The 288358-nt window shown below is 39.6% G+C and overlaps 8 protein-coding genes and 3 long non-coding RNA genes across 19 annotated transcripts; 6 read left to right on the forward strand and 5 right to left on the reverse strand.

The window, feature by feature from the left end:
- Positions 1-7082: 7082 nt before the first annotated feature.
- Positions 7083-10463, reverse strand: LOC120725255. The gene is made up of 2 exons (XR_005694069.1): positions 7539-10463; positions 7083-7450 (listed from the first exon to the last, which is right to left on the reverse strand). It is a non-coding gene; the product is annotated as an uncharacterized LOC120725255 (long non-coding RNA).
- Positions 10464-17516: 7053 nt separating this feature from the next.
- On the forward strand, positions 17517-68633 carry LOC120725146 (macrophage mannose receptor 1-like). Of its 4 annotated transcripts, none has more exons than XM_040017879.1 (31): positions 17517-17648; positions 17949-18305; positions 18544-18714; positions 18856-19011; positions 19228-19350; positions 19815-19952; positions 20045-20227; positions 21648-21802; positions 22010-22123; positions 22550-22665; positions 22751-22899; positions 22986-23185; positions 24055-24179; positions 24447-24519; positions 24679-24832; positions 24966-25004; positions 26229-26392; positions 26511-26572; positions 27048-27148; positions 28119-28264; positions 28372-28477; positions 29586-29710; positions 31958-31984; positions 32088-32190; positions 32460-32692; positions 34122-34287; positions 34557-34724; positions 34803-34922; positions 35073-35243; positions 35489-35518; positions 35619-36056. In XM_040017879.1, exons 1-31 carry the CDS (start codon positions 17570-17572, stop codon positions 35867-35869), a joined length of 4305 nt encoding a protein of 1434 aa, XP_039873813.1. In that variant the 5' UTR covers positions 17517-17569; the 3' UTR covers positions 35870-36056. The 4 variants fall into 4 exon arrangements, with proteins under 4 accessions (XP_039873813.1, XP_039873805.1, XP_039873788.1 ...); XM_040017871.1 differs by lacking the exons at positions 34557-34724; positions 34803-34922; positions 35073-35243; positions 35489-35518; positions 35619-36056 and adding exons at positions 65128-65295; positions 65374-65493; positions 65587-65757; positions 66046-66075; positions 66168-68633 and having other exon boundaries at positions 17518-17648; XM_040017854.1 differs by lacking the exons at positions 17517-17648; positions 17949-18305; positions 18544-18714; ... (26 more) ...; positions 35489-35518; positions 35619-36056 and adding exons at positions 49997-50132; positions 50324-50680; positions 50916-51086; ... (26 more) ...; positions 66046-66075; positions 66168-68633.
- A 1050-nt stretch (positions 68634-69683) lies between these two features.
- On the forward strand, positions 69684-91463 carry LOC120725161 (macrophage mannose receptor 1-like). Its single transcript, XM_040017890.1, has 32 exons — positions 69684-70448; positions 70671-71027; positions 71190-71360; positions 71941-72096; positions 75274-75384; positions 75599-75736; positions 75834-76010; positions 76286-76440; positions 77355-77468; positions 77886-78001; positions 78137-78285; positions 78374-78573; positions 79428-79546; positions 79708-79780; positions 79862-80015; positions 80340-80378; positions 80624-80787; positions 80905-80969; positions 82467-82567; positions 82703-82845; positions 82990-83095; positions 85600-85724; positions 85890-85937; positions 86128-86163; positions 87489-87591; positions 88143-88375; positions 88575-88740; positions 88919-89086; positions 89174-89290; positions 90091-90252; positions 90676-90699; positions 90776-91463. The coding sequence occupies exons 1-32, from the start codon at positions 70385-70387 to the stop codon at positions 90988-90990; spliced, it is 4269 nt and encodes a 1422-aa protein (XP_039873824.1). The 5' UTR covers positions 69684-70384; the 3' UTR covers positions 90991-91463.
- Positions 91464-95737: 4274 nt separating this feature from the next.
- Positions 95738-134239, reverse strand: LOC120725180 (voltage-dependent L-type calcium channel subunit beta-3-like). 3 transcript variants are annotated; one of them, XM_040017926.1, is made up of 14 exons: positions 132784-134238; positions 107201-107266; positions 105349-105471; positions 104766-104905; positions 103829-103890; positions 103705-103730; positions 102401-102481; positions 102255-102313; positions 102013-102122; positions 101087-101095; positions 100104-100255; positions 99828-99923; positions 99407-99580; positions 95738-98099 (listed from the first exon to the last, which is right to left on the reverse strand). In XM_040017926.1, the coding sequence occupies exons 1-14, from the start codon at positions 132829-132831 to the stop codon at positions 97314-97316; spliced, it is 1932 nt and encodes a 643-aa protein (XP_039873860.1). In that variant the 5' UTR covers positions 132832-134238; the 3' UTR covers positions 95738-97313. The 3 variants fall into 3 exon arrangements, with proteins under 3 accessions (XP_039873860.1, XP_039873876.1, XP_039873870.1); XM_040017942.1 differs by lacking the exon at positions 132784-134238 and adding an exon at positions 122116-132777; XM_040017936.1 differs by lacking the exon at positions 101087-101095 and having other exon boundaries at positions 132784-134239.
- A 7407-nt stretch (positions 134240-141646) lies between these two features.
- Positions 141647-148903, reverse strand: tmem236 (transmembrane protein 236). Its single transcript, XM_040018034.1, has 4 exons — positions 146421-148903; positions 145769-145841; positions 144804-144927; positions 141647-142536 (listed from the first exon to the last, which is right to left on the reverse strand). The coding sequence occupies exons 1-4, from the start codon at positions 146672-146674 to the stop codon at positions 141908-141910; spliced, it is 1080 nt and encodes a 359-aa protein (XP_039873968.1). The 5' UTR covers positions 146675-148903; the 3' UTR covers positions 141647-141907.
- A 227-nt stretch (positions 148904-149130) lies between these two features.
- On the reverse strand, positions 149131-196061 carry colec12 (collectin sub-family member 12). 2 transcript variants are annotated; one of them, XM_040017911.1, is made up of 23 exons: positions 195608-196061; positions 192270-192320; positions 170437-170559; positions 167880-167966; positions 166696-167739; positions 165671-166231; positions 164733-164875; positions 164495-164604; positions 164294-164409; positions 160856-160897; positions 158017-158101; positions 157777-157852; positions 157490-157585; positions 157218-157364; positions 156454-156544; positions 155982-156177; positions 155559-155653; positions 154740-154828; positions 154478-154565; positions 154268-154322; positions 153990-154143; positions 153629-153750; positions 149131-153141 (listed from the first exon to the last, which is right to left on the reverse strand). In XM_040017911.1, the coding sequence occupies exons 1-23, from the start codon at positions 195612-195614 to the stop codon at positions 152910-152912; spliced, it is 3810 nt and encodes a 1269-aa protein (XP_039873845.1). In that variant the 5' UTR covers positions 195615-196061; the 3' UTR covers positions 149131-152909. The 2 variants fall into 2 exon arrangements, with proteins under 2 accessions (XP_039873845.1, XP_039873836.1); XM_040017902.1 differs by lacking the exons at positions 149131-153141; positions 153629-153750; positions 153990-154143; ... (9 more) ...; positions 158017-158101; positions 160856-160897 and adding an exon at positions 162664-163624 and having other exon boundaries at positions 164267-164409; positions 195608-196054.
- A 2720-nt stretch (positions 196062-198781) lies between these two features.
- On the forward strand, positions 198782-206588 carry clul1 (clusterin-like 1 (retinal)). Of its 2 annotated transcripts, XM_040017963.1 has the most exons (9): positions 198785-199134; positions 201273-201408; positions 201591-201739; positions 201830-202000; positions 202493-202928; positions 203260-203382; positions 203466-203680; positions 204321-204499; positions 204700-206588. In XM_040017963.1, exons 2-9 carry the CDS (start codon positions 201306-201308, stop codon positions 204713-204715), a joined length of 1392 nt encoding a protein of 463 aa, XP_039873897.1. In that variant the 5' UTR covers positions 198785-199134; positions 201273-201305; the 3' UTR covers positions 204716-206588. The 2 variants fall into 2 exon arrangements, with proteins under 2 accessions (XP_039873906.1, XP_039873897.1); XM_040017972.1 differs by lacking the exon at positions 204700-206588 and having other exon boundaries at positions 198782-199134; positions 204321-204503.
- yes1 (YES proto-oncogene 1, Src family tyrosine kinase) lies at positions 204979-240128 on the reverse strand. Its single transcript, XM_040017951.1, has 12 exons — positions 239732-240128; positions 226319-226609; positions 225262-225361; positions 218915-219013; positions 217035-217138; positions 216272-216421; positions 214835-214990; positions 212466-212645; positions 210696-210772; positions 209733-209886; positions 209117-209248; positions 204979-206894 (listed from the first exon to the last, which is right to left on the reverse strand). Exons 2-12 carry the CDS (start codon positions 226599-226601, stop codon positions 206686-206688), a joined length of 1644 nt encoding a protein of 547 aa, XP_039873885.1. The 5' UTR covers positions 226602-226609; positions 239732-240128; the 3' UTR covers positions 204979-206685.
- A 6178-nt stretch (positions 240129-246306) lies between these two features.
- Positions 246307-250999, forward strand: adcyap1b (adenylate cyclase activating polypeptide 1b). Of its 2 annotated transcripts, XM_040017991.1 has the most exons (5): positions 246307-246456; positions 246697-246801; positions 247767-247901; positions 248339-248443; positions 249070-250999. In XM_040017991.1, exons 1-5 carry the CDS (start codon positions 246452-246454, stop codon positions 249251-249253), a joined length of 534 nt encoding a protein of 177 aa, XP_039873925.1. In that variant the 5' UTR covers positions 246307-246451; the 3' UTR covers positions 249254-250999. The 2 variants fall into 2 exon arrangements, with proteins under 2 accessions (XP_039873925.1, XP_039873932.1); XM_040017998.1 differs by lacking the exon at positions 248339-248443 and having other exon boundaries at positions 246313-246456.
- Positions 251000-259364: 8365 nt separating this feature from the next.
- On the forward strand, positions 259365-261120 carry LOC120722671. The gene is made up of 3 exons (XR_005693561.1): positions 259365-259504; positions 259647-259755; positions 260377-261120. It is a non-coding gene; the product is annotated as an uncharacterized LOC120722671 (long non-coding RNA).
- A 16032-nt stretch (positions 261121-277152) lies between these two features.
- LOC120722701 lies at positions 277153-277675 on the forward strand. The gene is made up of 2 exons (XR_005693571.1): positions 277153-277363; positions 277445-277675. It is a non-coding gene; the product is annotated as an uncharacterized LOC120722701 (long non-coding RNA).
- The last annotated feature ends 10683 nt before the right edge of the window (positions 277676-288358 follow it).

The raw sequence follows: 288358 nt of genomic DNA on the forward strand, positions 1-288358 counted from the left end.
GGATGCAGCCCATGAATTTGAACACGACAACTGTATTTATACGGTTGCACCAAAGAAGAAGAAGAAAAATGAGGAGATGCTCTAACTGATAATGAATATAACTACAAGGCTTGGAGGTCCAAACAGTCAGCTATAAAGAACACATTTTGTGTAATTATAACAATATGTAATCTATGACCGGGTTACGTTAAGGTGCACTGTCGTTTTTTGAGAATACTAAAGTGTGCCTTATAGTCCAGAAAATACGGTAGTTTCTAAATGCCGAAACCCTGTTTGTGCTGTTAAAACCATTGCTTAATCTGGGTATTTGAGAAAGGGAATAGATGCTAGAAAAGAGATACATGAAAAGATGTTTTCATGAACTCTGATATATTTGAGATTTGAAAAACTGCAGTGATTGTTCCAATAATATATATCTCAGGGGTTTTCTTACTGTGGTAGCAAAGCTTCATATATTATCACAATGTTGTGCTAGAAAGATTGATAGCAAAACAGGAACTGAAAATGCTATGACAGACGTTTGGGAAGAATTTAAGAGCAAACATCTGAGTGTTTGCATCCCTAAACAGGATACTGTGTTGCTTCATTCAAGATGGACACAGTGTTCTAACTTGCCACAGCATTCTTTTCTCTCAATCTCACAAGAGATCTTTGCCTACTTCTGTTTATGACAGTGTTACTAGTTTAATGCATTTGTTTATTTTATTTATTTTTAATATGTCTTTGCCATGCCATGTCATGTCACAGATGGCTTAGTTTTTGATCAATTCTATTTATAATATAATATAATATAATATAATATAATATAATATAATAGGCCTAATCATTTGATTCAGGTGTGTTGACCCAGGGTGAGATCTAAAGGCCCTCGAGGCCTGGAGTTGCCCACCCCTGCTCTAGGCTCTCATGCTTCTGCCAACCTGGTTTCCACTTCTCATTTATCGTTGGATTTTGTTAGTCTTTGTCTGTCAGTATACCTTAAAGGAAATAGTTACAGTCACTGTACAAAACTGAACAAAACATTTCACCACCAAGTGACAGTGTTTCATGAGAAAGCATTAGTGTAGCTGCCCTTTAGTTAAAAAAAAAAAAAAAACAAGAATACATGCTCCTCATGAATTCTCCCTCTTTTTTTCACATATGCGCTTTGTGTATTCTTTACAGAGCGAACAAAGGCTCAGGTTCTATTGTGTAAGCCTTCCTACCCGCCATGGGTACAAGTCCTACTATTTCTCATTGTTTCTCAAGTCACCATGCAGGATTTACCAAGGAGATGCTTTGTCCACCACTCTGAGACTGTACGCCAAGCCGGAGGAAGGAGCATACATTCATTGTTATTGCATGCATTGTGTTTTAATCCTGCAGCTTATCACACATTTGATTTCCATGTATGAAAACTGCAAGTGTCCAGAGTCAGGACAGACTCAGAAACACAGTGCTGCAGATCATCTGTGATCACCTCTGACGGAGAGCTGATGGGACGGAGGCTGTCCACCCCTGATAATACACCAGGACAAACTCAGCAGTGTGTAAGGAAGAGGAGGTCATGGTCCGTGGGAGCAATCATGCGGGGAGTGTTTCGGGATCGCTCTTTGGCTACGCCCTGGGCCAGGGCCACCAGCGTCACACCTGAATTCCATCGACAGGCAATCACAGGAGGAATACTTCAGGCAGCATGGTCTGCTGCTCAACGCCAGTCCGTTCAGTCACTCTTAGTGGTAACTAATAGGGGTGCAACGATATTCGTATCGATATTGAACCGTTCGATACAGTGCTTTCGGTTCGGTACGCATATGTATCGAACAATACAACATTTGTAATTTATTTTATCAATTTTCCTTCTGACGATGCTGTCTGTGTTGAGCGCTCAGTGAATCTGTGTTCGACTACTCCGCCTAGGCTGCACTGTCGAGCGCAGATCCACTGAGCGCTCAACACAGACAGCATAGTCAGAAGGAAGAGCGCAGGGCAAGCTAGCGAGACAGAAGTTAAGCTCTACTTGCAACATTCAGATCTGGCGTTTGGAATTATTTTGGTTTTCATGTGACGTATGACCCTGAAGGTAAGCGAGTCATGGACTAAAGTAAAACAGTATGTTGGATGTGCCATGCAATGCTCAATTACATTGGTGTGAACTAGTGTGTTAGCGCAGTTAGCTCGTTAATGTGTTTGCCGTCTAGCCCCATGCACGGAGCGATCGGCGGTAGCTCGTTAACGGAGATTTGCCGTGTTGTGGCGTTAAGGTCATTTCAACGAGATTAACCTGAAAGCACTAGTGGGAACACAACGAATATGACTGCACATTTACGCCGACATCATCCTAGTGCAAAGACAAGTGGAAGCAGACAAAAAAAAGCAAGCATGCTACTAACTTTAGCCGAGTCATTTAGACAGCTGTTAGCACATGATTCTCCTTATGCTGCTGAGAATATAGCCCAGAAGAAGCGGATAGTATAGCTTTTATTTTGGAAAGAGCCATTTCTCTGTAATAAACTCTCTTTTCCAAAGATGAGTGATTCCTCAATCAGATACAGGGCTTGCAATATCGCTAGCCCGACGTCCCGGAGCTAGCGATTTTTTCAGTCGGGCTACCAAAATCTATCTCTTCCCTGCCCGTCGGGCTATTGTAGGAAAAATATATGTCAATGCTTTTGCATTCTTTCAGAAATGTAGCTGGGTAATTATGTCATTGGCATCGGTGAGCCACTGTCAATATGTGACATATTGAAGTCGCGTTTGAATTTGCGCTTGTTTTTTTGCTTTCACTTTGCAATCGTGCGAACTGTGTATAGAGAGCGACAGCACTGATCTGTGAGTGATGATAATTTGTGCACCAATTCCTCTGACATCGTCTTATTAATCGTTAGCTTACTATGCAAACATGACAAGTGAAATCTCCCGCAGCAAGCTTAAACATGTGAGAGGTTGATCGCGCAGAGAATCGCTGAGCTTATGTGAGTGAGCGTGTAAAAGCATTTCAGTTCTGCTGAGCCAAATAAGACAGGTCAGGGTGAAGAAGTGACAGCCAAAGAAAAGCTTACCACAAAACGGAGAAGTTATGACAAATCAGACTATAAGGCAAAAAGAAAGTGCAGCTTTATGGTTTCATGGACAAAAGAATTTCTGTGGCTGCAATATGATGAGCTAAATAACCAGGGCTGCACATAAGTGGTCCGCAGGTGCGCATTCGCTGTCAAAATAAAAAACACGCACAAGGGTTAGGGTTAAATTTAAAAACTGTACTTTTGAGTTAAAATATATATTTATAATTTTAATAAATGACAAATTAAAAATGCATGAACATTTTTTTGTATCGAAAAAATATCGAACCGTGACACCAAAGTATCGAACCGAACCGAACCGTGAATTTTGTGTATCGTTGCACCCCTAGTAACTAACTGCTCTGTACCCATTTTGGTTTTTTGCTCGGGTTTAATTCTGCTCCCTTGTGCTCAGGTCTCCGTCCTGCTCGCTGGAAATACTACCTGCCTGTTCACCTGCCTGTCCTCATGCCTGCTGTTGAAATCTCCCAATTCTTTTAATCTTTGGGCTGAAGGAAGGACAATACTCGGTGTATATATGCTCAATCAACAATCATTTATTTCCATACAATTCAACACAAAGACCATTAAAACGTCCGGACGGGAGAGATGCTGCCAGAGGGTTAGCCGCATGTCTCAACATGGTGGAGGGTTACTCAAGCTTTTATAGCCTTCAGTGGCCCCCACCTAGTCATAAAAGCCTAAACATTCACATTCTTTCTCTGTTACGGCGCCTAAGTTATGACCTCGGCTCCCTGTCTTTCTGCTCTCTGTAAAGGTGGGGGTATGGAATGTGGTCTGTCTCTTCTATTATCGGCACAAGGTCCTCTGCACACAAAATTCTCTTCATGATTCAGCAGTATGAAATGTCAAGAAACAATGTAACACATTCAACAGTGTCAAATAATACAGGTCAATCCAATAGATCTAATGATTTTCACACTCTTTTAAGTCAGAACATAATTCAACTACTTTAACTACAGATATAAGATAACATATGATAACAGAATAATCTCACAATTCCCCCTTTTGATCTCTTAAAAAGAGATCACTTATAACATACACTCCAGCATTGCAAGGTCCAGTTCTTCTTGGTCCTGAGGCCCTCTGTCCCCCTTTAACGGGTGGACCATATGTGGGATGACCTCTGTGTTTACGCAATTCAGATGCAAGAAAAGTTAGATTTACAACCATAACAGCAGTTACAGATGACACTCCCATCACTCCCCAATTCTCCCACAGCTTTATTTTGGTGCTCCAGTTTTCCACCCCCTATTTTGATGCCACCTTATACCTTTCAAATGTACTTAGACTAGAACCTCTGTCTAAGGAGCTTTTAACCTTTATTTTTTATTGCTACAGCTACCAGTATCTTCCAGTTGGGCGATTCTCAGCTTCTTTCTTCGACCTCTGGGGTTAGACCACCCTTTAATCGTTGCACAGATCAGGGGATTATTCTGCCCCAATTTCAAACAAAGATCTGTGTATTTTGGGGTCACCGCCATGTCCCCCTTTTTACCAAGAGCGTCTCGAACCTTGTTGGTCTGGTGTTCCTGGTTTTCGCCAACCCCTTCATGGTTATTGCTGTGTTTATGGGATCCATCTTCTCGAGGAGCCCAAACGCCATGACGCTTGACCCCAGTTGCTGTCTCGGCAGTCCCTACGTCTGTCTCTGCTGTGAAGGATCCTCATATCTCCGTGACCTCGTCTGGTGTCTGTTCCTTTCTCTGCAAAGCAGAAAACCAAAACACCTCTCTGCCTAGCCTTGATAATCTAATGTTGTTATCCATTGTTCCTCTAGTGATTCAAAGTTGGTTTAGAATCTCATGTTCAGGACTCTCTGACCCTGGGACTTATTCTAATCATAATCTATGTGTGTAAGCGTGTTTGCATTTACCCCTCTGCACTCAAAGTCAATACCTACAATATATCAATCCGGACAATAACGCCAAACGAAGCTTACGCCCTTCAAAAGACTGAGTGCCAACCCATTATGAGCACATTTGCAATGTGTGTATATTTAGTAAAAGAAATCCAAAATTAATGAACCATTTCTAAGTCTAACACATTATCAGCTTAAGTTTTACCATACCTAAATTATTAAACACACAAATAAAGTCATAAAATGTTCATAAAACCATTGTTTGATGGTCAGACTCAACTTCCCCCTTTTTGACACACTCCCATGTGTCAATTCATCGGAGCTAGAAAATTAAAAGAGAAGGTTAGTGACATCATATCCCAGAAAGTATCAGAAATTCTTCTCTCGAGTACAGTTGCTCCAGCCTTGTCATCCTGTGTTAGAGAATAAAATCAATTTAATTATCATGTTAGATCTGTTAAACTCCTGGCTCCGACCAGAGCCTGTATCCGCAGAACTACCTAAAAACAAAACCTGTGTGTTAATATGAACTACACATTTGTCACTCCCTTTTTACCCACTGTTTTTCCCTCATTGCCGAATTCATCATCCTAATTCATCACTGAGCCCAACCATCACTCGCATCTGATAGTGTGGCACTGCCTAGTCTTCTCTTAGTGTCACTGTTTTCAATCTGTTAATTGGAATCCTTAAACATGAAGTAGACTGCGTCCACAACAAGTCAACACAACTGTAAATGTGGCCAATTATCAATCAATTAACATTCAATAACAAAATGATTATTTTATGCATGCTTTAGTCAACCACTCACCCTGAGGATCTTCAATCCCAGGAAAATTCCCTTCTCCTCATGTAATAAAGTCTGTCATCCTTCCATGCCCTGGTAACTGGTCCATCCAGAGCTGTAACATTTTGAAATGTACACACAACAAGCTAAACCACACCTTGGCCACACCAACCCTTTTCTGCCCTGAAGATGTCCAACGCCATCTTAGTCTGGACCAGGGTTGTAATAGTTTTGCAATTTTCATTAGTTTTTATTTTTATTTAGCTTCGACTTCAGATTTTCAATTTTATATCAGTTTTAATTAGTTTTTACCAATTATTTGCTAGTTTAGTCTAGTTTTTATTTTATTTTATTTTATTTTATTTTAAATCCTTAGTTTCAGTTTAGTTTAGTTGTGTTTGCAATAATCAAGTGTAACAAAATCCCCGTTCCATCATATCAGTCATGCTCTTCTGCTTATGCATGGGTCTTGAGACTATTAACTCTTGCAGCACCGGGTGTTCGTAATTTTGGTTCAAGTGAATTGATAAACTTTTTGAAGGCAATTGACTCACACAGTTATGTAGATGTCCCCGTCCTGTTGTCTCGGGATGCATCACGCTGCCTTGCCTGGGGTTAGCTTCTGTTTTCTGGGGATGAGGGTTGAGTGTGCTCCCTTACCTTTTCAAGGTAAGCTAGGTTAGCCTTCTTGTGTGAGCTTTTCAAGTGCACTTTAAGGTTTGTGGGATTTTTCCGTTTCATAAATGTCCCTCATAATTTGTCTCTTTCCACTACAAGACACTTGCTTTATCCAAAACACAGTCATATTCAAAGTAATCCCAAATTGGATTCTGGCGCTTTCTCCCGACTTTTCCTGACATGATTCTGCGCGTGGACGTTGCAGCAACACAGACGACTCGACTAACGTACTGGCCACCTGCTGGCATAATGAGACAGCAAGAAAAAAAATCTGGAAACTAAACTTCATTTTCACCCTTGACTATTGTAGGACACGCACACATCAATGAAACTAAACACATTTTGCTATAAATTCAGTTAATTTTAGTTAGTTTTGTGAACACTCATTACAGTTTTAGTTAGTTTTCCTTTTTTGTTTTTATTCTATTTCCATTAACGAAAATGTTTTTCACTTCTAGTTTTCGTTATTTCATTTGTTTTCGTTAATAATAATAACCTTGGTCTGCACACTGGAATAAACATAATCAACATGATCAACATTTTACTGCGTGTTATTTCACCATCTTATTGATTCAAATGCTCCATCCTTATGTGGTTTGCGACATTATGTTTATCCACTCTGTCTCTAAATGTTTGAAGAATCTTCAAGTTTGGGGTCAAATTTTGAGAAGGGGCTTACCTTTCCCAGTGTTGATGATATTCCTCCCTATTCTTTGCAAATACCCCCTGTTGGTGGCGAGAAACTGTTGGTGTGGTCAAGTGGGTGCTGTAAAAACAAAAGCTCAGGACAGAACAGTTATCAGTCATGTACTTCATACAAAATTAGCATATATTGATTTTCATATTGATCCTCTGAGTGTAATGGTACATTTTAATTTGAATTTCTCAAAGCTAAACACAATATTTTTCTTTATTTTGCTCTTGTTCTTGTGCAGCACCACCTCCTATCACATGCCCCTGTCGGTTATATTCTACTTTTAATAATTTACTATTTCAAGCGAGAACCTAAATCATGTGGACCAATGTTTGTTATTGCATATCTCTATTCTGAATGTGGCAAGTCTACCATTCCCCTGTTATTCATAAACAGAGATGGGCAGTAACGCGTTACTTGTAATCCGATTACTTTTTCAAGCAACTTGACCAACACTGTTCATAAATATTGTTAAAGTTTTGGCAATTTTCCTCTATAAACTTTAATTGACTTTTTACAGTGGCCTACTATGGTTAATAGTAACATATTCCAGTCATGCGTGATATCAAAAGTTTTCTCCACTGTAGCATTTGGCATTCCCAATAATATAACATGATACCTTAATCAAAACACAGCTAATATAGCACAGTTTTCTTAATGCAAACATCAGTAACTCAGAATTAGCAACCAAAGTGTTAAGTCTGCAGTTCACACTCATGTGAAGCTACAGTCTCCTCCTCCAGTCCCTCCTGCTCCTGCAAAAACAAAACAAAGCGAAGCATCCACCCTTCTCTTGTCGGCTGGGTGAATTGTTTATTGGCATTTACTAATCCTAAAGTTGGTGCAGTCTTTGTCTCAGTCTCAAGTCAGTTAAAACTTTTAGTCATCAGTCCATCACAGTCCAGTCACATGCCTTCATCCACACACATTCATACCAGATGTTGCTGATAATGGAGTCTCCCGCGCGACCTATTCGAGCCTCCATCACCAGCAAGATGACGTCATCATTTTAAAAGGAAACAATTCTTTGTTCTTTTGTTCTGGATTGACTCGCTGCAATCCTTTTAGACTCAGGACTTCTCATATGATCAGTGTCCCATATAAGTGAATTTCTCCCACGCCCATTATAATCATGGAGAAACACACTTTGCAACTGTTTTCCGTAAGAATATTTCATAGCGCTTTAAATTTCAATCTTTCAGGCCTGGTTTAAAGAGCTGATTGTTAAATCATAGACTCACAAAATATCAACATATCACCACCGGTGGATCACACCTCTCAGATTTTCTTATCTCAGTGCACTGTAACAAAAACGAAAACAGACGCAACCAACAAAATACTACTAAAATAACACATACTAGGGCCCGTTGCAGACATGTCCAAGCATAAAAACCATCTCTCTCTCTTAGAGAAAGAACACAACCCAAAGCTCACTGATAAAATCAAGCTAGCGCTAAGCAAAAACCCAAAAATCAACCAGAAATTCACAGAAAATTTTTGCTTCTCCTGGGACAATATTGCGTGGGAATGAGAACCTCAGGTGCCGTAACACCTTTTGTTCCTCCTTGAATTAAATCTCAATCACAGAAAATGCGGTACTCCGACCTAAAACTTACTCTATTAGTTCATCATTTTCACTCTGTGCCACTGTTCCTCACCAGGGCTGTGTGAAGCACAATAAACAATTCAATCAAGGCCTTGAGCCATAAACAGACACCACGCACAGACATTGTTTTCATAACCACACTGTTTTAGACCTTATTCCTTCAATCTACATAAATGTCCTCTGGGTGACATAAAACACATTCTAAGTAATCAATGGCTCCTCATAAAAATTATATATTGGGATGTTTGTGTGCAGCATTTTGCATATCAGCATAAGCATTTGTTAGCAAAGCATTCTTCATTGCATCAGCGTGTGTGTGCGTGTGTGCGTGTGCATCACTCTTCATTGCACAAGCGTGTGCATGTGTATGTGTGTGCATCACTTCTCAGTGACTCAGCATTTCAATTTAGGTGTGTGTGTGTGTGTCATTTCTCACTCAATCAACGAGTGCCCATGTGTTCATGTGTGTATTTCACTTCATTCTGAATCGGTGTATGTAGATGTGTGTGTTTGTGTGTGTGTGTGTCTGTGTTCATCACTTGCCTGTTCTGGTGTCTTGGGTAAACCATGGCCTGAAGCGTGCCCTGGGGTCCTGCCCTCCTCCTTTTCAGTCTGTTTGCGACCATTGCTGCTGCTGCTGCTCAAAGTTCTGTCCATCCTGGTTCTGACCCCAATTGGGGCGGTCCTTTCTCCAGTGTCCATGCAACCTGCATCTTCTTCTGTGTTTTTGTCCACTCTGAGGTGCCTTCTGACCTCAGTTGCTCCTCCTGTCTCGGTCACGCCCTTTTTGCTGCCCGATCATCCGTGTTGGTCCGTCACTGTCCTGCACAGTGTTAATGCAGAGTTGTTAAGGTCAGCATTCCTTTGCTCGGCCTTACTTTTCATTCGGGCTTGGCGGGGCGTCTCGTCACAGCTCTGTCAGCTGAAGCTGTCTGAGAATTTTCCCCCGTGTAGTGAAACGGGCCTTGGTTTTAACACTCTCCGTCTCTGCTGCATGAGATCGCTTTCCTGCAGCATTGTTGACATTTTCAGGTTGTTGTTGTGGGTCCAGCTGCTGTAGCATTTGGTCAGGGTCACGTCGAAGATGGTAGAGGGGAGAGCAGGAGTCCAGGTCAGCCTCGGCTTCCAGGGCTGGCAAAGCAGCCTGTAATTAAACATAAAGAGAAAGAACAAAAAACAAAACAAAACAAAAACAAACGAACAGGAAAATGATGTTGTGTTGGCTGTGTTACAAAGAGAGGGGAGAAACACCGGGACAGGCCCTGTGTCAGCCTTCTCTCCCCCCTTTTTTTTTTTTTTTTTTCTCTCACGATATAATCAACTCATAACCCACCAAGTTGACAGGACGACATGCACATGTTCAAATTCTTAAGATCATGTTTAAACTCACAAAAAAGAAATTTCTTTCCGTCAGTAATCACTTGTGTTGTTCAATCAGCAGAAAACATCTCACAATTTGACTCTTAACCACTAAATTTGTTGTTTCATCACTGGTTAGTCATACCAGTCTCTTTATTTCTTTGAAGTTAAATTGTTGTCCTGCAACCCGGAGGGTTTATTTGTTAATAATGGATAAACTTCATCATTAAAAAACAATATGTGTATGTTAAATTTCCCTGCTTCAATCTTGCCGGAAAATCTTCACGTGTTCATGAGTGTAAGCTGTTTCTTCATTGCGTGTGTGTGCATTTGTAAGCGGGTTATTTTTAACTTTTTCTCAAACAAGGCATTACCTTAAAAGGAGCCTTTCTCTCACATGTCTCTTGCTTGTGTGTGTTTTTGTTTCACCTTTTGTTGTGATGCTCCGGACGCCTTCCCAACCTCCACAAGTCTGTTGGCCCCAATTTTATGTGTGAAAACTTCTCTTAATTTCTCCTCTAATTCTCTGCTAGCTGCTGTCTTTTCCACAGCTGCTGATTCTTGCTGGGTGTGGTTTCCATTACGATAATTTTGCTTCGGCCGCTGTGCTTGTGGGGGCGGTTGGTCCAGGTCCGTAGCCTCCTGTATTAACACACTAAGAGATTTATTTAATATCATTTTCATCACTGTTAAACAGAGAAGCAGGCAACACGCCCAGCTTTTCAGTGCAGACTGCATGCCAGTCTCCCAACACACTCCTCTCTCTGCTTCTCAATAATTCTCCACTCTCCCTCCATTTCTCCTTTCTCTACGTCAGATTTAAAACCCAACATATTTCACACCACTACTCACCTCTTACTGCTTTGACTCCTCTTTTTCTTTACACCACAGAGTATTACACCCAATTATGCCGGTCTATCTCTATGTGGCTCCAAATTCCCTCTTTATTTAATTTCACACTCGTCAGGGGACAGGCACACAACAATTTCAACCACTGAAGCGAGGAATTCAACCTTTTTATATTTCACCTATGATAGAACTCAACCTTAGATGTGAAAGCATTTTCTTGTTCTATTCCAGAATAAATGTGAACCCGTGATTACACGGCCGTTCCAGTGTTATTCTGTAGCTATGCAGGGGTTCTCACATCCCCAAGTCACCACCTTGGCACCCAGACGCCGCTGGACCGGCCTGTGCGTCCACAGACAGGGGGGTTGCCACACCATGAACAAACTTAATTTCCACAGGTACACTAGGCGTCAACCTTTGATCTTAAAGCATTTTCTTCGCACTAATGTCCTCCTATTCACACATCAACCGTCACTGTCACTGTGTTCACGCTTCACACCCAGAAACACACCCAGAGCGCGCCTCACACAAACAGGCCACACAGAACAACCAGAGCGCGCCTCACACACACAGCGCGTTTCACCAACAGTGAGACCCACAGAGAGCGCTTTTCATCGGCGGAAAGTTACACAGAAACCTCTGAGCTCAACTGTTAGAACTCTTCCGAAGCACAACCATACACCAGGTACCCTTTTCACTGCGCTTATGACCGCCACAACGGGGCAAAATCGCATCGTAAAAGTGATGCACGTCCCCGATGCTCAAAACCGACACCATAAGCCAGCGTCTGCTTTACTTTTATTTCATACCAAGTAAAAATTTTTACTTATTAATTTCATGACCGCAGCCCTCGATGCACAAACCGACACCATAAACCACCGTCAAACCTCTATTCAATGTGCTGAACTCAGCAACCCCTCACTACTGCACTTATGGCTGCATCACCAGAACACGGCCGTATCATAAACCAAAACCTACGGACGTGTTGCGCATTACGCGTTACCAGCGCTTAACCGCACCGTAAGCCAGCATCTGCTTTTCCTTAATTCTATACTTATTTTATGACCGCATCAACGAAGACTCAACCGACGCCATAAACCAACTTCAAAACCTCTATTCAATGTACTGGACTTATGGCCGCGTCTCCAAAAGAGATTCTAATGTATTATTGCTTACAGAAGCCAGTCTTAGACAAAGTTAAATGTGGAAGGTAAAGTGGGCTGCAACTAGCTCAACGTAGTATATTATTAGTATTCTTGGTAGAAGCAGTTCAACTGCAACTAGCTCAACGTAGTGTATTATTAGTTTCTCGGTAGAAGCAGTTTATCTAACACACTGGAATTCAGCCTCAGCTTATGTTGTTAGTATCTTGCGCCAAAAACCAGACACCGACAAATTTAACGTGAAAATACGTGTAACTCAGCGAACAGATTAATTTGGAAAGCCCAATATGCACATTTGGTATTTATAATACAACAGGCTGTGCTTACCTTTTTATATTTGGACCGGTCCTCTGTTCGCCTTGCCTCACGATCTCACCTCAGGCCAAATCTGCCCCTCCTCAGCACACCAAAGATCCGGGTCACGGCACCAAGTTGTTGAAATCTCCCAATTCTTTTAATCTTTGGGCTGAAGGAAGGACAATACTCGGTGTATATATGCTCAATCAACAATCATTTATTTCCATACAATTCAACACAAAGACCATTAAAACGTCCGGACGGGAGAGATGCTGCCAGAGGGTTAGCCGCATGTCTCAACATGGTGGAGGGTTACTCAAGCTTTTATAGCCTTTAGTGGCCCCCACCTAGTCATAAAAGCCTAAACATTCACATTCTTTCTCTGTTACGGCGCCTAAGTTATGACCTCGGCTCCCTGTCTTTCTGCTCTCTGTAAAGGTGGGGGTATGGAATGTGGTCTGTCTCTTCTATTATCGACACAAGGTCCTCTGCACACAACATTCTCTTCATGATTCAGCAGTATGAAATGTCAAGAAACAGTGTAACACATTCAACAGCGTCAAATAATACAGGTCAATCCAATAGATCTAATGATTTTCACACTCTTTTAAGTCAGAACATAATTCAACTACTTTAACTACAGATATAAGATAACATATGATAACAGAATAATCTCACACTGCCCTGCATGCTGGCCCTCACGTCATACTTTAAAAAACTTACGTTCATCACCCTAGGGACCGTTTTCTGCCACGCCCGAAAAATGCTATAAAAAGATCATATATTCATATTTTTTTCCACTTTAAATTAGCCAGTCTTTTAAAACTACTTCTCCCTGAACTATCCATGTAAAGTTTTAATTATATTTCGGGGGTTTTAACCCTTTTAATCGCAGTTTAATTACATGAGCGCACCGTTTTTTTTAGCCCCCCGAAACAAAACGAAATATTTAAAAAAAAAAAAACATTTGAAGTAATATTTGATTGTTATTATAATTAGGCCTTTAGATGGACTAAAGATTGGCACCAACCTTCATTTCGATCGCCTTTTTTTTTTTTTTTTCCGGACCAAAAAATGGTCTCCAGGCGGCAAATGCTCCTCCTCTAGGCCGGAATCAGTGCATCCTCCCGGGTTAACTCCCGACGATGACCGGGGCATGTTGCGTCGGACCCCTTTTTCCAACACACACGTCCGGTACCACGTCACAACAAATACGTCATTTCCTGTTGATTAAAAAAAAAAATGCACCCTTAAACGGTCCTAGGGGCCGAAAATGGTCCCGCCCGATCAGCGGGCGAAGCCGCTGCTGCACGCCGGAAATGAGGCTTCGTTTCCCGCAGGTCTGTTTAAGAGGCCCGCTGTTTTCCAGCCCGGGGTCAAATGTGGAGCAAGGGCGCCACCCGGTGGACAAATAAAAAAATTACAACTCTAAGGCCAGTACTGCAAACGGAAACGGAAGCATTACCGATCACGATCGATTTGACCGTAATTTTTTTACCGTGAAAAATAGCGTTTATAATGGGTTTCAATGGGGCACAAAACGGTCCCTAGGGTGTTGAGTGTGAGTATTTTTGCTGCTAAGCCATGTTAGGCTGATGTAAGAAAATCAGACTGAAAATTTGAAGATTTTACAAAAACGAAACCGGCTGGCAAGTTTGGCTATGTTACACCCAACACAGCGGAAATGGCGTTCATACGAATGAAAAAAGTGGCACAAAAAGAGCCCAGTATGACGTGAGGGCTGGATAACACTCTCTGTCAGTTCATCCCTCTAGATTCTCCCACAGTTAAGTAATTGTTTCCTCTTCTGTTGCAGTTTTCCCACAGTCCCAATCATGGCTTCTCTCGGCACTGACCTCCATATTTGCTCCGTTTCCTCTGGCCTGAATTTAAATTTCACTTTCATAGTTTGCTATTGTTTTCTCATACAAGAAACACCAGGTCTCTGTGGCTTTTAAACCCCATAACATGCTGCGCCAAAAATTGGTCCACCCCAAGGATCGGGTCCCCGACACAAACAGAGTAACATAGTGTACGCTGTTAAGTGCCAGGAGGATTGCCAGGATTTATACATTGGGGAAACCAAACAACCTCTGGCGAAGCAGATGGCACAACACAGAAGAGCTACCTCGTCAGGCCAGGACTCTGCAGTCTATTTACACCTACAGGCCAGTGGACACTCTTTCATCTTTCAACGATGAGGATGTACACATCCTGGACAGGGAGGAACGCTGGTTTGAGCGCGGAGTCAAGGAGGCCATTTACGTGGAAAGGGAAAGACCATCTCTGAATCGAGGAGGGGGCCTAAGGGTACATCTTTCGCCATCTTACAATGCTGTGATTGCAGCCATTCCCCAACTCTCTGTGAATGGTACTCATGGCCATTGATCAGTGGTCTTTGATCAGTGGGTTTTGGTCAGTGGTTGTTGATCAATGGTCATGAGAATTTGCATAATTATGATTAAGGAACTGACCTCCCAGTCCATTGTTCCTTCAGTGGGCTGGTTTCAGTCATTATGCAAATGTACTGTTTATAAGATTGGGGAAACCTGCAGTCAGCTGAGACTGAAGAAGTCACTTGGATGAGTGACGAAACGTTTCTCCCACAAAACGTTACGTCCAGATGAACAGAATCAACTTTTGGAGACATACATGAACTAAACTTTGTATGTAGTTTGCTGCTTAATTTGTTTTGAGTCTGTTTCTGGGTCCAGTAACTGTGAGAACCTCGGCTCATGACACAGTATCAGTCAGAAATAAGAGCTTCCTCTTTTTGAAGAACAATTAATCAGTGCAGCAAGTCATTCTATTTACAGTCAACTCTGACATGATCAAATGCATAGTACGTCACTTCTGATCATAATAGAGTAGGGTTGCTAAACAGGAAAAAAAGTAAAAGAACTGTGCACTGTAAAAGAAAATCCTAATATAAAAGTATTTTACTGTGTATTTTACAGTTTTGTACTGTTCTTCTAGAATATCATTAAATTTACATCCATAGACTGTGATTTCACATTTCAAATGTAAATTAACGTAAAATCACTGTAATGTAATAAAACATAATTTTCTTGTTTTTTAAATGTATTTGTCTGTACATATGCATATTTAGATTGTTAAAATACATTCACAAATGTATCATAATTTCACAAATATTTGTCCATTATTTGAAAGGTTGAACTGTTAAATTCAAATGTAATGCTATGGAAAAATATATAAAATGAGTCTTATAAACTTTTTTTACATCAAATAATTATTATTATTATTGCTATTTAGGGCGATCCTGGCTCAAGAGTTGGCAGTTTGCCTTGTAATCAGCAGGTTGCCAGTTCGAGCCCCGGCTCGGACACTCTCGGTCGTTGTGTCCTTGGGCAAGGCACTTCACCTACCACCTACAGGTGATGGCCAGAGGGGAATTATAAAGTGGAATTGTAAAGCGCTTTGAGGGTCTCAAAAAGTGCAATATGAATGCAATCCATTATTATTTAAACCAACTGTTAACTGTATATTTCTGTACATTTAAGTATTATTATTCATATTGCCGCATTCATTGACCTTGTTTATAGGTAATTTCAGTGTTTAATCACATTAAATTGTTCCTAATTTAATGTTTAAAAGCACTTGAAAAAGGCAAAATCCCATGTAAAATTAGGGCAACAAATTGTATTTTCATTACTGGAAATAACCGTATTTTTATGAGTTATTTTCTGTTATTTTACGGTATTATTTTGGCGCCCCAGCTGCTGGAATATTACTGTTTTTTTAAGATGTTTTTTCTAACAGTGTGAGCAGAGGATTTTCTAACAATTTCACAGTGTTTTTACATACAGTAGTTCACCCATTTAAACTTATCGTTATACGGGTGCCTTATAAGGCATAGGAGAAAAAGACCTAATTGAAAGTCTAAATCCAGGCAGTTTCACATCCTTACATGACAAACTATTTGCAGATGAAGAGATTCATATATCATATATTTTTTTGTACGTGTGTTTTATTATCATGCTCATTCAAGCCATTTTGATTTTTTTTTATTGCATTATGGGTCATGCATCATTATGCATCATTAGTCTTGACATTACATACAGTTGTGGTTATTACAACAGAGCTGTTTTGAAACTTCCTACATGTGTCATCCTTTGTTGGCCTCTATACTTCTTATGCATGTAGATTCAGGGAAACGTAGTAGGACTATATAAAAAAAAAAATTTGGTAGCTCAAAGGGTTTTCTATTATCAGACATTTTAAATGTTGAAACAGTTTTATTAAGCAGGTATTTTGATAACTGCATTAAACATATAAGCCTTAACATCACCAATGCAGAGCTTGGTGATCAGAGCTTGTGGCGAATTCGGTGAAAAAACTAAGTACAAACACAAATTCTAGATTAAACAAACAAACAAACAAACATAATTTAGAGTGATATTTAAAAAAAAATAATTTCATAATTTTCCACTTTAACAAATTCGGACCGTCAGAATAATGAAAGCTTAATTTTTGCAATTATTACCCTACGCTTGGAGTTACCAATCATAGCAGCTGTGGATCATGTTTTGCTGTGCTTAAATCACAATTTGAATCCCTGTATCCTTCTAACACAATTGGTAAATCACAATGTTGAATTAAATCAAAGCGCTAAATCAAGGTCCTGAAGAGTCAGCTGAATGGGGAAAAACAAGATCTGAGGATAAGCACAACTGGATCATAAGATGCACTTATGAGTGGAAATCTTCTTGATTCCTTACTCTAGCATGGCAAAAATTAGCAGAGAAAAAAACAAAAAATACAAAACCAAAGGTTCACAGTCTGAGCAGTGGCTCATTCCGCTGGCACTAAATATGATCCCTTTTAATCCAGCTATATATGAATACTGTATTTTACTCCCCCCCCCCTTAAAACTCTGTTTGCCAACAACAATTAACTTAAATCAACTTCTTTTTACTAAATCATACATTTTTTTGAGTTAAATCTCCCTCCGTCCCACTTCTCTTGACTACAGGGAAAATGTCTACATTTTTGCTTCTTTGGATAAGCTAGAAAATCAGTATAGAAGTCAGTGAGGCAAAATTCACAGTAACCCTCCCCTCCTTTTTCTTGTAAAACATCACTCATCATGACGAGGCAAGACAGGATGATATAAAGAGTCATGGTTGACAATCATTCACACCCTGTGTTTTGCTCCTGTGCAACTAGCTTATATGAAAATATAAGACACAGGAATGGGAATACTAACAATGAGGATAACTTCTACAGTCTTTGTGCTTCTCATCCAAACATTTCTCTGTTTGGCTTCAGATGGTAATCAACTATTTCTTGTATTTTTTGCTAAGGCTTTTACAGACTATCGTGCGTCCTGCCTGTCTGTACTAAATGTAAGATTGTTGTGTCCTCCATCGTTTCCTGTATTTATGTTTTGTTTTTTTTTACAATTCTACAATGAGTTATTCGTGATTTTATCATAAAAACTGTTCTTTAAGTAAACTTTCTGCAATTATAAATATAAAAATCAGTTGAAGCAAGTATGATAAATGGATGAAGATTTTCTTTGTTTGTTTACATCTCCAACAGTACTGTTTTTCAATATTTTTTTCTCTACAGATTCCCAATTTCAACTAATTAACAGGGCCACTGATTTTTGTTTGGTAAAATTAAATAACCACTGCAAGGACATTCGCTGGACATCTGGGGATCGACTTTTGGTTCAGTATAAGAACAAGTGCCTGGGTGTTCAGGGAAAAACTGTGGGCAGTGAAGTAAACCTGTATGATTGTGATGAAACCAGTGAGCTCCAAAAATGGGAATGCAAGAATGAAACTGTGATCGTTCTCAAAGGCCAAGAACTTTACATTGACCTCACTGCCGATAACACAGCCGTGCTCTCAAATAAAGTTGTACCCAGTAGCCACCTTACAATTTCTGGGACTTCCAGCGGTGCTTGCACAAGAACATATACAGGTAAGTGAAAACAAAAAAACAAAAACATTGTAAAGTAATTCATGATAACTTTTATGGAAATAATATTAGTGGCATAATAAATTTGTAGATTTTCATATTTAGTTCCAAAACAGTTGTAATGCAAAGATAGTGTGTCAAATGATTACAAGATGTTCAACATTTACATTTATAGTTGCTTAAACTATTCAAGCTATTCTTTGTTCTTTTCTTATATGTTTTCCTTATTTTGGTCCTTCAGAACTTTACACCATTGAAGGAAATGCAGCTGGGAGGCCGTGCATGTTTCCTTTCTTTTACAAAAGCATTTGGTATTCGGAGTGCAGTGCAATTGACTCTCCAGGGAACCGTAAATGGTGTGCGGTTGAAACAAAATATGATCATGAACTCTGGGGTTACTGCCCAACTAACTGTAAGTACACAACAAATTCTAATACAGGTTTTCAGAGTAATAAGCAGAACCTGGACATCCAAATTTAAATGTTGAGGAACGCCACCTTGAGGTACAAGGTCAGTGTAACACTATAATACTTTGACTGTGTTTGTGTCACAGCCAAAGAAACTTGGAACAAAGACCCTACAACAGGAGCATCTTATCAGCTCAACACACAGTCAGCGCTGACCTGGGATCAGGCTGACGCCAGCTGCAAACAGCAGAGTGCCTCCCTGCTCAGTATCAGCAATCCTCATGAGCAGGCTTATATTTCAGGTAAGGAGACAAGGCTCCACACTACACTGAATATATTGAAAACAAAACAATTCATTTAAGCTGAGAGAGTTTTACAAATAGCTAAAACTTGAAACATTAAAGTTGTTGTGGTCTGTAGACTGTAGACACTGCTCCAGCTGATGATTATGTTTTGAGTATTACACTTGGTAACTTTTGTTTTCTCTGTCTCTTTTGTCTGTTAAACTCTACTGACAGCACTATTGAGGGCAAATTGGGGACAGGAGTACAAGCTCTGGGTTGGACTGATCTTCCAGGATTTAGATTATGTGTGGAAGTGGTCTAATGGGAATCCTTATGCATATCTGAATTGGGACTCAGGTAAGTTTTCTTTCAAGTTTCAGGAGCTTGTGTTACCATTCTGATGATAATTTACATTACTGTTGTTAAAATATTTCAGCAAGTCATCTTGATCATGTTTGTCATCTTTTTTTATTGATATAAGAAATGTTATCTGTCAGCAAGTCAATATTTTTTTCCCTATTTTTTATAAAATGTCTTCCACGCAGGCGTGCCAGTCACACTGCAGATATAGCAATAATCAGAGAACCTCTTATTGTTCAGCAATTTCAACAACCGCTAAATTATTGTGGTGGTGGTGTGTGTCACATAACCTTATCACTCTTGGGTAGAAATCATAGGCTTCTATTTCATTTCCACGAAAACTAAAATGCTTATACACAATACACACCGTGCTTCTAAATATCTTGAGAATCATGTGAATTGAAAGTTGCCGAGTCTCATCTCATAAGTGACAAGTTTCATTTACCATCACTGTACTGTAGGACATCCAGTTTCTAATCCAGGATATAAGTGTGGAATTATTGATGGCACTGTTCAGTTTTCTTGGCAAAGTTCAAAATGCAACAAGAAACTGGGATACATCTGCTACAGTGAAGGACCTTTGGCTGCACCTACTGAAGGTATAGAAAAAAATCCCTTCTCTACCCTTCTCTTAAAAAACTTGATTGACTCAATTTCTTTGATCTTCTTCTTTTGTTCTTATGGTTCATAGCTCCCGAGAGTGGATTTTGTACAGCACCCTGGATCCCCTACAATGGCCACTGCTTTTACCTTTATCGTAATGAAACAAAAAAATGGTCTGATGCTCAGAAAGCTTGCCGTAAAGAAGGAGGAGACCTAGTAACCATTCGTAATGTAGAGGACCAAAGCTTCATCATCTCTCAACTTGGATATGGTATGGCAATAAAAACTTCTGAGTACCATTTGCATTCCTTTAACATAACCTTCACCCAACACTTTTCATATTTATGCAATTTTTATGCAATTGCTGGTGAGTAACTGAAATATTTTTGAGGCACGATCTAATATGATTGTGTTGGTATGTTCCTGGATCAACAAAAGTAATGTTTGTCCAGTTTCAACATTGCAAGTTATCAATCACATTGCAGTGATGTCATAATGTTGTGATGTGGAAACACCATCACACCACACACCAAACCCTAACCCTACACCCCAAACCTTAACAATGATCACATACCAATGCCGAACGCAAGTTTTTTCCAAGTTGCAAAGTTGTGAAATCATAACAATGTTATTTGTCATATACAGTGTGAATCCTAGACAAACAAACATGTCGATCTAAGAAAAAGACCAACAATTCAGTTTTATGTAATTTATATACCGCAAATCACAGCAACAGTTACCTCTCTGAACCATAGTCGAGGGGCTTGGAAGCTGAATGATGTGCTTCCCTTTCTAAGTTTAACTTTACTGTAGGAGCCACAAGTAAGCCAGCAGGCTGAGAGCGAAGTGCTCTAATAGGGTGATAAGGTCATTAAGACAAGATGGTGCCAGATTATTCAAGACCTGGTACGTAATGAGAAGGATTTTAAATTCAATTCTATTTTCGATTTAACATGATTATATCAGATAGTCCATTTCTGAGAACACGTTTAACCTCATAAAACTAAAGTCACAAGAAGTCAGGTGATTGAATATTGAACAAATTTATGCTCCTTTATACTTCAGCCCTAAATTCACTTCAGTCCATTTAACTGAAAGATGCAAATTCCACATAAATATCAAGTTAACTGTTAAAGTTACAGGAAGTGTTCAGCTTGTAATTAAGTCATTAGAAGTTGTCTCTCCTTAATTGTTAAAATGTCTAATTTGAACATCACACTGAAGAGTTAAAAACACACTCAAACACAGATATTAACGAATATCTTATTTTATAGCTACACACATAATACAATTGTGAGCAATCTATTCTTGGAAATGTACAGCAGTCCACCACCTTCAGAAAATCCAGGGCTCTCACCACAGCTAACAGTCACTTCAGACCTACCATGCAGACTACTTCTTTAGAATAATGACCGTTTATTAGTCGGTCACTTTGGGAATCCTGCTATTTTGGACACAAAACTAGGTTTTTGATTTTGTCACTTCATAAGCATTCAGTCACTTTCTGTTGACTGATCCCTGTATCGCTGCACATCTCACATATGATGAAGTTTGTTTACAAGTCCAGCAATTCTGGCAGACGATTAGCAGCAGTCTAAAACTTAAGTGCAAAAGTAACATCTAAAGAGTAGCAAATGAGCAGAATTTATCAAGAAGATTATACAACAATTAATGTTATTTTCTGTCTGCAGCATCCACTGATGAACTCTGGATTGGACTAAACGATAGGAACAGAGAGAGGCTGTTTGTCTGGAGTGATCATTCTCCTGTGAGTTACACTAGCTGGGACTCTCGGGAACCAACTGTCACCTCTGAACAAGAAGACTGTGTTCTGATCAGAGGGGAGGTAAGGTGCACAGTGTGGGAGTGATTATTGATGATTGTGACATAGTTTTCTGTAAAACTATGCAGTTCTGTTAAAGAACACTGGATGCCAGGAAGGTCCATTAATATCCAGGAAAATTAGGTCTTTGTTTTATGATATGCACCGTAGCCTGTCTATCTCTTGTTAATTTCAGTTTCCACATGAATTTTGTTCTTCTCATTCTTGCAGAATGGAAACTGGGCTGACCGTATGTGTGACGAGAAACATGGCTTTATCTGCATGAAGACAAGTGACTCTGAACCCTCTGGAGATGAAGTGGAGCTGAACGCAGGCTGCAAAACTGTATGTGAACCTTTCATATATTTTCCAAAGAATGTCTGCATCTGGTTGGTCTGAATGCACACATTCTGTTATCTGTTTCTGTTTTGTAAAGGCTGTTGTATATTTCAAATGGCACAATGTCTAAATTTAATTTTGTGCCTGTGGTCCATGAAATATCTAGGAAAGCAGCATAGACATAAGGTATGATGCCTAATGAAACATTGTATTTGGGTGCTGTTTATAGTAAAAAGATTAAGAGAACATCTTATTTAGTCATTGCATTTTTAGGAAAAAAAAAACATTCCTGTAGAGTAAACAAGTAGTCACACTGATGCAGTGTGATTCTGCATTCTGGTGTTTTACTCCTTGCTATCACAAAAAGACAGAAAGACAACATTTAACGACAGGCTTGAATAGTTCTCCAACTGTTGTTTCTCTGCAATGCAGGGTTGGAAAAGACATGGATCCTACTGCTACTTTCTAGGGACTGAGACAAAGACGTTTCATGAAGCCAACGATGACTGCAAGAGCTCAAACTCTTACTTAGCTGATGTTTCAACTGGGTAAAATAGTTTTCATAAAAAAAAAAAAAGTATATGTAATTTTGCATCAGGCAGCCTCTAATGTGACTTGTGTAAATATTTCCAGGGTGGATAATGCTTTCCTTGTAAGCTTGGTGGGGCTGAGGCCAGAGAAACACTTCTGGATAGGTCTCTCAAACCTGAAAAACAGAGAATATTTTATGTGGACCAACAATGCCTATCCAAGATATACTCACTGGAACACTCATATGCCAGGTAATGCAAAATGTGAATCGCTATGTAAACTATAGTTGGGAGATGTCTTCACAAATGACAGCTAACAATTTCTTTTATAACACAAGGTCACGTGCAGGGTTGTGTTGCTATGGCAACTGGGCATTCTGCTGGCCTTTGGGATGTGTTGCCTTGTACCAATAAGGAAAAATACATCTGTAAACACCTGGCAGAGGGGGAAGCTTTAACCCCTGCTCCACCAACCACTGCCACGCCTAACTGCACAGATGGATGGATTAAAATGCAATCCAGAGGCATCTGTTATAAGGTACTGTGGCTGCCACAGTGATACATGACTTAAGTATTCTGCAGTCTCTATTTTTCACAAGCCCTTTACAAACAGTAGAGTTACCAAGAGCAGCAGTATAGTAGCACTATAAACAAGTAAGTTACCCTGAGCTCCTCCTGATTCAAGGCAGTAGCAGAGGACCAATATTAACTGGTTTTGTTAAAAGAATAAACGGGTAAAGACATGTCCGATGTTATTTTACTCCGAAAAATTATTGAAACCAGAATGCGTTGTGCTGCTATAAGCCCCAAAAAACCAAACAAATAAAGAAAAGCCTCACAACCTTGTGATCAGTTTTATGTAGGAAAGATTTCATTCCAACCAAACTACACTTGTCATTTGCATCATTTATGCAAAAGAAAGTATGCATTGACACATGACAAGAGGCTTCTACTTGTGATAACATCCCAGAATGTAAATATAGATGGTATTCCACTTAGCTTAGCTGCAATATCACCGTTTGGATTGCAGAGCTAACTTCAAAACTGGCCAAAAAAAAAACCCCAACCAAAAAACTCTTGCTGAATAAGCAGAGGAAAAACATGTTAATTTTGTTTTGAGTGTGTGTCCCATCAATTTCATAATATCTGTGACAGTTGTGACTTTTTGCCAACAACTTGACTTTCCTTTTTGTTAGTGATTTCTGATCATTTCTGCACATGGGTTTCTGTCACTTCCCTACTCATAATCCTTTCTGTTGTAGAAGGATATGATTATTCTGTTGATCTTATTCATAACAAGGATGACATAAAAACAGAGATGACGGCCCATGTTTAGCATGTAGTTCTGAATGTACAAATATTACCAAAGCTTTAGATCACAATTCAGTTTCTTATATTTTGTTTAAGATCTTTCCAGAGGCTTCAGAAAAGAGAAAGACCTGGTACGAGGCTAGAGATTACTGCAGAGCCATTGGAGGAGACCTAGTCAGCATTCACAGCAGTGCTGATTTACTACCAAGGCAATTTTCATGGTATGGTGTTATCTGGTCTACAATCAGAGCTACATAAGATAAAAATCTTTCGTAAAGTACACCTCCAGCCTAAGTCACACATTAGTGGCAGTCATAGATTCTTATCATTTTCAAGCAATGAGTTGTGTATTAGCATAATCACTGATAGAAAAAAGGAAACATGTTTTTACAAAATATTTACACAAAATAAGTAAATAAAAGGTCTTTGAGCAAGAAAAAGAAATTACACAAGTATAAACATTTAGAACATACATTTGTCCATTATAGGCTTAATCAATACTGGATTGGACTTAGTGCTCCTGACCCAGACACAGGTTATGTATGGAGCGATGGATCCCCGGTGAGTTTACAGTTTTTAACTCTCTACAATGGTTTATGTAGCCTAAATGATGATAACGATCAAGATGATGATTATTAATATTACTGATGTTACAGCTGCTATTACTACTGCTACAAATACTACTACTACTATTCATAATTATCTTATTTTTGTATAAAGGTAAACTTTCAAGAGTGGAGTGATGGAGAGCCAAACAATGAAAATAACGCTGAATCATGTGCTGAAATGAAATCCAATTATTGGGAGAAAACTTTGTTTTGGAGTGATGTGCACTGTGAGAAGTACAATAACTGGATTTGTCAGATCCACACAGGTACAGCATGGTCACAGTTATACAATTCTTTTGTAGCATTTTTTTTTTGGACCAGAAGATTATTGTATGTATTCTCACAATGTCAAGCTGGTCACTAGTAACTCAACACTATTCTGTTTTTATTCCTTCACAGGAGTCACCCCAAAGCCGGCTCCAGACCCTGTCACCCCTGGTAAGTGCACCAGTGCGTTGAGGAATTTGACCACACTGTCATACAGCATCTTTACATGACTGTTGACTTTCTATTGGGATTACCAGGCTGAGACCATTATTCATACTATGCTGACAGGGAAACTGATGTCTCATGGATGCTGATTTTCTGCGTGGCAAATATTTGAAACTAGTATAATATAATAAGTATAATAATAATAGGCTGAATAATATTGTGTTTTGTTTTGTTTTTACCACTAAGCTGTTAAAGGCTGATGGGGTACTGCTGTGACCCCCACTGGGCAGGCAGATGGGATGGATGGGTGTTGTGTTTGTGAATGCGATAACTCGAGAAAACACTTTTGATTTTTGAAATTGATACCATAGCTGTGTCTGCTAGGACACATGTACAATGAATATATGAATGTATGAATGTTTATGAACTCATATGAAATGCGTTTTTTATATAAAGTGCTATACAAATACAGGCCGTTTACCATTCATAATCCAACAACAAATCCAAAATATGTTACAGAACCTAGACTTGCTCTTCTGAAATCTCAAAAGATAATGGAATAATGGTTTCAAAAAACAAAACAAGATAAAAACCTGTGAGAATAGTAATAGTAAATAGAAAATCAGTTCTATGAGTGTGTGAAGCCCATTGAAAGGATTTAATGGCTGACCATCCTTTATTTTTCTCTGTATCTGACGGTGCGAGGATCAGTTGAATTAGATTGAACTGTTTTTTCATAGTTGAACTGTTTATTTGTTTATCAATTCAATTTTATTTATACAGCACCAAATCACAACAATAGTTGCCTCACGGTGCTTTATATTGTAAGGTTGACCCTACAATAATACATACAGAAAAAACCCAGCAATCATATGAGGCCCTATGAGCAAGCACTTTGGCGACAGTGAGAAGGAAAAACTCCCTTTTAACAGGAAGAAACCTCCGGCAGCACCAGGCTCAGGGAGGCGGGGCCATCTGGATTGTGTAGTTTGAGGAAAAGATGGAAAACATGCAGTTGTTGTTCATAATTTTAAAGCCTCACTGTGAACAGCTGGAAAAACATGAGCTTGTCATGAAAAAAGTTATTTTTTTTAAGACTTGCTTATCTAACACATTTACAGCAGTTTCCAAACACGTTTTTATAACGTTTTCTTTGAAATTTTTGAAAAAGAGGGTCATACTATTTGCACATTTACTGAAATATATTGCGCATTTCTTATCTATTCTCAGAATATAACACGACATCTGATGGGTGGCTAGAATGGAATGGGACTCAGTATTACATTAACAAAAAGGCGATGGCCATGGAGGACGCTCGTATGTTCTGCAGACAGAGGCATGGTGACCTGGTATCTATCAACAGTGAAGCAGAAAGGATATTTTTATGGAAACAGGTGAGCAATGGCATTTGTAAAAGATTTACCAAGGCAATGGGTATTTAAGTTATAATTGCAAAAACTAAAACATCCAGACACCGACAGTTTTTTCCTATGTATCCATGTTTTTGTGCAGATTTCAACAGGTTATCGGAATTCTTGGATTGGCCTATCTGTAGATCTTGATGGAACATTTCAGTGAGTATGAATTTAGTGACAAAAATGTAAATACAATTTACAATTAACTTAAATTTATGTAACAGCAAGTTAAAAAGTACTTAGTGCAAGGCAGCATGTCAGATAAGTATACCAGTTTTAATTTCAGTCAGTCATATCTTGAGTGTTTGATTTAAAATCTACTGTTCTGATACACAAAGGGGGAAATTAAATGTGTCTTATTGTCCAAATACTTTAAGCTCTAACTGCAAATGCAGATCTATTTGCATTTCTATTTGCGAAGCTTTGTCCGTATTTGTAAAATTTTTGAGTTTCCTGTTTGTAATCTTTCCCACCAATTTTATTCAGTTATTACAGCTAAAAACAACAAAAGTGTGACCAAAAAGAAGAAGGATAAGAGTATCTTTAATGAACCCAGTATGCCACTGTCTGGTATTATTGTCACAAATCTTTTACAGCTATATTTAAACAAATTTATTTTCTGTGTTCCATTAAGGTGGATGGATGGTTCTCAGTTGTCGTTTCAAAGTTGGCAGGAAAATCAACCTGACTTCAAGAACTTTGATGAGAACTGTGCTTTCATGACATATCACAATGGTGAGTGTACCGAAATACGATTCAGTTTCACTGAAATACATACACAGAACAAGTGGTATCACCCAGAGATAGCACTCAGGCTATCCTGTCACAACTATCCCTTCAGTTTTAATGGCACCCTAGTTTTATCACAGTAATACGTATCCTTTACAGCCCATACACACATATCAAAGAACAGCAAAAGTACAGACATCCTTTACTGAAGCCGAAGTAGAAATACTACTATTAGAAAATATAAGTTGAGTTGAAGTAACCATTCAACTTCGTACTCAAGTAAAAGTTAAAAAAAAGTGAAATGTAGTCACAGTCACACACTGTTTTAGTTTAAATTCATCACAGCAGCTGGACCTTTAGCTTGCAACACACTGTGTAAAAAACTGCACACAAACAGTTTGTGTGTTTGCTGATGTTTGCTGAGCTGATAGAAACATTTGAAATTTGAAATTACCTGCCACTTAAAAAAAAGTCACTCCCATTATGCTCATTCCTCTTTTGGAGCACTAGCTATGATGCTAAAGTACCTAAACCGCAACGTACGGACACCTGCAGTTGTTGTGGTGTTATGACAAAAAAAAAGAAAAACACCATCCCGCCTTTAACACCTGACTTTGGCGCCCACCATCTCTTTTTATGAGTCATCCTCTGGTGATAAACACATGAACAGGATTGACTTCTGCTTCAAATCGGTTTGATGTTTTGAGGCTCGCAGGGACGAGATAATAACTTGACCCTAAAGCGTTAAAGCAATAGTAATGAGTCTGTTTTGAAAATGTAAGAAGTAGAATACAGATATTTGTTTAAGAATGTAGGGAGTAAAAGTAAAAAGTATGTAGAAAAAGAAACTACTCAAGACGACATGCTACAAAAGATAAAATGAGTGTGTGATATCAAAATTGATTGAAGTTGATTTTTTTAATTATTCATTCAAGTCAATAATGTTATTAATTTAATATGCTGACCTGGCCTGCAGGATTCTGGCATGACTCCAGCTGTGGGCTTGAGTATGCGTCCATTTGTAAGCGCAGCAGCTCAACACCTGCAAACACCACCGCCGCAGTGCCTACAGTGCCCCCAAAAGGTGGATGTCCACACCCCTGGAAAAAATTTAACTCAAAGGTCAGATGTCTTTTCATGTCTTTTAATCTTTCTATTATTTACTGTTGAAGCAATATGTTCTTAGTGCTTGGAACACTATATTGATCTTTTTCATCTTTCAATTTTAGTGTTACAGCATCATTGACAATCAGAATTTAACATGGCATGATGCAAGGGAAAAATGCAAACAAAAGGGTGGAAACTTGGTGTCTATTACTTCAAGAGACGTGGAAGGTTTGTTTCATTTTCTTTTCACTCAAATAAGTATTTCGATTTTGTTACCTTCTCCTCTTTTGCGGTCCATTTATGATACTACAGCAACAGCTCACAAAGCCAACAACTCTGTTTTAACCCTTTAGAGCTGATCGGAGCGGGCACGCTCTGTTTTGCGTAACTATTTTTAAATCCCGGTAGCACTGCAACCACGTAAGCTAGCGCAAAAATTTTTTTTGCATATGAAACCGGAGGAATTGTACTTACATCTTATGCCATCAGCTTGTCCTAGGTCACGGTTTCCTTCCACATAAAGCTTTGCAAAAACTGCATAAAAAGCGCTTGCAGGAACAAAAACATAATATTCCAGAAACACGCTTTGCCGATCCGATCAGCTGTTCATAACACTTCCTACGTTGGAATAGACGTCAGCGCGAACTTTTGCATTTCCGCCATTACCTGCCCGAAACCGGAAGTGACGTCATTTTCGCGGAAATGTAGTCTTTTTTACCATCAGGGCCTCAGGGCCTATACTGGTCTTTTTAAAAGTTATCTTTGACTTTATGACTTTCTGTGTCGTTTCTGGGATGCTTAGGACTCATATTGCACTGCTGGAAATAGTTTATTTTTTGCAAATTTGCAGTATAATATTTATTTTCGTTTTTCCTGCAGTGTATAAAAATTGGTGTATTTCAAAAATAAAACTATGAAGACACTCAAAATAAATTTCCTGTGGTAGGAAACTATTTTGTGCAACTTTTTTGTATTTAGTTTTGAGGGATAAGTCTCTTAAATTTCTCTAACTACAAATATATGTTAAAAAAGCAAAAACGGTTTTCAATTTTTTTGTAGTTTATTGCACTTTTTTGCAATTTATGTAACTACTATGCATTTAATGAATACATATTATTAAAATCTGGGCTATAATGGTTGTATTGATGTATAGCAACTTGAAATGCTTGAATATTTTGCCATCCTTCAAAGATTCATCTATTCCCAATACCTAAAGTTACCCCTGAATTTCTTTTGTTGTGCAGTTTTGGCATACCCACAAGTTAGAGCTGATACCACGGTGCACTTTCATTTGCAAGAAAATATCTTAACCATAAATCTTTGTCTACATTTTCAGTGTTTCTACTGTCTCAAATGGCTGATGCGCCTACTACAGACTTGTGGATTGGTTTATTTCAGTCACGGTGGAAAACTTACTGGACTGATGGACAACCAAAGTCATACATCAATTTGGGTAATGATGTAAGTGGGAAAATAATAATCTGTTCTCAGTGAGTAAAAAAAATCATGCTGAAAATCTGTAGCTATATAGACTGGGTAATGTGTCAGGAACGAACAGATGCCACCTGGCTTGACAAAAATGAAAATGGTCAACCTAGAGAGTGGCCGGATTCAAATGGGGTGATACAGTACTATAGGTCATTAACCTAAGATGGGGGCTCATTATTTAAGACCTTGTATGTGATGAGAAAGATTTTAAATTCAATTCTGAATTTAGAAGGGAGCCAGTGAAGAGAACCAAATATAAAAGAAATATGCTTTCTCTTTGTAGTCCCTGTCAGTATTCATGCTTCAGCATTTTGGACCAACTGAATGTTTTTCAGGGAGTTTTTAGGACATCCTGACAATAAAACAACTACAGTAGTCAAGCCTAGGAGTAATAAATGCATGAACTAGTTTTTCAGTGGAGAGTCCCAGAAAGCAGTCTTACATATCTGTTTAATATCCTGGTCAAAACAACTCTTAAGATTCATCACAGTGTCTCTGGAGGCCAAGGTAATGCTATCCAGAGTAAGCATGTGGTTTGATACCATATTTCTAATATTTTTACCAGTATCACACTAAGATCTAGGAGGAAAGAACAGAGATGACTCAGTAGCTTGTATGGCCCCCGTATGTTTGTATACAGGCTTGATGACATTGGGGCATGTTTCTAATGACACGACTGATAGTGTTTCGGGTGTCTCCCACCAGATTTGACACATCAGAACATTAAGTGAGTAAAAAACACCCTAAATGCATTTAGAATATATTTAGAACTACAAATTCAATTCTTTTAGCAATTATTGCTTTTTTTGGTCACAGTTCCAGCCCACCTGCTTTATCTGGGCTTGGAACTGGCAAAAGTGACCTGAAATACGCACTCTGGTGGAGTTATTTTGTGTGTGTGTGTGTGTTTAAGTAGTTTTAAACCTTGTGATCCACAAAAAGTAAAAGTAAAAGAAGAACTGACTGCGTTACAGTCAGGGCTGGAGCAGTGGCTTCGCTCATGCGCGATTCATTGCAGTTTGGACGCGTAGGGGTTAACATCTGCTCTGACACCAGCTGGGGGACACTGCTGTGTGAGGATGATCTGCTGCCTGTGAGCGCTTTGGCACGGGCGAGGTGCCCATGGCAGCACCCGCTGCTTGTTGAGAGTAAGAGCGATACGTGCTTTCACGTCACAAAGTGGTCATAAGTCTTCCTAAAAACACCAGCAAAAGTCGTCAGATTTGTCACTAGTCGCTTTTTAGAAAAGAGGGTCTGAAAACTCGCTAAATATATCACCAAAGTCGCCAAGTTGGCAACACTGGTGCCATTGCCAAACCTGTAAAAGTCTTTGCATCCTGCCATGGATATGCCTCTCCAGACTATCACAGAGCCACAACCAAACTAGTCATGCTGAACGATTTAACATTATGGTATTCTATGGCAAATACCAATCAAATTCAATGAAGTTGGACAGTGAGCACAGGCCACCCTACATGATGTAGTGATCTCAGGGTACTCTTACGAATTCTGCTTCTGATTGTTTGGTCAGAGACATTTACACCAGTGCCCTGCTGGAGATGACTTGCTGGGCTCTGACAGTGCTCATCCTGTTCCTCCTTGAACAAAGGAGCAGATACTGGTCCTGCTGATGAGTTAAGGACCTTCTACAGGCCTGTCTAGCTCTTCCAGAGTAACTTCCGGTCTCCTGGAATCTCTTCTATGCTCTTGAGACTGTGCTGGGAGACACAGCAAACCTTCTGGCAATGGTACACATTAATGTGCCATCCTGGAGGAGTTGGATTACCTGTGCAACATCTGTAGGATCCAGGTATGGCCTCATGCTACCAGCAGTGACACTAACTCTAGCCAAAGGCCAAACTAGTGAAGAAACACTCGGAAAAGAGGAGCAGGGGAAAAATGTCAGTGTCCTCCACCTGTAAAACCATTCCTGTTTTGGAGGTTGTCTCACTTTTGCCCCTCTAGTGCACCTGTTGATAATTTCATTAACCCCAAAGTTGCTGACACTGATTAACAACCTGCTCTGCTATCCCAGAACTTTAGCTGACTCGATGCTATACTTTGGTTAAAAAGTGTTCCATTAATTTTTTGAGCAGTGAACTTGCACCATGTAGATACAGTCTATATTACCTATTGTGGAGGGTCAGACACATTTAAATAATCTATAACTGTATATTTTTGTATTTACAAATAATTAAAATATTTGTGTTTACATTGCAGCATTGGTATTGGTATTATAATCAAAAGGTAAGTAGATTTTAAAGATCCAAGAATGCCCTGTGTTCCTTGACACAGTTCCCTGTATCATCACGTATCATTATTCTCTGTTGACCCAACTCTGTTTCCACAGAAAAACTGTTTTGTGATCAATACCAAGCGTTTAATTGGTATTGGGAAATGGATTCAAAAGTCATGCAATGACACCAATGGATTTATCTGTCATCGAAATCTTGGTGAGTCCATTTCTAACCCCAGGCCTGTTGCCACCCAACTTGAGCTGCAGCTCCATCAGACTCTCTCTAGCTTTTCTAAAACAACAAAAAATTTGCTTTGACTTTTCATTCCTATAATTAATATCTATATATAATATATAATAACAATAATATCTATGATCAAGGGTATGATTCATCACTGGAAATAGCTATAATAACTTTTTAAGAATGATTCAGAGGGTTTTATTATGTAAAAAAAATAAAATAGTTTCTATTCTCATCCTAAACAGACACATCTCAACCAGATTCTCCAGAACCAACAATTTCTACTAACTACATCAAAATACTCAATGACTCCATTAAGGTTGTTCCTCAACAAATGAATTGGGATAAAGCTGCAGAGTACTGTAAAAATGACGATGCCCTCCTAGCTAGCCTGAGGAATGAGTGGACACAAGCTTATGTTGAGCTCCTGGCGCTGAATCTCAAGGCTCCTCTTTGGTTTGGATTACACAAAGCGCAGGTAAACTTTTGAAGACATATAAAAAGTTCATAACTCAATAATAGGGCCAACCACTTTGAAACTTCTGACTGCAAATTCAATCAAAAATCTACTTATGTGCACAAAAAATTATTTCAACAAAGATTTTATCTAACGAAATAATCTGTAATTATGAAAATGAAATCTTCGTTGATGGATAAATATACTGGCCTAGTTATTTATCCAATCATTCGGTTATTTGTGAACTGAGATTAATCATCCATCCATTTCAGTTAAATCTAGCTATTGCTTTTCATAATACGTCTGCCAGCACCACGTAAACACATTTGAAGTTGCTGTGTATTTACATTCTGTACTCTCAATCATGGCTGACATAACTGACTGTTATAAAGCACTTGCTAACTTGACTACAAAGATGCCAATAAAGGTCATATAAAGAAGCAGTTGCACATTATGCTGCATTAAAAATAAACACTTTTAAATGCAACAGTCATTAAATAAGCATTGTGGAAAGTTTCACTGTTTTACTAAAGTGCCTACCTTACCCAGGGCATGATCAGTGCAGCCTCCCTAATCCAGCAGGGAGATGCTCTGTGTGAGGAAGGCATGTTGAGCAGCAGCACCTCTTATGTAAACTCTTAAACCATTACTTTAAACTCCATCATTTTACCCAGCTCCGGCTGTCTTAGCTAAAGGAGCAGATACTGATCCTGCTGATGAGTTAAGGACCTTCTACAGACCTGTCCACCTCTTCCAGAGTAACTGTCTCCTGGAATCTCTTCTATGCTCTTGAGACTCTGCTGGGAGACACAGCAAACCTTCTGGCAATGGTACATTTTGATTTGCCATCCTGGAGGAGCTGGACTACCTGTTTTTTGAGCAGTATAGATTATCATGTTAGTTTGAGTCAACTCCGTTCAACTGTTATATCCTCTGTGCAGCTATGCTTACTAAGGGAAATATTCCTAAAAGCCGAATAAAATCGATAACTGCATGTATGTGAAAGTGTCTTAGTCATCAGGTCACCGTGTTCTAAGAAGCCTGGAAAGAAAAGCGTCTGGACTTCTTTAAGTTACTTAATGACTTTTATTCTCTCATCAGAGAAGATTCTTTCGTTCTAAGAGCAACGGGTGGCGAGTCACAGATTTTTAAGCCCTATTGGGAGGGTTCCTAAGAAGGTCGTGGACCACTATTGATTCTCTGCCTAATCACATGAGCCAAGTGGTGAAAACAGGTGTGGGTCACAATCAGCCAAGGTTTCCGGTGAACCCACTGTTAGATCTTACGCCACCCTATCATTTGAGTTACTCAGATCAAATGACCCAAGATGTGAGAGGGCGTTAAGGCGTGTGGGAAGGGATCTCAAAACTGGATTACAGATGAGAGGGTTCCTATGGTTCTGCCAGTTTTCTTGATTGGTAACTGCTGTCTCATTAATCTTTTCTTTCAGATCAATGGTTCTTTCCGCTATGTTGATGGATGGCATTTAATATTCAGTCGATGGGGTAAAAATGAACCAAGCAAGGACAGAAGTTGTGTATACATGGATGTGGATGGAAAATGGAAAACCGCTCACTGTAACGAGACACTAATGAGTGTTTGCATGAAGTCTACAGGTACGACCAAACACTGGCTAATAGATACCCTATAACCCTGTAATGACTGGCATGTCTGTTTCATTTAAACTTGAATCACTGTTGAGAAGCTTAAATTACAGATCACAGGTACTGATGTCCGTAAAATTTCTCTCTCTCTCTCTCTCGCTCTCTCTCTCTCACACACACACACACACTCACACACACACGTTTGTTGTCAAAACAATACATTTAAGAGTTTTAAAAGATGTAATTCATTGATCTCATTGACATCATTGTCTCATTCACAGATGTGCTGCCAACAGAGTCAACTCTTTTTCCAGGAGTTTGTCCTCTAGACCCAGAGGCAACAATAGAAAACAAGAACTATATCTGGGTACCATTCAGGGGTTATTGTTATATTTTTATTACAAAGCAAAAGCGCTGGCAAGAAGCATCTACCAGCTGTGTAGCACATGGTAGGCGACTTATCTGAAAGATACTTTTATGCAATAAATTGCTGTAGTTTTCATTAACAACTGATTTGTTTTGTTAAGGTGGAATGCTTGCCAGCATTGAAGATTCCTCTGAGCAAAAATTTCTAGAAATTAACCTGAAAACTTTTCAAGATGGCTACACATCTTTCTGGATTGGCCTGTTTAAAAAACAATACAAAGGTGAGTCATTATTTATTTTTATGGTAAATAATAATAATAATAACGATAGTAACATATTTTTTGATAATTTGTTTTTAACCAAATTTTCAGTTCAAAATAAATATTTTTTTTAAATGATGTACACTGTTGTTTTTGTCTATTTGCCTGCAGAGGAATGGCTCTGGTTGGATAAAACAGTCATTAGTTACACTAACTGGGCTGAAGGTCAACCTGTTATTGGCAGCAGATTTTCCCGCAGAGGAGAGATTAGTACATCAGATGGGACATGGACAGATATTGACATGCGGGTTGAAAGACCTTACATCTGCAAGACACAAAAAGGTAAAATAATCTTTATTTATAACAGTGTTTTCTCTTTTTCTTTTCTGTAATGATATGAATCTCTTGTAAGATGTTCACAACAGACATGACACAGTCATATGAATCCAAAAGGAATAACTCTTGTTACCGTGTTACAAATGCAAATACCTGTTTACTCCATAACAATTTACTTTTATTTTTAAATGAAGTAGAGCTACTTTGTGATAAAGTGTCTTATTTGATTGTTCTTTTTTTTCCTTTTGTAGTATTGCTACCAAAGCCATCACCATCATCGAGTAAGAAACACCTCTTTTAACTATTTATTTTACATATCTTATTTCAAATTATTATAAATGTTTTTTAGCTGATTACCATCTACTTTTTCACTCTGTACAGAGACTGGATTACCTCATCATCAGCGTGTCTATATAACCACTGCAGTTGTGTTAGTCATTACTGGAATTGCAGTGGTGGCAGTCACTGCTGTCTTCTTCTTTAAGAAATTTGGTCATCAGTTACCTGCCCCTAACACCTTCGATAACCCGCTCTTCTTCAGTAGTAGGGTGTCACAGCCTGAGCAAGCTGACACCAATATACTGGTAGAGAATGCAGCAGAAGAGAACACTGGAGATTTAATCAGTATGTAATTTAAATATTTTGGGCTCATTTGCATGGCCCATGTGATTCCTAGTATGTTATGAAAATTTGAGCTGAGGTGGCAGTAAATGGCTAAAAGCATATTTGAAACAACACAGGAGAATGTTTAATCAAATATGTATGTTATGACTGTGAAAATTGATTAAATTTGCTTTTGTTACGAAATCAGTTTTACCCCGGTTCTTTTTATTCCTCGAGCATCCAGAGACGGCACCGGACTCAGTAGTCATTTCACAAAACCTTTATTCATCTTTACTCATCTTTTACTCATCTTTACTCATCTTCATTTAAGCATGCATCTTCTAGAAGGGAAGACGAGGCCGGTGTGTCCCTCTCCAAATCTTCACTCCTTTGTCTGTGAAACACAGTTTTGTAGGGGCGACCCTATCATAAAACCCCCCACGGTGTGCTGCAAACTCTGTCTGTGTCTATGTGCACGAGCACATGAATGTTTACATGTGCGCGTTCCCGCGTGTCTATGTGAGTGCTCGTGTGTGACTGTGTACGCATACCTGTGTGTATGTGTGAGTGCACATGAGTGAGTGTGCGTGTGGATGTGTGAGTGCACATGAGTGAGTGTGCGTGACAGTTAAAACACTGTGGGTGTAGGTGACTCCCTAGGTCATAAAACCCATCTCCCTTCCAGACCACAGTTATCCAGTTACAAATGTTGAGACCCCCACCCAAACATCCTCTGGGGAATTTCCACTCAGCATTAACTCCTCTCTGTTTTACTTTCACAGTTCAAGTGGGGGAGGGGTCTCCTACAATCTACTCCTAAGTTCACAACACAATGAGGCCTTTATTATATTAAGTGCAGTGTCAGTGTCTCTACAATAGTTCTACATTCTATGTTAACACATTTCTAAACTCTAAATCAGCTAAACATTCCTACACTTTATTTTCTGAATGTAAATATTTAAAACATTGTATATGGACGGTGGCACAGTTTCCTCACAGTATGAAGGTCCTGAGTTCCATCCTTTCTCCCATAGTCCAAAGACAAGCAGTTAGTGGGGTTAGGTTAATTGGTAAATCTAAATTGCCCATTGGTGTGAACGTGAGTTTGAATGGTTGTCTGTGTGTCTATAGAACCTGTTCTAATCCGGTCTTTAAGTCTGACGTCATTAGCCGTGTCTGCAGTGTTGCCAACTTAGCGACTTTGTCGCTATATTTAGCGAGTTTTCAGACCCCTTAGTGACTTTTCTTCTAAAAAAAAGTCGCTAAAAAAAGACGTGAAAGTGCGTATTGCTTTTACTCTCAACAAGCAGCGGGTGCTGTAACGCAGTCAGTTCTTCTTTTACTCTTATGCTGTTTTGTGGACCACAAGGTTTAAAACTACTTATAAACACACACACAAAGTAACTCCACCAGAGTGCCTATTTCGGGTCACTTTTGCCGGTCCAAGCCCGGGTAAAGGAGCAGGGTTGGAATTGTGACATTAAAAAAAACAGCAATTGCTAAAAGAATTTTAATTTGTAGTTCTAAATAAACTCTAAATGCATTTAGGACATTTTTTACTCACTTTATGTCTCTTCCACGATGTTATTTCGCTCTCCAACAACATAGGTTACAATTAGATAGGGTTGCCAACCGTCCCTTAAAAAACGGAATCGTCCCGTATTTAGAAACAAAAGTACACGTCCCGTATTGAGCTAATAAGGGACGCACTTTGTCCCGTAATACAGTGAGAATCAAAAGTAGTCTATAAATGTTTATGGAATTAACGCTTTGTTTGAAAACATAATTCCCAGCCCCTCTCCTGCTTTGTGACCAATGAGCTGACAGCACACTTATGACAATTTGAGTATGACAATTCAGATTACCGCTCATCTCATTGGTCGAGGAAATACCGGAAGACAACAGATGACCACAACAAGAAGCATGGCCAACAGGGAAACAAACGCCGACACTGCGGTGCCAGTCTCGGACGACAGTACACCTTAAGCTGGACATACACTGTGCGATTTTTTTCAGTCACGTTATTCAGCTCCTGCTCAAACTGCACGATTGACTCGCAGGGGTTAGAAATTCATAGGGCACGATGCAGGGTCTCACACTATACCGCCCGATGCTCTGATGCGACCTGAGTGCTCACACTGTGCCTCCATAAAATGAAGGTTATAACAGAAATTCTGTCGCTCGCTCTCTCTCTCTCTGTCTTTCACTCACACAGACACACCACCACCATCAACTTTGCTAAATTGCTAATGAAAAACACTGATCAGGCAGCTGTGATTGAGCAGCAGTGTAGATCCAACTATTTTCACGGTTGTTGTGGTCGTGATAATTTTGTGATGCCACATCGAAAAGGCTCGGATGAGCTTTCCAAAGTTCTACAAGTTGTGCCTCCATCGCTTGTGTCCAGATCACACGCTGCATAGCCGTCTCGTTACCCCACGTATACTACACGATGCATGATGAAGGCCAAAATTGGGCCGATCACCAAATCGGTCGCACGACTCAAAAATCTGCTCAAAATGGGCCAAAAACCGCACAGTGTAAGCCCAGCATTAGAGCAGCAATGTTTGTTCCCCTCAGAGAAAGAAAAAAAAGGCTGCAAAAGTACAGGGAGGAATGGGAAAAAGAAAACACCTGGCTGGAAAAGTGCATGATAACACCTTTAAAGCGCACTGCACTGTGTGCCGGCGCACTTTTTCCATAGGCATGCTTCTAATGGTGGACACATGAAGAACATGAGGGGCGTGAAAGCTCGGGGAACCCTTAACCAATTTTTTGTCCACCAGGCCACGGCAGAAGCAGATATGGTATGTAAACACTGGTTTGTTTTTTTAAACCCTCTGGTTAAGGTTAATATGGGCATGTGCAGTGAATATCAGCGCTATGTGGCCAGAAGTGTGATAATATAATTTATTTTGTGTAATAAACAACTGCAAGGATAGATGATTACAACAAATAGATCACTAATACGTAAAAGTAATACATAGATGAATAATGATGATGAGTTATGATGCGTAATCATGGGAACAAGTGGGTTTACAAACAGGAGCAGCTGATTAGAATTAGAAAAGCTGAAATAATACCTCAACTGAAGCCAATTGTACTAAATGCACTATATGTGCACAGTTACAAGAATATTTTTCGTTCTATTGCTTTCTATTAATTTATATAATTTTAAGTTAAGCAGGACAGAGTTCTTTTAAAGAAAGATTTACTTATATTCTCAAAAGTTAAGCATGACAGGCTTCTGTTTAAGAAAGAGACCTGTTTTATTGTGTTAATGTTGTCATTTTGACCTAAAAATAAATGGCTAAATGATCATTTGTTTCCCATATGGTCATATCACAAAGAATATGCATCTGCTTAAATCAAATTCAAGTCAAATGGTTAAAAAAATAAGTTCACACACAAAAAAAAAAGAGATACCACACTGGGAAGGGTGAAGACAACTGGGTTGCCCGGCCCTGGCCACGAGGTGTCCCTTATTTATTTTTCAGGGAGTTGGCAACCCTACAATTAGATTAGCATGACCAATTATGCAAATTAGGCGATGACGTCATTTAGCGACTTCTAGCGACTTTTAGGACAACCAATAGCGATTTTCCTTACTGAGGAGTTGGCAACACTGCGTGTCTGGGCCCAAACTCCGCTGCAGGTCCATAAGTCAAGCAATCACTGTGGAAAACTGAGAGTTAAAAACTGTCAAAATCATGCCTATTCAACTACGAAGTTAGTTGGGCCAGATTTTCAAACCGAGGACTTTATCTGGGCCAGATATTTTTTTTGAAGCCAGTAAGCAGCAGATCATGATCAATTTCAAACCCACACAACTGTACTGAAAAACAAGTATTTTTTTTATTCCTTTTCCCCTGTAAATCTGGTGGTGACCTCTCACAAATGCACACCAAAAGGTCCATTTAAAAAAAAGGGAGCTATAACTAAACTATTTTTTGCACATTTGAAATAATAATACTTGTTAGGTGTAGCTGTGTGCAGACAGGAATAGGACCCAAGGTGCAGACTCCGGAGACAGTCATAAACTCAAAATGGCTTTAATGTGATACTCAAAATATAACATAACTGAAAAAACTCAAAACAAACCTAACCTGGAGAAATGACAGAACACACAGCTAGGAAAACGGTAGATCGCGACACGGACACAGAGAAACACAGGGCTTAAATACACAGAGGGAGCAATCAGGGAATGAGTAACAGGAGGGAAACACAGCTGGGGCAAATCAGAACTGACGAGACAAAAGGAAGCGTAAACTGAACACACTGAGAAAAGACAGAGACCTTCAAAGTAAAACAGGAAACACATAACACAGACTGAACAACGACACAGACTCACATGCAGGCACTACAGAGGGAACAGAGACGTGGGACCAGGGCAGACACAAACACTGACTGGACACGGGGATATAGCCACTAAGGATACACATAGACGCGAACTAGACAAGGGGATGCAGGTGATAGGGGAGACAGAGCAACTAAAGAAGACAGAGACATAAACCATAAGACAGAACTCAAAGAAACCAAAAACTAGAAAGTATAAATAATATCATAAACTCAAAAACCCTGGGTCAACGACCCAGGCATCCTAACAATAATAATAACAAAAAACATTTTGATAATTCCCTTTCAAATTAAAATAAATATTTCGCTGACCACTCACTTTTCCTGCCACGGATGGAGCCCCATCGGTATACAGACACGCTTCATATCCAGACCATTTTCCTCAAAAAGAGCTTAAATCTTCTCAAACATCATTTCGCCAGCTGTGTGTCCCTCTAACGGTAGTAAACCGAGCAATTTCCCATCCAAAAAACGGACATATACGCATAACTGTGCATTATCAGTTCTGTCTGTGATCTCCTGCTATAGACATTACATCAGTTTTCTTCAGGTCATCTAACAGCATTTCAAACTCGTCTGACGCCAGAACTTCAATTCTACGAATATTTGAACTGTCCTACAGGGGTACGTTTTTAATAGCAGATGTCACACTCACTTTTCACCGCATCCACCACGGCCAGCATGCAGTATTTCATTGTTTCAGAATCTGTGAAAGGCCTTTTCTTCTTCGCCAAGAAGCAAACACGAAGGGAAGATGCTGCAGCTCTCTCTTGGGCTGTACAGGACCCTCACCATGGTAGTACAACTCCGGTTGTAAGATTATTAAACTCGGTAAAATGAATAAGTATTTGTCAGTCCAGGCAGGGTTAAACCGACAGTTTTCATTGTCAATTTTGCGCTTTTGGAGTGAGAAAGACATGCTGTTGTCGCATCATATATTACAATGATTGTTTAATATGTTTACATCACGGTGCATTGTGGGTTAAATATTGCTAGGCTACTAGGAGTGTTGCATTCACAGTCTACACTACGCTGTAGGAATTTTAATTTTTTTAAAATTAATTAATGAATTAATTTTTTGCGTTTTCTCTGTGTTTCTGCCAGGACCACAGGCAGGGCCACTCGCAGGTTGCTTCTGGGCCGCATTTGGCCCGTGGGCTGCCATTTGAATAGGCTTGGTCTAAATCCTTTCATCTGTAATAAAATGATCAGTGTGGCTGTTCTACCAGGTGTAACAATTAAGTTTAACATCCAGGCATCCATGAAAACGGAATTTTCATGACATTTTGACATTTAATGGAGTTAGAAGTTAGCAGGGAGTTAGCACGGTAGCTTCCATCTAAATACAATATAGCATGTCCTGACTGAGAGATTTCAGAAACTTTTAAAACGTACAGCTATCACTTCCGACATAAATGAAGACAGAAAACTAAACAATAGTGACGTTTGTAGGGTTACTGAAGTTTGGCTAGCTGGTATATAACGATGTTCTTTGTGATCACTAGCGACACAGCTATGTTAGTATATTATAAACAGTGAAGCTGGAGGATGAACGCTAACTTTTTCCCACTCAATAAAAGTTAACGTGTGGATTCTCGGTGGTCAGGGACCAGTGTTGGGACTAACGCCTTATTAAGTAACTCGTTACAGTAACTACGTTATTATTGTGGTAACGAGCACGGTAACTAGTTATTATGCCAAAATCAGGAACGCGTTACTCGTTACTGGGATTTAGATAGGCTCGTTATTCGTTACTCCTTGCGGTGGCTATCGCGGAGCTTCCACAGATTCAATAACATTAGCAAGTGGTGGAGGCCAGCAGGATGAAAGAAAGGGGAGGCAAGAGGAGAGACCCGAAGCGGGCGCTGGTCCGAGAGTGTCAGGTGAACTGAACTTCAGGTAAGAAGTTATGACCTGCAGTCTATCTGGGTCAGATATAAACCAAGTTTAGTTGGAGTTTATTTTCGTTGTGCTGACTTTTTCGTACTGCGTGCTAGCTAGCATGACAGAGTTTCTATACAGCTGGGTGGGTGCTATAATGTTACTGATGTTGAACTTTATTTTGTTCATCAGGTTAATTATTAGAGTTGCCAACCGTCCCGTAAAAAACAGAATCGTCTCTTATTCAGAGAAAATATTACGCGTTTCTTATTGAGGTGAAAAGGAAAACAGTTTGTCCCGGACTTCAGCTACAATGAAAAAGACACAAAGCTGGATTTATTCTGTGTTTACGCTGCACAGCTGCCTCTTATTCTCTCATTCTCTCATTCTCTCCTCTCCTGTTTCTACTTCAATCATAAAACTGATCGGCTTTTCTCTCTTGTCTGTTTATTGCCCACTTTGCGCCAGAAAGAGGAAACCGCGCTAAACAACAGCAGCACATTTAAGCTTGATCAGCTGATGTTAGAATTTATTTAATATTAATTTCTAGTACAGCTGATGTTTGCTGGAGCCACAGCTGTAAAGCTGCTGGTCATGATGTCGGTTTGGTTATCTGGTGAGAGGGAAACATGAAGATGAAACCAGGAGATGTCCTTACTGAATCATCAGAGCTGAACAGGTGATGGAGAAACAGGTTTACCTTTTAGGTGACATGAATGAGTTGAAGGGAAGTTATGAACTGTTTCTGAGAGACAAATAACACCAGGATCCTTTTCTAAGTAGCTGACAGCTGGTAACTGTGCAGGGGCGGATCTAGCAAAGTGTTGCCAGGGGTCCATGTAGGGCATTAACGGGGAAAGGTGGGCACAAGGAAATACTTTTCTTTCTTATTCTCATTTAAAATGTCTAGCTTTTAAAAAAATAATTATCTGAGTCTTACAACAAACAATTGATAGATTGATACATATATACCATCAGAATAGTGAACATCACTGTCACAACAGCGTTTGTTTTCATTCAAAGGCTTTATGATTTTTCCTATAATGGTGGGCCGGTCTCTAGTCATATTCCCCGGGACGATTTTTTTTTGTTCCAGTCCAGCCCTATAAGCAGCTCATCTGCAGTCTGGTGTTACCTACATCTTCCTATTCAGAAGGCAGAATTTCCGAGTTCTGAGTACAATCGAAAGCACCTCGACTGCAGTTTTTGTGTTGGATGTAAAAAGCAGGCTAGAATCATGTGGCGGTCAACGACGGTCCAGGCGTGGGATTTCTCTCGTGGAAATGTGCACATTATTTTTTTCCTTTCTATTGGTAGGTGGCACAATGCACTTGTGGCAAGTAAGCAAGCTAGAAGACTGGCAAACTTGCTGGGTATCCAGTTACGGAAGCAACACATTAACAAGAGAATTCTGAGTAAAACCAAAGTTACTTTCCCTAGTAACTAGTTACTCTGAAAGTAACGAGTAATTTGAAGTAACTGAGTTACTTTTGATAGAAGTAACTAGTAATGTAACTAAGTTACTAATTTAAAGTAACTTACCCAACATTGCTTATCATCTTTGTCCTTTATCTTTGGTTCCTACATTGGCCTCTACATAACTGCATGCATTGGTGAAATGGAAATCTGGAGAATGTGCAAACAAAATGGGGAAGTTATAAAAGGAAAAAGTGAAGTGTAAGGACAGGAAATTCAAAGCAATATGGGTTGAAAATAGGAAAAAACATGAAACATGCTGTTATATATTTGTGCTTGACATTGTAGTTTCAGATTGGATATTACTTTTTATTACTAGGTTATGATTTCATTTTGATCTTTTAGTTATTGAGTTTTTCCTGTCTTCCTATTTTCCGAATGCCTAGTCTCGCAATAGTCCATCTGAGAGATGATAAATTAATGGTTAACAGTTTTTAAGACCTTTAATGATATAATTTGCTTTAATTTAGCAAAGGTTCTTTTTTGGTAAAAACTGACCTTTACAATATTTTGCCATTAAATAAAGTTTTGATGTATGTTCCTAAACAATTAAGTTCTTTGGAGAGGATATTTGTGGAGCTTGGATTCCAAATAATGTAACTTCCATTATGCTATTTGGATAGTACAGATTATTAGTTTGACAGTAGTGTCTTGAAAGTTTTTTTTCCACAGTATCATTTAAAAATAGGAACTTCCCCTTTTTGAATAAGTATTAATCACTGGGCCAAGTCATTCTATTTGATGGTAACTCTGACATGTCTGAGGGCACAAGTACATCACTTGTGATCAGAAGAGGGTAGAGTTGCTATAGAGGGGGGAAAAAGGTAAAATAGCCATTATCTTGCACTCCATAACATTTCAAACAATTCGGAAGTGTTTTTACAAGCAGTAGTTCATCAATTTAAACTTATAATGACACAAGTCACAGAAGACAAAGATCTAATTGAAAGTCTAAATCCAGACAGCTTTCACTTACTTACACATCAAACGCTATTTGTAGATGAAGAGTTTCATATGTCAAGGATCTATTTGTAACATGTTTTATTTTAGTATTCATTAGAACTGTTTTTATCTTTTTTGAGTGCATTATCAGCCATCTTAATAGTCTTGACATGTACAGTGTATACACAATAGTGTTTATTACAACAGAAAACCAGAGATGTTGTTTTGAAACTTGGGAGTAAAAATTACCGCTATTGGAGCTCAATGGGAGATGTTAACTTCAGCCTCACCACCTCTGATGCAGAGATTCGAGGAAACATGCAATGGGTCTACATAGAACATACAACTAGCTCAAAGTCTTCTCTTTATCAGACTGTTAAATGTTCAAAACCGTTTTATTGAGCAAGTATTTGCTAACTTCATTAAACTTACAAGCATCACTGATACAGATTGTTGAGTACAAATCACAGCTTGTGGTTATCTGCACTGTTGTTTGAAATCTGAAACTACAAATTCTAAACCCAATAAGGAAGTAGCAGATATAAATTGAGAAAGTTTGATACTGTTTACAGAGAATTTTACGTCCTTCCCTATTCCTGACAATGTTCTGACTCACAACAGGAAGCTTTTATGCTGGGCTGTGAGACCGCTGTAGAGGACATTGACACTTATATTATTTAGAGTTCTAACTTTTTAAGTAATTGCACAATTTTGCATTACAACAAAATCTGATGGTCAGCAAAATGAAAGCGTAATTTTTGCAGTTGTTACTGTCTGGTAACTCCGTGTTTATGTTTATTAATTTTTTAGAGTTTTGTGGTTTTTTGTTATTTTTCTTCCAGTGTTTAGGTGTTCTCTGTGCTTGTGTTCATTTTACTTTGACGGTCCCTTGTCTCATTTCTGTTTTTGTGTCCAAATTCAGGGGAAGGATGCTCCGAAGGATCCTACCTACGTCATGTAGGTAGGATCCTTCGAAGGCCGGGTATGCAGCTAGAAGCAAAAGGAGCTAGAAAGACTTTATCATCATCGCCGGCATGTTTTGTACCTTAGGCTCATCAGAGACAATCAAACAATTTTCTTTAATCGACACGCATTTAGGAATTACTTAGCTAATTTCATGAATAATTTCAGCGAATGAATTATTGCCGGGGTGTTGTGCCAAAAAGTGTTTGCCTGCCAAAAACTGATTTCCAATGTTTCTGTGTGTATTTTTAAGTGTGATATCTTTATCTATGTTGGTAAATAGACTTCAGTGAACAGGGTTTACAAAGGGGTTATATATATAATTTAAAAATGACCTGTTTTTAATTGCAGACTGGGATTTCTAATCAATTTAAAGGTTTTTAAGCATACCTGAGACCAGAAGTTTTGGTCTAGGCTGACTGATAAATCTGCTTCCCACTTTGCAATAGGAAGGGATATTGATTCATCTATTTTAGAAAGTGTTCTGTATATTTTAGACAATAATTTGGGGGATTTAAGAGTAAGAAAATGTACCGCACTTGGTGGTGTTTGTAATTCAACTTGACCGAGGTTAAATTTCTTTTTTACTATGGATTTAATTTGTTGATATTCTAAAAATCTTTTCTTGTTGATCCCATATTGTGCAACTAGTCTGTCAAACGGAATAAAGTCTTTTCCTTCTAATATTTAATTCCTTTATAACTCCAATCTGGAAAATTAATCATATTATTGTTTTGTAATATGTCAGGGTTATTCCAGATAGGTGTACGTTTGCATGGGATTAATGAAGACTCCGTTATTTTTTAGAAACTCCCACCATGCTGTCAGAGAAGAGCTGATGTTGATGCTTTTAAAGCATTCATGTCTTTTGATGTTTGAGCTGATAAATGGTAGGTCTGAAATCTCTAGATCCTTGCATAGTGCCTGTTCAACATCTAGTCAGGGCTCATCTAAGAAGGTATGTTTTAACCATCCTGAGATGAACTGAAGCCTGTTGGCTAAGAAGTATTGTTGAACGTTAGGCAGATCTAGTCCTCCTTTATCCTTGGTTCTTTGTAGCGGTTTTAAGCTGATACGTGGGGGTTTATCTTTCCAAAGGAATTTAGAAATATACAAATCCAGAGATCTGAACCAATCTTGTGATGGTTTGTTTGGGATCATTGAAAATAAATAATTTCTTTTTGGCAAGATCATCATTTTTATAGTGGCGACCCTTCCCATGAGTGATATGGGTAGAGATTTCCATCTAGTCAGATCGCCTTGTACTTTCTTTAGAAGTGGGATGTGGTTTAATTTAGTTAAGTCTGAAAGCTTAGGAGAGACATTAATACCTAAATATTTAATATTTCCAGATTGTGGTGGGGCAGAAGAAGAATTATGGAAGGAGCAGTTAATGGGAAGAACTGTAGATTTTGACCAATGAATTGAATAATCTGAAACTCTTGAAAACCTGTTTATTAGTGTAATTACCTCAGAAAGGTTGGTTTGTGAGTTTTGGAGAAAAAGCAACACATCATCCGCATAGAGACTGATTTTATGTTCTACGTTCTTACATTTTATGCCCTTAATTGTTGTAGCCTGTCTAAATGCTGCTGCTAGTGGTTTGATAAAAATTGCAAACAGTGAAGGGGAGAGTGGGCATCCCTGTCTGGTGCCCCTCAGGAGACAGAAGCTGGAGGATGTCTGGTCATTTTTTCTGACACAAGCTGTTGGGGAATTGTATAATATTCTTAGCCAGTTTATGAAAGAGTTTCCAAAACCAAATTTGTGTAAAGTTGCAGATAAAAATTTCCAGTTAACTCTGTCAAACGCTTTTTCTGCATCTACAGATAATATTGTGGTTTTAGTGTTTTTACTGCATGAGTAGTCTATTAAATCAAGCAATCTACATATATTTGTTGACGAGTGCCTGCCTTTTATGAAACCAGTCTGGTCAGGATGAATTAAAAGGGGGGGTTATCTTCTCTAATCTTTTTGAGAGAGCTTTGCAGATTATTTTGAGGTCTACATTTATAAGGGATATTGGACGATAGCTTGAGGGAAATAAAGGGTCTTTGCCTGGTTTTAGCAGGAGACTAATGTTGGCAGAATACATATTTGGTGGTAGTCTGCCATTTTTCTTGATTTCCTGCAACATTCTGTGGAATACTGGTGCCAAAATTGTCCAGAATTCTTTGTAGAATTCTGCAGGATAGCCATCAGGACCTGGAGCCTTATTATTGGGCATACTTAGCGCTTCCTGGAGTTCACCTGGTGTCAGTGGCGAATCCAGTGCCATTGCTTGACTGTCTAGTAATTTTGGAAGAGTAGACAAACAGTAGACAGTAGCGAAATAAAAACAACAAAACAACTCTTAGTAATTGCACATTTATTAAAGTGTGTTCTTAAGAATTATCTTCTTGATAACACAAGTTATCCCATGTCTTCTGGCCTGCAAGGCGGTGACTTTCCCCTGCAGGCTCATCTTCTCCAGAATTGTCCTGATCACACACAACAAATAAGAGAAGAGAGGAAACCATGGCAACTATGTTAATCCCTAAATCCAAAAGTTTGCACAGGATAACATAAGACAAATACCGTCTGGACATCACAGGTTCTGTACAGCAGCGGTCCCCAAGTCGTTTGGTATCGGGCCGTGAGAGTTGAGGCTCGGTTGTGAAATTGATGGTTTTCAGGGTTTTTATCGTTAATTCGGTTTCCCTGGGTCTTTTCCCGTGTTGTAGTTGTGTCTCTTATTTCGAAAGAAATATTTACACGTTACCATAGCGACCATAGAGCGTTAAAGGGCAGAGAGGAAGATGTTACTCTCAATGTTGTTCGTGCATTTTCAGGAGGATGCTGCTAATAAAGTTGTGCAATTACACAGTGAATTCACATTTATTGTTATATTTACAAAATACCACAGTTTTTGTCTTGGTCCTATCATTTTATTTTGTTGTATTTTTCCACGACACCTTAAAGGCTGCTCCGTGTCTGACATTAAACCGGTCCATGGCACAAAAATGGTTGGGGACCGCTGCTATACAGCATGAGGGTTAATAAAACCGTACTCATATGAATATGATGTGTAAATTGATTTATTCTTGTACCTCCATGCCACAGTGGCTGAATTCTTCACCCCAGTGAAGAGGTGATCATTTTCTTCTCGTTTTAATAAATTGAGCCCTTTGGTCTTTGTTCCCTAAAACATATCACAAAAAGGTTAAATCGCAAAAATCAAAATTGGCTGTATGGAAGCGGTAATACAGGATAAACTGTGGGACCCACCTTACAAGCTAGTTTACGATTATTTTAATTTAAAAAAAAAACATGTCTATGCAGATGCCCACTGCTTAACAATACAACCACTATAACAATTTAACTTTTGCACCACCAGATGTTTCATTTTAAATCATGCTTTTTATTGGTTTTTGTTTTTTAATGTCTCTGTAAAGCACTTTGAATCACCTTGTTGTTGAATTGTGCTATATAAATAAACTTGCCTTGCCTTGAATTTGGACACAGCCAACATCTCTAGCCTTGTCTCCCGTTAGTCTCGTCAAGTGTGATAAGTCCCAGCTGTGCTCTTCCTCCTGTGTCCCATTCCCTTGTTATCCCTCAGTGTATTTTAGCCCCGTGTTTCTCTCTGTCAGTGTTGTGTCGCCCCCTCATGCTGTGTGTGTGTTTCCCTCTGTGCTCCCAGTCTCTTGTCTCCAGGTTTCTTAGAGTTTAGTTTTAGTTTCTAGTTTTAGCTTGTTTTTTGCAAGTTTATTGTTTTTGGAGTTTTGTCCTATAACTGCAATAAAGCAGCCTCTTAGAGTTTACTCCTCTGTCTGAGTGTCCTGCATTTTGGGTCTTACATCCTGCCTGCCCCACCTGTTTCATGACAATTACCCTATGCTTGTAATTATCAGTAATAGCTGCTCTCCGGAACAGATGTGAATCATGTTTGGCTATGCTTATGTTATGTATGGCCCAAAACGGCTTAAGTACCAGAACATGGTAAGCTCTAATATCGACCAGTAAGGGACCACCACACTCACACTGCAATGGGGTACACAAGATTTATTTTTTCCCTCAGAGTCAAACTACTGGCTGAAGACACAACTCTGGCCGCAACTGTTGCAACACTTAAATCACAATCTGAGTCCCTGTATCTTTCTAACACAACTGATGAATCACTCAGATGATAAAAACCTATCCTAGCTTCATGTCGATATCTACCCAGATGACTACATGACAAACTGTTCTGTATTTTTATTGTTAGTGTTTTTTTAGGGAAAATACTGTACACCACAAATTTATGTTGAGTTTTTGAGTTTGTATCTATCATAGTTAGAGAGTTCACTTACATGTATCTATAAAGTGAAGTTTTAACTTTAATTAATATTTTACTTTTACTATTTCAACCAAAGAGTTTCAAGGTTATTTATCTACACTGTTTGCTCAGTTGTCCTTAGCAAAATTCACAGTAACTTTCCCTCCCTTTTTCTTGTGAAACATTACTGATCATGATGAGGCAAGACAGGATATATAAAGACTCATGGTCGACGATCATTCGCACTCTATGTTTAGGTCCTGTGCAAGGAGCTCATATAAAAATATAAGACATAGGAATGGGAATACTAACAATGAGGATAACTTCTACAGCTTTTGTACTTCTCATCCAAACATTTGTCTGTTTGGCTTCAAATGGTACTGTAATCCAACTATTAATTTTATTTTTTTCCTAAGCCTTTTACAGAGTATCGTGCATAATTAATGTCCTGCCTATCTGTACTATATGTAAGATTGTTATGTCCTCTATTTCTCTATAATCCTCTATAACCTATTCTTTATTTTTTACATCTCCAACAGTACTGTTTTTCAATATTTTGTCTCTACAGATTCCCAATTTCAACTAATTAACAGGGCCACTGGTTTTTGTTTGGTAAAATTAAATAACCACTGCAATGACATTCGCTGGACATCTGGGGATCGACTTTTGGTCCAGTATAAGAACAAGTGCCTGGGTGTTCAGGGAAAAACTGTGGGCAGTGAAGTAAACCTGTATGATTGTGATGAAACCAGTGAGCTCCAAAAGTGGGAATGCAAGAATGAAACTGTGATCGCTCTCAAAGGCCAAGAACTTTACATTGACCTCACTGCCGATAACACAGCCGTGCTCTCAAATAAAGTTGTACCCAGTAGCCACCTTACAATTTCTGGGACTTCCAGCGGTGCTTGCACAAGAACATATACAGGTAAGTGAAATAAATAAAAATACATTGTAAAGTAATTCATAATAACTTTTATGGAAATAATATTAGTGGCATAATAAATTTGTAGATTTTCATATTTAGTTCCAAAACAGTTGTAATGCAAAGATAGTGTGTCAAATGATTACAAGATGTTCAACATTTACATTTATAGTTGCTTAAACTATTCAAGCTATTCTTTGTTCTTTTCTTATATGTTTTCCTTATTTTGGTCCTTCAGAACTTTACACCATTGAAGGAAATGCAGCTGGGAGGCCGTGCATGTTTCCTTTCTTTTACAAAAGCATTTGGTATTCGGAGTGCACTGCAATTGAGTCTCCAGGGAACCGTAAATGGTGTGCGGTTGAAACAAAATATGATCATGAACTCTGGGGTTACTGCCCAACTAACTGTAAGTACACAACAAATTCTAATACAGGTTTTCAGAGTAATAAGCAGAACCTGGACATCCAAATTTAAATGTTGAGGAACGCCATCTTGAGGTACAAGGTCAGTGTAACACTATAATACTTTGACTGTGTTTGTGTCACAGCCAAAGAAACTTGGAACAAAGACCCTACAACAGGAGCATCTTATCAGCTGAACACACAGTCAGCGCTGACCTGGGATCAGGCTGACGCCAGCTGCAAACAGCAGAGTGCCTCCCTGCTCAGTATCAGCAATCCTCATGAGCAGGCTTATATTTCAGGTAAGGAGACAAGTCTCCACACTACACTGAATATATTGAAAACAAAACGTTTCATTTAAGCTGAGGTTTGACAAACAGCTAAAACTTGAAACATTAAAGTTACTGTGGTAGGGCTATGCGATGTGAGCAAAATTTCGTACTCTGATTTAAGACATTTATCATCACAACAACAAAATATATATATATATCACAAATTTTAAATTTTATGTAAATTCTGTGAATCTCGGGACACTCAACTTGCTTGAAGTGTTTTCAGCTGGGCGTCGTGTACCTGGAGTCAAGTGTTAGGGTTTAGATATAAGTTGTAACGGCCACCATTTTCTTTGTGAGTATTTATTACACGGCGTGCTGCTGGGAAAAGCCTGTTCTAACGTTTGAGTCTAAGGTTTATTTTTTAGCACCTAAAAATACACATATTATGCATATTCTGGCGCGCTGGGTTTACCGTCGTTGTTGCTAACCACAACGCGTAAAAACAGTTGCTTGTCCATCCGTAGTGTAGTTATTTTAAATATAAGAGAAAGAGAGAACTTTAAGAAACTAATATAGCCACTACAGTGACCATCAAAAGGATGAAAACATATTGCCGTAAACAGTTTATTTTGCAAAACCATGAAACAAATGATAACGTAATATGTGGTCTGTAGACTGTAGACACTGCTCCAGCTGATGATTATGTTTTGAGTATTACACTTGGTAACTTTTGTTTTCTCTGTCTCTTTTGTCTGTTAAACTCTACTGACAGCACTATTAGGGGCAAATTGGGGACAGGAGTACAAGCTCTGGGTTGGACTGAGCTTCCAGGATTTAGATTATGTGTGGAAGTGGTCTAATGGGAATCCTTATGCATATCTGAATTGGGATTCAGGTAAGTTTACTTTCAAGTTTCAGGAGCTTGTGTTACCATTCTGATGATAATTCATCTTACTATTGTTAAATTATCTCATCAATTCATCTTGATCATGTTTGCCATCTGTTTTATTTATATAAGAAATCTTGTCTGTTAGCAATTAAATATTTTTTTTCCCTATTTCTTATAAATTTCTTCCACATGGGTGTGCTAGCCACACTGTAACCTGTTACTGGTCAGCAATTTCAACCACTGCTAAATTATTGTGGTGGCGTTGTGTATCACATAGCCTTGTCACTCTTGGGTAGAAATCGTAGGCCTTTACTTCTTTTCCACTAAAACTAAAATGCTTATACACAATACACACCGTGCTTCTAAATATCTTGAGAATCATGTGAATGGAAAGTTGCCGAGTCTCATCTCATAAGTGACAAGTTTCATTTACCATCGCTGTACTGTAGGACATCCAGTTTCTAATCCAGGATATAAGTGTGGAATTATTGATGGCACTGTTCAGTTTTCTTGGCAAAGTTCAAAATGTAACAAGAAACTGGGATACATCTGCTACAGTGAAGGACCTTTGGATGCACCTACTGAAGGTATAGAAAAAAAATCCATTCTCTCTTCTCTTTAAAAAACTTGATGATTTTACCAACTCTATTTCTTTGATCTTCTTCTTTTGTTCTTTTGGTTCATAGCTCCCGAGAGTGGATTTTGTACAGCACCCTGGATCCCCTACAATGGCCACTGCTTTTACCTTTATCGTAATGAAACAAAAAAATGGTCTGATGCTCAGAAAGCTTGCCGTAAAGAAGAAGGAGACCTAGTAAGCATTCGTAATGTGGAGGACCAAAGCTTCATCATCTCTCAACTTGGATATGGTATGGCAATAAAAACTTCTGAGCACCATTTGCATTCCTTCAACATAATCTTCACACAAGACTTCATATCCATCTTGTTGGTAATTTCCCCACACGTTTGCCCTTTTAAAATGAAATATTTTTGAGGCACGATCTAATATGATTATGTTGGTATGTTTCTGGATCAACCAAAGTAATGTTTGTCCAGGTTTAACGTTGCTTGTTATCAATCACATTGCAGTGATGTCATAGTGTTGCGATGTGGAAACACCATCACATCACACACCAAACTCTAATCCTAACCCCATTACCCAAACCACGATCACATACTGATGCCCAACTCTAATCCTAACCACTCCCTTTTCTTTTCCAAGTTGAAAAGCTATGACATCATAACAATGTGATTGGTCAGTTGCAATTTCAGTCCTGGACCAATATTATTATGTTGATCCAGAAACAACACCAACATAAGTTATTGCTAAAGTTCCAGGAAGTTTTCAGCTTGTGTTTAAGTCATAAGAAGTTGCCTCTCCTTAATTTTGCAAATGTCTAAGTTGGGTTGAACATCACACTCAAAAGTTAAAGACACACCAAACCCAGATATTAATGAACATCTTATAGCTACACACTTCATAAGAATGTGAGCAATCTTTTCCTAGGAAAGAGGTCTACTGCTGTAGTTTCAATGTACAACTCTCCTCCAACTTAAGAAAATGCAGTTCTCTGACAACAGGTAATAGTCATTTCTCAGCCAACAGGCAGACTTCCTCTTTATAATAATGACCATTTGTCAGTTGTTAGTCTTTGGAATCGACTAATAATTTGGCAGGTCTTTATGTCTATCTCTTCATAAGCATTTAATCACTTCCTGTTGTTTTCTGATCCCTGTATCGCTGCACATCTCACATATGATGAAGTTTGTTTACAAGTCCAGCAATTCTGGCAGACGATTAGCAGCAGTCTAAAACTTAAGTGCAAAAGTAACATCTAAAGAGTAGCAAATGAGCAGAATTTATCAAGAAGATTATACAACAATTAATGTTATTTTCTGTCTGCAGCATCCACTGATGAACTCTGGATTGGACTAAATGACAGGAAGAGAGAGAGGCTGTTTGTCTGGAGTGATCATTCTCCTGTGAGTTACACTAGCTGGGACTCTCGGGAACCAACTGTCACCTCTGAACAAGAAGACTGTGTTCTGATCAGAGGGGAGGTAAGGTGCACAGTGTGGGAGTGATTATTGATGATTATGACACACCAGTGTTTTTCTGTAAAACTATGCAGTTCTGTTAAAGAACACTCTCTCTAAACCTATGCAGCTATGTATCACACCTTACTTCACAACATACAGTATACACATATTAGCCAAAGTAAATTTCAAAACCTTTGCTACACATGTTTAGTCTGGGGCCTGTCTTTAAGTCTCTTCTATGCACATATGTATATAAGCACATATTTCCACTATATTCTAACAGTGTGAGAAATGTATTGTTTCAACATCATAAACATAAAAAAGGAAACGTTCTGCGGAAACTTCTTGTAGGATTGTTAGGAAGGCAATTTAAATCAGTTTCCCAGCAAAAAGATGATTTAGCACTCTCTGGAAGCTGCCCTGCCCTGCCCTGCTAGTAGATGAACCTATGGTATGAATTTGAAAGTCCTACGTTACTTCCTCTTTGAGTTATCGCATTCACATGATTTTTGAAACAAACAAAAGAAATACAATAAAAAAATAAAAATAAAAACCCAGTCATATCAAAGAGTATGAGGCTTTTGTTTTATGATATGCACCGTAGCCTGTCTATCTCTTGTTAATTTCAGTTTCCACATATATTTTGCTCTTTTCATTCTTGCAGAATGGAAACTGGGCTGACCGTGTGTGTGATGAGAAACATGGCTTTATCTGCATGAAGACAAGTGACTCTGAACCCTCTGGAGATGAAGTGGAGCTGAACGCAGGCTGCAAAACTGTATGTGAACCTTTCATATATTTTCCAAAGAATGTCTGCATCTGGTTGGTCTGAATGCACACATTCTGTTATCTGTTTCTGTTTTGTAATGGCTGTTGTATATTTCAAATGGCACAATGTCTAAAGCTACTTTTGTGCCTGTGGTCCAAGAAATAGCTGGGAAACCAGCATACACGTGGGATATGATACCTAATCAAATAAATTGTATTTGGATGTTGTTTATAGGAAAAACAATTAAGAAAAAAAAGCAGGCAGATTCTCTTGATTAAATTAGCACCTTATTTAGTCATTGGACTTTTAGGACAAAACGTGGAGTGAGTGGAGTAAGCTATCTCAGGATAATACAAAGTATTATCAAACTTTAAATTGTACATTTTAAATTTTATCCTAGTCTTAAAGTGTATATTTATTTTCTTACTCTTCTTATATTTATTTTTGTGTTTTGCACTGAATGTAACTGGAGTCGTCTCGTCTCGCTATATACTGTTCTGTATATAGCAGAGATGAAAATAAAGTTTACTTTGACTTTGAAGTAGTCACACTGATGCAGAGTGATTCTGCATGTGGGGTCTTTCTTCTTGCTATCACAAAAAGATATGTACACAAAGACAGCGTTTAACGACAGGCTTGAATAGTTCCTCAACTGTTGTTTCTCTGCAATGCAGGGTTGGAAAAGACATGGATCCTACTGCTACTTTGTAGGGACTGAGACAAAGACGTTTCATGAAGCCAATGATGACTGCAAGAGCTCAAACTCTTATTTAGCTGATGTTTCAACTGGGTAAAAAAAAGTTTTTATGATTCCTAAAATTTTTACCATAAAAAAGGTAATATACAGTGGTGTAAAAAGTGTTTTCCCCCTTCTGATTTCTCTTGTTAAATCACGAATTAACTGTGATTAACCACATTTTTTGTAAAGTTGTGTTCAGTTTCACTAAACACACTCATGCCTGATTACCGGCAGATCTGTTGAATCAAGAAATCACTTAAATAGAACCTGTCTGAGAAAGTGAAGCAGGCTAAAATATCTCAAAAAGCAACACACCATACCACAATCTAAAGAAACACCTGAGAAATAAGTTCACTAACATCTGTCAGTCTGGTAAAGGAAAAGGTTTCAAAGCCATTTCTAATCTAATCCATTTCTGATCTAAAACACACCAAAAGTCCACCTTTTAATGGTTTAAGAAAAACAAATTAAAACTTTTGAGTCATGACCTAAATCCAATTCAGATGCTGTGGGATGATGTTAAAAAGATGGTTCATGCTTGAAAACCCTCCAATGTGGCTGAATTACACCAATTCTGCAAAGGCAAGTGGGTGAAAGTTCCTCTACAGAGCTGTGAAACACTCATTGCCAGTTATCGCAAAAGCTTGATTGCAGTTGTGTCACGGTCCTGGGTCGGTGACCCAGTGTTTTTGGTTTTGTACTTTTACTTTTGAATTTACGAAGTATGACTGTTTGTTTTGGTTTCTGTCCTAGTATTTCAGCTTCCTAGTTTGGCAGTACTTCCTGAGTTCTTGTTTTTAAGTTTTGTTATTTGGCTTCCCAGTGTTTATTCTGTGCTCCCTCTTCTCTGTGTTACTTCTGTCTGTCCATGGTGTTATTTTGTCTGCTCATGAGTCTGCGTCTGTTAAATTCGGTGTCTCGTCTGGATCTCTCTGTCTGTCGTGTACTTCCTGTTTACTTTGTAGGTCTGTGCCTTATGTCTGTGGGTTCAGCTTTGTGCTCTCCCTGTCTCGTCAGTGTAATCAGCGTCAGCTGTGTCTCCCAGCTGTTTCCTCTTAGCTCTGTTCACCTCTTTTATTGAGTGTCTGCGTCTCTCCCTGCTCGTTGTCGTGTTCTACTCTCTCTTTCACTCTGTGTTCTGTTTGCCAGCCTACCAACCTGTTTAGTTTGTTCCGTATTCACAGTTTAGTTAGTTTTTTGTTCAGTTTCTTCCCAGCAATAAAGCTGAGTATTTTGAGTTACTTCTGTCTCTGTGAGTGCTGCATTTTGGGTCCTCTCTTCCTGCCTGCCTGCACAAAGCCATGACAAGTTGTTTCTGCTAAGGGTGGCCCAACTACTTAATAGGGGGCAATCACTTTTTCACACAGTAGGTTTGGATTTTTTCTCCTTAATAATAAACACCTTCATTTTAAACTGTATTTTATGTTCACTTGTGTTGTCTTTGCCAAATATTAAAATTTGTTTGATGATTTGCAACATTTAAGTGTGGGAAAAATATTAAGCAAATCATCAAGGGGATAATCACTTTTTCACACCAATGTATCAAGTTGCAGGCAGTCTGTAATCTAACTTGTGTAAGTATTTCCAGGGTGGATAATAATTTCCTTGTAAGCTTGGTGGGGCTGAGGCCAGAGAAACACTTCTGGATAGGTCTCTCAAACCTGAAAAACAGAGAATATTTTATGTGGACCAACAATGCCTATCCGAGATATACTCACTGGAACACTCATATGCCAGGTAATGAAACAATCTCATGATCTATATGTAAACTATAGTTGGCAGGTGTCTTCACAAATGACAGCTAACATTTTCTTTTATAACACAAGGTCACGTGCAGGGTTGTGTTGCTATGGCAACTGGGCATTCTGCTGGCCTTTGGGATGTGTTGCCCTGTACCAATAAGGAAAAATACATCTGCAAACACCTGGCAGAGGGGGCAGCTTTAACCCCTGCTCCACCAACCACTGCCACACCTAACTGCACAGATGGATGGATTAAGATGCAATCCAGAGGCATCTGTTATAAGGTGCAGCATGTCTCTCTCTCTCTCTCTCTCCCTATATGTGTGTGTATATAATTCTATTGAACTTATTCATAATAGGGATGACATAAAAACAGAGATGGCTGCCCAAGTTTAGTATATAGTTTTAAATGTACAAATATTACCAAAGCTTCAGATCACAATTCAGTTTCTTATATTTTGTTTAAGATCTTTCCAGAGGCTTCAGAAAAGAGAAAGACCTGGTACGAGGCTAGAGATTACTGCAGAGCCATTGGAGGAGACCTAGTCAGCATTCACAGCAGTGCTGATTTACTACGGACATACAATAACATCTACAATCATTGGTATAGTGTTTTCTGGTCTACAGTTAGAGCTACATAAGATGAAAATGTTTTGTATAGATTTTTATCATTACAAAAGATTAAAAATACAGTATTTTTTATATATACAATGTAATTAATTACTGATGTAGAAGCCACCCCCATTTTATCCTCAATGATTGTTCAATGATGGTCATATTTTTGCAGACTAGTGCACCATTCCTCCAGAGAGTGCTAAATCAAGTATTAAACTTTGGAACATACATTTGTCCATTATAGGCCTAATCAATACTGGATTGGACTTAGTGCTCCTGACCCAGACACAGGTTATGTATGGAGTGATAGATCCCCGGTGAGTTTACAGTTTTTAACTCTCTACAATGGTTTATGTAGCCTAAATGATGATAACGATCAAGATGATGATTATTAACATTAATAATGTTACAGCTACTATTACAACTGATACAAATACTACTACTATTAATAATGATCTTGTTTTTGTATAAAGGTAAACTTCCAAGACTGGAAAGATGGAGAACCAAACAATAAAAATAACGCTGAATTGTGTGTTGAAGTAGAACGCGTGTATTGGGATAACATTTTTCTTTGGAGTGATGTGCCCTGTGAGAAGTACAATAACTGGATTTGTCAGATCCACGCAGGTAAAGCATGGTCACAGTTCTAAAATTCCTTTGCAACATATTTTTGAACTAGACATTTATTGTTGTCGGCCTCATGTATTCTTACAATGTCAAGCTGGAGGTGGTCACTAGTAATTCAACACTATTTTGTTTTTATACCTTTACAGGAGTCACCCCAAAGCCGGCTCCAGACCCTGTCACCCCTGGTATGTTGAGGAATTTGACCACATTGGCGGTCAGCATCTTTACATGACTTTTGACTTTCTATTATGATTACCAGGCCATGAGGCATACTATGCTGACACGAAACTAATGGATGCTGATTTACTGCATGGCGAATATCTGTGGCCAAACAGTATTATTAATTTTGTTTTTCTTGTAGAATGCCATGTAGAATTATATATGATAACTCATATAATACATTGTTTAATGTAACCCAACAACAAATCCAAAATATAAATAGGAACCTAAAATTGCTCTTCTGAAGTCTCGTAAGATAATGAGATATTGGTTAAAAAAACAAAAAAACAAAACATCTGTTTACCTGATTGATACAGTATGAGTATAAAACTTACAGTGAAGAAAGTGAACTATGTAGTGTGAGCATAAGATCAAAAACATGCAGATTTTTTTACTTAAAACATTGTTCACTTTAAAATCTGCTCATCAGCTATATTTACAGTGGGGTTTTTTTTTCCTAACATAGTACTAGTTTCCTAAATTCAACCAGAGAACCACACACATGCACATTTCTTATCTATTCTCAGAGTATAACACGACCTCTGATGGGTGGCTAGAATGGAATGGGGCTCAGTATTACATTAACGAAAAGGCGATGGCCATGGAGGACGCTCGTACGTTCTGCAGACAGAGGCATGGTGACCTGGTATCTATCAACAGTGAAGCAGAAAGGATATTTTTATGGAAACAGGTGAGCAATGGCATTTGTAAAAGATTTACCAAGGCAATGGGTAATTAAGGTGTAACTGAACAAACTGAAACTTACACACAGACAGTTTTACTATGCATCCATGCTTTTGTGCAGATTTCAACAGGTCATCAGAATTCTTGGATTGGCCTATCTGTAGATCTTGATGGAACATTTCAGTGAGTATGAATTGATTAAAAAAATTTAAATGCAACAAAATAAACTTAAATTTATGTGACACCATGTTAAAAAATAGAGAGTACTTAGTGCAAGGCAGCATGCCAGATGTACGAGTATACCAGTTTTAATTTCATTTAATCATATCTTGATTGTTTGATATAAAATCTGATGGCTAGTATACAGAGACAAAATTACCTATTAACTACCTAAATACATATTAACTGTAAATTGTGGTTAATTTACATTTCTGTTTGTGATCTTTAACTTACTTTTAATTAATATTTGTAAAATGTATCAGTTACTATTCCAGTTTGCTATCTTTCTTACTAACTTAATTCAGGTACTATAACTAAAACCAAAAAACTGTGACTAAAAGGAAGAAGGCAAAGAGTACTTTTACTTAAACCAGTATGTGACTGTGTTGGTAATATAAGTTTTTACAGACATATTTAAACCATGTGTCTTTTTACATTAAGGTGGATGGATGGTTCTCAAGTGGTGTTTCAAAGGTGGGATGAAAATCAACCTGAATTCAAGAACTTTGATGAAAACTGTGCTGTCATGACACATCATAATGGTGAGTGTACCGAAATAATAGGTATAGCCATAACAAGAAGAGCCCATAGAGAGTTTTTAGAGCACCTCTACAACCATGTATTCTGATCATGATTCTGCTTATTACATAAACTACAAGAACTGATAGCTGGCTTGTGTGATATCAAAACTGATTAAAGATAGAGTTGATTTGATTTTTTAAAATCTATCATTCGAGTTGATTATATGATTAATTTACTATACTCAAATGGCCTGCAGGATTCTGGCATGACTCCAACTGTGGGCTAGAGTATATGTCCTTTTGTAAGCGCAGCAGCTCAACACCCACAAACACCACTGCTGCAGTGCCTACAGTGTCCCCAAAAGGTGGATGTCCACCCCCCTGGAAAAAATTTAACTCTAAGGTCAGATATCTTTCATGTCTTTTAATTTTTCTGTTATTTACTGTTGAAGGGATATGTTCTCAGTGCTTGGAGCACTATATTGATCTTTTTCATGTTTCAATTTTAGTGTTACATAATTTTTAAGAATCAGAATTTAACGTGGCAAGATGCAAGGGAAAAATGCAAACAAAAAGGTGGACAATTGGCATCTATTACTTCAAGACAGGTGGAAGGTTTGTTTCATTTTCATTTTACTCAAATATGTATTTAGATCTTGTGAACTTCTCCTCTTATGTGGTCCATTTACTGTCATTGCAGATATCTGTTCTTAGTAGCTAAAATTACCACTGAATTTCTGTTGTTGTGCAGTTCTGGTATACCTACAAGTTAGAACTGATACCACGGTGCACTTTAGCAAGAAAATACAAACATGAATCAATTTTATTGAAAAGTTCCATTTTGGTCTCATCTGACCAGAGCACCTTCTTCCACATGTTTGCTGTGTCCCCCACATAGCTTGTGACAAACTGCAAACGGGACTTCTTATGGTTTTCTTTAAATAATGGCTTTCTTCTTGCCACTCTTCCATAAAGGCCAACTTTGTGCAGTGCATGACTAATAGTTGTCCTATGGACAGATTCCCCCACCTGAGCTGTAGATCTCTGCGGCTCGTCCAGAGTCACCATGGGCCTCTTGGCTGCATTTCTGATCAGGGCTCTCCTTGTTCGGCCTGTGAGTTTAGGTGTCCTTGTCTTGGTAGGTTTACAGTTGTGCCATACTCCTTCCATTTCTGAGTGATCGCTTGAACAGTGCTCTGTGGGATGTTCAAGGCTTGAGAAATATTTTTGTAGCCTAAGCCTGCTTTAAATTTCTCAATAACTTTATCCCTGACCAGTCTGGTGTGTCCTTTGGATTTCATGGTGTTGTTGCTCCCTATATTCTCTTAGACAACCTCTGAGGCCGTCACAGAGCAGCTGTATTTGTACTGACATTAGATTACACACAGGTGCACTCTATTTAGTCATTAACACTCATCAGGCAATGTCTATGGGCAGCTGACTGCACTCAGACCAAAGGGGGCTGAATAATTACACACACCCCACTTTGCAGTTATTTATTTGTAAAAAATGTTTGGAATCATGTATGATTTTCATTCCACTTCTCACGTGTACACCACTCTGTATTGGTCTTTCACATGGAATTCCCATAAAACTGATTCATGTTTGTGGCTGTAATGTGACAAAATGTGGAAAAGTTCAAGGGGGCCGAATACTTTTGCAAGCCACTGTATCTCAACCATAAATCTTTGTCTACATTTTCAGTGTTTCTACTGTCTCAAATGGTTGATGCACCTACTACAGACTTGTGGATTGGTTTAATTTGGTCACAGTGGAAAACTTACTGGACTGATGGACAACCAAAGTCATATACCAATTTGGGTAATAATGTACGTGGGATAATCTAAATATATACATTAACTAATGAATAATTAAATGAATGAATTATAATAATAAATTATTGTGTTTCTCTTTCTGAGAAAACATTATACTCATTAAAAGTGAACAACCATAACTATATGTGCAACCTCTGTAGGGTCCAGGTATGGCCTCATGCTACCAGTAGTGACACTAACTCTAGTCAATGACAAAACTAGTGAAAAAACAAAGAGAAAGATGAGCAGGGAAAAAATGTGAGGGTAAACCATTCCCGTTTTGGAGGGTGTCTCACTGTTGCCTCACTAGTGCACCTGTTGATAATGTTATTAACAGCAAATCAGCTGAAACCAATTAACAGCCTTCTCTGCTTATTAAATGATCAGTATCCCAGAACTTACACTGACTCGATGCTATACTTTGTTTAAAAAGTGTTTCTTTAACTTTGAGCAGTGTACTTGCACCATGTAGATACAGAATATAATTACCTATTGTGAAGGGTCAGATACTTAGAAATAATCTATAACTGTATATTCTTACATAAATATTTAAAATCTCTGTGTTTACATTGCAGCATTGGTATTGGTACGATCAAATGGTAAGTAGTTTTTAAAACTTATTTGTAAAGTGCAGTGACACTTTATGGCATGACAGTTTACAGTTCTTGTTGTATTTTACAAGTTCTACAGTGACAGAACTACTATTTAATTATTTATCTGTTATTTATATAGCTATATATTATGCAAGGGCACTCAAATGTTTGCATGTTTAAATAAAATAAGAAAGAAAGCTTTCCTAATATAATCTGCTCTGGTGATTAGACAGTAACCAATAAGTATATTGGTATATTGTATATTGTATGTGGAAGTATATGTAAATTCCCTGTGTCACCACATAGCATCATTCTGTTGACCCAACTCTGTTTCCACAGAAAAACTGTTTTGTGATCAATACCAAGCCTTTGGTTGGTATTGGGAAATGGATTCAAAAGTCATGCAATGACACCAATGGATTTATCTGTCATCGAAATCTTGGTGAGTCCATTTCTATCCCCAGGCCTGTTGCCACCCAACTTCAGCTGCAGCTCCATCAGACTCTCTAAAACAACTAAAAATATGTTTTGACTTTTTTAGTCCTATAATTAATATCTATATCTATAAGTGATATATAAAATCTATGATCAAGAGTATGATTCCGCATTGACAAAAGCTGTAATAGGTTTAAGAGTACCGTAGAGGGGTTTGTTATGTAAAAAAAAGTCAATAATTAAAATTGTTTCTATTCTAATCCTCAACAGACACATCTCAACCAGATTCTCCAGAACCAACAATTTCTACTAACTACATCAAAATACTCAATGACTCCATTAAGGTTGTTCCTCAACAAATGAATTGGGATAAAGCTGCAGAGTACTGTAAAAATGACGATGCCCTCCTAGCTAGCCTGAGGAATGAGTGGATGCAAGCTTATGTTGAGCTCATGGCGCTGAATCTCAAGGCTCCTCTTTGGTTTGGATTACACAAAGTGCAGGTAAACTTATAAAAACCTATAAAAAGTACATAGCTCAATAATAGGTCAACCAGTTTGAAACTGACTCTGGTAAAAATTCTAAAACTTACCTATGGGTACAATAAATTGTTCCAACAAAGATTTTATCTAACTAAATAATCTGTGATTATGAGAATGAAATTGTCATTGATGGATAAATATACTGGTCCAGTTATTTATCCACTCATTCAGTTATTTATCCAGCACAATTTTTGCATGATAAATTTGAACTGAGATTGTCATCCATCCTCTTCTTATTATCCAATATAAGGATGTTGGAGGATGGAGCCAGCCTCAGCTGCCATTTCTTATTAAAAGTCTAGAGCTAGCTGATGTTGTGATTCCGTTCTAGCTAGAAATGCACCACACCAATGGGATGGTTTTCAGTTTTTTGGCCGCAATAATAGTCCGTTAATGTAATAGTGACCAGTATTAACCTGTTACCTAATGTCAGCTAAATCTAGCCATCCCTTTTGACAATAAATCTTCCAGCATTAGGCAAACACATTTGAAGTTACTGTGTGTTTACATTCTGTACTCTCAATCATGGTTGGAAATGGCTGACTGTTATAAAGCACTGGCTAACTTGACTACATTTAAGGAAGGTACCAATAAATGTGATGTAAAGAAGCAGTTGCACATAACACCAACAAACTCAAGAACACTCTTAAATTCGGCATTCATTAAATAAGCAGTGTGGCAGTGCAGCATCCCTGCTCCAGCAGGGAGATTCTCTGTGAGAGGAAGGCATGTTGAGCAACAGCACCTCTTAGAGTAACTGCATGTCTCTTTGGATTCTCCTCCGTGCTCTTGAGACTGAGCTGGGAGACACAGCAAACCTTCAGGATGGCACATATTGATGTGCCATCCTGAAGGAGCTGGACTACCTATGCAACCTCTGTAGGATTTTTTTTTAAGCAGTATAGATCACCATGCTAGTTTAATTCAACTGTTTTAACAGAAAGAAATCTCTTTTTATTGACTGTTTTACCCTCCATGCAGTTAAGCTTACTAAGGCAGATATTCCTGAAAACCAGAAAATATCGGTAACTGCTGTCTCATTAATCTTTGCTTTCAGATCAATGGTTCTTTCAGATATGTTGATGGATGGCATTTAATATTCAGTCGATGGGGTACAAATGAACCAAGAAAGGACAGAAGCTGTGTATACATGGATGTGGATGGAAAATGGAAAACCGCTCACTGTAATGAGACACTAATGAGTGTTTGCATGAAGTCTACAGGTACGACCAAACACACACACAGTTTGAAAGATACTGTTTTGACAACAAAGTTTTAAAAGAATGTAATTAATTGATCCCATTGACATTACCTCATTCACAGATGTGCTGCCAACAGAGTCAACCATTTTTCCAGGAGTTTGCCCTCAAGACCCAGAGGCAACAATAGAAAACAAGAACTATATCTGGGTACCATTCAGGGGTTATTGTTATATTTTTATTACAGAGCAAACACACTGGAGAGAAGCATCCACCACCTGTGTAGCACATGGTAGGCAACCTATGTGAAAGACACTTTTATGCAATAAATTGCTGTAGTTTTCATTAACAACTGATTTGTTTTGTTAAGGTGGAATGCTTGCCAGCATTGAAGATTCCTCTGAGCAAAAATTTCTAGAAATTAACCTGAGAACTTTTCAAGATGGCTACACATCTTTCTGGATTGGCCTGTTTAAAAAACAACACAAAGGTGATTTATTATTTTTGCTATGTTCTTTAAAAATATTATTTTGGGAAAAAAAATTACATTTTTACATCTCTTTTTTTGTCTATTTGCCTGCAGAGGAATGGCTCTGGGTGGACAGAACAGCCATGGGTTACACTAACTGGGCTGAAGGTCAACCTTTTAATATGAGTTTTGGATCACGCACAGGAGAGATTAGTACATCAGATGGGACATGGAAGGATATCGGAATATGGGATTACAGACCTTACATCTGCAAGACACCAAAAGGTAAAGTAATCTTTATTTATTGCCGTGTTTTTCTTTTTTTCCTTTTTATAATGCTGATTCAAATCAGTTGTAAGACTTTGACTGCATACATAACACAGTCATATGAATCCAAAAGCTGAAAGAAATACCTCTTGTGGGTCAGAATCTTGAGTGCACAGTCAAAATTAGATCCATTTATAAATGCCTGTTTACTCCACAAGAATCTTGAACAATTTATTTTTACTTTGAAATGAAGTAGAGCTACTTTTTTTATAAAGTATCTTATTTGTTCTTCTTTTTCTTTTGCAGTATTACTACCAACGCCATCACCACCAGCCCGTAAGTAACACCTCTTTTATCTATTTATTTTATGTAAAATTGTTACAAATGTTTTTTTAGCTGATTACCATCTACTTTTTCACTCTGTACAGAAACTGGATTACCTCATCATCAGCGTGTCTATATAACCACTGCAGTTGTGTTAGTCATTACTGGGATTGCAGTGGTGGCAGTCACTGCTGTCTTCATCTTTAAGAAATTTGGTCATCAGTTACCTGCCCCTAACACCTTCGATAACCCGCTCTTCTTCAGTAGTAGGGTGTCACAGCCTGAGCAAGCTGACACCAGTATACTAGTAGAGAATGCAGCAGAAGAGAACACTGGAGATTTAATCAGTATGTAATTTAAATATTTTGGGCTCATTTGCATGGCCCATATGATTTCCTAGTATGTTATAAAAATTTGAGCTGAGGTGGCAGCAAGTAGCAAATAATGGCTTACTGGAAAATAAAAGGTGAGAATCATCTCATATTATCATATTCTGTGAATGTAGGTTACATAAATGCTGGCTTTTGTTATGTCAGTTATGGTTAGGATAAAAGGTAGGGTAAATGGAGTTTAATGCATGTCCTAGTCAACAATCATATATGCATGCAGCAACCTGAAATATCAAGACAAATCAGGAAGGATCCATGGTTTCATGTTGCTGAAATCAGATTCTAACCATACCATCCAAATTTCACAACAAGAGCTCAGACTCACCAGACCAGGCAACATTTTTCTTCTATTGTGCAAGCTGACAGGCTGCTGTAGTCCATCTGCTTCAAGGCTTTACATGTTATACATTCAGAAATTATTTGAGTTACTCTTGCCTTCCTGTCAACTTGTAGTAGCATCATCATTCTCCACTGACCTCTTACATCAATGAGGCATTATCATCCACAGAACTGCAGCTCACTGGATATTTTCTCTTTTTCAGACCATTCTCTATAAATCCTAGAGATGGTTGTGTGGAAAATTCCAGTAGATCACCAGTTCTTAAATATTCAGACTATATACACTACCTGCCAAAAGTTTTAGAATACCCCAATTTTTCAAGTTCTTTATTGCAATTAAATTTGTTCAAGTCCAATATATAGCTTGAAATGGTACAAAGGCAAGTAATGAACTGCCAGAGGTTAGAAAAAAAGGTAAGGTTAACCAAAACTGAAAAATAATAAACATTTCAGAATTATACAAACAGGCTTTTTTCAACGAAGACAAAATGAGTCAACAATTTAAAGCTGTTCTGCAGCAATGGAGGTTGACCCAGCCTTGAAAGCTACTACTAATTCCTACAGGTGTTCCAACTTTTCTGCATTACTTACAACCCTTTCTGTCTCAGTGTTGCAATACACTGTGGTACCTACCAACTGAGCATAGGTTGAACAGTATTGTACTGCAGAAAGTAGTGTGTTGCAAAAAAAAATGGCAAGAAAAAGGCAATTAACAATGGAAGAGAGACAGACCATCATAACACATAAAAATGTAAATTTTCCTACAGAAAATTGCAAAAAAAAGTCAAAATGTCAGTTAGTACAGTTTCCTTCACCATCAAAAGGCACTCAGAAAGGACAGGAAGAGGTCTGGCAGACCCAAAGCCACAACTGAATCAGAGGACAAGCTTCTGAGAGTTAACAGCTCACGTGATAGGTGGCTCACAGGACAACAACTTCAAGCACAGCTTAATAGTGGTCGTAGTAAGCAAGTCTCAGTTTCAACTGTGAAGAGCTGCAGGTTTGACAGGACGAGTTGCAGCAAGAAAGCCACTGCTAAGACGTCAGAATACAACAAAGAGTCTTTCCTGGGCCACGAAACACCTTTGTGTTTCTGGGTCTAGCTGGAAACTGAGTTAAGAGGAGTTAAGAGTTCCAAGAGTAACTCAGATCTATTAACGACTTACTTAGTTAATTAAAGTTGATGATAAAGGTTTTAGTCATTTAATTTGGACTTTAAATTTTCAAACTTTTAAACACTTTAAAGTTTGAGTTACATTTATACTCTGTCAACTATGTCAACAAAAAGCAAAAGACCAAAAAAATGCCAGCCATGTGCTTCTCATGCCTAGGACAAGACAGTAAGATCTCAAAAGCTGCATTTATTGAGTGCATGGAGGCATCTACATGCTAATTTATTGATTAGTATTATCTAGATAACAAATATAAAAGATTTACTTACCCTAACTGGAGCACAGAAATCTTGGATGTGCTGTTTGTACAATTAAGCAAATTTTGTTGATAAGTGCATTAAAAATTCTCCAAAACACCAAAAACAATTAAGTGATTTGAATTACTCTATTCAACAGGTAGTGGCTATCCATCTAACCATTTGCACTTGCTTATCCAGTTTAGGGTTGGGGGTGGTCTAGAGGCAAGGTACAACCTGGGCAGATTAACAGTCTGTCCCACAGTAGTGGCTATAGCTGTCAAAAATGGTATTGAGCATTTTTCTGAGTTTCTGCATCAACTTGTAAATTCTAACCTTGTAACATTTGGGATTTTTGTATGCTTTTGTAGCTTTGTTGTTTGCTGTGGACTTGCTCAACCTGCTGAATTAAAGTTTTGTTCTGTTTAACCTGTCTACCTTCTCTGTCTGTGATTCATGACAATAAGTTGACACAAGTTGTATTCATATCATCATGATTCATGCTTAATAAAACAAGCAAGTAAGACCTATTTAGTTTGAAAAAACGGGCAATAATATTCACATGACGGCACAATTAATGTTTTGATGCTGAAACCTGCAAATTTCTCTTACTGTCACCCTTACCTATAAAAATCTGTGTATGCTTTGATTAAGTCGAAGATCAATTGCTGTCTGTGGTGGTCTTCCCACGCGTGTATTCATTAAAATCAATTGTTTGACCAAGATCTTCTGGACCTGGTTGTTTGTACTCTCCTTCCTCAATTATGTGAACCTTAACATCTACTAAGCAGTTTATAATTTGACGTCTCAGCTGCTAAATTTTTGGATTTCTTCCTCTTCGTTAGGGTTCATTTCTCAGAGTTCCACTACCCACTTCCTCTTAACTAGGGCCTCTAAACAGTGTTTCAATTTTTAATTAGCCACTATGCTGTAGAAGATAAATAACTGTAATTGGCTGTGTCTGTGAAGGTTCTCAGTCATCCAGGTCATCGTAGTCTAAGGAGCTTGGAAAGAAAAGCGTCTGGACTTCTTTGAGTTGCTTGAAGACGTTTCACCTCTCATCCAAGAAGCTTCTTCAGTTCTAAGGGTCAAATGGTGGAGAGTCCCAGATTTAAACCCAGTGGGAGTTTCCCCCCCAAAGAGGGACAAAGGACCCCCTGATGATCCTCTACCTAATCACATGAGCCAAGGTGTGAAAGCAGGTGTGGGTCCCAATCAGCCAGGGTTTCAGGTGAGCTCATTGTGAAACCTGGCCCCACCCTATCATGTGATTTCCTGAGGTCAGATGGCCCAGGATGTGAGTGGGCGTTAAGGCGTCTGGGAAGGGATCTCAAAACTGGATTATAGATGGCAGACAGATGGTGTCGTAAACCACCGCCTCTGTTCAAAGATGGTTGCTCACAGTGGACGTGGGACTCTCCACCATTTGACCCTTAGAACTGAAGAAGCTTCTCGGATGAGAGGTGAAACGTCTTCAAGCAACTCAAAGAAGTCCAGACGCTTTTCTTTCCAAGCTCCTTAGACTGAAATTGGCTGTCATCAGATATGTGTGCTTAAATTACCATTTCAAAAGAAACAATAATCTATTACCTTAATAAAACCACTCTCCAGCCATGCAGACAATTCCTCTACTCTCTTTGCAAGCCAAGGCTTACATTGTGTGTTTTCTCCTCAACGTAACACTGATTCATCAGCTATACTCAATGTTGAGTTTTAATAATAATAAAGCTTTAATTGTATTGCACGTATCAAAACTGTTAATGTAAAGTGTATAAGAAAAACACATGTACATCCATCATATAGGTAGGGGGCAAAGACTAAACAGGATAAATGATAAAAACCGGTGCATCAGTTTAACAGAACCAGTGCATCCATGGAAAGTCCACTGAGTTCTTTCAAGCATTCACAGAAGGATATCATAACTTCCTCAGTGTGGTTGTTGCAACATAATTGTAACTGTAATTCTAGCACTTCCTGTTTCACACACTGATTTGTTCATTACTCAGTTTCAATCACGTAGTAATTTGTGTAATACTGGAAGTCGACAAGGCCCTCCTTGTTCCTCTGAGACAGAACAAATAATACTCTTAGGACTGGTGGTCAACAGTCATTCACACAAGCCTTAAACACTTTGCAAGAAATGCATGTATAAAGTTTTCTAATACAAATTGCAGGAATACTAACAATGAGGATAACTTGTAAAATCTTTGTGATCCTCATCCAAACATTTTATTGTATGGCTTCAGATGGTACAGTAATCCAACTTTTAATTTTAATCTTTTGTCAGATTTTATTGATTTCCTCTGCTCTGTGTTTTTAAAACGAGCATGTTTATCCTGTTAATTTATGTCAGCATATCATTTCACACTTCTTGTCAGCAAGAAGAGTGAAATGATTCAGAGTCAATGAGGCACCAAAAGCAATCCCAGTCATGGAAATGAAGTGAATTTATATCAATTATTTTTCAACAGACTCACCATTTCAGCTAACTAACAGGGGCACTGGCTTTTGTTTGATAAAAACAAATAACCACTGCAATGACATTCGCTGGACAACTGGTGATCGACTACTGGTTCTGCAGAGGAACAAGTGCCTGGGTGTCCAGGGAAAAAGTGTGGGCAGTGAAGTAAACCTCTACGATTGCGATGAAGCCAGTGAGCTCCAAAAGTGGGAATGCAAGAACGAAACAGTGCTCGCTCTCAAAGGCCAGGAGCTTTACATTGAGCTCACTGCAGATAACACAGCCATTCTCTCCAGGACAACAGGACCAAATAACCACCTCACAATTTCTGGAACATCCAGTGGTGCCTGCACAAGAACTTATAGAGGTATTGTGCCATGTGAAAAAGAGTATAATGCAATTTTTCTTAGATAAGAGGGTTGTATTAAATGGATGCACAGGTTTCTACCTAGCTTCATGTCTTAAAACTGTTTGTGATAAATGTGTTTTACAGTCTTTGTTTTGTTCGTTTGTTTATTTGACCTTTTAGAGCTTTTTACCATCGGTGGAAATGCAGCGGGAAGGCCGTGTATGTTTCCCTTTCTATACAAAACTCAGTGGTATTCAGACTGTACTAAATTTGACTCCTCGGAAAAGCGTCTTTGGTGTGCAGTTGAAACAAACTATCAAAGCGAACGCTGGGGGTACTGCCCAACTATGTGTGAGTAATGAAACCAATTGAAGGAAATAATTGAACCATTAGGACCTACAATTATTTTTCAGAGCTCTTACAAGGATTAACTGATTTATTATATACTTTTAACTTAAGTCAACTCCTATAGCTCAACAGAGGCAAAAAATCAACATTAAGTTAGAGAAGTAAAGTATTACCTTTACTATTGCACCAGTGTTGTTGAAGACTGGGGCCAGAATTGGCCTGGGAAAGACTCCAAAACAACCCACTGGAAGACTCTGGAAAATATGAAGAAGTGCATAGACTTTAAACTTTTAACTGTATTTTGATAAGTTCTGCTGCTTTTCTTATATTCCCAGTTTTCCTTGATCATGACTCAATCACTATTTCTATTCATACTACAACAAAGTCGTTAAATTATAGAAAAACAATTAAATGACAGAAAAGCTGTCCCCCCCCCCCCCCCAAAAAAAGATAATTTTTCTATAATATTTGAATTGCATTGAAGGAAAGTTAAGTTTCACTGGTTAGGCCCACTAATGATTAAAGTTACCCATGATCTAAAATGAGTTTGACTTATAAACATATATGCATTTTGTATATACAGCCAAGGAAGACTGGAATATGCACCCAACAACGGGAGCATATTACCAGCTTAACATACAGTCAGCTTTGACTTGGCACCAGGCACAAGTCAGTTGCAAACAGCAGGGAGCTTCCCTTCTCAGCATCGATGATCCTCACGAGCAGGCTTATATCACAGGTAATGTGCCTCGGACACACTGAAAAAGTGATCATGTATTTATGTGCATACTTTAACTCCTGTAAAGTATGTGTATCCAAACATAGTATTTTATTCTATTTTATACAGTATATTGTTCTTTTTATCTTATTCTATTCCATTGTTTTTCTTGACTGTTGCTCCCTGTAACTTTGCACTGTCCACTTTCTGTCGTGACTCAAATTCAAATTCAAATTCAAATTCAAATTCAAATTTTATTTGTCACGTACACAGTCATACACAGTACGATATGTAGTGAAATGCTTGGACAACTGCTCGTGACCTAAAGAAAACAAAAAAGGAAAAGGCTATGAATAAGATAGGAAATAAATATGAAAAATTAAAAAGGGTAAATTTAACTAGGAAGGAATAAAATATAAATTAAGGTTAAAAATGAAATAACTGTACAACACAAATTAGAATGAAGGGTAAATTTAACTGGGAGAATAAGATAAAATATATAAATTAAAGTTGAAAATAAAATAACTGTACAACAAAATACACGATATAGAACTACAGTGGGGCAAAAAAGTATTTAGTCAGCCACCGATTGTGCAAGTTCCCCCACTTAAAATGATGACAGAGGTCAGTAATTTGCACCAGAGGTACACTTCAACTGTGAGAGACAGAATGTGAAAAAAAAATCCATGAATCCACATGGTAGGATTTGTAAAGAATTTATTCGTAAATCAGGGTGGAAAATAAGTATTTGGTCAATAACAAAAATACAACTCAATACTTTGTAACATAACCTTTGTTGGCAATAACAGAGGTCAAACGTTTACTATAGGTCTTTACCAGGTTTGCACACACAGTAGCTGGTATTTTGGCCCATTCCTCCATGCAGATCTTCTCGAGAGCAGTGATGTTTTGGGGCTGTCGCCGAGCAACACGGACTTTCAACTCCCGCCACAGATTTTCTATGGGGTTGAGGTCTGGAGACTGGCTAGGCCACTCCAGGACTTTCAAATGCTTCTTACGGAGCCACTCCTTTGTTGCCCGGGCGGTGTGTTTTGGATCATTGTCATGTTGGAAGACCCAGCCTCGTTTCATCTTCAAAGTTCTCACTGATGGAAGGAGGTTTTGGCTCAAAATCTCACGATACATGGCCCCATTCATTCTGTCCTTAACACGGATCAGTCGTCCTGTCCCCTTGGCAGAAAAACAGCCCCATAGCATGATGTTTCCACCCCCATGCTTCACAGTAGGTATGGTGTTCTTGGGATGCAACTCAGTATTCTTCTTCCTCCAAACACGACGAGTTGAGTTTATACCAAAAAGTTCTACTTTGGTTTCATCTGACCACATGACATTCTCCCAATCCTCTGCTGTATCATCCATGTGCTCTCTGGCAAACTTCAGACGGGCCTGGACATGCACTGGCTTCAGCAGCGGAACACGTCTGGCACTGCGGGATTTGATTGCCTGCCGTTGTAGTGTGTTACTGATGGTGACCTTTGTTACTTTGGTCCCAGCTCTCTGCAGGTCATTCACCAGGTCCCCCCGTGTGGTTCTGGGATCTTTGCTCACCGTTCTCATGATCATTTTGACCCCACGGGATGAGATCTTGCGTGGAGCCCCAGATCGAGGGAGATTATCAGTGGTCTTGTATGTCTTCCATTTTCTGATGATTGCTCCCACAGTTGATTTTTTCACACCGAGCTGCTTGCCTATTGTAGATTCACTCTTCCCAGTCTGGTGCAGGTCTACAATACTTTTCCTGGTGTCCTTCGAAAGCTCTTTGGTCTTGGCCATGGCGGAGTTTGGAGTCTGACTGTTTGAGGCTGTGGACAGGTGTCTTTTATACAGATGATGAGTTCAAACAGGTGCCATTCATACAGGTAACGAGTGGGGGACAGAAAAGCTTCTTACAGAAGACGTTACAGGTCTGTGAGAGCCAGAGATTTTCCTTGTTTGAGGTGACCAAATACTTATTTTCCACCTTGATTTACGAATAAATTCTTTACAAATCCTACCATGTGAATTCATGGATTTTTTTTTCACATTCTGTCTCTCACAGTTGAAGTGTACCTCTGGTGCAAATTACTGACCTCTGTCATCATTTTAAGTGGGGGAACTTGCACAATCGGTGGCTGACTAAATACTTTTTTGTCCCACTGTATATAAGAATGTATGAAGAAATATAAATAAATATATACACAATAACAGCAGCGTGATTTAAGTAGTGAAGTGAAAACAATGTCCAGAATGTCCAGTGTGTGTGTAAGAACTGTATGTGTGGGTCAGTACTGTGTGGTGGTGTGATTGAGAGACCGTATCGCCTGCGGGAAGAAGCTCCTCCTCAGTCTCTCTGTGTTGGTCTTCAGGGAGCAGAATCGCTTTCCTGACCTCAACAGAGAGAACAGTCTGTTGTTGGGATGGCTGAGGTCCTTCACGATCTTCCTGGCCTTGGTCCAGCACCGCCTGCTGTAGATTGAGTGCAGGTCAGGGAGCTCGGAGCGGATGGTGCGCTCAGCTGACCGCACAACCCTCTGTAGAGCTCGTCTGTCCTGCATGGTGCTGTTCCCGAACCAGGTTAAGATGTTTCCCGTCAGACTCAACAAATTTCACACGTGTGACTAATCAGAGTTTATCTTATCTTTTCTTATCTCTTATCTTTGTGTTATGAATTACATGATTTCCCCCCCCATCATTTTAAAAAAAGAACATTAACACTAGTTTTGATTATTGTTAAGATAAGATAAGATAACCTTTATTAGTCCCACGCGTGGGAAATTTGTTTTGTTACAGCAGTGGACAGTGCAAAGTTGCATAGAAAAATTAGAAGAAAAAAACACTGGAATAATATATCCATAAGATAATGTACACAATATACACTATAATACAACGATGCCAGAAAGAGTATTGCACTTAGTGTTATTGCTATTGCACATGTGTGGATGTGTGTGTTTGATCAGTTGAAGTCTTTGTTGTGGAGTCTGACAGCAGTGTGGAGGAAAGACCTGCGAAATCTCTCCGTCCCACATCGTGGGTGCCGCAGACTGCCACTGAAGGAGCTGCTCAGTGCTGTCAGAGTCTCCTGCGTGGGGTGGGAGATGTTGTCCAACAGGGATGATAGAGGTTACAATTAGAGATTTATTTAACGCAAAGTGAAAGACATTTTTTCTTTTTCATTTCTGTACTCAATGGCTCCAACAGCACTGCTATGGAAAGGGGGCAATACACTTTGGATTGGACTGATCCTAGATCCAGAACATGGCTGGAAATGGATAAATGGCAGGCCTTACCGTTACATGAAATGGGACTCAGGTGATATAATATATTCTAGCAGATTACTGGTAAAACAGCTGTTTAAGTTAGCATAAAGACATGAAAGAGGCAGAACAGCCTGACTCTCTATGACGGCAACAATAAAACATATTAATAGAAAATATACAATTTGTTAACTGAAAAAAACTGAAATGCATCTGCACAAAGACTGTTGTAGAGTTAACATGTAAAGTATATCTATCATCATGTTTAGGACATCCACTTCCTAATCCGGGATACAACTGTGCAGTTGTTGATCCTAGTGTACGGTACCTTTGGCAAAGTTTACCTTGTAGCAATAAACTGGGCTACATCTGCTACAGTAAAGAGGCTGAAGAAGCTCCTACACAAGGTAAATAAAAATATCTTTTTTTTTCTTCAGATTTTGGTTACAGCATAACTGAAATATTCCGAAACACTTATTTTATTACTTTGTTATTTATGATCAGCTGGGACAGGTTTTTGTTCAAACCCCTGGATACACTACAATGGCCACTGCTTCCACAGGAATCAGGCTCAGAAAACATGGTCTGAGGCTCAGTTAGCTTGCCACCAGGATGGAGGAGACTTAGTGAGCATCCACAGTGTGGAGGACCAAAGCTTCATAATCTCTCAGCTTGGATATAGTATGTATGGATATTTATTTAAAAAAGGATCATTGTTAAGGAACAAATAATTAAAACAAAAAATCCCTGTAAATCCTCAGGTGCTGGTCTCTATTCCTTGAATCAATATTTTGACATCAGAAAAATATAAAGACCATTGAGGTTATTCAAAAGATTTACAACCATGAATAAAAACAAGCAAACTGTATGGAACATGTTTTCTAACATGCATGCAATCCAATTGTAGATTTGGAAAAATACAAAAATGTCCTTTTGTTTTTAACCAACGTCTGCAGCATCCACTGATCAGCTTTGGATTGGAATGAATGACAGGAAGACAGAGGGGTTATTTGACTGGTCTGACCACTCGACTGTCGCCTTCACCAGCTGGGAGTTTGGGAAACCAGCTGTGTCTTCTGAAATAAAAGACTGTGTTCTCATGCGTGGAGAGGTACGCAGCATCATCGAGTGCATATGGTGCACATATTACTTCAATCTACACTCACTGGCCACTTTATTAGGCAGTTTGGCAGCAACTCAGTGCATTTATAGGGAGCCGTTGAAGTTTAAACAGAGCATCAGAATGGAAAACAAAAATGATGATGACTGTTTTCAGCTTTGTCTACTTTGAGAAGACAACAGTAACTCAAATATTCAATAACCAATAAAATACAACCTGAGGCTGTAGAGCATTTCTGAACACTAGGGATGGAAATAGATAATAATTTTGTGATTCAGATTCCATTATCAATATTACTCATTGATTCGATTACTTGTCGATTCTCTTATCAATTCTTTTCGGGTTCTCATTGGCTCTGCTTTGAGAGTCACCACCATTGCTGAGCAGTATATCAAAAACATTATAGTCATGCAAATTAAGTGCACACTGTGTGGTCAAATGTTTGTGCATGTTGGAGTTATTTCCCTTCTTTGTTCTGATCAGTGTAATCATCTTCTCATTACTTTTGTTACCTGTTGAAGCTCAGAGTCTGCCTGCCGGATTGGGGTCAAAATTCACTCAGCTTTATCGTCGCTCTGGGTTTTCAGCTAGCTTAGTGTTAGGATGCTTTCTGCGCGTTTGTGTTTGCTAAGAGCCATGAGTTGTGTCAGGAGCGTTATACATTTTTTTCTGTCCCGGATGCAGTTTGCACTTTATCAGCGCGCTCTCTTTTGTGCAATAAAAATAACACTCCATAAGCACACTGTAGACTGTACCACTGTCTTTGTCTTCCAACATACTATACTGAACACACAATGCACAGCATATACAATAAATATTTACATTAACATATGACATTAAATTTGTAAAGTTTAAAAAATACCAATACCAGTACTTCCAGATCTACTTATGGTACTTTGTTACAGAATGGAAACTGGGCAGATCGTGTATGCGAGGAGCAACATGGCTTTATTTGTAAGAAGATGAGTGCCTTAAGACCATCTGGAGAGGAAGTGGAGCAAAACACAGGCTGCAAAAATGTGGGTATAATTATGAATTTGTTTAAAAAATAAACCATAAGAATTGTGAAGTTATTAGGTTGGGGTTGAGGTTGCATGAAATAATGATTATTTAATTAAATGAATATTGTTTTCTGCAAAATTTAAAGCTAAAGAATAATTTCGTACAATGAGACAATTAGGTGAAAGTTAGTGGACTGGGTTGCTTGAGCGTGTTGACAGTTATTTTTAACATGACCGATGTTTGACAAATACTGTTGAACCTGTTCACTCATTTCAAGCTCCATATTATTACTCATGGGAGCCCCACACAGCTGCTGGGTCATAATAAGAACTGACCATAACTGAGCTTTAAAAAAAATCTCCTTTTCCTTGTCATTGTTAAAAATCTGAATCATTTACAGTGTTTCTTCATGATCTTCTTTTCCATCAAACCAGGGGTGGAGGAGACACGGCTCATACTGCTACTTTATAGGAATACAGACTAAAACATTTGATGAAGCTAAAGATGACTGTAAAGGTTCCCTTTCTTACTTAGCTGATGTTTCAAATGGGTAAGATTTGTTTTACATGTCTTTATTCCATATGTTTTGAGCGCACAAAACAAAATGTGAACGGAAAACAAACATAAATAATCACATCAACTTTCGAAGCTTTTTAAACGGCTGTACTCTTGAAATTATTTTCAGGGTGGATAATGCATTTCTTGTAAGCTTGGTGGGGATGCGACCAGAGAAATACTTTTGGCTGGGGCTTTCAAACCAGAAAAATACTGAAGAATTTGTATGGACCAACACAGACTCAGTGAGATTCACACACTGGAATGCTGAAATGCCAGGTATGGTGACACATTTAACTCCGTCAGTAAGACATTGCAGAACGTAGTCTCACAACTAAATTTTTTATTATTTCCCTGACAATGAAAGGGAACAGACGGGGTTGTGTTGCGATGAAAACTGGGATTTTTGCTGGCCTCTGGGATGTGGTGCCCTGCACAAATAAGGAGAAATACATCTGTAAGCACCTAGCCGAGGGGGCAGTTTTAACCCCTCCACCACCCACTCTTTTCCCTCCTGAGTGTGCATCTGGCTGGACTCGCCTGGGGTTTAGTAACCGGTGTTTTAAGGTACAATCTCAAGGAAAAACTTAATTTGATCAGGTTGTCCTAACTCATACTAAAGACAAGATCATATACTTATATATGAAGGGTCATCAAAAAGTTCCCAGTATAGATCAATAAAAGTGATTTAAATGTGCTAAATCTTCCTTTTAAACCAGCTTCTATTTTCACATCACTTCATTGCAGTCCTGTGATCTTCCTTTGTGCTTGTAACTCTGCAGTGCATGCTGGGTCTCCTCCAGTTGTGATACTCAACTTAATTTTACATTTTGCGAAGTGGACAATGTTCCAGCGAGGTAAAATTGGGAATGTTTCAAGTTGGCAAGCAAAGATTATGCTGGTACGGCCAAAGTGCCACTGTGTTTTTCAGTGCTTGCTATAGTAGTGTACGCTAGCATGCTAGCATACACCATGTTTCAGGCTACAGTTCAGGTAATTCTGGTCTTGCTCTTCACACGGCAGTCTGTCATTGTGGTTGGAAACTGTTCAGCTAAAACCTGCAGAAAACTGCTCACTCATAGCAGCAGACCCAGCTCCCATCAGCTGTGTTGATCCTTTTGTAAGACATTTGCACCAATTTAAAACAGAAGTTGTTTTTTGCTGTTTGTGCAAGTTTAAGGTCTATGTTGAAACTGCAGAGAGCACAGTGTGTATGATCAGAACAGCACTTCCAGAAAACAATTTAAAAACAGCAGCCTGACAAAAATTTAATTGGGTAATATTTTTTAATGTTTAAGTCCAGTAACCTTTTGATCACCCCACGTGAATACAACATCTTAGCCTTTGTACAGTATATAAAAGTTCTGTGACCTTGACATTACCAAATCACACTGAGCATCTTTATGCCGGTTGGTGTTAAGTTGTTTGATAGGTATTCTACACAAAAGAAGACCTGGTTTGAAGCCAAAGATTACTGCAGGGCTATCGGAGGAGACCTGCTCAGCATCCACAGTTCTGTTGAGCTTCAGTCCGTACCTAGGTACAGTATAAAAGAAAATAGAACTAGTTGTTATAATAATAATAATAATAATAATAATAATAATAATTGCTAGCAAGTTCTTCCACAGATAACTAATGAGTTGGAAAATGTCTAACAATTATTTTTTAAGTTTATATCAATAATGTAAATTTCTATTACAGATTACAAGCAGCTTGGATTGGACTTAGTGCCCCAGATCCTGACACAGGTTATGTATGGAGCGACGGAACTCCAGTAAGTTGTTCATTTTTATGCATTATTCAGAAGATGCAATTAAATAAACAACTTTTTTTCATTGTTTCCTTCTTTTTATAGCTAAATTTCCAACAATGGAAGATTGGAGAGCCAAACAATAAAAATAATGTTGAGTCTTGTGTGGAAATGAAACCAGAGCGCACATTCAGAAGACAATCTTGGAGCGACATACACTGTGAGAAATACAGCGAATGGCTGTGCCAGATCCGTGCAGGTGAAATTGCTAACCAAACATATTTATGCATTTGTTGAAGGTGAACTGAGTGAGAGTAACTTTCACACAATGTCTTCCTAAGATTTACTGTCCTCAGATTTTGGAGTAAACATCAAACTATTGATAAAATCTTTACTTGGGAGCTGATTTTGTGTACAGATTGGTTTGTTCCTATATGCACAATTTCTTGGTTTAGTACCCATGTTCTTGAACACTAGGATGCACAGTCATATTTCTTAACATATTCTCTGCTTAGAGCTGTGTTGCAGAACCTCGAATTCTCTGTCCAGTGCACTGTTTTTAAATGATTTTATAACAATACAGGAATGACCCCAAATCCGCCTCCAGACCCCGTCACTCCAAGTAAGTCTGGCATTTTTTTCATCAAACCTGAAGAAAATCACCTTTATCTCCATTTTTTTTGTTCTTCTAAGCACAATAAAGCTTACAACTGTGGGTTAACTTTTTAAAACCTATAGCTGTTCTGTTGTTCAGTCCACTAAATTTTCAACCACACAACCACTATGTCTTCCTAAAAAAACAGCAAATCAAAAAAACAACAGTTATAGTGAATATAATCTATATTGCATGTTTTGATTTATTTCCAGGCTATAATAAGACATCAGATGGGTGGTTTGAATGGAACAGGAATCAGTATTATATTAACAGAAATCAGATGGGCATGGAAGATGCTCGTCGGTACTGCCAGCAGAGGCATAGTGACTTGGTAACTATCAGCAGTGAAGCTGAAAGGGTCTTTCTATGGAAACTGGTGAGCAGCAACATACTGTACTACACTACTAGCATCCATTTCCACAGAATTTAAGTTCAGGTCATGCTACAAGTTAAATATTTCTGATTCAGCCTCCTTTCTACATATCTGGGCTAGATACAAGACACAGGTCATCGTCCTTACTGGATTGGCCTCATTGTAGATCTTGATGGAACATTTGCGTGAGTATAAAACAAATAATGTTTCTAAGTAAATTCCAAAAAGTTGATTCTGTTCATCTGTACAGAGCGTTTTCAGTGGGAGAAATGTCCAAGTGGCTTCTTCAGTCTCAGCTGACTGCAGGTTTCACCAACCTTATAAACAGTACATTTGCATAATGACTGAAAGCAGCACCACTTAATGAACAATGGGCTAGCCCCACCCAATCATGTAGGGTGAGGCTAGGTTTCACAATGAACTCACCCGAAACCCTGGCTGATTGTGACCTACACCCGTTTTCACACCTCGGCTCATGCGATTAGAGGATCATCAGGGGATCCTTTTGTCCCTCTTTGGTGGGTTACTCCCACAGAGCTTAAATCTGGGACTCTCCACCATTTAACCCTAGAACTGAAAAAGCTTCTCGGCTGAGAGGTGAAATGTCTTCAAGAAACTTAAAGAAGTCCAGACGCTTTTCTTTCCAAGCTCTTTAGACTGCCTTGAACATTAATATGCAAATTCTCATTCTAAGTAAATTACATAAAAATGTAAAAAGAGAAAGAAACTTAACAAAAATAGTTGACATATAGCCGATATTACCTGTTGAACACTGTGTTGTGTTATTTGCAATTTGAAAATTAGGAATGAAGAAACTACTTTTTCAGGTACTTTGTCAGGTACACCTTGCTTGTACCAGTTTGGACCCCTTTTTACTGCCAGAAGTGCCTTAATTCTTAATGGCATAGATTCAACAAGGTGCTGGAAATTAGGGGTGGGTTCGATGATCGATTTTTCAATTAAAATCGATTTTAGCTTGAATAAAGCAATATCGATTTATTAAATCCTGAATCGATTTTTAAATATAAAAGTGTTTTACCAGAAACAGCAGAATCTCAGGTTAAAGCTCACAAAACTATTTCAACAACCAACAAACAGCTGAAACAGCAAATGAGAGCAGGTAAACAGATTTCGCACAAAGACGTACACACAAAGTGTGGACCCAACGCATCAGAATCTGTGAGATGTCGGTCAGGGTTTTGTCACTATCCAACCAAAATTTACTGAACCAGCAGCAAAAGAAGTTCGAAACTACGCTTCACATTTGATAAACATCATCGTTAATTCTCTCTTACTTTTGCTGTTTTTCTTTCCCCATGATAAAATCACACAACCACAACCACATCCCAAAGTGCTCTATTGGACTGAGAGCTGGTGACAGCGGAGGCCATTTGAGTACAGTGAACTCACTTTCAAGTTCGAGAAACCAGCTTGAGATGATTTGAGCTTTGTGACATGGCTCATTATCCTGATGGAGGCAGGCATTACATGATGGGAATACTGATTCATGATGTGGAAACCCTTTTTTACTTTTAGGAGTACACTTAAAACTAAACTAGAAGTTTCCTTTTTTGATAAATCTTATAGTTTAGACTGGTCATCCTAATGAGAAGTGATTTGAGTGTAGAAGGTAGAAAAAAGAAATGCACATTTATGTTTTTGAAAATTTGTGTTTCAAAAAGCTGGATGGATGATTCTCCAGTCGTCTTTCAAGCGTGGAGTGAAAATCAGCCCAACTTCCAGAACAATGACGAGAACTGTGTGGCTATTACTCCCTCTAGGGGTGAGTAAGCTGATACATTTTCACTAGCTTTCATCCAAATATTAACATGAGTATAAAACACCAATGAAGTCCATTATCTACATATTTATTCTTTCAATTACAAAAAAATATTTTATATTTGGAATCGGCTCACAGGGTTCTGGCATGATTATAACTGTGGATTTCAGCTTTCCTTCATTTGTAAACGCAATAGCTCAATGCCCGAGCACATTTCAGTGGTACCAACTGTTCTTCCAAAGGGTGGCTGCCCACAGGACTGGAAAAAATTTAATTCAAAGGTCAGAGTCGCTCCTAAATATTGTCTCCTAAAGAAATGTGATGTAACTCATGAGTGCGTTATAACACTGCATTTTAAAAACTACAGTTATGCATAAGAATGAGCAAATCTGAAGTATCACAAGCTGATCATTTTTCAACTACAGTGTTACAGCATCATTAGCAGGGAGTTAGAGACGTGGGAAGGAGCAAGAACACAATGCAAAAACAAAGGAGGAAATCTGGCCTCTATTCTCTCAAAGCATGTACAAGGTTTGTCCTTTTTATATTATACATTCTCTTTTATAACAAAGGAGTCAAAAGGTCTGAACCCATTCATTATTTGTGTTTTTATGCTCTGTCATACTAATAGAAAGATGTATTTTATGTTACCAGGAAAAATATGTAGTGGACACATGAAAGTGTGTCCATAAAGTGTGGCATCTTTTCCTCTGATCCCCTGTTTTTTGGTTGCTTTTCTTTATCGCATACATTTTCCCTGCAGACATGCTGATGGGTTTCCCAATCATGCTTCATTAAGAAACATAGTTATGCTTTTGTGTGATGTGCATGTAGTAACCTGTGATGTAAACTGTCTAGATGTGTGTAGGACAAGAGACTATTTTATTGCATAAAATAGCGCTGATCACGTCAGCTTATTGCGCTGCTGGATACACTTGGCCAGACAAGGAAAAATAATTTACTGACTCCAGTTTGTTGGTCTGGTGAGCCACCTGTCACCTGACTCACAGAGACTTTCCTCCACCCTGTCCTCATTCATAAAGTGCTTTATAAGTCTGCCTCTCCCCACCGCAGGGAAAAGGGTAACACCACCTGGGTCTGGGTGCAGTTCCCCCCTCCAGGGGCAAGGGTACCTAGACCCGGTTCGTAGAGTACGCTTGGGGAGTGTGACCGTGTGTACAGCGTCTCTTTATGTCTGTCTCCATGTTGGTTGAGTGTGGAGTAAGTGCATATGAGAGCATGAGGGTGGGAATGGATGTTTGTGTCTGTGTGTGCCTGTATGTCTGTGTCTATATGTCAGGTTGGGTATCAGACGTCACCTCTCTGGGGACATCTCAGGCCCTCCAAGGTTTGGAGGCCTATCTCCACCCACCACCACTTCCCCTGCCAGTGGCGGACTCCCTCAGGTGTCGGTGCGTTGGTGGTTCTTTGTGTCTGGGGGTGGGCGTCCGGGTACACACCGGCTCACTCCTTGGCGGCCGCTTATCGGGGCCTGGAGCCTGGGGCTCGCTCGGGCCACTTCAGAGGTGGGGTGCCCCCGGCCTCTCGGCCTGGGGCTCGGTCACTCAGGCACAGCTGGCTGCCGGCGGAGCTCACGGGCGCGTCACTGCAACTCCCCCTGGCTTCTGCTCCGCGGCTGCTGAGTGAGCCCTCATCTGGGACTCTCCTCAGCTCTTACTGGGACAGTGGCGCGGCTGCCCCTCTGTTGGTCTTCCTTGGTCTCTTGTGTTCTGGGGGCCTCTGGATGTCTGGAGTTTTGATCTCCTCCATACCTGCTTCATGCCCTGGAGTACAGGGCTGTGGCTCCCCACACTCCCTAGCAGATCGTTACATGAAGAAACCTTTGGAATGCAAGCATGCTGATCCACACAGGTATGCACACAGGTGTACACACGGGTATTCACAGACGCGGACTACAGCTTTCTTGGCTGCTGCCTCAAAGCACATTGTGCGCTGTCTATCTTGCGTGCTGCACAATATCGTTTATTATTTAGTATCTACTGATATCTACTGCTAGCTAGTTTATTGTGATGGTGCCGTTTTTTTTATTTATTATGTTGCTCTTTGTTGTTTGCTTTCTCTTCTGTTTTTTTTCTCCATACAGGTGACCCAGGAGTTTTGTTCTTTTTTTTTTTTTTTTCTTCCCCCCCTTCTCACCGTCTCTTCTCCCATTTGGTTTTCTTTCTCTCCCTCTCTTTCTTTCATTCTTTCTCCCTGTCCTATCCTCCAGTCATGTCTGTCCCGTTTGTAGCAACTGAAAATAAAATAAATTCATAATTATAATAAAGGTCAATCAAATGGACCAATATGGCAAGGCCATGACGATCCACTTGGTAAAATAAATCCGCTTGGCATCTTTCTTGGCCTTAAGACAACAATTCTGATGGCTATAGATCCAAACGGGACACAAAAAAAAGAGAAAAAATAAAAAATAAAAAAAAATAATAAAGTGCTTTATAAGCCTGAACATTACAGCTAACAGGTGGATTTTCCTGCTTCAGTCCAGCTAGCCAAACAGCATACAGCCTTTCACTGCTAACAAAATAGAGAGTAAAAGTGGACAGTATATCCTCAGTCTCTTAACATAAAACTCCTTGTTGCAGTTGCAGCCAGGGACAGCACAAAAGTGATCCCCTTAAACTGATTTTTAGTTTTATTTTCTCTTGAATTACTGGTTCTGTTACTAGTTAGCTACCATAAACTAATTTAAGTCTATTGACCACAACCAACCAACCAACCAACCAAACTGGTCATGTAACGTTCCGTACTGTCAGAAGATGGCAGTAAACGTGTTTTTAAAGTTTAATTTTAAGCACTTATTTCTTAAATCCAGCTACACAGGCAGTGTTACATCTATGTCAGTTTTTGAGAGCAGGGCTCCATAATGTAAAACCATAAATGTAAATGATGACACACAGTGCTCAACAGTGCCCTGTCCTACCATTTTCTTAATTTAAACTGCTAACATGAAATTCAAAATAAGTATATATTTGTGACAAACACAAAACAATGTCTGTTTTTTATATTATTTCTAGTGTTTTTGACTTCTAAAATGTTGGACGCGCCTACAACAGACCTCTGGATCGGTTTACATTATTTGCTTGGTTATTCATTTTACTGGACCGATGGACAACCAGTGCGGTACACCAACTGGCGTTCTGTGAGTGGTCATCAGTGTACTTGAAGTTTAACCTTGTCAGTTTTGTTATTCCTCCTACTTTACAACAACAAAAAAATATTAGCATTATAGTCATTTGTATGCATCTGAATTGTATACACTGTATTTCTGTGCATTGTTAAGCATGTTTAACGTACCAGTCTTCAGTTGCAGATGACTGGGCACTGGATGTTTTTTACGGATGATGAGGATGAGGTACTTGATTATTTAACTGGAAGGTGCAATAACACTTAATTTGTTACAACTCACAGAAAGGTCTGGTGTAGTTAATGATTCTAGCACATGATACATTGAGCTTTTTATTTAATTGTCATTCATTATATGTAATATACTTTCTCCTTATATTCAAATATCACTCTAGTTCATATCCTAATTTTCATTGCAGAGAGATCATCGTGGTTATTTCTCAAGAGATGCCAAGGTAACTACTCTCCTTATGCCACATTGAAAAAAAACAGTTAATATTATTTACCCTTGCATACTATTTGTATTCTATATCTTGATCCAGACCAAGAATTCCATCATAGTATTGATACAATAATAATTTTGAATAAAGCTCAATTTAGCACGATAAATAGTCTATCTGGAATGGATGAGCAATCCATCACATAACTGGAAGTCTGGGACTTCCAGATACAGACAGGCAAACTGGTGATGGCTAACCAACCAGCCATAGTATTGTGGACAAGCAGTGGAAGACACCCGTAGTGAAGGCAACAGTGGTCCTAGTGGTAACAAGGGCACCCGGGGCAGTGACCCCCAAACTTGGCGAGTATGTGCGTCAGATCCCAGGAACAACATACGAGATCTCAGGTTAGAACAACGCAGTCCTAGGAACAGCAGAGATACTGTGCAGCCTAATCCTTTATTGACCAGAAGGTCCCTTTCTCTCATGTTTAACTTGAGTAGCGAAAGACCGCAGGGGGTTTGAAAACGATGTGCCGGGAGTTCGCTGTTCTCGCCCTGGCTAGCTATCGAGCTGGTGGGTAACAGACGTCTCCAAAAAACGTCGGAGCACTTTTGCAAATATGTGATATCGTGATAAACCGAGCAGATATTTGAAGTTTACACAGCTACATTCAAGCCTGAAAATATGTAAAAAAAAAATTATTTTGTGACCCAGAAAGAGTAAAAAGAGTAATATTAAAAGTAGCTGCCACCATTGTTGGAAACTGGAATTGGCTGGGCTGCGCTATGAATTCTGGGATATGGTAGGCCACGAAGGATACACCCAACCCATCCTTCAAATCTGGGGAAAAGGAGGACGCATTTGGCGGCTGCATTTGGAGGATTCTACGAATTTGGACAGCCTTTGTGACGTCGCTGTGATGTAATCGGCCTACAAATGCGGCCTCAGGAGGATGCAGCCTATGAATTTGACACCCCCATTGACCTGGAACAGCTTCAATGTTCAAAAATTCGTAGCACCTGTACAACATTCAAAACATAATAAATAACCACACCCACCCCCCCAAAAGGAGAAAAAATTAAAGTAGTATTATTTTTGTTTAGTCATCAAATGTCATAATAAAATAATGACATTTAGGACATTTCTCCTGTCAAATGTCAAAACACATCAAATTTGACCTGAAAAGTATATAAGGGTTAATAATGAATTAAAGAAATTGTTCACAGTAGTGTATTGGCAATAAACACAAACCATAAATATGGAAAGTAAGGCCAGCAAAACAGATCCAGATATAACCTTAGTTTCTTTATTTCTATTCTTTCTGTCTGTCTCACCAGAGAGGATGTGCTGTGATGACAACTGATCGTACCACTGGTATTGGGAAATGGGACCAAAGGTCCTGCAGTGACAAAAATGGATATATTTGTCTTCGTAATCTTGGTGAGCCAAGATTTTCAAATGCTTGTTATATATATTTATTTAATTGTATTTTTATACTGTAGTGCATCAGAAAAATGCTGTAGCTCTATGTATGTAGCTCCTCCTGTTCCATCATATCCCTAAGGTGCTCTATTGGGTTGAAATCTGGTGACTGTGGAGGCCAACTGAGTACAATGAGCTAATTACACATGTTCAAGAATGTGTTGTATTGCTGCCACATTAGAACACAGAAGTTAGTATATTGTTTGGAAAAAAATGTTTGACTAACTATCAGTGCATTTTGTGTCATGGTCCTGGGTCTTCAAATCAACGTTTTGAGTTTTTATTTTGAATTTAAGAGATGATTTAAGTTCATGCTCTGTATTATTTGTCTTGAATGTAGTATTTTCTAGTGCTCCTCGGGTTTTTTTTTTTTTAAATTTAGCCTTATTCCAACAGAATAGTGTCACAATTGGGCAAATAAGTAATTTCTTCTAAGAAGCAGAACAATATTCTAGCCTTCAGACATAGATGAAGCAAATTAAAATTTTATTTATTTTTACTGTGCACAGATCCATCTCTCCCAGACTCCCCTGAACCAACAGCTAACAATGGCTATGTGAAAATACTTAATGATTCAATCAAAGTTGTTACTCAGAAAATGAACTGGGATTCAGCCAAAAAGTACTGTGAGCTTGATGGCGCTAACCTGGCTAGCTTGCGAAATGAGTGGTCACAGGTCTATGTTGAGCTGATGGCTTTGGAAATGGAAGGTCCTTTGTGGATTGGACTGAACAAAAAGCAGGTACAGCACACAAATGGTTTCACCTAATCTACTTGTAACTTTACTAATGTAAATGTTTGCGTAATTATTTAGTTTTGCTAATGTACCTGATTTTAATAAATCCCCTATAGGGAATTTACACTCTGCATTTAACCCATTCACCCAGTGAAGCAGTGAAGCATGGAGCATGTTATATATCATCTTCATCTTTTTCCTTCAGACTGGATATTTCAGACCTATTGACGGCTGGGAAATGACCTTTTCCAACTGGGATCGATTTGAACCAGAAATGCAACAATCTTGTGTGTATGTGAATAATGAAAATGGAAAATGGAAGACTGCTGATTGTGCTCACAACATGGCCAGTGTGTGTATGAAGTCTACAGGTAGGGCTCATGTAAAATCTGATAAAGCGATCCTACATTTCTGGTGCTATGAACTATTTTTTTTTATTTCCCTATTTTAGATCTGATATAGTTTGTTTATTGTATATCAGTACCAATTAAAGATACTTGAATGCTCATTGGATTTAAACTATATATCTGGTTACTTTTGAATTCACAGATGTTCCACCAACAGAGTCAACAGAATCAGTCAGTTTTCCAGGAAATTGCCCTGAAGACCCAGCATCAAGAACTGGTTATACCTGGATACCCTTCAAGGGTTATTGTTACCTCTTTGTCAAAGGAAGTTTTGACTGGGGAGATGCATCTGCACTATGTATAAGATATGGTAAGGATATGGGAATGGTGTAATGCAAATTCCCAGTCCATCAGCTGTGTTTGAATTTAACAGTTTGTTTATCTTTTGTTGGTCAAGGTGGAACTCTAACCAGCATTGAAAATCCTGCTGAGCAAAGATTCATTTTTAACAACGTGCTAGTATTTAAAGACAGCCAACCCTTTTTCTGGATTGGCATGTATCAGACTCACAAAGGTACAGTCATTTGTTCCACTCTTTCATGGAAAAATATTAATGTATACTTGAAGATAAATAAAAACAGAACACATAAACTGAAAATTGTAATTGTAACCGTGACATAGAATAGCTGGTTAGTCTGTCTGGTGCTAGTGTATTTATTATCTCATTCTTATTGGCTGTTTATGCCCTGTCCTTATCTTCAATGTCACGCTGCTCTGTTGTATCTTAATTGCCCCTTGGCAATAAATAAAGTCTCTCTGATTCTGATTCGGTCCCATGCTGAAGATTCAAGCTGAGTGTTAATTAACACAATCTTAGTGTTTTAATATAACATGTGATTAGTGACAGGTTGCTGTGATTGAGAAAGTGATTTTCCTGGACTCTCTGCAGTGACTTGTTACTTACAAGGTAGACCAGCCTTTGGACAGATCCCCAGAGATCAAATTTCCCCAAATGATTAATGTTTCATGTTGCATTCAGAAAGACATGAAACAAACAATTGAGACAAACTCAGTGATTACTTCAGACTTCTAGACATCCACACTTCTTTTGGCTACCGATGACTCGTCACCTGTTGACCATTAAGAAGGAGGGGAAAAAAGCAAACTGCCAAACACAACTATGAACATTTGGTAGTGGAGCATTAAGGTGCTAGTGTTGTGTTTTCAGTCACTTCTACTGCTCTGAAGTGGCTAATTAATGTAACTTTTCAAGTTATTCCCCTTCATACATATTTCCTATTGCAAGAGTAAAAATAAAGTACCAGTTTTCTTGCAACTGAACTAGAGCAAAAGAGAAATTCTGTTTGTTTCTAGGCTTGTGGAAATGGTTGGATAAAACAGCCATTGACTTCGTTAACTGGGGTCCAAATGAGCCTGGCGGTATTGGAACCTATGGAGCAATTGCATCTCTAGATGGGAGTTGGACAACAGGCAGGGTGTATAGTAGCAAGGGATTTATTTGTAAAGCACCTAAAGGTAAGTCCAGAAATTTAAAAAAATGGTTTTGTAATAGCACAAATGTGCAACACATACACTTAACAACATGTTTCAATTAGTGCTGTCAGCGTTAATCTCGTTAAAATGACGTTAACACCATAACCGCATTAACGCGGCGGTTCTCCGTTAGCAAGTTAACGCGGATCGCCATGTGGGAGGAGCTGCATGGCGCTAATGCGTTAATAACCTAACCACGCTAACGCGTTGACACCGTGCAGCCCTCACACAGGGCAATCCGCGTTAAATCGCTAACGGAGATTTGCCGCGTTAATGCAGTTATGGCGTTAACAACATTTTAACTAGATTAACACTGACAGCACTAGTTTCAATTGATTTAGCATTACAGTACCAGTCCCTGCAGTGACACAGAAATTTTTTATCTTTTTTAAATCTTCTTTTTAGTATTACAAGCACCAACAACAATTGGTAAGTTGTGTCTTTTTTTATATTTGTCTTACATTTATAATTTAGTTGGACTAATCTATGTGCTCAATCTATACAGCAAGTTCTTCTATAGAGGATCCTAAAGCCAATGGCCACATGGTTTTGGAGGTTTTGCTTGGCATTACTGTGACTGCCATAGGGATAGTCATCATCATCTTCCTGTTGAAAAAGTCTGGTATCTGCCAGTCCATCTCTGAAAACTTAACTACCTTTGATAACCCGATGTTCTTTAACAATGAACAGGTCCAGGCTGGTGTGGTGGGTGAAAATTAATTGGTATCAAATGCATATGATGAGAACTCACAACTAACTGTTTAATGTGTATACCTGCATAATCTAATAGAGCTCTGATTTAGAAAATTTAGTTTTATTTAGTCAGTTAGCAGTAAGTGGCATATTTTTAGATAATCTTATTTGATATTTAATTGTGTGGTTTTTTTTAAATAATAAAAACTCCCAATTAAAAGATAACTGATCAGTAATTTTAATCCATACATTTTTTAATTTTTAATTTTAACTTTTTTACAAATATAAATGTTAGAATAGCTCTACATGGATAGATGTAGATTGATTTTTGTGTGTTAACCAAAGTTGGGATGTGTAGTTGATTGTAAATAATGCAAATACTGTCGCATGTCCTACTGATCCATTTTGTCTTTGAAATCTTGATCACAAGACCTCTATCACAGGAAATGAAACAATTTGATTAAAGTTATTTACAAGAATAAAATATCGGTTTCACTTTTGCCAAAAGATTCATCGGATTTATTCTAGTACTTCCTTTGCTTAGTTTACAATGTCTCAGCATAATGTCTGGTTACACTAGTTAGTGCAGTGCAGCGAGGAATGCCCAGACCTCTACATTGGAGAGACCAAACAGCCACTTCACAAACGTATGGCACAACATAGAAGAGCCACCTCCACAGGACAAGAGTCAGCAGTCCATCTGCATCTAAAGGCTAAAGGACACTCTTTCGAGGATGCCAATGTTCACATTTTGGACAGAGATGGCTTGAAAGAGGAGTGAAAGAAGCCATCTATGTCCACTGTGAGTGACCATCTTTGAACAGAGGCGGTGGTTTACGACACCAACTGTCTGCCATCTATAATCCAGTTTTGAGTTCCCTCACATCCTGGGCCATCTGACCTCAGGAAATCACATGATAAGGTGGTGCCAGGTTTCACAATGAACTCACCCGAAACCCTGGCTGATTGGGACCCACACCCAGTTTCACACCTTTGCTCACACGATTAGAGGATCATCGGGGGGTCCTTTTGTCCCTCTGTGGGGGGTTTCTCCCACTAGGTTTAAATCTGGGACTCTCCACCATTTGACCTTAGAACTGAAGAAGCTTCTCGGATGAGAGGTGAAACGTCTTCAAGCAACTTGAAGAACTCCAGACGCTTTTCTTTGCAAGCTCCTTTGACTACTTAACTAGCAAAAATGCTTTATTTTATACACCCATTACATTTATCTACTGGTTAGGTTAGTATTTCTTCATTGGATATAAATGGAAAATAACATTCATGGAGGCATGTGACACACGACACAGGAGCTCTAGTTTTACACTCCAACTTTATTCACCTCCAAACATGAACTGAGCATATTGCGCCAAAACACAGCAGAATCTTTCCTCCCAGCTTGGGTGTGAGTGGAGCCCTCTAGTGGGTCACCACACATTTTATCTTGAATGTGTGATCATTCTTTTCCAAAAACAAAGCAATAACTTGTAAAAGTGGTTTGGTTTATTCACCGCTAACAGTAATTGAATTCTTCTGATGAAAGGTTTTGTTTCAGAGACCATGATGCTTTAAAATTATACATTGTTGAATTCATAGGAGCGACCGAAAAACATGTTTTAGACCAAAACTAGCAATAATTTATTCAAGTGTTTCTGTTTCTGAAGCAGTGAAAATACTTAATAAAAAGAAAACTCACTTTCTCACAATGGGGAAAATGTACCGAACATGCATTGTAGGGCAATGTAACTGTTCTATTGTTTACTTTATATTAGGTGAACTTTAGCTTGAAACATTAAAGATACCCAAAAAAGAAACAAGACAAATAAAATCAATTGCACCGTAGATCAAGGAACTCTGAAACTATAGATGGGTACAAGAAATCTAATTCACAGAAGATTCACAGTTTGTCCTCTATGATTTTCTTCACATTTACTCTTATTACTTATGAAACATAATTCTATGCAGCTTTCAGTTCTCAGATCTGTCAACAAATCCAATAAAAAATTAGAAATTAGAGCTATGCATGTTGATATGCTTTGTATTTGATTAAATATTTGAGTTTAGGGCTTAGTGGTTTTGATTTTCTTCTTTGTTTATTAACAAACTAGACTGTACTGCATCGTTTTTGTGGTTTATGATTGTGTTCTGTTTACTTACCCCTCATGTGTGATAGTGGTCTGATCAGCCATTATATATACCCTTGTGTCATTCCCTGTTGAGGTCAGTTATGTTTGTTTGGGCAGTCATTTGGTTTGTTAAGTTTGCAGTTGTTTGCCTGAGTTTAGTTTTGTTTCTTTGACCTCTTTTATGAGCTCAACATTTATTACTTTTGCTTCTACTCCACTGTACTTTGGATGTAAGTATTATTCTTTGTACTTCATATTTATTTTAAAACTTTACTCATTATTTTGCAATTTTCAATATTATAAGTTATGCTACACAACAATAGTAAAACAATCAACAGCTACATTGAACTCTCTTGCAGCACCACCGTTATCATATTAAATCTATAATGGAACACGTGAACCTGAAAATTGTGCCCACTGTTTTCTGTGTCATTTTCTACATTGACTTTGTTTCTCTTTAAATACTGTGCATTAAACCATTCGACTATCTTGAGAGAAAATTCTCCAAATACTGTAATGGAAAAATAATTTGCTGACAATATTGCTCAGGATTTTATCAGCAAAACACAAATTATAAGTCGTGCTTTTCTCTTTCTTGGCACCTAGTCTAGTGGTTGTACCATAAGACCCAGGGGAGCTTGCAAAGAAAAGCGTCTGGACTTCTTTAAGTTGCTTGAAGACGTTTCACCTCTCATCCGAGAAGCTTCTTCAGTTCTAAGGTCAAATGGTGGAGAGTCCCAGATATAAACCTAGTGGGAGTAACCCCCCACAGAGGGACAAAAGGACACCCTGATGATCAACTCTCCACCATTTGACCTTAGAACTGAAGAAGCTTCTCGGATGCGAGATGAGAGGTGAAACGTCTTCAAGCAACTTAAAGAAGTCCAGACGCTTTTCTTTGCAAGCTCCTTTGACTACGATGACCTGGATGACTGAGAACCTTCACAGACACATAAGACCCAGGAAAAGTGTAGCGATAGGAATTTATGTTTAGCTTTCTGTTGGTTTATTTGATGTTTTAAATGAAATGAAAAATATATACAGTGGGGCAAAAAAGTATTTAGTCAGCCACCGATTGTGCAAGTTCCCCCACCTAAAATGATGACAGAGGTCAGTAATTTGCACCAGAGGTACACTTCAACTGTGAGAGACAGAATGTGAAAAAAAAATCCATGAATCCACATGGTAGGATTTGTAAAGAATTTATTCGTAAATCAGGGTGGAAAATAAGTATTTGGTCAATAACAAAAATACAACTCAATACTTTCTAACATAACCTTTGTTGGCAATAACAGAGGTCAAACGTTTACTATAGGTCTTTACCAGGTTTGCACACACAGTAGCTGGTATTTTGGCCCATTCCTCCATGCAGATCTTCTCAAGAGCAGTGATGTTTTGGGGCTGTCGCCGAGCAACACGGACTTTCAACTCCCGCCACAGATTTTCTATGGGGTTGAGGTCTGGAGACTGGCTAGGCCACTCCAGGACTTTCAAATGCTTCTTACGGAGCCGCTCCTTTGTTGCCCGGGCGGTGTGTTTTGGATCATTGTCATGTTGGAAGACCCAGCCTCGTTTCATCTTCAAAGTTCTCACTGATGGAAGGAGGTTTTGGCTCAAAATCTCACGATACATGGCCCCATTCATTCTGTCCTTAACACGGATCAGTCGTCCTGTCCCCTTGGCAGAAAAACAGCCCCATAGCATGATGTTTCCACCCCCATGCTTCACAGTAGGTATGGTGTTCTTGGGATGCAACTCAGTATTCTTCTTCCTCCAAACACGACGAGTTGAGTTTATACCAAAAAGTTCTACTTTGGTTTCATCTGACCACATGACATTCTCCCAATCCTCTGCTGTATCATCCATGTGCTCTCTGGCAAACTTCAGACGGGCCTGGACATGCACTGGCTTCAGCAGCGGAACACGTCTGGCACTGCGGGATTTGATTCCCTGCCGTTGTAGTGTGTTACTGATGGTGACCTTTGTTACTTTGGTCCCAGCTCTCTGCAGGTCATTCACCAGGTCCCCCCGTGTGGTTCTGGGATCTTTGCTCACCGTTCTCATGATCATTTTGACCCCACGGGATGAGATCTTGCGTGGAGCCCCAGATCGAGGGAGATTATCAGTGGTCTTATATGTCTTCCATTTTCTGATGATTGCTCCCACAGTTGATTTTTTCACACCAAGCTGCTTGCCTATTGTAGATTCACTCTTCCCAGTCTGGTGCAGGTCTACAATACTTTTCCTGGTGTCCTTCGAAAGCTCTTTGGTCTTGGCCATGGCGGAGTTTGGAGTCTGACTGTTTGCGGCTGTGGACAGGTGTCTTTTATACAGATGATGAGTTCAAACAGGTGCCATTCATACAGGTAACGAGTGGGGGACAGAAAAGCTTCTTACAGAAGACGTTACAGGTCTGTGAGAGCCAGAGATTTTCCTTGTTTGAGGTGACCAAATACTTATTTTCCACCCTAATTTACGAATAAATTCTTTACAAATCCTACCATGTGAATTCATGGATTTTTTTTTCACATTCTGTCTCTCACAGTTGAAGTGTACCTCTGGTGCAAATTACTGACCTCTGTCATCATTTTAAGTGGGGGAACTTGCACAATCGGTGGCTGACTAAATACTTTTTTGCCCCACTGTATGAGCTTGCTTAAATGTTTGTCCATCTTGGTTCCCGTGACCTTAAGTGTTCGGGCAAGTTACCTTGTTTCTCTCTTGCAATACTGCTGGATGATCTTGAGTTCATCTTGAAAAAAACTTTCGCTGATAGATTCAGTGGACAGTAATTATTGAGTGTGGTGTGATTTAACACATTTTACAGTTTAATGATTTTCAATAATAGAATGCATATTTGTCGAAATTAACTTCTGAATGCTGTACAAAACCAACCAACAAACAAACAAAGATAGCCAAAAAAAAAGTCTTAAAAGGAACAGAGTCAATCCCATCTTGTTAAAGTCTGTGGTTCTACCAAAGTCTTACCAAACAGTGCAAGAGGCTCTCTGGTTCTCCTTACATTTACTTAACAAGGCAATTATGAAGTATGTACAAATGCATAGAGATTGTATTCAAGCAATATATTTTATCACAAGAAGATGCATAGAGTATCCAGCATATAGCACAGGTCAGTGTCACCAAAAGATTATTCATGCTTCCAGACACAGCAAACACAAGTCAGTAAATATGCTTGTACACCAGTGTAAAAAGTAGGAAGTAAAGTAGTGACTTCACTCTCAAATCATGTAGAAAAATAGTTTGACTTTTCATAACAGTGTTTAAAATAACTTGTCTTTGGACACACCAATTTAAATGAAGATGTGACACCGAAATGCACAAGTCAGTTGTTCGCCACAGTTGTATGAACATTTGATCAGACAAAAAAATCTCACTGTGCAGATATGTAGAAGAAAATATCCTAAAATACAACATTCATTGTTGTAACTTTTCTTTCACATTTTGTGCATTTAATGAGTTAGTTAATTGTCTGATAAGGGAGATAAACATTAATGGGCTGCAACTAATGATTTCGTTTAATTGATTAACCTGCCACTTTATACATTAGTAAATTTACTCTTTAGTCAATAAAATGTTAAAGATTCAAATTGCAGTTCCCCATAGCTTAAAGTGACATTTCCAAACTGATTGTTTTGTTTGGTTCAAGAACCAAGTTGACACAAAATAATGTTTCACAATATCAAAACAAAGTCACAGTAAAACATTTTAGTCTGATGTCACAGCTACTGTATACTGAATCAAAACATAATACATGTTTTTTGTTGTTGCTGCTATTCTGAATTACTGTAAACTGAGCATCTTTCGATATTGGACTGATGGTCAGACAAATTCATTGGCTGCTGTGATCATGACAAATTAAAAAAGTAACCTTAGTGGATACTGAAATTATATATGAAATTATTATCGTGAACACTAGACTAGAGCGAGTCATGAGTGTTCTGATGCAGTTTAACCTTGACCACTGTTTGTGCCAAAACACGTATGGAGCCGTAAGACTTAGGATAAAACATACAAAAAATTTTATCTTACAAGAGCTAAATTAAGAAAGAACCAGATGTGTGCATGTGGGACAGGGTAAATCTTTAAAAAATGAAATATGAGGAGAAACATTGACTACAAAGAAGACATAACCTGCCCTGCCCATTAGTGCATTATAAGGTGAGAAGCATAATTCCATGCATCAACCTGGAGTAGAAACAACAGTCACTAGTGTATATAGGAATCTCTGTGCCACTGTCGAGCATCTCTGTCTCTATCTCTATCTCTACCTCGATCCCTATCCCTGTCCCTTTCCCTGTCCTTATGTCTTTCTCTATCCCTATCCCTGTCTCTATCTCTGTCTCTATCTCTTTCTCTTTCCCTGTCTCTGTCCCTGTCTCTCTCCCGGTCTCTGCCTGGGTAGTGGTGGTAGCTGTGATGGTTGTGTGCAGTATAGTGATCCGTTGTGTGGTGTGTCCGTGGTGGAATATGCTGGTGATGTCTGTGCTGCCGGTTGCGCTCATTGTGCTCCTGTTCATAGTCCTCCCCAACATATGGCTGGATGTTTCCACGATGATGTTGGTGGTGGTGGTGGTGATGGTGTTGGTGGTTACTGTTGTGATGATGGTGGTTATGAACCCGGAAGTTACAGTAAATCTCCTCCTCGTCCTCCTTTAGGACATCGTCCACCTCGCCACCCCTCTCCTCGGGCATGTACCTTCGAGGAGGCCTTGAGGCGTAATCCCTGCTCGACTGTATTTCCATGCCACCTGAAGTCTGGCTGTGCTGGACGTGGCTGTGGTGCTCCGTCCGCCGGTGGTGGTGGTGATGGTGATGGTGGTGGGTGTGCTGGGGTCTTTTTGGCTCAGTCCTCAGGAGCCGCTCTTCCTCTTCTCTCTGGCCCTCCTCAGCGGTCTGCTCCTGAGCCGGGACTGAAGGGGGCTCATGGTCTAGATGGTTCTCCCGTGAGCCTTTCCTCTTAGGGGCACCTGGCTTCTTGCTTTTCTGCTCATCCTAGGAAAAAAAGAAAGAAAAAACATAGTGTTTTCTGACTAAATATAACCATTATATCACAGATTATACATCTTACAAGGAAAAGCTTATGGACAGATCTTTATGAAAGTTCTTTTTGTATTATAAATTATAGAACTTGAAATGGTAATTGGGGCAAAAAAGTTAAAAATATGACTTTTAGACGAAATATTCTCATGAATTAAAAGATAATTGTGATTACATTAGTATAACTGGATCACTGGTTTAAAATGGTCATTCATGATGGAAACCATTATTTTATCTTAGAATAATATTTATCTTCTTATGTCTAATGATCTGGTCAAAACTGTCGCTGTAATTGACAGATATCTTATTTTTGCATGTAGTGGAGGGTGGAGAGCTTAAATCCTCCATTACGTTACAGGTCACGACTGTTTAATAAGTATTGCAAAGATCTGTGAGACATTTATTTTGATGTTTGACTTTTATTTTCTTTGTCAGTATTTTGTCCTCAAAAAACTATTTTCAGTTTGGTGAATAAAGACAAAGTTTCCACATTTACTGTAAAAACTAAAACTTAGTATATGCACAAAGGTAGAAATGGTGCTGTTTTATTTAAAGCTCAATCGTTGAAACTGTATAGATGTGCACAAGCATGAGCCTGATTTCCATAGTCAACACTCCTTTTTTAAATCATTTACATATTAAACTGTTTGCACCACAAATATTTATTTTAATCAATTAGGACAATGGTAAAAAAGAAATGCAACTTCACCAAATGTTAAGTTAAGAGATTCATCAAAGAAGAGAAGAAAAGTACATGTGTTTTAATTGATAGCCTTAGCTTGGGATAATTAACTTAATTAAATAAAAGTAGGTCAGCCTATCAATCCAACTATTGCTTTTTGTTTGTATCTACTACAGTATTAGTCTATCTTTATATAGTCTGTGTTATTTCTGTTTTCTGTCATTTTCCCAGGAAGTTTCACAGCACTATCAAGTTGTTTCTACATAGATTACACTATAGTCATGATAAACATGGTACTAACTACTCATCTCCACTGCTACACGGGAGTGACAATAGAGTCTGAAAATATCTCACTCACCAGAGGTAAGCCTATCTCATTTCTTCAACTTTCCAGTGAAGTACGATGAGAGGAAATGAAATGAAAGTGTTAGATGAATTCTGATGAGATTATTCACAGTTCAAACATTTATTTTCCACACTCAGCTGTCTTTCTAATACATGAGATGAATGGGATGAGATTAGACTTTACATCTGTTTTTTCTTTGTAGCTTTTCTCTGTACTTGTTTGTGTTTTAAGTACCGGTATTACTGTAGGACTGGCAGGCAGTGTATTCTCAGCCAGCTGGGCCACCACTGCGTTGGCAGGCTCCATCTCTGGCGGATGAGTGGCTCTCCAATAGGACTCCAGGTAATCAGCAATGTGCTCACAGGCATCCGATAGCTGGTTTTCATCTAAGATGACATCAAACATTTCCTATAGGAAATGGAAAAATTCAATTGAAAAGTGTGTAACAGTCAGGAGACAAGGGCAAATCTGTGGTTATTTTTGAGAATCACAAATAAGGTCTAAATGATGTTTCAACGGCACACCAAAATCGTCAGATATGTTGTTGTTGGGCCCTCAGCAGTCCCACTGGAAATAACACATGTAGTATATATTCATACACTAAAGTAGTCACAATTCTGCCAACTTTTCTCATCTGCCACTAGATGGCACTCACTGGTGGACATTGAGCAAGCTTGTCTGCTGCCACAAGCTGAACATTGAGATGTTTGGTCTGAGACTTCCCCCTGGTCTTGATCAGTCTTGTCAACACCTGTTTGTCAGGAATCAAGAGAAGGAGGAGAATAAAAGAGGAAGTGAAAAAAGGGACTTGCATTTTAAAGTTTCTCTTTATTATTAGTTCAAAACATTAAAAGAACTGAAATAGTCCAAAGTTCACGTTTAGAAAAATCATGTCTCATCGGATTCCACAGTCTTTTCCGGTGAAGCTTACTTTTGGTGAGGAGATCTTTACATAGACAAGAATTGGAGCCAGGGAGGTCTTGGACACCTGCATAGGGTGGTTGACGGTGTCTGCGTCTAAAATGACCAACTGCAGACTGCGGGCGAGCTCAAAGATACGCTCCACCTCCCCTTGGATCTGAGCTGCAACACCAGAAAGCAAAAGCAAGACTTTAACATCTAAAATCCAGGAAAGTTACTCTGTACATGATTAAACATTTTAACATGTACAACAATAACGCATCTTAAATATAACTTGTTTTTAGGCTGCGGATGTGTATCAAGACATACCAGTGACTTATCAAGACTGTATCAAGACAGTACTTTTATATATTTTATGGGGAGTCGTTCAGGCTTGATAATGTACAAAAAATAAATGTCAATATTAGTTTTAAGCACATCTCACTGTCACGTGCAAAACCACAGACACTCTAGGATATGTGCTTATTTGTAATTATTGTCATCTTTTCTCTGCTATACCATTTCTAATATAGAAAACAAAAGGTACGCACACTCACTTCACAAAACACATCAGCAGATTAAAAACTGTGTTAATGAAAAACATGCCATGCTTAATAAAACTTCTTTTAAAGGTTATTTGTTTTCATTTTCTTGGTGAGCTAATCCACGCGGTGAGTAAGACTTGTTACGCTCATGGGAGTGTATTTAAAGACTGGCCACGAGAGGGAGCGTGAAGCAGGGCATACAGAAAATGTGGCTGCTTCTGTCCTTAATGAGTTATAGTGTTCACAAATAACAGTGAAGCACATGCATATCTCTCAACCCAGCAAACTGAGAAACTTAATAACAGTCGATTTCAATTTTAATGACAGTGAAGTCCACAAGTCAATGGCTGTATACATACAGAGTGTTAAAAAAGTGGCAGCTGAGACAGATGTGATGAGGTAATGATAGGAGAAGGAAAGTGGAGCATTCAAAAACACAAGGACTACCAGTGCTTTCAGTCATACATACCGGCAGCATCTGGGATGAGACAGCAATGGGAAAGACAAGAGTAGAGAAAACCAAACAAATTTTTATCACGCTTCTGTCTGATACCAAATATTTACTCTTCTAGGAAAAGGCAAGATTTGCACTATCCTAGTGCACAGTGTCACTGGGACAAAGACATCAAATCCACAGTAAGTTTCCAGTCAATATATAACCATAACTGACAGACAACAGACTGCTTTATGCAGATCTGATGTCAGTGTTTTCATCTGAGTCTCTGTCATATTTAACTATTCATTTCAAACTCTTTGTCTTCATGGCAATGGATAAATTATTCTCTCACATTATGAATTTGGAATAATCTTTGGACCATATATAAAAGCAAACTCTGTGAGCATGAGCCACACTGTGTTAATGGGATAAAGCAAGCATCATATCAAACCTGGGTCAGACAGTATTGGTTTCCTATTTTATCCTAATTAGGTTTCCAAAAGTTTTTTGCCACCAGAGACCAAAAAAGTGAGTCCCAGAACGCTTAAACAATTAAAGAAGTGTAGTCAGACCACTGTCGTTTGAAATGATTGATTCATTACAGCAGCAGACAGTTAGAGGTTGATGTCCATGCTCTGAGCTCATAGGGATGCTTCTTTATCACTATGTGTTTCACATTAGAGTGATAAGTTAACATGCCCTGGAGCCTGAAGGTGGATGCTGGGGTGGTGGAGGGGTTGAACTTGCGTGCAGGGAAGCCGTAACACTGACATGTCAGAGGAAGAGATGCTAAATTGGGACATTGTGTTTTCATATATGATGCATTTAGAGTGGCTGTCTTGATTTTCTCCATCTGTTTTTGTAATTGATTTATTTTCTTATTGCTACTACTGCTTCAGTTGTCTTTATGCTGTGAATGTCAACCAGGGAAGCTGTTCTGGAGATGACAGACGGCATACCTAAATTGGAGCGGGTGTTGGAGCGATCCATTAAGGCCTTTTTGCCAGGGTTGTTGAGGATGGATCGTTTTGCCAGTGAGATATCTGCTGTTACCCGCGTAATAGTAATTCTGGAGCAGAGACAAAATAACAATCATGATTACACAGTTATGATTTTTGTTGTTTTATTTTATTTTGGGGTTGTTGTTTTTTTTCAAATAAATTATGTGATAGATTATGTGAAGAATTAAATCAGAACTTACCTGCCTTCAAATCGATGTTTTAAAAAGTCAAATAGTGCTTTTTGCATCATATCTGTTACCTACAAGAGGGAAACAAATAAAGTTACTCCAAATTCAACAAATAATACTAGAGTTTTATATTTCTTCAAAAGTCAAATTAAGCTCACCTCTAAGCCCTTCAGTGATGGTCCCATTAGAACCACAGGGCGCATTGTAGGCACTACATCATACATAGCCACCTGCTCCCCCTGTAGCAAAAAAAAAAAATTAACAAAAATCCCCCAAAGTTAGATTTTTGCTTATGAAACAAGAGCTACATGAGGAACCACTATACCCATCATCTAAAGGCTAAAATTATCTTATTTTTATGAACAAACTCAAAGTTTGATGATGCATGATGATCACAAGCTCAATTTTGGCTGTACTCAAATGCTTAAACATATAAAGAAGAATAACTTATTAACATGTTATTAATACCACTTTGAGCATTAGATTTTGTTCTTACTTTTTAGCTGGTCATAGCAACAGATAGCAACTTAGAAATTCATGAACTATTTTTTTAGCCCGTAATATACCAAGGTGATCTAAATGCAAGTCAAAAGTTCAGTTGGCCAGTGTGACGTTCCTGGATCGGTGACCTAGTGTTTTGAGTTTTGTACTTTTACTTTTGATTTTATTATGGATTATGACTGTTTGTGTTTTGGTTTCTGTCCTAGTATTTCTAGCTCCCTGGTTCTGTAGTACTTCCTGAGTTCTAATTCTTAGTTTTTGTTGTTTGGTTTCCTGGCGTTAACTCTGTGCCCTTCTGTCCTACATTTCAGGTCTCGATGTTCTGCCTCCCCAGTCTCTGTTAAGTTTACGTGTCTAGAGTTCAGTTTTACTTTGAAGGTCTGTGTCTCATGTCAGTGTTTCTAGTTTTGCTTCCCTTTGGTCTCGTCATGTCTCATTTCTCCCAGCTGTGCTCTCCTCCTGTGTCTCATTCCCCTCATTATTCCCCAGTGTATTTAAGCCCTGTGTTTCTCTGCGTCAGTGTCGTGTTGTCCCTCATGCTGTGTGTTTCCTTGTGTGCCTCTTGATGAAGTTTATATTTTCCAGCTTAGTTTAGTCCTGTATTATTTCCGTGTGTCAGCAATAAAGCTGAATTTTGAGTTATTCCCACGTGTTGGGAGTTCTGCATTTTGGGTCCTCTTCCTGCCTGTACACAGCTGAATCATGACAGCCAGTTTTACTGACACTGTCAGTCCAATGGACAACACACATATCCTTGCTTTAGTCTGAAAGTTAGAGCAACATTTGTAAAATGGTACACAAGACAAAACCAAAGCTTCTGCATTCAAGAATTCACTGTATGCAGTGAAAATATGAATAAGATAAAATCAGTTGTTGTGCTTCTAGAAAGCAGTGTTCTTTATAATGAGGATCGATGGGCTGAAACAGATGTAAACAGAGTGTAAACACTTTCGTCACTTACCGGCTTCTTTTTCACCTGCTGATTGGCTGCTTGTGCAGAATGACAAAATCGCACACGTTCCACAGTTATTATGAATAAAAAAGCAAACATATTTATTGTTACTCCCTTGTATGCACATACTGACCTTGTGATGGAGGAGTATATTTCTTCGAGTTCATATCTTGAGCTACCTGAGATGCAGCTTTGCTAAAATGAGAGGAAATCTCTGATTTAGTTTAAGTCTGCAACAACCAAATCGCTGATTTTACCACACTCTGAATTTCAGTGCTTTAGTAATGATAAAAATAGACCACCATGTTTCTATGCAATGAAGGATTTTGGTGCTTAGAGACTGTGTGTCTATTTATAGCATAAGACACAAATATATGAAGCTTAGAGGGCAAATTCCTCAAAGTGGTTCAGCGCAGTTTCCACCAAAGCAACATTTTTAAGATTCTTTAGATGTGTTACAGTCTAACTGTGTCAATCAATGAGCTTTTGCCTTCTGGTGAGGGGGGTGGGGGCGCAACCTTTTGAAGTAACAAAAGGAAAATATAGTCATCTCCGTTATAATTTACTACCACACATGATGACATGAAACAAACTTAAGTTAAACAACATAAAATACATAAAATAACTAATGTCATTCATACATGAACACACTAAATTACTAAAAAGTAAGCTGGGAAAGTGTATGATACAAGTTTTAAGTCAAAATGTTATTTGCATATCACTACAGCAAACTTGTTTACCAGTCTGGTTGATAATTTTTTTAAATTGAGAACTTATTATTCCACACCAGTAAAAAGACTTTAGAATTGTCTTTTTGTTTTTTAAAAAAGGTCCGCTACCGAGCCACCACCCGCAGACAGGCTGATATCACAACCTTTCCTGTTTGTTTTTTTTCGTCTTTGTGCCAAAAGTATCAGTGTATACACATTCGAACCAACACTGTTTCCTCAAAGTCTCTCTGCTCCAGCAATTTTATTTATTTGTGGTCAATTTAAAACACAACTTTTGCATTGAAATTCCTGCATAAAAACCCTCATGAAGGAAATGAAAGAGCATCACGATGTACATACTTGGCTAATGCCTTGGCAGCTTTCCTCGCTTGGACTTCTCTTCGGATAAGAATGGTTTCCAGATTGACTGGACTGGGGACAAAGCCCACCACACCATCCTCCTTCACCGGCCGTCCGATCCACCAGTCATTGTTAAACTTCTGCTCATTCAGAAGAAAAAAAGAAGAGCGGACATTTAAAGATTGATGTTCTCATGTGACATTATTTTTATCTGATGATGTTAATGGTCCAATTTAGCAACTGTAGCTTTGCATTTTATGTTATCTGTATCTAAAGATTAACCCAAATCTTAATTAACAGGTGTCAAGCTTTATCAGCTAAATCACAGCACATTTCAAAATGTGCGAAAGGAAGAAGAATGCACCAAAAGTACGCCACTATCTGGACAATTTGAGATGTTGTGTTGCTTCTCCTCTTTGGATTTCTTTTCCGTCTCTTGGGTTACATTCCATCAGTTTGTTGTCATTTTGCTTCTCATTTTAAAATCCGCCTGGTTCTGCCCTGTCAGTTAGGTCCTTCTAACAACCCCCATTTGTACTGTTTGTAATTTTGCATGATATGTGTATTTGTGTTTGTTTCAAACCTCTTTGATATGTAGGAAGTCCCTGGCCTCAAAAGTGACAGCCTGGCCTGGTACAGGGACGTTGTCATCGTCTGCTGGCGTGTAAGAGAAGTTGCATCGTACAGCAAATGCCACAGGCTTGTACTGGGAATACAAGGCAGGAGTTATGATTACTAATAAATCATATTATATACAATACAATCTACATCAGGGTAAGAGAGTAACCTTGTGTATTCCATTTTACAAAAGCTAAAAGCTAAGCTTTTATAAATATGACATTTAATGAATTAGGTCAGTAATAATAGGTAAGTAAAAAAATAGTAGGTTAAAGTTAAAAATACAACCATTAGTCAAGAAAAGAGAGTTACTGTGATAATACCACAAGCTGTAACGTACGACCAAACAAGTCACTGATCTTTTATCCTTGTATTAATATTCAATCCTATTTTACTGTATGTGAAGTTGCAGATAATTGTGATTCCTCAGTTCAGTAAGGAATAACTAACTATTAGAGAATTTCAGAATGTTGACTTCATTCCAGTGTTTTAACATCATTAGATCATAACATTTATCAATTTTTTTCTCCCTTTTCTACATTTTTTTTAATTAAGGGGTGTGGCTAAACTGCATAACTGTGTCAAGTACAATTGGCTGTGTTGCCAGCATTTTGTGTACATACACAAATATGTGGCCTGATGCACATATAAATTAACATTTTGACAGATGTTAGGAAAACAAGTATAAGTTTAATGTGAAGTGCTATATTTTAGAAATATAGCTTAGACACAAATTCTGGAAGATTCTGCATTTCAGCTGTATAAGATGAAGCTACTGATGATTAAATTCCTGTTGTCTGACTGTCATAGGACACGATAATGTTTTGTTTGATTTTTCTTCCACCAAAGGGATATGTTTAATTTATGCTTAGGAAAAATGACCTGTTGCTGTTTCTTCTTTGTTGCACTGTAACTACTGTATGCTTCCTCCTGACCGAAGGTTGGTGTTGTAATCCTATCAGAATCAAATGTCAGTGGCTTGTCATTCAAGCTGCTAATTACTCCACTTTGGAAAGATTAGAGACTGTGGGAGAGGTTGGAGGGTCAGTAGGTGACAGGTCGGGTGTCTTTGCCGCCTTAATTACAAAGCAACAGTGGGAGCACATTAAATCTGTGGGGGAGGATTTAATTTAATATACAACACATCAGCAGGGTCTGCTTAAAGGGCAAAAGAGAGGAAGTCTGCTATCAACTGGGGCTTTAAAAAATCACATCTCTAATGACCTTAATTGTGATTATGCCCCAAAAGGAAAACCTATATCGCACATTTTGTATGTATGTAAGCCAGACTTAAAAATGATAACCATATGATATTACATTCATAGTATAATACCAGCAGGTTCAATCGTTTTACCTCATCTTGACTATCTATTGTGTTTAATATATACACACTGCAGAAAAATGTTGTTCCACTGTTGTTCTGACGGCAAAGTAATTAATCACATATCAAATTTCTTTACAATTTAAATGTTGTTGCATTACAATATAGTTTGTGTCAGTTAAATTGGTTATTTTGCTATCTTGCTAGAAAGCATATGGCTAAAGATGAAAGTATTGTAATTTATTTGAAGCAATAATCAATATCCTTGGTCATCATCCTTCTCCTGGCAGTGAGCACATAAAGGAATGACAAGGATGAAGACTGTGATGACTCATTTCAGTAGAAGAATATTGCTTCGCTAATCCAATGTCCAGATGTGTGTGTTTCATGTCTGTGATGTAATCATGTCCTTGAGAGCAGCCTCTCTCAAAAATGAGTCTGTAAGAGCCACAGTGGGTCAGATCAGGTGATACATGATGCAACAGAGCAAAAGTACCTTTGCTTTCTCCAGCTGCACCTGGGCGTTTCTTTCCTCAACGACATCTGTGTCCTTATGCTCTCCCTGCAAGAGATACAAAGGAAGAGCAATTAGTTTGATTAATTCACTGTAAATAAGACAAGAGAGGAATGCTGCAGAAGGAGGACAAGAAATTACATATTTTCCGCTGCAGTCATTTCAAGGGTGGTTACATAGTGGAGGACATATGAGACATTTAAAATGTATTTAAATCAATGCAGCAGCAGCAGCAGCAGCAGAGTTACAGTCCAAGCATGGTTCAAACTCCAAAAACACTGGATTCAAAATAAAGACCTTAGAACAATAGAGAGGAAAGCCCACCAATCAGATATGAGCAAACATGTTGCAGCAGTGGAAAAGAAAACATTCATATTTTAAAATTCTATCCAGTAATGCAACTCAGCAGCGTCATTAGTTAGCCATACTCTTTCTGACGAACAAACAGCATAATTTACATGTCGCACTTTATTTTTTAAAGTTTCTCTGTCCTAGTCAAAGTCGAATCTATTCAAGTCATGTAGGGTGTCCCAAAAAAAACGAGAGCTGCAGTTGTTCAGCAAACGAGAGCCAAAAAGGAATCGTTAAACAGCAGAGTTTTAGCAAGAGAAAAAACTAATGTCATAATGAAACTAACAGGAAAACCCTTATGGAATTTAACCAAACAAAAGAAAACTAAATAAAATATTGCCTCACAATAAGCTGTCCCTTCCTATACTTTTGCCTTCTCAACTGCATGGACTCTATCAGTTACACGGGTAAACAACATAACATAAACGACATAATATGTTATATATTATTTTTACAGAATTTCAGCAACAGAAAAACATTCTCTTATTCTACCTTACTTGTCTTGTGTCCCAGTTGCTCTTGGGTCAGTCCTATCAATGCAAATATGGATTTATTACTAACGACTAACAGCTGATTCCCAGGAAACACAGATGCAAAAGAGAAACTGATCATGTGATCAATAATTGCAATAATTAAACAACTTATCAATTAGCTTTCAAGAAACTTTGCATGTAATTCTGCAAAAATGTAGCAGCAAACTCCCCCAGGGACACTCCAGGTTTATGCACCATGTGTCCCTAAGATTAGATTGTCCTCTCAAAGACATGGTAATTAACGCTCTCAGTGTCATAGCCAGGAGGTGGCAAAGCCCATCGCGTCAATCTGGCACTCATGATACGCACTCGCATCCCAGAGTCGCAAATCAGGTCTGTTGTTGAAGACAGTCTGCTCCGCCTGATGCATTTAGATCATGCGCCCTTGGTGGGTCAAAGTCAATATTCTCAAATCTAATCTGAAATTGTTGGTGCACAAAGTGATTTTTGTATTAGGTCCCTACCAATGATATAAAACATTAAAATTAGTTTGCAAATGTTTGCTCTGCTTCATTTAGATGCTCTTTGACTTGTTAACACATTGAAAATCATACACAGCTAAATGGTGAAGTAATAAATAAGATCAATTATGGCAATCCACACCCCACTCCTAGCTAAAGTGTTTTTTCTGCAAAAAACTGGAATTGCAACTCCTTGTCTTCTGAAGTGGAATGGAGAGTTGCTTTTGCTTGCCCGCTGCCCACCCTGAGCAATGCTCCCCACAGTGTTTCCACTTGATCACAGTAAAGGGAACAATTACATTCTCCAGCAAACATTGCAGTCAGCTGCAATACCTGCCTCCTCGAAAATCTAACAAAATGTCATCATATTTTAAACATTTAACATGAAGACTTCTACAATCCACTATGGCTGTTCATATGATTAAGACTTTTTTTTTTAAGTAATTGAGAATATAGGCTGCTCACTGTGCAAACCCAAAGAACCTTTTTTTTCTGGCACACCTTTACTCTACCACCTGCTCCCCCTCTCCATGTTATTCTAAATGAGTGCACACTGACACTACTGAAACACTTATGATGATGGATTATGCACCATGTCATTACCATAGGCCAATTTTTACTTCTGACCTATCTTCAACTCCAAAATGGCTTAGCTTTAAAATGAAATTGAAAGAGAATAGCAGGGACTGCAACGAGGAAGGAAAGCATGAGGCGTGAGGGAAGCGACTGAGAGCGCTACAGTGCTACAAGAAGAAAACAAAGTAAAAGAAAAATATCTTCAGAGAGAAAACAAAAGCACATTCAGTGGTGGCACAAATGTGCACATATTTGCTCATTGGAGGGGGGGGGGCACACACACGACTAATACCCGAGAAACAACAAAAGTATTGATCAAAGAATCACAAGGACATAACGTATCAACGTGCTAGATTGCTGGTAATTACACATTACAGTTATGAAAAGCTGGTGGATGCAGTAGAGACAATGTCAAAACAGAAAATTGAAAATCAGAGAGAAGGAGGAAGTAAATCTCCCTGGGGCACAATTATGCCCAGGCAAGGATTTTTGTTTACCCATGCCTGGCAAAGACATCTGGTCGCACAGCACCCAGCTCTCCTGTGAGCCAGTGTCACCCAGCCAATAGTACAAAACGCCCCCGCTGAATTATTAAGCAACACTGAACTACTGCTGATGACTTTACGAGAATGAGTTGAGCTCTCCAAGAGAAAGGAAGCAAAAATCAATAATACATACATATATATATATATATAATTTTGAAAGAGATTGTAATTAATATCGCAAGTTAAGTAACCTTTTACTTTACAGTTCTGATTCACATATTTATTTAAAAGTTTTACATAAGTGGGGAAGATCTTAATGGACATGTCTGTGGTCTGGCATAACAGTTACAGTGTGTGATTCTAGACTCTATTGCAGGTGAAGACTGTGCCTGGTTTACTTTATTCACTGTGTTGCTGCATTGAAGCCATGTAGATAACTGTACCTGCTTGAACTGAGACATTTTCTCATTGTGTCTCATAATTATTGGATTATTCTCTCAGATTTCCCAACCTGTGCATAATCTGGCCCCGGCCTCTGAAATGTGAAGATCTGATCTTTTTCTTTGAGATAAATTACATTTAACTAAATGTTTAAAAAAAAAGGCTTTTGTTTCATTGTGTTATTGTGATTTTAAAGATGTGATCAATTCAGAAAATAAATCTTCACATTAATAGATGATCATTAGTTCATTAGTTGTTACAGTCCTTTCTCTTTTGATATTAAATTGAATCAGCTGAGTTAAAAGAAACTGCATCTTTGTTGACCAATAATACCCAGACTCTTCCCTGTACAGTATTTTCTCTCTATCACTAAACTTTTCTCTTATATAGGTACTCCAAGTTGATTTTTCATTCCACTCTTTCAAAGTCTTTACCCTTAACTGATCCCCTCATCATTTCATTAAATCCCCTTCTTTCTTCTCTTTTGTCCTTCTCTCTCTCCCTGTTGGAGAATCTTTTTAGACCATTACTGTGATTACGTGGCTTAGAAGGTGGGCAAAGGAAGGGAGAGGGCAAGGATGATGTGAAAAAAAAAAGGAGTAAAGGCACGCTCTCTCATGTGCTACCTGAAGGTGACTCCTATTCTGCTGAAAAGTGTTTACACAGCTCTTTCAACACACGCCAGGAGAGTCCATTAGGAAAGGAGCATCTGATTGGGGAGATGGACTCCATCCCCAAACCTAAATAATCAGGACCATCGAGTCACCAGGAGCCAGCTGGCTGCCCTGGAGGATTGTGATTCCCCAGAGGTCGAACTAAACTCTGAACCAGTTTTTAAAAGGATCCTGTTATACATGCAGCTTGCATCAACATCAGATATTTAGCAGGTATTTTAAGCCTTGCGTGACAAAATGTGCAAAATTCTCACTAAAACACTGTGTCCAGATGTACAGAATCAACTTTTCAACTTTGAGTGCAGAAAGTGTGAACTGAGAACTCCACTGACTGACATTGACCGAATAGGAGATATATGAGGGCTAGTTACACAGCTGTCAGCTGCAAAACAATGGAGGAAAGCACATCTGTTTATACAGATACAGCTTCATAAAGTGCATAATTAAAAAAAAAAAAAGTATTTTTCAACTTAATTAGTTAAATAAAATATCAAAAAACTGCCTTTCAAAAAGATCTGGTAATGAACGTAACCTCCCTTTTTTCATTACCTTACATCAACTGAGTGTTTAAGTTTCTTGATTGGTTCATGACTGGTTGACAGCTAAAGCAGTAACTACAGTCTCCCAAATGCTATTCAAAGAGGTGCATCGCCCTCTCTCACTGTAAGTCAGGTGAGGAGGGACCAGGTCATTGCCTGCTCATCCAACCATGTAGTGAAGTACTTTGATGCATGTGGTGGAGCTCAAATGATCATTTCCTTTTTGAATGTTGGAAACTTCTTTATGACATTTCCCTCCTTCTTTTCCTTTCTCTTTCATTTAGTTATCTTGCACTTAGCACTATTTGGAAAGCTTTTATTGCACTTACAGTAACATAAGTTAATAAGAGCTGGACAAACTTTTTCTTTGCTACACCTGTCTTTTATCTGCTCCATGTCGGTAAAACAGAAACACAAGTGGTGAAAAAGAGAGTAGGTAATGGCTAAAATGGCTTTGACACTCTCCTGAAAGTCCAGTCTTGAACTGACAAGTATGCCAAATTTCAAACCACACAGACCTTTGGCCCACCAGAGGATATAACTGTAAAAGAAGAAGATATTTTCAGTCTTTCACAAAGAGTAATGAAACATTAACTATCAAGGATGAAATCCCAAGTAGGTTGGGAGAATGTATAGAGTCTTCATGTCTACACATACTAGCTGTACACTGGGAGGCACGCTTGACTCTTTGCTGTAGGAAACTGTATCAAACAGTACAAGAACCTTTTCCTCTTGAGTTGAGGAGATGAGTTCAAATACAAGATATACGGTGGGAAAACTGACAATTTAAGATAACAGATGATCTTTCGATTTGATTTGATTTGTCAAAGGAAATAAAAAAAAAAAGATTACTACATTAAATAATTAAAATACAGTGATGTGCAATCCAAATTTCCTTCAAGGTGCAGCATGATAGGTGGTGACACAAAGATGAAAAGGCTCATGCATCATGATGTGTAAGTTCAGAATATAATCAGAGGGAAAATCCAGACAGCTATGTGCACAACCAGTCATGTAGGTCTCTGCATATTAATTGTGGGAAGACTCACATGGGGAGAGTTTACTTTAAATGACCGCTCTATGATCTTTGGCCATACCACCCACCATTATTCAAGAATAAAAATGAAAAAGGAAATATTACTATGAATGCTGAATCACAAAATACCTCCTCACAGGGTTAAAAACTAGAAAAGAAAATCCATCTATTATCTTAAGTTTCTTTCAGTGTCTCCTCTTGAATATATTTTTCACTGTACTGTGTAGAGTGTATTGGCCGAAGATACTCATACAGTAATTCCCGCTTCATATTACTCAACATACAGAAAGACATTTCCATGGCAACCATATGCAACGTGAGCATAAATTACTTCCACTGACGAAAATACGTCTGCTGTTACATTCTGTATACCACAATCCTCAGAAAAATATACATAAGAGTCACAACAACCCATACCTGACACCTTAACTCTCCTTCAAATTCATCACATCCTTATAGACAGACTAAAGACATTAAGTGAGCATTACATAAAACTCAATGGGAGATCCATCAAGGAGCTAGTTAAACCGTCATAAAACTTTCATTATATTTATGTCAGCTTTGAAGTGCTGATAGCACTTCATTACTGTACTTCCACCCTCAGATGACACAGCAGAAAACTATTACACCTGTACACTCATCTATAAATAGTATTTTAAATATGTCATAAAAATCAATCTTTTTATCTTTTCACGAAGTTCAGACGCTAATCCAACATCAGTGTAAAACATCAGCATGAAAAACAGGAAGCAGAAGTTAGTTGAACTAAAGATTCTTTTTGGATGAAGATAACTTTTTTATAGTTATTTTAACTGCTGAAAGGATGAAAGAAGTATCACCCTTTTAATATATTTAAAGAGCAGCAAAAGATTTGAATTCTACCATTTAGAGCTCAGTTTTTAGGGTATCTTTTGGCTTCTTTTAGCGTAAATATATAATGTTTGGGCTAGACATTAATATGTTAATTGGACAAACATGAGTGCACTAACACTAGTAAAATTCTAGCCCCCTAAACAGCAGAAAAGGACACATCTTAAATGGATTTATGTGATGGAGTACCCATTGTCAGCTCTAATACCACTTCAGAAGACAAGCAATTTACAGGACAAAACCCAGAGAAGTAAAACATAGTTATTTAGGAAGGTAAGGATATAGTTAATCCCATAGTGATTTGTTCAAAGCATTCATATTCATATGGGGAAACTTAATTTGGTTGATCTCTGGTTGTGTGAGTATGGAGATTTGCTACTACCTCCTGTACCCTCCCATGCATTCTTGGATACTCCTCGGGTACTGCTGTGATCTCACTCGTCACAAAAAAGACATCTAAGGCTAGGAGTTTCCACTTCAATGAACAAGACCAAGGTGAACAAATCTGTGGTGCCTTCATCCCTGTGGCAGTTAACTACTATAATAAGAGCCTTAAGTTTGAGAAGAGAGCTCAAACACTTGGCAGTTTATTATAGGACTGTGACTCCAGCATCATTCACTGACATACCACACAATGCAAATGAAAATTATGACAGCAGGGCTGAATAAATGACAGTATGGTAATGATAACAGAGTTTTAAAACCACCCTGTGTATCTCATGTGTGATGGTGAATTGGTTGTTCCTCTGTCCACAGCTGAATAATCACAGAAGAAAGGCATCAGTGCAAACTCTGCATAAAAGCCCCCAAGGACAATACTGAGAAGAGATTCAGCATGCCCACAACTGCATACAGCAAAAACCATCAGGACTTTTACATTCTCAGGCAGCGCCACAGTAATTCTTTTCACTCACAGTTCACTTAGACAGCAGGCTTTGATATATTACTTTAATCCAGCTTTTAAGAAAGTAATGATACAATTCTACTGTTGACATGAATCCAAATTTGAATTTAAGTCAGAACCACAAAAGACCATCTTGAGCTGGGCAAAAATCAGTGGTGATAGCAATGAGTCTTCAGACCACATTTTCTGTAATATTTGGGTACTTGTAAAGCTTCAAGCATGTTTTTTGAAAAATTGTGATGCTGCTGTGTCGGTAAAATCACACAGAAAACAAAATATAGATGAGTCACAAATAAAAACAAAAACTAAAAACTAAACAAAAAGCAATGTGTTGGACCTTTTAACCCGCCTCTGAGCCATTGCTTTTAGTTAAAGGATGGCTTTGCCCATCTTTCAGGTTTCACGAGATACTGAGCAAAGTGTAACTATTCATAGGAACCACAGACAGTTTTTATTTCATGCTACACTATAGTGTGGGCTTACATTAAGAAGTAAGCTGTTGCTCCTATATGCAGCCACAAGAGCTTCAGTGCGATTTGGCATTGGCTCTTCAAGTCTCTGGAATTCTGCTGGAGGGAGAAACCCAATTCTTCCTAAAGCTATTTCCTTTTTAATGTTTGTGGTGCAGACATGTCAGTCCAAACTCTTGCACGGGTTTTTAACTGGGTTGAGATTTGATGACTGTGATGGCATTAATACAATTTATTGTATTCCTACTCAATAAACTGTTCCACAGCTCCGCAGTGCAGTGGCTTACACATTTTCACACGAGGGAAGATCCCCAGGAAGAGATTGAATCCCTTGCGGATCCCTTTAGGAAAGTAAAAATCTGCCCAATCATAAATGTGGGAGCTTCCTGCTATGGTGACGCCTTGCAAATAAGAGAGAGGCTTAAAGTCGCTTTATACAAACCACTTAGTGTGCTATGGATGACATCATCCAGGAAGAGACTACTCCACGTTCCAAATTATTATGCAAATTGTGTTTAAGTGTCATAAAGATTAAATAAGTTGTTTTTCAATTAAACTCATGGATGGAATTGTGTCTCAGGACTCTTTTTATCACTGAAATCAATCTCGGACACCTATGATCATTTGTTTGCCAGGTGAGCCCAATTAAAGGAAAAACTACTAAAGAAGGATGTTACACATTGTTAAGCAGACCACCATTTTCAAGCAAAATAGGAAGGAAAAAATGATCTTTCTGCTGCTGAAAAGCGTGAAATAGTTGAATACCTTGGACACTTAATGAAAAGCTTAGATATTTCACCAAAATTTAGGCGTGATCACCATAATGTAAGAGATTTGTGGCTGAGTCAGAGCACACATGGGTTCGTGCAGATAAAGGCACAATGAGGAAGGTTTCTGCCAGACAAATACATCAGATTAAGCAGCAAACACATATTTGAAGCTGCTGGTGCCTCTGGAGCCCTGCGAACATCAAAGTGTAGGATCCTCCAGAGACTTGAAGTTGTGCATAAACCTTCTATTCGGCCACCCCTAACCAATGCTCACAAGCAGAAATGGCTGCAGTGGGCCCAGAACTACATGAAGACTAAGTTCCAAACAGTCTTGGTCACTGATGAGTGCAGTGCAACCCTGGATGGTCCAGATGGATGCAGTGGTGGATGGTTGGTGGACGGCCACCATGTTCCAACAAGGCTGCGTCGTCAGCAAGGAGGTGGTGGAGTCATGTTTTGAGCCGGAATCACGGGGAGAGAGCTGGTCGGCCCCTTTAGGGTCCCTGAAGGTGTGAAAATGACCTCTGCAAAGTATGTGGAGTTTCTGACTGATCACTTTCTTCAATCCTGTTGAGAACCTTTGGAGCATCCTCAAGCAAAAAAATTTGAGGATGGGAGGCAGTTCACATCCAAACAGCAGCTCTGGGAGGCTATTCTGACATCCTGCAAGATATTCAAGTAGAAACTTTCCAAAAACTTACAAGTTCCATGGATGCAAGAATTGTAAAACTGCTATCAAATAAGGGGTCCTATGTTAATATGTAACTTGACCTGTTAAGATGTTTTTGATTGAAATAGCTTTTGGTGTCAGTGAAATTGATCTACTAATGCTGCAAATTCAACAAAGGATCATTTTCAATTCTCTACAACCTATAAAATCTTTTGAAACTCTGTGTGCGTAATAATTTGGAACAGTGCATTTTAAGTTTTTTATTTTTGAAAAACATACTGTTTTCATTGGGAGTTTTGTTTAGTAACATTTGAATTACACCCTATTGGTCGATGACTCGAAAATTATGCCGACTGTCATTTGAATCGACTATTTAGGAAAAACAGAGAAAAATATCATTTGCATAATAATTTGGAACGCCGTGTATTGCAGATCAGACAGGATGAGGCTGATCTTACTTCAGTTCAGGATTTCAGGATTTATATAGTACGAATTCACAATAACAGTCATCTCAAGGTATTGGCAGCAATCCTTACATCTACAGAGACAAATGGATTAGAAGAAGGTATTGCTTCTACAGACAGCACCATCAGATACCCCAAAGAGGGCAATGGTTCTGTTTTTTATTTTGATTTGTCGCCTGCCTAAAGCACCTGCCAAAATACATTAAAACATAGTGAAAGTAGAGTGAAAGTTGCCACCACAAACGATGTTGCACACACCCAACTGCTGACACACACAGATAAACATATTGCCATCCCACTTCTAGTACCCTTTACTCATTACTCAATGGAGGGACCTGCACTCATCTTCACATTTGGCCTTCATTTTGGCCTCAGCTATAAAAGTGCCATGGCTCTACGGGTGCTGTGCGGTTAGTTTGACAAAATCTGTCAGAGAGGCATATAAATACCTGACTGACATGCTCTAAACTGCCTATGTAGACACTGTTGCTGCAGAAGGTATCTCAAGGACCATATTTTTCCATGACAATAGCGGCCTTACTGTTGCAGCACTTGGAAATATCTTTCTACTGCAGCTGTTTAAAGTAGATGTGCTGGTTTTGGCACAGAAAGCATGAGTGTAGAGTCTGTTGGTGAGTTTGACGTTTTTATCTTGTATGAGTCAATGATTTTTTTTTTCATGAACAAGATCAAAGATGTAATATCTTTACTCATATCACACTTTTGATCTGTGCATACATGCTGGGATGGTTATTAAAAGCTTGCTGCTGAATAGAGAGCCATGCATCAAAAAGGACCCAAACACAGGCCTCTTCCCCTTCATTACAGTTTATTGTTATCTGCAGAGCAGGTCAGTGATCTAATTGTGACTAATTTCCTGTCGGCCCACCAATGAGGCGCTGGCAACAAGCCCAGGTGTGGTGAAACATTTGTCAATTTTTGCCAATAAATATTTCCTCATATTTTTTTCTGTAGGTGAGGAATAATGGAACTCAGCTCTCTTACACCCATCTTCTTCTGCTGTTCATTTTTTACTTTGACATCCTATTCTGTATATTGTGATGATTTCTTTGCTACTGTATCTCTTGGCCATTAACAGCCAGTTCATTTGCATGCAGTGAGTGTTCTGATCCTGTTTTCTCCAAGCCCTGTCTAATCAGCTGCTTTGCATCATCTGTCTGAAGGAGACTGGCTCCATGCCCTCTCCCTGATGCTACCATAGAGCAGATACGGCCGGGCTGGCACAGCTATCTTTACTTTGGCACGAATCTCCGTCTGTGGAGTTTAAGGCTGCATCACATCTCTTTAGATCTCAAATTATAAATCAAAAAAGGCAGTAAATCAGTACCACGGTAAATGTATTTTAATTCATATATAGTTTGTTAATGTGGGCTTTATCATTATTATGGCTGCTGATATTGCCAGTACAAATAAAGGGTAAAAAAAAGGTTGCTGTTGCTGCAGTGAAAAATGTAGAAACTGTAGAAATTAGATTATTAGTAACTTAATGGCTCCTCCAATTCAGACAGATATAGACAAAATACATGATCACATATTTAAGGGCCCATACTGAGCAAAGAGGAATAACAACCAGCAACATTGCAGCTTGTCAGGAGCTGAAATGTCCTGACCATGTGGCCAATGGGTCATCCATAGTTTGAATACTAATGCTATATTAGTTGTATCTAGGTTAAGTGGGTTTTGAGAGAGTTTTTTCATGTTACAAGAGAAATGAGTTTTACATACTGTAGCAGACCAGTCCCCATCCTTAGCACACAAGAGGATACAGCATATTTGTTAGAATGAGAGGGTGGTGCAGTGGTGGGGTGGGCATCCTCTGCCTGTCTCCCACTGTTCAAAGGAAATTTTAAACTGGCTGCAGACGTGGATGTGAGAGTGAATTGTTGTTTGTCTCTTTATTTGAGCCCTCTGACGGACTGGCGACCTGCGCCCCGCCTGTTGCCTATGAGAGCTGGGATAGCCTCCAGCCCCTGTGACTCTGAATTGGATAAATGGAGGGAAATGGATGGACATCTGTTAGATAAAGCTCTTCACCACTGTCATCTAAATTTCTGAAACTTTTAAAGGCACACTAAAGTTTCTGGCAACACGTGGTGGCAACAGCTTTTTTAATGCAAGCCCACAACTTAACCATACTTCTAGAAATTCTGTTAGGACATAATTTCTAGAAACCAGAAGAATAGGAGCATATTTTTTTAATTTCCTGGAGAATCTGTTAAAAGACGGTAAAAAAAAAAAGGATTCACACACAAAAAATTTATAAATTAGATTCCAACTGACATTGGATTTTTTAAGATATCTGATGTGTGGAGAAAACCCAATATAGAATAGAATAGACATATTCTTTATTTTCCCTCACTGAAGGAAATTCAAGTGTTGCAGCAGCAAAGTGACAGGCAGATTGAGCAGGCGGATTCACACAAAAGTAAAGAATATAATAATAAAAAAATCTGAAATAACAGACTGTACAGTAAGTATGGGATATGTCATGCTTCTAATTTTTTGCGTAGTTATTCTTTGGTTCTGCTAAGATCAGCTGGTAGCTGTGAAGAGTCAAACACATTTCATGAACAACAAAGTTGCAGAGCGCCCTCTGGTGGACAATCTATGTAATGCCAACACTCACTGTTGAAGGGTGTTTCAAGTTCATTTATCAGTCATTACTAATGATGACACAAATAGATCGATATGACCAATAGTATGAGCCCACTAACAAATTGTTCAGGCTCTAGTATAAAGTGCTGAAAGAGTCTTGAATCACTGGACAACAAATAAACATAGGGAACTTATAGTAGTAGTCAGTGCCATCAACATGTCATGCTGAGAGAAAGAAAAAGGCCAACAAAGAAGAAATATCACTGAACAGTTTAAGATGGGCTTGCAGTTTCGTATGGCAGATTTTGGGATTACCCCTAAACTCCCTGCTTTATTAGCAGTGTTCAAAAATACATTTAATGGCAGGATTTCATTTCATTCATGTATTCTTTTTTTTCTGATTTCATCACCCTGCAGTGTCTAATTACAGTTTGTAACTGCAACTAAAGAAATTAACAAACATTATTTGATTAATTTTTTTTTAAATGTATGAAGAAGAACAGGTCGCTGCTCTGCTATGCCTGGGCATGAAATTAGAAGTCATCCTGCAAGAAACACATTGTAGCTGCTTGAATCTGTGGGAAACATTAAAACATACTGCGGAAAAAATACTCTTGGAGTGATTTAGAAAAGGTGGCATTACAACAGTTCTGATTCCACTGCTTGCAATACTCTTAACTCTATCAGCACTGTGTGCAGCACATGTAGCAGAGCATGCATCACAGCTGGACCACAGTTGTGTCCTAATATTAAGCTGCTAACCGGTTTGTGAAGCTCCTCTACCACCAACACATCAATATCAAATTTCTTTTCCCCAAAAATCTGTGTCTGTATCATCCTCATAAATCCAATATTGGTCAATCTTTAAAGAGTAACATCTCATCACTCAGTCTCATCACTTTGCAGTTAATGATTACTCATTCATCAAGAAATACAAAAAGACAAAAAAGATATTTGCTCATATTGAGTGTATGTGTGTGTGTGTGTGTGTGGGGGGGGGGGGGGGTTATAAGCATAAGACGCAATGTGTATTTGGATCCTTTTCTATCTCTGTCTCTCTCTCTCTTTGGGTCATGATTGTCTCTGAGTAAGGAGATTAAGATAGCATGCGTCAATCCAGGATTTAGAGACAGAGAGACAAATGCAAACTCCTCACAGACAGCCAACACTGCAGCTTCGACTGGATGTGCTCAAGTGTTCCCTGACAGTCATCAGATATACATAAAATAGAAGCATTTGTCGTATCTATATCACTTAAATCCTGGCTTGCTGGGCCCCTGTAATAGATACATTTCATCTATAGTTCACAGAAATCTCTCTGCTCTTCTGCTCTGCACAACGCGGTGATGCAACGTGATTAGAACTGGTGTACGGAGGGGTGTGCGCATGTGTGGGGATTATAAAATATCATTTTGCCAGCCATTGGTGTTCTGATCATTTCTCACTTAGTTATTGCACAAGTACTGAGCAACCACTATCACTGGAACTGTCACTCTATGAGCACAAAACCTGACATCCAGTTAAACACGAAATAAAATAAATATAGAGTAGTTTTTGTTTTATTTTTAAACTGCAAAAAGTTTGATGCAAACAATAACATTTTAAATTTGGAAACAGCCCCAATTTCACAGGAAACAGGTTTACTGATACTTCTGGAACTTTCCACACAGCTCCACATCTTATTACTCCACTTCCTGCCTGGAAGGAGAGCAGGTATCAGCATGTAATGCCCCAGTAACAACTACTAAGAGGCTTTTCCTATTCTAAGTAACAAGCAGTGGGCCAGCACTAACTAGCACTGCAATCCAAGAGAGTAGGCCAGCCAAAGTCTTCCTGCGATGTGTTAGTATTACATCTCCAAAAAAGGAGAAAAATATCAGCTTTGTTAAACCAAGAAGCGTATGTCCAAACACTTCCTCCTGTTCTAAAGGTATCCATGAACCTTTGAAGGTATATTTCCAATTATTTTGGCCACTACAGCTAGCGTGTTATCAAACTATACTTCATTTTACATATTGCAAATGGTATTCACTTTCCTATAGCCATTTATTTTTTCCGGCAAATACTGTCTCTTACACTCCCTGCCCACTCTGTTTCTCTAACTTTGTGTTTTGTTAGGTAGTAGCACAGTTTTAAAAAAAAAGAAGGAAAAGCTGTATGTCACAAAAACAATGAACCTAAAGACCAAAATATAGAAGAAATTCTTATAGTTGCTTCTGGAAATGTGACAGACAATACTGGCACTGTCTTTTGTAATATGAGATGTGAGAAAATAAATAAACACAGACCAATATGACTGATGATTAAACGTATAAATATGGTCCATGCTGTACAAATTCAGTAAGGCCACTAGATTATTTCCAGCTAAGAAGTTTGCGTGTGTAAGGAAATAAGATTTGATGCTTTGATGCTGATTGTTAGAGGAGTCTTTAAATAGATTTTGGGAATACCCCCTAACAGCGTTAATTAATGTTACATCACCCTCAAGCTGTTTAAAAGACTGAGAAGTGGGTGCCTCACTCTGTGAAGTTTACCTGAATACTGCAAACTGGAGCTTGGTTTCATAACTAAAACAAAACAATGCATGGACTGCACAGCATGTGCAAGAGACACAAAACCATGCTGCTGATGGCGTGCTCTACAGCTACAACACGTGAAGTGAAAAGAAAGCCATACAGGTGCAGCACATAGTTTGGGGTTTAATACCACATGCCACAAAGTTCACCCCGAGCACAAGAGTCATAAATGAGAGGGAAAAGCTCGAGAAGAGATTTAATCCATCAGATTTTCACAGACTATTGGTTATGCAACCCTATCTGAAGTCTGTTTTTCAGCTGGACATATGACATGATACAAGCATGCGGATATGCATCTCTATCTGCCCTGCGCGCTATTACATAGCGAGTGCAACGATGTGGAAAGGCCTCACACAAGGATTAACGCCCAGTGCAACAGATGGCGTATTCTCCAACCCTTCCTGTTCAGCACACGCGCACGCGCACAGATATGCACGAAAAAGAAATATCTGAAATGTTACCTTCTTTTTGGGCGGCATGGCAGTTAAAGGTGTCCTGTAGCGCTATTCCAAGGCTGTAACGACCACTTCAAATCACCATTCACCTGGCTCCAGTAAACAAATGGGCAAGCATGCCATGAGAGTGGTTCTCCCTCCACTCAGGTGGATAACTCCAAAGATGCTCTTCAGTGCAACAGATACGCGTGTTCCCTGCGCGCCAGTTTGAGCGTGAGGATGCAATTTCTTCTCAGAACCGCGACGCCGAGGACACCACCGGAGACTGCGAGAGTTGCGTGAAGGGTTTCACTTAAGTCGCTGATGTGAGTTGAGTGTAGTTGCCCCTTCCCGAGTCCTGTGGGTATTAAAGGCTTATTTCTCCGTGCGGCATCTGTTACGCGGCACACCGCTCACTCTGACCTCGGGCACCAAACACACCAGGAAAGTCTCCAACCCACCCGAGCTTTCTATGAGTTCTAAATAACGGAAAGTGAGGAAAGTCTTACTTTCTTTTTCCCCCTTTTATTAAAGATCAGGATCCATCCTCTGTGCGTGCTGTCCCTGATTAGTGTGTGCGCGTGTTCCTAGGGTTTGTGTGCAAAAAAGCAAAAAAAAGCAAAAAAAAAAGAAAAAAAAGAATTGGAGTGTTATAATGGCATGGCTCCAAAATAGAAAGATGGAAATAAAAAAAAACAAGCAAACCATAATTCCATTGTGCGCCCGATTTACAGCATGGAATTACAGACAAACAGAATTCATCATCCAGAGAGCGCAGAGAGACTCTTTCATCACATTGGTTCGGTGTCATTATGTCACCACTAAAACTCGATGCCAAGTATCAGCCACACATAGACGCTGCTTCTTTTGAAGCTAAATCGACAGAAGGTTTGCAAACCAGTTATTAACTATCTTGTTTCGTCATTTTAAATAGTGTAATAGCTGTTTATTAACGATCATTGAACACAATGCCAATTTACTTTTATTGCTTAACTATTTTGCTGATAATACCTCTGATTTGAAAAGGTTTATAAAGGTTTATAATTTAATTTTATCATGCTGTCTTTACGCATTGCATAGGACCTAAAAACAAAAAAAAAATGTATACTTCCTCTTCCACTGTTTAAAGGTAAGTAACAGTGTTTGGCCCATTTGTCACCGTGGCTTGCAACCTGGACAGCTGGACAGGGGACATGAGCAGATGGGCGTGTGGTACCAAAATCTCCAGGGAGAGCTTATAAGGAGAAGAGGGACAAAGATGGGAGTGTTACATAAAACTGAGAATAGAAAAGAAAATGCAGACCTGTAGTCAGCTGAGCCAGGTTGTGACTCTATGGAGAGATGATAATAAATCCTGGGTCAGATGTACATCTGGGCTCTATACACACATAAACACACACACAGCTCTTGTCCTTGTCAATATCTATGCTGCTGATCAGAGGTCAGACAGCTGCAGTCACCTGGGCTCTAACAGAGTTTGGCCTTTACTAAACTCTAATCTGTGACACCTTAAATCTCCTCAAGCAATAGGAGGTCCCCTGCAGAGCCAATGAAACACTCCAACAAAGTGAAAATTTTGGTTGAAATCATCATCAGTACAGAGGGGGTCAGGAAAGCGATATGACAGTGAGTATCGACAGACATCTGCAAAACACTTTGGAGGCTCCATCCTGGTTTGGTGCTGCATTTAAGCCAGTAGTTTGGGGGATCTTGCCAAAATAGATGGAATTTTAAATTCAGAAAACAACAGATGGATTTTGAGCCACCATGCAATAACATCTCGAAAGCATCCGAATGGCAACAGTTTCATTTTTCAGCATCACAATGATTCAAATGCGCTGTTAATGCAATAAATTAGATAGAAAAAGACAATGTGCAGCACTTTTAGACATGGATTTGCCTCCCCAAAGTCCAGACTGTACACTAGTAAAGCAGAGTGGGAACAAAAGGCAGCAAACATCCCCAAAAAAGTTTTGAATGTCCTTCAAGAAGCATGGAGAACGATTCCTGCAGACTACTTCAAGAAATGACAAGAAAGTTGCCTAAGAGACTTCAAGCTGTGATGAAGAATAAAGCTAGTCACACCAAACATTGCCTTTCAATCTGCACTGATTTCCCATTTTCCTAGTAAAATATAAAGAAATGAGCTCAAGACTTTTGTACTGTACTGTAGCTCTATATAAACACTACTTTCTGTCTGCACATTAATCGGGACCATAATTTACAAAATTAAAATCATGTTGTATTAAGTAAGAACTGAAAATAGAAACTGAACCCATAAACTTTACAGCGGTCAAAGATCAAGTGACACAAGAGCTATTTTTCCCAGAACTTTTTATACAACCAGATTTCTTCAAAAGAATTGGCCAGAATTTTGGCCATTAGACAGATAACAGTCTCTACAGCATACACTGGTTTCACTTATCAGACACAAAAGCTACGTGCAACATGTCTATACTTTCTATAATACCGCAATATTTTTTGGACTTACAGACAAGGGTAACGTTAACCTTTTCTTGTTTTTTCCCTGATCTATCAAAGCCTTTAGAATAATGTTTGGCAGATTAAAAGAGATAAAAACTAGTTTATTCTGCTGCAGTAAAAACATATGTAAAAACATATATTCAAACAAATGTACTTATCAGAATCTTCACTATAGAAAAAGTAGTTGACAGAACTCACTACTCTAACTTAATCTGAGACATCGGACAGAAACAATTTTGTAGACTTCTTCACTCAGTTATCTCTCTCTCTCTCTCTCTCTCTCTCCATATATATATAGTCACAGATTTTTTTTAGTGTTAAAATGCAGAAATATAAAAATATAAAGCACACATCTTTCATCTCACTTGTCATCCACTCCTCCACACATAAGTTCATGTGCACATGTGCTTTTACACATACATAAACAAAGACCTGTCCATAAGCTTCTTATAACCTTTGTGTGTGTGTGTGTTCTGTCAATCTGGGGCTGGTACTGTGGGACTGCTGAGCCAGAGATGGACAGCATGCATAATTTTCAGGCAAGAATAGACACTCCACCCTCCCCAATGTCCACAAACCCACACACCTCCCCTGAACTAAAATAATAAATAAATAGATAAGAAAAGACTGAAAATTTTATTTTTGGTAACAAGTGAACACAACCAAAATTTTTAATCATCAACACTGGAAGCCTGGTGAACACAAGTAAGCCCCGAGTGAACTTTACAGTTATTTCCATTCATCGATTTCAGCCCAGTCAGTGTCTTTTCATACGTTTTTGTCAGTTGATGCTCTGACGGTGTACGACTGACACGGCAGGATGGTGCAAAGCAAGCTGAAGAAGAGCTGAGCCTTTTATCACCACACAGCTGTTGGACAAACCAAAGCAGATGTGCAGAAGAAGCATCATCAACAGTGAGTTTGTCTTTTGAATATACAAACCAAACTCTGATATACTGAAACTTCTACACGCATCATTCCTTAGAAAATGCAACCGTAGACGACAAATTTCAAAGCAGATAAGCCTGACAGAATTGAGAAGCATTAAACATTGAGCTGAAATAATCTGCCTCCCCCCATCAGCCTACCAGACAGGCAGTACTCACCCAGGACACATTTTTGTTCTTGAGCAATTTTGACATGACTTGCAGGTGAAAAGGTCAAGCACCCGGCTCGTGATAAGCTTAGCATCCACAAAGACCCAGATCTCAGTCCACCTTTAAGCGCGATAGCCCGCTTGGAGATGGAGACAGGATTTTCATTTGACATCCTCTGTTTCCCCCTGTGCCAACAACCCTCACCAGATTTACATCTGCCTGGAGCGTTGCCCTCCAATCACACCCGGCAGAACATGCTCCAAAACTCAGTCAAGAAGGAGGAGGAGGCGTGGGAGTGAGACAGAAACAAAGATAGGATGACTCCAAAAGTGCCCGTCAGAGGCAGAAATAGCACATGGAGAACGTTCTTTCATTTGTCCACCTGAGTCTCACTGCTCCTTCTCTTTATCAGTGGCTTCATCTTCAGGAAACCTGTATCAATAACTTAGGAGGGACTGATGCCCCCATCCTTGCGATGCTGGTGGTTGGATGCTGGTGCCAATCCCACCCTTCTTACAACTGGGAAAGAAGAGACTGACAATGGAATACGAGAGATAGGGCAGTGAGTGTTTTAAGATGGAGGGAGAGTGAGTTAGGAAGGAGAAGGTTATGAAGTGGAGGAAGCAGTACAAAGAACTGCAAAGACACAGATGTGAGAGTCGGTTACTGATCCCTCGTGTGAGATTAAAGAGGAAACATTAAATTGGCTGCTGTGAAATATCTCATTTTTCTTCGTAACCTGCTAAAGCAGGCAGCAGTGAGAGTACTATGAGAAAGTTCATGGGGAGTCTTGAAATCTTGAGATGAAAATTCCACTGCTCACACTGCACTGAACACTAATGCAGAGAGAGGACTACAGGCAGCGCGCACCGATGCTCACTGTCAGACCATTAACCTGCTGACTGCTGCTTATTTTGAGACTCTGCAGTTCATTTGCACTGCTGTATTGAATCATGCATTGTGTGAATAATCTGGCTGCATTTACTGGATACACACAGCACAATATGATCCACAGCACATGCTGAACTCAGTCAAGTGCAGTAAAAATACATGTAATACATGTGCAGGTAAGCACTCAACTGTAGTCTAAGTAAGAGTCAGCAAACCCATATGTTTAAGGCGAGCAGTTTGGATTTTAAACATTTGTTTTTCTGCTCCCTGGAATTACAACAACTTAAGAATGTCGAAAACATTCGTAATTCCGGGATACTATGGGGATAGTAGTGGATACTACTAAACATTCACAGGATTTTTAGTAGTATCCACAATTATTAGTGATATCAGTGATATGCAGCCTCCCCTTGTGTTTGCTCCTTCTGTCCTTCTTTCTTCTCTTCTGTTTCCCTCGCTCCTCCCTCGCTCCTCTCCTCTGTCTTTCTTAGGGTGGTGGTGTAACCCCACATTTAAAGGAGGCTATCTCCAGCAACCTCAGATCCCTGCTCTTTCCCTTTTGGAATGCTGATCCTGGTGTTTTTGTTGCTTTATTTGTTAGTTCATCTTTGCCAGACCTCCAGACCTTTCATTTATTTTACTTTATATTTTAAAAAGAACTCTTTCTGGTAAACTGAAACTCAGTTTAAACTCTCTTTGTATGCTGAGGAATCTGTGATAAGTAGAAAACATCGTTTTTTCTGACTGTGGCTGAAAAGATCATTTAAAAATCCCGCATGCAAGGATACCGCGACAGTGTCATCAAAAACATTCGCACATGCTCCGTTACAACTTCATCCATGTAGTACTGTAACTGCAGCAACCCAGTGACCCTCAGAGTACAGCTCAGATAATGGGCATGAAGAGGTTTAACAGGTAGTATCACTGAAAGCAACACAGCTGCTGCAGACAAAGCAGCAGTGTGAGTATGCATGTGAAAGGAAAAGCACTACACAGTAGTTTAATATTAAAAGTGGGCACTTTAAGTGCTTCAGTCAGTAGAGCTGGAAAAGAGTTACTATATTAGTAAAGTTTATCCTATTTGAAGCCAGAAAAGAAAGAGGACAAATATGCTGACTGTGTAAGTTAATAGATTTATCAATATCACAGCTCTGTCAATTAAGACACAGGAGAATCTGATGGATAATATTTGAGTATTTCATTAAGTTAATGTGTAAAAAACAGTTGTAGTTTTTATGCCTTCAGCTGCAGACTTGTTTGAGAGAAAAGAAAGAAAGAATATAAAAGCTGAGGTCAAACTTCGGCCACTATGTGCAAATCTGAAACGAGATCAGCAAGTACAAATAGATGCCCAGAATTTGGGTCATATATTAATAGCTGAAAATACAACTGTGGTCAAATTTAAAAAAGAATTATATTTCTCATTGATAGTCCAACATTTGATGGTATTAAAAAGCTTAAGAACCTCCTACTCTAACCTGCTCTGGAGCAGGTCATGTTCACAGTATGGGTCCGTGTGTGACGCACCATCATGCTTGGCCACATTATGTGATTTAATTTTGTATATTGTGTAAGTTTTCATACGTAATTTTGTTAAAGAAAGGCTGTAATTTTATGATTTTTGTTGAAGAGCCAACATATAGCGCGATCCTAAGTTACACCACAAGGGGCACTTCCACCCTAACGAGACAGCGAAGTGTGTCGCCCATCTTTTTTCAGGTTAGTAAGTAATAAAATCACACATTTTATCCATATAATTAACATACCAAGTAAAGGTTTGTTTGTTTTGCTTTTTGGAATGTAATGTGTTGCTGCTAGGACAGTAGGAGCGGGAATGTTTGTCCTGTCAAACCCTGTGTGAAGAACACATATGATTGTTTGGGTTTTGATTATATTATTTGGGTTCATTCTGATTTTGAGACGAAGAGATTAAGAAGTGTTGGTAACACAGGAAAACACACTACCTGTCGTCACTATCATTTAACTGGTCTGTTCAGGACCAAATATAATCTGTCAGTCGACCTGCCACTGGGGGGCGTGTTACATAAGTTACTGTGGTGATATTCCCTGTAACAACAGAACTAACTTCATGCTGCAGACAACTTCAGCGTTAAATCTGAAATTACCCAGCTAACAGGAAGTCATAGTGGTATCCAAGGGCCTTTACTGAGGACACCACCTAACAACATCAAATAGCATTTTTTGCATTCTAGCCTGTGTACATCAGAGATGCATGTTTGGGAGAAAACTGCTTCCTTCTGTCTTTAGTAATTTATGGTCCACTAAGCTATTAGACTCTTGTGTAAGACTGTGTGTAACACCCATTCTTAAAAAAACAAACAATCGTCAAAAATAATTTCATATTTTTATTAAAAAAAAAAATATTGTATTGATTTGACCAAATGACCTCGAATAATTTATTCATTATAACTCTCCTTCAGTGAACAGTGCATCTATGTTTAAATACATAAAAAAAAGAACTATATTTGAGCTGAAGGGTTTTTTTGGCCTGAAGAGATACTCGAGTATGAATCACAATCGCCTCCAGTGAAGGAGGATATAGCAGCATGAGTGAAGAAACAAGTCAATACCAACCACGGCTTGCAGCGTGTTCACCAAATCCAAAAGGTTTTGATTGAACGTTATAATCAATGCCCACCCTAGCACAGTATAGATCTGTGGTCCTTATAGAGTCACTTCTGCAATATAAAAAAGAAGCCAAGAGTTCATGTTTAATGTTGGATTCTGTGCAGGAAATAAACCTAAAGGTAAAAATATAATTTGAAATGTTCAGAAATGCTGGACTAAAAAAGGGGAAACATGCTGTACCAAAACCATATCTTGGCATGTGTGAGAGCCGGTAAATATGCACTGTTATTGTGATCTGTTTTGATTATATTAGCATGAGAAAGAGTCCCACTTAAGAACTTGTGAACAAGAAGAAATAAAAACAGAAACTTCTGTGTCACAGACAAAAAAGTGACTTTATCTGTTTGTTCAAACAGATCACATAAAGTGAAAAAAGCGAGCCCCAAACATGTGAGTGTTCAAGTTTACAGCAGGAGTATCCAGGCAAAAAGCACGGCTGCTACATCTATCATTTAAAGCTTTGATTCTCTGCCAGAGCTGGTTTTAAATTCCCCTTGTTTTGAATATCAAAACCCACACGAGTCAGCTCAAATGTAAAAATGACTTTAACATGCATTCGTTTTGCCTGTTCCACAACCCTCAGTTTAAAATTTCACCAATGTGATAATGAATGAATGATGATGTGTCCTTGCATTAAACAAGCCCTAGTGGAATTATTATTTAAATGTGTTTTTATTTACATTTACTTTCAAGGTTTCATTTGTTAATGGGTTCCTTTTTTTGGTAAATGACATTTGGTTGGTTAAAGCAGCCAAACAACAAAATATTATGCTCATGTCGTGCTAACATTCAGATAATGTACAGTAATGAAAAAAGTAATGTCAATGTAAGTGAATGGGCACGATACTGGGCTGTGAGCACAGGTCTCATTAAAGGACATCGGGAGTTGGTTTCTAACAGTTTGGGCAGGAACATGCATGAGTACCCTCCTGCAAGTAATTCTCTAGGTCTAGCGGTGTGCCTCCTGTGTAACAGCCAATTTCCTGGTATCTCCCCCACAGTTGCAGTGCTTTACTGATAGAAAGTGTGGTTGGTTTGTCTGAAAGAACTAACTGTGGAAACTGTTGTACCAAGTGTGAAATAAATAAATAAATGAAATGAAAGTTATAAGACTCTGCTGGGAGACACAGAAATCTTTGGAAATGGACGTGTGGCTCTGCCAACCTGGAGTAGCTACCATATCTGTGCAACCTGAATGGGATACAGCTACCGTCTCATGCTACCAGTGTTGACAAGAACCTGAGCAAAACACAAAACTAGAGAAAAATCAGTCAGGAGGGATGAGGAAATAAGGAAAACAAACAGAAACCATTCCTTTGTGGGGGATTGTCTTTTTGTTGCCTCTGCTGTGCACCTGTTGTCACTTCCATTTGCACCAAAGCAGCTGTGGATTGAAGTGGTTCCTAGACAGAAATACCTGAAGTGTAACTGACGTTATGTTACACTGATGATCAAATGTTCCCTTCATTTTTTTGTATGTATCGTTGTTTTGATTATATATACTTTTAAATTAATGCTTTTATTTCTAAAAAAAAAAACAACTTTAAGTGGAGAGGGAAGAATAGGGAATTTTAGGTAACATACAAACTGATTCCTGAAATTTATTTTGTGTTTTTAAGGTTTTATCACATTTGTGTAATGGGGATAAGCATGCCTTGCCCTTCACCTATTGGCTAAGCTGTTCTGACTCTCAGTGTAAAAAATGGCAGCCACTACAGAGAGAATTGTTTGATATCTAAAGATGTCCATAACCTCCTTCTTAGAGCCAGATGAGCACTTAAAATAATTCAGCTTTATTCTACAACGGCAAAATCCCCACCCGGAGGAACACAGTGAAAATAAGAATTTAAATTGACTAATGATTCAGTTTCTTTGCTATATATATTTATTTAAAACGGTGACTGCAAAGACAAAATATAAAAAATCGACCACTTAATATTTCCAAAGCCTTGTTAGTAGAATTTGGATGTTTCATCTTAACTTAGCTTTTAAAACAGTTTACAACAGTTCAAATTTCTTAAAAATAATGCAAGATATTGCATTATCTTGCTAAAATAAGTAAGGCCTTCCCTGAAACATGCATTTGGGGATGGCAACATATAACGCTCAGAATCCTTTGGGTCAGAATGTATATTCTGTGTTAAATCAGAAACCTATGCTATTGTATGTATACTATGACAAATGTAATAACAAAGAACATACGATTATGGAAATTGTATATTAGAACATGTTTATTTGGTTATTTATCAATCTGATTATTGAGGTGGTGACTTCTGTGATTTATTCTCCAACCTTTATTGGCCCAGCAGCCTCCGGGCTGTTTATTTATTATAAAAGTATTTATATCTCACTCACTCAAGTGTAATTAGCACCCTGACACATAATGTATCATAGCAACATGAGTAAAGATAATGCACGAGTAATGTAATTTCTGCACAGAAATTAGAAAGAGTGAGTGCATCTACAGAAGAGATTTTGTAGAATTGTGTCTTAGTTCGTTATATTTGCACGCACTTATTTAACACTAGGTGCTAAACTAAGCCTGCAAACACACACACGTCAATGAAACTACGTTGGATGTCGGGAGGATGTGTCACTGCTTTTACCCAGCCGTGCCTTTTGAGTCTGTAAGCTCCTTTCCTGGCTCGTTGCTGAGGTGGGCACACATTACATGCAGCACTACAGTACGTGGTAATCTGCGCGGCTCTGCGCTGACAGCCTATTGAGTGCTGAGGGCTGACAGTAAGCCTGTTTCATGTAGGAATGTGGTTAGGGCGCTCTGCAGTCAGCGCCATCGCACAATGCACAACTCTCACTCCATCGACTACAACACAACTAAACAGAGGATACACAGAGACTGGATAGAAGGAGATAGGAGGGCAAGTGAAGAGAGAGTTAGATGACAGGCAAAAGCACGAGAAAGAAAAACAGGTGGATTAGAGCGCTGTAGAGGCTGGAAACTGTCCTCCCTTCTCATCTCTGTCATTGAGAGGACAGTAAACTTGACTTGCAATTAGATAACAGCACCTGTCTGTCCTCCTCCGCTTCTTTTCACCTTCAGAAACCTCAGCCAGGACATACGATGTGAGGAAGACGGGAACTGTCATGTTGTATCACTTAATCATCTTAATTTTGAAGACAATTTTCACACATTGTTTACTTTACTTGCTCAGTGACCAAACTGTTGCCTGGGTGGGAAAAAAAGGAAACTCTCCATTACCTGATATTCCATCTTTTGGTACGGTGCTATTAAGTCCTGTACTGGAGTCAATACGCTGAGCTGTTTGACATTTTCACCATCTGGTAAAATGCAGCCCAGGTGAAAACTTATTGTTACTGAGAAATGAACAGCTTAGCAAATAAAAGGTTGCAAGACTCATGCTCACAGCTGCTTGCAGGCAGTAATTCTGTCATGCTTATACGTTGCATATGAATGACAACACTGGATATAAATATGAATGCATCATCGGCATTTCTTTTTGCAAAAGTATACGATAAATCCACACACCACCAAACAACTCCAATGTTGCTATGAGATCAAAAAGATGGGATGGATGCTGTAATGGTCACTTACATAGGTGGACTGCACTCTCCGCCAGTGTCCCAGCCCACAGCAATACATCAAGACATCTAGTTGGGGGGAGAAAAGGGGACAGGCTGATGAAGCCTCCGGGATGGGTCGTTTCAGGACAGGATCTTCATGAGACAAGGGATCCACCTAATTGCAAGCTCATCAGGGAGTTTTTTTGTTTTGCTTTTTTTTTTTTTCTTAGGGGGAGGGATCCCACAAAAGAAAAAAAAAGCCGAGCTTCTGTGTCCACAGGTTGTCGCAGGAGAGAGTCACCTGGGAGTTTAGTGGCTGGTTCTATTCACAAGTTCAGTCCTCAGATGAATCCAGGGGATCCCGACGGCAGACGTCTTAAAGCATTTTCAAAGTCACGCACTTTGCGAGGAGCAAGGATCCAATCTATCGTGAATCCTGCGAAACTGTCCTGAAGACTCGGTGTGATGTGCAGAGTGTGTGCGAGGTTTCTGTGTGTGCTTCTGTCAATGTGCGCTCACCTCATCTTAAGAAGGACAGGTGGTTCTTTTCCCATCCTGTGTGTGTTTACCTTCCCCATATCAAACCTGACCCATTTCTTTGTCCCAGCTCACCCTGTCCAAAAAAATTAAAAACCTCCCATTCAGCCTCCCCCCGGCTTAAGCCCTCTGAATGGTCTTGCTATAAAAACTAAATATCATTTTCTGCTGTGTCCCTTAGTGCTTTGCAGCCTCACAAAATTGTCCAATAAGAGCACTTGCATCGCTCCACATCCATCTTTCTTTTTTTTTCTGTCTATCCTTCAATGTAAGCCCACCCTGGGAGTCCAGATTCAGAGATTTTTAGCTTCAGCGTGATTCCTCTTTTCTCCCTCCTCAAAGAAACGCCAGCTCTATGGCTCCTCCTTCAGTATCTCTCCCTCTCACTGCACACGCTGCTTTGCTCTCTCGAGGGTCGTCTTCCATCAGGGGCGTTCCTGCTTACCTGAGTCACTCTTCGCACTCCTGTTGTTGCTGTGCATGCACGTGTGTGTGTGCGTGTGTTTGTGTGTGTGCGTGTGTGTGTGGAGGCTGCAGCTGAAGCTCACCACTCTCCCTCTCTCTGTTGCCATGCTAGAGCAGGTAACATTCGGCTAGCGCAGGAGACACACAGCCTGAATTCAAATGCGCTTCCAGCCTCTCAGATTTACAAAGCCTCACCCCTCCCTAAACACCACCCCCCAACTTTCCTCCTCCCCGCCATCTCTCTCTGTTATCTGTTTTTTTCCTCTCACTCTATCGTATTATCCTCTTTTCTTTCCACAATATCCTCTCTCTGTCTCTCTTTCTTTGCCATTGCTTCCTTTTGTGTCATTTTCCCTCCGATGTCAGGGTTTTTCCATGTTATCTTGAGACTGGGCTTAGAAGGTACAGGAAATTACTCTGTTTCTGTTTGTGACAAAATATGAAGACTGTTTCCTTTACAATTAAGTTAAAAAAAAACTCACTGAAATCAAGAGAGGAAAAGCTGTGTATTTATCCGTACTATTTCCATCCATTTCCACTTTAGACAAGATTTTAGCAAGTGTCAAGTGCTCAAGTGACATCAGCATGCAAAAACAAGTGTGGAAGATTCTTGATGGGAACTGCATATGTCTGCTGCAACATTTGCACAACTCATAAATAAAACTTACTGCTGATGGTACAGTCCAAATATAGACAACCACCCCCCAAACTTAAAAGGTTTAAATCTTTTATGATTTACTAATGAATGTGAGTTAAGCCAGTAAAAATGCAAAACAGTGTACCATGCTAATATAAATACATCTTTAAACAGGTATTTATCCATGTTTTCTAACAACCCATTGCATTGTGGGAGCAAAAAACCCAAAATGGCAGAAAAAACACTGCGCACTGACATGTTTCATTTTGATCTTGGACTCTACCTGAAGAAATATCAAGACTTATATTTTTAATTAAAATCATGTACCTCGAAAAAACAACAATAAAAAACAAAAACAGAATAATCATATTTAGAACATTTTGTTTTGAAAGAGTCGGTTTAGTCAGAAGCATTTTTGAGTCTGAGCTTTATATTTAACATGTGAACAGTCAGGCACAGTTTGATCAGTTTGTTCCTGTCAGTTTTTAACCTCAGGCAGTCTAACAGTGGGTGATATGACTAAATACTAAGGTTAGCTGCTTGCTTCTCTCAAGACTGTTGGTTGGTTGGTTGGTTATATACTGTAAATAATTTTGACTGCTTACAGATATAAGCAGGAATAGTTTGGGGCGCTATCACAAGTTTTGTAATGTGTTAATTAAACTACAGCTAAGAATCACAAGATAACCCAGCCCTCACGACTGGGAATTACTCCATATGAGTAAGCAAGTGCAATTTTATTTGTATAGTACCTTTCAAGAAAAAAATCACAAAGTGCTTCACAGAAGCTAAAACATTAAACAATAAAAACAAAAAATTAACCAAAAGCAAGTTTAAAAGGATGAGACCAGTCCAGAGATCTCAAACTCAAAGGGGAGTCTGGGGGCCTCTGTCACCTTTCGTTTTCAGCCTCATATGATGGACAGCCAGCAAGCCCTGATCACATGACCTCAGGGACCTGTTGGGGATTAACGGATGTAAAAGATCTCTGATGTATGTTGGTGCTTTACCATGCAGAGCACTGAATGTCAAAGTCATGATCTTAAAGTGGACTCTGAATTTAATAGGGAGCCAGTGCAGCTTGATCAGCAGAGGTGTGATATGCGAGTACTTGGAAGACTTGGTCAGAAGCCCTGCACCAGCATTCTGGACAACCTGCAGACATTCCAAGGAAGCCTTACATAAACAAGAAAACAAAGAATTACAATAGTCCAAATGAGATGAAACAAATGCATGTAACAATTTCCAATTCAAAGCGTGACACAATGGGACTCAGCAATATTTCTCAAGGAGCAAACCAGAGATTTAACGTGAGTGTCCAAAGTCAGAGCTTATTAGACATTTACCAGGCTTCACGCAAAAGCCAGGCTAAAGTCCAAAGTTTTCATTCATTCTTTGAGATTAAAATGCAAAGAGCAGATTTATCGCTCTTAGTTTACAGTCTTAATTGTTAACTTGAAAATGACAAACTGTGTTGATCCATTCTTTGAATTATTTTGGTTTAGCAGCAGTGGAAATTGATAAATACTCACTCATAGCACATTTAACAATGGTAAAATTAATGAAGTTTAACACAATCCACACAGTGTAATCGCCACGGGCTAAAGATGGAAAAGTGGTCAACATCAGAAAGGGAGGAAATATAACTGGCTATGCAGCTAGCTTACGCCCCTTGTTGTGTAGCTGCGCTGAGCAGGATTTTTCTTTCCACAGCTTCAACAAAGATTTAGGGTAAAATAGGAACTTCTTTATTTGCAGTTTGTGCATCAGAAACTAGTCAATAAAGAAAAGTCTTTGGATATAGTTTTGAGAGACATTTGCAGATAGTAAAGTAAGATATGAATGGAACTATTTGAAAGTCCAGTTTTTGCTTCATTGCTTGGCTGTTTTGGCACAGCGAGGATTCTCTGAATCTTTGTGTCCATTTTCTTTGCGACTTATTCAGTTCAGGGTTTCAGAGGGATGGAGCCTATATTACTGGGTAAGAGGCAGGGTACAAACTGGACACGTCACCAGTCTATCACACCCTCACACCTTTTGATACTTTAAGCTCACCAGTTAACCTGATATGTGTGGTTCTGGACACTGGATTAAGAACTCACAGGCACAGAGAAACTGTATAGACCTGTGGAGTCAAAGTAACTGTGATTCATCCTCTAAATGCATCTATAAAATTAAATTAAACATCATTAAATGAATACGTCTTTACATTGTACAACCAAAAAAAAATCACCTTTTTAGAGGCAGTATGAAAAAAAACTTCCCATGTATACTATCTGGACCACATATTTCTTCGAGCAGAAGATTATTTCCTCCTGTTATAAGGAAATTGGACTTTCAAGCCAGACAAAACTACTTAACAAAAACTATTTTCACTGTGCTGAATATGAATTTTAAAATGCCAGAATTAATGCAAAGCCTCTCTCTCAGCAGGCTTGATGGGTTAATTTGATGGCAGATAAATAAATAAATAAATAAATGAAAGCCTGCCTCAGAGAACTCTCCATCCATGAATGTGGATCTTAGTCTCTTATTGTAAGGCTGTTGTGTTTTTGCTTTGATCATTTCGAGCATTTAACCAATGTCACAAGGGAAAGAAAAAGTGCTCTCCATCCTGCCAACATGACGTATTGCAACATGGTCATAATCACTCGAGCTGCACTAATGCCTTCTTGCAGATTATAATATGAATCATTAAAGAGTAGGCTGATGGTGGCTATGGGGAAATTAAGGGAAGATAATTTTAGTTTCCATACTGGTAAATGAAAGCAGGCCAGCTATGGTCCCTCACTGTGAATCAAAGCTGCTTGTCTATTGCCCTGTCATTTGTACATCATTAATAACACCTTCAACAAATCTTCTCTCTTAGTGTGGCAACAGATTTACAGCTCAGATTTATCAGCAGCAATTCAGCTGAATCCATTCATTTCTTCCTTTCTTCGCTCGAGAATAGTTGCTGGTTTGAAAATTCAATTAGTCCTGCAGCCCCGGCTCATGCATCAGAGAAACAAAGACCAAATGCTCCATGGGTATAATTCTGTCAGGTTTGTCCGGGTGGAGGACTGCCGATTACAGTAAACACCAACAACAGCTCTCTGTTGTGTCACAACAACAGATACACACAGAAACATGCACACATGCATATCAAGGTTCCAGTCCACTGAGTTATACAGCCATAGAACCATATAAACTACCGCTATGCCTTCATGCTATAAACAAAAGAAGAGGGGAAATGCTAATTTGTGACATCCAAGGACAGAAGAGGCAGCACATAAAATCCAAGACTTTTCGACTTCTTAGGTTTTTTTGCATTTTTTTCCACACTTAATTGTTTCAGATCATCAAATACATTTATGTTATCCAAAGATAACTTGAGTAAATACAAAATGCATTTTTTAAAATCAGAATTTCATTTATTAATGGAAAAAGCTATCCCCACCTCCACTGTTAAATGTACTAGCCACACCCAGGCCTGATAGCTGCCAGATCACTTAAATAGGCCCAGAAGGACGGCCTTGCCTGCCTTGCCTCAGTTAAGGTCAGAGTTCATGATTCAATATCTAAAAAGGCTGAACAAAAATGGCATCCATAGACAGAGGTGGGAAGTAACAAAGTGCAAATACTCCCTATACGTACTTAAGCACAATTTCCAGGTATCTGTACTCTACTTGAGTACTTTTTTACTTTTACTTCCTACATTTTTAAACAAATATCTGTATTTTCTACTCCTTACATTTTTAAAACAGGCTTGTTTCTTTTGCTTTAACGCATTTGGGTTGAGCCCCCAAACATCAAACCAAGCCTAAACAGAAACACATGAAAGGCAATCGTGTTCATTTCTTTATCACCAGAGGATGGTGCATAGTCGGAGGCTAAAAGAGGAATGGGGGGGGGGTGTTTTGTTTTTGCCACAACACCAGAATTATTGCAGGTGTCTGTACGTTGCAGTAATTCAGCATCTAGCTAGTCCTGACTTTTTTAAAGGGAGTGACTTTTTTAAGTGGCCGGTAATTTCAAATGTGACGTTTCTATCAGCTCAACAACCATCAGCAAACACACAAACTGTTTGTGTGCAGCTTGTTACACAGTGTGTTGCTAGCTAAAGGTCCAGCTGCTGTATTTCACAGGGAGAGAAAAGAAAGAGCTTCACTCAGAGATGGAGAAAGATAAGAAAGAGGACAGAAGAGGAAGAAGAAAGGTTAGATTTAAAGGTAAGGATGCTCAGTGAGATTTGATAAACTTGGAAATTTAAAGCTTACGTGTAAGTCCTCGTGCTTTTAAATGTTTAAATGTCATTTTTTCATATTGTGAAACATGCTGCAAATCAAACTGAAGTAGACTAACTGCTACTTAAAGGTTGCATTAAAATCCTCTGTAGGTTAGTGCAGGATAAACACATTAGTTTGCTCAGCTGTGATAAATTTAAAGTAAAGAATAGTGTGCGAGTTGTGCACAGTGGCTGTGGTTTCATTGTCAGAGTTAGGTTACATGAAGTGTAGCAGAGATTCATTTGAATTTTAGCCCATGATGCTAAGATCCACTCCAATACAATTAGTATGGATGCTGATTAAACATCCACAGTATTGTTCTTCTACTTTTCATCTTCAGTACGTTTCTTGTACGCTATCTCCTTTAACACTGTTCAACTTAGAAAAACCATTCAACCACCATTAGATTCCTCTTCTTTTAGACATGTGTGCTTGTATTTTTCTCATTTTTAACTTTTATATTTTTTTAAATTATTCAACTTTATTCAACAAAAATTTACAGTGTATTTTCAATGGGAGAATTCAAATTCTCATTCAACTTACTCCTCTTTCAACTCTAACTACTTCCACATACATTGACCGACAGACACCATTCAAACTGTAAAATGAAGCCACGACATTGAACTATTCAGGTTGTATTTATCTTTTTAATATCTTTTATACTTTTTCTTCAGTTCCAGTCACCGTTTCTGAGTTTATAATGGGTGTGTATGGGACGCAATGTTGGAGGTTAGAGTGAGACAGCTCAACTGCTTGAGTGGGAGCAGGGGAAAAATTGATCTTAAAAGTTTCTATTTAAACTGCTGCTGTGTCCACAGTGTTTGGTGTACAGCCATCATTTTACTCTCAAAAGGTAGCCATCGTTGTTCCCTTTCATCCAATGTTATTGTTATTGTAATGGATGTTATGATTCTTTCATAAATGCCACCAATGCACAGCCTCCTCCGTGGAACTCTTCCACAGAGTCCAGTGATATTATTTTCTCATTATGCTAATATAGCAACTAGGTTCACAGTTAGCTTTGCACAAAAATAGAAACATCCTCGAAAGAGCTCATTTTTACTTTCTTACTCTGAGTACATTTTAGTACTTTTTTACTTGAGTAAATAAGTTGAATCAGTACTTTAACTTTTACTGGAGTGTTTTTTAACAGCAGTATTTATACTTCTATTTAAGTACTTTGCCAACTCTGTACATAGGAGAGTTCCAAGGAGAAAACTGTTGCTGACTAAAAAGAACACAAAGGCTTGTGTAACATTTACCAAGAACCATATTGATGATTCCCAAAACTTATGGTAAAATATTCTTTGGTCCTTTTTGAATTCAAAGCTGTTTTAGATAACACTTCAAATAAGTGTGCAAATAATTACCCACAGGCATATTGAAATGGCTGCCAAGTGGCAAGACGTTCTTCAGGAGGAAGTTAATCTGTGTGGTCTGTGTGGATATTTCTGCCAGATGAGGATAATAGCTGTAGCCTAGAAGGGCTCATCAAAGATTTTGTGGACAATGAAAATGATTATCACATGCTGTGATCTCCACGATTATTAAATCCCAACAAAATCAAACGCTCAAACAATGTTTAGAAGCACAGCATATCTTTTGGAAGAATGGTGTTTATCTTTTTGGAAGCTTGTGATAGCCCAGATAATTGTTAAGATGTTTTACTTTTTGCCTTTAACAAACTAAACATCTGTTTATGAGAATTCTTGATTGGCTGCCCTGTGGCACTAATTATATGACCATTACTGCCACACAATTTCTTGAGACAAATTCCCAAAGATTGAGCAGTAAGCCACTCCATCTGAACAAACAAGATATTTTATAAAGGATGTCCAGGTGAGTATGCTGTATAATAAAACTGTACTTATCGAGCAAAGACAAAGCATCAGCTCTTAAATCACAAGTTTAATTACCTTGTCTGAAATCATCATGCTTATCACCTACTTGACACACCCAGAAAGTTTACCGAACACTTATTTATTTCTAAGTTAACTTACCTTCATTTGTTTATTTGTTGCATTTTTGAGTGGGTTGTCCGTCCATGTTCTTGCACTAATCTAATTCTGGGTTGGGAGGGGAGCTGGAGAATATCTCAGTTGTAGCAGGGCCAAATACACCTGGACAAGTCACCAATCTGTCGCAGGGCTAACACCATACAGACAGTCAGTCATGCCCATGTTCACACCAGTAGTCACTTTAGGATCACCAATTAACCAGCTATAAAACCAGCTCCTAGTTTAAATTTGGGAGATAAACACTCTCTTAAGCTTATGCTTAAAAATGTCATTATAGTTAGAGCTGGACTGAACCAATAGGCTTGGGCAGCTTGGGGGCTTCCCATGATGAACTTCTTTACTTGTCTAGTTTAACTCTATTTTCACTTTTATACACCACTACTGTATTTAATGATTAGCAGTTATTAAACTCTGGTGCTCTCTCCATAGTTTGCTTTTTGTCCTGTTTCACTTTGCTCTCTTCTCTTTCTCCTCACCTCCAACCAGGCAGATGGCCGCCCCGCCCTGAGCCTGGTTCTGCTGGAGGTTTCTTCCTGTTAAAAGGGAGTTTTATCTTCCCACTGTCGCCAAGTCCTTGTTCATAAGGGGTCATATATTTGTTGGGGGTTTTTCTATAATATTGGTCTTTACTTTACAATATAAAGTACCTTGGGTTGACTGTTTTGGGAATTGGGACTATATAAATAAATTTGAATTGAATTGAATCTCTTTGGGCCTCACAATGAAAATTACACTTTGAATTCACTTCAGAATCATGTGTTCTTCATCTGATATAGCGCATCAAACCACTGTCAATCCACCTAACTTTGTCTCCTTTAACAAATAACTAAAATCAGATTAGCTTTGAATTTACAGAATATACACCAGTGTCAACATAAAGGATTGTTTTTCAAGGTTTTATTCAAAAGAAATGTAAACAAATTTAGAGTTAAAATACAAAACTAAGCAGATAAACATTTGCACCAATAAATATATTTTAATCAAGATGAGAGTTGGCTTACTTTATACTTCCATCTGTACACCTGTTTTTTAAACAAAATTCGGAATGATTTTTGCACTTTGGTTTGAATGTCCTTTTAATGCATTAGAAGCCAGAAAAATTCAAACATGCTGCTCGCCATCATCAGCATCTTGTTGATTTGGTGCTGCTCTCCACACATGAAGACCAACTGTCGAAATACTCACAGTCCAAGTGGCTTTTTCATCAACAACAGAATGCGCCACTCCTCCTCAAAACAGGCTGTGATGTCTAAAAATTTTCAGCCTGGTCAGAAATGTGAAATAGATAAAAGCTAGGCTTACCAGGACATTTTTCAATGGGTATAAGAAGGGTGTTACAAAGCCAAACACAGCAATCAGAGCAACCCGCAAAACAAAGAAAGGGAAGTCCTGAAGAGCAAATCCAGCAGAAGACAACAAGGGGTTGTGAGGTGTGATAATCATACGAAGAGTAGACAGGAAGGCGAGGATGTAGACTGGGAACACCCAGCCTGAGTAAAACACTGAGGGCAGTCCTGCCACTCTCACCATCTCCACAGTGTCAAACCAGAAAAGGAAACTATCCACAAATATTTCTGACCTTCCGTCCCTTTTCCACAGGATGCTCGGGCGACCCGAGTACGACAGAGGGCGTGAGGTTGAGGAGTACAAGTAGGCAGTGCTGGTGATTCGTGTTATTGGTGGTGAGTTGGCAACATCGTGGAATCTGTTAGAGGGACTGCCATTTTTGGCCTCTGGTTGGCCTTGGGTCACACCGTTCTGGCCTTCTTCAGGATTCATCTGGCTTGATACGGTGGTCACTGGTTCCATGTGGGTGAGGACAGGGCCTGATATGTCAAAGTCTGAATCTAAGCTGTCTGCTATAAATGACAAAACCAAATTTTTCTGTATAAGTTAGGTTATCCGAAAGACTAGCTAATAACAAGAGAACTTGTCTTTTATTAAATCATTTTTTAAAAATAAGAGAAGAAAAATCATCTTTAGCATAGGTAACGACAATCATGTGACGGGGTAAGGTGGTTAGTGTTAGGGTTTACTGTAGACTGTAAGGTCCAGCTTCCATGAATCAGGCTTCTTACTGTACATTTAGCAGATACATGATTTGAATTTGGAGAATTTGTCATCTTGGTCAATGTTTTGTGCTCTTGTGTTCTCCAGCTGTTTAGGTGGGTTGTATTCAACTGGTTAGAAAATGCACAGGAAGTCTATGACCAAAGTCCCAAAAACTTGACTCTGTTCATCTGGATGTAGAGTTTTCAGTGGTAGAAACATTTTCAAGTATCACTCATTCAAGTGTTTCTTCTGTCTCAGCTGACTGCAGGTTTTCCCAACCTTATAAATCGAGTCAAGTCACTTGGTGACGAAACATTTCTCCCACTGAAAATGCTATGTCTAGATAAACAGAATCAGGCACTGACGCAATGTAGCAGTGGTACAGGGATGTATTAGGGAGAGCTGGAAAATTTCGCAGCTTACTAAACAGCTAAATTAGGAAGGGTGTGTTTATTATCATCCTCTTTGGCTCTTGGCGAAGGCGGTCGCACTTTTTCTCCTCTCCTCTTCCCCTTATCTTCCCTGCTTAGCCTCTTGTATCCTTGTCTAGTCTTGTGTATTTTTGTATTACTTTTCCCTGGAACACTCTCTCACAGTCTGTTCTCGAAAACCTAAAGAGGAATTGTGGATTTGATCAACTGGTCCCTGAATGCAATTGACACCCTTTTCTCAATGAGAAGTTTGGGCTCGGGTGAGCCTGAGTGCTGAAGATATCTACCTATTTGGAACCATGATAACAGGGTTCTTGCTGATCGGAGCTGGCTTGGCCCTGACTTATCAAAGATTAAACAAAGTGGAATCGGCTGTTCAAAACCCCACAAGGCTGCCCGCTGGGATTGAATCGATGGGACGAGTGGGGAGTTCTCAAAATGGGCTCATTGAGCGCAGCACGGATAAGATCTTGGAGAAGCTTACGGCTGCCGTGAACACTCAGAATAAGACCTCTGAGCAAAAATTGGATTACATCTTGGAGAAGTTCTCAGAATCTGCTCTTTGAGCACAAGAATGACAACATCAGGGAGCGTAAGTTTGATAACATCATGGAGAAGCTCACGGCTCTCCAATAGGAGCTTGAGAGACCAGTGTCGGACTGTTAGAACAGCTTTGAAATTCACATGAGTTGTTCGCACTAAAGTTAAAACCACCATCACTTCATGCGGCTACCACTTCGGCGCCAGCTGTGATCTCAAGGCTGGAGCTGAACAAAAACACCCTGATAACAGACTGTGCTTAGACTGTTCTTCCTATCCTACGCAAGGCCACCTGGGTTGGCTGGAAGACTGTTTACTTAGCCTAGCAGGGCGAAGGATACTGTCTCAGCTGAACTCTGGACACACACACACACACACACACACACACACACACACACACACACACACACACACACACACACACACTGATACACACTCATCCCCCCTCCCTTTCCAAACGCCTTCGATGCTTGTCCCCTCCCGGGGAAGATGGCGGTCGATTGGACCAGCGCAGACATGCTGCAGGACCGGATACGCTGTCTACACCGGCGCTCTCTTACCCTTTACCTGCCCCTGTTGCTTGTCTTGTGTTTCTATGGTGTATTGATAGTCATGTGCTTTTTGTGCTGAGGTGTTTTTTTCTGTTATCAAACTGTTCTCCCACTAGGAGCTCAGTCTGAGTGGAGTTTTTTTCTCCTCCTCTCACCTCATGTTATGTATTTTTGTTGTTTTTTTCCTATCAGCCTACCTCTCTGACATGTCTTCCCAATGTGATGTTTGTGTAAAGTTTGGTCAGAAGGTTCCTTTGTAAGTGCGCATGCGCCATTAGCGTGCTGCCTGCTGTAACCCTAATTTCTTTCGGGATTAATAAAGTATTCTGATTCTGATTCTGATTTGAAATCTGATGTGAGTGAAGTGACGGATATTTCTCTGAACTAGCTTGCAGTCTGTGCTGCTTTAATGAAATAAACCAATAAAATAAAGTGTTACAAATAAGCGCAAAGGGTCTATGGCTTCAGTTAAATAACCACTCCCGCAGAAGATGAAATGTGACGCAAAAATATTCAATAATCATAAAAGATTTGGAAGAATTCAAGCCTTACATTTTCCCATGAGTTTGCAGGGTCGGATCCTCTCAATGATATCCACCCAGACGAGGAAGAAAAGCACCAGGGAAACTGGCAACTCAGAGAAACTGTCCAGTGTCTGTCCTCTGTCCACCTGCACCTGTGGTTTCACAATAATAGAAAATACTCATAAGTGGAACAATGAATGAATAAGCAATGGTAAAGGATAAAGTGAGGGAAAAAAATGAAACTGACAGTCTTTGTAACATTTGTCTCCAATGAGAAAGAAGCGCCTACATTCCAAGTTTTATGAACCCATTAGGATTTACTTCCCTATCCTTGCAGATTTACATCTTTACGCCCGTAAAATAAGAAACACTGGGTGAATAAATATGAGAAACATCTTTGTGCTTATTTATGTTCTTGGTGGAACAGCAATAAAATACTAAATGACACCGTGTAATGTAGGAATAAAAATTCTTTTCTTTTTAGGGTCGGGGATAGCATCAAACCTTAAGTTAATGGACAACCTGTTGTTTTCACTATAGGTTACTGAATAGCTCAGAGGGAGGGCAGTCTTGTGACTGGGGACCCATTTTCCCTGCCAAAGTCCTTCTCACAAATTCTTTGACAATGTGGCAAAAACAATAGGTGTACAAACATGTAGTATTTACTTCATTACTATATTATTACCTAATAAAGAATACAATACAGCTGTACAAGAGTACAACTTCTTGCTACCTGTAGATTGACATTGAATAAGTAAACCTCAAGCGATCATGGTGAGTCCGTGAGAAGGGATGCTTTTCTTTCTCTGTGGTGCAGTGTAGCATGTCGCTGTTCACTCAGTGAATAATTATAGTGTCTTAATACTGTGGCCTCTAATGGACTGTTTACAACAAATTCTGTATGCCTCTTCAAGGACCCTGTCAGAGCATGACTGAACAAAACATCAACAAGTGCTCCTCAGTGACAAGATCAATCAGTCTTGGTGACATTACCTTGGAGCTGGCTATTAGGATAGCAAAGCACGGTAATGTGCACAGGATGAGATATGCCAGTGCTGTTGGTCTCCTGAAAAACACACAGCTTACATTTACATAATGATCATCCCATAATGAAGAGTAACTGTTCTTTTTTTAACAAGTGCATGAGTTTATATTTAGATTTTTAATTTGTGTTTGAAAAGACTTTGAAGCAGTCTTTCAGTTTTATGCAGCTTAATAATTCTAATCTACACCACAGCAGCTACACTCAATTACAGTTGTTATCTATGCTCACTTGGTTTATATTCCCTTTTGAGAGTAAGGGAAGACTTCATTTCTAAGACATAAATATGAGCTAAAAGGTTGTATTATTAGGGGTAGCACTTAGTAGAGAAGAGTCATTAAACTAATAATTAATAGTTAAAATAGTTGATCTGTAATTTCAGTTGCAATAAATACTACCAAATGATGAGCTGTAATACCAGACAATTTAAGACTGTAGCAGCAAATCACAGAACTGAACTAAAGTTTACTCAGTAAACTCGACTTTTCACATTTAAGATGTGATTTATTCTTTTTTTTTTTAAGGTTACACAGACTCGGTTTATGTTTATACACACAAAACAATAAGCTTGTCACTTATTACATTCCAAAAGCCTCAACTCACCACTGCGTGACCTCTCTGATGAATCCCCGCTGCTTAATAGTCATATATCTGACAGGAGCCCACACCAGCAAGGTCACAGAGGTCACATAGGCGATAGAAGCCGCCACAACGAGCCAGTATGCTGTCTGATCCCGTCCTTTCATGTTGTATATGAGGCTGGCAAATCTCTCCATGATTACAAAGATGGGTACAATCAGTGCTGCAAACTGCAGCACCTCATACAGGATGAGCTTGACTTTCTTCCCCGAGGGCATGGTGCTGGATTACCAGTCGCTGATCTGAACTTAGAGCTTAAGACTTTAACAATCATCTCCTAAAAACGAGCCAGTGGAGACCTGGACTCTGCACACTGACATTGCTTACACTGCACTGGAGGCTGTATTATTTTATTGCTGAGGTAATGAGGTGATCATGCTTGTCTTTTTTTTTTATGGGGGGTGACAAAGAAGAGATCTCCCATCCCATAATATCACAGGAGTAGATTACACCGAGCTATAATTGTGCACAACTTCCAAAAAGGAATAGTGACATTTGTTTTTAAATGCCCATCGCAGGTGAATATGGAGAATTTTTAGGAATGTGTCATCCTGGATACTTGTGTAGTTTTGGAGAACCTCACTGCATTCCCTTATGTGAAGAGGAGATGTAGGTGGGATCCTAAAAGTGTTATCTTAAGATATTTGGTTGTTTGACCCATGTGTTGTTGTTTTTTTACAGTAATACACACATTGTTTGCAGATATAATTTTACAGTGAGTTGATGTTAAAATTTCAACCAGATAAACCTTTATAGTGAGCATAAACTATTAATAGTTTCCTACTGCAGTTACAATCACAGTGACATGCTGAATGGCTACATGCAGCTTTGCTCAGACATGCTCAGATCTCCACCTGGTGGCAAGAAGAAGGATTTTCTAGGTTCTTGCTTTTCTCTAAAGAAAAATTACTTAGTTATGAAATACATTCTTGATATATAAAGCATTAACATTTGGAAAACCATGGATGGATTTGTATGTGTGTGTGTGTGTGTGTGTGTGTGTGTGTGTGTGTGTGTGTGTGTGTGTGTGTGTGTGTGTGTGTGTGTGTGTGTGTAGCTGAAACGGAGGTATACCTTTCCATCGCTAAATTCCCAACTAGATAAAACTTAATTACTTCCTACTGCATTTAAAGAAGCCAGTTGTTGTGATTTGGCGCTGTATAAATAAAACTGAATTAAATTTAAAATCACAGTGACACGCTTACAGCCTTGCTTACACATACACCACACTCCACCTAGTGGCAAGGAAGAGGACAATTTTCTAGTTTCTTACTGAAAGGAAATCAAACTATATAATTATTTAGTTTTTCCAAGTTTCTCAATCATGTAGGGCTGATTGTAGGAGGGGTTTGGGGGGAGCTTAAGGAGTTTAAAAGTTTGGCTGGCCTGTCTTTGACTGCTGAGTATGATATGAATATAATATCCTGGGTGCTTGTGTAATTTTGGGAGAACTTCCCTGCATTGTGTTATGTTAAAGGCAGAGGGCATGTAGGACAGAGACTGTAAAATATTGTCTTACCTGTTGTAACAGATATGTCCATTATGTCTAATTTATATCAACCAAATAGGTATTTCTGCATGAGGAAAACTTAAGTCTCACAAACAGTAAACAATTAAACAAAATTGCTCAAAAACTTAACCATTAAAGCATCAATCATCACAGTATAAAAGTTAAACGTCAGTGACATCTTCTGTCCAGTTAGAAAGCATAACGCGTTGTTTCTTTTTCAGATCTGGCACATCTGCTTAGCATGAACCTGCTCTCATCTGTGAAGAGAACAGGGTGTCAGTGGTAAACACCAGTCAAGCTGCATGATGCTGAGCTGTGAGCATTGACCTATATGACACCCTGATGGAGTCTCTTTCATAAACCTGTTTGAGGTCATTTTCTAGAACTCTGGCAGCGTTCTTTTTCACACAAACGAATACCGGTCCTGCTGCTGGGTTTACACCCCCTCTCCTTCCCTGTTAAGCTCTCTTTGCAGTTGCAGGCCCATTTCCTGGTTTGCCCTCCACACTCTGGGAATTGCGCTGGGAGACACAGCAGTGCGCTGGGAGACTACCTGTGCAACCTGAACCAGCTGCAGCAAAACCAGAGAAAAATCAGTCAGCAGGGAGAGAGCAACAGTCTGCATCGACCATCTGCACAGTCTTTGCTGTTTTGGAGGGGTTGTTTGGTCGTTGCCTAATCACTGCACCTGTTGTCACACTGAGTCACACCAAAGCAGGTGAAACTGATTCATGGTGGTTTATACTTCTTAACATGACAGACGGATAATCCTTTAAATAACGCAGACTGTGTGTGTCATACTGTGATAATCAGGACTACCCTTACTTGCATAAATATATGGCACAAGGCACAATGTACATTCCAAATTCCTTTAATTTTAAATATGTTTATATTGTCTATCCTGTAAAATAGTCAGATGTCTATTCATATTAATGTACAGAATTCACCTGCTTGCTGCTACTACTGCACATTCACCCAATGTGTATATATATATATATATATATATATATATATATATATATATATATATATATATATATATAATGTTCTTCCTCAACCCCCCCCATTTTTGCACATGTCGAGGAGCGTGTCAGGCTACATTTTACTGTGTGTTATACTTGTATAACTATGCATGTGACGAAATAAAGAACCTTGAACCTTGAATATGAACACAATGTCAAGCCAAGTGAAGTCATTAGTATTCTGTACATTTGGCCTGGTTTTATTGTGAATACCAATTAATAAGTATGGTTAAAAGAATACATACAAACAGCAGGGTACACCTTTAGACGGAACCTTTACAATAATGTTGCTTTAAAACTAAAAAAAAAAAAAAATGGCAGCATCTCAGTCCTGTACAAAACAAAAAAAATACATCAGGTTACAGTCCAACTCTGGGGGTGCAACAAGATGTGACATTTGGATGATACGTGACAATAAACTGGCTCCTATGGTCCCAGAACAGCTGCTACTTTGATATTTTTAACCCTCTTTGAACAAACAGATTAATTTTCCATTTCGCTCCTGATTTTAGTTGAAGGCAACAAAACAAAGAAACAAATAATAATCCTCATCTTTCTAGCGCTCAATTAAGGAACTGGAGGTACAGAGCTTAAAACACGAGTCGGTTTGTAATCTCACAGTGGTGTCGAGAAGTAGGAAGTTTGAAACATAGTACCTCCTGAAAAACTTAAACGACACCAATTTGTTAGATCAACACACTAATTTCACCAGAAATTGAACAATTCTTAATAATTCCTTCATGTAACATCATTCGATGTCAAATACAACAGATAAATTAGTTTCCTTTTTTATAGTCCAGTCAGTTTTTGTAAACATGAACTCTTTCCCAAAGGCTTTGTCCGAGTAGAAGCAATATAAATTAGATAAATATGAAGAATAAGGTGAATACGGTAGGATATGAGGAGCAGACCTGTACGTTTGATCTTGAATCACTTACATAGCGCTAACTGTTTAGCTTAGGGAGACTTTGGTAAAGAGCCGTTTACAAATCCTGACTCTGAATATTCAGAATCAGAGACACCTTCAGGTAGAATCTGTATTAGTGTTAACGGACAGGTTTGAAAAGCATGGAGGGGTTCAGTCAGCTTTTACATTATCATTTGAGCCTACAGTACATCAAGCATGTATCAAACACAGAGAGAAATGTCCATGTTCTCGTGTAAGCAATTAAATATACAACTAAGTTAGACAGAATATTACATATCCTGATCTATTCTCTGAATACATACATCCTTCACTGCTTCTCCATTTAAAATATCTTAACAATAATCAAAACATAAATTAAAACGTACTACAAAAAGAAAAAAATAAGCATTTATTTTTCCAACACTAACTAAAGAAATGCTTTAAAGACACTGGGGAGACACTGGGGCTCTCCCACTTAGTAGCCAAGTCTGTGGTGCGGGTTTGCTAACACAGCCCCTGATGGGTACAAAGCAAAGCCATCAAAAAAGATGCGTAACCGCCCGATTTAAAAGGAAAACTCTGCAGCATGAATTAAGCAGTCAGTCTTGTTTCTTTGAGGGGGAAAAAAACAATGCAAAAAGAATAGAAATAAAGAAATATACCATTTTGTTTTCAGACACTTTTTCCCTGCAACCACTTTGTTCTCTTTGGCTCGACACCTTTCAACACATCTGGAAAATCCCGACTGCAGAGTTCGCCTTTAAGGCTGAGAGAAACAGCCGGAGCTGTGCTAGCATACAGCTCCACCCATGAGGTCATCATGTGGCTTCACTACTAGTTCAGTACAGTATATACAAGAGTTATGTGCATGCTTCAGTTCCTCTACTTTCTTTTCTCTCCAAAAACAAAGTGGCTTCAGTTTTCAGTACTTCTAAAATTTGACAACATATACAGAATGTAAGAGTATCCTGATGTTTTCAGCAGACCAAAAGTCCTTTAATTGAAAAAAAAGAAGAAGAAGAAGAAGAAAAGTTGACACCCCTTTCTGAGACATGATTAGAACTATAGTTTGTTTAAGTGGGTGAGAAAGCTGTGGGACACTGTCATTTTATTTCTATGTCAGTGTGTGAATGAAGGAAAATGATCACGCACTACTACAGGATACGTGAACCAAGTAGTGCAGTTGTGTCTGTATGTGCATTCGCTGCTGTATGCCAGCCTGTAGTGTGCATCGTGTGTGTGCAGTCTCAGTGTGTGTACTGAGGGTGGTGTGAAGCTGTGTGTTTGTGTGTGTGTGCATATATTTCACACTTGATCAAATAGTAATTGCATTTTTTTTAAATAGCTAGCTAGAAGTGGGAAACTGACATTTCTTCTTCTTATTTTTAAGTTGTTGTGTAAGAACTATTAAATTTAATAATACAGGAAAAAAAACAAAACTAATGGCATATTCTGAAGTCGAGCTTCAGCATTAAATATTGGAAGAGAGAATCTAATATTTAAAGAGTATTTGCTTTGCTGAAAAACAACCCTTTTCTGCATGCAAATTTAACTCCATATGTACTAAAAACAACTTCTTAGCACCAAAGTTTTAGTTTTTCTTCTAGGAACTAATTGGAAAAAAATGTTTTGTAACCCAGTGTTGCCATAATTGTTCAATAGTCTGAAAAAAATACAAAGCAATTAATGCCATAATGGTTTTGCACGTGACAAGAAAAAATTTGAATGCATGTATTGCTATCAAATCTAGATTTGAAGTGATCGGGCTTGAGAGATGGAAACTGAAAGCCGCTCCATACTTTTATATCTGAGTCGGCTAAAGACAGGACATCTGTGAAAATGTGGGAAAAAATAATAATACTAATAAAAATAAAAAAAACAACAGTGCCCACTTTGTGACTCAGTGTAGTGTGAGCTCTTTAAATAAATCCCCATGATCACTTCTTTACTGGTAAGAGAAGCAGAACTGTGTATTTAAAGCTGGAGTGTGGGACCTTTGCATAAAAATGAATGTCTGCTATAGTCAAGGCTATTAGCACCTGATAAAACTCTCTAAACTTTGCAGTTTATTGAAGTTTGAAATGTGAGATGTGTGGCAAAATAGCCAGAGCTAAACTTTGGGAGCTATGCAGTTGGAGTTGGGCTAGACGTATGGCAGATAGAAACTGAATCCTTAGTAGATTTACGCTTCTAATTTCTTTGAATACTCTGGATGAAAAAAAGAAAAGAGTTCACCAGTCAGATGAGAGACTAAGATCTAAAAAAGAAAGATGCGATCTTTCTGGCTATCTGAATAGTTGTTTAAAAAGAAAAGAAAGTTTATCCAACTATTTCTTTTCCTGAAATACATTGTTCCCTTATTTTACTAGCACCTGGTAGGATGTAGTGTCTACTACCACCAGAAGATGATGGGACTGCACCTAGAAACTGTTTGCAAGCCAAAAATCACATAACCAACAAAATCAAACAAAAACAGAAGAATAAAGACTCGCATCTAGTTGGCATCAGGCTTGTAGAGCGTTTCGTATTGTGAGATTTGATGCTTGTATAAACATGAGAAACACGGAAAGCCAACAACAATGAACACTCTCCAACTCCTTCAAAAAATAAATGGAAGTCCAGTGTAAACTCCGCCATATAAAAGTAGTATGTCAAACGTCTGCTAGACATATGCGCAGTCATTTGACAGCAGCATGAATCTTCAAATAACAGGTTAACGCTTTCCAGTGAAAATCAAATAATATTTTTGTTTAATTACTCTGACTGCCAGAGGGAGGAAATTAAAGTTCTGCACTGCAGCTTTGACTGTATATCGGCTGAATACAACAGAAAACATGCCAATGTTAGTTTACTCTGTTCAAATTGTGTTTTAATTGATCTGGTGTCAACTTATGCAATAAAAACACATTTTCAACTATAACTATTTGATCAGGTCTGTTTTTTTGTGAGTGTGTGTGTGTCTGTATGTAAGAGTGCATATGTGCCTGTGAGGATATCAGTGAGCTCCTGTGGCCCTATAACAATGCTTTCTCTGAGAAGGGGGCCTGTGGGACATCTGTGGAGGGTGCTATGCTCACGCCAGAGGCAGCGCTGTAGTTTGCGGTCTGCGTCATGCCTGCGGGAGTTGTGCATGGTGCTGGGCCAGGGTTGCTGGCTGGATTCTGGTAGGACTGAACATCTGCTGGTACCATGCCGCCTGGAGCTGCAGTGTACACAGGCGGCTGGCCCATGTACATATGAACGTCACTGTGAAAAGAATGATGGGGAAAAAGTGAATATTATACTACAGCAAGAGGGAGATATTAACACTAGTAAGACCTCTGTCTGTTTAAGAACAGAACTGTTGTGGTGTGTAAGGAATTGCTCAATGGTGAGAAATTACTGCTTTCAATTCCAAGTACAGCAAATACTTGATTTAAAATGTGGAAACCAAGATTCAATTTCAATGAGGAAAAACCAGAAGTTGTTCAGGTATTTAAGAAGGCTTTGTCTATAACGCTGGAACAAGTGAAAGCCTGGTTCTGCAGCTGAGTAACAGCCTCTGATACCAGCGGAAAATTTACCATATGTAAAAATAACTTAAAGAATAAGTGAAACGTGAATGTAATTAAGCATTTAAATGTATTTGCCATTTTTCATCTCACATAAAAGAGAGGAGAACAACAGTGGAAACTGATAATCTTAGTATTTGTACTGTGTGCTGTAGCAGGACCGTGGGTAACCTCAAACTCACCTGGGAACTGGTTGACCAGGAATGGGAGTTCCAGGAGGAAGTTGCTCCATAGGAACGGTATAGCCTTGCACCCCAGCACTGCTCATGGCATATGAACCTGATGCAGGCTGACCAGGGTAGACCTGTGGTGACAAATATAAACACAAAGTAAATATTAATATTCAATCAGCTTTAAAGTCCTCGAAAGAATGACAACACCTCCTAATGTTGTCTGTGTAGATTCTCAATCATTCAGGTTCATGGTAATCTATCTTTTCTTTCCAAGCGTCTTAGACTTCCCAGTGTTGGTACTTCCCTTTCAGAATGTAGCTGCTTCTCAAATTTAAAAAAAAAAAAAAGAAGAAGTTTGTATTGACTTCACCTGTTGTGCGGCGCTGGCAGGCTGCTGCATGTAATACTGTTGGCTCTGCAGCTTGGCATACATGGCATAGACGGGATCTTCATTCATCAGCTTGGCATATAAAGACAGCGCTTCCATCACCTTCACGTTCAGCTCTGACAGCTCCGAGTGCTTCCTGGTGATACAAACAATCAGCAATCCATATCTTGTCAAACACCTTCTGCATGTTATTCGCTTCTGCTGAGCTTACAATGTTCTGAATTTCTATGAATAAAGCACGCCACATCAACACAATGTACCTGTCAATATCCTCCAACTTCTGATCAATGAGGGGCCCCATTTGATTGCAGGCACCTGATGAAAAAATTGTTTAAATCTCTTTCTTTGGCTGACAGAAATCCACCTTTTCCAAAATGCAGCATGTGTTCAATGTTATTAAATATTTTTCTTTCACTTTCATATATTCATATTTTGCATAAGAAATTAATAAATAAATGAATGAAGATTACCTTCAAGCTGTAATAATTCAACACTGTCAGACTGGTTGTCTGTTGGATCCGCACTTTGAATCATTTGCAGTAACTGGTCCATTTTGTCCTGAGGAGATGTGATAAGTATCGGATAGATGTGAGATCATTTCACAACTTAATCCAGAAGTAATAAAGTTTTTTATCTTATACTGGAAGAGATTTTTTTATTTACTGTAGCAACTTGTGACCTTAATAAATCTGAATGATCTGAGTAAGAAAGCGCACACAGCAGAGCACTCACCTCGTCTATGTACACTGGCTCCTGTTCGGGCTCTATGGTCTCTACCTGAATGTCCTCACTGAACTGTACTGTCTTTTTCTCCGTCTTCACTGTGGGTTTTCAAGCAGCCGTAGATGCAGCAGGAGAAAAACAACACAACAGTGGCAGTGGTCAGCAACGCGAACGTAAGAGATAAGAACAAACTAACTTGATCACCTGTAATGCTCTGATAGAAGCATGCAGCACAGGAACAGATATCAGATAAAAATAGAAGTTACGAGCTGATAAAAGTTTTTCTTTAACTCGAATTACAAGAAACGGTGGCACACAGCATGAAGGCAGTAGAAGTGCAACAGCATGATGTACATACCCAGTATGCAAACCCACAGAATCAACAATATGACAAAGCCATACAATCATCAAGCAATAACAACAAAGGTTATCTTAACCAACAAAAAGTGGATGTGATGAAAAAGCCAGAAAACTCCCAAGAATAAATTTTTAAGACTACACATTTCTGTGGAAACAATGAATTAGATAGAACAGAGCATCAAGATACCAACATATGAATATGAATGTTGCATTTCAGAGGGCTCTGTAATTATACCAGAAAAAGATTTGGTACATAAGAAAAGATTATCAGCAGGAGAAAGTGCTGATCACACACTGCTTGAACTCCTTCCCAGAAATTTAGGCAGTGTTATTTTTTCAGTACCTATTTTGTGTCTCTTACTGCACTCTGCTCTCTGGATATCACACTCCCAGATCTATAAAGCAATGCTGCTAATGGACTAAATGGGCTCCCAAAGAAACAGCAATGATTCAAATGTGTGTACTCACTCATCTCAGGCTCTGCAGTGAGATCAGCAGTGACAAAGTTGGAGGGAAACAGCCCCACCCCCTGATATGTTTCCCCTTTCCACCAGTTTGGGTCACTGGGAGAAAGAAAACAAAAAGCCCATTCATTTATGAGAAAAATGTTGCCTTTAGTAACTGAATTTAATCCTTAATAATTTCATTGGCATTTTACAAAGTCATTTCCAGACCCCTTTAAAGCATGAATACATAGATGTGATGTTTAAAACATATTTTTCTTTTGAGTTCATGGATTCTGTGCTTTTCTAAAGAGCATTTCAAAAAGGCTTCAAAGAGAACAGCCATCCAAATAAGAACGCAGCATAGGCCCAGGAAATCTGCTCACTATTATATACTGAAAGTCCTGGTTTGTTGTGTGCTCTTGATTATATTTGTGTAAAAGTTCACCTATCGTCCAGGATAGTGATGATTTCTCCCGACTTAAAGGTGAGCTCATTGTCCTCTGCAGCCTCAAAATCGTAGATGGCACGGACTTTTCTGCCGTCAGACTTGTGTGAGGAGAGCAGGGTGGAGGTGTTTGGGTAAAGACTCGACATTGAGGTCTGCGGTTGCTGACGCTGCTCCTTCAGAGACAACTCGATAGCTGCACACAAGAGAGATAATAAGATAATCACAATAGTGTGATTGCGTGTTTGCCCTTGAAAACCTTGTGGAACATCTGCAATTCATTAATCCACAATAACAGGGGGAGTTTTGCAAAGCCAATAAACAACAGTTAAAATGTGTTTAATGAACATGCTTCTAATGCATTTCTATGTGTGTCTGAATATTAAAAAGAGTCTTTATACAAGAGTCCTTTACAAAAACAAAATTAAAAAAATGGTCCAGTGCTCTGATTATCTGATAGAGTCCTCTTTACCTTTGGCCAAATCCTCCTCTTCTTTTTTGTTTGTTGATGTGGAGGGATCCTTTGCCACTAAAGCTGGGCTTGCTTTTGCTTGCTCAGCAGCCTGTGAAGACAATAATCATGTGCTTCACATAAATAATGACTTACACTCATGACTCAAAAGAATAAAAGAACGTGGATGGATTTTGAGCAAACCAAGAGAGATACTAGCATTACAAATAGAATGAGCCAGAACTTAAAATTCTGATCTTAACCACTAGCGCTGCAACGATTCGTCGGCATAATTGATGACAGACTATAAAAACATGTCAACGTGGAATTTTAAAGGATTTCCCAGAAAACAAAGTTGAATGCAGACTGTCAAAGCAGAGCTTTTCCTTCCACAGCAGCACGACTGCAGTGCACCAGAATGTAAAACGTCAGCAATCTGGAGCTGTGACGTCAACTCTGAGTGGGTCAGTTTTAGAGAGTTAAGTTAGTGTCGCTTTGATACCTTGTTTATATTAATGTTTTTACAGTAATGTTTATGTTAGCTTACCTGTCGTAAGGTAAAGATGATGCTTGTTGAGCTAACATCATTTCAGTTTTGTTAGCTAATGAGTGAAATGCGATAGTAAACCATTAAACAGGAGTAGTTACGCTGTCTGCTAGTTTTTGTTTTTCTCACATTAATATTAGCGTTTATTCTGAACAGTAAACATTTTCCAACTTACGTCAGGTACGTATCCACTGCAATTGTGGGGGTGGGGTATAAACCACCATACTCATATACCAACCTGGGAGCCCACAGCAGGGAACGTGACACCCTGTTCCCGTAAATTCTTGATCATTGCTGAGATCAGACTGAGCTGCGGATCATTGCGGAAGTCTTCCGCCCACTCCACCATCAGGGCCTTCAGCTTCTCGCAGACTTTGGGGTGGCCCTGGAGAACACACATTAAAGCATTTTATGCCAACACGGATCAAAAGTGAACCTTTTTGAAGAAATCCCACATAGTTAATGTGGCTTATTTGGACAACACACAAGAAAGTGAAATTTACCACACACCTTGTTTAAGACATTACTGACTTCACTGGCAAACTCTCTGGAGCACACCTCCAAGTGGAAAATTTTCCCACAGTTCGAGACACAGGCACCGAGAAGCTGCAAAGACAAAGTGTACATCCTATTCATGAACCTCATGAAGTAAGTAAACAGCTGAAATACTTTTGACATACGTAATTTATCACTTATAAAAGAGTAAATGTGGTTACTTTATAAGCTTATAGCTTAGTGTCATTTAAGAAATAAGTTATCAAACATAAAACATGGCTGTTTGTTAAGAGTCTGCTTACAGTCAGTGCCTGCATGGCTACGTGAGGGTCCTTGTGGTTCACTCTTCTCATTATAGAGCGGAGGCATTCTTTGGGCCTGGAACAGAACAGCACAACTCAAAGGTTTGAGAAGGTTAAGCTATATTAAGCTCTTCTTTTAAATTTCTTTAGACTTCCTTGAATATATATTCTAATGATCCAAAACTCAAAAATATAAAAGAAATGTGTTGGTATGCCTCAGAATGAGGAATGTTAACTGACCCAGTGCGTGACTGCCCTATCTTGTCACATATGTCCAGAATGAGGCCCCAGTCCTCAGCAGTGTTCATCTCACTGGTTGCTTTCTCTGCAGGAAAGAAGAACACCAACCGGCGTGAGAAGAAGTCTTTACAGCAAAAGCATATTTTTTCTGCATGACTGTATTTAGAGATGGGAAAGAAGAGACATGGGAATTCTGTAGAGGAGTAATAAAGCTACTGTAATCCTACAATAAAAAAAAAAAGAATCACTGTTGTAAACGGTCCGTGAGAATCCTCTTTTCATGATCATGTTTGGTACTGAGAAATCAAAACAACAAGATTACTATGTTCCTCTACACATAAGCATAAACATGATGAGGTACAAAGGGCTGACAATATATGAGAAGCGCCCCATCAACACTACCGCACTACAGTGAACACAATCTAACAGCTCATGATCTGCGAAGACTTCACCTGAAGTTTATCTAAGGATCAGTGCATTTCAATCAGCAGTGGGTTCTATTTGCCACTTAAGAATTGTGTTTTTGGGGTTTTCCTTCCAAATGAAATGGTTAGTCTTGCATCTACTCTGTGTGTTTGACTCCTCTGGTCTTGGAAGCAGCTTCATGTTTTACCAAGTACCACTTGTGCAATTTTGAGCAGATAAGGTGTTTAACAAGAACATTTTAGATTTAGATTAAACAGATGTTAAAATGCTTTGTCTGACAACATTTTAACATCTTCTTGAATGTTGTGCCAATAATATTTAGCCAATAATAAACATCAGCCAGTGGCATCACATAGCAATCAACAGCGCTGATATTTCAGGGTTGCAGTTGGACTGGAGTCTATCCCAGCTGTCATAGAGCAAGAGTCTAAGTTAGCCCTGGACAGGTTCCCAGTCTATTACAGAGCTATTTAAGTGTATTCCAAGTATAAACATAGGAATGGAAATAAGATGTGTAAATAGCTGACATTGCTTTCTAACATGAGTCATCAGTTGCTGTTATTGGGAAGTAGAAGTAATAATTGGGAAGTAATAAGTACATTAAAAAGTTTTTTTTTGCTTCTTTTGCTCTTGACAAAAGAAGCATTAGAAAAATATGTCTATATACCCTAAACAAGATTGGAAGTATTAGAGATGGACAGAAAGCCAAAATTCATTATCCTTGTTATGTGGCACCCAGTTTTATCTACCTGCCACACCTGACTGTGTTCAAACCATAAAGAACCTCTTTGAATGTTTGGAAGATCTGGAATCACAGATGTAAAAAACAAAAACAAACCCTTAAACTAAAGAAAGAAACTAAGAAAAACTGAAGTTATTTTATTCAGACCCTACATGGCTACACAACCATCCTCAGTGAGGCAGTTAGTCCTTTAACCAGACAATCTTTGTGTTTTTATGAGACATTCCGTGAATTTTAGCAATCAAAGGAATGTTGTGAAGGAGAGCTTTTACCAAGTGAAAACCACTGCTAGAGCCAGTTCTGTTATCCAAGCCTTTACCAAATCTCACCTGGTCTAATGCAATTCTCTGTATATAGGATTGCCCAATTCCACGCTTTCCAGTTGGTTCAAAATGCAGCTGATTGACTCTTGTACAAAGAAAAGATAGCTCATCGCTCCTGTTTTAGTTGAACTGCATTGGCTGTCTGTGAAGTTTCCAATAAATGAGTTTCACAACAGATATTTTTTTTGTCTGCAGGTCACCAACTCATTATCCCAACAACTTCTCTCAGTGCCCCTTACTTGACTGAAAGCTAAAGGCAACCAGGCAAATGTGGTTACTGCCACTGGCTCTGGAATAATCTGCTTCCCCAAATAAGAATCTGATCAACAGCTGATGATTTAAATCAGCTCTAAAGATTTATTTACACTTGCTTTAATTAAGTCTGAAGTCCCTCATGGTTTGATCACACTCACTGCAAATGTCTTTTTTCCACCCGTTTTAGTTGACTAGTAATGTTTTTTATTCTTATTTCTGACGTTTTTTTCCCACTTATTATTTTTCATTATGTTGACTGACTATGTGAGCCTGTAAAGCACTTTGGCTGCTGTCATGTCATACAAAACAGTATAGTGAAGTAACAGATGCTCACAACAGTAGTAAAAGCCAGGAACAGAAGAGCACGATCAGTTAAAGGCTGGTTTGTTTTATCAAAACAGCATTTACTGCTGGGTTTGGGCTTGAGGCTGTGTATGGGGCTGTGCAAGTGAACGGTGTTGTGTATTTTTCATCTATATGAAAACTACACGCTCTACATGAAAATTAGGTGGCTAACCACTCGACAAAGATCAAAGAGACGACAGGAAATACAGCGATACTCTGTGGTTTCCCATAGCTCCGCATCCTCTTTCACTTCCACTCACTGTGAGAGGTCAAGCACATAATTGTGGTTAGTTAACAGAAGATGGGATACATAAAGGTAGCCAGTGATATGGCTTGCTAACTCAATTCAGTGATCCGATGACAAGCCTGTCTCTCCGCCTTCATTAAGAGTTGGCCTGACTTAAATAATACACGTAATACATCTCGAGAATAACATCACCAGTTTAGGATGCTATCGCCAAACGGTCACTTGCTGTTTGCTAGCTAAATATACACATAGGATAGGGGAGCAAGCTAGCCATCTATGCTCCTCAAAAACAAGCAAAACAGACATCAAAATTAATATCATGGGCTTCAGGTTGTCAGTTTACACAACCTACAGTATGTACCAAACGTTACCCATATACCAATAATATATATCCAGTGGCTAAGTGAAATGTTGCCCACAGCTGGAGAACACAAACAAAGCTGTTTGGTCACAGCTACTTAGCTAGCCTGCTAATAACAGCCTCCAGTTGTGATTACTCACCAACATCTTGGTCAAAGGGGTTAGTCGTGAAGAGAGGCATCGCTTGGTGTATAGACGACAACAGATTTCGCCTTTCCCAGATATTTTCTTTCCCTCTTTTTTCTTATTTCATACAATACAAATGCATAGTAACGACAACCTAATGGGTATCAAAGGTAGCTAACTGATTCTTTTCTACACAGTCACTCCTTCGCCAGACGGCAACAAGCAGGGCATTCTGGGTAATCGAAGGAGCCCTCACTGTATTTAATAAACGGTTATAAGCTTCTACAGTTTAACACTCCCTGTCAGACTACTGCTCATCCCTGTGTGCTGTCTGCAAACTAGAGAGAATGAATCATAAGTCACCAATTGTCCTTGGCATAGAAAAAAAATAACATGTCATCGTCAGGTGATGTCGATCACGTGACAAAATGTGACCGTGAGGCTGCAGCGCGTGAAAATGAGTAACACATAAAGACTTTAATCTTGTAGTTAAGAGGATTTGTGTGGCGTAAGTGAAGCAATAAATGAGTAATTACTAATTTAAGTAATTAACAGTGGTCTAAACTAAACTACATTAACCAATATGTAATTCTAGCACAGATGACATTAACTGCTTGATGTCTACAAACCTTTTAAAATTGAACAGAGACAAGAAAGAAATATTTGAGATATTTATCCAGTTATATTACTGGATATATTATCAGTTTAAAGCAGCGGCATCCAGAATCCCTACACAGAAACAGAAACTTTATCAAATTACCCCAATATTGAAGTCTTCACTGGGTCCTGGTTCCACCCAGGATTACGTTTAAAATCTCTGTTAGTTCATACAACTCTCAGTGGTTTGCTCTTCAAGTACATCTCTGACTTGCTCGGTAAGACCAAGTGGACCTCTCTAGAGAGGTGCAAATCTTTTAACTATTCCCTGAGTTGGACCTAAATGCGCTGAGGGTGCTTTGCATCACTGTTGTCTTGTCCTTTGGACCAAGATGCCTAAAGTCAAGACACAACTGTGTCTATGTTAAAGTTCTGTTTAGTTGATAATTAGTTGTTAATTGCTTTAGGACATTACCGAGATACAGTTTAAAAATGTTTTTATAATGTATGGAAAGCACACTGAGTTTAATTAAAAGTGTATATATGTGTATATATATGTATATATATATAAATAAAATTGGCACCAATATTAGCATATATATAATTCAAGTATATTTTTGAAAAAATTATACATTTTAAGAATTTTGTTAGTGCTTAGAACAAGTATATAATCTTAAAAAAGGTATTATTGTCAGCATTTATTATTTTATGCATTTTTCACTTTTTAGACAAAGCATACATATCAAAAAACAAACAAACAAACAAACCCCAAAACATACAAATCTACTTTAGTACATCTGAAATTTTCTATCTTTCGAAAGACTGAATATTACATTATATAAATCCATTATTTAGTCAATGTGTTGTAATTGTCAATTTATAATATTAGCATGTTATTATTATATTATTAATACAATAGTATGTAGGTTTAGGCAGCATCAGTGATGTTCACACACTCTGTCTAGAGTGTGTGAAATATGTAAGTTTAGCTGTAGTTTAGATTTTTTGTAATATTTTGCTACTTTTTCTCAAAGTACTGATGCTATACTGTTATACACTCGTTTTATTGAAGACAAAATAAAAATGCAAATAAGACATAAATAGCAGATTAGCAGTAATATTTGAAATTTGAAGTCTCTATTTTCCTTCAGTTTTTATGTGTAAACACTTGGCATTTCATGCTAACCAGTCTGCACACATTTACTGAAATATTTTATGGACAACAGTCAGTGATTCCATACAAATTTTTTCCCCATTTTATTGTGTTAAGCATTCTGACCTGATCCATCGGAATGTGGTGATTGAATGAACTCACAGATGAACCTTAAACTGGATTAAACATTGCTATTCAGTCCATAAGATCAACAAAAAAAATTGATTATACAAATTATAATGTTTCGCATATTGCATTTGGCATAATGAAGAAATCATCTGATAATGGATACATTACAAACCATGTGCATATGGATCATGTATATATCAGATTAAGATAATACTGGCAGGTCAAAGTCCAAGAAATACAGTCCTTTGTAAGGCAGCAACACTGCTCACATCAGCAATCAATTCTCCCCCAACCTCCAAAAAAAGCACTGAGAAAATTTACTCTACTTTTCTTTCTTTTTGTTAGGTTACAGGTATTTATTGGGCAATGATGACAAGTGGTTGCTCACCATGTTTGTGGGAACTTGCTTGTAAACAAATGATAATTCTATGATTCTGTGGAGTATTTTATCGGATACAAAGATTTGAAGTATACTCTGACAGTTTAAATGTGTAAAGACTGAGTAACTGAACAAATCAAACAATATCAAATTCAGTTCCAACCAACTAATTGTCATTTGTAAAATATTATTTACAGATACACATGTACAACTGTGGCTGCATCAGCCTAAATAAATGAAGATACTCATATTTTTTCAGTACAAAATCTAAATTAATACAACAGTGGAATGGCTCTGTGTTTGCTCTGCCTTTTGCACGGTACTATGTTGTAAAGTGCCTTTAAAGACAAATAAAAGTCCAAGTGTCAGTGATGCTCCACTGGGCTGGCTTTATCAGAGTCTTCTAGTCACGTAGCGCTCCTCCGCATGGCCCTCGTTATAGTGACGTCTTCAACCTCTTCACCTTTCTCCTGAAAGGAGACTGATCACTACTTCTTAGATGGATGCTATAAAACTGGAACTTTCACTGTGAAGAGAACAAAAAAAAATACAACACATTTTGTATCTGTATCTCTGTGTGTGCGCCCAAGATGTTGCATTTACAGTTATAGCTCTCACGGTGACATTTTGAGGTGTTATTGTATGAAAAAACAGCTATTAATGATGACTAAGCTCTACTTAGCAGGGGATGTTCACTGTTACAGTGCATCCGGAAAGTATTCACAGTGCTTTACTTGTTCCACATTTTGTTACAGCCTTATTACAAAATTACAAAATAGATTAAATTCTTTCTTTGTGTGTGTATATGTCTCTGTGTTTATATCTATATAACTATAAAATAAACTAGACTGTTTATTTTTCTTTTGAAAAACTTAATAAAATATATTAAGGTGATCTTGAATCAGTCCAATTTGAACAGGGGATCATAATTACTGGATCTGTTTAGACAAACAAAACTGCATCAGTCTACAAAAGAACAGCGTAAATGAATGTAGTATAATTTTTTAAGACATTACACATTTGTGACACATTTTAAAAATATACATTTGGAGTTGAATAAACAAACTTGGTCGTCATATGGGCTTTGTTTCCAAAAACACAAATTAAGCAACTATGGAAATACACACAAATAGGAAATTTAAAAGTCCAATATGAAGAAGGTACTAACTGTCAAAGGCATGTTCACAGATGAAACCAATGCGGTCAGTGCAGTAAAAGTCATTCCAGTTGGCCTCATGGATAAGGCCAGCACAGTCCTCGCCGTCTTCGTGACCATGCTTCCAGTTATCAGGTTGGCCAGGCTTCCACTTCCTAAAAACAACCACAAAGACACTTGGTTACACTTTGTTAAAATTGTCCTGTACAGTTAAAATACATACACAAATTTGCAACTCACGTGAAAACTGGTATGGTTCCATCTACCCACTTCCAGACATTTTCCTCCTCTCTGTCACTCAGTCCAAGCCAGAAATATCCTTTTCCTGTGATGGCTTTTTTTACAAATTGCTAGAGGTAGAATAGAAAAGAAGACGTAACAAGAAAAAATGTTTATAATAATGTTTTATGTTAATTTGTGCAATTGTTTAAAATTAGCAATAGCTTTATATGGAATATATGGATGTAATTTAATTTACCTGTTCTTCATTGTTATTGATAATGAGCATATGAGCTGAACGATTAGTACAAAACCGGTTGGCCTCATCAAAGTTGAGCCTCTGTGAACCAGAAGAAAAGTAATAGCAGCTGTCTCCAAAGTTTCTGAATTCACGTGGACAACCTGGAAGAATGAATTACCACATACATGTTATCCAAGAAAACAAAATCACTAGAGATGCTGTTTAGATGGTACAAGGTATCAACATTTACAAAAATGTCCTGGTCTAATTTATCTAATCACTTGATTCTATCCATCCATCCATTCGCTTCCGCTCATCCTTTTCAGGGTCGCGGGGGGTGCTGGAGCCTATCCCAGCTACCATAGGGCGAGAGGCGGGGTACACCCTGGACAGATCGCCAGTCTGTCGCAGGGCCAACACACAGGGACAGACAACCATTTGCGCTCACATTCACACCAAAAAATCTAAATTGCCCTGAGGCAATTTAGATTTTTCAGTTAACCTATCCCCACAAAGTGCATGTCTTTGGACTGGGGGAGGAAGCCGGAGTACCCGGGGAGAACCCACGCAAACACGGGGAGAACATGCAAACTCCACACAGAAAGGCTGGAGTGATGCTCAGGCTGGAGTGAACTCAGGACCTTCTTGCTGTGAGGCAACAGTGCTAACCACTGTGCCACTGTGCAAGATTCTATTTTATTTTATTTATTTAGCACCAAATCACAACAACAGTCACCTTAAGGCACTTTATATTGTAAGATAAAGGCCCTACAATACCCTAATACAGAGAAAACCACAACAAATAGACAACCTCCATCAATAAGCACTTGGTGACAGAGGGAAGGAAAAACACCCTTCTAATAGGAAGAAACCTCGAGCAGAAGCAGGCTCAGAGAGGGGCAGCCAACTGCCGTGAACGGTTGGGTTTGATGAGAGTGAGACAGGACAAAACTCACCAGGCTTTGGACTTGAGGCAACAGGAGGCTGGACCGACACAGAGCCCTGTGGTTCCTGTACTTGTTTAGAAGGTTGAGATGGTTTGGGAGGTTGAGTGACCGGACGGGGCTGAGTGGGCTGTGGTGGCGTTACAAATATGGGAGTTCCAGGAAGTCCTGGGAGACCGGGAGGACCTGGAGGGCCCATGGGTCCAACAGGCCCACGGGGTCCTTCCATACCCGAAGGTCCTGCTGCTCCTCTGGGCCCTTGTGGCCCGGGCGGTCCTGGCATTCCGGAAGGTCCATCCCTCCCAGGAGGCCCTGGAACCCCAGGGTCACCTTTCTCACCAGGGTTTCCAGGTCGACCACTAGGCCCTCTTGATCCTTTAGGTCCTACAAGACCTCGAGCCCCAACTGAACCTTTTGGACCTGCTGCACCTGGTGGTCCAGCTGCACCTTGCTCTCCTTTAGGTCCGACCAATCCTGGCATTCCTTTGTCTCCTTTATCACCCTTTTGTCCCGTTTGGCCCATTGGCCCCTGAGGACCCCTATCACCTCTGGGCCCTCTTGGACCTGGTGGGCCTGAAATACGAGCAGATAAGTGAACTATAACTGATAGAACAATGTGTAACAATTAATGTTTACATGCACTGTCACACAAAACATCACACAAATGATTTCTTGTAATCTTATATTTCTTTTCTGGTACAAATGCATACTACAAATCAGAAGAGGTACAATCCTAGTCACTGTCAGAAGTCACAAATAATTCATAAATATGATTCTTCTTAAGACCAGAAGGTTGTAGACGATGTAACTTACCCCAAGAAACTGAAAACTGTTGTACTTATTTATTTAACAAAATGGAAGTGGAAGAAATCTATCTATATATTCTTATACTTTTCTATATTAATTAAAAATGTACGAGTTCCATACCTAGAATAATTAAATATACTTGTCATAATTTTCACAAATAATTGGAAAAGGTGCTTTATTTACATATGATGATGAAAAGCTCTAAATCAGGCACGCCAGGTATTCCTCACCTTGTAGGATGGTAAAGTTGGTGATAAGCTGTGTGTGCTTGCTGTCCACTAGCTTCATCTCCTCCATCACCATGGACAAGTTGTTGACTTCTCTGTCCAACCGGGCTGTTAGTTCATCCTGCTGGGCGCGCAGCTCTCTGTTGTCTGCGTTGGCCTGTGTCACACTTCCATTCAGTCCCACTAACAGGTCAGAGTGCTGCATTACTGTCTCAGCACAGGACCTCAGGCCATTCAGCTCGGAACTGATGACACCAAGAATCTGTGCGGCAAAGCTAATGTTTCCAGTCACGCGGTTCATGTCATTCTCGTGTCTGTCTAATCGTGCTTCCATTTTGTCAAACTTAAACGAGGTGGCATTATCATGGTCTCTCTGGTGGTCCATCATCTCATGCAAGCTCTGGTCATGTCCCTCTGTGAGAGCTGAGGTATTCTGGATTTGGCTGGCTAAAGTGCTGAGCTGAGCTCCCAAGTCATTTAGAGCTTCTTCATTGTTTCCGGCCAAGGCGGAGTTGTTGGCTGCCAAAACCTGAAGGTTCTGAACTTTTTCCTTCAGCCACTCTGTGTCAGCCCGTGTTTGTCTGGCTGTTTGCTGCAGAATCTGATAGTCATTTTTCAGTTTCTGAACTTCCTGTCCTGCATTTTCAATTGTCTTCTGTAGTGTGCTGAGGAGATTGCGCTGCTGGGCCTGCGTGATGTTCAGCGCACTGACATCAACCTGAGTCTGGCTCTGTACTTTGACCTGGCTCTGTATCTCAGACTGGAGCCGTGCAGTGTCCGCCTCAAGGCTGTCAATCATTCCACTGTAAGAGGTCAAGGTCTGCTTGATGCCACGCAGTGAAGCATCATTGTTTTCCATAAAACTCTGCAGTGAGACATGTCCACTTTCCGTATCACCTCCTGTTATCCTAAGTTCATCCAGCCTGTCGCTGTTACTTGTTGCCCTGTTTGCAATGCGCTGTAGTTGATTCTGTAACGCTTCCAGATCTGACTTGAAAGTCTTCATCTCACTAGTGGCATTAACTGACATAACTCCAGCCTGATCATCTGAAAAACAGTCACACACTGTTAATAGGACATACAAATATAGTATAGTGTCAAAGCCAAAACCTACTTTCTTGTACACGTCACTGAAATCTCTGCAGCTTTCGGCATCTATGATATAATCTTGTGTTACTGGGACTTACCTAGATTCTTTAAGTCTGTCTCCACAGCATTGATCTTGCCTCCATAATTCTGCATGCCCTCTGTCATGTTGTCCATTTTCTCAACCACTAAGAAAAAATGAAAGAGACTGTTTTAAAGTTGAAGATAGATATAGTATATTCTGCAGAAGGGCTTCTTAACAGCAGAGGGCATTGTTACACTCATACTGCTGCAATGAAAAACTGGAAAAGTTAAACGCCACTGATGGGAACATGGAATTGAATGGAGTGAAAAACTTTCCTAACATTTTTCCTCACAAATTCCACTTCATCAGTGTAAATAATGTCAAACACATAATCAATACCACGCCAGCGCTTTACGACTCTGGTTCCACTTTCTCTCTCCTTACATCTGCAGGAAGAGTCTCCTCTCTTCCATGCTTTGTTTTTCTCTCAGCATGTGGGCGTCTAAATACTGAACTGGAAAACACCCTAAGCGTTCACTGTTATCATTCCAGGAGTGACAAAAACATGAAACAATAACATGCACTTGGGACAAACAAAAACAGCTTCAAAGAGCTGTTGGGTAACTGCTGAGAACTGAAGTTTGAAGGTAATCTCCTTTAAATCTGTCTTAGTTTCTCTGAAATGGTCACATGCTTTTCTTTTGGGTGAATCAGAAACACTATAAATTTATTCCATTGATAACAGTGAGAAAAATCTAGAATAAACTAGAAACACCTGCAAAACTCCCCACTAATCTTGAACATACCTTCTCATTCACCCCTGTTAATCTTTCCATCCTTTTCACATCCTTATATTGGAAAGGCACTGCGAGTTATATAAGGCTGCTAATTTAAGTAAGTCTTTTAGTAAGTCTGGCTGCCTATTGGGACAAGTTATGAGCAAAAGCTAGGCAGTTACCCAAACTGAGATTAACACTGATGAAAGCTGCTGGAGCAGACATTTAAATAAACAATTCTTTAACAGGAATTAAAGCATTAACTTGAAGAATAGCAGCATATCTATAACAAAGTGCATAGAAAAAAAAATCATAGAATGCAGAGCTCAGATTGGTTTCTTGCACACTCAAAGTATTTTGGACACTCGCAGCAATTTGTGAGTTAGTCTGTAGTTCACGAGATAACAAATTGCAACCAAGCCATAAAATCTGCTTTGGGCTGTTAAGCCTGGGTAGTCGCTGCACAGTCATCTGGTAGACATTAGAGCCAAGACATCAAACTCACTTGGGCTTGACGCTAACACAGACGCAAAGCTGGAAGCCTAAAACAAACCTGACAGCACCTAATTCTGATTTAAATCTAAACTTGTGGAGTAGTTTGGATTAAGTCTTTCCCCATTAGGCAAATATGCCATCCGTTGCCTGTGGAGCAGGTAGGACTGTAGCAGTGTTTCACTCGAGGATACTTTCGGCATATTTTTCTGTGACTGCTTTGGACCACAAATGTGTAAGGCACAGAAAGCATACCCCGATGATAACGCCTGAAATATGTGGAATTCCTGTCTGTTTCTATTTAATATTATTTCCATTGTTCAAACAGGGAGTAACAGCAGCATGCGTGCAGTAAGGACAGCGCCACACAATCTGTTTCCCATTTAGAGCTGTGGCTAAAGATGTCAAATATGGTGGACAGTAAACAACGGTTTCTGTCAACAGAGTGGTTAATCTTAGGCCAAAGCCTCTGGCTTGACTGTTAGTGATACAACCATTTAATTTTTTATCAAACATCAAAGAAAAAGACGAAGGCAGAGAGAAGCTGTGGGACCATGGGAGTCAGAGGGCAGGGAGGAGTAAACAAAGGGAAAAAAAACTATAATTGTGCCAAAGTCAGACATCTTAATTCTCTGTCTGTCCAAAGTCTTTCCTGAAGTTGGCCTTATCATCCTTTCTGGACTTTCTAGCAAGATTTTGTGTACTGTATTTTTTGTTTGTTATCGTTCAATCTATTAGACAAAAAAAGGAAAAAAATCAACCAAGTTTGTGTGAAGAGAAAGAACTTCATAATAAAATTATACAGAATTTCATTCATACTGATCCCCTCTCACTTTCTGTGAATCACGTCGTACTAAACCAGCAAACACACCTACAGGAGTACAATACAGGATTATACATCCAAGGGCAACAGGGCCAGTTGCTATGCCTTTTGACAGTCCAGGGGCTTGTACAAGTAATATCACCACAGCACAAAGGACAGGAACTTAATTCACATGTAAATATAAGGAAATGGCAAGAATATGTTTTTTACATTTACATAATTGGGTGATCTAATATGCCAGTCTGTGGAGGGGTAGTGAAGAACACAATTTCCTAATTAAATAAGTGTTCCATCATCTGTAGTTAAAGGAAAGTCTATGTATTTGGCTTAGAGCATCAATATTTCTTGGCTTGTAAGAAAGGGTCTAACTGAGCCACTCTGGAAAAACTGAGGTCACCATCTGCCATTCCACTTCAACCCGTTATGCACACATTGTGGGTTCAGTGTTGTCAGGTAAGTTGTTGTGGATGTCAGAAGCTGCAATCCAGCTGAAAACTAGAGTATTTGTTTAAGCAGGCATTTTAACTTCAGTTACGGCTTACCTTTGTATCCGAGGACAGCCACCGCTATAGTGAGCAGGGCACAGAGCACATAGAGGAGTGCGATGGCTGCCCTTAATGCCCAGTCATTTTTGCACTTGGTGCACTCTGTACCCTCCTGAATTCCTGTAACACACAACAGGGTCTGTGTCACAAACCAGTGAACAGTGTACAGCACTGTCTATTTATAGTTTATATATTTTATTCCGGGACAGTTGGCATGGGACACCCATAATGTCGTTGTACATTTACAATAATAATAAAGTGCTATTCTATTCTATTCTATTCTAGGTTGGCTGTAAGCAAGAAGAATAAAATTGCAGTAGTAACCCATACACGCTCCAGCTGAAGAAGGAAGTTCATAAAAACATCCCAAATGTTTTCATATAAAAAGTGAAACCACATGGATTCTTTCTTTTTTACGTCATCACTAAGTTTAGACCTGCGTGTCTGTGGTGGCACACGCTGTGCTTTTCTCCAGTTGAGTATCAATTGAAAACATTTGGCCCCATTAACTGGCAAGAAAACTCACTATGAAACTTTGAAAACACTGCACATGTGTTATCCATATGACTGAGGAACCAATACAAAACACTACTATTCCCCTTCTGTGTCATTGGCAACTAACCTAGAACACTGGGACAGTGAGATTTTTGGTCATTCATGTCGCAGACGTTTACTTCTGCTTCCTAAAAATCCCCAACACTAAGTGATTTAATGCTAAACATTGTAGGCAGGTTGGGTGCTTGACTTTACTCGAATTGACAAAGTAGCATTTAGTAAGCAGAGATACAAGACAGCTGCCGTGAATTCACAACAGGCCAAAAAGCTCTAAATGGAAGAGCTAAGAACTTCAGGTTATCAGGTTATTTAGGAAAGGAGAATTTATGGAAAATTGTCACACATTCCCGATTTGGATGTTTGCAAACAAAATGTGAAAATCGTGCAATATCACCATCTGCCGTTACAAACAAATCACAGCAGCAGTGTGGATGCAGGGCTTACAGTTCAAACTTTAGTTATAACTAACATCAGGGTTTATTTATAACTTTGCTTCTTTGCCTGGATGCTCATGTTTCTCTAGTATAATATCATACCATTATCATAACTCATCAATACAACTTAAGCTGTAACAAACTATTATTTAAAAGATGTTGTTAAAAGGTGTCCTGTACATAAGATTCATAAAATGTCATATTGCTATAGATAATCATAAAACAAAGTGGGTCTTCCATTTACTTTCAACATTGGTTCTATTATTTATAAAAACAGTGCACTCACTTAAGCAACTGCTGTGATCACTGAACACAGTGACACTGCTGAAAGATAAGACTGACTGGGGAAGAAAGTGCAGCTATCATACAGACTGTAAGCAAGCTAAATGTTTGGAGAGACTGGCTATCGCTTAATTTGAAGGACAAAGGAAGCAGCGGTATGGATAAAGGTCTTAGAGTTCAAACTTCAGGTAGCCAACATCAGGGTTTGTTTACAACCACTCTAATGTCCTGGCTGCTCATCTTTCTTTAGTTATCATTATCGGAACTCATTACTAAAACGCAAACTGTAATAAATTTTTTTTATTTTATTTAAATCTGAAATACATTGAAATGGGTTAAAGAACCTCACAGAGCACAACAGCAATCTTCAAGGCTGTTGACCATGAATAATAACAGTAATAAGGAGAGAATTGTTTATAGAAACATGTTATACCCACCATGGTCACAGAATACAGTCAGAAAATTTAATCCAAAAGATAACTTGTACAGTTGAGTATATCTATGCTTTAAAGTCAGGGGTAGGCTGGGACCACCAAAGGGGCAGTGAGGGTTTGTCCTTTCTGCTTTGGACCCAGACATCTGTACAAACATCATGTCTGACAAACTAAAGGGGGGGGGGGGGGACGGACGGACCACCATGGAGCTAGACATGGATATGCCGGCCACTGTTGTCCTTATGTGTACCGACAGCCCCATGTGAGTGAATGTGGAGAGCTCCATCAGAGAATCCCCCACTGTCCCTGAACACACGCTGTTTAAAGTACAGCATCACACCATGTAAACATGCAGCTGAACATCTGCAGGTTCTAGGTTGAAAGCAAGGTAAGTGTAAGGTGATGAATTTCACATACGTTTTTGCATCAATAACTTTTCTCCTGGCCGGATTTCTCCCACAGAAATAGGAAAAAAAATGTGTCTGTGACTTTAAAATGTTAAACAAAGACAAAAAAAAGAGTGTTTTAATTGTTGTGGCAGAAAAATAATTGTGGTGTTTTTTTTGCAGACTTTTTAGTATCTACACTTAGCATAACAAGAATTTAGCACATACTGTGTATAACCTGGGTTAAAAACCATAACTGCCATGTTCTTCCCCACAGCGACGCTTAGACTGAACTAACATGGAAATTCATTCTGGGCAGAGCAGCTGATGACTTGTTCCAGGGCTGTAACATTTTCCCACTGCTTGTCACTGCCGGGTTTTTTTTTCTAACCTCCAAGAGATTTTGCATAAACAACAATTTTGTGTGATGTGGTCCACACTAACACTTCCAAGGTAGCTAAAAGATTCTTTTACAGAGAATCAAGAAGTAAAATAAACCTACGTTGTTTCTATAACCATTCATCAGACATTTTTGATTGTTTTGACACAGTTTTGTTTTGACCTTGAAATGTGCTAAGGTGAACAAGTGAAAGGTAGTCAGAATCTCTGACATTACACTTATACTGTCCATTTTAATGATGTCAATCAAAGTACATTACAACAAAGTTTGATAATTAAATTTACCATATGGAGTATTTTAAGAAAAAAAAAAAGCTCACTCAAGTCCTCTCTTTATGTACATGCAGACAGCAAATCTACTTCTGTACCTCATTAGTCAGCACATGCATTTTGTTTTATATTCACAGGACCACTGTGACTGAAACATAAATATGATGACATATGTCATGAGTTGACTTAAAAGGGACTGTTACACCAAAGGCCTGGTGCAGAATGCCGAGAACCGTTGAGGCATGGTGAGAGCTGAGAAGCAGGAGAGCAGCCAGATTCCTCATCAGCAACCTGGACTTGAGCCAAATAATCCCCACAAGGCAAATAAATGTCATAAAATGCTACAAAGAGCAGAGGTATAGTGGAGGATACTGCAACTTACATTTTATTGATGTCAAATGAAAACCTTGTGCTTCCAGTCTGTTTTTTGTGATTTGTCCTTTTGAATGAAGACAAAAAGAAATATATTTCTAGAAAAATGCAAGACTACTTGTGTCTTATCTGGAGAACAAGAGCTAGCAGTGTTGCTCTACAAGGATGGCACTGCTTTGTGTCTGTAGCTCAGGAAGCATGGATGAGCAGGGAACGTGCTGCAGATATTGAAAAATTCAGCATTTTAGAATTGCAGCTGCTGGTATAAACATTGCTAACATGAGTATTAAGCTCTACACGTCCCCATAGAGTATTTCTCTGCAGGATTGACTGCAGTTTTTTATATTGAATACTAAAATGAATGCTAAGCCATCAGATTATTTAGACAGATCCTGTGGGTCCTGTAGTATGCAGGATGGCGTCTCTATGCATCGAGCTTTTTCTAATGTATTTTGTTCCCTTTTGGAGATCTGGGATATGGAGAGTATGGAGCCTGGGTCATTGTTCCGAACTGTTGTCTCCCCTGTTGTGGGATACTGCTGCCATTTCAGAGTCCTATCGCTGTCAGCGTGGATGAGAGGCTTGGTCAAAGTAGCATCTGCATGAATGCCAGAATCCAAGGTTTCCCAGCATATCGTGTCATTGTAATGATAAGATCAGTGATGTTAAATTGACCTGTGAGTGCTTTTAAAGTTGTCGGTGATACTTAGGAGAAGTTATGCTCTGTTATGAGTCAGTTTTATCTTTGGCAAATCCTTTATTGTTGCCATGAAAGTAGAAGAAAGACAGAGGATGAGGATTAGGAGACAGAGGGAAAAACAGACAGTGAAAGATGAAGCATTCCACTGTGGTGTCTCTAAAACAGCTGTACTTCATCTGGACTCTAAGCCAGTCAAAGAAAAAAATTCCCCAGTTCCTTATACCTGACATTAGACTTGCTTGCAAGCCCTCCCTCCCTCCTGCGTAGCAGTGGAAATTTCCATAGCAACACAAAGAAAGCCTGTGCAGGTCAGAGCCTTATATACAGTAGCTGTGGATGGCTATCACATTAATTCTTTGATTTTCCCTTGTGTTTTGTATATAAGTGGAAAATGATGATAAGCCAAAACCCAGATTAGTCACACATAACTTTTCTTCCCCACCTGAATGGAGTCTGACACATTCTAATTCTGTCAATACAGCATGTTCACATTTCCTAAGGAAACGCAAATATTTTTCTTTTAAATGGTAAACCCCTGTGATATCTGTCTGTCTATAGCTGTAAACTGTAGATCTATAAACCGTCATAACTTTACTTAGATATATTTGTGGATCGAGTTCAAGTTTGTGATTTCCATAATCATTCTTGGACTTGTCTTTTTACAATCTGGTTTGGAAATTGCTTCAACAAACTGAGTAGATAAACAAAAAACACGCAGTTTATCAAACAAACATGTACCACAGTGGGCCAAGGAGGATGAAGCAATCCATTTAATAACTGCCGAGTTATTTCAGCACAGCGAGAAGAGGTGGATTGAATACATCAAAGCAAACGACACTTTTATCTTGCCGGTGGAGTTTGGGTTTAAAGAACTTGATTATGTTTCTCCTGATGCCATTTTTAGGACCATGTTAAAACAGTTAAACCCTGAGCAGGTTTTGCAAGTTGAACCGATGTCCTTACATCTCACTCCGGCTCCTGCAGCTAACAGTCGCCAACAGGAATGCTAATAAGTAAGCACTACGCCACAGGGGAAGCTACCACTGAGACAAATTACCTAGACATTAGGCACCTTGAACTACCGAGCTAGCTTAGCCAGCCTGCTGGGCTCTCTCTCTCTCTCTCATGTTAGAGATGGCACGTTACCACTTTTTTTATGTCCGATACCGATATCATAAATTTGTATATCTGCCGATACCGATATAAATCCGATATAGCGTATTTTATAATCAATAAAATGTTGTTTTTTTTTAAATATCTTGCTACATTTTGTATAAGTTCATAATCAAGTTTAAAAAAATAAAACAAATCTACCCCCCCCCCCCCCCCCCCCACCAGACTGGCCACCCCAGGTGCCACCCCGAAGCTAAAACAATAAAATTAAATCAAATATCAAATGTACGATTATGTTTTCACAGTGAAGCTCAGATATTCGAATGTAAGTGAATGCAGCCTCGGCTTCTGCACTATGAGCATCACGTTAGCAAAGGAAGGAGAAAGACGGCATGGCAGAAAACAATTTTTCGGTGAAAGAAAATGAGGAGAGAATAAATGTCCCGGTAAGTAATATTAAGTTTGTTGAGTTTTGTAAACTTCTGTGAAATTAGAATACCAAGGAAAAAATAACACTTAGAGAATTATTGCAACCGTCTAATATTTCAGACAGTAGGCTACTGGGGGGAGCTAGCATAAGTCGTAGCCTATTTTAGCTAAATGTTTGCTAGCATAGCATGAGTCATAAGATATAATCCAAGTCTAACATTGCTTTATGGAGCTGCAGATTTGGTTGCAGGTTAACATAGCTGGACTGGCTATCAGGCATACCGGGCATTTACCCGGTGGGCTGATGACTTATTTATTCTTTTTTTTTTTGTAACGGCATGAACAATGAGAGGTGGTGGATTGGCCAGATGCTGGCCGATGTATAAAAATAACTCAGTTGTTTGGTGGTGGCTATGGCGGAGCTTCCACAGAGGTCAGCAGGTGGATGAGGGAAGGGGAGGCAGGAGGAGGAGAGGCCCGAGGCGGCCGCCAGTCCGAGTTTCAGGTGAACTGAACTTCAGGTAAGAACTTATGACCTGCAGTCTATCTGGGTCAGATATAAAACAAATTTAGGTGGAGTTTATTTTCGTTGTGCTGACTTTTTACAGTCAGTTACACTAACTCTACTGCGTACTAGCTAGCATGACGGAGTTACTATACAGCTGGGTGGGTGCTATGATGTTACTGATAGTGAACTTTGTTTTATTCATAAGGTTAGTTAGTAGAGTTGCCAACTGCTCCTTAAAAAATGGAATGGTCCCTCATTCAGAGAAAATATTACGCGTTTCATATTGAGCTGTAAGGAACGCAGTTTGTTCCAGACTTAAGCTAAAATGGAAAAAGACACAAAGCTGGATTTATTCTGCGTCTTCACGCTGTCAGCTGCCTCTTCTTCTCTCATTCTCTCTCCTCCTTCTCCCGTTGCTACTTCAATCATGAAACTGATCGATGATCAGCTGATCGGCTTTTCCCTCTTGTTTATTTATCGTCCACTTTGCGCCAGAAAAAGGAAACCAGCGGATGTCGTGCTAAACAACAGCAGCACATTTAAGCTTGATCAGCTGTTGTTAGAATTTATTTAATATTAATTTCTAGTATCAGCTGATGTTTGCTGGAGCCACAGCTGTAAAGCTGCTGGTCATGATGTCGGTTTGGATATGTGGTGAGAGGGAAACATGAAGATGAAACCAGGAGATGTCCTTACTGAATCATCAGAGCTGAACAGGTGATGGAGAAACAAGTTTACCTTTTAGGTGACATGAATGAGTTGAAGGGAAGTTATGAACTGTTTCTGAGAGACAAACAACAACAGGATCCTTTTCTAAGTAGCTGACAGCTGGTAACTGTGCAGGGGTGGATCCAGGAAAGTTTTGCCAGGGGCCCAGGTAGGGCATTAACAGGGAGAGGGGGGCACAAATAAATACTTTTCTTTCTTATTCTCATTTAAAATATCTAGCTTTCATTAAATAATTATCTGAATCTTGCGAACAAAGTTTTTATCTGACGTAAAATGTATAGAAATCATACATACTGTCATGAATCGCTGTGCGGCAGGCAGGAGTTGGACCCAAAATGCAAGACTCACAGACTCAGGGGATGAACTCAAAAATCACAGCTTTATTTGCTGGTAGGACAAACTAAACTACAAACTAAGAACTCACAGAGAGACACAGGGCGATCCACACAGCATGAGGGACAACACGACACTGACTCAGAGAAACACAGGGTTTAAATACACTGGGAAGTAACGAGGGGAATGAGACACAGAAGGAGGGCACAGCTGGGAGAAATCAGGACTGACGAGACAAGCAAAGCAGGACGCATTCACATAAGACACGGACCATCAAAGTAAAACAGGAAGTTTCACACAGAGACGCGAACTTGACACAGTGGAGACAGCAACTAAGAAACACAGAGACATAAACCATAAGGCAGAGGTCTAAGAACCAAAATACACAGAGGGAAATACTCAGCTTGGAACACAAGAGACTAGACTAGAGGGAGTAACAAAAGACCAACCATGAGAACATAATGCACAATGCAGGGTGACAGAAAACAAGAAACTCAAACATGCAAAGACACACAATTACACAGAACAGAGGGGACACAGAGAGACATGAAGGGCAAGGGATCAAAACTAGAAGCCATAGAATAAATCACACACAAGTACAATAATACAAAAATCACAAAGAACTAAAAACGCTGGGTCAGGAGACCCAGGACCGTGACACATATACCAACAAGACAGTGTACATCACTGTCACAACAGCATTTGTTTTCATTCAAAGGCTTCATGGCTTTAATACCTGGTGGGCCGGTCTTTAGTCAAAATGCCCAGGCCGATTTTTTGTCCCAGTCCAGCCCAGCAGGTTAATACTGGCAGTGTCACCATGCCAGCTGACTGTATTTCATCATCAGCCAGTGTTCTTTATACATCAGTATTACAAAAGTTTATCATAAGGCAGCATAGAAAGTATTTACTTGCTTTCAGGTTTTATTCAAATGTTAGTCTTTTCATTTGTTTCCCCACTTTTTTCCTGTTTCAAAATCAAACACCAGTTTGTGAGAAGATTATCTTCTTTTTTTAATAGGCAGATAAAGTTTTGCATTGGCTAATTTGCCAATTGTATGTTAAAAATGTTTGTATTTTAATATTCAAAAATGTTTTTGCCCAAAACATATGTGCACTATATGTCAGTAAAAATACTATGCAAATATTGCTGTCCTTGAATGCTGAATAAACACTGACAAAGCACTGATTGTATCTCTTGTACTTTATCAACGCAGTATCTAAAAAGTTTGCACCGTAGTGGTTAAAATCTCATTCTAATAAGAGTTAAAAGTGCATTCGGTTATTAGGTTTATAGGGTTATTGAATTATGGTTGGTAGAATTTTTTTTTTAACATTATCTATGCCCCTACCTGGCCCCCCCAACAAAAATTTTCTAGACACGCCACTGCAGCTACGTAGAAAAGGATCCTGGTGTAGAAAATAATATTAAATAAATTCTAACAACTGCTTATCAAGCTTAACCATTCTGTTGTTTATCCGCTGCTTTCTTCTTTCTGGCGCAAAGTGAGCAGTTTTATTTAACTTTACAGTGTCATAAATCCGCTGACAGGTTTATAACACTTTAAATTGAGCCCCAGGTTCTCTCTAGCACATCTGGGCCTTGTTACAGTGGAGCCAAATCAAAGGATGCATGCAAACATTTGATACATCATTCCTTGACATGCCAAGCAAGTGGCTAAGTTCTAAACTTTGCTTTCAGTGGACTATGTTGAGTGTTTTTATAAGAAACCTTCCCACTGGTATTCACTTCCTTTTCATGATGAGTAAGGAGTTAAGAGTGTTACAGTTAGGAGAGATCTGTATGTTGTTAAATAACATATAGAGCAGCGGTCCCCAACCCCCGGGCCTCGGACCGGTACCGGTCCGTGAGTCGTTTGGTACCGGGCCGCGAGAGTTGAGGCTCAGGTGTGAAATGTATAGTTTTCAGGGTTTTTATCAGTTTTCAGCGTTATTTTGTTATCGTTTTTATCGTTTACTCGGTTTTCCTTGGTCTTTTCACGTGTGTTATGAATAAATTTTCTTTTTTTCGGTACCGGTACTAGTTTTATTTTGTTGTATTTATCCGCGACACCTTAAAGGCCGGTCCGTGAAAATATTGTCGGGCATAAACCGGTCCGTGGCGCAAAAAAGGTTGGGGATCGCTGGGGTAGAGGACTGCATGTCTGAACAGGATAACATGCCCATGTTTTACACACATACACACACACACACTGGTTAAAGCTGAAAAAACTGTATATTGTACTCACAAGGCTTTGGCCAAAGACAATAATACAAACACTCCACTGGGATATACAATGTGGACGGGTGACTCAAACACATCCGCTCTTCAGAATGCCATCAACCTTTGTCTTACACAACAGAGGCCTCCTCATTCTAGTTTCAATTTTAGCTAGTGAGATTTAATGGTGAAAATATAACAAATCCAAGTATTACTTACAGATGTTTAATATCATGTTTTCATATCTTGAACGTGTAATTGGGGGTATTTCATTTGACAAAAAAAGAATAAACAAAACATTAATCACCATCAATCCATCAATTACTATTATGACTAATTTTTCAGACTCTCTTGCTTGCTTGACTTATGCAACAACAACAAAAGAACAACACAATTTCATGCAAAATTATCTCCTTAATGAGTCTTTCCTAATGCCACCAGCTGCTTTATAAAAACAAACATTAATTTCTGCCTGCAACATTTGTTTACCTAAAAGCCCTTTGAGTACTTAGTTCCAGTAAGATTTCATAACAACACAGAGCGAGTAAAACAAAAAATTGGAGCTACTGAAGGAATTGTGCAAACTGTGAAAAGGAATAGAACTGAGCTTGTTTTTTAGGGGAAACTTTATGATGCATTTCTCATTTTGAGCACTCCTCTGTGTTTTTATTTCCAACTGGTAGAGGGAAAAAAAGAAAAAAAAAAAAAAACGGTTAGCTGGCCTATCAAAGACAATCGCAGATCCAAGATGGAGTTGATTAACCCCCAGCTTTGTCATTCCATCTGTGCTTGGTTAAAGAAAGACAGACTATGACAAATGGGTCATATATTGTAATCCTAAGACATACATTTAAGTGTGCATGTGTGCCTCGTAAACAAAGCTGGGCCACTGTATTGTTCATACTTTGTGTGGCTGTGACCAAAAAGCCTTTCTGTTCTAGTCAGCAGTTTCCATTTAAATCCAGGCCAATAGTGTATGATGGGATGAGGAGATATGTAGTTAGAGTCACATCTGCTGCCACAATATACAGTGGAAGAAATGCCAACTGCTGGCTGTGTTTTAAAATACAGGGTGTGAGGTAGGTCCACTACGAGCTGGCAAGCAGAGGCAGTGCTCACAGGCAGGGCTTTTTAACATAACTGGGAGTTAATATTACCGGGGACTGCTGTAAAGTGCAACTCAAACAGCACCTGCAACCACAGGCGCATGCAAGTATGTATTTTCATACACATAAAGTACTTGTAAACGTTTGATATCCCAGTTCCCCAGAAACCATTAATTACAATGAGAAAGATTTGCTGTTTTCTTGTGCAGAGGGGCACTAAACATAAATGTGAAAAGCTGTATATTTAGTACAGCCAGATAAAGTATTATTACACAAATAAACACAGACATTTTTGAAACTACATCACGAGTAAAGCTCTAAAGAGAGACACGTTAAATTCCAGGCAGTAGTCTATTAATGTATAAAAGACAAACTTTTCATCCTTTTTAGTTCTGGAACAGAATATTTTAAGCTTCTTCTTATTTTAAAACAGATATCCATCCATCCATTTTCTTACGTTTATCCAATTCAGAGTTACAGTTGGGTTGTCATAAGGGAAAAAAAAGGCAGGGTATACCTTCACAGGGATAACATAGGGAGAAAGACAACCATTCGCACTCACATTCACACCTACAGCCACATTAGTGTCACCAATTCACCTAATGTGCGTATTTTTGGACTGTGGGAGGAAGCTGAAGTACAGAGAGAACACGAAACATGAAAATCCCACAAAGAAAGGCCCCAGCCAGCCGGTAAAACAGGCATGCATGAATTTGAAAAACAAAACAAAACAAAAAAACAGAACAAAAACCCAAAAAGCAAAACATAGAGAACCCATAAACAATTTTTATTGGCCTGTGAGCAGTACAACAGACCCCCTGGTCTCTCCTGATCATGTTCCAGTGTTGGCATGTTGGAATGAGTTAATGTCAAGTTAAACAGTACCCTGGAAAAGTTAGACCACTTAGTATCAGTTCTTGATGAAAGTCAATGGAATTCAACCAATTATAATGGTCAGTAATTTCATTATAGTTGTTTTAAATTTGAACAGCAAATGATAGTGTATTAAACACACTAGTGGTGCATAAAGTCAAACCAACCTTTTAGCAGGTATAATTATCTCCAACAAATGAAGGTAAGTAGTGTGAAACACTTGTGGAAACATTTTGCTAAAATAGGCTACGACAAAAGCTTTGCGTTTAACCTGACATATAGCTAATTAAATCAAACAGGAACTTCTAGCGAATCATTTGAATCATCACACTCCATGTTTTTTCTGCAGCTTAATAATATACTAAAAATCTGAACAGTTTCAGGCAGGAACACAAAACTGAGCTAGGAAGCGATGTGTGAATTGGCAGGTTACCCATCTGCATCGTGTCGCCAGAACATTCTGTCTTTAGCAGTCCCTTGTTGGTTGTTTTTCAGCAAATCAGTCAGAGTGAAATCGAAACACAAGGCTTTCATGTGTTTTTATAGAGTGGAGGCTTGCGCCTTAGCTTCTGCTTTTGCAACAGAGTCAAAACATATTTGAGCAGCAGATAAAAGCAAAGCACCATTCAGACACGTAGCTGTTTATATATAATGAGCCAAATTTTGTCTCTCTAACAAGTATTTCCGCTTCTGACAGATTCCTTTGGCACTCTTGAGATAAAACAATGTTTTTTAGGTTGAAAAACAATTTCTTCAATAAGCATAATAAAAGGACCATATTAGCTAATCACATCATACGTGGGGTTAATGCTATTTTCAAATTCTTGCCAATTATATTACTCTATCTGCCAGAAAAGAAATAACATAAACAGCCACTCACTTTCAGCATCCCTGATGCAAACAATAAATTATGAAGGAACATTGAAAACTGGTTTTAATCACTTTGTCCCACAATAAAAATTCTTGCAAAAGCAAGAACAGCTTGCATGAACATAAAGTAATGTAAGATTCAAGTGCATACATTTGGCCTGTACTCAATGGTTTTGGTATAATTGAGCCCTCTAGCCCGCAGAAATCAGTTAGTGTTGAGTTGTTCTGTGTACTTTGAGGTGGCAGTACTTCATATATTCTGCCAATACATGAAACAAACAAACAAAAAAACAACAAGAATAAAAGAATTGACCATATCAGTGAGCCCCTCAACCTTTAATGTTCAAAGTGCTTCATTCACTAGATGCTATCAAAGCAAGCACCTTTTTTTAAACTTTGGAAACCTCCATGTACGAATGCGCCATATCTATAATCTCATTATGCCTCAAGAACCACGCAATTTTCCTATTACCAGGAAAGCATGCTGTGCCCGTTGGTAAAATGTGGATTGCATAAGTGTGATCAATATCAAACATTTCTTTAATTGTAACCATGTTACTCAGAGAAAATTGTTTTATGATGGCTCCCATAGTGGAGCCTCACGGAGAACTATCTGTGTCTTGGATGACATTCATGGAGTTCACTCACAAAGCCCCACGGATCTCAAACTCACCACAAGAACATGACCTCAATTAAACTGAGACATATTTTGTCAAGAAGGTTACGAATCTTTCATTGCGTTCTTGTTTCAGTCCAAACCTGCTACTCGCATTTTGACTTGAGCGCTGGTGTTAACTCCACACACCATCTGTGCAGCTGGATTTTTGTGTGGTCATGCCGGCTGGGTGGCCCAGCGTGGAAGCACTTACTGAATCAGCTACAATCATCACCCAGCCTGATGGTCATAACCCTAAGTCTGTCTGAGGTGGTGCTACACTCTATCCCATCGCCACAAAGCACTTTCTTTCAAGCTTCATCACCAAGTAGAGCCAATAAAACCACACAGCGTGGACTGAGCAGGCTGTCCAGCCAAGTCTGGCTTTACTTGTGGGGAAAGATGCTGACCACAGAGACGATGGTATCTAACTATTTGCTAAGCAGCTGCAGTTTTAATGTGATCCATATCAAAGTAGTTATTTAATGCAATATAGTTTTTAATCCGAGGATGCCAATACATTTCATTTCTCACTAGTCTGATCATTCAGACAGCTTTTACTGTATCTAATAAGATGTGGTATGTCGCCACAAAGACACAGAATAAAGAGCTCTCAATCACGACACATATGTCGTGGACTTTTTGATGGCTGATTAGGCAGTTTGAAAGTACAAAAACTAAACATCAGATTTTTTGATGTTTTTGTCACTGATGCAAAATAGCGCCATGAATTAATGAAGAAAATTTAAGATCTGATTTCACTGCATTCCTTCCCAGAAACAGTGCACCTATTACTCTGGTCCACATTTCACAGAAGTAAGTTAGCAGCTGCTATTTGTTTTATGTCAAATGCATCGAATTAAAAAAATGCGTGCAGTGTGTCACAGGGCCACAAAATTATTTCAGCTTTAATCACAAACATGATTTTGGCTTCCCACAATTAAATAAACATGATCTACTGATTTAAAAAACACAACTCGAACGTAAAGCTAATCTAACGCTATTGCTCCCTAAGCCACTGCCTGACCACATGCCTGCATCTGCCAATCTAAGCTGTTCCCTGTGCTGCAAAGTTTCTTGGATAAAGTTTGAATCAGTATCATTATCTTAAAAGACAACAGATAACAGACCATCAAAACAAAAATCAAATGTCTGGCACAGTTGAAGGCAAAGAGCTTGTTCCTAAAGGTTGCTTATCTATTGTTTGGAAATACTTCAAATTTAGGGAAAGTGATGTTAACTCAGAACGAATCATATGCAAAGATTGTTGTAGAGTGGCGCCTGCATTGCAAAGCTGCACAATTAACTTATTCAAACGCCTGCAAAATCACCATTAGCTGCAGTAGAATATACTGTAGGTCAAGAAATGGTTGCTAATGGGAATCACCCAACATTAAGTCAGTCTCAAAGGTGAGCCTGTACTGCACATTGGATACATCTATCCATTTTACAAAGACAAAATACTATCACATTCTATTTGGCCAAAAATATGTGTCCAATAAACATGGTGAGTAATGAAAGCTTTATTTTTCCACAGTGCCAACACCTACACTGTGTGCGAAACACACTGCAGTGGAGACAGAGAGGGATCTCACAGCTGTGAGGACCTGTTTTGTTTACATCAATCATGGAGGCAGAATAAATGGTCTGAAGTATATTCTGTTTCTTGGCGCTTGGGTAATGTGAACAAACACCTTGTTTTTACTTATAGTACTTACACTATTACTTAACATCTTACTGTTTCTTCAAGATGCACTGAATTTCGGTGTAAAGGGAGGACCAGTATTTTTTGGATGCAAAGATGTGTACATTAGGGGAAATATAGCACAGGCCAGATGTAAAAATTATGTTGAGTTGATGTGACAAAGCAATAAAAACATCTTTGTCACTGATATCAGTGAATAATCATGATAAAATATCCTGATCTCAGTCTTTTAAATCTTTCAAGTATTTGCATGCTTTGAAAGTTTCTTTTACACTTTAAGCCCCAGAAAGGAAATTAATTCAGTGAGTCAGTGTCTCCAAACTCCAAACTTGACTAATTCTAAACTATTCACTGACTCTGACTATTTGTAAGAAAATCTGATTTACAGGAGTGTGGGTGAAAAACACTGAACTATTGTACTGAACTACGTGTATTCAGTCCTGCATAGTAATGCTCAGGGTGACTGGGCGGTTCTGATTTTCCTTTGCAGCAGATGCACAGATGTGAATACACAAATGCATACTTGACACAGTCATTTAAAAGACATGAGAGCTGAGTGACTGGAAAAATTACATAACCTACTTTTCTGAATAAAATGTAGACATTCTAAGCCATCAAAATGAAAGTATTAAGGCATAAACAAGAAAAACACTTAGCTCTGTGCTGGACTGGGGCCAATGTAAGCATAGCCAGAGCAACAAGAGTCCCTGAGCCAGGTCTGCGAGTCAGACAGCGAGCAGCGAGGTGATTCACGGCAACGCAATGACAAACGCACAGTTTCAGTGAAGCTTTCTGCTGTTTTTCAAAGAGAGGAAGCAGATAAGTTTATGTTGGCCATCACTGGGGCCAGAAGACTTTCATTAAGTGTAACGCTGATGCTGAGACATATACACAAGTTCTTCATCCAGCCCGTCTGAGACTGTAGAGAGAAAATACAGTCAGATGCTTCCAATATTGTCCATGTTATTCTTAAGCCAGAACCTGCCATGAATGCAGAGTTTGACAAGCATCCATTATGTGAGAGAAGGTGACAGTCAGTTCCAGGGATCTCGTTAAAATTGACCAACATATCCCTTGGGGACGAAGGATGAGGTGGTTAGGCCAATTTCAGTCAAAAACAACTGTGGCTATATATAAAACTACTTACTGACAGAAACTCTGCTGCAACTCTAGAAGTATCATATTTTAAATTGGAGATCCCTTTTTCACTGACATTTTGAGTTATTGTGTTATTGAGTTTATATCTATGTGGCAATGTCTGTACTAAAGGAAGTCTGATATACTGTAAATAAGATGTAACTGGAGGCAGCTGGAACGTACTGTGATCTCCAAATTGCCTTAGTGGAGTTCAGACAGAATCACAACTCAATACAAATTCATATACACCATAAAACATCCAGCTGTGCATGGCTAAGACCTATTTTGGATACAAAGCAGTTTATATTAAGTTTGCACTCCTACTATCTGCGTACAAATGCTGGTTATGGAAAATTCTATTCACTCTATTCTCCTATGTTTATGTACAAGTGTATTCACAATCGTGCTCTGCATGAGGGTTCAACTGGGGACAGAAACAAAAGAATGGTTGAGATATGCTTAAGGTTTGGTTAGGCTAGTGGTTCAGGCTACACAACTAAAATTATGGCAGGGCTAAAAAAAAAAAATCTGTTGGTCTGTAAGAAATGACTAACTCTGCTACTGCAAGAAAGCCAGACGCACTGCAGTTCCACCCCACCTGGCTTTCACATCTGAACACCCTTTTCCACAAATTTGGAGTCAAACATTGAAGATGAAAGAATTTATGGTCAGCTGAATCTACTACTGCTTATACACTCAAGAGGCCCTCAGTTGGAAGCAGGGTGACGTCAAGAAAGGTTTATCTTTATGCAGAATGTGGAAAAAACAACGTGGCAACAACTTACGTGTACTATTCCTTAATGAATACAACATGCATGGGAACAGTGGCCTCTGACGCACATAATGACACACTAAAGTCACTCACAACCCAGAAAAAAGAATAAATAGATAAAGGGTTTTTTTTAGAGGAACCCTGTAGATTGAGACAAATGATGTGTGAATAACTACTGCACTGTTATTAGTGATAATGTGAGCATCAAAGACCAACGTTAGCGGATGTACCACAAACAAATCTGCATTTAATGTCTGGTTTACAGTAAATGATAACACAAATATCTAATCAGCCAATCACATGGCAGCCACTCAATGCATTTAGCCATGCAGACATGGTCAAGATGACCTGCTGAAGTTCAAACTGAGCATGGGGAACAAAGGTGAATTTACGTGACTCTGAACATGTCATGGCTGTTAGTGCCAGATGGGCTGTTTTGAGTATTTCAGAAACTGTTAATCTACTGGGAATTTTTCTCACAACAATCTCGAGGGTTTAGAAGGAATTGTTAAAAACAGGAGAAAATATCCAGTTCTCGAAGGAAATCAGCGTATAGGAATCTTACCGAAGACAGTTATTTCCTGTTTTTGCTTTTAAATTGTGTTACTGCTCCAGCATGTACCGTCCCCTTTAAAACACAGCTGGATCCTTAACTTCCTGTCTGACAGACGCCAAGTGGTCAGACTGGGCAGCATCACCTCATCCCCCATCACACTGAACACTGGTGCTCCACAGGGGTGTGTACACCTACGACTGCACGGCCACTAGCAACTCCAACATCATTGTGAAGTTTGCGGATGACATTACAGTGGTGGGTCTTATCACCAAAGGTGATGAGACGGCCTACAGGGAGGAGGTCAGCGCCCTGACCCACTGGTGTCAAGGCAACCATCTCACCCTCAACGTCGCAAAGACAAAGGAGTTGATAGTGGACTTCCAGAGGTGCAGAGAAGTACACACCCCCATCACCATTAATGGTGCTGCTGTGGAGAGAGTGAGCAGCTTCCGCTTCCTTGGTGTACATCTGGCTGAGGATCTTACGTGGTCAGTACACATAAACAAAACAGTGAAGAAGGCGCAACAGCGCCTCTTCTTTCTCAGGAGACTGAAAAGATTCGGCATGAGTCTTATATTTTGCTTGTTCTTATGTTATTGTATTTTTGCACACCTCTGTTGCTTGTGAAGCTCGCACACAAGAATTTCACTCACATGTACTGTAGCAGTGTACCTGCACATGTGATGTGACAATAAAAGTGATTTGATTTGATTTTATTTGACAAAACTCAAACAACGAGCTGACTGTGAAACTTGAGCAGCTTTTGCCAAATAAAAATGCCGTGTCCGATATTTGGGAACACTTTTGGTACAACATCAAATGAAAAGAAGAAAACAATTGATCACATAGTGGTGATTTTGACTTGAGTTCATATTTCTCAGCCCCAAACCAAGGAAGGCAGAAGAGCATCCCCGAACACTCAACACATTGAACCTTAAGCAGATACGCTACTCCAGAAGAAGACCACACCGGATGCCACTCCTGAGAGAACAGGAAACTGAGACTACAGTTCCCATTCCCAATTTGTGCTCACCAAAACTGCATAATTAACTGGTCTAAAGAGCCTAAATTTTTCTTGCAACATTTTAAATAAAGAACATGAGAGCATGGATCCATCCTTCCTTGTATTTATGGTTTAACCCCCCGGAGATAGTATAATCCTGGAGATGGTGTAATACTGTCACAGATTTTTTTGGCACACTTTGGGGCAATGCTTACATGCAACAGTCTAACTCTATCCCTTTATGACCACAGTGTACCCATCCTCTCTTGGCTGCTTCAAGCAGAATTACGTGCTATGTCAAAAAGCTCAAATCATCTCAAATTGGCTTCTTGAACATGTCAATGAGTTCATTGTACTCAAATGGCCTCCCTACTCACCACATCTGAATCCAATAGAGCATCTTTGAGATGTGGTGGAATGTGAGATTTGCCTCATGTAAATCTGCAGCAACTGTGTGATGCTATCATATCATTGCGGATCAAAATCTCTGAGGAATGTTTCCAGCACCTTGTTAAATCTAATCTCCTTGGGTCTGTTCAGCTGCCCTGCGACTGTCCCTCTTTGATGCTCTGAACAGAAGCCCTTCTGGCATGCTTTACCCTGGCCCCCACAGACAAGTCCATTCCTGCCAGACTATCACTGGTCAATCCAGGATTAACTTATCTTCTCTTGACTGTGTGTATGGTCAAACAGAACAAACCAGCAGTTGTGCGTGTGTGTGTGTGTGTGTGTGTGTGTGTGTGTGTGTGAGAGAGAGAGAGAGAGAGAGTTTTTTGGGGGGGGTTGTCCTTCATTGTTTCTATTTTAGTTACCTAGTTTCTTAAGTTTGTTTTTTTCTGTTTGCAGTCATATTCATATTTTCACTCTGTTTCCTCCCAAGACTCCTGGTCTTTATTGAAAACACCAGAAAGTGTTTTTTCATTACGACAACGGAACATAAAGTGCATGCATGCGTGTTCTGGAAGTGGGGTGCAAGTAACAAGGAGGCATTTAGAAAGCATTCTTTTCTTGTAATAAACTCTGCATAAATTAAAACCACTTGTTCCCAAAAATAAGTCAAGCAAAGAACGTGACTCATCAGCTCCAAAAAGAAAAAAGAAAAAAAAGAAACAAAAAACAAAAAAACCAACAACCCAAAAACAAAACAATGGAAAAATGTTTCCCTGTGGAATTAGTCAAAAATAAATGCAGATTACAAACTGCAAAAACAACCACTGGGCACTGAGTGATGCTAAGATAAAGGAAGCATTTTAAAATAAAATAAAAAATAGATTTTTCCACTTCCCTCTTCCCTCTCTCTCCTTTGGCATTTTGCTGACACAGCACAGGCCAGACCTGAAACCCACACTCCACCTCTGTCTCATTTTCTTTTTTGGAGTACGGGCCGGCAATGAATAAACCTCCAGTATGGACACAGGAAGCAGCTCAGCAACTTCTCAGGTTTGGACGTACTCTCAGTGGGAAAACAGACCACTTGTGAAAAGTAAATGTCAGAATGAGTCAACACCATCTTTCCTGTCATTAAAAGAAGACATAGGAGACGCAGGGCAACATACCATTTTTTGCTAATGTATAAGTGTAGGAGACAAGTTAAAGGTACAGTTTAACATTTTGTGTTGGAGAAAATCCCTGAAATGCAGGGTGGATGTATAAACTATGCAGGCTACATGTTTTTCTAAGCTTCCCGTCTTCATGGCTTCTAGCTCCCTGTTTTATGCAAAGACGTGAGCGCAATATCAATCTGCTCATAGTATGTGACTGTTTATATCGAAACATCAAACTACATCTTGAGTGGACAAACAAGAAATGCTGATGCTTCCCTATAAGACTGAGGACTTAAATGACTAGTTTTAGTATGAAAAATATAGAAATGACGTGCCGAGTGAATATGTTTTGAAGGTCTGAGAAAACATGAAACAAATTTCTCCCTGCCAATCAAAATCTAATATTGCTGGGGAAGGCGAGATTGTGTTTCTTGTACAGAATCTATGCCAAAGAGCAGTTTTGATAGGTTTCAAGTCCAGCAGCTACTTGAAAAAATACAATTTTGGTATACAACTTCCCTTATCGCTTATGTGATCCCATGCAGCTGTTTAGAAACCAGAGGTCAAACAGCTCAGTAAAAAGTGCAGATGGTCTGAATAAATAATGGGCAACATAATTATTGTCTGAATGACACAAAAACACATTCATAGCAACAACGATGTTTGGTTTGGAAGCAAAGAAATGCATACTGCCCTATTTTTGTAAGAAGAGTTGGATCAGCACATGCATTTATGTGTAACGCACATACAGTAATAGACAGCCTAGAAAATAAACAAAAGCTACTTGCAAAAATAAACAACATTTGGAACGTCTTGTACATGAGATACATTGTTATCCAAAATGCTGCAACAAGAGTACAAACAGGAACCAGGAAGAGAGAACATATTTCTCCTACATTAGTTTCTCTTCCTGATTAAAACCAGAACTAAATTTAAAATGATTCTTTCCATATAAAAAGTCCTGAATAATCAAGCTTCATCATATCTTAGAGACCTCATATTCTCCCAATACATCACTTCATTCTCAGACTGCAGGCTTACTTGTGGTTCTTAGAGCTTCCAAGAGAAGAACAGGAGGCAGAGCCTTCAGCTTTAAGGGCCCTTCCCCCATCGAACAAGCTCTCAGTTTGGATTCAGGACAAAGACACCCTCTCTAGTTTTAAGACTGGACTTAAGCCTTTCCTTTTTGATTAAACTTATAGTCGAGGCTGGATCAGGTGATCCTGAGCCATTACCTAACTATGCTGTTATAGGCTCAGGCTGTTTGGGGACTTCCTATAATTAACTGAGCTCTTCCTCTTCACTCACCTATTTTCACCAATAATGCAATTACAAGCTAATATTGTGTGTCACTGACTTGTCTTCTTTCTCCCAAAGTTCTCCCTATGCTGTCCTTTTTCTCTTCTCCTTCCAAACTGTCATGTTAGACAGCTTCCCCCACACAGAAGTCTAGCTGTGCTGTAGGTCTCTTCCTGTTAAAAGGGAGTTCTTTCTTCCCACTGTCACTAAATGCTTGCTTGTAGAGTTGTTTCTCTCTAATTGTAGGTTCTTTACCTAAAATTAGAAGACTGTTCCTGCAAATTGGATCTCTACACATAAAATTTAAACTGACTTTAACTTATTTAAGGTAGGTATTTCACCCACTGCATTTAGGCTGCATAAACACTAAGGACTCTGTAACACTCAAATATTAAAGGGATAAAATTTGATCTGTTTTTATTGGGCATTTATGGGAATTGCAGGAAACTGCATTCCATTTAAGCACCACACATGGTGTCTGAAAAGTAAAGCCAGTACAGAAATGTCTGAAATGTACATTTTTCATCCAACAATGGGTACCTCCTCTGTAAAAGAAAATCTTATGTAGTGTTTGTGGACTCTCAGATCCACTTTACATATCAGAAATCTTTCCTGTTGCCTACAGATTCTGCACATGTCACAAGCCAATGGCTGATATCAATATAGCCATACATCTAGGATGTTAACAACATCTGTTTTGAGGTATATATATATATATTACCTGATGAGTGGGTAAGGCAACAAACCTGTCTGCTAAAGACCCAAATAGACCCAAGAAGAGATCCAGTGGGAGGCAGTTTTTATGTTTTATATAGCTCAGGGTTTAACAGAAGTGCACATGTGCTGATAAAACTGCAAAGTTATCAGCTAGTCAGGAACACCCAGGATATTGTGGTTTCTCGTTCCACTGTAATCCTTTTCTATTATAACAAAGAAATAAAATAAAAATGAAAGCTACAGCCAAAAATAAGTACCTTTCTCAGAAATGAGTTGCAGTCTGCATTTAACCTCAAGGATTATTGCAGATGGGCTACAGCCAAGACACACACACAAAAAAAGTGTGCAAAATCACTGATGTGTCATAAGAAATATGAACCAGTTAAGGTGGTCACAGCAGATGGTTCCAGAAGTCACTTTATACTTACCAAACCTTTTATAACCAAAGGACTGCACCTCCTCCTCATCAGCAAAGTCGTCTGGAAGGAGAACAGCAAAAGGGATAAAATTTAATGGAAAGTAAACAAAAAGAAACCAAAAACCAATACAATGTTAAATTCAGTCAGACAGAAATAAAGAGATGTCAGCTTGAATATACTGTAAACTGTGCCTGTTGATGAAGAGATTGAAACATTACTGAAACCCTAAGCAAACAAGTAAGATTAGCTTTTGTTTTCTACACAAATTACAGTTTAATAAAGAACAGACTTCTCCAGTCAATTTAAATCAAAATATTCCTTTGTAGAGGATATTTAAAACCATGTCTCTCTCAAAGATTACTGTAAGAAAATCATATAGGAAATGTATATTTGTTGCCCACTGAATCTGCCCTTGACATTTTAAAAAAATTGTCCAAAATTTGTCCAACTGAGATCGCTTAAGTCAGACTATCAACATGTCCAACCTTGACAGGATTGAACCCCCAAAACCACTGTGTGGGATTATTCTCCCATGTCTGTGGGAACAACTCTAACCCATGAAAAGAAAGAAACAGAACATATCCCAATAATCTTATGACAAAAACCCTTTTTCATCTATATAACCTTAAAAGGGGCAATAGATGTCTGAAGACTAGAGCAGTGACTCTTTTCTATCAGTGCTTCTTCAGCTGGAAACGGGAGAAGTAAGAAATATGTGATGGGAAGCTGCCTCTTTCCAAGGTCTAGTACTGAAATAAATGAATCTGACCTTTTAGCAGACTCCATGGACAGAGAGCAGATGGAGCTAAGAGGTGACCAGAACAATCTAAAGTGTTGTAAAACATACTAAACCAATCTTACAATTTGTGTTTCCCTATCCCTACACCCCCAACAACCTCTTTCCTGTTTATGTTTCCAAGTAACATGAAAACATCCCATTACAATAGTTGTATCAGTGTAAGTCTGGAGCTGCTGAAAAGTCGTTTTGGGGAAATGGAATTTTACCCGAAGGGCTGACCTGAAAAAAGCACAAGTCAAAGTGAGTGTTATTTGGATTTGGCGATGCGTACTGCTGCATGGGGCCAGGATACTTAAGAAAGATTGTTTAACATTCCAGAAGCGGATACTACTGAGACTAATAGTTACATAATACTGAGAGGACACAATTTGTCTATTTTGGAAGGTTAGGCCATCTGTCTCTCTGATATAAACAAAGTCCTGCATGGAAAAGAAAGTTTAAAATATATAACAATGATAATAATAATAATAATAATATAAGATTTTTCAGACCGTTACTGATATTTACTGATTTAGAACTCTGATATATATGTTGGCTGATATTTTTTTTCTACCAGACAGATGAAACATTGCCAGATTTCAATAACATTTGTTATATATAGATATTTATGAGTCCTTACTAAGATAATACAAAGAAAAATAATGTGCTTTATTGTCACAGCAAGTGGTGGATTACTTGTTTCTGCGCCGCCTGACTTTGCTTGGATCAGCTAGCATTCCAAAAGTGTTGACAACAAAAAAGTTGCATTAATAATCATAACACAATTGAAGAGTGTTTCTTCAATCTCTTCTTTAAATGCTGATACCAGTATACTGAAAAACAGCTAATATCGCCCAATATATTGGCCCCATCAACATCAGTATCTTAAAACTTGAATCCTACAGCAGTCCAGTGCCTCTTTGTGTTTGCCTTCTATAAGTATCTATTTGCCTTTAATTATCTTCTGTATTAAGACGTCCCTTCACATTTATATTCAAATTTTAAATGAAAGCAGTAACAATACATACAGATAAACAGTGTAAATATATACTGATATTTATTCTGTTAAAATCTCTGCTTGTATTAGCAATGTGCAGTATCTGTAAAGCACAACCACTTTAAAGAAATAATTAAACTTCTTTTCTTTTCTACTTTTTCATTCAAGATTAAATTTTTTAAAAAAATTACACTTCCATGTCTGTATATCTATATAAAAATAAGCAGTAGGATTCAGTAGAGTGGAGTTCCTTAAGGCTCTGTGCTGGGGCCTATTCTGTTTTTGATGTACATTCTTCCTTTAGGCCAGATAATACAGCAGTTTCTTGATGTTTCTTATCATCTTTTGCTGATGATATTCTGCTATACTGCTCATTTAAGCCTTCTGAAGGTCACAAACTCTCCAAGGTCTCCAAATTTATGTTTTATTCTTGGTCAAGCTTTTTCCTTGGAGTGACACTTAAAATGGATAGTAAGAACCTGTTTTTGTGATTTGAGAAACATCTCAAAACTTAGATTAATTGAGTCAACAAGTGAACCTGAGATGATAATTCATGCTTTTGTCTCTACAAGACTGGACTACTGTAATCGTCTGTTTACTTGTCTAAACAAGAAAGGGCCAAGAATCAAAACCTTCTAGTGGTCCCCCACACCCGTTTCAGAACTCGAGAGGAGCCTTCCAAGCTGTTGCGCCCAGATTGCAGAATGCACTTCCTCTATTTCTACAGAGTATGGACTCTGTAGAGTCTGATCCTAGCAAGTATTTACCTGCCTTAACAATGGATTTTATATGATTTGCGTTTTTATTTTGTTTTTGCATTGAGGTTATGCAGTGCCATAATTTCTGAATTCTTTAATTTGATGGTCAGGCCATAAATCATTCCCCTTCCATTATTATTATTATTATCATTATTATTATTATTATTATATTTGTTTTTCTAAAATCAGGAATATCAGAAATTGAAAGTATAAGGGCAATGTCTGTCATTCTGCTGGGCGGAAATAATGTGAAATCCCAGAGATGATCAAAAATGTGGTCAAAATGTGAAGCTCTCTAAGAGAGACCACAAGATGGCAGTAACCAGTGTTTGTTATTTGTAAGAGGGAAACAGCTTACTGACCTATAAAGCTTGGACCTCAGAGACTGACATGGAGGAGCTTAATTTAGTCCAAAACACCAGGGCAATACATGAGAATCGCATCTGGGAAATCTTTATCTAAACCTTGATTTAAAACAACACGTTCTCCCTCCCGAGGCTGTCACACACTGCACCATGATTCATTTTTTTCCTCAGTTTTGAAAAGTTCTCCTAACACGGGTTAGTGTTTGATGTGCAGCAGTGGACAGATGCAAAACAATCCCAAACAGAGTGCCTTAATTGATTCCAGATGTTAGACGCCAGTTGTAGCCTACGCATTCCTCATGCCCCAGACTGAGAGAGAGAGAGAGCGCGCGCAGAAAAGTGTGACAAAAAAGCGCGAGAGGAATGTGGGGTAAATAGAAAGTAGACCGAAGTTTGCTATTTAGATATTTTCCATCATTTTAAAACTTTTTTCCCCAGACTGAGCTTACCTTTCATTGTGGTTTACAGGACTCTACCGTTGTGAAGCTGCTGTTTGAAGTCACATCCACAGCATCGCAGTGGCATTTGCCCGAAACCTCCCGTTATGCGCCAAGGCACCTTGAATCCGTGGGCTTTCCCGGTTTCCTTAGCGTGTTGATAGGTTATTAAAAAGAATAATAATAACAATAATAAGATTTCAAAGCTCCATCCGCAGCTCTTTAAGCTAGACCTCCTTCAGCGCAGGTAACTTTAGTGCTGCATAAAAAAGGACGCACTTTGCTAAAAATAAGAAATGGAAGAAGAAGTTCTAAAAAAGCAGGGAGGAAAAATGTAAAATAGTTATGTGGTTGTTGGAAGGGATGCTGAGTTTGAGGGTGTATCCGAGTCATGAGCGCTCCAGTCACACCCGCAAGAGTAACAGGAGAAACTCCAAAGTGAAGGAATCCATACGTGAGAGGAAGTGGCTGCTTGGAGAAACCACGTGTTCCTCACATCTGTGCAGAGGGTGTTTGCACATACACGCACAGCTGCCATTGTGCGGTTCATTTTGATTTCCCCAGTCTTAATATGGGAGAATGATTCTGAATTATAGTGATTCCAAATGTTGTGTTCCCCGTTATTGGTTCAGTTTTTATGTCCGAAAACACAAAACCGAAGAAGAACTCAGAGTGGACTGAAATGTTTGTCTCATGGCAAACTAACTAAATAAACACATAAATAAATAAAATAAAATAAAATAAAAGGTAGAAGACTTCTATTTTAATTTCAGATTTTCCATATTATAGTTTTATTTTTATGTCATCATTCTTATTATTATTACTTTTTTAAGAGGAGCTCCAGTTGTTTAAATATGCGCAGTTAAAAATGTGAAGAAATTGGAGAAGATTTTTTTTTCTCTTTTGGTCGCTTGGGGAGCTAATTATCACGAGGTGTTAGCGCGTCCAGAATACATGAGGAGCACTGGTATTCATTTGAGGATCTGAGTACAATAGTGCTCCACATTTCTTTTCATTCTCTTTTGGTCTGTATAAATAACTGCTCAATAAAATGGAAAAAGATGCAAATATTGAATAAAGGGGTTATCAGATGAATAAATACAGTCACACACATTTTATTAGGTCCATGCTGCTAATGCAGGTGTCATGCCAAAAAGTCACTTCCAATGTTTGTATCTGTTTTCATGTCTAATATCCCTGCTCCTCTTTGTAAACAGGCTGTAATCAAGATAATTTATCAATGGGTTTTACCTGTTTTGCAAGGATCCTTATGAGTTCCTAGTGTGAATTGTAGCCTCAGTTTTCTGTTCTTAGCTGACATGAGTGGCACAGTTTTTAACAGTTTTTAACAGTTCCATTCATTATAATTCAGTTCTCTGCTTATGTCTTCAACCCAGGACTTCAGACTTTGATCAGTGCCACAATATTAAACATGACACACACACCCAGCACTATTTGTGTAATTCATTATTATCAGGAAGTCCAAAAAAACTCCCAGAAAAGCCTTCAGTTAATCCAAAATGCTGCAACAAGAGTCCTGACAGGAACTAGAAGGAGAGAGCAGATTTCTCCTGTTTTGGCTTCCCTTCATTGGCTCCCTGTTAAATCCAAAATTGAATTCAAAATCCTGCTCCTCACATACAAGGTCTTAAATAATCAGGTCCCATCTTACCTTAATGACCTTGTAGTGCCATATCACCCTATTAGAGCACTTCGCTCTCACACTACAGGCTTACTTGTTGTTCCTAGAGTATTTAAAAAATAGAGTGGGAAGCAGAGCCTTCAGTTTTCAGGCCTTCTTCTTCTGTGGAACCAGCTTCCAGTTTGGATTCAGGAGACAGACACTATCGCTACTTTTAAGATTAGGCTTAAAACTTTCCTTTTTGCTAAAGCATATAGTTAGGGCTGGACCAGGTGACCCTGAATCCTCCCTTAGTTATGCTGCAATAGGTGTAGGTTGCTACGTGATTCCCATGATGCATTAAGTATTTCTTCTTCAGCCACCTTTCTCACTCACTATGTGTTAATAGACCTCTCTGCATTGAATCATACCTGTTTTTAATCTCTGTCTCTCTTCCACAGACGGTCTTCCTTCTCTCACCCCAACCGGTCGCAGCAGATGGCCCCGCCCCTCCCTGAGCCTGGTTCTGCCAGAGGTTTCTTCCTGTTAAAAGGGAGTTTTTCCTTCCCACTGTCGCCACAGTGCTTGCTCATAGGATGTCATATGATTGTTGGGTTTTTATCTGTATGTATTATTGTAAGGTCTACTATACAATATAAAGAGCCTTGAGGCAACTGTTGTTGTGATTTGGCGCTATATAAATAAAATTGACCTGAATTTCTCGATGAGTAATTGTGTGCTTGAAATCTTACACAGCCAAGTGCCATTTTATACATTCAACTGTTTTATGTTGAGCTGAGCCATGGAAGGACATGGGAGGAACGGGTTTGCCCTGCAGTGTTATAGGAACCAGGTGCAGAAGGTGTCAGTGAGGCTGAAGCACTGGCTGTTTTTGATTATTATCCATAAGGACTCTATTATGTGGGTCACACCATGCAAAGAGGGCACATTTTTGAGAATGATGGGAGCAGCAGTGAGAGAGTCCCTCACATTTGACCAAGAATGAAAACTTTTAATGGAAACAGCTTTCTGCTGAGAGGAATGTGTCCCTTTACTAAAAAATAGGCTGGACTGGCTTCTATTCATATAATATATAACAGAGTGTACTATTCACCTCTTTCACCTGAGCCAGTATAGGTTATGAGATCAGTCTGGCTCAGGTCCAAAAAAACAAAAAAACAAGCTTAACAACAGAAAGAATAACATGTAAAGATCAGCTCACTGTGTTTATATCACTCGTGTGTGTGTGTGTGTGTGTGTGTGTGTGTGTGTGTGTGTGTGTGTGTGTGTGTGTGTGTGTGTGTGTGTGAGTGAACAGGACTGAGACAACCATGTGTGCTTGGTTGCTTGGTTGACTGGTTAATGGTTAATTTAACATTAATATTTGTGTGTGCAGCAAACATTTCCAAAAGCCTTTACACAGATGTACAGCTGCTGGCAGATGTAATCAGATTTTGCAGTTGATTCTGAGACACTTTGACTCTTTTGTGGTTATTTAACTTGAATCCCTTCAGGGACATCTTCTCTGCACCTCATATAAAAGGCAGCCAGAGAGTAAACCTCGCTCAAACCTTTCAGCCTCTAATGTGCACGTACAAGGCTTCTGGCCTCTGATGGTTAGTCTTGTCTGACATGTGCCGATACCCCATTACAACATTTGAAATAAATACATTTTTCTGGTTGTCAACAGTACGTTTGATGTGACTAAGCAGTCTCTTGTCCAAAACAAACCACTCAGTCAGTGTGACGACTGCCGGATTAACGGGCATCAACCTCAAGCAAAGACAGTAATAGGATAAAGCTGAAGTGGAAAGATTACCAACGGATCTCGCCAGGTCAAGATATCCTGACGAGATCTGTCCACACCGACCACTTTGTTTATTTCGGTCGACAGAGAAGCACCTTCAGTCTGCTGCTGGTGAGTTGTGCCTCATGTAATCGCTCTGTTGTTGTTATGTTTGTCTTTTGGTTAATCAACACTTCTTCAGCTAATTTTTATCATTAACGCTTTTTCTAAGTGAAGTCGGAAATTTTCCCTGAGCTGCGATGGCACAGCAAGAGTTGTAGATAGATAGATACTTTAATTATTGCCATAAATAAAATTCAAATATTCATCAGCTGTATTTAAAAATTAACCTAAATTCCTAACCATAACCATAAATAATGAAATCATGTTAAAAAAAATTACACCATTCTTCCCCCTTTTTTTTTACCCACTCATCCTGGATGTCAGCTGGCAAAGGGCAAAAAGTGAGATACGCCAAGGAAAAGACAGGAGTCTGTTATTGGGTTATAGTTGAATCAGTTTAAACATATTTTAATAAAAACTGGAGACAGTAAAATAGAAAAGAGAAGCTGTTATTAGCACATCCCTAAAAAGTTCATCCCTGTTTACTGTAAATCCCTGCTGCATGCCAAATTGTGTAACTCACGAGGCTTATAATTGAGGCACAGGCTCTAGAAAATGCAGGCAGATGATTTAATTGTTACCAAACTGGCAACCCAACTCAAAACAATTCAAAAATGTATTTTTAAAGTTTCCTCTTTTGTGTATCCTTGTGATTTTATGGAGCTTAACCTCCTGACACAGCAGATGTCCCTGTCGGAAACACAGCTTGCAAGATTTTTGAGCTGAATTTGACCCTACGGTGCCTTTTGCTTGGTGACCCTAACCCTAACCCTGCTGCTGACCTCACACTGGTGCTGCTTAAAGTAAAAACGAAACTCAGTCAGCCAAATGAATAAAAAGATAAGAAAAGAAAAAGGGCAAACCCTCCTCATAGAGTCATAACAGGCTACACCATTGCTCTAAACAATATAAGTTAAATTTGTTTAAATGCAGTAAAGTATAGTGATCACTATTCTGTGCAGGAAACTATTGGTGAAATGTAAACAAATATGGTAACTGAGAAGTAAGTATGAGAGAGGTGGGATTTTTCGCACGATCTGACCCTGACCCTGACCCCAACCCTTTAATAAACGCTAAGCAGAATTGATATTGTCCTTGCAACATTGGAATTTCATAAATGCACGAATGGCTTGGTGCGCCAAAGAATGACGTCAGAAGAATGTGATTGGTCACTTGCAATGTTGATCCTGGAACAACATTTACTATGTTGTTCCAGGAACAACACCAACACGACGATATAAGATCATCCGGATTTTTCAGCGCCTAGTGGCTGTGTAGCGCCACCAAGTGGCAGACTTCGGTATGACCACGTTAAATCAGGCTCACGCTCACCCTTAAATCCTGTCGCCTTTGTGGCTGACTAGATAGCACTTATTGTTTTCTTGAAAATGGATAAAGATGGATTTGTGTATGCAAGCACAAATAAGTCAAACTGTTAGATTTGAAAGCAAAGAAAAGAAAGCCTGAGAAAAAAACTCCAGAGAGCACAAACCTCCGCCTCGGCAGCTCACTCTCTGGGGAGTAGTTACATTTAAAGGGAAATAAGTATATTCTTTATATATTCATGTTATTTTCATCGTCCTTTTTAGAAGTTTGTAGTGCAGTAAAGCCAAGTGCAAAGTGCAGGTGTTCACCATCTTAATATACTTGACATAATTTTGAGTATAATTGTTATTTTGAGTATTTTTTATTTTTGTGCATATAGTTCACATGTGGCATTCATTTCATTGACTATTAAAACAATGGAATGTTTAAATGTTTAGGGATAAATATCAAGTTAAAAAGGTTTTAAAATACTCATGAACATGCTATATGTATTTAAGTTGTTATCAATTTAAAGTATTATAACTTGTAATTGTAATGTACATAAAAAATAAGATTTAGCTGTACTCAAAAAGTTCTTGTCAGTCTCAAAACTGACATTTGAAGTAACTATGTGTAGCATTATTAGCATATTAATCTACTGACCTTAAAAGAGAGGTCACCATGATGCCATGATTTGCTTACTCATCTTTGCAAAACGATCTCTTTGATAACAATCTTAAAGTTTATGCACAGATAGGCTCTAATTGTGTTTAAATCTCAGTGTCTAAATGTGAGTCGGTTTCATACATAACCCCTAAACCACACTTGGTATATCCTGTCAGACTTTTTATTAGTCGCTGTGACAGAGCTCCAAAATGAACTTCCTGCTGGGTTTAACACTTTTGTTGGTGACGCTGGGTCTCCTCGATTCTGTACCTACGGATCAAGGTGAAGGCATCTCAGAGGACACTTTAAAACGTGAGTTTGCAGAACAGACTCTTCCAAGTAGATTTGTTTCATCTAATTATTCTTTTGTTCAGAAATATATGTAAGTGACTTTGAAGGAAATGTGTTTCTTGTTCTTAATATTAAACTTTTAGGGTTTAATAGTGTGTTTATGTGTAGACTAAAATGCACTCAGTTTCCTTTTGTTTTCTCAGAGTTGTCACTGGGTGGTGAGAAGCTTGTGGATGAGGAGGTAAGGAGAGCTTTGTATGGGGTGAAGCAGATGAAGGAGGTGATGTGGAGGAACGAGCAGAAGCATGAACACCTGATGAGGTCTTTGAGAAACAGCAGCGAAAAGAAGAAGGTTGGATCCACGTTTGATTTCCTGCAAAAGAAAATAAAAGATTCAAGTCAATGATGAAAATATATTAAAGAATCCTATTTTGACCACCAGGGGGCAGCAGAACTAGCCAAGGAGGTGACTGAGAAGCTAAAAGAGGCAGAGGAGCAGTGCAAAGACTCCCTGCAGACTGAGTGGGAGGACTGCAGACCCTGTCTGGAGGATGCATGTAAAAACTTCTATACCTCCACCTGCCGCAGGGGCTTTGTTTCTTTCCATACTAAGGTATGGAGACTTCCATGCCCTTCAAATAATGCTGCTAGAAATAAAGTTACATGTTCTCAGTTGAAAAATGACAGTTGTACAGTTGGCGCAATCTTCTCCCACTGACAGACTGTTGTATTTTCATAACAATGCATTGAATAACTTTGACTGAAGTCGCTTGAATACATTAGTCAGTAATGGGAGTCATAAAAATTGAGTGCAAATCCATTTTAAAAATAGATACATACTGAGACAAAAACTGAAATATTATTTTATTAATTCATTATCATTAATTAATTTTTTTCATTGTGTATTTGTTATAATAGCATTTTTGGGGTTTTTTTTTGTATATTAACAATAAAACAATACCTCAAAATAAATCCTGATGTTTGAGTAGTAGATGCTAAATTCAGCTAAAACGGGATGTTTTTGAATTATCTCCCAATCCTGAAATCACAGTTGTTCTATTCTATTCTGTGAAATGCATCAATTTCCATCACTTCTGTTTTGTAGGTAGAAAACTTTTTTAAAAGAGTTTCCCGGCGCTTTGGTCCCCGTGAGCCCAACTTGGAAGCAGGGGACATTCTGGTAAACCAGGATAACAACACAGACACAGAGATCGTCCAGATGGAAGACTCCTTCAACCAACTGGTCAATAAAGTGGGAATGCTGGTGAACCGTAGCGTCACCCTGGTCTCTAAGCTGAACAGCAGGCTTGACAAAGCTCTTCAGAGAGCCTTTCTGAACAACACCGATATCCTGATGGAAGAAACCACCTCTGATCCCTACGACCCTGCCCGGGACTCGGGCTTCCTGCAGGGTGTGGGACTAGAGGAAGTACTGGAATCCTTCTTTGACTTTGCTAAAAGTGTGGTGGATGAGTTTGGAGCTGTGGTGACCCAGGTGTTTGATGATATCCACAAGACAGTGGAGGAGGAGAAGAAGAAAGGTAATGATTAAGCCGAGCAGTTTGCCTCACGTGTGCCAGTGTGGTTAAAAATATACAAAAAATGATAACAGCTGCAGATTTCTCTGGTTCCATCTGTAAATTTATAACAGAGGTGCTGCTGGAATTGGTTGGAATTAAAATATGCAGATTCCTTGCTCCCAGTGTCACATGGTTTGGAACTACTGAGTTGAAATCATTTTAAATGTAATTGAACAAATTTCAGTGCATTTTCATATTTGTAAGTTAACTGTACAGACTGAGTTTTATTATTCTTAGCTGTTCCATAAAGTGTTAGCAAACTAAAAAATAAAAATAAAAAATTCTGTTGTAGAGAGGGAAAGTCTTCCTCGCTTCCTGCAGAACAGGAAGCTGTGCAGAGCCCTCCGCAGACAGACATCAGAGTGCTGGCAGCTACAGAGCGAGTGTGAGAACTGCCAGGGAGCTCTGCTCACAGGTGAGCAACCACCAGCCTCAACCTGGACGTTTATTCGAGCTGACATTTTGAAACTTAAAACTTTATCTTCTTCTTGGCTCCAGAGTGTCCCAGTGTTCGGGAACTGCACGTGGAGTTGGATGACGTTTCTCAGCTGCTGGAAATCTCCAAAGAGCAGTTTGATGAGATCTTGTCTATTGTCCAGCACCACACTGATGAAACAGTCAGTTGGCTCAGCAACATGTCGGCTGTATACAGCTGGGTGGCTCAGGCTGTGAGCAACAGCAGCGCTCCACAAAATATCTTCCACATCACCAAGGTGAGGAGGGATGGTGGAAGAGGTGGCAAAGCTATGATGAAATATGAAATAAAAACACCAGATATATGTTTTCTTAAAGAGAAATTTAAATGGAGGTATATCCACAGAGCTTTTGTCATGGAACTCTTAAATCTTCAATAAACCGAATTTAAATCGCAAACATTTATAAAATAGTCCCCCCGACAATCACACAACCTGCTATGAGCAAATACTTGGTGACAGTGGGGAAAAAAAAAACCTCCCTTTCAACAGGAAGAAACCTTTGGCACAACCAGACTCAGGGAGGAGCGACCATCTGCTATGCCTGGTTGGGTGAGGGAAGGAAAATGGGACAAAAGATAAAATATAGAAGAGAGCCAGAGTTTAATTGCTAATGATTAAACACAGCAGTGGAGAATAAATGCACAGAGTGAAAAGAGACGAGTGAAGAAGAAATGCTCGGTGCATCACGGGAAGCCCCTCCCCAGCAGCACTCACCTATAGCAGTGTAACATAGGAATGGTTCAGTCATCTGTTCCAGCCCGAACTTTAAGCTTTAGCAAAAAGGAAAATTTTAAATCTGATCGTAAAAGTGGAATATTTATTGTATATGCCACTGCAAAGGAGTGCTTGATGTAAAATGACTTCTTCCACTCTCCAGGTGGCACCAGAGAGCCACAATGAACAGAATGAGGCTGTTCGTGAGACCAAGGTGGAGGTAAGCATCCTAAACTCTCCTCCGCTTACCCTCACCGTTCCCAGTGAGCTGGAGCTGCAGGACCCAGCCTTCATTCAGTATGTGGCTCGAGAGGCTCTGGAGAAGTACAAGGAGATGGTCAGGTGAGAGCCAGAATGACTGAACCCTTCACCCATGCTTTTGTCAGTATCACTTGTCCTTTTTAATAATTTATTTTAAAGAAAAAGGCAGAAATGTCATTAGATAGCAAGGCTGAATCTTTCTGAAATATTGATGCAATATTCATCAGTTTTACTACGACGGTGGAGATCATTTAGGTATTGCTTTCTCTGCTTCTTTACAGGTTTGAAGATGAGTAATACTGCAGTGTGCAACAGTGAATACAACTCGAGCATGTTTGTATTGTAGCCATCATCTTGTTGAAATCTTCAAATGTCAAATCAAAGTCAGAAATCATCGGTATTCAGTAAAGTAAAAAGAAGCATAAATTTAAATGAATTTTTAAAAATGGCCACGTTTAAGAAAACACCTGGATGTCTTGGGTCCGACTCTTCAAGAAGATCACTGCAACTCGTCAAGAACACAAGTAGTAAAAGTAACCTTTGAGTAAACCTTTTATTTATTTTCCTGTACAAAAATCATTATTAGTAACTTTTCTCATTAATTTCATTATTCATGTCCCTACTAGTTCAAGTCCCCATGTCTTTATGTTTAAGAACAATCACATATGTTCTTTGAGTGATGAACAGAAAGAATTACAACAACAACAACAAAAAAGTTCACATCTTTGTAGCTTTCATACTCCCAAATTTCCCCATCACACACACCTGGACAGAGAATGGAAGCATTTCTAAGAATTTGTTATTAGATTTTGATCTGTAAAAGCACTAAAGCCCTGTCTGGAACACCGTGTGTGCCAGGTGTTTGTTTTGTCTGTCTGTTTCTAGTTAACTCGCACACGAAGTGATATATCATCTGTACCGCCGGGGACTGAACTATGAAAATCATAGGAGAGCGGAGCTGCTCACATGCAAATACCACTGGAGATGCTTCATTAAACATCACCACATGGCTTTGCATAGTTGCATTTCAAACCTATGAGAATACTTGGTTGAGGTTGTAGCTTAGGATAAAGCTTTTCCCTCCAGCAAAATCTGAAATGAGGACAGTGTCGATCTGCACACAGTCCCACGTATGGCGACTCCTGCACCGTCAGTCACGGCGCTGCAAAATTCGACTGTGTAGATGTGTGCAATAATGAAGAGAAATCTACAAGAATCTTCTGTAGCAATCAGAGCTGTGCAACAGGGAAAGAAAGACAAGAAGCAAATCTTATAGAAAGATGAAGACAATCTTAATTAAATTTCACAGCTGAACTGTCTAATCTTTTCTTTTCTTATACAAAACGTTAATCAGGAAAAACTGTTTGCACTTGTAAATTAGCAAAAATACCTCTTTATGATTTCAAGTCCCAGATTAAATGACAAAAAAAAAAGAAAAGAAAATTTCATTTGAGATTCAAACAACCCTGTTAAAAAAAGAATCATAAAACACTTGTTATTCCTGCTTCTTCCACCTCGTCACACCTGCTCAAATACACTTTTTATACATACTGTATGTACATCTGCGGTCATCTCTCAGTACATTCTTGCATCCATACGATACCACCGTTTTCCCTCCTCCATTTATTCCACCTCATAATGCTCCACACTTTACAGTCAGAGCACATACGTAACATCTCACACAGTAATTGGGCGCCCACTACATACATATGGCTGACAAATTAAAGGAAATACTCGAATCCTTTGCCCCTTTTGTGCCCACTGAGTCGCCGTTGGTTTTTCCTTTGATTTGTCAGCAGTCTGTTCTTATCAACCTACATATTCATACCAAACTCATATACATATAAAAGCTCTCACTCGAATATCAAAGACTTTTTGTTGTTAAATTTAATTTAAAAAGGTGGTGGATTGGAGGAAGGGTAGGGGAACTTCTCATTTAAAAAAAACGTTCATTAAAAAAATGCATCCGTGAGTAACCATTCATTTGAAAATTTGGATCACAGTGTTGTGGCCAGCCTATATGGATTATTGTGATATGCACAGTTCTCAGAGTTCAACCCGCTTGGACATTTCCCCACATATTTGGCCCCCCAGGTACACAAGGGACAAACCTCTACTTCCTCTACATCAGGTATGTCAGTTTGGAAAAGTTTGTAAAAAAAAAAAAAAAGTATTTTCTGCAGCTTCAGCAGAAACGTTGGTTTTCCTGGATTTTGATCTCTGCCGATGTACCGCGGTTTGCCAGAGTTAGTCCCAGATCCTCCCAACTAGAGGTTGTCTCCTGGCTGATACTGTGGCTCTGTGGCTGTGAAGTAGTCTTCTAAAAAGGACTGGATGTACTCGAAGGTCGGCCTTTCATCTGGCTCCTTCTTCCAGCACTGCTTCATCATCTCGTGCAGTGAATCGGGGCAGCCCTGTGGGCAGGGCATGCGGTAACCTCGCTCTACCTGCTCGAGTACCTCTCGATTCACCATGCCTTAAAGGAAAAAAAGGACAAGAAATACAATATAAATGGACAGCCATTATATAGTCAGGTTATCCAAACATGCATTACAAAAGGTACTTCATACATCTATTCATTTATTTGATCTAAGTAAGGCAATGGGATTGTAATCGTGGAAATTTACACTATAGACACACAAAAAGGGAGATTATCGCACCATCTAACCTATGTGCCGAGTGAAGCTGTGCACTCTGATGGATGGGAATAAAATTTCATAAATTGGTGGTTTAATATAACTAGACGTTTTTTTATATAATTTATTTTATTTATTATGGTCATGAGAAATAGATCTTCAGAATTTCTGAAGATCCCTCAAAGTTTTCTTTGGACATTGGCAGCTTTTTCACTAATTTTCACTCAGTCCTTGTACGGATGTATTCATTTATTTTTGCCTTTGAAGCATTCAAGCACAAAAAGGCACCGAGCTCAAGGGATGAACCAATGTTGAGGCTACACATACTGGACCAATTGATTGCAGTTACATTTAAATTGTATGTTTAAGGCACTTTGTTACAAACAGACTGGCAGAAAATAAATTAATCTTCTCAATCTCTTTAGTTGAATGGCCAAAAACAGATTGCCAGGCATTAGCGCTATTAGCTACTAAATAAATAAATAAATAAAAATTCTATAGTATCTGAAAGTTGTGTCTTTTGGAAAATATCCAGCCAAGACTGGACGTGTGCGCACACACACACACACACACACACACACACACACCTAATATAGTTTGACTTCCACATCAATATGACTTCTCCTCTCCGTGGTTATTTGAAAAACCATATAACAGAAGGAGTCTTCCAAAGTTTTCTGGTCAAGAAAACTAGTACAACTTTTGATTAGGAAATAGCTCAGTGTGCAGCCTGACTGTAGAAAGCGCTGCTGTCATACAGCTGACAGCAGGATTAAATGCCCACGCAGACCACTGTGGTACGGGGGGGAAAAAAACCTCAATGACCCAGTTGGAAGTTCACTCATTATTTCCTGTTAAGACTTTTAGTCAATTTTAAAACATACAGGGAGATAAGACTGTTAGCAGAAATAAACCGATACAGGTGCTCCAGCGCTCTCACAGAGAAGTCTGCGTAGCTTCCTCCAGTTTACTGGTTTACTCGTAAAACTGAACAACAAGAAAACAAACAGAACTGCTCCAGCTCTGCGTCCCAGTGTCACAGATTTCTTCCCAAGACAGGAAGACCGTGATCATGAACTCTGTGACACAGCACAGAAACAGCTCCGTGGGGAGCTCAACTGCAGCTAAAAGAGGTTATGACACAGAGTCAGCGGCATGGTCACAGCATAGCCGCATCCTCCCCCCTCCATCTCTCTGTGGGAGAGTGGGGATCAGATTATCTCACAGTCGGAGAGGAGAGGAAAAGCCCCGAGCAGCTGCTGAGACCAGGATGTGGTGGCAGCAATATGTCGGCTGCTGAGGTGGTAGAATGAGTTACATCTCGCATGTTAAAACCTCAGCTCTAACATCATGTCTGCCTATTCGGGTAACAGTAGATAACTATACACACACACTTGATATAAAATGGAAAAGAAATGACACATCACGGTCCAGACACTTGGTCTAACTGCATCCAAATACATCTGCACTGTCTAGCATCGAATTCAAATAAGAAGAGCAGACCATACATGTACAGTTAGACACTTTATGGTTTAAAAAAAAAATGCAAATAAGTGGGTTCAACCCCCTGAATCTGCAGCTCTGGGGTGAAATAATTAGAGGAATGATTTGCACTGAAACCAAGAAGGCCACTGGAGCCAGATGGACCTCTACAAGTCGTCCATATGGCATGCTCTGTAATCACTGTCAGTTTAACACAGTTAAAGGCACACACTGCAGTACTGATCTCATACAGCAGGGGGCAGAAACGAGGTGGAAGAAAGGGATAAGAAGGGGGATCACACATGCAAGGGTACTTTGCCAGTGACTGACAAGTCACTAAACACCTGAGATGACTCATATCAGATCACATGTGTGGATTTCTATTCTAATTCACAGGGTGAAAAAGCCCCAGATGACTGAGGATGACAATAGCGTGCTGGAAAATAATCGTGACGCAAAACTGTCTCCTGGGGCAAACCATCACGAGAACTCCATTCAGCTGAACAAAGGAGGAGGGGCCAAAAGCATCTACAGCAAAAATTAAAAGTGCATTACATGTATCTGCGTGTGCTGTCTTTACCTGGATATGGTACTCTGCCCTTGGTCACAAGTTCAGTCAGCAGGATACCGAACGACCAGACGTCTGATTTAATGGTAAAGCGTCCATACAAGGCAGCTTCAGGTGCTGTCCACTTGATGGGGAATTTGGCACCTGGCAAAAAAGAAAAGGAAACAGCGAGGCGAGTCAAGCATGGGCAAAGAAAACATCAATAAGACTGCTGAATATTCCTCAGTTGGTAAATCAATAGTTTAAACTTTTCAAATGTTAGAAACTGTGAAAAAGCAGCACATCCTCACATCAGGATGCCAAATCGGTCAACTGATTAGAAACGTTAACTGATTTTTTGAACCACCCTTCAGCTCAAAAAAATGTAAGCATGTGTAGCCTAAATGAACAAAATCATGGTTCATGTAGCGGGCCTGCAAATTGCATTTTTATTTATAGCTAATATCAAAATCTGCTGTGACATTTTCAGGTTCAACTCAATTTATTTAAGCTCCAAGTCCTGTATTAAGCAGCAGTCATAACTAAATAGATCAGAGCAGGCACTGAGAGGCCCAGTATCAACATGTTCTCTATTTATAGTCAGTGCAGACGATCATGCGTCCAACTGCATCCGCTCCCTGTCACACACCTTGTCTGGCGGTGTACTCGTTGTCCTCGATGAGCCGAGCCAGGCCGAAGTCAGCGATCTTACACACCAGGTTATCAGCGACCAGAATGTTGGCAGCTCTCAGGTCCCTGTGGATGTAGTTCATCCTCTCAATGAAGGCCATGCCGTCTGCAATCTGGGATTAAGTTGGATTGGACAGGACGTAATGGTGTTATTCTAACAGCTTCAGAAAGCAAAAGTGCGAAAATGAAAAAAGGACGTTTTATTTTCAATTATAGATCAAATAAACATAGCTGCATTTAGGTGTCAAGAATACACGAAGACAAAACTCAAACAAGGCACTCTACACCTGTGACAATGACACCAACAGCATCTGGATAAACATCCTGAACACAGCCATTCAACACCATTCTCACACTTGTTGTAAACTCCCTCTGAGGCGTCTCTGGGTTTCAGCCTGTTTCAGTTTTAATTCCCCCCCAAAAAAAGGAAAAGAAAAACTACTACTCCGCAGAGTGGAGAGGGAGCCTGTGAGCGTGAAGAGGCAAATTAAGAGCAGATCACAGTAGGTGACTGAACCAGCGAGCTTAAATGGCCTCTGGTGAGCAGCGTTTAAGTGCTACAGGCAGTTAAGTGGGGGACAACGAGGGGAGGCACACGCAGCGGTGAAGAGGTGTCGGAGGGGGAGAGGAGGCGCACATTGTTGCACAGGAAGCGGCAGAGAGGGGAAGGGTAGATTTTAAATAAATTATGCCAGCCAGATGGAGAACAAACCGAAACCCGTATTCACAGGGCGTGAATATTTGACTCATGCACACCTACACACACGGCTGGAAAGAAGCCCGCGTGGAGCTTTCTCCGCTGCATTGCTGATGTATGATAATCTTTCCCCTCAGTCAGAGTTAAAAGAGCAGCCGGGCAGGGAAGAGACACGGGGAGCTGCTGCACCTGTGTTAGCATTTAAACACTGAGTTTTTATCCTACCTGTGAAGCCATGTCCACTAGCTGGGGAAGCTTCAGATACTTTCCATCTCCCTCCTTCAGAAAGTCCAGTAAACTACCTGCCAGAGTTTAGAAGACTACTGTCAAGAGAATCAATACATCCGTCTGCAACGTGTATAAAGACAACACAAAAATAAACAGAAACAGAAATAACCTGGAGGCACCGCGACTGTTAAAAAGTGAATACAACCCTTCAAATGGACTGTGATGTGTTTTTAAAGGCTGCTGGACTGCTGGGGATCCAGTGGTGAGCAAGTTGTTGACTGGAAGGTTTGTGTGTGTTTAATGGGGTCAGATTAAGAATGAAATACTTATTAAATGTTAATGGAACTATCTGGCTGTTCTAATCACAGTTCTGTACCAGTTAATGAGTTCAAATTTTACCTTTTTGCTGCTCTTGTCTAACATCTGCTCAAAAAATAAATCAATCAATCAGAGTGAAAGGAGTGGCTATGGACTGGCTGACTATTGATCGCTTGGCTTAAGTATAATCGGTGTGACAGCTCTAAAAAAAGCTCTGAGGCCAGGGATAACATTATATAAGCTCTGAAATAATTTGCATTTACTTTTCTGAGGTTACAAGATAAACAGAAGATCTTTCATAGAAACACTCTAATGGAAAACTTGACAGACACAAATTATTATTCCAAGAGGACGTCAGTTTTTTTTATTCTTTGAAAGGTCTGTCGATATTTTCACTTCTAAGGTTTACACAAGATATGTCAGACTTCCTGCCTCACTCTTGGAGTGGAAAAAAAAATGTATTTATCTCAAAGCTGCACTCAAACAAGCTCTGCATAAACATACATTTTCTTGCCGCTCTGACTCTCTATGCCACCACAGTGGATTTAAATCCAAATAAACAAATCAATTTGTGCTTGAAGGGAAGATTTTTCAGCTTTAATTCAGAGGTTTTACAAAAATGAATGCATGAAGTGTTTGGGTATTTGGCCATTTTTTTTTTAAATACACAGTCTCCATTTTCAGACAACTGACTGAGGAGCAGTTTTGTGGCCAGGTGAGGTGAGCTCTCCTGTTATTTCATGCCAAATGAAGCACACATCTGAAGTTGATTCAAAGTGATTGTCTTTTGATTTTTAGTGTTATTTTAACTACAAGCCCCAAAGAGACGTCACTGCAAACGGTATGGGCACGTTTGGCTGGCTGTTCCTAAACAGTTTATGGATGAAAAAAAATGAGTCACAGTACGACTCTTTTATAATATACTTGAATGTTTTAGATCATATTATATTATCACTAACAGAAAATTCATCATCATCTACGGAGATCAACCACTCATGACTTCTATGGCATTCCACAGGGCAGTTGTCTTGATCCATTATTTTTCTCCTTATACATGCTGCCACTTGGAAACGTCACCAAACAGCAAAACATTTGTTAGCATAGTTGTGCAGTCGATACGCAGCTATCTGTAGAGCCAGGCGACACTGATTTAATGAGCTTTTTAGCACTGTGTTTAACATATGAATGACTGCAAATGCTTTAAGACTAAATTTCATTTCTTCATTTCTTGGCTCTAAAACCAAACACGATTTGTGTGTTTATTTGTGTTTATTTCTGATGGACTGTTTGTTTATTTAAATGTCTGTTTTCATTTGGGTTCATATGCTTTAGTTCCTGTGAATCTCTTTGGAACCTCCATGTTATACTGGGCTATACAAATAAATTTAAGATATACATTCTTTGTGTGCATCGTCATAACTTCTGGTTTGGAAACTGAACAGTTCTTACCTTTGCCCATAAACTCAGTAACAATGTATATGGGCTCCTCGGACACCACGGCATAGAGAGGTACCAGTTTGTCATGTCTCAGTTTCTTCATGATCTGAGCCTCCTGCAGGAAAGCCTCTGGAGACATGGTGCCCGGCTTCAGGGTCTTGATCGCCACCTTAGTCGTACCGTTCCATGTGCCTGAATATATATGAAACAAAATGTGAATGATCACTTATTTACTTTGCAAAAGTAAATACTTTGCTTGAAAGATACAACAGAGGAAATACAATTTAAGACACTTCCAATTCATTAAAAGACTAAAAGGCCCATTTTCTAACCCTTTCACGTGATTAAAAAGTCAATCCTAAAATCACTCGGACCTCTGGCAGGGCTCCCATGTATGGAGAGAACATGGCAGCTGAAATAATCGGCCACTTCCTGATTGAGAGCCACTTACTCACGCCCTGCTTACATACAATAAGCCAAGGCAGGAGATCTACTGCTTTCGTCAGAGGGCTGAGCTTCATGAATGAATCATAGCGAACAAACTCTGCGTGCACGCCCGCAAGCTGAAGGACAAAGTAGGACGATGATAATATCTATAAGTAATAACGTGAGGTGGGGAGTGCATAGAGAACATCATCTAAAAAAACCAAAACGCACGAGCAGCACGAACTGCAGCTGAGCAGAAAACCATCACGAAACCACGAAGCAGTGAGTGACAGAGAGGGATTCCTGGGATTGCTCAGTGGAGGCTTGCAGGTCGAGGCTTGCTGCAGGGCAGGCTTAATTAAAGACTCAACGATGAAAGAAGAGAGTCGTGTTCACTCAGAGGCGCCCGTCTCACAAGCAGGCCAGTGAAAAGAAGCGTAGGAAGTGACCTGTGATTACTGGAGCTCTGTGTGTGTGTGTGTGTGTGTGTGTGTGTGTGTGTGTGTGTGTGTCTATGAAAACCCACAGGAATCTGTAATCAGCTCTGACATCAGTACGTGTGCCGGTGAGGCAGCAAGACAAGCCCACTCCTGACGTTAAAACACTAACATAAACCAGTGTCATTTGTTTTTCACATTAACTCTACATAAGTTACATATTCATGCGCATATAAATCATGCACATTGGGCATGTTTGTAGGCCCTAATGACTGTGTGTGTTTACGTCCACAAAGTTGTTCCTGTTCTTCACTAATTCATAAGTGTTTGTGTCAAACACCAGCACTACAGCGGGGATTTATGTCTGCAAGTTGTTAACATCGGAAGTACTGCTCGAACGCACGGAGGCCACTGGTTTATCGCAATGTATCCCTTAACATCGCCATCTACAACCCTGTTAATAATTCCATTAATATTAAAGTGCAGAAAACAGAATGCAATGACCCACAAATCAATCAAATCCCATATTTAATTGAAAAGGACACAAAGACAACATATCAAATTTTTAAGACGTTTTCGAAACGCCGCGGCTCATCGTGGTCATGTTTACAGCTCTGCTTCATCACCTCGTCCTCAAACAGCAAATTCTTTGGAAACATGGCTCTGAGTAAAGTTCCTGTTTCTGGCAGCCTTTCCAAGTATTTCTGACATATTTCACACAATAACTATTCAGCTACTAACACATTTACGTAGGCGTTTACTGTGTCGGGAGTGCTTTTGCAGGGAAACATCCTCTTTTTCTGTCTCTTTGTGGTTTGAATAAACTGAGTAAATTTGAATCGACAAAAAGGGAGGGGAAAAAAACAGCATCTGTTTTATATTTTCAAATGTTATCTTGCTCTGTTAGAGCAGAAATGGATCCAGACAGATGCAAGACAGCATCTTGTTTATTCAATTTGTACACGCATAATAATAAAACAATAAAACCCCAAACAAACAAAAACAAAGTTGCTCCTCCTTGGCAAGAATTCCCCTTCACAGTCAGGATGCTTCTATACTACTACTTCCTGTATACGGTTTACTGTAGTCCTTCTAGAAGCAAGCGTTGCCACACAGCAGCCATCTTGAAATGCCTCCAGGCACTTATTCAAGCACTTGTGCATCAATAAGGATTATAATAAGGGTTTATACTCCTACCAACAGCTTCCATTCAGGATTCTTTCAGTGACATGTCTCTTTATTATGAAGTCTCTGCTGTTTTCAATCCCCATCTCCATATTTAACAAAGACATAAAAGTAGCGTCCTTGCTGTCAACCAATTGTGCAGGAAACAAAAACTACAGCCATCATTGTCACATAACGTCTGGAGGGCATGTAGATGACTTTTGCTTTGTCACTCTTTAGTGTGAGTGAGCACAACGAAAGATAGAAGCATTGGTTTATGTGCCTGCAGGGCTGATTTCAATAAATAATATCATTCATACTGTGTGCTTGAGTATGGCTCTAGTGGCCTCTTACCCATCCAAACTTCTCCAAAGCAGCCCTGTCCCAGTTTGACCTCCAGCCGGAGTGACTCTCGTGGGATTTCCCAGGCGTCCTTAGCTAGTCCCTGAGTTTGCGGCTTTACTGTGGGACACACAGTCGTCAGCCTGTAGCACAGACCATCCGCATGTTCTACACAGGAAGAAGTACATAAAAAAAAAGAAGGGGAATGAGTGAGTGAGTGAATGAGCTATAATTGCGGAGTGCTTTATCCACATGCAGTCCTGGCCACTAGCAGGTAGCAAACTAGAATCAAATCACAACAGATTTGATTCCCCGTCCCCACACCTCACAGAATAACTAGTTATTTCCAACATGCCCTCCAGAAATAATCTGATTTTCACCATAATAGTATCCCGTGTTTTATTTTGATTTCAACTTCACTAAAAAGGCAAGAAGATCAAGGTTCTGGGTTTTTGTTTTTTGTTTGGCAGCAGCAGCACTCGCTACATTATGTCCTGCTGGAATTCTGCACACAAAATAGGGGAAAACAGAGGAATGAGTGGAAATCCAGCCTGTATTCAAACACTGAGCAGTTAAGATCCAGTGAAGATTTTCTCACTTGTTCCTGACTTTCTGTCTGCAGATCAAAGGCTACACTGCTGCAGAGCTTTGAGCCGTAACAGTTCTTTAAAAAACACACAAAACAAAAAAAAACCCACACAGCAGCGAGTGATTTCTATCAGTTATGTGGAAAAATGCGGTCAACACAACTAGAAACGCAGTATCTTTTAACAAGCACTCTTTTTTAAAATAGATTTTCTTACAAGTTTAACATGATTTGTGCAGTTCGCAAAAACAGTTTGTACTGAATGTGTTTACACACCATGCGCTGCAGTCGCTTTCTTTTAAGATACCAAAGGAGACCTTTAGAATGACTGTTTATCAATACTGTTCAGATTTCAGCTACATGACAGTTTTTTTTAAAAGTGAAACATTTTTTGTATTTATGGCCTCCTCTGGCTTATATCCCAGTGGGTTAAACTTTTTTTTTTTTTTTAGAACCTCGTTACTGAGTTACTGAGCTGTGACCATGTCGGTGAAAGCGCTGCTTGTGACTAGTTCAGAATCACCATAGCAAAAAAGCCTCTGTAACACGCATACATATTCAACACACAGATCTGCAGCTGAATAATACATTTCCCACTGTGAGCACTGAATCTGCTGGTCTACACACTGTATGGAGCCGGAGTAGGAGGCAGGGGACTACTTGAAATGCTAAAACCCTTCAAAAGAATAAGTCTCTATGGTCTCAGTGACTTTTACATCACATCTGCCCAAATAACACCACTAGGCTTCATAAAACATGCATCTGAAAAAAAGGAAAGAACAAAAAGATCTGTCCAGTTATAAACAACACTTTGTCTAAATGCGTTCCACGTGTCCCGAGTGTGCAGAAGATGGGCAGCATACCTGTGTAGTGTTTCACCAGCTTCTGTAATGACTCAAACTGCGCTCGTGTCGTGATGTAATAGCCGCCGTTGTCCAGCTTGCGGATCTTGTAGTGTTTGACGTTGTCTCCCTTTACATCGTCCCAGTCACGGATGGACAGAGAGTACGCACCTTAACAATCCACAGAAATGAACTTAGATGTGTTGCTCGGGAAAATAAACACTCTAAAATAACTAAACCGATAAGAAATAAAAAAAATATTTAGCCACAGTCACAGATGAGCCTACAAATCTCATGAAGTCGGGAGGTGAACAAAGACATACAGATAGATCTATGGTTCTATTTTACAGTAAACTACACAGTAAAGCGATAATGGTGGGTCAAGTGACAAAGCATTACAGCCATTGGTATAGCTACGCTGCTAGTGTGTCCAGTTAGAGAAGGAAAATGAAACACAAAAGTGCCAAAAATTTCAATTCACCGAATGAGAACTTGAGGCACCGGATCTCAATATCATCCAGTATTTAAAAATGCTACACTCATTCCACGAATCAGCAGGTATCTGTGTTCCCGTGATGCCCCCAGCACTCTATAGAAACATCTTTCTAAATAAATTGTTAGCAAATGTGATGTGGCAAGCTAACACTTTGCTCTCGTGTCCAAATAGAGTCACTTATTGCTCCAAAAGAAGAAAATCGTCATGATGCTAAAGTTCAAGTTTAAAGAGAAGGGGTGACGTCTCTATACCCACGCCCATCTTTATGTCTGTTATAAATCATCCTACCTTTAGTCGTCTCACTCTCTCGTGCCAAGAAAGTTCCCCGCTGGTTTCCTGGAACCAATAAATGGCGTTCTGCATCTTTGCGGCCCATTTTACCAAAGTACCATCTGCCAAAAGAAATAAAGTCAAACAATCAGTCACAAGAGGAGAGCCCACTGTGATGTACTGCACACAATTTACATTTTCTCCTTCACATAGTAGGGATATGTTTTTTACTGATGTGACAGTGGGGAGTTAAATTTCTTCAGAAATTAAATATATTTGACATCAACCAGTTGACAGGTATTTATATGTGGAGTTAATATTATTGCATTGAAAATAAGACAGGGGAAAAAAACTATAAAATATAATTTAAGGTAAAATAATAATCACTTGTTTAAAACTTTGCTTCAACAAGCGTTTTGCATGTTTCAATTTATAGTCATGTGAAAATAAAGTTATCAAAAGATTTTGCAATCCTTTTAAAAACATATACCATGCTTTAATAGGTCAAAAGGTACAACCACCTTTAGCAGCAATAACTCGAAGGACTCATTTTCTGTACGACTTTATCAGCCTCTCACATCATTGTGGAGGAATTTTGCCCCACTCTTCTTTACAGCGTTCCTTCAGGTTTGCATCTCAATCAGCTTGAAGTCTGGACTTTGACTGGGCCATTACAACCTGATTCTTTTCTTTTTCAGACATTCAGTTGTCGGACAGATGGCTTCTGACTCTAGAATATTTAGGTATATAAAGACGAATTCATGGTTGACTCAGTGACCGAAAGATGAACTGAGGGGTCTACTACAGAGGAGGTTCAAGAAAGCGAGGCTTTTTTTGAATTAGCTGGCTTGGCAAAATAAAAGGCTCCAGTCAGAGGACATGCACAGTGTGGTTAATCTTGTGTTATAATAAAACCCTTCAGGTCCTGTGACTGCAAAAAAAAAGCTCAAATCATCACGCCTCCACCACCGTGCTTGCAGCTGGTATGATGTGTGTTTGTTCTGATATGGTGTGTTTGGTTTTCACCAAACGTGACGCTTTAGCCAAATATCTCTACTTTAGCTCACTGCTCTAAAGAACATTGGTACAGAAGTCATGTGGTTTGTTCAGATGCAACTTTGCAAACCTAAACAGTGCCGACATTTTTTTCTTCACCTGGCATCCCTTCTAAACAAGCTATACTTGTTCTGTTTGTGTATACAGTGTCTGGGCTTTGTTTGCAATTTCTCTGAACATCGCACGGTCTGACCCTGGGATGAATTTGCTGGAACAGCCATTCCATGGTATATTTTCTATTTTCCACTTGTCTCCCAGATGTAAATAACAAAAATCTACATTTTCTTATTTGTAAGGCTTACTTTGCGAAGTTCAATCAAAGAAATGAGTTTTTTTTTCTTTTTTTTTTGCTTCATATACTAAAATCCTGCAAACTCAGTCACAGTAAGTTATTTTTCATGCTAAAGGCAAAGTTGGGCAGGTTTACCCAGTTTTTTTATTTTTATTTTTTTATTTAAATGAGCAGTTTAAACCTCAAACATAAGTGAAAATGGCCAACAGCTAAAAGAGAAACTAGGCCACAACTGTGTAAAAGCAGCACAATGTTTCTGTCACACAAGAAGAACAGAAAAGAGAACGCCATCGGCTCCTGTGACAATACATGGCTTCATTGTTTAGACTCTCTACCATGTGTACATGATGGGTTTGTCACATTGTGCGTCTACCCAGCAGCAGCATTTTGTCTTAATCAGAGGAAAACTAAGTTGGGTGAGGAACGGGAAAATAACAAGAAGGGACAAGAAAAAAAAAAAAAAAAAAGATAGACGTGGAAATAAAAGTTGTTGGATGACAGAGAGAGGCAAAGATACTATGTTTGGAAAGGCAATTGTGTGAGTTCTTACTCTTCAGCCTGTATGGAGTCTGCTGGAGCCACATAGTTACTGGGGATATAACCTTTCTGCCCAGTGTTGATGGAGCGCGCCTCCCACCAGTCGCCTTCCCTGAAGAGAGAAGTAAATTAGAAATCAGCACCACATAATACAAACACAAAAGTGTGACTTAAAAAAAAAAAAAAAAAAAAAAAACTATCCTATTCCAAAAGAAAGGGAGCTGGTATGAAAGTATACAAAGGGGGGAAAAAAAGACAGAGAGAGGTAGGATTATACATCATCCAAAGACGTCAGCAGTCTGAGTCATCAAAATGTGGGTGGAGTTCAGATGCTGAATGTTGTTGGTGGTTTTTTTTAGTTTTTTTTATTTTTTTAAATCAACTGAAACTAAATAACTGATATATTATATATAGTATTAAATGAACAGATCAAGAATACAAAATAATTTAATATATGATGACTAACATTAGCTTTTTGTAAGAAAAAAAAAAAAAAAAAAATTACTTGTACAGATGATAAAAACATGTTTAAAATAAATTTCAAGGGTTTGAGTTTCTTTATTTTAATTGCAAACAACTGACAAAGACTTGTGATGTGACACAAGGACCACATATTAAGCATTTAGTCAAAACAGGAAGTCAAGCTCAGCTTGCGATCAGCTGATAACAGCTAACCTCAGCAGGAAGCACTATTTAAATAACTCAAGATCGCCTACAGTTACTGCTGTTGATGCAAACCCATTTGGAACCCACCCATAACCCAGCTCTTCCTTTGCATGCATTACTTAATTAAAGCCCCAGTTACACAGACCAGATTGGTCGGCAACCAACTGCTAACCATAAGCTGCAAATGTATTCCTGACCGGTTGATGGCAGCTGGTAGTGTGAAAATGTTCGCAAAGAGATAATGTGGTGCTGCACCAAAAAATTTTCTTGCAATTGCTTTGGTCGCTAGTAGTTTTCATGGAAGACTGCAACTTGTCTGCAAACACTCAAACTACTCGGCAAGTGATAGTGAAACTGAAACATGAGGCATAAAGCAGGAACAGAGGCAGTTTGACTTCAAAGTTTCAGAGGGGAGGCACAGCTTTTACTTTGATGGTGAGAGTTCATCTTTTCCAGTTTGCATTGTTCTTTTTGAAATTGCACTATCACCACAAGTTTCCTTAGCAACCAGAGGTTGCCGTGGGAGGCGATGGACTGGTTTCCAGGTCTGTGTGACCTGTGAGTCCTAACAGAAGTGGTCCTGACTGAACTACTTTTTGAGGGAAGTCACTGGCAGAAAATGGGAAAGTAATTTGTTAGGGAAAAGTTAAATTACGCCTCAATAACATTATAAGGCTTTGGAGCATGACATTGTGGGAGGGGGCGTGGCCAGGATTTTTGGTTGAGGCGCCATATTTGCAGGCCAAACAAAAAGCTAACAATTGAGCGGAGCGAAAGCACACGGATAACATCAGCTATGGGTCGTACTTGCTGTGTGGTCGGTTGTAATGTTAGATTGCATGACCGGCAAGGGAATAAGCTTGAAAATGGGCTACCTTTTCATTCTTTCCCCTCCTGGAAGCAACATGTGGGATCTCAAGTATCGGATGTTACCAAACGAAGGCGTCAAGCCTGGATAGCAGCTATGAGACAACCTGATATCCAGTTCTCTATTATCCCCAGATATCTGTTGGTGTGCTCCATCATTTCATTCCAGTAAGTTCATATTGCTCTTAAGCCACGTACCGGCCCACGTGGGGTTTTCCGGTCAGGGGTGCTCCCTGCGCCAGGTCGGAACGGGTCCACTGTCTGCGCTTAGCGCCGGGTGGCAGTTCGGAGTACCCAGCCTTCTTAGAGTCCCTGGGGGGGGTGCTGGAAGGTGCTCCACCTGGAGACTCTGTTGTCCTGCTGGGAGACTTCAATGCTCACGTGGGTAACGACAGCGAGACCTGGAGGGGCGTGATTGGGAGGAACGGCCTCCCTGATCTGAACCCGAGCGGTGCTTTGTTATTGGACTTCTGTGCTAATCACAGTTTGGCCATAACGAACACCCTGTTCGAACATAAGAGTGTCCATAAGTGCACGTGGCACCAGGATGCTCTAGGCCGTAGGTCGATGATCGATTTTGTAATCGTATCACCAGACCTGCGACCATATGTTCTGGACACTCGGGTAAAGAGAGGGGCTGAGCTGTCAACTGATCACCACCTGGTGGTGAGTTGGATCAGGTGGCGGGGGAGGACGCTGGACAGACCTGGTGCACCTAAACGCGTAGTGAGGGTGTGCTGGGAACGTCTAGCAGAGGCCCCAGTCCGCGAGATCTTTAACGCACACCTCCGACAGAGCTTCAACAGCATTCCGAGGGAGACTGGGGACATTGAGTCCGAATGGACCATGTTCAGCGTCTCCATTGCCGAAGCTGCTGCATTGAGCTGCGGCCGCAAGGTGGTTGGTGCCTGCCGTGGTGGTAATCCCCGAACCAAATGGTGGACACCAGAGGTGAAGGGAGCCACCAGGCTGAAGAAGGAGGCCTATCGGGCTTGGTTAGCCTGTGGGACTCCGGAGGCAGCCGACAGGTATCGACAGGCCAAGCGGAATGCGGCTCGGGCAGTGGCTGAAGCAAAAACTCGGGTGTGGGAGGAGTTCGGAGAGGCCATGGAAAAAGACTTTCGGACTGCCTCGAAGAGATTCTGGCAAACCGTCAGGCGTCTCAGGAGGGGAAAGCGGTGCTCTACCTGCGCTGTGTATAGTGCTGGCGGAGCGCTGTTGACGTCGACTGAGAAAATTGTCGGGCGGTGGAAGGAATACTTCGAGGACCTCCTTAACCCCTTAGCAGTCCTACAAACTTTGCCTAAAAGGGTTAGGAGTCGGACGTACCGCCCACGGTACGTCCGACTGCTAAGGGGTTACTCCCACTGACACGTCTTCCGAGGAGGAAGCAGAGTCTGGGGATGAGGGGTATGACCCGCCAATTTCCGGGGGCGAGGTCACTGAGGCAGTTAAACAACTCCTTGGTGGCAGAGCCCCTGGTGTTGATGAGGTCCGCCCCGAGTTCCTGAAGGCGCTGGACGTTGTAGGGCTGTCTTGGTTGACACGTCTCTGCAATGTTGCGTGGAGATCAGGGGCAGTGCCTGTGGACTGGCAGACCGGGGTGGTGGTCCCCATCTTTAAGAAGGGGGACCGGAGGGTGTGTTCCAACTACAGGGGGATCACACTCCTCAGCCTCCCTGGGAAAGTCTATGCCAGGGTGCTGGAGAGGAGAGTTCGTCCGTTAGTCGAACCTCGGATACAGGAGGAACAATGCGGTTTTCGTCCTGGTCGCGGAACACTGGACCAGCTCTTTATCCTCTCCAGGATACTTGAGGGTGCATGGGAGTTTTGCCCAACCAGTCTACATGTGTTTTGTGGACCTGGAGAAGGCATTCGACCGTGTCCCTCGGGGTGTCCTGTGGGAGGTGTTGCGGGAGTATGGGGTGTCTGGCCCATTGCTACGGGCCATTCAATCCCTATACAACCGTTGCAAGAGCTTGGTTCGCATTGCCGGCAATAAGTCGGACTCGTTCCCGGTGGGTGATGGGCTCCGCCAGGGCTGCCCTTTGTCTCCGGTTCTGTTCATAATTTTTATGGACAGGATTTCTAGGCGCAGCCAAGTGGCGGAGGGCTTTCGCTTTGGTGGCCTCAGAATCTCATCTCTGATTTTTGCGGATGATGTGGTTCTGTTGGCTTCATCGGGTGAGGGCCTCCAGCTCGCACTGGAGCGGTTCGCAGCCGAGTGTGACGCAGCGGGAATGAGGATCAGCACCTCCAAATCTGAGGCCATGGTTCTCAGCCGGAAAAGGGTGGAGTGCCCACTCCGGGTCGGGGATGAGTTCCTGCCCCAAGTGGAGGAGTTCAAGTATCTCGGGGTCTTGTTCGCGAGTGATGGGAGAAGGGAGCCGGAGATCGACAGACGGATTGGGGCTGCGGCTGCAGTAATGCGGACGCTGCACCGGTCAGTCGTGGTGAAGAGGGAGCTGAGTGTAAAAGCGAAGCTCTCAATTTACCGGTCGATCTACGTCCCTACCCTCACCTATGGCCACGAGCTGTGGGTAGTGACCGAAAGAACGAGATCGCGGATACAAGCGGCGGAAATGAGCTTCCTCCGAAGGGTGGCTGGCCTCTCCCTTAGAGATAGGGTGAGAAGTTCGGCCATCCGGGAGGGGCTCAGAGTAGAGCAGCTGCTGCTCCACATCGAAAGGAGCCAGCTGAGGTGGTTCGGGCATCTGGCAAGGATGCCCCCTGGGCGCCTCCTGGGCGAGGTGTTCCAGGCATGTCCCACCGGGAGGAGGCCCCGGGGCAGACCCAGGACACGCTGGAGAGATTATATCTCTCGGCTGGCCTGGGAACGCCTTGGTATTCCCCCGGACAAGCTGGAGGAGGTGGCTGGGGAGAGGGAGGTCTGGACCTCTTTGCTTAGGCTGCTACCCCCGCGACCCGACCTCGGATAAGCGGATGAAGATGGATGGATGGATGGATGGATAGTTTTATTTTCAATGCGCTCTGAGGTCATAGCGTAATAGAACAAACATCCTAATGAGTGATTTTGAGGAACTATGTTTTGCTAATTATTTGGCGTTATTGCAGGCAAACCAGCCTATGAAATGGATGAAACAAATCCTGACTTTAAGTGACAATGATTGACACACAATATGATATGGAGATTGTGCAGTTCATTAATAAATGTCTAATCTGAATGTACGGAGGGAGGGGGGAAATCAATCCCGTTTTACTCGCAGTACTCAAGTTGACTTACCTTTGTTTGAATGACAACGTACTCACAACGCGGAGGCTTAAAAACAGCCAAATCTTGAACCCAACCATTTGTGAATTGGATGTGTGCCTCCAGAGATTTATAATTCCGAAACTGGTTCGCCATGTATGCACTGACTCCACATACAACAGGGGTGGGCAATTCCAGGCCCCGAGGGCCAGTGTCCTGTAGGTTTTAGATCTCACCTTGGGTCAACACACCTGAATCACATAATTAGTTTGTTACCAGGCCTCTGGAGAACTGCATGAGCTAATTTAGCCATTTAAATCAGCTATGTTGGTTCAAGGACACATCTAAAACCTGCAGGGACACCGGCCCTCGAGGCCTGGAGTTGCACACCCCTGACATACAAGGTACGAGAAGGTATCAGGGTAGGGCAATGGCGGTAGGTCATCAGGGTTTCTACTCCACAGCCATATTTCATACGGGTCCACATTACCAACGCACTCTATTTTTTCCAAGTACCGTCTCTTCGCATCTGGACGCAATCAGTCTCTATCCCGTCCCTTTTCTTTTGAGCTGCTTTTAAGCATGGTTGTAGCAATCGTCCAACACAGTGTGCTTGTTTTGATTCGTGACCTGCAAATATGGCGCCGCGGTCCCACAATACATTGGGCCGTTATATCAACTCCAAAGCCCTATATAATGTTATATACGGTATGCTTTTTCTATTATTTACAAAAAAAAAAAAAAAAAAGTAAAACTGATTGGAGAAGAATCAAAATTTTCTAGAACGCTAAAATAAGCAAGTAGCCACAATTACTAGTGTGTTTAACGGCAGATGTGGAGCTTAAATTAAAAGTGAAGGAAGAGAATCTGTCTGAAAACCTTTAGCCAATCTGTACTCGTCCCACCTCTTCTCTAGAAGCAGATGGCATTTTCATCACCACAAAAGCAATGTGAACACACACAGTGGTAGGATGGGACGTGACAAACAAGAAAAGCAGAGCACTTGGCACGCCGCCTATTTTCACACCTGAGCACATGTGGGGTACAAGGTAAAGCTGCTGCGGCAGGTAATGAGTGACATATTTCTCCTTCTAAATCATGATATCCTTACAAAGCACTATGAGAACTAACATGACTGATACTGAATTGTCAAATTCAAGACTTGAGTAATCCACAAAATAAAATCAAAAGAAGTAAACGAGCATTGGTTTACAAAGCTAATTGGTTTGTCAATACTCTAATGAGCTTGACCTTCAGTTATCATCAAAGCGCCAATAATAAGCATCCTTTTTTTGGTATAATGTCATAAATTTAACTGCATGTTTTTCTTTGGCAAGAGAAAAGCAATGGACAGTAAACAGATGGCCCATTAAAGGAACCCATTAACCCAGACAGATCTCGGCCTTAATATCAGACCTGAATACACTGAAGGATTAAACACACACACACACACACACACACACACACACACACACACACACACACACACACACACACACACACACACACACACACACACACACACACACACACACACACACACACACACACACACACACACACACACACACAAATCCGCCTAGCATTTTGTCAGTGTAAAAAGCAAATATACTCACGTGTTGTTGATAATCTGAAAGCGATCCCCTTTTTTGAAAGACAGATCGTCTGCCGTCCTCGCTTCGTAGTCGTACAACGCTACAAAAAACGTTACACCACCTGAAAGTGAGAGAAATTGAAACGCCTGATTCCTCTAAACACACACTCATTTTGATCGCTCTTTGTTACAGCCTTAAATTACAGATTAATACAAAGGTAAGATGGAAATATGGCAGAACACGGCGAAATATTGTTTCAGATATTTATTTTCCTTGCTATACCACCAGAGGTGGTCTGCATATACACCTGGCTCTCTCAGCTCTGATTTATTTTTGAGAATTCATCAGGGAAGCAGAATATTCCTCCTAGCGTTCTCAAACTGAGTGGCATCACCTCAAATTAAAGGGAGGTCATTTAATTTTTTATTCACAATAAAAAGAACTGACAAGTGATGGAATGCAGAGAGACAACGGGACTCAGATATGTTTATCTTGGGGAGAAAATTAAAAGGGCTGTATTAGATCCATAGGAGCCCCTCAGGCCACAGCATCGTGAAAGAGCCATAAAGGGAATGAGGGATGTGTGCGTGCTTTAGGAGGCAACGTTATGCTTTGTTGCATACATTTCCTGCATAATTTAAATATAAATCCACTCAGAGTCATTCTATGACCGACACACCCTTAATTCTAAAGTCATTTTAAGTCTAACTAGTGTAGGAAATAAAAACTTTCAATATGCAATTTGCATTTACTAAAGCCACTCAATCCAGTCCATGTTATTGTTTTTCTTGGCTCAGGAGAGGCCATGCCTCTGCATTGCTTCCCATAATACAGACCTATTTTGGGTTTCTGTTCAGCAATGATGTTTTGGCTGACTCGTTTCAAATGTCTCATTTGCATAACATCTGCTGCTTATAACGTCCTCTGCATAACAAATGATCAACTGAGTTTATTCTAAAGTTGTACAACAGTTTGTGCATCACACAATAGAAAGGAAAGCTGTTCAAGTCATTCATTTATAGCTTCTCTAATACATAAATCTATGAATACACAATATGTTGATTCACCACAAACTAACCTGAGATGACACTGGGAAAGGGACTGTTCACAGCCACTGAAGTAAAGGAGGTGGAGGCACCGCCAAAGGGCGTCATGACTGAAGACGTCCCGCCAAAGGGTGTGAGGCCAGCAGCATGACTGTTGTAGCTGTTGTTGTGAGCATTCATAGCAGGTGAATGACCCATCATTGTAGGCTCGGGCCCATAGTGGCCCAGGAGCGAGCTGGCCGGAGTGGCATTTGAGTTGTCTGGTCGGTACTTCAGAGCCGGGCCCTTGTCCTCTTTACTCCTGACACAACCCATCGTCAAGCCTGCGAGGAAGAGGAAGATTTGACGATCAAATACCAGGATACCAGTAGCCCAAGAAAGATGCTTTGGGTTAAAGATGCTTTTGTCACCCTTGTGGTGTAAATGCAATGCTGTTAACTATAAAATATGAAACACAAATGATATAATTTCCAAAAAATGTGTCCAAATTAGGCAAATTTTAAAAAACAAAAACAAAGTACAAATCTGTGAAAAATATCTGTAACATGAGCCATCATCATGTCTCGCTGGATAAAAGAAATTTATGCTAAACACCATAAATGTTGACTTGATAATAAGCTTTGTCATGAGTGCTGAACTTGAATGACACAAATGAACAGAAACTACTATGTTGTTCATCATTAGCCTAAAGCATTTTGGAGGGTTTCAGCCTGACTCTAGCATACAGAAAACAAGGAGTGACCTCACGTGACTTTACAAGTCCCGACAAAACCTCTCAAGGCTGCACAGCAAGAAACGATGCCAGCCTACGGGCATCTCTCCCCTGTGTTCACACTACACTGACACAGATTTGAAAGGGAGAAAAAGCCCTTTGGCATTCAGAGCTGGTGCTCTTCCCTCCCAGGCTTACTGATACACATGACTCAGTGAGTTAGTAGTGTGTGTGTGTGTGTGTGTGTGTGTGTGTGTGTGTGTGTGTGTGTGTGTGTGTGGTCCAGGGATTACTCAAATTGTGAGGACCTGTATCTGTTTATACAGTCGAATTATGGGATATTTGAAAAAAGTAATATTTTGGCTCATATCTTCAGATTAAGTTCCCAATAAGCCCCAAAAGGGAGCTTTTCAATGACAGTGCTCAGAGCAAGCATACCAACCACACCTGCCCTGGAGCAGTAAACTGGATGCTGGCATTGTGCATGAAATGCATGCTGGGATAAAGACATAAAAGCATGTACATGGCAGTTTAGCAGTCTAGTCTGCACAGCGTATGATCTGGGCTCAAATTAGGAGAGTGTGTGATCGCAAAGAAACGTATTCGGTGTCTGAGTGTGAGAGCTCGTGTGTGTTGTCAAGGGTTGACAGCATCCTCTACAGTGCCTGCTCTGTTTACTCATTTTTCTCACCTTTGACCTCTATGTCAAACTACTTGTGTGTATGCAGGTCGAGTGCATGTGCGCACGCACATGCGCGTGGCAGCAGAGTGAAACAAGCTGCCACTACACAGCAGATGGATGCTCAACTCCAAGATTGCTCCAGTTTCAGTGACTCATATCCTGGCATTTGTAAAATGTTACAACATAGTTTCAAGTGCCCGTAAGTGAAGGGTCACATTGGTATTTGTAACAGAATAGCTGAAGTGTGCACTCATCCCTTATGATACCGTTAATGCTGAAAGGATTTGCATACAACTGTTACGGGTTTAATCAATCAGCACTTGGTGGAGATAAAATTACTTGTGGAAAAACTACATTTTCAATCAGTCAAATCTTCAATTCACACACAAATAATATGTGATAACACACAAAAAAAAAAAAAAAAAATCATAAATCCATCATATTCACAAAAACATAATCTAATCACTACCCTCTCCAAAAGGAGTTAATTAATTAATTCCAAACACTATCCATCTCATTTTATATAACTGGTTTGATTATGCAACCTATAATATATTTATATGGTATAAATAAATATGCCAATCTAATACACAGATTCAGCTTCATAAAAAGATGTTATATTTATTTATACATCATTATAAGTTGTTCTAACCACATGTATCCAAAAGTACTGCTTTTTATAATATGTCATTATAAATGGATAATCGTTTATAGAATCTACAGTGTACAATGTTACTGTATAATCGCATATACTCTCTGATAATACTAACAATAATTATGTTAGGGATCAGTGGTAAACGGCAGAGCTGTGGCCAAAGTGAGTTGGCATGAATGAAGATATCAGATCATGGTTGTTTTTCCCGTCACACTTTGCGCTCATTACACTCGCTCAGAGAGACTGAGGGAGAAGGGAGAAGGACGCTGGTTCGGTGCATGTCATAAAAGAATGAGTCAGTCCCTTCCTCACAGTGAGAACTACAGTTCATCAATTTAAAACCATCACGTCACATTCTCAGATACTAAAAGCCAATGTAACTGGTACTGGGTGGGAAACTGAAAAAAAGCTGGATCGAAGCATCTTTAGCTTTAGTCGCTGATTTTACTTTTAACTTGTCATTCAAATGTCAAAGAAAAAAAAAGATAATTTGTGTTCAAATGCTGGATTATGGTTGAGTGTTTGCCTTGTTTTCTGTTTTCTGTTTTGGTTGGCTTAAATCACATGGGTAAACTTTTTCATTGGTGTGTGACCTACGGCTGCACGGGCTGTAAATGTTTTAATAGTGTGTTTATCAGATCTGTAACATTAACATAATGGATTCATTGTTTATACCGTATCTGAAGCCAAAAAAATTCACAAAAGTTTTCAGTGTCTCAGATATTAGGATTTCCAGTTGTTCTCTACAGCAACGCTATCTTTGTATTCCAGACCACATGACGCGGTTTGAAGACACTTGAAATCTGATAACTATGTGCAAATTGCTGTTCTTTCACTCAACTTCACAAAGTGTTCTTCAGTCATTAAAATGGAACAAAAGTGGTACTTCTGACTAAAGAAACTTTCGCAAGCTTGCAGCGTTTCAGTTAATTAGCTACAGTTGACTACATTTGCGAGGAACATGACCGGTTGACTAAACTTTAAGTGAACTTTTTTTCTCCTCCAGCTTGTTAAGACATTAGCTGTGCGAGTTATCATTAAAAGTGTGAATCTTGTAATTTGGAAATTGCAGCCATTCAAAAGCCTGAATAAACTTCAGTATCTCTGTAAGCGAAAAAAAATAACAATAACCCTAAACATACCACAATTTAAGCCTAATTAAGGGTTATATAAGTACATCAAATCTCTTTTAATGTTCCAATTTGAATTAGTATCTTTGTTCTGAAGCTAGTTAAGGATTATAGCACTTAATATGTGAGCGGCTGAGTCAGGTGAAGTTATTCTTCTGTGCTAAGAGGTTAGGCTGTAGCTTTGGTGGCTCTGAGCTTTGGCTCCAAGGTTAAGTGGCCTTGAAGCTAAAGAAACACTGTTCAGCAGTCACCTCCCATTAAGTAACAAAACACCTGACAAAGAAACTGCAGCACAAATCCCCTGCTCGGCCCGTTTGTTGTTCTCTATGAATAAATGAGCCCTAGCACAACGACTGCACATTTCTCTTTGTGTGTAGCTCAGTGCAGCTCTGCACCACAGAGTAAATAAAAGATTGAAAACATGCCGACTGTTGGGAATAGCGCCAAAGGAGCCCAACACAGCCTGATCGCAATCGCAATGTGCAAGCAGCAAGGCAGCGATTATATCAGCAACAAAATCAAAAGCTACACTGCACTGAGACCTAGAGCGTTACTGCTGTTAACCCTTTGAGCCTTTCTACTTAAAATCCAGCTAAAGGTCGACAGCGACAATAAACAACAAAGCAAGCAAAAGACATTAGACGCCCAATTTGTTTCATCAAACTGGGACCAACAAAATCACTTCTCGGATTGTGAATTGCTGTGTTACAACCACAGCAACACAGCAATTCAAACTTCCTGTTTGTCAACCATCACATCGATCCATTTATATGAATGGATGGTGCACTGACTTTCTCGGAACAAATAAACAGGACTCACGGAAAGCTAATACTGAGCCTGAAGAATCAGACCTGAAACAATCAATATTTATATTTATACTGTACTGTACAGTTAAATTGCAGTTAAATTCTATTTATGTGTCTGGAGCAACAATGTTAGAAGAAATCAAATGCAAATATGACAATTATAATGACATATATTACTAGAAATCATGAGGATGAGTCAGCTGCTTTTCAGAATCCAGACATCCACTGCAGAAGGAGGTCTAGCTAACAGAAGTTTTAGCACAGACGAGATAACCAGCTGGTGACAGCAGCATGTGAGCTGTGTGGGCACGGCAGCACTACGACTGGCAATTAGTTAAAGTCGGTTATTATAAAATGCAAAAAAAAAAAAAAAAAAAAAAAAACTAGATTAGAAAACTGTTTTGGAAAACCAAATATGCTGGGATAGAAAATAATATACTCCAGATTCATTTTTTTTTAAATTTGTCTACTAAATTACTAGTATAACAGAATACTTACGCAGGTATTTCAATGCAGAAACAAAAAACCCACAGGTCCAAGTGGATTTTATGGGAACAATGATTTTTATTTTGATGCCACCAAAATGTACATTTGCCGTTTAGGCCTCCCCTTTAATGCTCTTAATGTTTCTAATGTGTGATGGATCTGAGCTGTGTCCAGGTCAGTTCAGCACTCAGCCTGCTCCGCAATGGAGTTGTGTTTTTGTAATGAATGACATCATCTTCCTAGGCCTTTCCTGAAAAAGAAACCACACAATTGGCAGAATAAGCTGCTCGGAAAACCTATATCGTCGAAGTCCTTCAAATGCAAGCCTCTCAGTTTGGCAAATATCTCGAACCAGCTCTGGGCACGTCATTGGTTACCAAGACATATTCACCCAAAATAGACTATAAAAAAACAAAACAAAACAAAAAAACCCAAACACTTGATACTTTTACTGACTTTCCACCAACAAAAACATAAACTCACATTTAAAGTCACATGCCTCTCTTTTATGATGTCCATGATTTTGTTTAGCAATAATGGAGCCTCCACAGATGTATAAAGATGCCATGTGCACTAATGCACCTCCATAACTTATCAATACTGACTTTTGAACATTGATGACGCGCTTGCATATACTCCCCACTTCTGTGTTTTTTCTCTGGAAGCTCTGGGTTCCTTCTCATTCATAAAACACAACACACAACATCAAACTGTTGCACAACTCTTAATCACAAGATCAAGTAAAGAAGTAAAAGTCAGATTTTTACCAGTCAGATTTGCTAAATACTAGGAATCTTATTTTCGTTGGCATTTTGTCACATTTTCATGAGAAACGGGAAGTGTTACTTCTGATTGGATCCATTCCAAACTCGTCCGGCCTTTCTACAACACTTAATTAGTTCTGTTTGGATCTCATCTCTCCAGAACATGTTGGCCTTGACAAGTCTTGATACATTACATTATATTTTTTGTCCTTGTGCATTAGTTTTTATTTAGTTATCCTCTTGTTTGAGTTAAGGAAAAAAATGGTTGTTGACAGAAACTATGACTAATGTATCATTACCTAATTTGTTATACTTTTTTCCCCATTGCACAACCTTTTTGGTCTATTGTTTCACTTTCCCACCTTTTTTCAAAACGTGCTGCTTCATCTGTCCGATACACAAAGTGCAGAACCTTAGAGCTGACCTGGAACAAATCTGTGAAAACATTTCTGAAAAAACATCCAAAATTCTGTTTGTTTTGGAAGCAGCACTTTAGCCTGCCGCTAATAGCATAAAAACTGATGAAGAAGAATGTAAGTTGCATGTCTGCTTTAAGATGAAGGGTCAATAACTGGAAAGATGAAGACCAAATCAAGTTAAATCAGTATGGATCACTGTATCAACATAAAAACAGATTTAAAAAATCTAGACAAAAGCATGGCTTTCTCTTGTGAAGACTACCGTTTTGTTCCCAAAGTCACAGATATGTTTAAACAACCTTTGCTGTTTACACCATTATGATTTCATATTATTTGCTCTCTAAGACAGTAATGGAGGGATAACAAGCCTGAGCAAGCCCGAATGTCAAACTGGCTCAACAACCACAAGTTTCACTTTAGATCTCAAGAATTGGCCTGAAGCAGAATCTAGACATAACACAGCAGCAACTTATCAAATACAAATCTTCAACGATGCCTTAAAAACATGTGGAATGTGATTCCTTTAGAACTGGAACTGGCTTTTCTACTGTCCATGTCAAAATATGCCCCAAGATCATTGGAGTTGTCCATCATATTCTGGTTCAGTTCTTTCTGGGGGGGGGGGGGGGGGGGACGACACATAACAAATGAACCACCCAGTTTTTCTTTAAAACTTAAAACTGGGAAATGTGCTCTGAGAAAAGGCAGAAACTTCACCTCTCCCTCTGGCTTTCTCTTTTGTCTGCCCCCACCTTTTGTTATGGACAAAGAGAAAGGATTTTGTGGTGCTCCCCCACAGATCACATCAGAATCCCCCGAACTATACGATCCCATGCATATTCCTACAACACCAACAGCACAAAAGCTTATAAGGGCCCAGAACTGTTCTTACAGTGGCACCCAACAGCCAACTATCAATCAAATGCGCCAATTAAATATTCAAAACAACCAGATGGCCTCATAGACAAACATTTACAAGTACAGCTGGCATGAATAGAAAATGGTATCATTACAACAGCTTAGCCAAATCATTGTACTATACATCAATTGCAGTTTTGTAAAAGGAAAAAAAAAAAGCCCGATAATGCATGTCACAAAGATAAATATTACTACCAGTGTTTTCTCTAGTGACAAATCTGCCAACAGCAATGACAGCTTAAATTGCCTTCACAGCAAATCAAATTACAGGCAGATTACTGTATCTTCTCTCAGATGGCTTCCTAAATGAGGCTGTTATACACACAATGAGATTAGCTGAAAGAAATGTGCCATTTTTCCGGTGGTTCCAAGGGGCACGGTAAATGGTGCCTCAAGCCCATACAGTGATTTGGGTCATGATCTGATTTAAGATGGATAATGTATAGTGCATGTTACCATTGTGTTATTGCCCTGTGCAAACGATACATTCTAAAAAACTCAATTTTTCGTGAAGCTGAGCTATAATTTTTTTTTATTTATTTATTTTTTTTTATTTAAGAAATGGGAGTATTTTGTCAGCTCACAAAGGACGTCTTAGTCCCATAGTTTCTCAAAAACATAACATAACAGCAATTTTGACAAAACTGGGCATGCTGATCTGGCATCGGCCTGATCCTGTCTCAAAAAGTTTTACTAGATAATCAGCAACACTGCACTGCTTTACAGGCAGAACTATTTGTTCTACAGTTTAACAACAGGAGCAGCTAGCAAAAGAGCTATGCTCAAGTTTTGCTACAGCGTGAAACCTACGTTGTGACCTATGACATAACCACAAAGCCCTCTGAACTCTATGCTGTAACCTGACGCGCTCCTATAGAGAACCGTGATTACACGTCAGGTCAGCACAGCCCTCAACTATTGTGATTAGCCTGTTCAGCACCGTCGATTCTTCCTATTCAATTCTGGCTAGTTTTTTGCCAGTTTTTTTTAAATTATCAGTAAGAGAATAACAATCATCACCTCAGTATAAAGAACACTAATCGTAGTATCAATATAAGGGCTTACAAATGTTAGCAGATTCCTGCAGGCAGATTACTAAAACTATCGGAATAGAAGAGCTCGTAAAAAAAATAAGTACAACAGGAATAGACAAATACAAATAGACACAAGAATGAAAAAACATTAATATTGGCATTAAAAAAAAAAAAAAAGTCTATCGACTGGCACCACTTGGAACAACCACAGTAATTAAACAAGCTGTGCACTACACATCAGCATAGGTGTGGGCAACATCATATCATGTAACGAGCCTATGATCTATGGCATTATGAGTTAGAATATTCAACTGGAACAATCCCCAAAAACTTCCAACCTGAAAATTCAAAGACACCCTACCAACACGGACATCACCATCCAAGATGGAAGCAGTGCTTGCAAACAGCAGTAATACTGCTAAACCTGTAATCTGAACTATATTTTTATTGTGTACTTATTAGTCGTTAAAGAGAATGCAATCATAGTACAATTAGAATTAACCATGTCCTATTGAGAAATGTTACAATTACATTAGATTATTTTTAAATTTTCAAATTCAAACGTTCGTGAGTCATTATTTTAATTTGCTGTGGGACGAGACAACAGGGTGACATTCACAGGTGAGCAGACTTGAGGAGGTGAGGTAGTGGAGCCTGGTGCAGGAGGTTTGCCCACAAGAAGTGGAGATAAGAGTTATTGAAACAATCGTTGGCACATTAGTCGACTACCAAAATAATCATTAGTTGCAGTCCTAGTTTGCATTAGCAAAAGCTGTTGTGATTACTTGCCAAACTTCCTGTAGATTTGTAACCTATAAATTCCTTTTAGGTAAGAACTGGAAATTATTCCAGTTGGACCAGGAAGGGCATCAAGCGTAAAGAAAAAAACAAATTGCCAAATCAAACATACAGAGTTGCCTGCTGCGGTGATCCTTTGTGAATAAGCGAGCAGTTAAAAGTAGCTTCTTTTATAGACTGTATCCAGACAAGTTATTTTGACAAGTGTCACTTGTTGGCAGATGATAGCTGTGGTGGTCTCGCCTATCATTAAATGTTGTCTGAAATAAACTACCCACTAATGTTGTCCCCGCAAACAGCGCCACAAAGGGTGGCCCCACATCCGCTGGTGCGTGCCACGCTTTGTTGTTGTTCCAGCTGGTCGTGTTGTTTTTAACCACCACCTCAGCGATAGCGCAGAACCTCTGATTTCCAGAGAAGATTAGACTTTCCGGAGAATTCTTTAAAGGAAAAAAAACAAATTCTGATTTTCTTTGCCTGTCTTTTTTGACATTTTCTTCTCCTAGACCAGCACTTATGCTGTATAGAAGTCTGAGTGGCGACACCCATCACTCAGAAGAACACTACAGTGAGTATGATTTGGACATTGATTACCATGGCAGTGCTTGAAGCTTTGATGCACTTAGGTCAACAACATTAATTGAATGCTATTTTTTTTTTTTTATATTTACCATAAACCTTCACGTTCATTAAATTTTATTGATCTTCCTTCAGATCAAACGGACCATTTACAGAAATGAAAAATATGTTAATTTAGAAAACAAATGGTGCAATAATAAAGAATGACAATACTGATTAGTTGCATTGCACTTCAAACAACCACCACTGTGTGGAATAACAGAAGAAAAGGAAATATACTTATCCAGATACTCCCACGCATATTTATGAATAACTTTACTCCCAGCGACTGGTATGTGTTCAAACAAATGCTGGCAATAGACTGTATCCAGGGACATGCGACATGCAAGGCTATGTGCCAGACTACCAGTGATGCTGATGCAGATTAAGGAGACACAGGCTGCTGCTTCCCAGAGGGGAAAATACAACAATGAAGCTGCACTACAGGCGGGAAGCTATTTGCTGCGGTTGGCATGCATCAACATTCAAATGAAGAAAAATTCCAGCATTACAAACTGTTAGCCTTATACTTGTTATAATGGCACGAGTCAGCGAGCTACCACACAAGAGATAACCAGTTATACAGTCAGTATAGCAATTTGATGCAGATATCAGGCAGAAACTGTAAGCAGAGTAACTAAGCAAAAACAGGGAAAAGAAAACGTCATGCTAAATCTCAGATCTGTCAAACGAAAAGAAAATAAACTCAATCCTAATGGACAAACTGGTTTTAATTATTTGAGGGCTTTTTTTTTTGAAAAAAAGAAACAAAACAAATTCCAGCATGTCTGCTCTCAGAAAAATGGTTCAGTACAGCTCTGTATAAATGCGATATTCATGCATTATGTCCTGTGAGATGAAGCTCCTTACTCTGGCTACTGAGGTGACAGATCGCGAATGACGCAACTTTGGAGAAGACTTTGACCCTTACACAACTGCCTTTCGCAAACTTTGCAGTCACTTGGGACATTTCTGTGACGCAGACTGGGCTTGTAGGGTGTATACCAGAGACCGGAGCTCAACAGAGGATGTATTTTTTCAGAATGTAAGACTTTGTATATTAAGTCAGAATATGTAAGCCAGAATAGAGTGTAAGTCTATATAAAAAAAACACTCAAGTACGGAAAGCTATCAGCAAAGGTTTTCATCGTTCAGTCTCTGTTTCTGACAGCTTTTTTTTTTAAGGCAAAGTATTCTGGTAGCTTACAGGCTTATCAACATTGTATAAACCAGGTTTCTTCTAACTGGTTCCAATCTGGTTGGACCACAACTGTTTGCATTGGTAGTGATTGAGATTGCTATATTGGGTAACTATAAAATGACTGCAGTGTAATCCCACTAGACAACTGTCCATGTCAGACTAAAAGTGCTGTGTTTGTCACTGAAAGGCTCAGATGGTAGCTGTAAATGCCTGAATAATACTTGATGTTATCTTGCAGTGATAACATATGTACTGCTTCCAGGTCAGCAAACTCATTTCAGCTATAACATAACTTTTGTCTGTGAAATTGTAGGCAGATTATTTAATTTAATGGTCTGTCAAAGACAAGACATGTAACGTGTGGAGTAATTAAGGTAGCTGTTTGGGACCATTATTATTTTGTCTTTTTATTAATGATCTTATTCAAATAGGCTCAGATTGCTATATATGCTGATGACTCAAGAGTTATTTATAGCGTCAACCGATAAGTTAAAGGAAACACGTAATGAGGAGTTGAAGGCTGTAGAAGATTGTGTGACAGATAATAAACTGGTGTTAAATGTTACCAACTGAGTGTTAAGAATGTTCCTATCGAAGAAAACAAAACTATTTGATATAATGGTGGATTGTAAATTAACATAGTCTGATAATAATGCAAGTAAAACAGGTGGAGGTTTGTCAGTCATTAGAAGAGCTTTAAAATGAATGACACGAGGTTATAAAATGCATTAGTGTGATCTGTTCCAGTGCTTCAACAAAAGGAATAAATAAGTTACAAATAGCTCAAAATGAATCTACATGATGTGCACGGCAATGTTCTCACAAGTTAGATCAGTTTAAATATCTGTTAAAGCAGTATTAACAAATGGATAATGAAGACAGCTGATGGACACAGGATGTAAATATACTGTGTGAATATGAACGCAAACTTAAAGCCCTGATCTTGGAACCAAAGCAATAGATATAAGTTAGTTGTTTAAATTAAAATGTTCTTTTTATACAAAGAACCTGCTTGTTTTGTTTGTATGTTGCGATTGTTGGATTATGTGTGTAGGGACCCCAGGATAAATAGCTAAGCTAAAAATAGCTAACCTGAGGCTGATCTAGTGGATCTAATGCTGCTAATGGAGATCGTGGTTAAACAAACTGGTCATAACTCAGGAAGGACACTTATTTATTCATTTTAAATTAAAAAAAAAAAGGCATTAATGTTTGCAAATGTCATCTGACAACAATAACATGGAAGTGACCAGAGAGTGAAACTTGGCACAGAGCAGTACTGACCACTATTTCACAACTTATAGAGACAAATATAGACTGAAGCCCTATTTGGAACATTGCATAAAGAAAAACCTTTGTATTGAAATACTCAAATACCTGGAGGGCCAGATTATTAGAGCAGGTACAATTACAGAGAGAAGCATGTTTATACTCTATATCCAAGAATAGATGAAAATGTGCACCAATTTCGTAATGGTTATGTGATCCAGGTAGTGGATTAACCCTATCAGCTGGAAATCCTTAAACATGAGTTGTTTTTGAACTTTCTGGACACTGAAAACAAAAATCGAAAAAACTGAGTCATAGTGGTATAAATGAGACAAATGCAGAAAAAAACCTCACATCTGAAAAGTTTGAAAACCAGCAATCGTTCAGTATTTTTTTATAGATTCTTCAGATGAATTCATCAATCACTCCAGCCTTGCTTATTTGTTTTTCATTGATCTTTTCAGCACCATAAAAAAGTTATTAATGAGCATGTGCAATATGCATAAGTAAACATTATTTCTACAGCCAAACTGCTCATTCTGATAAAGATAAAGCCATTGCATAATATTAAAGTTAATCGCCTTGGTTTTTAACGCCAGCCACAAGCACTGAGCAATGAAAATATACAAGGGCCTGAAAACCCATTACTAAAGCATAACGCAGTAATTGCCCTGGCACACTCTCTGAGGCCCAGCTCGGTCTTATCTTCAGGGCAGCCTGCCATCTCTGCCAATCACAGCGAGAGGAGGGGACTGTCGGGGAGCTAGGAGATGAACTTCCTTCCGAATCCATTCATGCCGTCGAGGCCACCTGCTGTGCCCGTCAAAGGCTAGAGTGAGGCTGGGAAAGAGAAAGAGCCATCTTCAAGCTATTAAAAAGAAGAGCTCTTCTTGTTCCCTCTGCCCACGGTGAATTCTCCTCTTTTATTTTTTTATTTTTCACCAAAAATCCAAACATTTGTTCAGATTGCCAACATGTGTGGAGCTGCTTTACGACTCCAGCCTTTCCACTTGTGGCACAAAAGACTGGAGGCTTCTAATCAGCAAACTTTAATGACAGTGTAGAGTCTCATTCGTGCCATGAGGACACTCAAAGAGTATGCAAGGATCCTTCAACCCAGTTAAAATTCAAGCTCCTGGACCGCAGCCAACACCACCTGTTAGTGCTCCTCACTCCTCTACCAACTGCCCTCTCCATTCCAGCTGTGTGTGTATATGTGTGTGTTTGTGTCTGTGTGAGAAGGAGACACAACTGTCCAGCCAACTGGGGCTGTACTAACAGAGGGATTACCGTGGCACCAGAGTATATAAGCACACCGACAGACACATGCAGAGTCAGGGGCAGTAAATGTTAGGATACATACACAATCCAACACAGCAGCATGCCTGAAAATCTTACACACGTGTGTATAAGTCTGAGGAACAGAGCTGCACTATCACAATAAAAGCACGCAAGAACAAAGTTGGCATCAAAACACTGACCATTTAGAAAAATCTGATGAGTGCCTTGCATTAAAAGGCCTATCACAGCTGAGGCCTAAAACAGCTGATGCATGTGTGGAGAGGGAGACTGGGTGAGGCACAGAGATAGGGACAGGGTGGTAAACTTTTATTGTATGAAAAGAACCAAAATATGTAGTTGAAATAAAGATTTCCAAGATGCAAATGAATAAATAATACCTCTCATCATAGCTACAACTCTGCTCTCGTCTTGTCCCAGGACGGTTTTGGAGCCTTTCCAAACAGCTGTCCTCTCCAACACAGGACCGACCCCCCCCACCCCACCGGGGTCTTAAACGCGGATTAATAATGAAACATGCTTTTACGACAATGTAACACAGCGAGGAAACTCCTCTGGTCCCTTCCCAACTTTCTCCAAGTGTCACAAACACAACGAGGCCCTGCTGAATCGACTTCCAACGTAAAATGTGAGTTGTTGGCGAGCGTTTCTTACCTCAAAAGCGACCGTAGCAGTGTGGTGGGTCGGCTACATGCGTCCTGTGAGCCTTTTTCCCCCCAGCGTTTTCAATTTCACGTCGACAACCTTAAGTGGAAACGGGCGACACGAGCAGACTCTACTAACGTGGAATCTCAGTCTTCCGTCTGTCCCATACCGATTAACTACTTCACGAGCACTGAGCCCTTCACTGGGATCCTTTTTTTAATTAAAATTCCCTCAAAGCGAGGACACGCCGCCAGCTGACAAAGACTACTTAATATGGCGGTGGAGGCGCTGAGCAAAGCAGTTTAAAATATCAGAAATCACCGCCTGCCGATAGGTCAGGGTTGCCACGAAAGACACACAACAATAGCCGGACTAGGACCGAGGAACAGACGAGGCCAAAGAAGGAATCATGCTGCCTTCACTTGCTCAGATTAGACTCGAACATCGGCAAATCCCAACTTCAAACGCCAATCCGACCTCCAGTTTGAGAGGCAGCAAAATATAAATATCCATTCTTATCCAGTGTTACTATATATATAATAGCACGGTTTGTTTGTGTGTGTATACTATAATGAGGATTGAAGACGCTTATGTTATAATAATAATAATTATTATTATTATTATTATTATTAATCTGACCATTATTTTTCTGAATGTTTGGCCTTTGTTTCTTTAAAAATGTGATATCACCAAATTGCTTCTTCTAATTGTCAGACTGTACGAAACCCAAAGATTTTTAGCTTGCTCACAGAAGAACAGCAAATAACCACACCGAGGATAACTGGAAAGTAACTACTTGTCAGTGAACTACTCATGTGTAACGGATATCTTACTCCGTGGTATATTTTGTACTGCAACAAGATAAAGAGTCTTTTAATCTGAATAATTCAATTATTTGGTCATTAAAAAAGACAACTCAAACTTTTATCTAGCCCACGCCTGCTCATGTCGACGTTTTGTTATTTCCGATAGAACTTGAAGGTATCATTGTGTCCTATTGAACGGTTTTCCCGTGTGCCCAATATGGCCGACATCCCTGTAAAGGAGAAAGCCCACCATCTGCCTGGACAGCTAAAGCGTTTTCAGTTATGCTCTCCAACAATCTCCATTCATTCTTTTTTTTTTTAAGATGTATTATTTGGCCATAAAAATAAAGCGCAGTCGCATCGTGGTGTTCACCTCTGAACTTTGTTCATATTGCGCAGGCATTTAGCGCCATCTGGGTTTTACAAACGGTTAAAAGAGGTGTGTTCACGCAGATACTTGAGTTAACAATAGGTGTAAAAGACTGCGTGTTTCAGCGAGGCTGTCTGCGAAGCACAGACTGGAAAATCATAGTGTGTAAAACACTTATTAAAATATTCATTGTTTCCATAAGATTTCTAAACTTACACAGAGGCGGTAGTTTAAAAAAATCATATTTAAAATAATTTCAAAATAGTTAATGAGAAAAGGAAGGAGAGCGGGAGGGGGAGGCTAATGTTGGGCTTTCATCTTGAACACCTAACCAAAAGCTGACTACAGACACAGCGGGAGTGTGTCTGTAAAGGGATGAAACAATTTTCAAGTGATTTGCTGACCCCTACTGACTCTAACTACACAGTGCGCAGGCGCCACAGCATGTCCCCCAGATGCTTTTTTCCTAGAAAGTGGCTCCCTCTGCAAAACACTTCGGATGCATACGAGCAAGGATTCTCAGAGTTTGCACGGTCACTGTTTGTCATCATGCAATGACTTCCACTGCTCGATATCTACATTTTGTTTTTTTCATCGGTCAGATTTAATATTATATTTTATTATCGGTTAGCCTTTAAAGTTAAATAATTCAATTCCATTTAATTCAATTTGATCTATATAGCATCAAATCACGACAACGGTCATTTCAAAGCACGTTATATTTTAAGGTAAAGACCTTACAGCAATACAGAGAAAACAGAGAAAACTCCACCATCCACCAATCAGACCGCCCCCCCCCCCCCCCCCAAATGGAGCAAGCGCTTAGCGACAGTGGGAGGGAAAAACTCCCTTTTAACAGGGAGAAAGCTCGGGCAGAACCAGGTTCCGAAAGGGGCAGCCATCTGTCGTCACCAGCTGTGGGTGAGGGGACAGACAGGACAAAAAAGAACAATATTTACAGTAAACATCCATGCTCAGATTAAATATCATGCGAACCAGTTATCGGGGTGGAAATAAACACAACTGTTGCTCAAACACGTTGGTTAAATTCCATTCAGGGCAGCGGATGTGCAATTAATTCTCCCTAAGGGTCACATAAGAAACTGGGACTGTGGAGGAGGGCTGCAGCAATAAGCTACACTCAGTTCTGCTCAGTCTTAATTTGATCTCTTTATGAGCTTATTGGTGGTGCCCTCCATTAATTGTTGACCTCCTGATTCAGGAGTATCAGCCAATGGGCCGTGCATGGCTTGCAAGGAGATGCAAGATTAATAGCATTTCAAAATGTCCTTAAGAAAGCCTTCCTCTTATTTTTGTAATAAGGTCATTATATGGGGGAGTAGCATTTGCACTAGTGGCAGCTATAGTCCAAATAACCTGATTAGGAAGTTTGAAGCTGTTGTGGAGAGGCCACTGAGCAATATACCATTATCCATCATAGATAATCCTGACCACCCCACCTCACCCTTCTTCTTCTTCTTCTTCTTCTTCTTCTTCTTCTTCTTATTATTATTATTATTATTATTATTATTATTATTATTATTATTATTATTATTATAGCAGTAGTATTGTAGTAGTAGTTCAGTACTGCCCCAATTCCAAAAAAGGTGTATATTGTGAATAAAACGAGAATGCAATCATTTGCAAATCATTTGCAAATCTCATATACCTATATTTTATTGACCATAGAAAACTGAGCTGAGATGTTTTACTACTTCATGATAAATATTAGCTCATTTTTATTTCATGGCAGAAACACTATTTAAAACAGTTGGGACAGGGCAACAAAAAGTGGAACTAAAAAGAAACACGCGGAGCAACATTTTGCTACTAATTAGGTTGATTAACAAGAGGTTGGCAGTATGATCGGATATGAGCCGTGATTGGACAGGAAACGTGACCGGGTATAAAAAGAACCTCTTAGAAACAGAGTTTCTCAGAAGAAAGGACAGATGGAAGATCACCAGTTTTCAACAAAACTGTGTCTACAAATTGTGGAGCAATTTCAAGATAATGTTCTTCAATGTAAAAATTTGAAGATTGTGAATATCTATATATCTACAACAAATAACATAATCAAAACATGAGAATTTGAAGAAATCTCTGTGTGCAAGGGGTTGAGAATCAGTACTAAATACCTGTTATTTTCAGAGAGACATAAAACCATTTGGGATTGGGTTAGGAAGGTAATCTAGTGCAAGAATCTATGAAATCAAACAAGCAAAGCTACCTGTGACCCCTTGTGAGTGAGGGAGCAGTCGAAAGTAGCATTTCTATGCAAAAAAGAAGCCATATGCCGATGAAAATTAGCCTGTGTGGCTAAATCTGGCATATTTACATGATGAATTTAAGTTCTCATTTTAATTAATAGACATGATCTCTTTAAATAAACATAAACATAAGCTTGTGCTACCGTCTTGTCCTTTGGACCAAAGCTAATTTAAAATGGACTGAGGCAAAAGTGGAAATCTGTTCTGTGTTCAGATGAACTGAAATGCAAAATTTGAACCTGTGTCTCTGATAGTATGGGGGTCCATTAGTGTCTGTGTAATTGGCAGCTTTCACAGCTGGAAAGACCAGATGTGTGCAGCACATCAATGCTGAAAGGTATATGCAGCTTTTAGAGCAACATGTGCTTCCATCCAGATGACATGTTTTCCAGGGAAAGCCTTCAGTAAGAGAATGCTAAACCTGGCTCTATTAGAAAAGAATCCCGCGGAGACCCTTTCACCCACCGAAAAAATTAATGAAACAAATATGACAAACACTGTTGAGTAACTAGAATCCTATAGCAGACAAGAATGGAACATTTCTCTCCCCAAAGACCAGCAACTGGTCTCCTGAGTTCACACTTGTCTACAGACTTTTTTTTTAAAAAAAGAAGACGTGTTGCCATAGGGTGGTCTGTTTTCTATGGTCTTTTGTAAAATATGGCTTTTGAGATCACTGAATCATTGAATTCGGTTTTATTTACATTTGATAAAGCACATAAACTGTTATTATTATTACTGCATTGCATTATGTAATAGATAAACATGGACTGAAGGGAAATCTGAATTTGGGCACTTTAAATCTTCCACGGATAACAAATCGGACAGAAATCTGTAGAAAAGCTGTTGACCATATATCCCTTTTCCTTATCTATGATCTCTCTGTGGTGTTGTGTGTTTCTGATTCTGATGGCCGATGTTTAGCAACTCACAGAGGTTTCAGCTCGAAAAAAAGAGCCTGCAAGAGTTTGCAGGTACTTCAATTATGGGTCAGCCATATAGGGAAACTGGCCTTTATGAGCCTTCACTAAACTGTAGGTGCAGTGACATTCAAAGCCACGCTGGAGTAGCTCCATTTTACGCGTCTGTGTTTTAAATGCAAAATAACCCTCTCAGTTGTAATGTCATGCCGAAATCACACGAATTTTAAATGAAGCTCTCAGTTAAGCTGTTTCACTAACAAGGTGACACTTTATGAAGAGGAATTACTGGTGTGAGGATTTGCTCCACTTCTCCCTTCTTTCTTTCCTTCTGTGTGCTTCTGTGACGATGACTAAACCTCGGCAGACTGGCTCAGCGTGTTTGTCCTCTGTCCTCATGATGGCGCCGTTTGCTCAGGCTACGGAGCTGCATGCTACCTGCTGTACCCGGCCTAATATTAGCAGTCTGCTCCAGTTGAAACGCATGGGCTTTAAGTTGTTCTCTTCATATGAATCAAGGAGAGGTTCTAGATAGCCCCCCTCCCGCAGTGACTGGCTCTTTTCGTCATATTGCGTCAGCGTAAACAAAACGCTGACGTGAATGTCTCCGTCTCCCCTCTTTGGCAAACTCTTCAATTGGTTGGTGAGCTATAGATCTGATTCAGTGGGGGTGCATAGTTAAACCTAAGCGTCTCCTGACCCCTCCATTTGGCGAATATTACCAGTCCCCACGAAAAATATTCAAGTTTGCTAGACCGGCCTCCGAACCTCCAAAATGAAAAGTCTCATGTATGGAGTAAAAAAGAATGCCAAGTTTTGCTCCAATCATCTGACTGCGGCATTAGAACAAACAATAAAGAGCAAATTGCTCAGAAGCTGCAGATACAGAGAGGTTCGACTTACTCTCCACGAGCTCGAAATTAGACGTCACCAGTCCACTATGGGTGGACAGGATTAGGCCTTCTTCTCGGTTATTTGACACATGTTCTATATAAAAAGCATTGCATCGTTTAAACACATCAATCAGCAGATTGCAATGACATAGATAATTTGAGAACAATGCTGGGAAAACGTGAATCGTTTATTCGGCCACGCAGACTCTCCGAACCAGCATCCTGCGTCACCAGCCGTTGTTCAAATCCGATTATGTGCCTCGTTTATTTCAACAATCCAGAGGTTAGGTTTAGACCTTAGCGTTCTCATTGCACGGCCATTAAAGCCACCCCTCGACATCCAGTGAGCAATTATTGTAAACGATTAGAACAAAAAGAAAAGTGAATGTAAAGTCTGAAAGCCGCAATTTGAGACGAGTCATTTCAGCACTGGACAGCTCCTGACTCCCCAGGGGCCTTGGACTTGGTCATCGGAAGCCTGATCACCCTCCATCAAAACCATCAAGTCATTTGAAACCACCAGCACCACTTCCCAGATCAGAGATAATCACTAAAGGGTAATTAACCTATTGGTGACGTGAAAGTTGTATTTATTTATTTTATATTTTTAAAAAAGAAGAAAAAAAAACAAGAAAAGCAGTAGTGGTTAAGGCGTTGACGAACTGATCTGTATTGGGCGTCACATCAAAACTTGATGATTTCATGTATGCATTCACAAGCGTCTCTCTCTCTTTCTCTCTCTCTCTTTTTTTTTTAAAAAAAGAAGAAAGTTTGAAAGTAAACTTCCATCTTCGGAGGGAGGTGGGGGTGAGTCTGACGGATGCATCGATGAGGAAGGAACTGTACTATTATATTCCGGGAGGAAGACTTGATGACGTCTATAGCATCCTTAATGTGACTTATTGGAGGGAGGTGGAGGACGAGGAGGAGGAGGAGGAGGAGGGGGGCAAGGCTTGCGATACATGGATAAAAATCCAAGGCAATCACAGCACAGGACAAAAGTTTAGAGCAACGATATGTAGACGCACAGACAGCGCACTCTCCCACCGAGTTTTTGTTTGGCTTTGCGACCGGTTGAGTCCTATTAATTGGGTATAAAAGTGAGATAGGCAGCACTGAGGGGAACATAAGGAGACGACGGAGGCGCTTCAGCCAGGGAAGAAGTGCCGTGAGAAAGATACCGTCTCTCTCTTTCTTTCTCTCTCACTCTCACACACACGCAGACACGCACTGCCACAACCGCGCCCGGATCACAACCTACAGCACAGCCGCCTCTCTGCTTTCCTGCTATAGGTATGTGCTTTATCTGCGGACTGTCTTACAACTCGGAGAAATTTATGCTCCAGAGCGAGATAAAGTAATGGAAATTTTTCCCTTTTTGTGAACTGCGTGGAGATCTGCAATTTTTTAGCTACTTTGACGCTGAACATAGAGGATTTGGTGTCATTACCGCAGTGTAACTTTTACAAGATGAGGTGAATAAAACACAAAATATCCAGTTTTTTCTTCCCACCCCTCGTTTTTAATTATCCTTTTTTGGTATAAGCCAGTGGACGCTATCTTTATCCAGTTAATTCAAACAGGTTCATGTTCGAACCAGCTTTTTAGTTTTATTAGTGGTGATAAAGTAGCACCGCCTTGTGATTTTGATACAACAAAGAAAAAGCCGGTAACTGCTCTGTTTAATGTTGTGTCTGTTTCTCATTTCCTAACAGCATGGCCAGTTCGAGTAAAGCGACTTTAATCTTGCTCATCTACGGGATCTTTATGCACTACAGCGTCTTCTGCACACCTCTTGGACTAAGTTACCCCAAGATTAGGTAGGTTTCTGGTTTCTGGGTTGTTATCGTTGTCCTTTATGTTCTATTTGAAATGCTCCTCAGCAACACGTTTCATTTAATGTTGCTGTTACGTTTGTTGCAATCAACGAAAAAGAGGTTTGTTCACTTTATTTCAAATAAATGCGCGCAATTGCGCAGAAACTCCGCGCGCAAGTTTTAGAATCTCCCAGTTAAGCATGATAACAGAAGGACATGCAGGCTTTTAAACAATCAAATGCAAGGCTGGTGTGGAAAATGAGTATGGAAATTGCACAGGAGTATCTGTCCGGTGGGACGGTTCACGGAACTCCCCTTATTAAAAATGAGAATGCAGTCGATGCAATGGATAGCCCTCGGGATGACGGTGGACTGGCGTCACCAAGGAGAGGCGAGGCAAAACGAATAGGAGAGCTTTATCCATTTAAGATTTAGTCTTCTTCTTCTTCTTTTCCTTCTTCGGGAAAAGCATATCCATTATTTGGGCGTGGTTCTCGTTGATCAAATTATAAATAAATAAATACATAAAAAAGGTATTTTCTGAATTCTTTTTAATATTTTTGAGCTCCACGCCTACACTAAATGTGATCATTTTCACACCCATTGTTTCGAGTTTTAAATAATTAATAAGGTTGGAGCCGGCAGCATCAAGTGGAAGATATATATTAAAAAAACCCGATTTCTTCCAGAAAGAAAAACATATTCAAAGAAAGAAAACAATACAGCAGGACGCATTTAATAAAATTCAAGTCATTATTTTCGCCAAATTTAAATTATTCGTTTTCTGGCTTATTTTTCTTTATTTATTTACTCTAAAAAGCCTCTTTCCCCCCCGTTTTCACTCTTTTCCATTGCATTTAACCGCCCGCTGTTTTTAAAGGCAGATACAGACATTTGGCATCCTTTCACTCCTGCGTCCACACGTGTGCATTGATCAAAATTGTGATGAATGTTCTTTCCTTATGCAGACTTGAAAACGACGCATTCGATGAGGATGGGAATTCGTTATCCGACATGGGTTTTGATAGTGATCAGATTGCTATACGAAGCCCGCCATCCTTAAACGACGACGCATACACCCTATACTACCCACAGGAGAAGAGGTAAATGCGCCTTCGTTTCACAGCCAAAGCCTTGGGCTGGATTCCAATTTAATGACTTTGTTGCTGTTTGCTATAATGTTTGCTTGCTTTATTTTTCCCAGAGTTTCTCATGTTATTTGTCCTGTCTTATTTTCATACCGAGTAGCCTAAAATGTTGATTCCCTGCAGTTGATAATCAAGATTAAAAAAAAAAAAAAAAGAAGGTCGGCAGATTCGTAAAGGATAGCCTTTAATCCCTTTTTTTCTTTCTTTCTTTTTTCTTATTTATTTATTGCACTTGACGTGATATTGGACATGCGAGTGGGCGGGAACATTTTAGGCTACTTTTGATCATTTTGTCCGCGCTTTTTAATCTATATTTTTTTATTTTGTTTTAATTTATTTATTTTTATTTTAGTCACTGACGATCTATGTGTTTTGGCGTTTTATCATCTCAGACCAGAAAGGCATGCTGAGGAAGAATTAGATAGAGCCTTGAGGGAGATCCTGGGTCAGTTAACAGCGAGACATTATCTGCATTCTCTGATGACAATTCGTGCAGGGTAAGGGCATTTCTTATTAGCGTTCACCTGCAGTCATCATTTTTATTTTATTTTTTTTATGTTTCTGCGCTGCTCAAGTTCAGGCTGCTGTGTCACTGTCTGTCATTTTACGTGCGTGTGTGGTTTATTTCTTCTTCTTAAAAAAAATGCTACCCCTCTATATAACGTCTGGACATTTTCATTCCACCGTTTTGCTCCTATTTTGATGTGGCGTGACATTGCATCCACGATTTATGTTCTTTAAGAATAAGATACTGAAATACAGCGCTATTTGTAGCCCTTGTCTTACCTATCAATTGATTTTGCTTTTACAAACATTAATGGGTGGTGGTGGGAAAAAAAGCAAGCGTCAGAATATGTAATGGGATGTAAATTAATATTTGATAACCTTTCCAAAACGCTTAAATCACTAAATCTTTCCTCACATATATATATTTTTAACGTAAAAAACAAAACAAAAAAATAAAAATAAAATAAAGGCCCATAAATGCATTATTAATGACTACTGGCCAGATGAAGAGATGATCAAAGTTGAAATGCCACATCAAAAAGAGCACAAACCAGTCAAGACCTCGCAGCTTTAACTAATGTCACTGTTGTTTTATTTATCTTCTGTATTTTTTCAGTGACGACAACAGCATGGAGGAAGAATCAGAGCCCTTATCCAAAAGACACTCAGATGGGATCTTCACTGACAGCTACAGTCGCTATAGAAAGCAGATGGCCGTGCAGAAATACCTGGCAGCGGTTCTGGGTAGAAGGTACAGACAGAGAGTTAGGAACAAAGGACGCCGGCTTGCCTATTTGTAGCGCTGTTAAGGCGCTCAAACTGCCCTCCTGTGTATATACATCCAGTCGTTAAATCGAAGTCATTCAGATATATCTGACCAACCAGTGGATTGCGCCTGTGTTCTTTCAACATGTATTTATGTATGAAGTAAAGCCATTAAAATGAATATTTTAATAATAATATCGTTTTTTTTTTCTTTTTGTACAAAAGCACTTGATACCGCACAGTTATACTTTGTGGACCAATATTTTATTTTCATGTTTACGATGTTGAAAACAAAACAAAATGATAAAAAAAAAGAAGAAGAAGAAGAAACCAGTAAAAAAAGAGATAATTGTGCACCTTCAACATTATGCGCTTGAAATCTTTAAAAGTCATCTACATATGCAGAAAATAAATAGATTTTAAAAAGACAATCAAAGTATTGAATGTTATACTTATTTTTGTAACCAACGTTCTATTTTTTTAGTGTTGTTTGTTTTCCAAACAGGCCCAAAGAAGCAGTGAGCATGCTATGTGAGGCATATCCGGCTTATCCTAAATGATAGATGTTGCCCTTGTCCACGCTTCTCCACGCTCCCTTAATGGGAGCTCTGTGGGTTTGTATAGCTTGCTGCCCCTCCAAGGGGAATTCAGACGGCTTTTGTTCCACAGCCTCTCATTTGATGGTTAACCGATTGACTTACACGTTCAGTCAATGTAAGTGCTGGTAAAAATTCAACCTTCTTTCCAATTTCATTGCAGGCTTTTGCAAGGGCACTGATGCCTTTACTAAATAGAAAGGAAGCACTCGAGTTGCTGTTAACAGTATGCAGAAAACACTGCTTGCTCACTCGCCTCGAGAGTCATTTACAGTGGGAGATAAATTATGCTCGATACGACTGTCTAAGGAATGTTTCACATATGTGTATTGTGTACAGTATAAAAATTACACAGAGCACATAGTCATCTCAGTGTTGTCTCTGTTCAGTCAACAGGATTAAATGGAGAAGAGAAAGGGGAAAAAAATGCTTAAACTGTTGATTGTATTTTGGCAGAGCTCCGAAATATTTAGAAAGGACTCAGAAGGAGCAGAAAGTGATGCAGTTTGACAAAAGAGGAGGAGAGGGAAGGTAGCGTCTGAGTTGGGGTTAGAGATACTGGACTCTTATTTCTGATTTAATGGTGCATGTGAAAACTGACACCGTGCTAATTTTCCCTTACAAACTGCATGCGATTGTGCTTTTGTTGCTGTGTAGGAGATGAGCTGTGCTAAGCCTCTTTCAGCCCCCCCCCCTTCAGATGTTTTGTGACAGAAATGTGAAGAAAGAGGGCTAGAAGTGGTAGAAACTGGTACTGCACTGACTTGTTGATTTTATTTTTACCTGTCCTGCTGCTGTCATTGTGGATATCATAGAACAAGACACTGGACCCCCCTCACCTCCCTTATATGCTGATTGCCTTTGTCTTGGTTGTAGTAGTAGTTCAAGTTCTTTTGCTTCTAGATTGCCATGCCAAGTTTCTGGTTTGATGTTAATGCTCTAGTTTCACTGTAAAGCTGATCTGTGTTAGAGTATGTGAGGAAGCAGGTGAAGAGTGTTAGCTGATAAAGAGATGTGTGTGTGGAGTCGAAGAAAAGGCAGTGGAAAAAGAGACGGTGTGTGTTTGTGTGTGTGTGTGAAAGAGAGAGAGCGAGAGAGGAAAGGCAAGCAAAGTAGCCTGTTGCATAAGACACAGGTTACAGCACCCACGAGCCAGAGGAGGTTTGTCGCACGTCAATACAGAAACAAACAAGCAAACAAAACAAGTGATCGCACCACTGCCTCTGCTCACCTGTGGAAGTGAGATCAGGGTCAATGAGTCTGATAAAAAAAAATGTCAGACGTTGAATTCCCTTCACTTTGGTTTCATAAGAAGGTTTAAGAGTATGTGAGTCAAGGTGGATGAGACCAGCAGAACAGAGGTGTATGAAATTCAGCCCTCCAGCAGAGGGATATTCCCTATGACTTTTATTAGAGAGATATCTCATGTATTTATTCAACATTATGCAAATGCAGCTTTATGCACCCCTGCAATCTAATCAGTGGCCTGTGTTCCCCCATAGAAACTATCAACACACTCCTTCTTCAATTTGGCTCCATCGTACAGGCTTTGCGTGAGTGCGTATGTGCATATTGCGTTTATCTGTGAGCGTGTGTGCATTTAATGTTTGTTTGTGTGGACGAGTGACTGAACATGCATGCGGAGGTGGAAACAGCTTTTGGCTTTTGGTGCCTTGCTTCGACGTGAGAAAAACATAAAAAATACTAAAAAAAAAAATACTAAAAAGAATATTCACCACAAGTGACAGATGGCAATTTTAGTGGCCCTACAATGCTGCAGTCCATTAGCTTACATTAAAACTTCCTTTTCCTCTGTTTAATCGCTCGGCTTAGTCTGCCCCAAGAGTAGTAGAATTAGGCTTTCTTTTAAAGCATGGCAATGATTTGTTGAGTATAAAGTATATTAAAAAAGTGAATAGAATGTGTATGTCGGTGAAGCAGGCGATGTATGCGTGTGTGTCTGATTGTTTGTGTGTGTGTGTGTGTGTGCATGGGGTGTTCAGTGTCTGTGAGAACAGTAGACAATGACCAGTGTTCCTTGCTGTTGATTATGACGTGTTGTCGATTATTTTGGGTCAGTAATTTATCAATGAGAAAATATCCCCTACATATTACAACTTTGTGCATCACTATCTAGATTTAAAAGGGTTTGAGAATATAATAGAGATGTTGTTCAGATCATAGAAAATGCCTGTTGTTGATATTTCTGAAAGCGCCGAACGCCTTACTTCAATGTTTAATCTCTTATCTATCTGAAAACAATGTGTTTTAAAAGTGAACCTTAGTACAAGTGACATCGTTATACACACAGGAGTCCTTATATGGGGTTTTACGTTTGTCATTGTTATGAAAGTGTTGTAAGATTTGTATGAATAAATTTTTGTAAACAACAACATTTTCTAATCAATGTCTAATCTTTGAAATACATCACTTTGTTTTTCGAGGAGACGTGTCTTTTGAACAAAGAAAGTGCAGCAGAGCCACAGTTACATCACACACGCTGACTAGAATATATATTTTGTTTGCAGTTTACTGCCCGCTTATGAATGTTGAGCTTACATGAAGAACCACCTATTTCCATGAGCACAGATCTCCTCCTGTAACAAACATAAAGTTGCACAGCAGAAAATAAAGCAGCAAATGCATTGTGTGAAGTTGGTCTAACTTTTAAAAGACACGTTTGCAATGCGTCAAAAGGGAAATCACAGATGTGTTTTTGCATTTTAAGTTGAGGAAAGGAAAAAGGTTGAATATGCACAAATAAATGAACCTGCAATTCAAACTGAAGAACCATCAAACATCTCTGAGGAGCTCATCAAGAGAAGCTACGACTGAGCTGCAGAGCCCCACACAGGGCTTCTCTCCTCCTGGACTGCCTTGTGTTTCTCCTCACTCCATCCTTGGCCTTGGAAGTGCAGCTGTGTCCTGTGGGAGACGAGGAGGATGGGTGTGGCAAAGGATTATGTGTGTGATCTGATACTCATAAGCCAGCAGGAGTATGTGTGTGTGTGTGTGTATGTGTCTGTGAGTGCACATGCACCAGAGCTCAACTAACCCAATCAGAGAAATGTTGCATGGCAACGGTCCACAAAGGGACACGGTTATGTATACGCATGTGTCAAGTGTGTTTGTATGTGTGGAAAAAAGGAGCGAGACAAAGACGGAGACTGTGTGCATTTGTGTGCATGTCTGAGTGTTTTGGGCTATTTGTGTGCACTGCACAGGCAGACCTTGAGCGGGCTCTGCATTGGAATGGGGTTCTGCATCACACCTTACATTTTTTGTGCACACGCTGCCTGTTGAACAGAAGAAACAGATGCACAATGTGTGTCTATCAGAGACACAGTAATAACACCAACAGCCACTGCCACAGAGGAGCACAGGTATTAAATATGATTAATGAAATTCAACAAAGTGAGTTAGCCATGAGAAACTGCCACACACTCATTCGACGTGCATCTCTGTTTCTTCCCCGAAGACACCAATTCATGGGAGTTGCCCTGTTGCTAAGAAAAGGCTGACAGATTGTTGGTTGTCAGGGGCCTTTGTTTTGTGCTAAACCTACCTGTGTGATATAAATGCTGTCTCCGGTCTTTATTTATACCCCCTCTACCCCTTTACTCTTCTGCTGTCAAAGTGAAAAGCAGCTTCGGTCCACCTGACAAGCAGAGACTGCAAGACTTGTTCTGTATGGAGCAAATGAGGCAGGTGAAACGAACAAAAAAATGTATTCATAAATAAATTGGATTTGATATTCACCCCCACAAGTGGATATTGAGACAAATGCATCAATTTGTTTGCACAGCTTCCACATAAGGGGCCACCCTTGACCAATTTGTACATAATGTACATTAATGCCTGAATCAATAAAAGATGGCTCCTCCCTCCTCATAGTGCCGCATCATCTCTCCTCTCTGCACTCTACGTCTTAAATCTGTATTAGCATCTTTGAGCTGTTCCACAACTGATTTTTTCGCAGGAGTTGTCTTTCTGGGTTTTTTGTTTTGTTTCGTTCTCTTGGGGGAAAATGGAAAGAGCTCCTAAATTTAGAGTCTAACTCCCTCAATAAACAGTTTGGAATCAAACACGGCTTTTAATAATCAGCTCTCTGCCTCCAGACACGTCTTAATCACGTATGGAGTGTTAGAGGGGGAAGGAGAGGTTTTGTTCAGGGCTTTTCCAGTGGGGATACCCACACCTCTCCCAGTCCCACATGGCCACACCCATCTTTCTTTGTCACCATGTTTTGATGAGCATGTGAAGCCAGAAGTGTGTATGTGTGTGTGAATGAGCACTACTGCTCTATTGTGTGTATGATTAACATTTCCTTCCCTTCACAATACTTTTGTGTGTGTGTGTGTGTGTGTGTGCGTGTGTTTGTGTGTTTATTTATCTCAAGTGCAAACACTGCCCCCTCCTTCTTCCGTAACATCTCTCTTGCATGTCAGGGTTAGGAGTACAAGAAAGGCCCAGACACAGCAGTGATGCAATCACCATCCCACCCACTCCACCCCCTCGCATTTTACCCCATGAATCATTCAGTGGTCAGGTTTGAGCGGGGTGGGGTGGGGGGTGGGGGGGGGCAGTCTAGTCATGCCTGCTATGAAACTCTTGATTGTGGCAGCCACGAACCCCTCAATCCTCCTCTCCCTTAAATCCCTTCTTGTGGCGGGCTCTGTCACATCTACCATTGAGCAGGCGGCACACTGTGGTGAACATCAACCCCTCTGGGAGCAACGTGTTAGAGAGAGACAGCAAAGACAGGGAGGGAGAAAATAGGAGATGTGGGCGAGGGTTTGCAGACATGGACCACTGATCAAGAGTTGCTTCTGGCTTAGAGGGAAACACTTTACCTGTGCTGCTTGAGTAATCATGGGTGACCAGAACTATCCATCATTTATTATGAGGCTATTTGGCCTGGAAAGAAAATCACCTCAACCATCATTTTCTCAGCTACTTTACTAAATGTACACGTCTCCAAGCTAAGCTTGAACATGAGTGCACCTTGAAAAGACAACAACCCGACTTTACAAAAATAAGCTCAAAATATCACGTGTAGTGGTTATTCCAACAGTCTTTGGACGTAGGTCAACTGAAGTTTCGTCTTGGATGTGAAGCACATGAAACTTCTTCACAAACTTGAAGAAGTCCAATTGATTTCTATTTTTCAAGCTCTTAAGAGGTTACATTGTTGCTGATGACTACTAATAAACTGACTAAAGAATGGTGCATTTAGCAATACGCCTGCTATAAACAAAAAGAAAAGAATTAAAAGTCATGAATAAAAATTACACATTCTAACCTATTTAGAGAACAGAGAGCACATCTGTGAAAAAATGAATCATCGCTAGACACCTTGAGGCTAGCACGAAAGGCTAGAAAAACAAGATATTATAAACTTATACAGCTTCTATGCTAGCAAACAGTTGCCTATTTGCATATCCTGTAGATATGCAGCAGATCTCAGATGTGTAGTTATGTCTCCATCCACCTCTCCAAGTGTAGTTCAGACCCTTTCAGCTTCTGATTTTTTCTTTCTTTTTTTGTTTTCTTTCTTTGTTTGTCTACATCTTTGTCTTAAGCGCTCTGGTTGCCCATTCCTCTGAAAAACATCTTGCTTTTGTGGCAAGGCTGATGTTGCTGCACTCGAACTAAAAATCTGAACAATAAGCAGTAAAACTTTAAAACCCTCTACGGAGCGGCAGGAAACAGATGAACCGTCTGTACAAGTATGTCCTTTCATAACACACAGTAATTTGATTGACTGGAGCAGTTCTGAAGAAGAAATCAAACAGCCATATCAAGTCTTCCATTTGTAGATGCTTCAGGTGTTATAAAGCTGGGTGTTTGTTATGCTTGGGTCTAGTCTACATAGATGTGGATTTACTTAATAAGACAAAGCGTTTGCCAGAAGGTCTGGGACTGTGCAGACAATAATCTTGTCTGTGGAGGCCAATACATACACCCATTGATCTATGTGTAGGCTCAAACATAATAAATAGAAAATAATGAATAGTTTGCAAATTGGACCCTCAGTTAAAGACTATTTGCACACTGTCTCTCACATGCGAGTCCAACATGCCAGTGAAAACCCTAATTTGTTAACACACATTTTAATAGGCTTATTCCCAGAACCCCCTATATTCCCGTTAGTCGCTGCTATTTAACTGTAAAAAAAATTCCCCAAACCCCATGGCTCTGCGTTGTTCAACATCAAACAATTTTCTTTAAAGCTGTCTGATCCCAGCTTGGTTCTCCAAAAGACTTGATCTGAGAGCTGTTTTGTCCCATGTGCTTCTCCACATTTCTGCTGGTAGCAGTGGTAGTGGCAGGGTGGGTTGCATTTCAACTTCCTGGGGAGTGGGAGCGGTACTGGGACGTTTTGTTATGCTAATACGTCAAACTCAAAGAACATTTTTGGCTCTTGAAGAGAAGAAACAGGGTCACGAACGACAATATCTAAACCTTACGCACGCAGACCTTAAAGGTTCAGTGGGATGCAAACAAACCAGCATCTTGCAGCCTGACCGTCTTTTTCGCCTTCAATTTTTCTTGCAGCTCGTACATTCGCTGTGCCCATTCTGGTTTAGGGCGAGGCTGTGCAAACACTGAATAATGTATCACTGCTGGTGAAGTTAGGTGCGAAGACTCAGTGTGAGATTTGCGAGAAGAAATATGTTCATGCTCTTTTAATTCTCCTCCCCATCTCTTTCACCTGCGTCTAAAATGAAGGAGGAAGACAGCCTATTACTCCTTCCCCCTACAGACACCCACTGCTGCACCCCTTTCCACATCATTCACCCTCACGTCTCTAAAGTTGTGAGAGATTTCCTGAATGAGATGAGTGTTAATGAATGGAGAACAGTGGAGAGCAGAGAGAGACGCTTGTCAGGCTCAGGCTTCATGGGTTATGTGCTCATGAGAGTCAAATTTTCACGCTGACACGCAGCTTGTGGTTATGTTATCTTTCTTCTTTCCTTTTAATGAACGCAATATGAGCGTGTGTGTCTGTGAGGGGTGGGAAATGCTTTAATAAATAGGCAAAATATTTGAGGAGACTGTAGAATACAGACAGATGGAAGAGTACTGCTTTTGAATGCATGACTCCTGACAAAAACAAGTTTTGTGGACAAAGAAAACAACAAATGTTTGAAGAAAAAGTTGCTGGAGAAAAGAGAAATTGCAAAGTCCCCTTTCTCCAGTTTACATCACAAAAGATTCAAGAAACCTGTGTTATTTCAACATCTTTTGATTATAATAGGAAGAGTTTCCTTTTCTGCCTTTCTAAAATGCATCTTCTCCTTTTCTTCCAGTCTTACAAACTTCTCATGCTTCCAAGGGTTCACATATAGAGATCCTAGAGATTGCTTTACCCCAATCCTCACACGCACACCAAAAAGGTAAGTGTTCGCTTTGAGCAAAGCAGGCTTTTCCCATCTTTTTCACACGTATTCAAAACAAAAGGAAATGCCTGTCATAGAGAAACACACAACTCTTTGGGAATTGTCTGTGGCAGCTCTATAAAAAGTGAAGCTGTGTTATAAGGAGAGAAGTGTAAGTGGGAAACATAGGGAGGCGAGGCAACCAACCAGGTTCTTCATTCACACCTGTGAACAGCATCCTGTGCTCCCCGGGGTAAAGCATCCAAATTGTGTAGTAGAAAAACAGACTGTGCTTGCGCATCCCACCATTTCTCGCTTCTTCTTTTTTTTTTCCTCTTCCGTTTGTTGGAAGGGTTGCCCTCCTACGCAGCTCTTCCCATCAGGGAACATTTGTTACAATGATTGACACACTGCTGAAACATTAATGTTCCTAAGGCAGATATCCATGTCATTTGCATTTCATACTTTGTTACACAATCGCAGACCTACAAACGACAACAATGCCTGTTCCGCTATTTACAAACTGTTACTGTGGTGGCAAGGTTTAGCAACACTGTCTACAGCAGCACGGATAACTTGATAGGTGGACTGATGACATTAGACAGTGGGCCAAATTTTTAAACACAGCCTGAACTTTTTTAGATGAGCAGACTTTAAGTAGTCTTCAGGAATAGTTCTTCAGGCTTCTTGAAGGACATTCAAAGCTCTTCTTTGGATCTTGGCTGCCTTTTGGTCCATTCTCTGTAAAGATAATTCCTCACTGCTTCAATAATGTTGAGGTCTGGGCTCTGGGGAGGCCAATCCATGACTGATAGTGCCGCATTGTGTGTTTTTCTATCCAGTTATGGTTCTACTGCATTGGCAGTGTGTATTTGGGATCATTGTCATGCTGAAAAATTAAGCTGTTGCCTATTACAAGGTTTCCAGATGGTATTGCGTGTGACTCAAAAATGACCGTACTTTTCTGCAATTATAATGCCATCTATCTGACAAGATCTCCAACACCACTGGCTGAAATACTGCCCAAATCATGACAGAACCTGTTTCTCTCCCTTACATATTGATGAACATATACACTAAAAATGACAAATTTGTGTCCATTAGACCTGTTCCATTTGATTTTAACACGAGTTCTTGGGTAGTATGGCATAACTCAGCCTTTTCTCCTTGAAGAATGGCTTCTTGAAGCATGAATCTACTATAAGGCCAGATATAGTTGGATAATTCTTTTTGTAGATTCAGCTAAAGAAAGTGCCCTGTTCAAAAAAGATACAAATTAAAATGAGTTCTTTGTTAAACTCTCTGCTGTGTGCATCCATAGATGGACAGATCACTGCATTACTTTTGCATTACTCCATAAAATGACCTGAGACTACAGTCCCACACACCAAAATGAATCCCTATCCTGATGAGGACACACACAACTTATGAACGTATGAACACAAAACTAACACAAAGCAAAGTTAATAACAGATTTCCAAGCATCACCAAAGTAGTTATACAGTACAAACATGTACAGGTGGAAAAAATTAGGCTATAGTCCTGCAAGCCTTACTGCTCACTCTCATTGCTTTCACTATCCACTGAAGTAGAGGCTCTGGCTGCTGGGCTGGGGTCAGCATACAGCTTTAACATCACTTCGCTATGCAGATGCTTGCAGAGAGCTGAAGTTGTGTATCAGCTGTTGCAGTTGTTTTTGTCCTGGACACAGTTTGCATTTCACCGTTGTAATCTTCTTCTTTTGTGCAATAAAAATAAAAGTGACGTCTGTATCTCCACTCCTAAGAAGCTGTGGACTTCTCCACCATTTCCACAAACTGTTGTTAAACCCAACACGGGTTCATTCTGTAAGTTTGGTGCCATATTTATGCTTGAAGGATTCATTGGTTAGTGTTAACTGGCTTAACAAACAAACAACTGTTCCTCTGAAAATGGTCAGGTACTGTCAAGGTACCTGGGTTGTTGACCTAGTGTTTTCAGTATGGACACTGTTTAGTTTCCTATGTATGTTTCCTGCTTTATTGTGATAACCTGTTGTTTATGTGCATTATGTTTAGTTTTACTTCCTCTGTTCCATTAGTTAGATTCATTCCAGCTGTGTTCTCAGCTGTTTCCAATTCTCATTTACCAGTCCAGTTTCTGTCAACTCCTTGTGTGCGTTTCCCGTCATTTATGTTCAGTCTTTCTGTTCAGTCAACAAACACTCCTTGGAGGCAAAACATTAAGAAATGAGGTGTGCACAGTATTGCACATGGATGCCAATCTTATCTTATTATACCTGCTTTGGTTTCATGTTAAATTTGTGATGGTTAGTTTGCTGCAGTTGGTGCAACTTGTTAAATTTTACAAAAATGCCAAAGTTAGCTGGCTGAGAAAATTTGTTGTTTGTTCGAGCAGTAGTGGTGACTTATTTCTGGAACTTTCCCCCAAAACCTTTTTAATGGAAACAGGGAACACTGACATTGGAGCATTTCCACCTGGTGAAACTTAATCTAAAGGAAGACTGACACTGAATCTTAATGCTGCCTCTGGCTTGGAATGAACTGCAGAATTTCCAAGGTAAATCTTTTCAAATTTTCTGCTGAAAACACAAAGTCTTTTGTCTTCTCTGACAGAATATAAGAAGTTGTATCAACAGCTTTTCAGTTCACTTCAGTTTAGGTTTATTTATATTGTGCAAATCACAACAACAGTCGCCTCAGGGCACTTTACAGAGTAAAGATATTACAGTATTCTTAAAGAAACCTGGAAAATCAAGCCACGCCCTATGAACAAGAGCTTTGTGATGGTGCAAAGGAAATATTCCCATTCAACAGAAAGAAACCTCCAGCAGAGCCAGGTTGAAGGAGGGGCAGTCATATGGGGGAAAGAGAAAAGGAATAAAGAGAGAATAGACAGAGAGGACAAAACACCGAATAAGAGAGAGAAAAGACAAATCTAATGACACACTGCTGTGGTAAATTAACATGTGTGAAATGAAAAGAGATGAGACTTGGTGCAAAATAATAACAATGTAAAAGGTTTGGAAAATTGTCCAGCTGCCTGCTCCAAACTCAAATCAATGGAAAGCAGCATTTTTGACATGGAATCATTCTTCCTTAACATGTCGCAGATATTTTTGTCTCTTCAGACATGGTCACTGAGGCACTGTGTTAATTTCATCCCTTCTGTTATTTGTAGTTGCAGTAGGACAGCTCATGCCTGTTTGTTTGGAGGTTTGGCAGCTGCTGCAAGTCCAGTGACATCATCATGCTGGCACAGTGATTACTGAGAAATGCAGTGAAAACAACATGGCAATGACTGCTAAGCACCAAAGACGTCTCCAAATACAAACAAACAGACTGCAGATAATCACTTAGAAATAATTTCATTGACTGGTCTTAAGAAGAGTGGAAACATAAGATGCAAAGATGAAATAAAGGCATTTTCAGGTTTTCTTTCACCGCAAAAAATAAGTAGCCGGATTAAACTTGGGTCAGGGCTGCTTAAGTCCACCAATAATCGACCGAGTCAAGGTCAACAACCCAGTCAGTCCTGCATAAGCCCTGTGTGGATTGGTCAAATATTTCTCAGCAATGATCACACCACGCTTTCAGATGCTTTTCTTCCAGTGAGAGCTTGTGAGTGTTTATTTCATGTGAAAATGATGCTATTTGTGCTTGATGAAAATGGAAAATCAGCATCAATATTTAGTGAAGCCATTCAGCAAATATTAGATGCTCACCAAACCTTGGAGGTTAACATCACAGTTTTCAACAAAGTTGGAAAAGTCAGGTAAAAAAAAAAAAAAACACAGATGAGAAGAAACTTAAAAATGAGAAGCTACATAATGACCGGATCTACGATGTTACATCTTTGTCCAAATTAAGTGTTGAACAGATTCAAATAATCACACACATTTTGCTAGTGTATGATATACTTAAATGACTGTGTGATAAGTGTTAAATGACAACAGCTAAAACAATAAAGTCTTCCGAAACAGGAAAATAATGTAAAAAACAAAAATAAAACAGTAAACAAAGGCTATAAATATTGAAAATGAGGCAGTAAAATGTTTAAATCTCTTAATGACCCATTAGCTTCCCAATTTTAAGGTTTTCCCACGGTGTGAAGCAATGAGTGTAATCAACCGCTGCTTTACAAATGGGGTGTTTAGATGGTTCAGATACATAATATCTCAAACCGGAGATACTTGCAGCTGTCTTTTATTATTAGTATACACTTACATAATATTTTTCTTTATTATTATTACAGTGTATAGAAATACTGTGGAACCAGAGTGAATCTGTGAACTCATTCCAGATCAATTTAAGGTTCCTTTGTTTATCTATAGTAAGAAATCAAATCACGGGGATGCCTTTGCATCTGTGACTACAAGCTGAGTTCAGACTGTTTTGAAATACCTCATTCTAAATGAGCAGATATTGGACACAATCATGGATTACTGAACACAAAATATATGTAGTATATTACAGCAAAGCAAACATATATTCAGACTTTAGACCCCATTTATAACCATGTATAGGCATAACCACATGTCTATATATGTTTTATATGTGTATACAAATAAATAATCAATATAATATCATCAGTTTTGTTTTAACTCTCCACAACTGGTAGTCGCTAAAATCAAGGCTCTATTACAGTACCCATCTATTTTCAGAAACCATTATAATTCAGTGTTCAGTGAGCTACAGAAAAACAACGCAGCTTAATGAGTTTATTTTTAGAGGCTGTGTTTTGAATATTTATGAATTTCTTTAAAGAATGAAAAAGTTGCTTTTATAATCAAAAAAGGATTTTTTTTTATTTTTTTTTTTAAAAAGAATGACATTTTATGCAGTTCTTTAAAAAGTCTATCCTGTGCCGATTCCTACATCATTAGTTAATGATACACCGAAGGGCACATGCTCATGACATCACATCTGTGATTAAGCTTTTTGTGCCAACCCCCCCGGGCAGCTGATTGCACAGTAAACAGACACGTACTGAGAAACAGCTGTCACTCACTCGAGTCTCAGAGGTGTCCATCACAAAGGCTCGCAGATCCAGAATTCTCACCATCTGCTGCTGTTTTGCTGGACGTGCAGTGCAGGCCCAGATCACTTCCACTGTTTGGTGTAGGAGGAATCGTCACTGACCGACGGCAGCTTGCAAGCATGTTCGGAGCCATATGGGGAAAGATTGACTAGCGCATGTTTCACAAGGCAAAATCATTATTGTTTGACTCACAGTTTCAAATTTCGCACCCTCCCGGACACACGCCATCTAGCTGCTCGTTTAGGACATTAATTTACAGCTTATAATCACCACAGAGGCCAGGACATAAATACTCGACTCAGCACCCAGTGTCACATGACTGTCTGTCATAAATAAATTACTTTATTCTCACAAATGTACGACCAGATAACTTCGTTAAGGACAGCCCATGCAAATTCCCACATTACATGAAGTAATACTCCCTGTGTATTCACACATTTACAGGGAGAGAGCCAAAGAGGCAGATAGAAACTGGAAGTGCTGCACAGGAGGACTTGGTAGCCATGACAATAAAAATTAAATATTTAACTTCAAGTAGATGCTCGTTCATTTAACTAGAAGTTTATCATAGAAGCCAAAAAAACCCTTTCTTGAAGTGCAATCTGCAACCCACTGTGCATGCTCATTAACGTTTCTGGCTCAGCTTAAACACCCAAATTTGCACTAGAAACAAAAACAAAATATCTGAATTTACACTGAAGTTCTGCAGCTATAAAATGCTAATGTTTTTAAAATACTTTTGCTCTCTAATATCTCCACATGCCAAACACTGTCCTGATTATTATTAATGATTATGATTAAGTAAGGATTGACTACAGTTAGGCAAACGTGGCCTAATCATTAGGTAATGCTGTTCAAACAGCACCACAGGACATAAATTTCAGTGTTATGCAAAAAAGAAAGAAAAGAAAAAAGAAAGTTAGACAAAAAAAAGTCTAAGTTCATGGTTTTTAGGCAGATTTATTGAAAAACAGCAACAACAAAAAAACAACCTTTGAGCACTGATGCTAAACATTTAAAACTAATGTTTCCTAAGTGGCTAAACCTCAGTCTGCATAATTCTGAGGCAAGCTGACTCTGCAGGCGCAAGAGTCTTTCAGAGGTAAACTTTATTACAATCAAAACCACCGTCTCTTCAGTCAGTGCATGGCCAGACAGGAAAAGGGAAAACAAAATGCAGCGCTCAGACAAAATGCCTAAGGTTTAAAGCGGGGAGGGAGCGAGAGAGAGCGTATCGATCTTTGGTCCCAACTGCTTCCTCTGTCAGCAAAATTCTATTTCTAGATCCAGCATATCTCATGAAGCCAATCAGACCCTGATTTGCGCTGAATGGCACTATATTACCTTGTTGTTCTTCAATTTGCAGTGATCTATTTATATACGAGCTTGCTAAACTAGACTGTCATTTAAGTTAAATTTAGGTGAGACGGAGAGACTGACAGAGGCAAAACTCCTTGTCATACTGTTGTGAAGCTTGCACTGCATCCCAGTTAATTGCCTCATCCCATGAGTAAATTCCCACTCCAAGCGGTGCTATCAACCCGTGCGACACATTACCTAGCTAGCATGAATGAAACCCGAAGGTAATGAGCAATCCCCCTTCCTCGTGTCAGCAGACGTTCATGAACAGTGTGGTAATGCAGAAACTCGAAGTCTACACGGAGACTGCTTTTGCAAACAAAACTGCAAAAGTGTCAGAATCTTCCCCGCAAAAGGAGGGGTGTGGAGATTTTTTCCTATCAAGCTGCATTGGAGACTCTTGTGGGGCTTGTGAGCGGTGCCAGTGACAGGAAAGTCTCCTGAGAGGAAGGGTCTCATGTTCATGATCTCAAGCACTTGGATGTCGCACTTGGTGACAATATAATGTGGAGAGCAAAACAAACAAAGTCCTGCTTTACTGCTTTAACAAAGATGCTCTAACACAGCTGACATCGAGCAGAGTATTTATTTATTTTATTACTTAGCCAGAAAAAAAAAGCCTCTGGAGAAATGTTTGGAGCAATCAATGAATTCCGATTAAATCAACAACTGCAACGGTGGGGCTGTTGTAGATGAGAGACATCTGTGGGTGATGCAACATGATTCATGACGATCTCAAGAGTCATTCATCCGCTATCAGCCAGTCATCTTCCCAAACCTCTGGGTCAGCCCCGTAATAAATATAGATGTTGACACACAGATTCTACCAGTCACGGGAGCAGACAATCCATGTTGTGGGTGGACTGAATCTGGCCCCATGTCCACACCTGACACCCTCCAATTATACGTGACAGATGCTTGGCGTGTGCACACGCACATTAATACTCTACAGCATGGAATGAAATCTCCATATCTGACACTGCCCCCCACCTCCTCCACTTCTCCTTTTGTTCTCTGGGTGTATGTGACCAGATGTGGCCCTACTACAAATTTAATAAAGGGTGCTGCACTGCTACTGTGTGTGTCTGGCTGCAGTGTGTGATAGACTTTGACACTTTTTTAAGTGTATAAGCCATATTGTTGTCGTAGCATGCATGTAGGTGTATGGATATGTGTGCCTGGTGTCTGTTACACATGTAAATACTGATCCTATGGATGGGTTTTACCAAACCACCTTATTAGCAGGCTCCATGTGTCAGTGGTTAATCCCCTGGTCTCTCAGGGGATGCCCCCTCCCTCTTTTCCTCCTCCTCCTGTCACCCCCTCATCACCACCTCCACAGATGGGTCCTTTTATTTCCCCACAGAATACTAATGATGGCAAAGAAGGATTCCAAAGGGGCTGGTGTCCCCCCCCCCTTTAATGCCAGCAGCGGGGAAGAATGGCAAGCAGTGGATGAGGGAGGGGAGAGGGAGGGGAGAGGGAGGGTCCTACGAGCAAACAGACAACAGCTAATACAAACAAAGATGGATGTTTAAGTGCTTTCCTTTGAATGAATGAAGTGTTTCTATGTCAGCCCTGTTTTTAAGAAGGTCTATATATTTTCTGATGAAGAAAATGAGTAAATGCTGATACTTTAGATGTCAGTTTCCCAAATGTTCTGACTGTATGTAGTACTGAGCTAAAATCTGGTTTCAAACCTGATTTCTTTATGTTTCGCTTCAAAGGAGCCAGACTTAAACCATTCCTGTAACTAACATGTGGACAGTTCCTGGTGTGAGTCTGTGAGGAGAGAAAAATACCTCTGAGGTTGACTCAAGACTTTTGCACAGTACTCTATGTTTGCAGTGTAAACATGCAGAACATCTGGCTACAAAACTTGGTTAACATTAATGAAAAAGCAAGTTCAGAAAATGTCATTCCTATTAATTAACCTAAGTGTACAACAACACAGAATCAGGAAACGTTCTTCCCCCAATAAGAATAAATTAGAAAAGTTTCAGCAACTCAGCGAATACAGACACATACACAGAATCAGGAGGGAAATTAATGTGCTGTAACAAAACTGTGGATATTACAAAGTTACTTATATTGCAGGTAGCCATATGGTGGCAAAGTATAGCTCATATACTCAAACAAGGGATGAAGGCAACAGCAGGCTGAAATGGACAAAAAAAAAAAAAATAGAAGAAGTGACACTAGAGTTTCTAATTATAGACGAACATTACTGAGTGTTTCAGTGATGTGACAGTGGATTCTAAACATAGCCCTGGAGTAAATCACTTTGTCTCTGAGGCTGGTAGAGGAGAGGAGAAGGAGGGTTAGTGTTAGAGAGGACGACAGAGAGATTTTAAACTGCTTAGGTGTCCCACTGCCAAATTGATTGCTACTGAATCCCAGTTGGACGAAACTGTTTTCATGACTCGTATAGCATCCAACACCGCAAGCAAAATTAAAGACAAGCTGTTTCATAAGGACATAAAAGAAACAAACAAAAAAATCAAGTTACTTGGGCTGCTGGATCTCCAGCTGGCAGGACTGCAAACAGCTGCATGAAGCTTTTGTCAAATTTGGACCAATTGTGTGGTCGGCAAAAATAACGTGAGCTTATCTTCCTCCACCACAAATATTTAGTTTGGACAGGTAAAAAGAAAATGATGATCAAACCTTTTCTTTCCTTCTCCACAATAGATTACAGCTATTGATATGCACTTGGAGAGATACGGGTAAGTGAGGTTTCACTTAAAGCCATGGGATAAGAAGATACAATAATAGGTTTAAAGCAAATCTATTCGGGTGTGTCACAATGTACCACAGTCCTTGTGTAGATACTGCTTGCTTAGGAATTGATTTAAAGCTACAGATCACCCATTAATAGGACACTAGATGGATGTGCTTCTCATCACTAAGCCGTATCACTGCTTTAAATACATCAAAGCACATGTTTCCATGTGGTCACTGCATTAAATATAAAGTTCATAAAAGTATTTCTTTCCCTTTTTTGTAAAATGTTGTTTGTTATTGAAAACTGTGATAAAAAGTAGACAAACTATTTGATCACAAAAAGCTATTTGAATGCAAGAACCATGAAAGTGATTTCCTTTATAAGGTGATTAAATTGTCCTAGGTAATATTTTGCACAAACCTTGGATGTTTTACTACTGCAAGAAAATCGCCAGCACTTTTTTTTTTAGATGCCCTAAAAGCATGTTTCTCTTTGGAGTATAGTAGAAAATCTGTTGCAAATGTAGAAAATTATCAATTGTTTATGCTCCATATAATATAATTAGCTGTTGGCAACCTTTTTATGTGGGCAGTTCCCAAATAAACAACAAGAATGTTCAATGACTAGTTGGAATTTGCTTTGTATGTTTTACTAGCAGGACCTGCCAATACTATTACAAATTAACACACGGACTGAGCTGAACCCCAATGTCAGCACACAATGTCAAAAATGCTTTACTGACTGAATTGGAGCAAACAAATCCTTGAGGGCTCAGCCTGACAGTGGAACAGGATTATGCACCTGAGGTCCCTTCAACATCCTCATCAAAACCCTGCTCCTGGTCCTTGTCCAGGCACTTCATCAAACCTTCCTCCCAACCTTTGATAAATATAAATTAAACTGTCCAATAATTATTCATGCTAGTCTTGTAAACTCAATGACAACATTTGCTGAACTAGTCACTCATGTGTTTAAAAATACCTGTAAGGTCAGTTTATACGACCCTCAAATAGACACAAATAAGTAGAAACTTCAGTAATACAAAAATGTATCTTAAGTTGGGCTGATGTATTTATTAGGGCAGGAAATCTTCCATAATTGAGATATTTTGATAAGTAGTGTGTTGGAGTTATTACTCAAAAGACTTAATGCACTGCACATTACTCATTACTTTTTTTTTTTTTTAAACTAATGCATTCATTGCTTACTCACTTTCAGGAGAAAGTAATCTGTTACTCTTTGTATTGCTTACTCTGTAACTTGTATAGTCACTACACACTGGCACAAATCACTATGCTAATGAGGGCTGATGTATATATACACATGGCCACAACAGCCTAGCACCTCCTCCTCATGCTAGTCAACAACTTGGTCATACAATGTCGTGGGAGGGGATCTCGTTCTTCAACCAGCAGTTGCCCTGGTGTCCCTGTGAGATAGGAGGCTGCCTGTGTGCGGTCTGTTCTGAATTGTCTGGGTAGAGAGCAGACAGCCACATCGTCCTGCAGATCTGTAGAAGACTGCCTACGCTTCTTAAGTGCTGACATGATGAAGAAACAGCTTCCTGTCGTGTTGTCTTATTGGGGCCCCACTGGTCTGTCTCTGACATCTCCCGTGTTATGGAACTTGCCCTGTAATTTGGAGATGGCACTAGCAATCACTCCAAATAATGCTGCAACTTGTCTTTGTTAAACAGCAGTTTGATATTACCCTATGGATAGGGCTCTATCAAGAATGTGACATGCTGGGAGTAGAGAATCAACTGGCTGCTGTAGCAAGGTCCATGCTCATCAGGTACCAACCAGAGACCTGATTTTCAGAATCTGGGGTACAAGAAGCTCAAAGTCAGTAGCAGAATAAATTGTTTGGCACTGGCAAAGATTTAGCAAGTTTTTCTGGGTCTAACCCACATACTCAACTCTGCTGCTCAAACCACAAATGTATTTGCCACACAAATGTGGCACCATTTAAGGGGAAATAAACAGGCTTTCCAACTTTATAAGATTTATTAACAAGAACCATTGTTACAAGTAAGAAATAATCCACCAAGCAAAACTTCCTTTCTTTTAGTTCTGTTTATATCCATCAATTTTCTTCCACTTATCCTGTTCAGGGTCAAACTGGAGCCTATTCCAGCTTTGATCCTTAACCTCTCAAAGGTATATGTCAATTGATGCTGGCTCTAAAGCACCAATCTTTCCTTACAGAACTACAATTACACAATCCCCCACCTACACTGCACATTCAAATTGTTCTTTTAGTTTCAGAAGAAAGGTTTCATATTTCCTCCTACTCACTCCAACACCAACAGCATCTAGACTCTGAGGAAATTCAGTCCTATTTCTGTTTTTATGGCTCTATATTGGGCCTCTCTCAGTGTCAACAAATATTTCTGAATCCTAGTGTGACCTTTAATTTACATTTTGAGTTTGAGCCTTTAGGAAAAAAACTGCTTTGGATTAGACTCAAAGTTATTAGACATGTTCTGTAGAATCTAAAGGAATATTAATTTGCTGAGAGGAAACATCTTTTCTCAGAGGGACAGACTGAGTTAGAGTGCTTACAGCAAGTGAAGGGCCACAAATTGAACAACCAAATGGAAACATGACACAAAGTGCTGAAAATGAATAAATTGTCTTCTTTGACTTGGATAAGGCCAGTAAAAACGGTGGCTTCTGAAATTGCCAGTATGTGTAGATTATTGGGACATGGAGTGATTTGTTGTTGGTGGGAGCTTGGATTCCAAATAAAGTGCAGATTCACATGGAACATACAGTTAGTTTCCACAGTAATGCTAGGGGATAACACTTGGTAATCAAGCAGCGGTTTGCAGGGAACCACTAACTGACTTTTGAAAATCAGTGCAAGTGAGTAAACCATTTCCCCCATTTTTCATTTATGTAGCTTATGTTTTATGATTGAAGACAGTTTGCACCTTTTCCTCAGCTCTAGTGGGAGCATCTCACTGCCTCAGTGAATGTTTAATAATCCCACTGAGGGAGTTAAAACAATCCACAACTTTCTTGCTGTGAGGTTTTACAGGAAGAAAGTTCCTAGCTTGAAGTCCTGGTCAGCTCGAGCCTTTCTGTGTGAAATTTGCATGTTGTTCCCAGTGCTTGTGTGGGTGTCCTTCCACAGCCCAAAGACATACTCGTTAGGTTTTTTGGTGATTCTAAATTGTCCATAAGTGTGGGTGTGCAAGTATGTGGTTGTGTGTGATGGACTGGTTTCAGCTCCCATGTAGGGATGGGTACCGGTATCCGGTGCCATAATGGCACCGGTTCTGACATAAAAGGTAGTAACCAGACCGAAAAGCAGCGCACATTTCGGTGCTTTATTTCGGTGCTTTTTTTCCTGAGACGTAGACATACACTTTGGATTCTAGCCAATCATTTTACCTTTCCGGGGATAGTAGGCGACCATGGCTCAAGGGGTTGGGAAACGTATCTGTAACCGGAAGGTCGCCGGTTCGATCCCCAGGCTCTCTGTCCTGGTCGTTGTGTCCTTGGGCAAGACACTTTACCCTACCGTCTACTGGTGTTGGCCAGAGGGGCCGATGGTGCGATATGGCAGCCTCGCTTCTGTCAGTCTGCCCCAGGGCAGCTGAGCGGTCAGCTGAGCGCACCATCCGCTCCGAGCTCCCTGACCTGCACTCAATCTACAGCAGGCGGTGCTGGACCAAGGCCAGGAAGATCGTGAAGGACCTCAGCCATCCCAACAACGGACTGTTCTCTCTGTTGAGGTCAGGAAAGCGATTCCGCTCCCTGAAGACCAACACAGAGAGACTGAGGAGGAGCTTCTTCCCGCAGGCGATACGGTCTCTCAATCACACCACCACACAGTACTGACCCACACATACAGTTCTTACACACACTGGACATTGTTTTCACTTCATTACTTAAATCACGCTGCTGTTATTGTGTATATATTTATTTATATTTCTTCATACATTCTTATATAGTTCTATATTGTGTATTTTGTTGTACAGTTATTTTATTTTCAACTTTAATTTATATATTTTATCTTATTCTCCCAGTTAAATTTACCCTTCATTCTAATTTGTGTTGTACAGTTATTTCATTTTTAACCTTAATTTATATTTTATTCCTTCCTAGTTAAATTTACCCTTTTTAATTTTTCATATTTATTTCCTATCTTATTCATAGCCTTTTCCTTTTTTGTTTTCTTTAGGTCACGAGCAGTTGTCCAAGCATTTCACTACATATCGTACTGTGTATGACTGTGTACGTGACAAATAAAATTTGAATTTGAATTTGAATTTGGCTACAACTGTAGCTTGCCTCCACCAGTGTGTGAATGTGAGAGTGAATGAATAGTGGCATTGTAAAGCGCTTTGGGTGCCTTGAAAAGCGCCATATAAATCCAATCCATTATCATTATTAGGCGGGCCCAGGTACGTGCGTTCTTTTAGAGCAGAGCTACAGAATAAAAAGTCTGGCTGTACTTCACAGCAAAAGATGCAAACTCAGCAGCCTGCAATAAGTGCTTTAAGGTGATACTGTGCAAAGGAGGTAACACCTCAAATCCGATGAAACACCTGGCGACTCATAGTGTTTTTTTTTTAAAAGCTGAGAAATGCACAGTATTTCATAGCTTGCTGCGAGACCTCACACCGAGCACATCTACTGCGGGTGTGGTGCCCGTTATCGGTCCCAGAGTTAGCAACATCCCCCAAAGAACCTGAAGAGGAGAGTCCTGGCCCCTAGCCCTGCCAGTGTAGCAGAAATGATGAGGATGATGATGGCAGCAGCAGCCGTTCTTCTCTGGGTGAGTAGCTCAATGTTGTCCGTGTGTAATTTACGTTGAGTAGGCTAACCATGTTATTACATTAATGCACGTAAGGTGAACTAGCAAACACCGTAGTAGTTACATGCGGCTGTCTTCTTGTTTGATGGCAGATACTCCCTTCACCCTGGCCAAAAAGGCTAAAATGACCAAAGAAAAAGTGGGAAACAGTTAAACATGAGAGGTTTTTAGACAAAATTGGTGTTTTTTTTTCCATTGATTAAGCACTGCTTCCAGCCAAGAGTGATACCATACATGCTCTATAGCTGCAGAAAAGGCTAACATTGTTATCTTTTTACAAAAAACCAGCTAAACATGACAGGTGTTTGGACAAAGTGTGTGTTCTCCATTCTTTAAGCACCGGTTCAAGCACCGTTTAAGCACCGGCACCGTTTTAAAAGTACCGGTTTGGTACTGGTATCGGATAAAACCTAAACGATACCCATCCCTACTCCCATGTGACCTTATGTTTGTTAAGCGGTTAAGAGAATAATAAAGTGGATGTGGTGAATGGTTCACTCTCATGAAAGGTTTGAAAAGGATATATTCACTGCTGAGAATTTCTCTCACTGCTTCTCCTCAAACATGCTTGGTGCAAATTTACATTGGCAGGTGCAGTCATAAGATGAACTCAAACTGATACCCTGTCTTCACGTATCTGCAATTTCAAGTCCATCGTGTTAGGAGAAGTATGCTGTCCTCCCAGGGCCTGCATGGAACAGAGCGGGACATTTATCTGTGTGTTTATTTCATTTCTTCCTTCTGTCCGCAGCTGAATTATTGAACAGAATGCACTCAGGAAAGTAGTATTTGTGATGGGTTTTGCAGATACTGCAAATTGTACCCTTTTGGGTCTTTCTCTTTCTTTTGGAATAAAACAAGGGGCTCTGCACAAGCTTGAGAGAAGGAAAGGGTGGTGGAATTCCTCCCTGCTGGCTACAGCGCCGGCCGACTCGTCTGCCTGCAGAAGCAACAGATGGCCATGGTCTTGGGTTGCTAGGAAACTGGTAATCAAATACTTTAATTCAGATTGATTTGGGAATCTGAGGTTTGTTAAAAGCAGGGTGAAGTCTTTTGCTATTCAGATGGCAAGATGTCTTATTTCTCCTTATTTTAGTTGGACAATATTTGGTTGCTCTCAGAGATGGATACAGACTTTGCATTTTAGTCTGGACAGACTGTAGTTGTTGTGCGCACAGAGCTGTGAATTTACATTTTTTACTAACAGTGACAATGATGTGAAATAAACAGACATGAAAGCAGAAATATCCAATATGTGTGCTAGTAAATTTAAACCAGAGGTGATATTGGCTCACTGGGACCATTTTATGTTGTTGTCTGCGGTCTCACATTCCTTGTCCTTATTTCTATCATTATGTTATTAAAACATAACATATATCTAACATAACATAAAATCTCAAATTAACTGTTTTTATTACTCTTTGTTGTTTCGTGCTTGTAGCCCATATGCTGAAAAAACTAGATGAAATGAAATGTTCACACAGGAAAGAAGTTAAAAAAAAAAGACATTCCTGTCCTCCCATATTCTTTGATATGTTTTTCCCTGATTCAACCCATTTAGTCCCACCTGGTCAACCTGGTTATTTTGTGATGACATAATGCACTTTCAAACTAGCTTTTGTAGGTAAGATATCAATCTGTGGATTTTAAATGTAAAGCACAAGTGACAAAACTTGTACAGATGTCCTTTGCATATATGTTTGTGGGGAAAATGTTTTGGAGGATGAAGATGAATTTTTTCAAAAGCAGCTCTTTTAACATCTCAGGCAGCTGTACCACTACACATAGCCAGGATCACATCTTGGCTTGAAAGTAATTCACTCAAAAGCAGCTTCATAAATAAATTCAATCTGCTATTATTTTTGTAATACCCCACTGAAATCACGATGGCTCCTGTTCAGTAAGATTGACAAAGATTTGTAGTAAATATTTGGATGGATTCAAAAAGGCAAGAAAACACAGATTAAAAAGTTGTTCCAGCTTTGAAACTGTGTAAATTATTGTGTGACTTACTCCAATAATGCAAAAAAGAGACTGATCATTGACTAAAATGAGAAAATATATTCATTTTACTAGCATGAGTTTGGAATCTTTGTGAACATGATATGAACTTTGCCTATTTTAATGTATCTGTTTTTTCTGTAACATCTACCATTTACCATTGGCCATAAATAAACTGACTTTGCCTCCTAGATTTTTAAGTAAATGATCAAGAAAGGGAAGAACCACAAGAGAGCCAAAGTGAATGCATCACTATTGGCAAGCACAGCATTCTCCAGATGATGACTGTTTTGCACACGAGTTTTTATTAGAGAGCAGATTTGTTGATTTGGCCGGCTCTAGTGCAGGAACAGTTAAACCTCCTGTGATGCTGCAGTGCTGCAGCTGGTTCCCTCAGTCGGTGGGACTGATTGGAGCTGATATAACATTTCCCTGGTGAGTTCACAAATAGATCCAAACACAAGTCAGATAAAACCTAGAGGAAAAACGTGGCCGCTGACTGTTGGTGTTGACGCTAACTGTTCAAAAAAGGTGTGTTTTATTTATTTTCTCTTTCATCTAAAAATAAACCTTAGACAGTATTCTTCCAACCCTTTGTTCTTTTTATGTGTCTGTATGGCAGACACATCTGGGGGTGAAAAATTATAGGAAAAACGAGCCTAAAATATCTTCCTAACAGCTTCATTATATGCTGGCATTGACCCCACAAGTTTCTGTGACACAGGTGGAGGGATGCAACTCCGTTCTTCCAAAAGATATAACCTAGAAATTGCTATGTAAGACCTAAAACCTCGTGACCTTGAATGCTATTGCATATAATTTTCATACCCAGTGTCCTGTTAAAGTGAGCAGCAAGAAAACACCACCACACCATCAAAGGATAAAGGTGATCAATGAGAGCAACTTTTTATTGATTTATGGTGACCCTTTCCTCTAAAAGGAAACTCAAAGCCTACCTTACTATAAGTCTCCATGTCCCTGAAAGCTGCATTATGATCTATAGGACTGATCTAGACACAAATGAGACAGTTATGGTGTATTTAGTTAAGGCAGATCAATCATTTAAATCACTGCACATACACCTGCTCGAGGATCGAATACATGACTGTATCTCTAAAGAATAAGAGAAAGGATTTTCATTTGCAGTAAATAACCTGAGAGTGTGCATTCAGCTAACAATGTTGTGTGTTAGCAGATGTTTTTTTTCACCTGCAGCGCATTTGTAGCGCTGCACCTAAATACACATTCATAAGAGACTTGCAACAGAGACTAAATTAAATCATGTGATTAAACAGCTCGGCCCATTTGTCTTTACTGTCATATCCATTGTATCACTATTGTCTACAAACACAAAAATACATCATTTTTGCTTGTCTTTTAATTGACTTTAAGCAAGTACACATGAGAGACGGAGACATACAAGGAAGGCCCCTTTGGCAGAACTGAACCGTGAATATTGGATTACGACTTGCTTTGTTTGTGAAAATGTGAAAAATCTAGGTCAGATTACCTAAAAGTTAAGTCAGACATGGACAGCAACATTTTAATTAGGTGTGACTAACACCTAATTAAAATGGTGACTATTTATTTGTTGATGAAAACAAACATTTTAGAATTATATCTTTCTAAGTCATTAGGAGGCACTCAGCTGGTCTCAGCAGATGATAAATCAAACTGACTCGAGTACATCTAAGATCTACTTTTGCCTAATAAAATGAAAATAAAATAATACTTGACATTTATTATTTCTCTCATCCTTGTCTGAGGTTTTCTTCTGTTGAGATGGCGCTAGAGAGATGATACCTTTTTTTGGCTTCTTTTTCCTCTCCTAAGAATAGATGTGAAAAGTTTAGTCTCAAGGTGATTTCCCGCTCATCAGAAACCATTAGACGGTATCAAATCCACATGTCAAAAGTTTGCATCCTCAGAAGCATTTCCCAGTGGTAACACGTCATCAACCTGGTGACACATCCGGTCCCCATACACCCCGTTCATGGACCAGCAATCCATGAGGCACATTTTCAAACATGCCCTACAGATAAAACAGGAGAAAGCTTCTTTGTAAATAGAGGACAAAAATCTCTTTCTCCAAAATCCTTTCTTCTATCCTTGAATATTGCTTAGGAATTTAAAAAATATAGGCCAGGGAGTAAACTTCACAAGACGTTCAAATATGATGCACTTCTTGTAAAGCTCACAGGGTGTCTCACACTGTCTCCAGTTCTATAAGAAAGTGCAATCTAATGTATATATATATATATATATATATATATATATATATATATATATATATAAATAGCAAGCCAGAGAAAGAGGCAGGAAGGTCACACTGCTGCAGGCAGCTGACACAAAGCACTTCAAGGTGGCTGAAAGGGGAGTGTATAAATGCATTTTTACATAATGCCATAAACATGAATTTAAATGACAACATTTATAACAAAAATGCGTACTCAGTCATAATGTTACAATTAAAAGTGTAAAGTTTATAGTACGGAGTAGTTTTTTGATCAGGGTTTGTCCTTTGGCTCACACATTAAATCTACGGTTGCCTTTTAATCCTGCCTCCTCCTTCTTTTCCTCTGTTGCCAAGCGCTTGGTCATTGGGGTTGGTCTCATCACCGGGGTTTCCCTTTACTACTACAGCATCTTTATCTTACAAAATATGGTGCCTTGAGAAAACTGGTGATGTGAACTGTTACTAGAATGGAAATGAAGTTATAGCTCAGTTGTTTAATAGAAGTCAATAGAATTGTGTAGTTAAATACCAACAATGACATTTGTTTTAATGTAAAGTGATTTATTGGGTTTGTAATTTACTCATTAATCACAGTGCTCATTATCAGGTAAAATAATGAGCGCTATGATGTAGACATGGTGGGCCAAATTTCCAGTCAGTAAATAGTCTGCAGTGCATAACCTCGCTGTTGTCCCTCTCTTTCTGAGCAGTAATAATGTCTCAGGAATTTTCTTTTAGAATGCTGACAGTCATTCCCAAAAGACTGTCAAGTTCCCAATACTTCCTTCCACACTGCTTATTTTTCCTCTACTGGCAATGAGTGCAATGATAAACTTACACAAACTTCAGAAACATTGGGGTATGATGGAGGAAAATCACTTTCTGTAAGTATGGAAAAATCATTTTGTAAATTAACTGCTTAACACACAAATAATTAAATTTTTATTTTATTTTTTTGTAAAGATCAGAGGGCAGAAAAGCACTGGGGTGGATGATGAATTAAATACTCAAGTAACTGGAAAAACATAACTAATGCATGTGCTACAATCATTCACACTAAAACATCTATCACAAACAAGCACTCACTCACAGACACGCCACGCTAATTAAAACATTCTGAAAAATGAGATGCAAAAGATTTAACGTCTCTCGCTTACAGGGGATTGTGAGTCTTTAACCTAACGCTGTCATGCAGCCCATTCCAGAAGTGACGTGCATAGTACCAGAAACTAGACATCTACAGTTTAGAGTTTGTAAGAAGAAGTTTCAAACCCTGTCTGTCATTATTATTAGCTCTGAACTGAAGATGTTCAATATCTCAGAAGGCCTTCCTCTCTGCTTTGAGAAATACTCAATATGCCTGCCAAGTGTTTTATCCAGGAGTGGGTGAACCATTAGTGCAGCCAACGGGAGACTGAATGGTGGATTTGTGTGAGTTGGGTGACCATAGACACAAGTCTTAATGAATATTAAACATTCATCTGTTGATACACTACCATGTCTCCAAAAAATTACATAGACTAGCAAATAGATTGCACTGTTTCCACTCCAAAAGCAGTCTTATACTTATATGTCCAACTCAGGAGGTGTGAGGAGTGGGATAAGTCACACTACTCATAGCCAAGAAAATATGTCCCTTATATCTGAATCATATTTTTGAATTAAAAAATAGACAAATCTGTTCTAATTCCATAACCCTTCCTCTGAGGAATTAGTCACATTTCATGGATACAAATGGGTCAGCAGGTGACCAGTGTTTAATTAAATGTCATGGTCCCTGTGCCTCACCAGCTGATCCTGTATTAGGCAACATGTTTTTTTCTCTCTTTCTCTCTCTCTCTCTCTCTCACCTGCCGGGGCGGTGCTCATTATGGGCTCCCGCCCCTGGCCCACGCACCTGCTGCCTATCGGGATGATCACAAGGCCGATTTAAGACAGCAGCACTGTGTCACTCGTCGCTGGATCGTTGAGCTATCAGCGTCAGTCGCTCAGTAGTTTGTGAATCAGAATCTGTGAGTTCTTTCCGTCTGTTCGCCTCTAACTAAAGTTTCTGTGTACAGATCTTTCCCGGACCTTTCCCTGCCTGCCTGTCATCCTGTGGACGAGTGAGTGGATTTGTGTTTCCCCAGTGTGGGGAGTGAAGAGAGAGAGCCTTTGGAGGGCGTCTGATTCCCGTCTTTCCCCTCACATACCCCGGAACCCTGGACCCCCCTCCCCTCCCTCCAGCACGTTGTAAATAGCATCACCTGGTGTCGTTGTGTAAATAAATTGATTGTAAACTCTGTAAAGAGTCCCGGTCTGTGCCTGAGTCCGTTAACTAAAATGTGACATTAAAGAACTTTTTGGTAAACTAAAGTCAAAGTCTGTTCCTTGAACTGGAGGGACAGGGAAGCAATCCTGAAGTCCACGAGAGAAACCTCCAACATACAGGCAGGAAGCGAGGGAATAACATATACCCAGCCCCACTTGTTGCCTCTCTCTGAGGGCAACTCCAGACCCTCTCCAGCAAACACGTTCTAATCCAACCTGTCTGTTGAGGTGATCCTAACTATATAGTATCTCTCAAGGTCTAGTTCAGGGTCCTTTCCCACCAGAAAGGTGAAGTTCCATGTCCCAGGACCTAGGTTGAATAGCCAGAGAATCGACTCCCAGTGCCTCCATCCCTGACTGACGCCTGAAGCACACAAGCGGGTCCAACAACTCAAAGAAAACAAAATGCAAGAAAACACGGAGCACACAAATAAACAGGGAGGTAAAAAGATGACTCAACGAGTAAAGGCGTAGACATGGAAGTCTCATTAGGGATGAGACACAGGAGGAGAAATGAGACACAGCTGAACACAATAAACAAGACATGAAAACATTCAAGCAATCAAGTTAATAAAGATCGGAGGAGCAACTAAAACAGAACAGACAAAAAAAAATATAAGAACCAGAAAATAAAACAGGAAATGACTGAAGAAAATTAACCCAAATCAAAAAACAAACACTTTACAACAACTACAGGACAAGGACATGCAAAGGAACTGAGGCATAAACACAAGACAACAATCTACAAATATTGGACGATGTGAAACAGAAAACTAAACTATTCCCTAAAAATCCATAAATAAAACAGAAACCAGGGACTCGATAAGGAAAGAAGGTCATAATATAATAATGAGCAAATCAAATAGTAATCCAGTTTCTAAATACAGAACAGAAACTTGGTTGTATTCAAAACAAAAACAGTTTTACTGGAACAAAAATGATCACAGAAAGACCAAAGAAAAACACTGATAACACCGAGGAAATTAAAAACAAACACAAACTTCACTAACACTAAGCTGTAACTAGAGCATAAATGCCACAAGAAACTAGAGTACAAAGAAAATCAAGGCCTCAAACAATAGTCAAGAAAAACTGAGAGCAAGATACACAGTGAAAATAAAATACCTATTAAACAAGAATCAAAACTCCAATAACACCGAAACCTGGTGGCAAACCACTGATCATGACATTTTTTATGTTTGCTCTTACTATCTACAAACAAATCCAATTTATAATCCAATTTACAATCAGCGGGAAAAACAAACCGAACAAACTCATCGACTGTCTACAAAAAGAAGAAAAAAACATCAAATTCGACATGAAAATTTGGGCTAAATGTGTTTAATTAAACCAACAAGACATCACTTAGATTTTTAAAAAGCGTTTGTAATCTGATTACATTTTTAGTCAGTGAGTAACACATTGTCCACCGAGACAAGCTGTCAGCTTGATGCTGAAAACCCTATTAATTTAGGCACACAGCTGTTTCATCTGCCCATCTGTTTCAGCTGGCACTCTATACTACTGACAGTGCTGCGCTGTGTTGTTTGAATCTGATGTTTGTGCTGTTCCCACTATGAGTCTTAGGACTTTCCATTACATCCCGTCAGCCAAGTCGTGATTGTCTGGATGCATCCAAAGCTGGCAAATAAACTTCTGGGATCTTTGTGTGTCCTCTGTCATTGTGTCTTTGAAGTGTTCTTCAGCTATTAAGCATATCTAACAGGTCATGTGGAACACAGATGACTGAACACTGAGAGACAAGTTAGGCTCTTTTTTCATGACAGCATACGGTGTGGGCCACAGGGGGGATTTGTGGTGTGAATTGACATTTTTGCTGTATACACTGTGGGTTGTTTTTCTTCTACACTTTGGATCTTTACTGTGAATGTGACAAGTGTTGAAATGGGTGTCGTCGTGATATTTTGGGTTTGTTGTGATATTGTTAGCAGAGTGTGGGCTTTGGAGTTGACCTTTAGCATCAAATTCAGGTTGAACCAAAGTCACATTTTTACTTATTCGCTTATTGATTTCTGTTTTTACTTGTTTGCATTCACAGTGTTTTCTTTCCTTCTATCCAATATTCAAGGATAGAAGAAAGGATTTTGGAGAAAGAGATTTTTGTCCTCTATTAACAAAGAAGCTTTCTCCTGTTTTATCTGTAGGGCATGTTTGAAAATGTGCCTCATGGATTGCTGGTCCATGAATGGGGTGTATGGGGACCGGATGTGTCACCAGGTTGATGGTAGGTCATTACCAGGGTTAGATTTTTGAAATCAATATTATTACTAGTGCCATAAAAATTATGGAAACCAATTTACAAATAGAAAACATGTCACGGTTCTGGGTCAGTTTCCACCCAGTATTTTGAGGTTATTATGTTTTGGTTTACTTTTGCATCAGGGATTGTTTTCTTGTTCTCTTGTTGTGTTAATGATGATGATTATGATGTTTATTATTAGAGTTTCATGTTTCTGTTTGTGTTTAGGATTTGTTCTTCGGTTGGGTCTGCTTACTACTGTATATGTCTAGTTCCATGTGTCATTTTCTGTCTGTCTCTCAATGTCGAGTCTGTGTCTTAGTGTGATGGTTTCTTGTTCCTGTTTTATTGTGAAGGTCTGCGTCTCATGTGAGTGTGTTCAGTTTTACCTCTCGTCTCGTTAATGACTCCCAGCTGTGTCTCCCACCTGTGTGTAATCTCCCTGTGATTCTCTGAGTGTATTTAAGGCGTGTCTTCTGTGTTTGTAGTTGCTGGTCCGTCTGGGTATCCACTATGTTGCACCCATGTGTTCTCCCTGCTGGCCATCGTCATTCTCCTCCGCTCGTTCTCATTCAGGTTTGTGCTCTGTAGTTTAGTTGTTTTCCAGTCTAGTTTAGTTCGAGCTCCATTTGCTGTTTGTCCATATTTATTTCGTGTTCAATAAACCACCTTCGCATCTTCACGACTGCCTGCGATTGGATCCTCATTTATTATTTTCACACGGCTTATCTCACTCGCCGTGACAAAACACAAGTCATCTTTTGAAATTATTTAGGATTTTGTTTTCAAAAATAAAGCAATATATAAAACCACGGTACTGTGCAAAAGTCTTGATACATTTCTTTTTATCTTCTTGCCAAGAAACTTTCCTGTAATTTTTCAAGGTGGTCTTGAGCAATTCTCCAGGTTTTCTACAGGTCTTTCAAAGTTTTTCCTTGGACACTGGCTGCTTTTTCAGCCATTTCAAGGATTTTTTTTAAAGCTGTGCAATGCTGACCTATAATTAATTCAAGCATAAAACAGGCATCTACCTCAAGGAAGGAACCACTGTTACAGACAATTTAGCAAAGAACCAATTTTAAATAGCATTTTAGAGATTTTGTTACTTGAAGCTTGTTGCAAAAACACATCATTTGTTCTCATTTCTTTAGTAAAAAAAAAATGCCAAAGAAAACACAGTTTGTCAAACAAATGAAAGGCCTGAAAAACGTTTTACAGAAGATAAACAGTATTTGAATGTCATGTTGGTAAGAAGCAGTGATGGGAGTAACGGCGTTACTAACGGCATTACCTTTTTCAGTAACAAGTAATCTAACTAATTACTATTCCTATCGTTACAACGCCGTTATCGTTACTAACAAGAAAATGCAGTGCGGTCGCGTTACTATTTTTCAACAAACAGACGGTTGAAGCTGTGTTCAGGTTACCGCACCTTATATCAGTTGCAAAGGAAGTAGCTGTAAGTAATCTGGGACGCTACAGCTTTAAGCAGCTGCGCGCGCTCCCGCGGGCGGCAATCACTTTCTGGTAGACAAACCACTTTTTGGCACAACACCTGGAGCTAGGGGGAAAACAATCGCGTGACTGCTGCTGTTTGACTGAGGAAGAATAAAGTAGTCGTGGTAAGCCAATCACATGACCACCTCGAGATGGCAAAGCAACAAGGTGATATATAGCCTACCAGTTTTTAAATTGTGTTGATAGGCCACTAAAACCAGAGTCATGATAAACAATATATGTGTTTTTTCCTCAATATTTTCATCACGTTTGCTGTCTAAGGACAGCGCTAGCAAGCACTCTCTGCTTATGACCAAAAAGTTAAAAAAAAACCAAAAAACGCCCGTTCGTGTTGGTGGAAAAATGCACCATGTTGACCAATCAAAAATGATATGGCGACATGACATTTGGTTGTTTAGGAAGAGGGGGAAGTTTTAGGAGTGATGGCGAGAGAGAGAGAAAGAGAGAGAGCTAGCGAGAAAGAGCAGACAAAGAAGGAGAGCGAGTTTTGAGATGTTGAGAGATTTGTGACATTTGGCGTGTTTGGAGTGTGTAGTTAAGTGTGTTGTGTGTTGTGTAGTCAGTGTGTAGTGTTGTGGATAGTTTTGTGTTGTGTGTCAGAGCAATGAGGCGACTGCTGTCTCCAGGTAGAAAACAGGAGTGATACACCTGCTGCTGTCAGACCTGCATGTATCAGGCTGTGATGTTCTCCTTCATAGTAGACAGAAATTATTTTTTTGGAGTGGCACAAATAATTTGTGTGGCATGTTATTGAATGCAGAACAGCTGATTGTTCTGTAAATAGTTTGAAATGGTTATAAAAAAAGAGTAAAAGGTAAATGGCTGCAAATAACTTGTTGTTTGCAAAACTTGTGCATATGATTTTAAAATTCACAATTTATATTTGCATTTAAGGTTATGAAAGATGATTCAATGAACATGTTTGAGGTTGTTACAGTGAAAATATCACTTTTTATACTCGAATTTGATGTTTTTTGTCTGATTTTAGATCAGTTGTGTTAATATAGCATATCAAAATGAAAACATAACTGTACATTCAGACACGTGAGGTTGTGCTGAAAAGAATGATACCAAACAAGGCAAAGTAAATAGTTTTTAAAGGTGAAATGTCGAGGTAAAATCAAAAGTGGTTAAATGGCCAATTATAACCTGGACCCCAGAAGCTTAAACATTTTTTTTTTAAAGTAACGCAATAGTTACTTTTCCAGTAATTAATTACTTTTAGAATCTGGTCACTCAGTTACTAACTCAGTTACTTTTTTGAAGAACTAACTAGTAACTATAATTAATTACTTTTTCAAAGTAACTTGCCCAACACTGGTAAGAAGTAGGAAAAAATCTAGTAAAGACAGTGAAGACCTGTAAGATGCATCTGGCCCTTCAGTTCATCCACCTATCCATAGTTGATGCGACATCAGAGCTAGTGGGACACGCCCACCTGGTGGGCAAAAACAGTATTGTGGTCCTTTGCCCTCCAGCCCAGTGTTTATTTTGACTGCAAATTTTGATTTAGTTTTCTTCACAATCTTTTGACTAAAACATAATTTAGTTTTAGTCATAATTTAGTCATCAAAAGTCTTTTACTTTTAGTCGCCTAAATATCGTATGATTAACTAAATCTGAACTTGATTCAGTTGACTAAAATATAAAGTGTAAAAGTTTGTCATACTTTTACCCCTGAAAGTTGCTCCACATAGTTTACAAAGCATCTTATTTTCCTTTACATTAAATGCGAAATGTGTCCACGTCGACTCTTCTCTTCCTCCCAAGCGTTGACATTTTTGTTACATTGTCATGAGAAACACAGAGCATGGGAGCTTCCTCACCAACCCCCTCCAACCTGTTTGTTGGAGGCTGATCAAATTGTGTGCATATAACCTTGCTGCACAAGTACTTAACTTCTGATTGGATCACGTCCAAGCCCATCCTGCCTTTTTACACAACTTAATTAATTCTGATTGGATATCCCCTCTCCAGAACATTTTCAAAAGTGTCAATACACTTCATCATAGCTTTTGTCCTTGTGCATTAGTTTTTATGTAGTTAGCGTCTTGTTTTAACCTCCTGCATAACGGCAATATTTACCCATCCAGATTGAAAATACATGTAGCTTTTCTGTATTTTGAAAGCTTTCATCCTGTCAAATGTGTTAGAAGTGCCTCTTTTATAAATGAGACATTAAGTCTCAATGGGACTACCTGTATAAATAAAAATAAATAAATGAAGATCAGCAATTCTCTACAAGATACACTTAGATGTCACCATCCTGGAGCTCTAGGAGAGATTTAAATAAAGCTGCCAGGGCAGAGTATGGATCACAGGTCCCCAAAATCTGTAGTTTCTCTTCATATCTTTGTTTTTCCTTCCTGGATACATGATCCAAGTAGTCTTTGCTCGAAACACGTGAAAAATACAAACCTTTGGCCTGCAGTACTATTGACTGTCCACGATTTGCAGTCACAATGGAGTAATGTTTTGCCAAGGTAGTGAGTCGGTCACAAAGAAATGGTATCAGTGGCTGTCAAGAAGATGTTCTTAAGGAAAGGTTAGAGGAAAATAAGTATAGGCCAGTTGCCACCAGAGCTGGCCTGGGAATCAGTGCCAACAGGTTTTATGGCGTGATGAATCATCAATATGCATGGAGGTGCTCAGGGGAGAGGTTCAACTGTGAGTCGATACAGGAACCTGTAAAACACGGTGGAGGCTATGTCATGGTTTGGGACTGCATTTCAGTCACCAAAATCCCCAACACCACTGTTGGGGATTTTGTTGAAACTGTAGGAATTGGGCATGCAGAAATGTATCGTCAGATTTTGATCCACCATGCCATACCATCCGGAAAGCATCTGATTGCAATGGGTTCATTTTTCAGCATGACAGTGATCCCAAATGCACTGACAATGCAGTAGGTTCAAGGTTCAAGGTTCTTTATTTGTCACATGCATAGTTATACAAGTATAACACACAGTGAAATGTAGCCTGACACGCTCCTCGACATGCAAAAATGGGGGGGCGGGGGGGGGGGGGGGGGTAGAGGAAGAACATTTTATATATATATATAGTATATACATTGGGTGAATGTGCAGTAATAGCAGCAAGCAGGTGAATTCTGTATATTAATATGAATAGACATCTGACTATTTTACAGGATAGACAATATAAACATATTTAAAATTAAAGGAATTTGGAATGTACATTGTGCCTGAGTTTAGAGTGTCTGGAAGAGAGTCCTGTCTCAGTCAATAATAGATGATGTGAGAGGGCGGGTGTGTGTGTTTAGGGCCCGGATGGCTTGGGGATAGAAGCTCCTCTTGAGTCTCTCTGTCCTTGCCCAGATGATGCGGAACCTTCTACCGGATTGCAGAAGTTGGAACAGTTTGTTGCCAGGATGGGACGGGTCCTTCAGTATCTGCGCTGCTCTAGTCCGGCATCTCCTGGTGTAGGTGTCCTGAAGCGGGGGGAGAGCAATCCTGCAGCAGCGTTCTGCTGTATGGATCACTCTCTGGAGAGCTTTTTGGTCCTTCACACAGCTGTTCCCAAACCACGATGTCATGTTCTGTGTGAGGATGCTCTCCACAGCGCCTGTATAGAAAATAGTAGAAGCAGTAGAACTGTAGAAGCATACCTGAATAGAAATGCATCATGGTGAACGGCAGGACTCAAACACAGGACTCTGAATGAAACAATTAAAGCGAGTTTATTTACAGAGACACACCAAGTGCTATATACAGTGGTGAAGGGAAAGGGGCCCTCCAGGGAAGGGAAAACACATCAAGGCTCCCCTCTTCACAAAGCCAGTCACTCACACGTCCAAATTCGCACTCCACGCTGACGCTCGCTAATGAACACTGAGCATGATGCAGGGTGGCACAAAAGGCAGACAATATCCAAGAAGATATCTGGGATGTCCTTGAAGCCTATGAACTGTTACAAGCATGCTTGCCTAATATAGTCCAGGCTATTTTGTAGAATAAAGGTGGTGATTGCTATTGCTACCAATTACTAACTTTCAAGCTTGTTAGAATTGAACAAACCGTTTGCTTATGTACTGTATTTCCATGTATGTTCTTCATATTTTTCAGTAAATTGCTGCATTATTTGCCATTTTCCTAGCAAAATGTCAACTTTTACACAGCACTTGGTAGTGCATTACTATTCAGCAGATGAGTTACTTTAGTTTTGGCTGATATTGGTCAGGCTCCAGTTTTTATAGTCAGGTTTAGATATATTTTCAAATTTACTGAACTTTCTGATTGACAGTGTGGACATAAAGTCACCTTCATCTATTTTTTAACATTGGAGAGGGCCTGACAAGCTCCAATCAATGAATATGAATGAATCTTTGTGTGGTGTCAGCGGGTGCCCAGATAACAACAGATGGCAGACATACGTACCTCTTCAAAGCCGGATGAGCGGTGGAAACAGGATGAGCCTGACCAGGTTCTGTACAATGCTGATTCATTATTGCATTAGTCATATCAGAAAACTCCAGTTTAGCAGGAAGACTTCAGAAAACATTTTGTATCTCATAAAATAAATATGAAAAAATAAGTACAACACTCTTTGTTGGGATGGAAAAGATCTCCCTGTGCTTGTTAACAGTCTGGATCCGTAGCCAATCCTTCCCAGAAAAGACAGGCATTTTGTTTCCTGGAGAAGGTCAGGGTAATCTACAAATGGCAAAACTGTGAAATTGAGATGTTTTCCGGTTCATTTTCGCAGTAAAAATGTTATCAACTCAATGTCAGGTGCTTCTTCCAAAATGTCATGTTCGCGTACCGGCAGGCAAGGAGAGAAGGACCCAAAATGCAGGTTTCAGTGAGGCGAAGTAGAACTCAAAATAACCGCTTTATTAGCAGGTTGCCGGTAAACAGCGGACCAACTAAACTGGGAAAATACAAACTAACAGGCAGATACACACGGACGGAAAACAGAGTACAGAATGAAGGTGAGTAGACATTAACGATGCGACAGAGAACAAAGGTAACACAGGGCTAATATACATACGGCAGTAATCAAAACAAAACAACAATCGAAACAAAACACCGAAGCACAAGAAAGCCCCAAAACAAAACATGAGTCCAAAAAAAGAACAGTTCAGGGGGCCGGCCGTGAGGAAGGCAACGGCGGCGACGTGGAAACAGTTCAGGGGCCGGCCGTGTGGAAGGCAACGGCGGCGACGTCGATCCGGGGGCTGGCTGTGCGGAAGGCAGCGGCGGCGACTCAGGCGAAAGGGGTCCGGGGGCCGGCCGTGCGGAAGGCAACGGCGGCGACGTGGAAACAGTTCAGGGGGCCGACTGTGCGGAAGGCAACGGCGGCGACGGCAATCCAGGGGCCGGCCGTGCGGAAGGCAGCGGCGGCAACTCAGGCGAAGGGGGACTGGGGGCCGCCCATGACGGCGATGACGCCCGACCAGTAGCCTGGAAGGTGGCCGATATACCGCAGACTCAGACGAGGCTGGAGCAGGCGACGCTGAAGGCGAAGACTCGGAGGCCGGACCAGACGACGCTGAAGGCGAAGACTCGGAGGCCGGACCAGACGACGCTGAAGGCGAAGACTCGGAGGCCGGACCAGACGAGGACGAAGACTCGGAGGCCGGACCAGACGAGGACGAAGACTCGGAGGCCGGACCAGACGAGGACGAAGACTCGGAGGCCGGACCAGACGAGGACGAAGACTCGGAGGCTGCAGCTGGCGAGGATGATGAGGCTGCAGCTGGCGAGGATGATGAGGCTGCAGCTGGCGAGGATGATGAGGCTGCAGCAGGCGCTGCAGGCGGTGCTGAAGCAGATGATGAGGCTGCAGCTGGCAGCTGGACGGGCTCCTCGGGCCCTCCAGCTGACGAGGCAGAAGGCTGGACGGGCTCCTCAGGCCCTCCAGCTGACGAGGCAGGAAGCTGGCTAGGTTCTCCTGAACCTCCAGCTGACGAGTCTTGGGGCTGGACGGGCTCCTCGGGCCCTCCAGCTGACGAGGCAGGAAGCTGGCTAGGTTCTCCTGAACCTCCAGCTGACGAGTCTTGGGGCTGGACGGGCTCCTCGGGCCCTCCAGCTGACGAGGCAGGAAGCTGGCTAGGTTCTCCTGAACCTCCAGGTGACGAGTCTTGGGGCTGGACGGGCTCCTCGGGCCCTCCAGCTGACGAGGCAGGAAGCTGGCTAGGTTCTCCTGAACCTCCAGCTGACGGGTCTTGGGGCTGGACGGTCTCCTTGGGCCCTCCAGCTGACGAGGCAGGAAGCTGGAGGGGCTCCTCGGGCCCCCCAGCTGACGAGGCAGGAAGCTGGACGGGCTCCTCGGGCCCCCCAGCGAAAACAGTCTCAGAACCAGTGGGCACCGGAGCCCCTGGCACACACAGGACAGAACCAGCAGATACGGAGACCTCTGGCAGAGACAGGACAGAACCAGCAGGTGCGGGGACCTCTGGCAGGGACAGGACAGAACCAGCAGGTGCGGGGACCTCTGGCAGGGACAGGACAGAACCAGCAGGTGCGAGGGCCTCTGGCAGGGACAGCGCAGGACCAGCAGGCGCACGGGCCTCTGGCAGCGTTGATGCTGACTGGGGCTGAGCAACACATAGGTTTGGCTCAGGAGGCAACAGTTGGGTGCAGTCCTCGGCTGACTCCTTAGCCTCCAGGGGTCCAGAGTCGACTGCGGGTTGAAACTCGGACTCTGGAGAGGCCCTGGAGGTAGTAAATGTCTCTAATCGGGGCAGCTTTTGAGGAACGAAAACAGTCCTGTTGGGCATGTCTTTCTGCTTAACACGAGTGAGAAAAGATGGCTGCTCAGCAGGAGACTGGGTTGAGAAAGGCTGAAGTGACAGTTGTGGTGAGAACGAAACTAGTGAAGGAGCAGATGATTGAGCTATAGGTAACGGAGTAGCTAACTGGGCAGC

This window comes from Simochromis diagramma, unplaced genomic scaffold (genome assembly GCF_900408965.1).
Source record: "Simochromis diagramma unplaced genomic scaffold, fSimDia1.1 OVJJ01000205.1, whole genome shotgun sequence".
NCBI lineage: Eukaryota > Metazoa > Chordata > Actinopteri > Cichliformes > Cichlidae > Simochromis > Simochromis diagramma.

Coding starts and splice junctions, on each gene's coding strand:
- LOC120725146 (XM_040017854.1), top strand. CDS start 50,054: ATGGGAATACTAACAATGAGGATAACTTCTACAGCTTTTGTACTTCTC. Junction 57,820..58,002: donor CCAGAGGCATCTGTTATAAG/GTGCAGCATGTC, acceptor ATTTTGTTTAAG/ATCTTTCCAGAGGCTTCAGA. Junction 65,758..66,045: donor CATCTGCAAGACACCAAAAG/GTAAAGTAATCT, acceptor TTTCTTTTGCAG/TATTACTACCAACGCCATCA.
- LOC120725161 (XM_040017890.1), top strand. CDS start 70,385: ATGAGGATAACTTGTAAAATCTTTGTGATCCTCATCCAAACATTTTAT. Junction 80,379..80,623: donor TCCAGACCCCGTCACTCCAA/GTAAGTCTGGCA, acceptor ATTTATTTCCAG/GCTATAATAAGACATCAGAT. Junction 88,376..88,574: donor TTGGACTGAACAAAAAGCAG/GTACAGCACACA, acceptor TTTTTCCTTCAG/ACTGGATATTTCAGACCTAT.
- LOC120725180 (XM_040017926.1), bottom strand. CDS start 132,831: ATGTATTGCTGTGGGCTGGGACACTGGCGGAGAGTGCAGTCCACCTAT. Junction 102,123..102,254: donor AAACATCGATTTGAAGGCAG/GTAAGTTCTGAT, acceptor TCTCTGCTCCAG/AATTACTATTACGCGGGTAA. Junction 99,581..99,827: donor AGCTTGCTCAATGTCCACCA/GTGAGTGCCATC, acceptor CATTTCCTATAG/GAAATGTTTGATGTCATCTT.
- tmem236 (XM_040018034.1), bottom strand. CDS start 146,674: ATGCCCTCGGGGAAGAAAGTCAAGCTCATCCTGTATGAGGTGCTGCAG. Junction 144,928..145,768: donor TCCTAATAGCCAGCTCCAAG/GTAATGTCACCA, acceptor GTGAAACCACAG/GTGCAGGTGGACAGAGGACA. Junction 142,537..144,803: donor CTGCAAACTCATGGGAAAAT/GTAAGGCTTGAA, acceptor TGTCATTTATAG/CAGACAGCTTAGATTCAGAC.
- colec12 (XM_040017911.1), bottom strand. Junction 164,605..164,732: donor TCAATAACAATGAAGAACAG/GTAAATTAAATT, acceptor TTCTACCTCTAG/CAATTTGTAAAAAAAGCCAT. Junction 157,586..157,776: donor TAGCCATGCAGGCACTGACT/GTAAGCAGACTC, acceptor TTGTCTTTGCAG/CTTCTCGGTGCCTGTGTCTC.
- clul1 (XM_040017963.1), top strand. CDS start 201,306: ATGAACTTCCTGCTGGGTTTAACACTTTTGTTGGTGACGCTGGGTCTC. Junction 201,409..201,590: donor CTCAGAGGACACTTTAAAAC/GTGAGTTTGCAG, acceptor TTGTTTTCTCAG/AGTTGTCACTGGGTGGTGAG. Junction 201,740..201,829: donor ACAGCAGCGAAAAGAAGAAG/GTTGGATCCACG, acceptor TTTGACCACCAG/GGGGCAGCAGAACTAGCCAA.
- yes1 (XM_040017951.1), bottom strand. CDS start 226,601: ATGGGTTGTGTCAGGAGTAAAGAGGACAAGGGCCCGGCTCTGAAGTAC. Junction 212,646..214,834: donor CTTTGGAGAAGTTTGGATGG/GTAAGAGGCCAC, acceptor ATATATATTCAG/GCACATGGAACGGTACGACT. Junction 209,887..210,695: donor TAGTGGACATGGCTTCACAG/GTAGGATAAAAA, acceptor ACTTAATCCCAG/ATTGCAGACGGCATGGCCTT.
- adcyap1b (XM_040017991.1), top strand. Junction 246,802..247,766: donor CTAAGTTACCCCAAGATTAG/GTAGGTTTCTGG, acceptor TTCCTTATGCAG/ACTTGAAAACGACGCATTCG. Junction 248,444..249,069: donor CTGATGACAATTCGTGCAGG/GTAAGGGCATTT, acceptor GTATTTTTTCAG/TGACGACAACAGCATGGAGG.